This window comes from Dermacentor albipictus, chromosome 1, assembly GCF_038994185.2.
Source record: "Dermacentor albipictus isolate Rhodes 1998 colony chromosome 1, USDA_Dalb.pri_finalv2, whole genome shotgun sequence".
In the NCBI taxonomy this organism is placed as follows: Eukaryota; Metazoa; Arthropoda; class Arachnida; order Ixodida; family Ixodidae; genus Dermacentor; species Dermacentor albipictus.
Window position 1 is genome coordinate 45,100,547 of NC_091821.1, and position 217,984 is coordinate 45,318,530.

At 45.6% G+C, this 217,984-nt stretch overlaps 5 protein-coding genes across 6 annotated transcripts; all 5 read left to right on the plus strand.

Annotated features, from left to right (window-relative positions):
* Positions 1–29,115: 29,115 nt before the first annotated feature.
* On the plus strand, positions 29,116–119,224 carry LOC135906100 (collagen alpha-1(V) chain-like). Of its 2 annotated transcripts, XM_065437301.1 has the most exons (63): positions 29,116–29,733; positions 34,799–35,003; positions 39,875–40,066; positions 41,573–41,780; positions 45,634–45,799; positions 47,877–48,062; positions 50,425–50,496; positions 52,060–52,122; positions 52,572–52,646; positions 53,335–53,406; positions 53,482–53,538; positions 55,874–55,927; positions 57,075–57,128; positions 57,498–57,551; positions 58,585–58,638; positions 58,752–58,805; positions 59,973–60,017; positions 60,548–60,601; positions 60,694–60,738; positions 62,298–62,351; positions 63,688–63,732; positions 64,349–64,402; positions 65,597–65,641; positions 69,407–69,460; positions 70,573–70,617; positions 71,393–71,500; positions 72,303–72,356; positions 72,708–72,761; positions 73,793–73,846; positions 74,334–74,378; positions 79,566–79,619; positions 80,534–80,632; positions 82,830–82,883; positions 82,979–83,032; positions 83,723–83,776; positions 87,129–87,182; positions 88,205–88,294; positions 89,514–89,567; positions 90,751–90,804; positions 93,749–93,802; positions 94,286–94,339; positions 95,668–95,721; positions 96,344–96,397; positions 98,507–98,560; positions 99,477–99,584; positions 99,784–99,891; positions 101,040–101,147; positions 102,926–103,033; positions 103,782–103,835; positions 103,956–104,009; positions 104,714–104,767; positions 105,074–105,181; positions 105,275–105,328; positions 105,829–105,882; positions 106,959–107,012; positions 108,461–108,568; positions 109,833–109,886; positions 110,207–110,242; positions 110,354–110,389; positions 110,480–110,497; positions 112,089–112,564; positions 114,936–115,227; positions 119,066–119,224. In XM_065437301.1, exons 2-63 carry the CDS (start codon positions 34,823–34,825, stop codon positions 119,201–119,203), a joined length of 5,157 nt encoding a protein of 1,718 aa, XP_065293373.1. In that variant the 5' UTR covers positions 29,116–29,733; positions 34,799–34,822; the 3' UTR covers positions 119,204–119,224. The 2 variants fall into 2 exon arrangements, with proteins under 2 accessions (XP_065293373.1, XP_065293379.1); XM_065437307.1 differs by lacking the exons at positions 29,116–29,733; positions 34,799–35,003; positions 39,875–40,066; ... (3 more) ...; positions 50,425–50,496; positions 52,060–52,122 and having other exon boundaries at positions 52,629–52,646; positions 58,585–58,630.
* Positions 119,225–131,832: 12,608 nt separating this feature from the next.
* LOC135906098 (antimicrobial peptide microplusin-like) lies at positions 131,833–137,160 on the plus strand. Its single transcript, XM_065437286.1, has 5 exons — positions 131,833–131,989; positions 132,861–132,922; positions 134,335–134,424; positions 135,514–135,540; positions 136,928–137,160. The coding sequence occupies exons 1-5, from the start codon at positions 131,911–131,913 to the stop codon at positions 137,000–137,002; spliced, it is 333 nt and encodes a 110-aa protein (XP_065293358.1). The 5' UTR covers positions 131,833–131,910; the 3' UTR covers positions 137,003–137,160.
* Positions 137,161–161,519: 24,359 nt separating this feature from the next.
* LOC135905466 (antimicrobial peptide microplusin-like) lies at positions 161,520–168,108 on the plus strand. The gene is made up of 5 exons (XM_065436424.2): positions 161,520–161,954; positions 162,531–162,592; positions 164,349–164,438; positions 165,269–165,295; positions 167,869–168,108. Exons 1-5 carry the CDS (start codon positions 161,879–161,881, stop codon positions 167,944–167,946), a joined length of 333 nt encoding a protein of 110 aa, XP_065292496.1. The 5' UTR covers positions 161,520–161,878; the 3' UTR covers positions 167,947–168,108.
* A 10,646-nt stretch (positions 168,109–178,754) lies between these two features.
* LOC135905475 (antimicrobial peptide microplusin-like) lies at positions 178,755–185,590 on the plus strand. Its single transcript, XM_065436437.2, has 5 exons — positions 178,755–178,898; positions 179,420–179,481; positions 180,552–180,641; positions 181,423–181,449; positions 185,347–185,590. Exons 1-5 carry the CDS (start codon positions 178,823–178,825, stop codon positions 185,422–185,424), a joined length of 333 nt encoding a protein of 110 aa, XP_065292509.1. The 5' UTR covers positions 178,755–178,822; the 3' UTR covers positions 185,425–185,590.
* A 21,924-nt stretch (positions 185,591–207,514) lies between these two features.
* On the plus strand, positions 207,515–215,023 carry LOC135905459 (antimicrobial peptide microplusin-like). The gene is made up of 5 exons (XM_065436411.1): positions 207,515–207,912; positions 208,984–209,045; positions 210,154–210,243; positions 211,139–211,165; positions 214,915–215,023. The coding sequence occupies exons 1-5, from the start codon at positions 207,837–207,839 to the stop codon at positions 214,990–214,992; spliced, it is 333 nt and encodes a 110-aa protein (XP_065292483.1). The 5' UTR covers positions 207,515–207,836; the 3' UTR covers positions 214,993–215,023.
* The last annotated feature ends 2,961 nt before the right edge of the window (positions 215,024–217,984 follow it).

Here is a 217,984-nt window from a genome sequence, read left to right on the forward strand (position 1 = left end):
AGAGGCTTCGTCTAAAACGTGGATATGACTACGCAAATAACGCCTTCTTAAGGTAAAATCTTCATAAAATGTTTCCATTCACGCATATTACATCTTTGCTCACCTACAATGTATTACCAAGCAAAGAAAAGCAAGAACAGACGACAAACTGTTTCAAAGCGAGCGCGAATGCTATCGTCTGTCCTCCATCTTTAGCGGCCCGCTGATACTTTTTACGTATCATATAATTGTACATGCTATAACAAGTCCTCATAGTTAAACAAAACATCTTTTTGTGTAATATTAAAGCTGACACAGCTTGTTACGTGGTGTTTTAGTCGAAAATGAATCATTGTTACAGACGGAACGGTGCTTGCCAGGCGCGTCTTCAAGGTGTCCTGGCTCTCCGAGAACGATGGCAATCCGAAGTCACAATCTACCAGCATTCCCATTGTGCATTCCCATGCATACACGACTCGCCATGCATACCACTGAAAACCCCTCAATTTCCCAAAGTAGCGCCAACCATAGAGTTTCTGGAAACTCTATGGCGCTAGAGTTACTGTATGTGCTACCGACGGTAGCATATACAGTAACTCTATATGGCGCCAACCACTTCCCTCCTCCTCTGCTCGGCGCGGCCTAAGGTCCGTCTGTAACAAGGTAGCGACATCTAGGCGTTCCTGCATATGCTCCCTGCGGGAGCATATACAGGAACACTAGCGACATCTGCCGCGCGCGCCACCTAGGAAGTTCCTTTAGCAGACGGCGCCCATGCTAAACGGCGGCGCCGCGACATTCGTGAGGTGAAAAAATATCTGCACACGCGCGGAAATAAAACGCTACTGGTGCCTGACTGTGGTGAAAAACGAAAGAAGGGGCCGAACTGCTAAATCTAGTCCTTTAATTTCAAATGAGCGCTGAAAGAGAGAGAGAGAGAATAAACATTTTTATTCGGTGAATGAAGCTTTGGAGAGGCGTCCTCATTCCATAATGCCTTGAGCTCGGGCCGCGTAAGAAAAAAGCTCCAGAGAGCGGAATGAGTGCTTGATCGCCTCGCGATTCTGCATGTTCACCTTTTGTTCGTTTGCGCTCAATCACCGCGCGAATCTTGGCGATTGCTTGCGCTTAATCCTGTTTGCTTTGTGAATTATTTTGCTCGTAAGTGTGCTGCGTACACATAGCGCTTACCTTGAACGAATAAGTCGGGTAAAAAAGAAGGCTGACAGTGGCTTGGACCGAAAAGTTTCGACATAACGTCGCTGAAAGGTGCGACCCTCACGGCAACTAAACAACATCCTGTATGTGTGTGGAAACGAGTGCGCCAACAGACTTCTTGCCAGTGAGTCTGTCTGTTGTGTAGCGATTACACGACGACTGTTTTGTTTTGTGGTTCAGTGCTACGAGCCAGTGCAACTGTCGTGACATTTTAAAGCGGCGGTATGGATCATGCCAGCGAGTCTCTTCGATCGTGTTCGGGCTGCTAGCGCGATCTAATGTCGCGGCGCACCAACATCGAGTGTAGTGTGTGCGCGTGTGTGAATGCGGTTGACTGTTCTCGTGAACCGTGCGACGTCGCCACGTAAACTTGAATCAAGACGCGCATTGTTGTGGTTATGCCTTTTCGCCTCTGTGCACCGCTAAAGCCCCGTAAGAATTAGGGCGCCCTTATACGAAACGCACTCTGATTGGCCGAGCTATTACTGCACTGTGTTTTGCTGGCGATCCGTGTATCGCTTCTGGCGTTTTTCTTATGCTAATTTGCAGTAGTGTTTTTCATCAGTAAAATGGCATCGCCGATTACTGAAACTTATTCGAGTGTAAGGGAAACTGGGAAGGAACGAGCTCGCAGCTGTATGTAATGTACTCTGATAAATTGTATTATATACTATTACACTTTATTATTTGATGGCCAGTAGCAGTGGCTTTGCAGTATTTGTTTTTAAAAGCAGAGTAATGCAGGCACTTAGGAATATATTTATTCACATATGCAATGCACAAAAAACGATTAGGATATGCACAGTTGGAAATGACTTTTTGGATATATTGTAAAGCGCAGTTAACAACTGCGCGCAAACCCAGGAAAGTGTGAAAGTAGAATTCGCTGCTGAAATTTATTTTTTATCACACGTAACGCAATGCGGATATTTGTCAGCGAGTTAATGCGTTTCTGCCCCACTATTTACTTGCATGCTAGGTCATACTCCACTTGCTAAGTCAACGGGCTCATAATGCACTAAAATCAATAATCTCCACAAACTTCGGCCGTCAAGATTCATGCGCGTGAATGAAATACTATCGCAGCTCTGCACGCACACGTGTATACTCTCTGTCGCACCTTCGTATCGCTCTACGTTACTTCCTCGCATAGTCGTACAGTTACCGATGGTTCTGTCTTTCCGTCCGATTCTATGCGATCACATTTATCTTCTGGTTAGGTTTCGTTTGCCGCGCGGAATGCAAAATAACTTCTTGCCGTCCTCCGTCTGATCTCGGCACTCACCCGCACAGCAACAAGGCATTTCCGTCCTTTGCATCTTAGGTCATACTGAGCTATTCAGCGGGCTCATAACGAACTAAAATAAATGATATCCACAAAATTCGGCCATCAACATTCATGCGCGCGAGTGAAATACTATCACAGCTAGACGCATGCGCGTGTATACTTTCTATCGCACCTTTGTATCGTTCTGTGTTTCTTGCGTTGCATAACCGTGCAGTTACCGGCAGTTCAAAGTCCTTCCGTCCAATTCTGTGCAAGCATACTTTTCTTCTGGTTAGGTTCCGGTTGCCGCGCGGGATGCAAAATAACTTCTTGCCATCGTTCGTCCGGTTTCGGCACCCAACCGCAAAGCAACAAGGCAATTCGGCCCTCCCGGAACGAAATTATCACAGCAATGTGCATAGCTCAACAGGCGAAACGCGCGCACTTCACCCGGCACGCAGGAACTTTCATGGCGGCAAAGGGACGGAGCAAGGTCACATGTCACCGATAAGCCTATCGCTGGCGTCGTCGGCTGGATCAAAGCCTGTCTGTACTTTAGTATTATTGAGTGGTTTTAGCGCGGCCTTGACGGTGCTGGCCCTGCCGTAGCAGACGACGGCTGATACGCTACGGGAGGAAATCGGCGGTAAAGTTCGTTCGATCCCTGCGGAGCAGTTTTTTAACGCGATAGCGTTAAGGAGCTCGTGTCGCAGAAAAGCCGGTGTCGTCGGCGTCGGTGTCGGCGTCGGCGGCGTTGACCATGAGCGATAAATCACGGCAGGCGCTTCATAAATAAAAAGCAACTTCCAAGATTGGCCCGGTGGGCATCGAACCCAGGTCTCCGGAGTGTGAGACGGAGACGCTACCACTCAGCCACGAGTTCGATGCTTCCAAGCGGTGCAAACGCGCCTCTAGTGAATGCGGTGTTGCCTTCGAAACGAGCCGTGGAAAGTTATACTGCGGTGTATATCGGTAATTATGAACATGTAACGTACAGAAGTCACAATTACACGAGTTGCGAAGTGCGTTTCCGCTGCATTTCTTCTGCGCTTTCTGCACACGCAGAGCCATCTTGCGGCAAACACAGAAGACCCCCTCCTCTCAATGTACGGCGCTGCCCCGAAAGGAGGCGCGCCGCGCGCGCATTGGGACCGCTGCCAGGCGCGTCGCGGGACTCCCTCTCTCCTGACGACGCTTCGCCGTGCTCCCGGCATCTCCCGGTTTAGATTACTATCTATCTCTCTGCCCGTGCCGATCACGACGTTTGGCTGGCGTAGATCGTTTCCCCTCCGAGACACCGAGTTCTTTGGTTCGTTTCTTTCGCTCAGGCGCACGTTTCGTTGCCGCGGCGAACGCTGCGTTGCTCGACGCTCACCGCGTGATAGGTGGGCGCTAAGTCCGATGCGGGGCGCATCGTAAGTGATCGCTGTGCCGTAGCGCATTGTCTTATACCCCTTGGCGGGTCGACGGGAACGCTGTCGCGTCCCACTCTTGAAGGCGAAGCTTAAGCGTCCTCCAATTTTTTCAATCGATATCTTACTTTGTCAGTCGGTAACTGACCTTAAGAATGTCGTGTTGGAATTGCGGAAGAAATAGAGAAAAGCACCATTATTTAAGGTGTATTTAAGGCGTAAAGCGCGCGCACGTTGAGCATTCGTGTTGCTGAAACACGACGCAAGCATGCGGTGTGCTCAAACACGCGCGTAATTACCAGAGTTTCAGGTTTTGACAGCGTGAAAGTATGTGTACGTGGTTTCGTAGGTTCATTTACGTACCTGCAGGATAATTTTGTTCGGCCGGTGCGTGAGAGATTCCGACTTCTGTTCCGCGCCTTTTACTGTCAGCACTCCATAATCAAAAACACGAAATTATTTGTCGCAAGAGATGGAAAGCAACATGCAGTGCATATATGACGCATGCGATACCCATTTACTTAATTGGACGCACAAAAATGTTAACGTTAAGCAGTAAAAATGTTAATCCTTATCAGCGGGCTTGCGGTCCTTTGCGGCCTTTCTCGGCTATTATAATCCTGCACACAAAACGTGCGAGTAGCCGCTGCTCATGCCTCCAATATCGAGCACGCGTCCGGCAACAGCCGGACTAGCAATTGCAAATACGCGGTGGCACACTTGTGAATTGCTTATTTGCACCTGCAGTAATACGGTGTGAATGATGAAAACGGGAACACATATACTAAACGGATGTTTACGGGCGCAGATGAACAGTAAGAAGCTGCGCTCAGGAGTATATAGTGAGGGTCCGCGAACCTTTCTGCATTTCGCTATGCGGTTTAGTTCGGGAGACGCGAGTGATTGCTTGGCAGTGAGTATGGCATGCAGCGACGTTATTATGCTAGGCAAGACACAACGTTTTCAAGTAAAGAAAAAAACAAAACATCCGCATTTTAATACTTCCACTGCCGTACATGTTACCTGAGTGAACGTCACTTCGCGCCCGCGGCGGTCGCGTGCTTTGGGTAAAAAAAAAAAAAAAGCGCCGTCGGCACCATGGCGTTTGCCGCACAGTTCCTGGTCGGACCATCTGGGAGACGTCCCTGCTGGATTTTGCCGACCTCGCCGAAGAGGCTGTCCCGCTCTTCACTTCGTGGATAGCTTGCAGATGCGCGACGCCGGTTGAAGAAAGCTGTCGGAAAGAATGCGGGCACGCGCACGCGTGCGGAAATCATGCAGGACTGTCGCGTGGGAGACTCCGTGTCAGCGGCGGCATAATTTGAGAGGTCGCTGACTGACTGGCTTGACGCTGGTCCACCGAACCTCTGCAATGAAAACGTTCACACGGAATGTCAAAACGTTATTGACTGCATTACAAATGCGATAGAAGAATCGCGGTACGCTTCACGGCGCAGCTATTATTACGCCATATGTCCGTGGATGAATGAGTCCATACTTGCCCTACTGAAAAGGACAGACTACTATTATAATAAATTGAAACATAACAAAACTAACAACTACGGCAAAAGCTAGTTTAAATTTTTTCGAAACAAATCAGTTATGCTAATTCGCAAATCAAAGGTCTATTGTACGAACTTGATTAAACGAATAAATGGCAATGGTAGGCAAATACGGAAAATAGTAAGAGATGTAGTAGGATTACAGGATAAACAGTATGTTACTCCCGAAAATCTGTCCCCTCAGATTGCTAATGACTTCAATGATTATTTCTCAAAAATTGGTGACAATATGTCAAAACACTCTGTACTTGCAATTCCCACAACCAGGATCCAGGGAAGTGTCGACAGTGATTTTTCGTTTCGTGAAATAACTCTTGAGGAAATGAAAAGTATCGTAGGCAAATTATCGGCTAATATGGCATCCGGACTTGACGGTATTCAAGTTAAGATATTGAAAAACAATATTGATGTCTTATGCGTGCCCCTTTGTCACGCGTTTAACCATGCGATAAGTAGTAATGGTTACCCAAATAAGTGTCAAAGGTTATCCCTGTGTACAAAACTGGTGATCCGAACCATCCGAGTAGTTACAGACCTATTTCAATTCTTAGCGTAGTTAACACACTATTTGAAAAGCTCATTGTACTACAGTTAAATGCATTTCTTGTAAGCAATAACGTTATCTACCCGCAGCAGCATGGCTTTGTGGCAGGTAGATCTTCATCAACCGCAGTTTTAACACTTTCGCGTTCCCTTAAAGGGCCCCTGAAACGGTTCGGACAAATTTTGTAGATGCGTAGGGTACAGCTTAAGTAGAACATTCGCACCACAATTTAAATGAAGCGTTACGTATTAATGGAGCTACAAGCGATGAGAAGTTACCCTTCTCCCCAGCCATGCTTTTCCTCCTCAACTCGTTCGCCGAGCAAGCGGGGCTAAGCTCCGCCTTTACTGGTCCTGCGTCACGATGCGACGTCACATCGTCCACTTCCGTTTGTTTGGAGCCCGCCCACGCCCGTGCGAAACCTCTCCGCTAGCCGCTTGGCTGTCGACCCTAAGCGAGAGCTATCGAAGCAGCGTGCGTTGCGAGCATTCTGTCGTAGCTCCGAACGTGTCTGGTATTCCGGTAACCACAGGCAAGCTGGTCATTTCGGCAAATGACTGGAGGCATAAACTGAAGCTGATGAAGGAACTTTGGCGTAGACGTACGTGAGCGGCCTGATCGGTCTGCACGGTCCAGACACTTGTTGGCGCAGCGCTTAACCAGCCAAACAAAGCGCTAATATTGCTCTAACCAAGTGTAAAACATGTTAAACATTTATAAAAACAACGTGTTCATGATTACACTCCTGCGAGAAATACGCACCAGCAGCAAAAAAGAATACGCTTCGTTGCTGCTACTGCGTATGGTTAAGCTCCATGCCACCAGGTGGCTGCACCGTGCAGACCATTCACATTTGCCCTTCTGCTCATCTCGGCTCATCCCGTTACGGCACAGTCAAGCGGCCAGACCTTGTCCCCTTGCGCTTACGTTTGCCCTAATACGGGACTCGCGAAACGCTATTGCGTTAGTAATCTTCCGGTGTAAAGTGACGGCCGCAAACGCGCAAATCCTGGCGCCGATCGGATAGCTGCAGTCCGATGCGCAGCAGCCAGTTCGCTCGTACGCTGCCTTGCAGAGGGACACGATGTCGCAGCTTGACATATTGCCAGTCGCTACGTTTGCAGTCCACAAGGCAACAAAGTCGAATCATAGTGCTCGCGAAAAGACTGAGACCTACTCTGACCGCGGAGGTCTCGTCAAAATGGAGTACGTTGTAACACAAGCAGACGACACTTGCTGTGTGCCGGAAGTGCTTAAGTGTACTGAAAAATTGTTCTTGTGCATTCTCTTTATGTTACTTTCTTTTTATAAAAACAAATTAACTAACATTCCAACTATTAAGAAGATCATTTGTTTACCATAAAGTTGGAAAAATTATCAATCACGCGCCCTGGTCAGCCAATCGGATAGCTCGCCCCACTGACGTCACATGGGTGACTTCGGTCATATGGGTAGGGGCGGCTTAAAATTCCGCCGAGCAGTGCGCTGCGATCGGAAGCAATGTGCATTTTTAAAACCTTATAATAAATTACACGCTTTACGCAGAGCACTTAGATGTGTCAATTAATGATCAGAAGGACCTACTCTAACGACTCAGTACGTTTGTAGAAAATCGTCAAAAGCGTTTTAGGGTTCCTTTAACTCTGCTCTTAACAAGAATAACATTGCTGTGTCAATTCTTTTTAATATAAATAAAAGGCGTTCGATACAATCTGTCACTCCATACTGTTAGAAAAACTGGAATCTTATGGTATCGGTTGAAACGCGCTTCAATTCATCCACAGCTACTTTAAGGCACGAAGGCAACAAGTGGTAATTAACAAACAACCTTCTGCTTTCACCGATATCGTATGCGGTGTAGCGCAAGGCTCGGTCTTAGGCCCTATTCTGTTTTCATTATACATAAATGATTTACCGGAGGCACTTGTCAAAAAAAAAATTGTACTTCGCAACTTACCATGTAGAAACTGTGCCTGCGTGAATTCAGGGTGTCTAGGGCCGCCTAGTCAGGTGACCACGTGTGTCACCTTTAGCCCTCTTCACCCGGACAACTGCATATTGCCTAATTTCAATAAAGTCAAAGTCAAAGTTTTGATGTACGCTGACGACACCGCCTTAGTGTACTCAGGCGACTCACTCTCGTCATTACAAGACACTATATCTGGTGAACTGCTAAAAGTTGCTAAATGGTTTTCAGAAAATAGACTAGCCCTAAGTACTGATAAAACTAAGTATATCATATTTCACTCTAACAGGAAAATACTAGACTACAGTGCGTTCACTTTGACTCTAGCGAACCAAACTCTGGATTGTGTTGATTCATTTAAATATTTAGGTGTTACTTTAGACTGTCACTTGCACTGGAGAGAACAAATTAGCGTATTCTGTAGAAAACTCGCTTTGAGCTGTTAAACACTGGCCCGTGCCCGGCAATATTTTCCTCGTGCTTTGCTTCGATGCATATACTTTTCTTTGTTTCATACCAACATAAGCTATTGTTGTGAAATATGGGGCCTAACCTATAAAACTTACTTAACACCTATAGTGCAGTTGCAAAAACGCGCCCTAAGAATAATAACATTTTCCTCCGTTTATCACCCAAGTAGCATTCTGTTTACTGACCTTTGTATTCTTTCTTTCACGGTGTTAATAAATTATAAGATCACTTGTTTAGTTCACAAAATACTCAACACCAACTTTCCCTTACCCAACACCATATTTAACTTCCCACGTGCAAACACCAGGCAAGCAACTAACTTTAACTTAAACCTTCCTTATTGTAGTAATGCCTACGGTGAACGATTATTATAGTTCTTTGGCGCTATAACTTGGAACACTGTGCCTGTGGAAATAAAGGTAACCAGAAATATTGATCTTGTATGCAAACGCTTCTTCTTGTCTAGCCAAACGTAATAGCTCTTCCTTAAAAAAAAGTACTTGTTCATGTAAATAATGTTCTTGCTGATTGAGCAGATATGTACTTGGTTGACCTGTATATGTACTTTTGTGTATTGGACCAGCTACTAGCCACATAGGCTATTGCATGGTCCAACTATTTTGTACGCATTCCTTGAATTGTTTAAATAAAGCTCACTTTTTGATTGATTGATTGATTGATTGATTGACTGATTGATTGATTGAGTGAATGCGAAACAGGGACACGGTTTGCCCCTGATGGAGTTTTTGTCCATCGCTCAGGGGAAAATGGCTCGAAATATTTATTATTTCACCGTACGCATGCACTGCCGAATTAGCTAGGCCTGCTAGGCGGCATGCAGTGGAAAGTGTAGCTCAGCAGACAAGCTTACGCGGAATTTCCTGATCGTGCTTTGTACAGCAGGTAACGATGCGGATGCTTGGGATGCGACACCAGAAGCGAATGAAAAACAAACAAACAAACAAACAAACAAACAAACAAACAAACAAACAAACAAACAAACAAACAACAACAAAAACAGCACACAGGACGCCTATACGCGAAATTTGTTTGTCAGTACAAACTTCACTAATATTCCGGCTCATTTGACGTAGCTTTACTATATATATAGAGGAGGAAGAGAAAGAAGTGCCCAGAGCTCACTGGTGTTCTGGGCCTCTCGCTGTTATACATTTTTTTACGTTCTTGTCATTTTCGTGAGAGTTATTTCATCAAGGATGAGCAAGAAGATGTACCCACGACCACCTGAACAAGGTCAGTCGTCTACTTCATCGCTCAATGTTGGAGGACGTGCCTTTGGAAGCTCGGACCAGCTCGATTCCTGGGAGAGCTCAACGCCAGAAGCCATGGACTCTGACAGCGAGTACACCGTAGTCATGGGCCGCCGCATGAAGAAGATGCGCCGTATGTCGACTGAGGCGACTTCATCGTATCAGAGTGAGCAAGAATCCTTCATGGTTTCTTACGTGCCACTCTCGACGTCACACAGCATGAACTCCCTCAGCAGGCAGTTCCTCACCGAATATTTTGAAAGTGTGGCCCCTGGGCAAATTAACGAAATCAGGATCAACGCTCGCAAGAACATCCTGACAATAGATGTGAAAAATTCCGCAATACTTGAGAAGTTAAAGAACATTCCACAGTTAAGCGCAATCCCCGTCCGCTCCTTTATTACTTACGGGAAGGAGACAACAACTGGAGTAATTTCCGACGTAGAGCTTGAAATCAAGCATGCGGACCTCAAGAGTCTTTTGAGGTCATCGGTGCGCATTCTTGACATTCACCGCTTGGGGGACTCCCGATGCATCAAGTTAACGTTTGCTTCTTCGACATTACCAGCGTCTGTCAAAGTGGGCTACGTTATACACCGAGTACGACCATTCGTTCCGAGGCCTATTCAGTGCCGGAAATGTCACAAGTTAGGACACGTGAGCGCCGTTTGTAGAAACAAAGCCACCTGCTCGCGTTGCGGCGGAGAGCATGATACCACCGACTGTGAGGCGTCTCCCAACTGCACTGGCTCTCACGAAGCGACTTCGAAGGAATGCCCGAAGATAAAACAGGAGGTTCGTATCCTTCGAAAAATGGCAAGAGACCAATCTTCGCGTACAGAGGCTGCTCAATCTGTTCGCCAAAGTGGCCAACGCTCGCGACAGAAGCATCACAAAACCATTCCAGGAGAACTACCTAGCGTGGCAGAAGTACCACGGTCACCTCTGCCTGCGCGTCCACCGAGGACGGTAACGGCGTCTACTGATAATCCAAGGTCGACGAGAGCACGCGGCAAACATTCACCTCCACCGGCTGATACAGACAGGGAATGGCCTTTGCTGCCCTCTAGGCCCACGGCCTTGCCAGCGGGCACTAGCGGTCCTCTGCGCCATGAAGCCAAGAATCATAGGGCCAATGAAACCGGCGACACTACGAGCAAGCAAAGAGATGAACACAATGAGGAGAGTGTACAAAAAATGCTGAAGCACCTAGTAGAATCAATGCGCGTGATTCTCGGTGGTCTCGAGACTCCGGCCGCTAAAAGTGCCCTACAAGTGCTCGCCGTGCTAGAGCCGCTTATCGCAGGTCTTTTTCTATAAATATTTTGTTTGGCGCTTGTGCTGTTCACGCAGGGGAGGCCCCCACCAGCTTCGTCCTAACGCCTTTATTTTATGTTCACTCAAACTGGTGACTACAAACTTGATGCGAAGCCTGATTGTGGCTTCATGGACGACATATCATCAGAGTGTTGAACTTGCTTTCGCCTTTGCGCATCTCTCTTGCTATGTCATCATCATCCCTCATCACATCTTTATGTCCCCGTTCCCCCTACCCCTGTGCAGAGTAGCAGGCTAGAGCACCTTAGCTCAGGCCGACCTCTCTGCCTTCTTTCAATTAAATTATCTCTCTCTCTCTACTATATATAGAGTACATTTGCGAGAAGAAAAAAGGCAGGGCCACTGTGATGCAACCATGCCATTTCATGCATTTAATTTTTACCACAGAAGCGCTTTTTCTCGAGGTCTCCCGCCGACTTCCGTGCGTCATTGCCCGACATGGCTCAACGCAGGACAGGAATGAGTCGTCGTACACGTATAGCCATCTGTTACTACGGGTGCGCCGGTCACCGCTCTGTTTTCTGTGGAATTACGCAACGAAACAACAAGCGCTACCAAAATATAATAATATTTGGGGTTTTACGTGCCAAAACCACTTTCTGATTGTGAGGCACGCCGTAGTGGAGGACTCCGGAAATTTTGACCACCTGGGGTTCTTTAACGTGCACCTAAATCTAAGCACACGGGTGTTTTCGCATTTCGCCCCCATCGAAATGCGGCCGCCGTGGCCGGGATTCGATCCCGCGACCTAGTGCTCAGCAGCCCAACACCATAGCCACTGAGGAACCACGGCGGGTCCACTACCAAAATATCAACACTGCAACAAACACACTCGTCAAGCGCATCGTTGCTTTAATAAGCTGAAGCGATTTGTTTGACGCTTTCAAAAGTTTTATTTGGCTCTCTCGCCCGGTTTCGTACTTGGACTTTCTTCGCTACGGCCACGTGATATATCGCGCAACCAAGTTGCCGGGCGTCGTTCTTCACCGATCGCCAACAGGCTCTTTGAGGCGTCCGTGCGATCGCTCTAGAGCCTTGTGGTGGCTGCAAGTTTTGATGCTGTGGTCGGTGGTGGCGATCGGTCCTGCTTCTCCGCCACCGAGGCGTATACGGTTTCGGGGCGCGTTTGCGTTTACTATCGAATATCCGCTGCGTGTCTCTTGTCGAGATGTGCCGAAGTAGGTGATGAATGGTAAAAATATTCCAAACACAACACACATGTCAAATGTTGTACACTTGCAAACCTATTTGCGACTACTTTTACTGCTCCTGTAGCACCCGGAAGCCGCAGCTTTTGCGGTAGCCTAGTTTCTGTCAATAATCATCTACAGTTAAAACTCCATCTAACGAAACCCGATTTTACAAAGTTCCCGATTTAAGGAATAAATTTCCGTTCCCCGGCAAGTACCCATAAGGTTCTATGTTGTCATCAAGCCGAATTAAAGAAACTAGCTTGTTATAACCCGATTTAACGAATCTTTTCCAGAAATAAATGAGTAAAAAAAGCTGTGATTTCTTTATAATTTTGACGCAGGCGGGTTATCATTCGAGCGTGCGCTCTAACGCTATCGCGTTAAAACATGTAGCCGCCCTAGTCACGGCCCTCGCTTTATACTGACGAGGCTGCACGCCGCGCCCATGCACGAAACAACGCACTCAGCAGTCTGTAGCATTCTGACGTACCAGATGGCGCTAGAGGCGGTGGCAGCTGGGCCGCCCTCGCGGACGTTTTACACGCAGAAGGCGTGGGTTAGCGTGAAATACAATGCCGCGGTACCTTTTGGGTGCCGCTACGTTACAATACTAGATTTCGAAGGACCTAAAAATTCCTTAGTCGATTTTCCGAACTTACCGATTTAACGACATAATTCGAGCGAGGTCATCACTTCGTTAAATCGAGCTTCAACTAGAATAGCAGCTTGGGCTTGTTGGTTTTCCATCCTGCTAGTAACAGCGCAAAATGTAGACAAGGGACGAGACAAGAAGACACCACAAGCGCTTGTGGTGTCTTCTTGTCTCGTCCCTTGTCTACATTTTGCGCTGTTACTAGCAGGAGCTTCAACTGCAGTCATAATTTTTTTGTAATAAAAGAATCTATACCCCGCCAAACTCGAAGCTCGCGAAAGTGGGCGCGATAATTTACAGACAACAACAAATGAAACTGATTTAATAGTTTCTGCTGATCCCAGCATGATGCAGGATGTAGAAGTGTTAGGTAGGGTAAAGTGCAATGGTTAAAGGTTAGTGAGGGCTAGGATTCACCTCAATTTGAAGAGAGAAGGAGTAAAATTGGTCGAGAAGAAATAGGTCAACCTAGAGGCAGTAAGGGTAAAAGCAGACCAATTCTGGCTGGTACTTGCTAACAAATATGCAGCCTTAGAACAGAGAGATGAAGATGACATAGAGATAATGAATGAAGCCGTAACTAGGCTGGCTTCAGAGGCAGCAATTGTTTGTTATAGGTAAGGCACCAAAGCAACCAGTAGGTAAGAGAGAGAGATAAAAGCGAAGGAAAGACAGGGAGGGTAACCAGAGATTATCTCCGGTTGGCTACCCTGTACTGGGGGAGGAGCAAGGGGATGAGATAGGTGAAAGAGAGAAGGATAAAAACAGGAAAAAAAACGTACACACGCATGTACACGCACGTACACACGAACTGTTTCTGTGGGCACTGTCACGCAGCCCGCAAAGACGTTCCTAGTCTTACACAGTGTCACAGTACAATCCTACGTCACACAGTGTAAAGTCACAATCTGTAAAAAAGTCCCGTGTCTTTCAGTATGGCAGCAGCGCCTTCCTAGCGGATCGCGCTGATGTTCGCGTAGGCCAATTTCCAAGGATCTTGTTCTCTGTAATTGGGCGCTTGTACAGTTGGTCTAGGGTGGCTGAGAGGACTGCTCTTTGCGGGTTGAAACGAGAGCACTGACAAAGAAGGTGCTCAATTGTTTCATTGCACCCGCAGAAGTCACCAAGTGGGCTGTTGGCCATTCCGATAAGAAAAGAGTACGCATTTGAAAATGCTACTCAAAGCCATAGACGGACTAGAAGGGTGCGGTCACGTCGTGGAAGCTCGGGCGGAACACGGAGCTGTAAATTAGGGTCCAGGGTATGAAGGCGTGCACTTGTGAACTCAGATAAGTCTACTGAGCTAATGTGAGGTCACGCGCAAGTGCGGAAAGTTTTTCGCTGCGTCGGCTCTTGAAAGAGGAATGGCAACGCAGTTGATGCTGTCATGGGCAAATCGGGCAGCTGCGTCTGCTCGATCATTGCCATGTATTCCACAGTGACTAGGCAACTACTGATATATTATATCGTGTCCTTCATCAACTATGCGATGGTGGACTGCTCTGATCTCTGCGACGAGCTGCTCATGTGATCCATGGCGCAGTGCTGAGAGTACACTCTGTAGGGCTACCTTGGAATCACAGAAGACTGACCATGCATGGGGTTGTTCCTCCTGAATGAAATGAAGAGCCGCACGCAGGGCTACCAGTTCAGCAGCTGTCGTTGATGATACATGTGACGTTTTTAGCTGTATTTTGATGGATCTTGTTGGTCTCACTACAGCGGCAGCTGAACCTGCAGATGTAACCATCGATGTAAACGTGTACGTGGCCACTGTGCACCTCATGTAAAAGTTCTAATGTGGCTTGCTTCAGGGCAAACGACGGCATGTTGGCTTTCTTCATGATTCCTCGGATGGTGAGACGTATTTCAGGTCTGTGCAGGCACCATAAAGGTGAGGATGGTCTTGCTGCAGGCACGTAGTTCGATGACAGTGAGGTACGATTGGCGACAATTATACGAATGAAAGTTGCCTGTGGCCTTTCTGCGGCAAGAGCGGCAAGATGGTGAGAAGGTAGTCGGGCAACGTGCCGAATGTGCGCCCTGAGAGCTTCGGTTGCCAAGTACGTATATATGGGTGATCTCGAGCTATCACAATGTTGCCGCTGTAGACGCACACCTCGGAAGTTCGAGACACTTCCTTAGGGCTTGAGATTGTGGTCCCTGGAGTATACGCAGATTTGTTTTGCAGGTGTTACCAAACACAGGAAGGCTGTATCTTGAGAAACAGAGGAACAAGACGTTATAAAGCTGCAGCATTGACCGCACCGATGTGCCCCATGACTTTCCGCCGAAAAATTTGAGGAGATGTATTATTGTCATTAACCTCTTCTTTAGGTATGAAACGTGCAGGCTCCATGATAGGTCGCGGTCGATAAAACCCCTAAGAAGCGGTGTTTCCGTGTATTTGCAACTGCTTGTCCGTTGACACTTACAGAGTAACGCTTCATTGCCTTCCGAGTGAATGTAATAAGGCAGCATTTCTCTGAAGACAGCTCCAAGTTCGTGTAAGTGCGCTTTGGAGCTGCAAGCTGGCAAGTCTTGAGCAAAATTCTTCAGCAACGTCAATTTCGCTGCGACCTTGGTGCAAAGCGAGGGATTTGAAAGGAACACGCTGTTGCGGTGACACGCGAAGTCCACGCACGGTTCTCCATATCTGAGATAATCGCTGACGTGGATCCAACGCATGCGCGTTGGATCCACGAAACGTTTCCGCAGAAACAGGACTCATAGAAACGTTTCCATCTTTGAGAGTGTAGTGCATCGATGCGGCCTCGAATCTTCTTTTGCGTCCGCCTTGCCTCTCGGAAATCATGGATGGATTTAGTTCTCCTGTATCTTCTTTCAGCCCGTCGGCGAATTGCTCGTAGTCGCTGCAGTTCGGCTTCAAATTCTTCCTATTTCGGGAAAGGCTGAAAACTACGCGTAGCCTCTTGCATGGCCTTTTGAATTTCGTGTTCCAGACTTGAATGGTTCCCTTGCTGACCTCCTCCCTCAATGTGCGACCGAAACGCCGACCAATCAATTCGCCGGAGGGTGGTGGAGGAGTATTTAAATAGTCCCTTGATCTTCAGGTACGTAGGAATATGGTCGCTTTCATGTGATTCGATGTCCGGAGACCACTGCACGTTTCTTTGAAGACGCCGAGATACCAGGGTCAAGTCTAGGCCGCTGCTAAGCGTAAGCCCGCGTAAATATGTCGGACTACCATCGTTGAGGCAGTAAAGGTTGTGCTGTGTGGCAAAGGATGCTAGTCTCCTTCCCCTAGAGTCCATCTTCAAACTCACCCAAAGCGGATGGTGAGCATTAAAACCTCCGGTGAGAATCGTAGGGCCGGGTGTCGCTGATAGCACATCGTGCAGTCGTTGAGTCGAAGCCACTTGAAGGAACAATGTAAACAGCGACGATTGTGAATGTAAGCTTGTTCGTTTTTACAATTAAACAAACGTACTGGTTGTCGTCGTGAGGTGGGACTGGGTGCAACACGTATATCTAATATATACAGTTACCTTGCTCACAGCACCATAGGTGGAGGACATGAATGCCTCATAGCCAGAAATGCGTATAACATTCTGCACGTTCGGTTCGCAAATTACGAGGATGGGAAAACGGTTCTGAAGACAGAATGTCTAAAATCTGAAATTCTCGATTTGAGACCACGGGCATTCCACTGCAGTAGAGATGCTTGCTTGACTTCCATGTGGAAGGGCAGCGAGGGGCGGGCCATGGTGCTATGCGATGCTTTCAAGTACTGGAGTCAGCGCGTCGATCCAGTACTTGCAGTGCGCTACGAGCAGCCGGAGTGTCCATGTTTGTCAGTAGTAGACGCATGACATTCGTAAGCGATTTCAGCACAGCAATCACTTGTGAATCCTTGTCTCGCATTCGGTCAACTGTAGTGACATTTGACTGTAAGTGGCGAGTCATGTGCTGTGGCTCTGGCGCATGGCATGTCTTCGGCAGTGCTGGCCACACCTCATTTGATGAAGCATGAATAGCATGGCCGCTTTTTTCGTTGACATTCGTGCTCTTACTGGAGACAAATGGAACAGGAGGAAGCGTTGCCAGACGAGACATTTCCCTTGAACCGGAAGAGGATTTCGTAGACTTTCGTTTCCGGGAGCGACGTCGCCTTATCGCTGCAGAAGCATCTCTGTGTGACGATCCGTCTCTGGCCATTATTTTTAAGATTTCTCAGTAGGTAAGCTCTCCCAATTAACTAAGGACCTAATAAAAAACGACAAAGAATGAAAGAGTAAAACTCAAGAGATAAGATAGAATTCGCGGAACTGTCAAAACTGATCAACAAGGAGAAAATAAGGGATATTCGAAATTATAACGTGAGAAAGACTGAGGAAGCAGTAAAAAATGAACGCAGCATGTAATCAGTGAGAAGAAAACTTGGCATAGGACAATCCAAGATGTATGCACTGAAAGATAAGCAGGCTAATATCATCAGCAATCTCGAAGATATAGTAAAATCAGCGGAAGAATTCTATACTGACCTGCACAGTACCCGGATGAGTCAGGATAGCTAAATTAGAAACCGGAATGAACAGGATACAGAAACTTCTCCTATAACTAGCGATGAGGTCAGAAGGGTCTTGCAAGACATGAAACGAGGAAGGGCGGCAGGAGAAGTTGGAATAACAGTCGATTTAATCAAAGATGGAGGAGGCATAATGCTTGGAAAACTGGCGACTCTTTATATGAAGTGCCTATGGACTGAGGCAAGGGTGCCAGAAAACTGGAAGAATGCAAACATTATACTAATACACAAAAAGGGAGACGTTAAAGAATTGAAAAATTATAGGCCGATTAGCTTACTCCCAGTATTATATAAAATATTCACAAAGATAATTTCCAATAGAATAAGGGCAACAATGGACTTTAGTCAACCAAGTGAACAGGCTGGCTTCAGGAAGGGATACTCTACAATGGATCACATCGATGTCATTAATCAGGTTATCGAGAAATCCGCAGAGTGCAATAAGCCTCTCTATATGGCTTTCATAGATTAAGAAAGGGCATTTGATTCAGCAGAGATACCCGCAGTCATGGAGGCACTACGTAATCAAGGAGTAGAGGAGGCTTACGTAAATATCATGGGAAATATCTACAGAGATTACACATATGTCTTAATCCTACACAAGAGAAGCAGGAAGATACCTATAACGAAAGGGGTCAGACAGGGAGTCACAATCACTCCAATGCTATTCACTGCGTGCTTGGAAGAAGTATTCAAGCTATTAAACTGGGAAGGCTTAGGAGTAAGGATCGACGGCGAATATGTCAGCAACCTTCGGGTTGCTGATTACATTGTTCTATTCAGCAACAATGCAGATGAATTAGAACAAATGATTGAGGACCTTAACAGTGAGAGTGTAAGAGTGGGGTTAAAGATTAATATGCAGAAGACAACGGTAACGATGAATAGCCGGGCAAGGGGACAAGAGTTAGGATCGCCTGTCAGCCTCTATAGAGTCTGTGAAGGAGTACGTTTACCTAGGTCAAATAATTACAGGGAACTCTGATCATGAGAAGGAAATTCATAGAAGGATATAAATGGGTTGGATAGCATACGGCAGACATTGTCAGCTCCTGACTGGAAGCTTATCATTATCATTGAAAAGGAAGGTGTACAATCAGTGCATTTTACCAGTGCATATGGTATATGGGGCAGAGACTTGGAGACTGACAAAGAAGCTTGAGAATAAGTTAAGGACCGCGCAAAGAGCGATGGAACGAAGATTGCTAGGCATAACGTTAGGAGACAGAAAGAGAGCGGTCTGGATCAGAGAGCAAACGGGTATAGCACGATATTCTAATTGACATTAAGATAAAAAAAATGGAGCTGGGCAGGTCGCGTAATGCGACGGTCAGTTAACCGTAGGACCCTTAGGGTAACAGAATGGGTACCAATAGAAGGCAAACGCAGTCGAGGACGGCAGAAGACAAGGTGGAGCGATGAAATTAGGAAATTAGGACAGGGGTAATTGGAGATCGCAGGGAGAGGCCTTCGTCCTGCAGTGGACATAAAACAGGCTAATGATGGTGATAACGATGATGAAAAACCAACGCTTTCCTATAAGGCACGAAGTATCTCATTTACCCCACGCTTTGCGAATGCGACTGTAAATTCTGCGGCGCGCAAAACACCCTGTACCACGTGGTATGGAAACTCGACCGAAACACCGACATTCCCTGATCCCCCATCCTACACCGGAGTAGTGGGATACTCAGCTCACCAGCCTCAACCCTGATGATCAGCGTCAGCTGGTGAACAGGGAAAGGCAGGCGGCCAGGTCACACGGCTTCCTGGACTGAGAAGGGCGCCCCGCAAGGAAGGCGACCAAACAACTTGGTCTGCTCTTAACAAAGTTCGATCATCATCATTATAATCATGGAAACAATCATAACTAAACCTGAAATGTGAAACCTGAACGGAGCAGTGTCACAGGTGATGTCAGGTATATCGCGTTTGTTCGCCTGTTTGGTCCTGACAATTTGAACCAAACAAGTAAGCAGCCAGAGAACAATGGTGCTTAATATTATAGTCGTGCAAGCCAAGCCAATTTTTTGTTTCTCCTCACTGGTGGTACCTGCAGGGAGAGAAATCGAGAAAACAAGGATAGGAAAGGCAGGGAGGTCAACCAGAACAGTATCCGGTTTGCTACCCTACACTGGGGGTGGGGGAAAGGTGAATACCTGCAGGGAAGTATCTTCTAAAGCAGGGGTTTCCCAAACTGTCCAACACTGTGAAGTGTGTTACACGCGGACTAAGGTGAACTATAGGTACTTTGCAGTGAACTGCAAATATGAGTATATATAGCGTCTTGTCCTATTTACTACCTAGTATAGCTATCTCCGATCTCCTATCTTCACTCCCTGTTCTTTGCTCCTATTAAAGCGAAGCTTTCTTTGCCTCCTACTTCGACTTTTCTACTGCTGCTGCAGCTGTCTTGCACGATGCGTTGGAACGTGGTTCAGAGCGGCCACATATACATGGCAGGAGCGTGGCAGAGAGGAAAGGCGACGCGAGAAGTTCGTTTGGACATTTGCACCACGTCTCATGTGCACAATGCTTTCTGGAGCTTCCTGGGCGTCGTCACAATAGCCTCTTGACGGCTGTAATTATGCGTGACCCACCGCCAAAGCATTGCAGAAACTGCAGTGCTTACCTTTCTACTAAGTGCAACCGACGAGAGGGGGGTGGGGGTGGATAAACTGGTAGAGAGTAGTTAGGGGAGAGCAGGCAGGACAATGGGCAGAACCGGTGCAGCCACGAAACTAGTGAATAACAGCCTTGGGATCCTTCGCTCGCAACTCGCATATATAAGGGGAGGGCGGGAGAGGGAAAAAGCGACGTGAGAAGACGAGGAAACGCTACCTCTAGACACAAAAGTGGTTGCGGACAAACTGGATAAATTTAGGTTCAAGGTACAGTGCTGTACGTTTCTGCTATTTCTGAAAAATAAACACCATTGAAATTTCTCAATTGGACAACTTACGCACGGTGTGCCAGACTCAAAGCCGCGTAAAAGCACCGTATACCGCCTCGACGACATCGTAGCACCGTAGCATCTATAGATGTCCATGTCATTTCCACACTTCTGTGCCCACACAGTGGTAGTTTTACGGCTATGACATTGCTCGAGGTCGCAGGTGCGATCCCGACCGTGGCAGCCACATTTCTACGGGAGCGAAGTGGTCGCGAAAGAGCCCCAGGGGGTCATAATTAATTCGGAGTCTGCCACTATACGGCGTGGCTCATAATCAGAATATGGCTTTGGCACGTACAGCCCCATAACACAACTAAAGCCTAAAGGTACGTCCACACTAGCGACAAAAACGCGCGCGACACGCCGCATGCGGCAAGCGCCCGCGCGGTAGACGCGCGCGGGCAAGCCCACAGTCGCGTTTTGAGGCACGCGGCAATCAATCAATCAATCAATCAATCAATCAATCAATCAATCAATCAATCAATCAATCAATCAATCAATCAATCAATCAATCAATCAATCAATCAATCAATTCTATTTACCAGAAACAAAAGGAACTGGAGGGACACCTGGGCAAAAAGCTGTCGCAGCAGCTTGACGGAGGCCCAGTCCCTTACATGGCAGTAGCACTCACATGATATATACACTGAAGGCTTTATACACAACAAACATTACACATCGCATGTATGCATAAAAATTACATTTCACACTTGAATGCAATATACTAAAGTGTCACTATAAAGAAAGAAAGTAGTCACGCAAACCATTTTTATTTAGCGTAACTGTGTGCTTATATTTGCTTAGTACAGTCGGTATATTATGTGTTAAGGACTGTAGGCTGTAATTGTTTCGAAATCATGGTACCTTACACGCCTCGGGGTTACGTGTAGTATGTTTCGTGTGAATGCAGAGTTCTAGCTGAGCAAGGGATGTAAAATAATTCTTAACATATTCGGATGAGAAGTAAATCGTTTCTGGTAATCTATGATCGTATAATTTATCTACGCGGTTTAGTCTGTATTTGAGAAATGTATTATCTGTTGGTGAAAGCCGATTAACGTTCTCTATATACCGAACGATTTTCTTTTGAAGTATTACCAGCTTTTGCAAGTTAGATTTAGATGTTGTAGCCCAGACACGGTAAGAGTAATTTATATGCGATAAGAGACCATAATATATTATAGAACATAGAAGAATATAGAAGAGACAACGGGGCGTGGAGTCCCTAGTTGTCTCGTTCCATTCGATACTTCTCGTGACGACGCGCTCTCCGTTCTGCCGACTTCGTGTTCCATCGGAAGTGTCTACGTTTCTTTGCGCCACTGCCGGCCACCCTCAGGCATGTCGGATACGCTACAATACTCATTCGTTCTTTACTTGTGCGACGCCGGCGTGCCAGAAAGCGAATGAGAAAGTTTTGGGTGCGCGCTATATGGCGGTACAGGGACACTGAGGGCCAGGCGCACACTCTGCTTCCCCGCCTTCGCCAATTACTCACCTGTCATGCCAAACTGCTGCCCAATAATGTGGCAGCGGTTGGCGCGCAGCTCCTTGTCCTTAATATCGACATTCGATTTGTCATGGAGGCACGCATATCCGCGAACGGTTTCCAAAAACGCCTCCATTGCGAGGCGACTTCTTCGTCGACGTCTCGGTGGCGGTGTGGAAGGCTTAACAAAAACAGCCCCCTTGACTGGAAATGGCCTCTGAGGTTTTACGACGTGCGTGTCACTGTTCATTCTCGGAGCCCATAAATTATGAGGTCGCGGGATCGAATCCCGGCCACGGCGGCCGCATTTCGATGGGGGCGAAATGCGAAAACACCCGTGTACTTAGATTTAGGTGCACGTTAAAGAACCCCAGGTGGTCGAAATTTCCAGAGTCCTCCCCTACGGCGTGCCTCACAATCAGAAAGTGGTTTTGGCACGTAAAACCCCATAATTTAATTTAATTTAATTTAATTTAATATTATATTAATTTAATTTAATTTAATAAATTATGGTTCTTTGCTTAGGCGACAGGTGGCGCCACAACAGCGCGGCTCGCTTCTTATTGGTGCTTGTTTTGCGGCTGCCGCGAAAAAATGGGTCACGCACCCATTCGGGCGTTTGCCGCGCGTTGCTGCCGCTTTTCGTGAATCTTGCCGCGCGCGGCGTGTCGCGCACATTTTTGCCGCGAGTGTGGACGTACCTTAACACTTCTGCCATGATGCGATGTGCCGTGTGAGGGAATGACAACATTAACCTTCTCGGAGGTTATGAAGAATGGCGCACAGCAACGCCTCAAGCGAACACGTCTCGTTGTGTGTACTACGCAGACAAACAGCAGTGGTGCACGCAAGATAACATTTAACATAAGCTTGCCGCCTTCGTATTGCACTAAACGCTGAAGAAATTAAACATTCGCCATCAACGTCACCGCCAATTATCGTCAGTCAAACTAAACAGCTCAGAAAGCTTCGCTTACTTCGATTCCTACAGTACGTGGGATTCGCATACTTTTTCTTCCTTGCTCCTCTGTTGCCCCTTATTCATATGTCTGCCGTAATGCTGGACAGTTGCAGTGCGTTAAGCTGGAATTTCTTCACTTGCCGATTTGCAATGTCAGTATATTAAAAAAAAAATCCGAGGAAACTTAAGCACTTCTTATGAGTTGTGAATGCGAAAGCATTAAGGTCCAATTGAACGCTGCTGAGCGGTCCTTCGAGTTATGAACTCCTCGTGCGCAAGCGATCCAGTTGAGACGCATGGCGCGTTTTGATTTGGCCTTACCGAAGCTTGCGCCGACAAGGAACGCGCGGGTAACGCAGACTACCGAGAGTGAGAGCGAGGATGATGTGGCGTCGCGGCGATGCCCTCTCCCCTGACGAAATACCGCGGCTGCAGATGTATCGTTTCACCCCCTCTGCTCCGTCGAGACCCGAGCCAGCGCCAGGAGCGCGCCAGATGGGTCCGTGACGTGGCTTCGCAGCCAATGGGAAGTTTCGCTGCCACAGACGCCGCCGGCTTTTTATGCGAAGCATACTAGCCGCACGATCGCGCTCTTCCTTGCTGCGCCGCGCGCGGCCGCGTAGCTACCACATGACGTCATAACAGCTGCAAAAGCGGACGCTCAACTCGTGCGCTCGCTTGCGGCCGCGTAGCTACATAACCGGGTCTCAGCTCGTGCGCTCGCCTGCATGAGTTGTTTCTTCGTCTAGCCGAACCAAATATAGCCAAGCAACAGCAGTTCACCAGGCTAAACAGTGGTTCAACAACTAAAATAAAGGCTAGTATGCTTCACATCCTGGGCTTAACCTTAGCTAAGCCACAGCCATTTTTTACTCAATGGACCATTTGACGCTTTCGCATCAGTAACTGCAAGAAAACCAGGTTTCGCAGAATCCAGTGGTTTGAAGGGGTTCCGTGAGCGGGTAAATTTGAATTCAACTGCCTCCATCACTTTACTTGACAGGAATAAATAAGGAGATGCTGGCATCAACAGAAGGTGCCGCCTACTCCTTCTCACACGGGTGACACGGAAATCGATCCCACAATATCACAAAGGTAAAAAAGAGATTATAAAATGAAAGATAAGTGTTGCAAGCACTGCATATAGTGCAGATACACAAACTGACACAAGAGAGGAAAGTGGTTAAAAAATGACACAATATGAATGGTCCCAAACACTTCACGCGCAATACAAGAACACAAATTGTCACATTGGAGAAAAGTGCATACACTGTCTACGTATACCTGGTGTTTGTACGTGAATCTTTAGACATATTTCAAAATAGCCATTTTGAAATAAAAGTCCAAGTGACGGGTGATACGAGGTAATTAGTCATTAATTAAACAAAAATCTAATACTTAACTTAAATATTTAGGAATATCAGCGGGCTCATCGTGATCGGCAAACTGAAACGAGCTCTCCGCACGAGCCACCCTTTTTTTTTAAAGCGAAGCTTTCTTTGCCTTTTCCTTCGTCTTTCCCACTGCTGCAACTGCTGTGGCTGCTGCTGTCCAGCACACCACGTCGGGGATTGGTTCAGAGCGTGTGTATACATGGATAGAGCGTGGGAACCCTTCCCCCCCCCCCCCCCCCCTTCTCGCTTGTCTGTCACGAGGCGTCAGGAAAACCGCGAGAGCTACTGATCTAGTAGGGCGTGTGCACACTAATTATGCATGATTAGACTGAACAAACGAAAAAAAAAGATCCCCTCCCCTTCCAGTCCGTGAAGATGGACGAACAGCGAAGGCGTGTTAGTTCCACCGAGTGTTCCACCATGCAAGTCAAACTTCGCAAGCATTCTATATTGTAAATGTTTTGTTTCACCATTCTTTCGCCTCATTTTCGCTTTTGCGTGCTTCGCGTGGTGAACATGCTGTGGCAGTGCTTTTTTTTTGTGGCATTTCTGGCATCTGGCATTAGGCATCTCTGGCGCACAGCTCGGCGTCGGCCCTACGATGACGAGCCCGTTCATGAGCCAATTCTCGCCGACGCTCGCGGTAGGCACCTTCTTCCTCAGAAGTATGCACTACTCGTGGTTTTCCCACAGTTGTAGCTGGGATGCAATGCGCGGAACCACTAATCCAAAGCTCCGCATATTGGGCGCAAGGCCTACCACTAGAGATGGGGACGCTGCACTCGTTTTGACGATTGACGCGCCTGGCCGCACTTGCTGGCGCAATAAGTGCCGGCAGCCACACGCTCCTAGTATCGCGTTTGAATCGTGGAGTTCGTTGGACGCAAACCGCCAGCATAACATTTGTTTCTTTCGTGGTAGGGTGGAATCAATTGTCGATAAATTCGATGCCGATGGCTCGATCGTCGAAAATGCACCGTGTAACAACAGTATACGATTCGCGTATAAGATAGCATTCTCACAGGGGAAAAGGGGTCACTCCAAGCCCTTTCCCCCTGTTGAGCTCTTTTTTTTCCTTTCCCACTAGGTCACGTGGCCCCATTTTAGCGAAGTTCGACAACGATGGCACAATGTACAAGGTCGATTCAAATAGGTCGCGAAGCTTCGGGCGAAAAGCGGTTCAGTACAGATTGTCACCGACATCAGCATGGGGGGTTATGGGAGCAGCGATTGAAGCGCGACTATGTTTGGAGGGAACAAACATTGGGAAAGAAAAACGCGTTTTTAATTCAAACGAGACACCGTTAGATTCATTCAATGAAAATAAAATTCCTAGTCAGTTTTATATACTCGTGACGAGTTCAGAAAATACAAGTTTAATTTTATTATTATTAATAAATGCATTTTTTTTCAGCGCCCATCGCTACAGGGGGCGTTGATGCCACTATCACTCGCAATGCAATGCACGTCTTGAAATGGGCAGAAAGGCGCACTCGTATCACCTGTTGAAATACGCCCCCCTCACAGTTTACGCTTTCTTGCTTGTCGAAGTTTGTCTGAATTTGGTAACGCGAGTAGCTTCATTGCTTTTTAATCTGTTCAGTCAAAAGCAGTGAGTTACGACCGCCAGATAATTGTGTAGCTGTTTTCGTGCGACTGCGTTGGCCGACGGGCTCGGCATCCGACACTAGGATCAGCACTCTACACGTAAAGCTTTCGTTGGCCTCCAAAGAAAGTATGTTCTGTGCGGGGATGCGATTTCGACAACCATACGGCTGGCCTTTTCCTGCATCGCTTTCCACGCTGACAGCTCGAAACGCCCATCAAGTCGAATGGCGGGGCGTTTGAATATATAGCTCCAAAGGAAGAACAACAAAACAAATTTCGCGCCTTCGAAAACAGAATGACGTCACTTCTGCTTTTAATGGACATGGCGTCACATAATTTTTTCTTCCGCCGGAAGTGTTCCCACCACATACAGATGGCGCTAAGCCCCATGAACCAGCGATGGACCGCCATGTTTTGAACGTATGGGCTCCTATGGAAGCTTCGCTACCAGGTATATTTACCTTGCAATGTACGCATAAACAGCTTCGCTGTAAAAAAAATGGCCAGGGTTAGCTTGGTTAAGCCAATGATGCGTTGCATATTGCGCGGCCGCGCAATATGCGGCCGGGCGCGACCGCGCCAGTTGGGGCCCAGCTTTTCCTCCGTGACGTAACGCGCCGGCGCAGCGCCCCTAGCGGGAGGAGCGGGAGTTAGGTGGTGGCTGCGGCCGCGCGCTACCGCGCGAGTTGGGTCCCAGCTTTTCCTCCGGCTGTCGTGACGTCACGTCACGTGGTTGCGCTAAAGGTCAATGGTTGCTGCCCGGCCGCGCCCAAGGGCTGAACTGAGTTATTGCAATATGCAACGCATAAAAACTTATTTCGATTGTGCGCCTTTTTCGCCATTAGCCCACCACTATTGGTCAATTTTTTTTTCGGGCTCTGCCTACTTTGCCTGTTTGTCACGCGACGTCAGAAACCACAAAAACTCACCAAGTCAAAGTGACGTGTACGCACGAAGATACATTAATATGCCGAATGAAACTGATTTTTTTTTTCGGAATAGCCATAGTATATGGGCCCTATAACATAAAACTATTCCAATCTGCTTTTGTTCCAATCTCCTGATGACAAATGTACGTAACCACCGACGCAAGCATCGGGCGGTAACCACCAGCGTTGTTTGAAAAGCCTAATCACACGCGCTTCTCGTTTATATGATGTCACTTTTGCTTTCAAAGCGATTAGCATTGCCGATACATCGAGCAGTTTTTCTTATCTAACTGGCTGAGCCTGGGAGAGGAGCACGCTCAAGTCGAGAGAGTTTCGACAGGGCCGAGCCATTGCAGTTGAGGAAGTAGATAACCGGATGAGGAGGGTGGTGCCGGCGTCTGCGTTTGGTCCGCTTCCCCTTACTTAGCTTGCGCTGGCTGGTCGAAAATCGCGGCGGCGTGCAACGGAAGGTTAAAAATGCCGCTAAGACAGATACTCAGCAAAGTAGAGTTACCAGAGAAATGTGGTATACGTGCTGAAAGGTCTCAATAACGTTATACGGCCACGTAAAATCTTTTGTAATACGCAAATAAAACCATACTCCCTGGCAGATCCGAGTAGCCAGTGCCACAGCGATTGGCGGGCAGCCATCTTCTACTCCTTTCGGAACGGGGCAGGGCCCGGCTACTCAGAAAAACTTTCAATTTTGTTCGACATATTAATGCGTCTTTAATGCGTACACGTCACTTTGACGCGGTGAGTTCTCGCGGTTTCGAGACGTCGCGTGACAGACAAAGTGGGTGCAGCCCGAAAAAGTTTGACCAATAGCAAATGGTCAAACAACGCCTTTTTCGCTAATGGCGAGAAAGGCATCGAATCAGAAATTATTATTTTTATTTCCTTCACTCTAAACATGCATAATCAGCGTGCACATATTATATCATATGGGGCGTTTTTGCGATTTTCGTGACGTCGCGTGACAGACAGGCGCGGTGGCTTCAAAATTTTTTGATCAATCATGGAGGGCTGATTGCAGAATAGGAATAGAAACGTTTGGAATAGCTTTACGTTATAGCGCCCTATACTTCGTCCCCAAAGGAATAGAAGATGGCTGCCTGCCAATCCCTCTGGCACTGGCTATATACTCGGAGCTGCTGGGTAGAATGGATTTATGTGCGGGTAATAAAAAAACCTTGCGTGGCAATATAACGTTGTCGAGCCCTTTCGGTCGCACTCTGCCAGCTCAACTTGCCTGAGGATTCGTATTAGCGGAATTTTCAATTTTCCGTTGCACGTCACCGCAACTTTTTTGACCAGCCAGGCCGCAAGCCACACAGTTTCATTAAATGATTACTGGAGGAAACTTTGGCGCTAACGTCTATGCGAACTGCAACCGGGGTGGCTCAGGCAGCATGGGAACGATGGGAAGAGCATGGATTTGCCTAAACTCCACCGTTGAAACGGCTTCGCGACTTTGTGACTCATTGTTTTGAACAAAGTACTGCGTAATACATAAGTAAATAAACGTCAATAATATCATCCAGTAGCAGGATTTGAACACAGGACATCTAGCACAGAAGCCCGATATTGAAACCATTGCGTCACGGACGCTTGTATCGATCGACAAGCGGCATAGAACAACCTTATGGATTTCTTGTGGGCAAGCGAGCGCGTTGAGGCTTGGGACCACTAGCACGAAGATCAGGCAAATCCATGTACTACCTATCGTTCCCATGGTGGCCGGATGATCGCAGCGCCCGAGTCCCTTCTAGACATTGTTGTATGAAACTCTATGCTGCAAGCTAAGCAAGTAGAAGCGGACCAATCACAGACGCCGGCATCACCCTTTTCATTCGGCTATCTACTTTCCCTGCGCTAGCTCGGCCCCACCAAAACCCTCTCCACTCCTGCGGGCTCCTCGGCTCTTGTCAGCCAATTAAGTAAGAGAAACCCGTCAAAGTAGACAGTGCTATTCGCTTTGAAAGCAAACAAAAGTGACCTCCTAAACACGAGAAGAGCTTTGGATTGGGATGTTCAAAAAACGCTGCGAGCCACCGTCCGATGCTTGCGTCGGTGGTTACGTAATTTGACATCAGGTGATTGGAATAAAAACAGATTGGAATAGTTTTACGTTGTATACGGCCCCAGCATGTGGCATCTTTCTTCTGTTTGTCTCGCTTTCAGGTGAAAAGTGTGCCTGTATTTGAAATACGTGTCTGTTTCATATCTTGGCGCATCAGCAGTGGGTGCTTTCGTGGTCCATCAATGTTGTCCACAGGAGTGAACGCACTTCTGAGGGTGTTTCCTCAGTGCCAAACCGTAAAAGTCTGGCAACTATCCCGAAACGGCCACGAAAGAGTGTTCAGATTCCAAAGCTGGGCGTACGGTTGGCGTGCGGAAGGGCAGCAGCAGCGACAGGAGCCAGCGGCTGGCGCGAACGCCATTGTGCTCCACTTCGGCTGAAGGTCTCTTCGGATGCTAGTCCCGCCTCTCGCTTCCATGCCGTGCACGCGGGGTCGGCGAGCGACTGCGGCCATCAACGTACACAAGCCCTAGACGAAGAAGAAGAAGGCGACGCAGCGTTCAAAGCGGTACGATACGAACGATGAGTATGGAAAGCATAAAGTGCACAACCGGCAATCGCCGGCGGAGGCCTGCAAGGCGGAAGAAGGGGGAAGGGCTGGGCGCGAGTCATCCACTGGGCGCTGCGGGGCCACGAAGAGAAGCGGGCGCCACTGCACCCGGGAGTGGGGAAAGAAATCTCTGGCACAGCGCGGCAGGCCCATGTCGTCGCCTCGGACGCGTCGCCGGCAACGCAGCGGCCGAGGTCAGGCCACGGGGGTCAAATCCGCGCGCTCTCGAATGCGCGATTCGTTGACGTCGCCTCGTCCTCGCTGCTGCGCCCGACGCTGACTGCCGGCCGAGGACGACGGCCCCTGAAGCCGAGGAAGCCCGCGGCTCGCCGACTGCCCCACGGGTAAGCACGCCAACGTGTTGGTTAGCGAGAGCCCAAACGTGCCTCAATGGTGCTAGTGTGTGTAGCGCGATGAATGGAACGAAAAACTCTGGTTCGCGCGGGTAGCATTCAACGATGTATATATTTAACTCCGCGAAGTGCGACGCACGTGCAGCGCTTCCGTGCTCTCAGACGGCTTCTAGAAAATAGGAACGAATTCCAGCGGACTCCTTCCCGCAGCCAGGCGCTCTCCGGATATGTGGGCACGGAACCGCTTCGCGCAGCTTGGCTCCCGCAATGAAACGAATGACTTTCCGACATTCTTTTCACTGCGAGAAAAGAGTTCTTTTCTTTTTCTCAAATTAGGCGTTTTGCGTTACGATATCTGCTACTTCCGCAACAATATGTGCGTTAGTTTAATGACGCATGATCACGGGGCTATGTCGGCGAAATCTGAGTATAACATTGGCTGATCGATTCTGTGTTTGCCTGGCATGAGCTAATTTCCCCAAAATTGAATTCTCGGCGCCATGCAGCACTCCAGGCAAGGACAAACAGAAACTGACTCGCATTCCACAATTTTGTTTTTTGCTGACTCTGATTGTTGCGCGTGCAGTGGCTGATTCGAAAGCTCGTACTGAGGAAGCGGTGTAACAGTAACAGCGGTGTAACAGCGGTGTAACAGCGGTGTAACAGCGGTAACAGCGGTGTAACAGCGGTGTAACAGTGTTCGCAGTTCGTTTCCACTACAGGCTCGTCGCAAACCACGAAAATACGTTTAAGATTTTTTTGGGTGAACATAGGCGGTACACAGAAATAAGGCGAGCGAGCCATTCGTGCTCCTTCTGTATACCGTGCTCTGTTGCGCTCGCGCTGCGGGTCCCGAACGAAGCTTACCACAAGTCATGTCTGTTTATTATAACATTGGCTGATCGATTCTGTGTTTGCCGGGTTCTTTCCCGTACAATCGGGCAGAAGGAAATAATTCAAAAGCTTATCGCGCGAATTATAAAAACGGTGATCGCGGCTCGCCCCTTTCCTCTACTTTCCAGAAAGAAATGATCAAGTCAGAAGCGATGGAATTCATGGAAATTATATCGCGAGATAGTATTTAATAATATGCTCAAGCTATATGGGAGATGAGAATTTTCACATAACCTAGAAGTTGAGCATCATTAGTGGTTGAGAGCGGTTATTCACTATAACGCAATATAATATGAGTGATGTTACAACAATATAACATTCGCACACTGCATGACGACAGTTTCCGCTGGGAGATATTTATAGCAGGGGCCATTCTCTCCTGAGAGCGGGCGTGCGTGCTCGGAGTGTTAGCCAGCGCCACTCAAAGCCGTTGCGCTGGCTAACACTCCCAGAGCTAGATATAGTAAACCTATATATATATATATATATATATATATATATATATATATATATATATATATATATATATATATATATATATATATATATATATATACAGAGAGAGAGAGAGAGAGAGAGAGAGAGAGAGAGAGAGAGAGAGAGAGAGAGAGGTTGTACATCACAAAAAGACTAACTCCTAGCGCTCCCCGGTAAAGAATGCTTTGAGAACATGGATGCAAGTTTTTACGTTACCGAAGCAACGCTGCTTAATCTGACAATTGCTAAGGCGTGAAGCCACTTCGCATGAACTTATGCTATCACCTTTATGCTATTTTTGAAAATGATGATATTAAAAGAAAAGAGACAGCAATTTTGTTTACAGATTGATGCATGTATGTAACGCGTGTTGATGACCTAGTTAGTACATGACTTGGAAAAACGAACAAAAACGAGACAGTGTACTGTACTGTGTCATCTTGTTCAGCCCCGTTTTTAGCGCTTTTTTCCCAAGCATCTATATAAGCAGCAGCGTTTACAAATCCGTCAACGCAACCCATCGTGGCTCATCCTTTGTAGATATACATGCGTGGGCATGCACGAAATATGCATTTTCCAACCAGAATATTCTTGTCCACAGACTAGCAGAGCAACCTATCGTTACCATTTAACAGCTTCACCTTTATACCACTCCGAAACTCAGTAATCGATCTTCTAGGTTTCGGTGATGATAAAAGCACTTCGATCACAACTATACATTTGCTCTTGGCGGCTAGGTGGGGGGAGTCGGGAGCCAAGAGGACAACAAACTTTCCCAGTAATTATAAAGCCTTTGAGCTTGCGCTCCTCCCCTTGAGAGACCGCACTTACAGGGATGAATATAGTCTCTGAAGAACGGCTAAAATTTCCGTTGGAATTGCCAGTATCCACGAAATTAAGAATAAATAAATAAAATACCAAACAAATGGGCAAAACAGCAAACTAATTTTTGCAGATTGTCTAGAAAAACGCCGCCGTCCATCCGTTTTTCGTGAACGGAAAAAGGGCAGGTGCTTCTTTTAATGATTACTTCGCGCACAAAAATTTGTAAGGAGAAAGGATAGCGTTGGAAAGAAAGGCAAGGAGTAAAAAGAGACCTGGGGCGCTATAACGTAAAACTATTCCAAACTTTTCTATTCAAACTCCGCAATCAGCCCTTCGCGATTGGTCAAACATTTTTTTGGACCACCCCCCTTTCATCTGTCTGTCACGCGACGTCACGAAAACCGCGATAGCTCCCCATCTGATATGACGTGACACACTGATTGCGCATGATTTCACCGAACAAAAGAAAAATAGCTATTTCTGATTCGACACCTTTCCGCCAATAGCCCTCGGCCTATGGTCAAAAGTTTTCGGGCTGCACCCACTTCACCTGCCTGTCACGTGACGTCACAAAACCGCAAAACCTCACTGCGTCTAAGTGACGTGTACACGTTAAAGATGCATTAATATGCCGAACAAAACTGAATTTTCTTCTGAATAGCCGCGGGCTGCCCCGATCCGAAAGAAATAAAAGATGGCTGCCGCCGATCGCTCAGGCACAGGTTACTCGCACCTGCCTGACAGCATGGGTTTATTTGCGTATAATAAAACTTTTTTCGCGTGGCCTTGTAACGTTTTCGAGCACTTTCGGCCCGTTTACGACTTCGTACTGCCAATTCTTCTTTGCTGAGGATCCGTTTTAGCGGCATTCTTTACCTTCCGTTGCACTCCATCGCAATTTTCGACCAGCCACCGCAAGCTAAGTCAGGGAAAGCGGACCAATCACAGACGCCGGCACCACCCTCTTCAGCCGGTTATCGATATTCGGTGCACTGGCTCGGCCCCATCGAATTCCTCTCCACTTGAGCGTGCTCCTCGCCTCTTGTCAACTAATTAGATAAGATAAGCTACTCAGTGTAGACTATGTTATTCGTTTTTAAAGCAAAGAAAAGTGACCTCCTATAAACGAGGAGAGCGTTTGTTTGGCCTGTTCAGACAACCCTGCGGGTGACTGCCCAGTGCTTGCGTCGGCGGTTACGCAACTTTGACGTCAAGAGATTGGAATAAAAATATAACGGAATAGTTTTACGTTATACGGCCCCTGTTGCAACCCAGGTTAGAAAGTTGATAAGCGTTGTTTTCCAATAAGACCTAGTGAGTGGTCCGGCCACGGTTACGTCCGAGAGAGGGCGGTCACTAATTTGCAAGTCACCTATCACTCAGTGGCGCTTCCGCCGTTGTGGGCATGCTATATTATTGTACATTTAAAATACAGGAACGAACCATTGTGCTAGAACTTGGATAATACCATACGATACTTTCACGCACTATCGGTGACCTGCTGTCCGACTTGCTTGAAAAGATGCTTGGAGGGAATTCTTGCGATCATGATGTAGCCCTCACCACATGAGTCGTATCTTTATTTGATCGCAGTCGTGAATCGATGAGGCAAATAGTCCGAAGCAGGGCTGCTTTCTGTGTTGAAGCCTTTGTCAAAATTACGGTATCTTTAGTTAGCAGTAAAATAAAGGACAGCAGCTCTGAGAGATTTGAAAGTGTCATGTTTCCGGACACCCGCCTGTTCTGAAGACTGCAGAGAGGTTTTGTTAGGATGGGCTCTTTGCAGCAAGCAGCACGTGTTGCGATAGGGTAGGTTAACCTCAGCTAGGCGACTGACGACGGCCGTCTGGTGTCGAGGGATCGAGCAGTGACGAGACGCTCTTCCTTTGTCCATAATTTTTTCGCCAGCTTCGTTCTCGACGCATCTTATGCGTCGAGAAGCTACGAAAGTAAGTTTTTAATCAACTAGATTAAACCGGAAAACTAACAAGTTCCCCTGAAAATGTACACAGAATATGATAATTTGGGAGCTTTTAAATTCAAGAAGGAAATGAAGTGGCCCAGCATCCTGATTAAAACGATGGTCAAATAGCGTCACGTGCGATTGCTGTCACCGAAAGCTGTCTTGTTCGCCTTTCTGTCGTTCCCCACTTCCTGCCAGCGCTTTATAGGAATGGCTAAACCAACCGTGAGTGTTAACGCGTGTCACTCTATATAGGAATTGGTGTCAATATAGAACGTCCATCAATAGTGCGGGTTCTATCTGAAACGTGGCCAAAGTCAAGGCAACGAGGTTTGGCGCAGTCCACGTGTCGTCTTAGAAATTACCTATTCCACTCTTTCACTCAGTAGTTACAAACTTGTTGCTGTGAGGTGTGTACTCCCACGCACACTCATGAGCCTCTCATGTACGTACGGCCCGTTGATTTTGGCCCGAAAATGTTGTTCGTAATATGGTTTATTGATCCACTGCGCACAAAATAATGGGCGAGCGCTGTGCTTACATAGCTGGCGGCACTGTGCACGGTTCGGCGTACAAAGCCCACGTTGTTGCACACGCGCGCATAGACCTAACACGAAGCGAACAGTTGCAATCCAGGACACTTTTCGCTTTGTACATGCCACTGATCTAGGTACGTAGTGTAAACAATAACTGGCCACATCCGATGCAATCAAAACGGAAGAACGTTTCTAAGTGCTTGTGGAATGACGCTTGCGCGTTATGATGTTCGCCATAAGCGCCAACCACAAATCCCCATGTGGCATGACTCATGACCGCAGAGTGCCATAAGATATGCTAGCGAAAATTGCCTTGTCTTGCATGTGTGTCCCCGTTCAAGAAAGTTTGCCCTAAACGCAGGCCCCTCGCTGCCTTCGAGGGAAAATGAGCGGCGAAGCCTGCAGCTGCAATTCCAAGTGGGCGGACTCGGAGAGCTGGCGTCGGCGGCGGCACCGGTCAACCCGGGACACCAGCGTCGCTGTTTTCGTGCGCTCGTCTGCGACCGTGGCCGTGGCATGCCTCCTGCTGCACACAGCAGGAACATTCTCGGCGCAGCTTGTACCAGGCATGTATGCATTCCTCTCGTAAGAAAAAAGCCTTCCATACAAGCAACCTGATACTTGCCATCGCTATCACAGTAAATGTTTGACTCTGCCCTGCGCTGTGGCGTTGGGTGAGCTTGATGGGATTCCTTGGCCGTGGTTACAATGTGGAGCAGAGCTCCTAGTGCGGAGCAATCCAGGTCGGCCAGAAGCAGAACAAGCAAGGTGGGATGTGAGGGTGAGTAAAGATATGAATGCCGAAGAGGGGTTCGAGCGTTTTTAGTTTGTGGACTACCCCAAATATGATGCTCAAGTTTGTCCAGTCTGTTCGCAATGGGCTGCACGGCATCGTTCGGTAGTGTATATGTGTTTGCGCGTGGTACAGAGAGGGGAGGGGAAACTGATTGTTTTATTACGAATAGCATTCCCGGCACAGTCAGACCAGCTTTCTTTCCGACTATCTAGCTATCCACCTATCCCACCAAAAATATGGAACGATCCTGAAGATAGTGCAGTGCAAAATGTGGGCCTTTCGCAAGGGTAAGTGCCACTGGTTATGTGCCTCTGTTCAATGACCCTCATTGACTCGGGTGAATGTGCATGTGTGACTGGGTATGGGCGGACTTCATTCAGACTTCAGAAGGCGCGTCCTTTTCTCAGGGAAACGCGAGAGAGGAGCCTGTCTGCAGTATACGCCTCATACGTAACGCGTTTCGGCTATTCGCACACATGGATAGCCATCGTAGATGAGTTCTGCCTGAACTATACTACCTTGAACCCGTTACGAGGTAGATTTCGATCTACAGCTCTAAACTTTCCGAGTCTGTATGACCCTGTTCACCTAACGGGGTCGCGCGATACGGCTGGAGCTTGTTCGCTGCCACCTCTCTTTATGTGACCCAGGAAATTCGCCGGGAGGCCGTGAAATGTACGATGTTTGTGGAGCTGTTTAGTAAGTGTTGTGCGACTGTAATCAGGGAGTCTATTTCACGCGAAAGATCGTAACGCTCCCTTAGTACCCGTGCGTATTATGATGACGGCCGTGTCGTGTGTGTGCATGCAAATGGATGCTGTGATATGCTATGTCTCTTCATCTGTGTATGAAGATGTCACTTTGTGAGTGCATGACATCCGACGTCCTCGTCCGATGACTTTGTAGGAACGGATCGCTGGTGAAATGAATGAATGCATCGGATCGACTTTTGCAAGAATAGCTTAGTGCGCGCCGCCTTGACAAACGCTGACGTTGAGAGCGCATACAAGCAAGCTTAAAATTAGGTGGAAGCAACAGCTGTGGGCTAACTGAGGGCATGGCAATGCGTTCTCACCTGGCCTGCAACAGCAGGTACACCTGTACGCTGATGTGGTCGCTGTCATAAGACGACACAAGCTTGTCACTTGCTGTCGTTCACTGAATATAACTGGCTTAGGCATATACACTTGTATGTCATGTTCCAGTTTATGATAGGAAGAGGTTCGTTTTAAACTTCACAGGTCAGAAGCTGGGGCCAGTATTTGTAAAAATTCACTTACGCACGTGTCATTTCATACTGGACATCGCTGCAGCTATCATGTCGTTATTGTGTTGTCGGCCGCACTTCAAGGGACCGACAGCCAATTTTTATGGTGCCTGCTTCATTTAGTGCGAGGGAAAGCTTACCGGTCAGAATGTACAGTCGGCGTCACCCTTGTGTAAAGCTCGAAAACGGCGGCCTCCGGGGCGCTCAGGAGTCAGCCGGCAACGCCCAACGGTTGTTGCTGGGCCCAAACGTGCCAAGCAGCTACCGTTAGACGTCGGGCTTATCGGCTAGCGTTAGATGCCGCTTGCTGCCTCCGGAGCTTCCCAGAGGCCGCCGTTCCCGCGCTCTACACAAAGGTGACGCCGGCTGTATACAGTCGGCGTCACCTTTACCTCACGTTACCCTCACGTTACCAGTGTAGTATTGTATACAACCCTATACACTGGTAACGCAGGAAACGTCGTGGCACATTTTTTATCAGAATTTTTTTATTTGTAGCCGCGAACGTGTTTATCTGCAGTCACGATCACGCTGGAAACATGTGGGAAACGGTGATAGGTGAGCACGGTAACGATCGTACGCCTGCACTGGTGAGAAGCGGACGCGTGCGACGTCCTAGCTGTAAGAAATAACAATTTTGTTTATCAAGCTGATGTTCATGCGGTTCATCTTGCTGTGTTGGAATCATGCTTCCGACTTGCGAATCAACCAAACGGTGCAGCCAGCTAAAGAAGCAAGGTCACTGTGTTTCAGCAAGGTCATGAAAATAAATTAAATAATGTTTTTTCTAACGTGTGTTATATATGCAGCACAACTGTATTTTTGAGGTGGCTTCGTTTCATTTTATGATGCTCCGATGACGGCAGGTAGTCCAAGGCGCAAAAGTGATTAGTGGCTGTGAGCGACCGATGGCCTCTTCCACTGGACAATGTCATACTTGCACTGCGCCAGACTGGACAAGAAAAATGCTGTCTGTACCATTTTTGCTAAAATGTTAACTCTGTGTCGCCTACATGATAATCGGACAGGAAGTGCGCACATTTATACTGACGGTTCAACAACTTCGTAAGGATCAAAATCTTCATTTGTGATTTCATCGCTCGGAATACGCCAAAGTTGTAGTCTTTCACGTGGAACATCATCAATGGTAGCTATCAATGCTATTGGCCGCTGAATTTATTGAAGCACAAGAGACTCCTGCTGTGTGGTCTATTCTCACAGTCTCATAGTTGGCTCTTCAATGCTTGCGGCGCTTTTGCCTGCGTGATCCAAACGCAATGATGATATATCAGATTTCCTTTGAAATAGCTACAGCTGCGTGGTCAGGCAATCAAAGATGCGTGCTAGTATAGCAGGCAACACCGAAGCCGACAAAATTGCTAAAGAGGCATATATCATTCCGCTCCTATCACACTAACTAAATTCACGAGGGATGACGCTAACATTAAAGCAAAACGATTGTGCAAGCCTATAACACAAGTTTATTTGACGCCAATACCATGAACAGCCTTCTGTATATAGTTGACGCCCACGTACACTTTCCGATCTTTGTTTGTGCTGGCCGTAACATAGACCCTCTCATTACTCATGTCAGGTTAGAAGCGGCGTCTATACGGGTAGATATTTTTGTATCGTACGCGTAGCTCAGCTATGCCTTGCCGCACGTGCGAACATTCACGGGAGAACGTAGAGCGCGTTCCATTAAGCTGCCCTAAGTTTGAACAGCAAAAATGTGCTTTGAAGGCAACGTTGATGACCCTTGACAATCTTTTTTTCAGCAAAGGAAAGTTGCTTGCGCCATGGAATGAGACATCATTGCAGCGTTCAGCTCTGAAAGGTTTAATACCCTCTTTGCTGAAAGTGACATTGTATCTATGTATTAACACTTTGTATGTCATTGTGTGTTACCGTTATGTCACAGCATTCTGCGTGGGTCATAGATTGATTAGTGTGCTGTTTTTCTTTTCTATATTGACTGTTGTTGTTTAAGCACTTCTACAAAATACAATTAACGTCGGGGCGTTTATTTGTTTCTCAAATCCCCTCATATTATCCTTCTTCGCTCATTAGACAATCTATAGCTTGTGGCGAAGCAGGCGACGCAACAGTTGCTAACATTTCCAATGTCATCAGAATATACGACTCACTCTTCTCATTAACGTTTCCTGTTCACATCGATGGGTAGCAATCGGTAGGATAGGCCTGTAGTGTTATTCATCTAGTCGATGACATTTAATCAACGGCATTTCGCATGTTACCGTGAGATCACAGAACTCGGAGACTGACTCCCCAATCCGCGCGCGTACAAAAGCGTTCATGTGCGCTGCGATTCAATGAGGGAAGCCACGGCCCGCCGTGGTTCTACGGTTGCGTTCGTTGTCGCGAAGGCAGCGATACTAGAACTGTACATCAGATCGTAATACGTATAGAGAAAAGCGCGAACGCCTGTGTAATATGAAGACTGCGATTTTAAACAATACATATGGTGCACTTAAGAGCCGATTTAAATGCTGTAATCCGCGGTCAGCATACAACTCTGTTACGAAGGTTTGACCGCAAAGCGGCGCGACATACCATTTTTTCCCCCACGATTTTCCGTGTTAATTTTAAATTATTCCTACTTAAACAGCGTACAGCGCACTCAATTTTATCGCTCTAAATCATGGTCTTTTCATTTTCATCAAAATCTCATGACACATTATGGACGGTCATGACATTGGCCAACGACTGAATAAAGAGAACTTTAGCGAGACTGGCCATACACGTGCGAGAAGATGCTACAACACCCGTAATGTGACTTGGTTCATATACTCTTAGCGAAGCCTGCAAATGCCTCGACTGTGCTTTGCAAAATTGGACGGTAGGAATTCAGTCCGGTTTACCATCGTACAGCGGCGCGGCATGTGTATTGTTGTTTCAGTGCTCGCGGTGGGCTCTAACCAGGGGCTCAATAGAACAGAAAATTATCCAAGAATCTACAACGTGCCTTTTCAGCCAGCAGGCTATGACATTTTTGTCATGGCAGCTACGGCATTGAACGGGTCTGAGCGGCATTCATGTACCCGGTGCAGGTAAGTCATTATGAAGCTTACGTATTTACGGAAAGAGAGATGAACAATTAGTGACTCGCTTCAAATATTTAATTACACTGAAATAATCAGTATAGGCGTGCGCACGTGTGAAGAATGCGGGTTCAAGTGAATTCTCCTTACAGATACCAATTGAAGTTGTTATAGGATGCGGCGTAGACGCGCCTGTTTACCCGTATAACGTTAGTTTTTCCTTACTATCTTTAAGGCATTCGTCGTGCAAGTAAAACAAAAAAATCTTAATCGGTCATCAGAACAGTGTGGTGGTTGGAATTGTGTGCGCAGATACTGTCGACCTGGTTGGCCGCGTTGACCTGGGTCTGCTCCCTGCCGGTGTCGAGGTGCGGCCGGGCTTCTGCGAGCAGCGGCCGGCTTGGCTGGACGTGGACGGCACGCCCATGTTCCTCGGGCCGGACACCGCCTACGGCATCTCGCGCGCCGCCAACCTCTCGGTGTCCACGCTCGAAGCATTTCCATGTGCGTGCCGCTGGCTGGCAAGGATTTCGCTACTTACTTTTATCTCTGGCTAGGCAGTGCGCTGAAGATGCATGACTTGAAAAAAAAAGGGAGAGAAAGAGAAAAAGAGAATTTGAAAAAAAAAAACAGCTCTATGCTCCCTACTTCGGTTACGGAAGTCGAATAGAACCAAAGAGGGTTAGGAAAGTCGGAATGCTGTTTCCGTATGTACCTATATCTTTGTCAAGACCTATTAGTTGATAGGTGGACATGGCTTTAGACCTTGGCAAAGATGACTTGTTCTTCTGTTCGAACAGGTGGAACATACTTAAGAGGATAGAAGCTCTAGCTCGGGGCCAGTTCCGATTTCCCTAGTACACGTGCTACACGTTAAATGCAGAAATGTTTCGGCATTCACTGCGTTTCATTCGTTGAGCGTTCTACACAGACACTAGTGATGAGAAAAATTGAATTCGGACTTTTCTACAGAAAGGCACGGGCAACCAGCGATTCCTCCTTAAAAAGACTTAAACGTGGACTTACTCATGTGCTAAATCAAGTCTAGATGAGTTGCTTGATCGCAAGTGTTCAGAAGGCGCTAGGCTTAAAGATGGCGCGAAAGCTCGTGGCACGATAGTAAGACGCTCTGAAGAAGAGCGTCACCCGCAGCAGCACACTATATTTCACTATGAAGACGTAATAATATTGATTTAACAAACTTGAAACAAACGATGAAACAAAAGTCAGAACCATCGTGAACTGAAACAAAATGTCCACAAAAGTGCCTAGACTTTCGTAACGAATATAGGGTGTGCTAAATCAACTCACGCAGCTAGTGACAGCGCTTGACGATTTTAAATTACGATTTAAATTGACGATTAAAGGCTCTTCGTGGCTGAAAAAGTTGGAAGAGCTTGTGCAGCGATTAAAACAAAGGCTAGTCAGCAACGGGTAAATTTCAGTGCCATGTAAAGCACCGAAATCCTTTCCTAGCCTGTGTTAGATATCTATCGCGTACTCCTTTCTTATGTAGATGTTTACACTGGCCATACGGGGTGTTGTTTGAATGAATGGTTGCGGAACTATAACATGCACGATTGCAACACCAAGGTACGCCTTGCTCGCATCTGTCTGCCCATTCTAGGTCGTGTGGTTGCAAGCCTTTCTCTGAGCGCACGTGTGTGAAAACAAGACATCAATGTTGGAAGGAACGCGAGATAATGCCGACCTTCTATATAAAAAAAAGCACTATTGATAACTGGCCTTGTCGGTCCTTTCGATTTCCGATTTTCCGTTCTTTTTAATAAAAAAATATCAGTTGTTAGCGTCTATCCAGCGTGCTTAGATTTTGTGCGCTGCTCAGGCCGACATCTCTCTGCCTTTCAGTAAATGAATTTCTCTCTCATCTCTCTTTCTCGCGTGACCACGTACCTTTTGCGACGCAATCAAAACGAAACTCAACCAACCCGTGTACTTGTGCCAGGAAGCGACTGCTTGATATGAATATTCTTTCTGTTCGCCCTGCAGTCGGCTTTCCGCGAGACTTCTCGGTGCTGGCCACGTTTCGCATGGAGCAGAACACGCAAGGCTACCTGCTCTCCGTGTACGACTGGAATGACGAGGAGCAGCTGTCGCTGCACGTGGGCGAGAACCTGACGTTCGCGATGCGTTCCGCCAACGGCAACGGCAGCACCGTCTACTCGGCGGTCTTCACCGAGCCTTTCAACGACGGAAAGCGAGTATCTCTCTGTAATCTAGTTCGCGGACTGAATTTCACCGTTCTTCCTGCTTGCTAGTTCATCCCCTGCAGAGATCAGGGTTGCGACTTGGGCTTGTTGGTATGTCATCGCGAAGGCGTTTAATGCAGCACAACTAGTGCGTAACTGGACACAGAGGAAGAATGGACGTGAGCGCGCCGTATATATATATATATATATATATATATATATATATATATATATATATATATATATATATATATATATATATATATATATATATATATATATATATATATATATATATATATGAACGAGAAGAAAGGAAGGGGCCCGATTTTAATTAGCAATAAGAAGCCGACAAACAATGACACCGAGAACAGCACAGAGAAAATTACTTGTAGTCTTTAATTGAATTAAATAGATGATAAATAAATAGAAATGAAGATGGATGAAGAAACTGCACCGACGATTACGATACTCTAATGCGAAATTTAAGCGCAGCTCTATCCGTGTTTTCATTTTGAGATATATTGGCTGGCGCGGACAACCTGTCTTGTGCGGCACTTTGCAAACGCAGTGAAGAGTGGTGCGACCGCCTCGCTAATCGGGAGATCGCGAGTGGCAGCGCGTGGGTGACGCGTGGGCGCGACTCACAAGCCACCGCCGACAGACCTCCGCTGATGCAGCGCTTTGTTTCCATATGTCTGACACACGCTACTCTGGCGCCATCTCGTAGTCATTGTCGCCGCAGAACTCGTCTTGCGTTGCACAACGCTTTTTTCACGCTTTTGCCCTGCCCTTCTCCTCCGGTTTCCGCCTCATGGTTAAGCAGCACCCTTCTCCCACGCTTTGCTGCTCGCTTCTCTTCGCTATCACCGTCTTTCTTCTCCGGAGTATCACCCACACGCTTGTGAGGGAGGATACACAGAAATCTTAAACTTATACAGAGGGACGAGAGCCAAATATCCCCCACCGCACAAAGCTCTAACGCAGGAGGAAGCAACGAGTTGGCGCAGATTGCAGACAAACTCCTTCCCAAATTTATACATCCTAAACAAAATGTACCCAACACAATATAGAGACACCTGCCCATGGTGCGGGGCCACACCCACACTATACCATGTCACATGGGAATGTAAACACAATAAATCATTCCACCAACACAATAACCCGAGTGCGGAGCAATGGGAGAGTCGGCTTACCAGCTGCGAGCTCACGGCCCAAAGGGCCTTAGTGCAGCACGCTAGTGAGGTAGCTAGGCTCAGTGGAGCCCTGGAATAGGGGCCCACCCTTGCTGGAAGAGGCTCCAAGTCGCAGGCGCCCAAGACGACCGAGACCTCGAGACGCTAAATCTTTGAAGGAACCAAAATAAAGTTTCTCTCTCTCTCTCTCCGCGTTCACTCTTTGATCTTTCACTGCGCTCGGTCACGAGGGACGCCAAGGCACGGAAAGGCACGCCAACGCTCAACGCAGGAAATGGCACCTAAGAGCTGCCCGCTAAAACTGGCCGCAGGTGGGATACGAACCCACGTCTTCGCATTACGCGTGTGAATGAATCAATGAATTTTGGGCTTTTACCTACCAAAACCACGATTTGATTATGAAGTACGCCGTAGGGGAGGACTTCGGAAATTTCGACCGCCTGGGTCCTTTAACTTGCATCTAAATCTAAGTACACGGGTGTTTTCACATTTCGCCCCCAAATAAGCCTGCGAATACACGCAAAGTGCCTCGAGTTATCGATTCCACCAGTTTACCATGATACGCACCAGTTATCAGCTCTACTCATTACACGACCTGTTCAAATTCATTCCTTTCTCTTAATCTCAATAAGAATATCAGCTACGCCAGCTTGTTCTGTAAACCCTGCCGCCGTCTCCTCCTCTCTTATGCCGCGTTCACACTGGGAAATGTCCTATTGTCTGGAAATGTCTGCCCAGCTACGTGGCATTCGCATATCTTTGAACCCATATATTTTAACCATATATATATATATATATATATATATATATATATATATATATATATATATATATATATAACTCTCTGTGTGTGTGTCGTGCTCTTCTTTTACGCAGGTGCTACTATACTGAACGCTTTCGCATTATAGTCTCTTGGTTGAATGTGAAACGCTATCCTTGGAAAAATAGAGTTTCTCACTATATTACCTAGAGGGAAATCTGGCGCTGCTGCGCTGTGGCATGCACGGGAATGCCGGTATATTGTGTCTTCGGATTGGCATCGTTCTCGGAGAGCCAGGACACCTGCCTGGCAAGCAGCGTTCAGTCTGTCACAATGACTCATTCTTTACTAAAACAGCACGTAAAAAGCTATTTTAGCTTTATTGTTACACAAAAACATGTTTTATTTAATTATGAAACTTGTTAATGTAGGTACAAATATATGAAACGTATAAAGTATCAGCCGGCCGCTAAAGGGGGAGGACAGACGAAAAAATTCGCGCTCGCTTTGGAACAATTTGTTCTTTGTTCTTTCTTTCCTTCGCTTGTTTTTGCATTGTAGGTGAGTAAACTTCATTGGAAGATGTAATATGGTTGAATGAAAACCTTTATGAAGATTTTACTTTAAGAAAGCGTTATTTGTGTAGCCATATCCACGTTTTAGACGAAGCCTCTTGCAACACCAGCCAACACAAGCCTCGCAAACTCATATATATATATACCGTCATTCCCATGACGGCACAGCAGTCCTTAGGAAACTCCCATAGACGGTGGCGCCAGATTTTCCTCTAGCTGTTATATCGTGAAACTCACAAATCTTACGGTTCGTGGCACCATCTGCTCAAAAGATAGGTTGTCCGTCGATGGGCGACTATCTCGAAGACTTTCATTTGTGGTGGCTTCTCCACATTTGGAGAAATTGGGGGTAGAAGCCCTTCTTTACTATTCTTTTCATTTTGCAGGTGCTAGCTTACATATTACCTGTAAGTATGTAGATATGTGTAACTGAGAGCGTTGCCGTCGCGACGATATAAGCGTCATTATAAGTTGATGAGACAGAGAAAGTGTAGGTAAAGTAACATATGACAAAGCAAAGTAAAACAACTTAAAGTAAGCTAATATGCGATAAAGTGAGGTAGCATACATCAGATAAATGTACGCCTGCCGATATCGAAGCACGGTAATCTTTATTCTGAGATTGGCGCTCACGCCGACTGCACCATGACGCGAGGAACTTTCACACGCATCTGAAGCCGCACGACTCGGCTAGCGGTACGCGCCCCGTGCACTGAAGGTCGATGGCCTTCAACATGGCAGAGTCACCTGACGAATGGGACGTGTTGACAGAAGACAGGACAGGCGCGAAAACATGGACGGCTATCTCCCGCGACACTTACCTGATAGGGTACAGCTATTAATCCCGAAAATTTTCAGTTTACCATGACATTCTCCGCATTATAGTTAACCTTCCTTGCAGAGCGCCCGGAATTGAGTAGAACTAGAACGAAGCTGCTTGACCCAGCTATCGAGCTAGCGGAGCTTCGCGCTTGAATGCTATTATTAATCCTCAACTTTGCTTCCTCTAAACTGAAGCTTGGTGTTTAAAAGCACAGGGGACTAACGCTGAGGCTATTGTTTTCATAGAACGCGAATACTTGAAGCAGAATTGTGAGCTAAGCAGAATTGTGAGCTACCGATTCAATTTCTTAAGTCGATGTCTGCGTACTGGCACTTAATTCTCCGTCGTGTTTAGCGATAATGGTGGCACAGGCGGTCGCTCCTGTTTTGTAAAAGCTGACGCAAAAGAATTAGCTCATGTGCACCAGAATTTCGAGCTCGCGTGCAATGAACCGTAGTGTGGGGTCAGCTCACAAAGAGTGACGAACTCTTATGATCCCAAGTGCAGGTGGCACCGTATGGCGCTGAGCGTGAAAGGGGATGCGGTCACGCTGGTCAAAGACTGCGTGGTGCGTGAGACTGAGGAGATGGCCCGCTCCGACGACGTGCTCGTCGACACCTCTGGTGTCACTCTGGTCGGACAGGCGTTGGACATCAATGTCGACCCCTTCCAGGTGCGGTAATGTTCTTGTCACCGGATGGGTGTACCGACGCCTTCTTTTTGGACGCTGCAGCTATCTCGATAGCACGCATAGTATTAGTGACACAAACATTCAACGGTTAGCGATTCAATGAACGTCTGCCACGTCGTCGGGGGCCTTCAGGGGTCAAGTGCAGCCATCGTCGGGAACATATGCTCCACTCGACGTGTAACCATGGGGGGCTGACTTCGTGTCGCCTGGCTTCGTATGCCCCTTACCTCCGTCAATACAGCATTGAAAGCACCGGAGAGAGAACGAGAGTCCTAATTAGCTAGCAGTTACTCTGGGCCCTAGAAATGGAATAGGAGGCCCAACGGACAGTTCGGTGTCCGCCCTGGTCACATGTCGAATGGGGCACATGTTCTTCCAGAGACACTGCGATAGGCGTTTCTCAGCGTGCAACATGTTATCTATGCACGAATGCTACTGCAGTTGGGCGCGAGTGGAAGGTGGCTGCCAAACACGTGCGAGCGCGAGGGAAAACACTTCATTTATCAAATAGAAAATAAAGTCAAAGCCCTCAGTAAAGGACCTCGATGGCTCTGTCCCTTAGTGCGGCCTTGATAAATTCGGTCATGTAATTTTGGTCCAGACAGGTGATGGCCTGAGTCAGGTCCTCAGCTGTGGATCTGGAGGGGGTTAATGAAGTGGAAAGTGGGGGCTGTGGGAGTGGTGAGGCAAAGCCTCGTAACCTCATTTCTCTATTGTAGGCATATTACCGTTCTCCTGGTTTTATCCATCCACGCCGCAGACTTTTCCAGATTATGGCATGTTATGGCTCGTTGGACGTTACGCAGTAGTACACGCTCGTCCAGTACTTAACCGTAATCTGCGTTGCGGGAATGAATTTACGGCGATCACAGAATGGGTTTTGCTTGCGCTTCCATGGCGAATAAAAGTAAAATGAGTGCGGTCATAGACGTGTGCACGCGAGAAACGCCAGGTCACGTTTATCTTTGAAACTCGACACCACTACTGGATAAACTTCTTTGAGAGCCACAAATAATATATGCAGATAGATGACTGGTTTCGAAAAGTGAGCCTCTTTATACAGCATTCAGAGCGCATCGTGTGAGCAATACCCTCTAGGCGCCGAAATGACGGGTTGCCTGGTCTTCGACAGGCTACCGTGCGAGAAATGCGTGCATCAACAGTGGTTCACTCCCCCAGTTTAAAAGGTTGTCTAGAGTCAATGAGACACGCGCAGATGTTGCCACACAATGCCGGATGCACACATACTGTGCACTACTAAGACAAGACTGACAGGGCTGTACAGACTGACGCGACATACAGTTCCCAGGCAGATCAGTCATCTTCTAAGGAACAGTGATGGCTTGATTTTTCGTGAAAGTGAATGTGCCGAGGGGAGGGTAACAGCGCTATCCAGACGTGCGCAGTTTCGCCATCTGATCTCAAAAAAAAAAGAAGCCACGTCAGATTATACGCTATTTTGAGAACAGACCAAAGAGACATACAACCCTCCCTCTTCCCCCTTTCCCTTCGGGAAGTAAAGAATACAGACGCACTCACACAATAAAAGAAACTAAAGCTGGTCGCAGTGGGAGCAGTTGCTGATTAATGGAGTTCCGCGTCCGAAAGCGAATCTCAATTATGAGGTGCGGCAGTGAAGGGACCGGATTAACTTACCTGGGGCTCGTAATATGCGCCGACGTTTTGGCACACTCCGGGAATTCCTCTATTTTGCGCTTTCATCAAAATACAGCCGACGCGACCGCCGTATCGAATCAGTCACCTTGTATTCAGAGGCAAGACGTGCCTCTGAGCCAGGCTGGGTGAATGTCGTGATGCTGTTTATGCGGGCGCAAATTGACACATATACAGAGAGACTGACAGACAAGACGACCGCTTGCTTTGTTTGTCCTTCTGTGTCCTATACACTAGCCCAAGAATAAATACTTATACGCAGCTCTACTGCATTGAAATAGGGACGCACGCTGGGAGGTACCTTTAACATACGACATAAATAAAGACACACTTTTGCATCGATCGGAGCGTGATGGCGGCGCGTGGCGCTCGCGCGTGCCTACAGGGAGACCTGCAGCAACTGCTGGTGGTGCCTGCGCCGGACTCGGCCTACGAGTTGTGCAGCAGCTACGTTCCAGGATGCGCCATCCCGCTGCCGCCGCTAGACGCCGACTACGGAGACCCGCTTTTCAACAGGACCGATCCTGCTGAGAAGGAGCCGCAGCCGGGTCGAGCCTACTACAACGAAACAGTCAGCTGCTTTATCTTGCCCACTAACCCACTCACTTAATCTCACTATGTAGCCTTAAAGCCTAATTTTGGTTTTCAAGTCTAAAACGACGCCGTCATCATCATAAGCTAGCTTTTATTTTCAATTTGTAAAGTTCCTAATTTGTGAAAGGCGCAACGAGGACTTGCCTGATAAGTTTTGAGCTCTTATCGTCGTTATCTTTACACAGAACAGACAAAAAGAAAGCACTAGAGGCAGATAGAGCAATTCCGCCACTTCTGGCGAATTACTGGAAGTAGCGACAGACTCTGCCTGTACGACAAACCACAATCTGTAATTAGTTTGTTAGTAAGGCCCCACGAATTGTTTTGTAGTTATTTTCGGACACGTGTAGCAACAGCGGCAGTGAAGCCAGGTATTTGTGCAATTATGTTCATTTTGAAGGATTTCTGAGACTGACGCCAGCTTGGAGACATCTGTGCCCAAAATGTGTTGGGAAATGGATTGGCGTTTCACTTAGTTTTATCCCGCAGTAAGCAAGCGAGGCTTTGCAGATGAATAACAGTGTTTTGCATCACAGACACTTTATCCGCCCGAAAGCCGAACAAGAAGAGTAGGAGAGTTATTAGGAGAGTAGGAGATTAGGAGAGTAGAGAGTTAGCCTAACAACTTCCAACGTTCGATTGGCATTGACTCTTTCCTGCCTTCATGCTTCGATATACCACGAGCAGTTTCAATGCCACGGCTGCGGCATGACAGCCTCGTGCAGTGTCTTGTGGTCCCAGTAGCCCTCGTCGCCGCTGGTCTCTTGCTTTCGCAGTCTTCATATCGGCATTTCAGCTGGACATCGGGTGTTCTTTCTATATATAGTGCATCGACCTCCATTCATGATCTACGACGGTTAGGTTTACGTGCTGCGTGCTAGGATGGCTTAACAATATCAAGCGGCGTAAAGGCATCGGATTTTACAACTTTGCAACCGAAAAAGAACACCGGGAAGAACATAGATCCGGAATACCAGCAGGGCCGGTGAGAAGATGAGGTGCTTCGTCTGGTGCTTTTTCTTGCTCGGTGATTCTCAGTGTACACAAACGAACTTGTCATTTAGCGCAACATGTATAGAGCGGTCGTCAGTTTAGAGAAAGCGAGTGAAAGGCGAAATAGCTTGTCAGCATCACGTACAGAAGGCGCGCAAGCACCTGATGCCTGTTCGCGTGTTGCGTGCGGTGCACGCATGCAGACCATGCAGTGACCTGCGTTTGTTGTTCTAACAATTTTAAGGAATTCAGCGCTTGCCGCTACTCTGCCTTCACTCAAAGTTTGCAGCAAGGCTGCATTTTTTGGTCTGCATCGTTAAATAAAACAATTGGAACCGTTGTTTGCCTGGTTCGCGCTCCACAGGCAGCGAAACTCCAAGTTTCCCCAGAAGCTCTCTTATGCGATGGCGAGGTGCGCTTACGACTGTTTCCTAATATTTCTTTTCTGCACGTGCCGGAGAGACAAAAATGTTGGCTGTTTCACTGAACGAGTTACGTTAAAAAAAATCAAGCTTACTGTGAAGTTTGAGTCAGAAGAGGGCAGCGCGGCCTGCGCTAAGTATTGCTTTTAAATTTGGTAGAATGGAAACGTATGCCACATTGTATCTTATCCCGACTTCTTACGAACGATACAGATTTCATAATAACACGGCCGTGTTGTATTGGCACGTAGAGGTTCATACTATAAAATTTTGTTATCTGAGAGCCCACTGCCACGTTTCAGATTTTGCAAAAGGAATCCAACGACGACCGTGGCTAACGAAAGCGTGTAAGTCGGCGACGATGCGATCAGAGGACTGCTAGCAAGATGGCCGCACGTAGTTCGTTCCAATATTCGCGCATGCGCGTGGGGGCCAGTGATATTGGTCTATAGCTATTAATCATCCATTGACGGGGAGCAATTTTCTCCTCCTTGCGTCGCCATCTTCGATTCCAGTTTATAGCGTCGAACGTCAGTTAGCGCTTGCGACTTGCTTAAAACGATCAGCTCAGCGTTCTTCAGCCGAATGCCAGGATTTTGACATTGAACATAATGCTGATACTCGTCGCCGCAGTTCATTGCTCCTATTCGCCGATTTATCAAACGTTCAGATTCCTGAGCAACAAGAATAAAGCCTTAGCAGGAAAAAGAAACAAATCATGCCATGAAAAATCCCACTCCAGCGTGTGTTTTAGCCAAATTTGTGCGATCTGTGATGAATTTCAAACACCGATTGTTTAACCTGCAACAATAGACAAGACTGAAACAGAGGATAAAACTTCACTGAACGACTTGCTTGATACTTATTTTATCCGACTGTTTCGGTTTGTAGAGGTATATTTTTCGTGCTTGAACCACTTTGCAGACTCCGTATTATCCGGAGGGAGGGGTAACACCGATCCCACCCTACTACCCAACGATCAGCTATCCCATTGAGGTACGTTGCGCTTTTAACTTATGTCAACTTACGTGCATTTCTCCTGTCCCATTTAAATACTCATCATTTCTCTTTTGGCGGATATACGAAGTATCCAGAACGATGATCCTCCAGAATGTATGTCGTATAATAGACAAAACGTACGCCTCATACGGCCAAACATCTTTGGTAAGACAGTAGTGGTAGAGCTCAAGTTACTTCGCGAAACATCAATCACAAACAACAGGGAAACCTTTGGGTTATTTGCGTTATCAACACCTACAGCGCAAGATTGAAAGAAAGCTTGCACAGGCCAATGCAAAAGGAACCAACGTCAATGTACGTTTTAAGAAATTCGCCATACGATGTATGGCGTTTCGCTCAGATAGAACCGAGTCTGAGAAAGAAATGGCACATCGTATAGGAGTATGCGACCACAAGCACGTTGTTCGCCGTCGTATAATGCGGTTACTAGGAATATTCTTTTCTGGTGCCCTTACATTGCAGCTAATTAGATCAGTTCAATTAGTTCGAATCTTAATTATAAAATACTGACTATTAATCTTCGGATATAATTTGAATATATTTGAATATGCAGAACGTGTTCGGAAACGACTGATGGGGTTGTTTCGTGACGTCACTTTTTACGCACTTCCTTTTCCCGGGTTGTGAAGAAAGTCCGCGAAGTATGAGAAGGGGACGTCGACACTCGTTTGTGGACCTGGAATTTCTCAAAAATTTTTTCCAATAGAAAAGGAAATAATAGTAAAAATAGCGCGTGCAGGCCGCAAAGGAGCAGCTAGCTGGCTCTGACATCCAGAATAAACCATAAAGCCATGCCACCAACTTTATTTTTGAGGAGCGACGACCGCAACGTATAAGCGATAGGCCACCGATGGAAGCCTATTGAAATATTACTGTTCGGTTGTTTTTCTCCCATCACGCGGATGTCGTTCACAGAAATTGCACTTGAGTGTTGCAGTCCAGGTCGTACAAATGAAAAGTGAGGCTCCGACCTCCCCCTCCTTGCTTGCATATTTCGCGTGTTTTCTTCAACGTCCGGAACAAAGTACCACGTAAACGGTGGCCTAAAGGAAGAAACTCCAAAGGATGATTCCTATAAACGTCGCATATAACAGTTGCAAAACAGAATTTGTGCTCGCACGTTTACGTATGCCCATTTCTGTCAATCTACAGGTTTTCTTACGTACGTCCCCTTGGTCTTACACTAGTGTAACAGGTTGAAAACTGAATTCCCCTTTTTGTTGGATTTCTTGCATTTCTTCCTTCTGTCCTTTTTCTCTCTCTCTACATATTTGCTGAGTCTCAACACATGAGGACGCTGCTCATTAATGCACGCAACGGCAACCGAAGGGGATCAGAAGCGTATTACTAACGTGGCTAAACGTCGCAACTACCTTCCCCCCCCCCCCCCCCCAGAAAAAAAAAATCACCAGCATAGTCTGCGATACCAGATATATTGTCTTTATTGTCAGTGACTTCGGCAGAGTGATCATGCTGCAAGAACTGACGGTAATAATTGTGTGTCCTGAAATACCCATGCCTTTATGCCACCATCCTCAGGGACCACCGGGCCCTCAGGGTTTTCCTGGTCCTGCTGGATTTCCTGGACTTAAAGGCGACAAGGTAAGGGAAGCGTATGCAAGTGCCTGTTCTGTGCCTCCCCTCCCCCCCCTCCCCTCGCGACAATGATGGCCGTCTTCGTCAACTGTCATTGAGAAAAAGTTTTTTTTTTCAAAATTTATTTCTGTAGAGGAAGGGGGAGGGGCTATCAAGGCCGAGCAAATTTCTTTTTGTAGAGCTTCGTTGCAGAATGATGTATTACGCTATGTGACGCCAGACAACGAGTTTATTTTACTAGACGGCGAGCCAGAAACAACTACTGGGGAAGCACAATTTAGATTACTAGTACTGCCCACCATATCACCACTATAAAAAGTGCGCTTTCACACTAACTGCATGTTTGCTTGTTGAACGATGCTCCTGCCTTGCGAGAGTTGGGAATTATGCATGCCAACATGGCATCGATACGGAAGTGTGTGTGTGTGTTTGGCGCATTTTACGTGATTTTTCAGGGAGACCCGGGAAGGGACGGACTTGCCGGCACGGCGGGGCAGCCTGGAGCCCCTGGACACATCTTCATGATACCAGTACGTAGATGAGAGCGCATGCCGACAAAGTTGCGATTCGACCGTTAATGTCGCTGGTGTTGCCAGCATTACCAAAAAAAGAAAAGTCACGTCAACAAGGATGGCTAAATTGCTCGAGAGCCACAGGTTTAATATGTGATCTGTAATCTGAAAGCCACAGGTGAATCTCGCTGTGGCGCAATGGACTTTGACAATGGACTTGGCTCTACTGAATTGTTAACGGGTAAGCAAAAGCTGCATTGGAATTTAAAGGAACCAATCACTCAAACTCACAAGTTTCTAGAACTTTCGCTTCCCCAAAATAAGATAAATACGAGAATATGCCTTGAAGTGCGCGACATAAGACTTACGGGGAGGAGGGAGAGGGGGTGCTGTCGCTGATGTTTCTGCGCGAAATTCGCCAAATGGAAGTTAGGACCTCACTTCTTTCCTGTAGTAATTAACCAAAATTTCTCGCCGAATGAACGCAAATGTACTTCTGAAAAAAAAAAGCATGCTGAAAGTATGAAGTGATCCAGTTTTGCTCTTATATTATCCTTCCAAACATATCTGTCGATATGGTACCTTCGACCAAGGTAATTGAATATGATGCGGAGTTCTCACTGTATTCGTATGCCATTGGGTAGTAAAATATACAAAAAGTTCAGGAAAAAAAAAAGTTACAGTTCTCATCTGCGTCTCCTTTCAGTACCAAACAGCGGGAGACACCAAAGGTCCCGACAACACCGAATCGCTGCGACAGATGCTCAGCCAGCACATGGTCAGTTCGGTGGCTTCGTATGATTGAGTCGGTGTTTTGTTTTGATGCTTCGAATGTATTGCTCATTCTTTTCAGCTTGCGATGCGGGGCGCCCCTGGACCAATGGGCTTGACTGGTCTTCATGGGCCTGTGGTGCGTATACCTCAGTGACAGCATTTTGACTACGTGTCTCTCTTTCCTTCTCTCTTCGTTTATATATATATATATATATATATATATATATATATATATATATATATATATATATATATATGAGTGCATGGCTTTGGCTAGTGTTCTCAGGGCTACATCTAGTATACATAAATACCCAGTTTAGTGCATGGATTAATGGCCGTCGCTGTAGCACAATTGGTAGTGCATCGCACGATTAAAGCGAAGGTTGGGGGTTTTGTTCCCACCGGCGATAAGTTACCTTTTCGTCCACATTCATTTACCGTTTTCTTCATTATTTTATACATTTCAATTTCAACCGCGGCTAATTATACCCCGATGCTTTCCTTGGCTTCCTTGCGTGCTGGCTTTATAGGGCCGCGATTAACAAAGAACGAGCGCCTGTTTCCCTTCTTCTCGTTCATATCTCTATATATAGTCCCTTAACGAGGTGCTGAACACCCAAACAGCTTGCTATTTACTTGTGAAAAGTTAAAGAAAAAGAAAATATGCTAGGTGAACAACTTTTCGACCTAAATGACATTAGCTTGCGAACATCAATCCCACGGAGCAATCAAGCCTAAGGGCTGAATGGCAGGCTGATTAGTCAAGTTCCAACGTGCGGCCCGTTTACGAGCGCTCAATGGCGCGTCTTCGCGATTCGTTACCATTCAAGGAATGAACGTGAGTGCTTGCTCTGCCCCCGTCTTTATTCGTCTTACCTTTGGTACTATTAATAGTGTGTAGGCAAGATGCACCTACTTTTGAATACGGAAAGACGCAAGCGCAAATACGAACACAAACAGAACGAAAAGGACAGCAAAGCTTCGTTCTACTCGTGTTTGCACGCCTGCCTTGCAAAAACACGAACCACCCCCCCCTACCTACTTGCTCAGCTTTCATTCGTAACAAAGAACGGAAACTAAGGCACATAGTTATCTTTTGCCGGACCTTCCCATGCCTCTCCTACCTCCTCATACGCAATGTTACGTTTGATGTAGTTGTCGCGGATAGATCTTGGGGTGCTAGATGATGCGAGCGGCATATACAAAATTACTTAAGGTACGTTATATTGTGCGTATTTCTACTCAATGTTAGCCTTTCTCACTATTTAATTTAGGTTGTATTGCATGAAAGAAAGTCACGAGTTTCACGTGTTTGAAGCCGCGCATTTATTTATACGTATTTATTTATTGCCTAAGAGCGCCGTCACTACATGCACTCGGACTTTGGATTGCCTCACACGGTCCTTTCCGTTCTGTTTAGTAGGGACATGCACATTATATTAGCACTGTTGTGGCTGCCACCTGTTGTTACTGGGACGGGGTCTTCAGCTACCTTGAACAGCGTCTGCTTGCAGCTCGAACCAGATTGGCCATTGGAGAGGGTCCGGTAGAGAAGACGAGATGATGTAAAAACAAATAGCAGAAGCTTAATACATCGTTACGGGTGAGCGGTGCGCTACAAGACAAAAAGCACAGAAACGTTCGGCGTGCGTGCTTCTGCACGCAAGGGCAGAGAATATCTCTGTTCGTGGCGTCTCGCTGGCCTTCTTATACCCTACACCATCCGTGCAACCCCATTCTCTCTTGCTCCTTGGTAAAGGTCCTTGTCAGCACCCTGGTCAGAGCACACAGAGAAATACGGAGGGAAGCCACTATCTGGTGTATAGAGGGGTTGAACAGAGGACAGAAGAGAGTAGGGTTTGCATTGGTGCATAATCCTGTCGCACAAAACCGACAGACAAGTATTTTCATCTTGACGAACTTGGCGATTAAGTACGTCGTGTCTCAGGCGCTTGGCATCCGTTCCATTCATCGCCGCACACAGTGAACCGTAACAGCCCTCATAATTGAAGAGACGTTCGGTGATGCTGAACTGAGAAATAACTAAGCCATAATATGAAAAGAGACAGAAACATAGTGGACGAGTAGAACGTGCGCTAAGCAATGAACTCGCATTGCAACATCCCTGCGCCGTTGTTACAGCATTCCAGCGATGCACGCATTTGTGTGCACTGCGCCACAGGCGTGCGCCAACGCCTACGCATGCAGGCAAACAACGAAAACGTCAATTTCTAGCATCATTTAGGATGGTAAGTGCGGCCCAGTGAAGTTAGTTATTTCAGACTGTACGACGTACAATCGTAAGAACGAATGTTGAGGTTGGCAAAAAGTTGGCGTTGGAATACGAATGCCAGCTAGATTGGTGGAGGTTTAGTCACTAAAAAGGTTGCCGCAGGGCCTGCTTTCCGTCAAATTATATGATGGTAATAACGCCATGATGTGTGCCAGTAGCATGTGTTCACTTGTTTCAGGGCCCCATGGGACCACAGGGAGAGAAAGGAGAGCGTGGGGAGCAAGGGGCTGTGGTGAGTAAATAATTACGCGATGTGAATATTTAATGCTTACGCCTTAAACGCCGTGCATGCTACTATGATATCGCAAGTAATTCGCTGAATCCTATCGCATGCTGGCCCTTTTGTTGCACGCAGTGCTACATATCGATTGGGGCTTTTCGAGAGTATAAAGAATCCGCGTTTTGCCCCCGACCAATTGCGCCTACTGCAACAGGGCTGAGCGCCCTGTTGACCAACAGAGCAACAGAGTTGACCCACGCACTGATCAACTCGTTGAAGTTCACGAATTGTTTGCCGCGTGAAACGTAGTCCGTGAACGGGAAAGCTTTCAATACATGGTGGCGTAGTGAGCGATCGCATTTCTGGGAACGGACGTGTTTGTGGGTGTCGCTTTTCGGAAGAATCTGGGGCCAAATTCACGAAGCTTTTCGTTCGTAAGTGCTGTTTTTCTTTTGCTGATCGCCTTCGCTAATCATATGTCCTACATCACGATTGGCCGGCACGAAGGCTTCTAGCGTAAGAACGTTTTGTGAATACGCGCCCTGGTCACGAAAGCCTAGCTCAAGGGCGCCACTGCAGCGGGAGACTGCGCGCTATAGAATGAAAAAGCGCGCCATCAAGTTCATGTTCGCAGTGCCTTCAACGGCGCAAAAGCAGGAGCCAGAAGAAAGGGAGGAGCTTTTAAAAAGGATACGCGACATCCTGGATAGGCAACTATTGTATTTATTTCTACGTGGTGACAAAAAAGTTCTCTTTTATTATGGAGATGAAGGAATTAGTTAATTGAAGGTAGAAGCAATGCCCATGAGCGCAGCCATCGGGACAAATCGGGACAAATTTGCCTATCCGTGTGCTCAAACAAAATAGAAAAAATGCAAATGTTCGCGTTGGACATCGCAAACTTGGCAGAATAAATTGTAAATGTTGTGAACTTCCCACGGTTCTTCGCGCCTTCTGGTGTGTCTTATTTGGAAGCCACGACGAAAATATGTACGAACAAGTGAGTGTAAGGAGAAGGCAGACTGAGACAGCAATATATGCACCACCTCGCTGTGAGCTTGGCGGCAGTTTAGTGGCACGTATGTAGAAACACGATTGAGCGAGCCACTGAGATGTTTCAATGCAGTGTGCGTCGCACACTTGGTGCGGCCGCTCGCAGGGACCACGAGGAATGCGGGGCCAGCAAGGAACATCTGGAAAGCCGGGAAGACGGGTAAGCGCTGTCGCAGGGAAGTCCTGTGTTCTGTAGCGCCTGGCGCGACTTTTCTACTGCGTTTCTTCAAATGCAGCGTGATAAAAGTGGAACTTCGGGCTAACAGCTGAGCCTGAGATTTAACCAACGACGAAAAGGAGGTTCCAATAATTGCGAAAGCCTAACAATAGATGGTGAATTGGCTGCGAGGCTGATGATAATTTAACAATGAGTATTGACTGATCTTTTCTGCAGTAAATAAAGGCGCTATGCGTATGTAAAATAACAATGAAAAAGTCGCTCCTTTCTAAAAGCGCTAATGAGAACTTGTCAGCTTTCGAGTGATCACTCTCCTTGGCGGCCTGATTTGTGACTGTTATTCGGCCGCAGGGACGAAGTGGCAAGGACGGGGAACGTGGCAAGCCAGGACCTCCAGGGTCAAAGGTCAGTGCACAAAAGAAGCATTCCATTCTGCCATGTAGGGAATTTGCAAAAGAACAGACATGTAGAATATGATTGTTATTCAACTTTCCCTCATGTACATTAAGGCGAGTTGGATTGAATTAATACGGCTAATTTTATTCGAAAAGTTAGATCCAGTGTGAACAGCAATAGCTTACTATGTGAGCAGTGAATATATCAGAACGAAAGAGCGGACAGATAATGTAATCTATGTGAACAGCAAAAACTATAGAGCAGCTAGAACAGGTGATTAACCATCGTAATATAATCGGGGCTATTCAGTGCTGTCATCTGACTGCCTAATAGCCTAGGCGTTTGAAATGCCACGCCTGCATTTTCCTACTTTGTGCCTTCAAAGAAGCCTTTTGATTGCGTTTTCAAGAGGAAAGGATGAAAAAAAAAATGCATGGGATACGTGATGCACAAAAATCATTTCGCCTTTGTTCATGTCATCGTTGGGTGATGCGAATTTGTTTTGTTCGCTTTTTGCGACTTCTTCGGTACGTCCCTTAGTGATGTCCCCTTTGTGGCGTTGTGTTTCCAAGAGGAGAGTTCCCCACTGCATCTTTAAAGAAACGTTATGTTTTAATAAGCCTACCATAACGCTGCCCTATAGTTGAGTGCGCACCGGTTTCTATTGGCTTAGTCGTTGTCGCGTGTCAACGGTCATGTGACTATGAGCCGGCGCACCACTCCGTTTAGTGGTAAAGGGCCAACGAATGTGGCTGAATGTTGAGAAACTGGGCATAAAGATGTGAAAGGCTCAGCCGTTTCACATCGGCGTTACATATTTCTCTGGAGAGTGAATGGAAATTATGAAGAACCGCGGGAAAGGGAAGCGTAGACAAAAGCAAGGACGAAAAAACAAATGTTGCTTCGAGCAAGCTCTAACTTGGGGCAAAATGTTGGCTCTGCGTGGAACTTTGCAACTAAGCTATAGATAACATATTTCGGAGCCCGACGTAGGTGTGTCCTGAAGTTTCATTTTTTGCTTCTTTTTTATTTTGTGACACAGGGCGATGTCGGCCTGCCCGGTCTTCCAGGCCTGCCGGGAGAGAAAGGTGAAAGGGTCAGCATTGCATCAGATCTATTCAACGAGATGTTTAGCGTTCTTATAGGGCGTCTTGAGATGACGAAATATGCACAGTTCCAGACCAAACTACACCTACCTTACCCTTGCAGGGTTACGTCGGAGCTCCAGGTGACCAGGGGCTGGTCGGACACGAAGGGCCACCGGTGCGTAGTCTTAGATTTATTGAGTAGTACTCGTTCAAGGCAGACTAGTCTATTGAAGCGGCCCATTAATTATTTGCTCGAAAGATGGAAGCAATTGAAGAACGTTGAACGCTGTTCTACGCATACTCCACGTATATGAGGGAAGCGGGTCCATATTCACAAAGCTGTTGATGCCATATAACAGTTGTAAGAACAGGCGCCCACATAACCATGCCAACTTAAATATGATGACAGGCCAATACCAAGGCGTTCTTACAAAGGAAGAGCTTTGTGAATTCAGGCACAGTTTTTCTAAAACTACAATATTGTGTCGAACACCACGTGGAATCAGCAAGAAGATTACAAATACTAATCGTTACTAGTGGTTTGTTGTGGAGTACGTCACTCTACTGACTTTTTCAACGTCTCCAGGATTCGCGCCTCAGGAAGATGCGTTCCTTACGACGGACGTAAGTGTCTTAAGATAAAGTTTGTACGGCTGTGTTCATAATGGACCCTGCAACAGGATTTCTGCACGAGATACTTTGTATTAGCCATACCACTTACTGATCGTTTGTTCAAAATGATGACGTGGCAAGACTCCATAGGAATGCAATTAACTGTTTTGCTTCTCTATCCCCTGGCAACGAAGTGAACTACTTAGATAATTATGAGGTTATAACGCGCGCATTACTGGTGAAGGAACTCCATATTGTCACGTGGTAGTGACGTTAAAGAACACAGTAGCAGTACTGTGAAAGACAAAACTACCTTTTATTGGGCGAACCTGTGCCCACAAAACAGGCTACACTTAAAGCGCAACGATAGCGGCGAACACAGTCGGCGATCGTCGAAATCTGAACAGCGGGTCAAGCGCATCGGCTTTTATACAGCAGTCGTCGAATGTTCCAGTCTAATCGTTCGGACCCGCGTACCTTCCACAAAGTTCTACAACATTCGCGTCACGCGATGAAATCAGATAATACAAGGTTCGGCGACAACAGACAGCGGATAGAAGCTTCGATAACTTTCCAGAAACTTCGGATACATGCCGGCGCGTCCCGCTCTGTGCGATAACATTTGTTCGGCGGCGAAACGTGGTCACCCGATAAAGATAAATACACATGTCAATATATATGTTTGAAACAGTGCTTAACACTTGCTTTTCTCATCGGCTGCAAAACACAGGGTGACGATGGAGCTACAGGGCTGCCCGGACTTCCAGGAGAGATGGTAAAAATTCAGATTTTATTCATCCTTTTATTTAAGCTTTCTGCTTTCACGGAGTGCATGAAATTTCAATAATTTACGACCAGTGCTTGTTATTCATTGTTCTGTCAAAAACTTGGGCGTAAAAGAGCCATTACTCAAATAGTCAACATTTAGGTTTCGTGCACGTGCGCTTCTAAGCAAAAAAAAAAAAAAACAAAAACAAAAAAAACAATAAGAGGAATAAATGAAAAGCGGAAAGTGAAGATACTAACCGAAAACCTGGTCACGAAAGCCTAGCTCAAGGGCGCCACTGCAAAGTTTGTACAAAGTTTTCGTAGCTTTCACCGTGTCTTTAGCGTTTAGACTGAATGCACGGGTTGAATACTGCCTTCACGCAATAGAAATTCCGACATGTTGCAGTTCCAGGCAGCACGTCTATAAATAAGATATTGCCTGCCACACTGCGACTGTGCGACCACCACATCCTGGCCGTTGCTACTGTGTATTTGTGAAACATCGCGTGTTCATAATTGCTTATGTCTTGCTTACAGGGTCCACGAGGATTTCCAGGCCCCCGGGGATTCGTAGGGCTTCAAGGACCACCTGTGATTACTGACACACCTTTGTTATTCTCTTAGCGGTATCGAATAACAAACAAAATGTCAAAGCTGAAAGTTCACTCTTTGCTGTTTTACAGGGCATACCGGGATCCGAAGGGCCTGTGGGACCGAAGGGTAGCACGGTACGATGAATGGCAATTTGATTTAGTTTTTTTTTTCAATTCTACTCTACCGCTTGCTTGAATTCCATTTGAAGGAATGAAAATAGAAAGTTGGTGCTTTTACAAAGATGCCAGTTAAAGTAAGAGGACATAACCTGAGGCTTGAACGGGTGCTATGGATAAAAATTACTATGTCGTTTGATTTTTAGAATTCATTTCTGAAATAATAAATATATTACATACCGAGAGAATACGTTTGGTGCATGCAAAAAAAAAAAAAAAAAACTGTTGCAGGCGGGCACGGCGCTATCTTTTGACCTTCGAAGTATTTTCTCATGACGTAAATGATTGCGGCGATGACTTATAAATAACTTTCGGCTTCAAAATGTAATGAAATTGAAACTCACAATTTCTTTGATGTTTTCTCGCTGATTAAAGGCATATCTAGAAAGGTCGTGAAATCGTAGTAGTAACACGATGATATCGACACCGCGAAGTTGACACGGGAAAAAATAAGAAAAGGAAGTTGTGCCTTCAGTCAGTGTTTGCTCCATTGACTGGCTTTCTTTTCTACGCGGAACAAGCAGTGGGGGAATTTAGAATGATGAATGTGCCAATGTAGCCTGAATTACGAAACTTGCTTAAACGATATCGCCGGAAAAACGGAACAATGGCATAAACTTTGGTTGGCCGCCCGCAGGCACAATGTTAGAAAACTTGGGTTGGGCGAAACCAATCTTTCTTTGTGAATATCGGTTAAACACAATTTCAACCGAAACTACCGTCCACCCCATCGGTGTATGGAACAGGAAAAGTCAGGTAAACGTGTGAAACAGTGATGCTACATATATTATGAAGAAAATACAATCAATCAAGCAGTTGCGATAACGTTAAGGCGAATTAAAGATGTTGAAGATTCGGTGGCGTCTTCATCTTGAAGACTTCAGTGATTATCCTTGATGAGGAAAGGAGCACTATACGGAGTAGGTAGTATCCTGCAGTCAGGCTGCCACTACTGCTTCGTTCGCACCGCCAGAAATAAGAGACTTCAAATGATGCCTTTGTTACCCGCTCTGAGGAGATAGCTGAAAATACAGTCGGTGAAATTCGTGGCGAAGGCATAAATGTTCCAGTGTGCGTTATTGTTTCGAATCAGACGACAAGGGGTGCAGTTGAAAGTCTGCATTCTTATTTTGAACGTGGGGACTGCGTTGAAATATTGGGGATATTTCGCCTATGAACACAACTTTGCGTAAAAGAAGCTACACTATTAGAAGCCGAACGCATGTAAAGTGTCTTTTTTTCTCCCCACAGTAATATCGAGACACTCAAAAGCTTTTCGAAACCGATTCTTGATGATTTTTGTGTCTATCGCTTAAGTGAAACTTCGGTTAAAAGTTCTTTTTAAAGGGTGTCTACTGCACTTACACGGCTTGTGTCTCCAGTACCGACATTTGGCGATGCAACATGAACAAACGGTGCCTTGTATACGAAATACTGACTTTAATAATGTTATTTACGACCGCAATGACTCTGGCGAGTAAATAATCACTGGCTAACCAAAGATACTATAATTTCAGGGCCCTCCGGGTGGACCTGGCCAGCCAGGCCAGCAAGGGATGCAGGGCGCTGTGGTAAGTATTCGCCACCTCGCGCCGTTGGTCTTGCCTGCTCGTTCGGCAGTGGCTTTGGCAGATAAGCAAATGTTCCAGGCATCTGCTGTAGCCTTCGAAGTTGTGGTGAACTGGAGGCACAGCTGCTGTTATCGTGCAGCCTATGCCCCCCCCCCTCCCCCCCCCCCCCTGATTTATTCTGCAGTATAACGTGTCGGTGGAAGTTTTAAGCCTCCTTTGGCTAAATGCGACACGTTATTTGCAATTTTCTGGGCTTGGAATTCAAGATTTAGCCTTTCACGCCGACGCAGAAAGCCATGCCGAGACTGCGTCCTAAACTTTATGTTCCCATTATGTTTATGGAATGGCTAACTGTTCCATGTGAATTCGACATGAATTTCTTTAAAAATAACACACAATACATATGAAGGTACTTCACTGCACGTGACATGTTTCTCTAGGGAACACAGAGCTTAGAGGATTACGATCGGTACGGTTTCGTCAGAATAATAGGGAAGTACAATGCAAGCTGAATGTTTAGTCGTAAGAAAAGTTTACTTGACCCAAGTTCCCAGTATGTAATAAGTACAGACCTGGGGAAAGGGGGTCACAGTTTCTGTCCAATTTTAGTACAGTACAATTACAGCAGTATGCACTATGCTTGCTGCATGTCACTGTATACGAGCTTTCCTTTTATATATTGATCCAAACTCTATAAGAAATTGGCCTTCTCGGAAAGCTTTAAAGATTCACTTTTTGACACAGATAATCAGGAATTCACCAATTGCCTCAACTGTATATATAATTATCAGGTTCACTCGCAGATTACATAGCTATTTTTATTCTCCTTTTCCCCCCCCTACTCTCCTGCAAAATCTTGTAACCCTCTTCCCCTCCCATACCGAGTAGCATGTCAGTTGCTATATACACGTCGGCAAAAATCTGTTTTCTCATAAAGAGCTTCTCTCTCTCGGTTGTTTAAAGCTGTACTCCAGTGCGAATGAAAATGACGAAGTCAAGATTGTGTTTGGTGCAGCTTCGTCTTTCACCTTCGCTACGGAAATCAGAATTTTTATTTTAATATATTTCAGTACCTTTAGTCACTTATAGGCTCCAATTTTTTTCTTGTTTTCACATTGGCCTGCCAATGCCCAACTTGTGTTTGAATTTATTTTTCTTTTCAATATACTCTGACAGCTCGCATTCGTGATACCTGGTTTTTGGTCAGTCCTCAAGACTGGGTGTGTTGCACTGTCACATAATTGTCTACTCTACACATCTGCACTGTTTATGATCGATGAATTTCTGCTATAATGTTCTATGCTGGGTTCCGAGAGCTTCCAATGTTATATTTCAGGGATCGCCAGGCCCTCAGGGATCTCCAGGACCACTGGGACCACCGGTATGTGGACTGTTTCAAAACAAAATAAACAGTGAAAAGATGTTATAACTTGATATTTGTTGCTTATATTACCTTACCCCGATTCTGTGAGTTAACGACGTACGGCATGAAGAAGGTGCGTTTTGATCAAGCAGGCAGGCAACCATTGATAGAAGAACGTTCGTGGTTAAGCACTATTATACACGACTGCCAGATAACCGAACGAGAGTTAATTATATCGGCTTATGGATGCAGACGACCACAATATCACTGTCTATGTGCCCTTGACGGGCCAGAAGAGCACGTATTATTTTGTGATTCGGCGGTGTGGAAATAGCTCTCTAACGTGTCAATCGCTGGCTAATCTCAGTGGTAGGTAGGTGATAATGAAGCATGCAGTGCTCATCCAGAGCAGAAAGCGAAAATTTAGGACGTGACTGTGACAGGTATCGGAGTTACGACATCATAACGGAAAAAAAATGTTGCGTTTGTATTCCTTGATAATCTGACAGTTGTGTTGGCATAGGGAGAACTCTCATAGAGTCGAATCGCGACAATCTTTTTGGGGAGATAATAAGTCAGGTAAAAGAGGCATACTTAGGTTTAGTCGAAATTTTAACTTACTATTGCTTTTCAGGGGCCTAGAGGAAAGCCAGGCCTTCCAGGTCTCCCAGGAGCGGATGGAATGCCCGTGAGTAGTTGAAGGGAGAAGCCCGGTGAACAGCATGCAAATTTGTTTCTTAATTGAGTGTTAGCGTGTTGCCGGATATGTTACTCTGCTTGTAAGCAAAGACAAAAATAAAAGGAAAACAATACAGGTTTAGCTTTTAGGCTGAGGTTTAATATCATTTGCCGCCTCTCATTGGTAATATTTTTTGGGGTATGACACAATCTTTAGTAAACGACCGTAGTAATAGGTGACCACTATTATATTCGAATAGTGTCTCACCTTGCCCGCTTCGAGTCGCCGTGCTGTCACCTGGAAATTTATGGCTTCTAGAAGTCAAGTAAAGGACGCTGACTCTGCTGAATTGTATTTCGAAATGTGAATCCACCGATAGCTGACGAGGACACGAATGTGGTCTTTTCCCGAAGAAGTAGCAACACTGATGTACAAGTTGTCTTTGCTTGACGGCGGGCCACATATACGTCAGCTTTGGCACATGACCACTCGAACGTACGTATAGAGCAGCTACGTGAATCTTCGCAAAACTAAACACAACGCTTAAATGCTACGCGGAAGTTGCTATCGTGCTGACAGCTCGTGTACTGGAGTGCTCTGTGGAAGGCAGTTAGACTCTGTCGTGAGACATGGTGAATAGGTTTAACCACTACGTTTGATATCGAGCGCCACTGCGTCGAAGTTGAGGTCCTCCGTCCTCGCGTACTATTTATTTAATATTTGTTCTTGGAAGGCTGAGGCACATGCTGTGTAACGCTGAGGCTAGTCACAATACGAGTTTTTGTTTGAAAGAACGCAAGGAAGAATACCGACATGGTGTCGACGGTGATTTGCGCCTATTATGAACAGTACGACTTCTGACAGTATCCAAAGATAGTGTTTACCAGAAGAACCAAGTTCACGCTAACAACGACCGCAAGCCAAGTTTTGAGACTTCTCGTGGTTGCCGTGGTTGCACATAAATGGAAAGCAGAAAACCAGCACCACAGCTTTCAAATGAGTAAGTGTTCATGCTGATTGGCTTCTCACAGGTTTGAATTTCTAGAATGATCTGAACACTACTACCAAAAATGAGTCGGTAACTTGAAAGACCAAAAGGGAAGGGCGCACGAAAGAAAATGAATTTGGGCACAGTCGAAAGCGCCTATGTAGCATGCTACTTTGCCTGAAAATTGCTGATTATGCCTTTTTGAAATGTTGCAGGGACCACCAGGAAATGCTGGTTCGCACGGCGGAAAAGGAGATATGGTGAGGAGTGGAATGTAGTGACAACCTGCACGCGCGTGAGGAAACAATCGTATTTTTCATGCTGTACAGAAGCCTCGTTATTTCAGGACAGAAGCGCTTGCAGGAACAGGACCGCTGTTTTGTAACGATGCTTTCTACTCGATTCTATGCCACTCTTATCATCCACCGTTCTCGGCTAGTTGATCGTATTGATGACGCGCGTGAAGCGTCTCTCTTACCACCGACGAAGGAATAGCATTGGAAAAGGCATCGCTACAATATCGCCGCCCAGAAGGGCTCTAAAATGCCCACAGAACACTTGAGCGGCAGATAATGCAGCACCGCTGATAATGCACGATGAAGTGTTGCGCATTCTACTCGCATTTCTGCGAGCGACTGAATTGATCGACTCAAGTTCGCATATATTCATTTCGTGAAAAGAGACGCTCAAGTAGCAAAATTGCCCGTCAAGTCTGAAAGGCTAACCCATGCCTACCACACGTTCGAGCGTCACACACAATACCTCGCCTTGCGCAAACATGTTGATCTGGTAACGCTTTACGCAGCATCAAACGAGGCTACCATAGCCAGCTACCCGCAAAATGCCTCTTATAACATTGATCCGCACACTGTGCGTCATCTGCCAATTATAAAGGAGGTGTATTAAATAAGAGCCGATGACGGGTACAGCGATTCACCGAGCACCGTCTCCAAGCTCGAGCGTCTGCTGCACGCAATGCTTTTTCCATATTGCTGCCTCTGCACAGTTGTTCCACGTCTTCATTGAAATATATATTAGATATATTTTAAATTACCAGTATGCGACCGCGTCTGACTGAATGAGGACGAACTTATAAAGGAACCTTAAGCCACTCCGAGCTCAAAATTTTTATATATATAATGGAGCTGTTTACAATGAACGTATAGCTGCGATACCCTTATTTCTTTTTGTGAAATGCTGCAATAGCAAAGCTGCAGGCGTTTGGTTAACGGCTACGCGGCCTCCGCAGTTTCTCTCTCGCCATCGTTACATTCCCTCAGGGTTCTTTTCCTCACCGCATACTCTCACTCACTGTCACCAACTCCACGCAGTGCAGCGAAAGCTACAGGTCGCACCAATGCTTTAGAAAAAAAAAACAGCCTTTAACTTAACGCTAAAAAGACGTGAGACGAGGGCGAGAAGCACAGAGAACACGACGCTGGAATGAACAAGCCGAAAAGGTGGACGAACAGGGCCCAATGTGCTAGAAAGTAGCACTGTTACGAAAGTTGGGCTATAGTAGGTGTCTATTTCCGAATTGAGCCATACTTAACTGCGGCGACGACTCAGCGGCGACGACACCCAAGGTGTCGTCACCTCGAGCCTTACTCGTAGCCGCTCGCCATCGCCCCTTGCAGGAGCAGTGATCCCCATCACACACGCTGGTACTGCGGATCGAGAGAAGTGGTACGTTGTGAGAAAGGGCGCTATCTTCTGCAGCCCTTGAGGGAGTCCGGCTCAACGTCACGCGGACTGACCCCAGCATAGAGTGTATTAGAGTACAGTTGAGTTGACCTGCCGTGGTTGCTCAATGGCTATGCTGTTAGGCTGCTGAGCACGAGGTCGCGGGATCGAATCCCGGCCACGGCGGCCACATTTCGATGGGGGCGAAGTGCGAAAATACCCGTGTACTTAGATTTAGGTGCACGTTAAAGAACCCCAGGTGGTCGAAATTTCTGGAGTCCTCCACTATGGCGTGCCTCATAATCAGAATGTGGTTTTGGCACGTAAAACCCCATAATTAGTACGGTCGAGTTGGATGAGCGGCCGGAGCAGCGCATGCTTCGTAGCGAGGCGCCCGACGACGAAAAATACTGTGGCGGCGCTGCTATCGAAGTGTATCGGGCCGCATCGAGATCGTGCCGTTAGAAATTGCTGGCTATTCTGCTCCGCGGGGTCGTTCGTACTGCTTCGCACGCTGCTGTTTGCGATCAGAGCGCTCAAATTGTGTTCCTAATTACATAAAACGTGTATTTATGTCTCATAAATAAATTCCTTTCTGTGTTTTTATGCCGCGCGGTGATTGCGCGTGCATTGCAACCGCAGTGTTGGATTTCATTCTGCTGTGTTATTGTAGTTGCCTTGGAGTACAGTTATTCTGCTTGTTGTTCAAGCAGCATGTCTCTCGTGTGTATTCCTGCGCATAGAGTTTTTGTGAAACGCAGACGAAAAAGAACGCTACCCTTGCTGCTTGCCGATTTAACAAATAAAACACATCTGCCTCTCATATCTGCGCCATGTTGCGCTGTTCTTAGATTTACGTGAAGTATACTGAGAGAAAACAAAATGCAGCGCAACATTCCGTTAATGTTTGCGTCTTGCTCGCGTAACCGAATGCGGAGTAATTGGTACAGGATCTTTTATTGGGTCGGACCTTGGGCGCCAAAAACGGCTTTATTTAACTATTATATATTGTAATCTTTAGCCCGTAAGCCACGTTAAATTTTTTGGCTGTCAATGCCTAAAAAAAAAAATGAAAAGAAAAGCTGGCGCGGTAGTTTAATTAGCGGCAATAGTGGCTATAGCACTGAACTTTCAATCAATCGAGGCCGCTGAATTCGATGGGGACGAAATGTAAAAGCACTCATGTACATTAACGTGCATGTTAAAGAGATATATAGTTATTTTTCCACGTAAAACACCAGAATTTTATTTAAAAAAGAAAGACGGTCTCGGTGTCCTTAGGCTCTTTTCTAGGGGTCTAAACAGAATGAATGGCTAATTTCGCCGTACAGATCCCACTGAATTGCTATCTTCATGTCAGGGAAAACACGGGGAAGGCGGAAGATGGCAATTCAAGCCGATCAGCAAAGCGAGAACAAGGTAAAAGCGGGAGCCAACGTTTCGACAAGTAGATTTGTCCTTGACCTTGAAAAAGACAAGTCCACTTGTCAAAACGTTGGCTCCCGCTTTTACCGTGTTCTCGTTTTGCTCATCATCTTCATGTCACTGGTTTTAGGAGGAAGTCTGAACGACGTGGCACATTTTGTGGGAGATCATGTACTCAGCCAAATGCAACGTTTTAGCTAGAAACAAACACATATTATTTTCCAATTACCCTAGCCTGTACATTATCAAAACAAAAGCACTAAGGGACTCCAGCTGACATGGCGCTCTTTCAGAGGTTGAATCAAGGCGAAAGCTGGCTTCACCTTTGCTGCTAAGAAGTTGCAAGAGCTGCCACTCCTGAATTTCTTTAAAAACCTCATTGGGGCAAGCGTGCCTTCTGTTTAGAAACACACAGCCGGCTATCGTCACGTTGGCGCCATCGTGCCTCGTCGACCGACCAATCGACAGGTTTTACCGTGGTGACGTCACGCGCAAGGTCCTGCTCGCGTCACGATGTGCGACGAAGGGACCGGACAATGTCGGGGAGGAGCACGTGATCGCTTTCTCGAATTTGTAGCTTTCATGCAGCGCGTGTATGGCGCTGCCACGTTCGCCCAATGATGACCGTTGCGGTATTTTGTACACCTTGCGCGTGTTTATCTAAAATCTGTTCAAAATATCAGAAATGGTTTAGGGGCCCTTCAAGCGTGGCCAATGCGTGCATTAGCTCTATTTACTACTGCTATATATACTTACCTTATTTTTGTCCCCATTTCGCACTGTAGCGTAGCCAACAGGGTTTAGCCTTGTTAACATTCCGACATGTTTCCCTTGTCACTTCTACCACCTATTTAATAGAGGTGGCAATATTATGCTCGCCGTTACACATCTGATAACATCTCCAAATTTGTGCGCAGGGGCATGCTGGACAGCAGGGGCCCACGGGATTCCCAGGTCCTCGGGGCGTCAAGGTATGAGCATGAGCATTCTGACGTCTCTGGTGAGCACGCTCGTTTTGATTCCAGCGCCGAATGCCTTGGTTACTTATTTGACAGGAGTATACAAAAACAAAATGTGCGAAAGAAGGAAAAGGTTCGTCGCTTATGTCATGTACATGCAGTGCTGCTTTGCAATTCAAGGCCGACCGAGAGGGTAGCTTGTTTAGTGGGATCTTGACAGACGCAATAATTAAATAGAAAAAAAAAGAGAAATATGAGTACATTCATGAGGGACGTAGATTGTGCAGTGATTTAATATTAAGTGACGGCTTGAAGCGTTCAAAAAATGAGACACACTGTAAATACACTTTTAACTATGAACATTATATATCACGTTATATTGGCCCTCACATGTTGAGCTACACCAAGAAGAGAGAACGTTGTACAAATCAGTGCATTAAATCAGTAGAGCGCCCGAAAAGAAATCTAGCTATCACGAAAAAAATTAGTTGCTCCATGCCATTGCTCAGTGACCATTTCATTTGTGCAGTAGGTAATAATTTTTTATACACAGTAGATTTTCTATAACAGTGAAGTGTGGTTAATGACGGACACGCATCGTCCCGATAGGTAGCTTCTACATGCACAGCCGCTTTACCAGGCAGGCACGCTACAGTATTCATAACAACTCCGTATCTTTGGCGAGAATCGAATATTCGAAGCAAACAATATCAAATACTGAAACCGAAAACTTTGATCCAAATGTAAGCTGTACGCTTTGCACTCAGGATTCCCGAATATTTGCAGTCTTAATAATATCATTCCGCAATACTACCATTCTTTAACTATATATTTTACGTATTAAACGATATAATGAGGATCCGATTATATTTTCCTAAAGCAAGGAACATTGCCCATTGCTTTAAACGTTTCGCACGAGGAAAAAAAAAAACATATGATAACGTGTTGTGCATTGATCCTTTTCCTCGCGGACGCCCCCGATATTATCAATAGTGGAGACATGCGAGCCAATGACACAGGTTGGAAAAAAAAGAAACTAACAAATCCTTACTAAATATGGCCCCTGTATTGTATGTTTACACCTCCTATATTCTTGCATTCTTTTCTTTCATTTTGAAATGCAGGGTGACGATGGTCCACGAGGGCCGCTAGGTGACAAAGGCGATAAGGTTCGTGTTTCATCACACTGTCACGACGAGTACGCTTGTTCGTGCACAGTTTCTGTCTTTCCATCACTGTGGTACCAAGGAAGTGCCAAATATTACTGTTTGGGCTTTAGCAGAAATAGTCAATTTGCCAGACTTAACTCGATCGTACAACTGGGCGCCCACACTATAAAAGGCTCTCAAGAAGACCGACAACTGGACTCCATGCAATGTCTACAGCGCGGTCAACAAAGTGACTGCGCTGTAGACCAGATGATGCGGAGGACATGTCGCTGTCACTGCGAAGGTTTTTGTAGCTGAGCATGTTTTCCCCAAATCACACAAACAGAAGAAAACAAAGAGTACATAAAAAAAGACCAACGTGACGTTGTAGGTTGGTGTAAAGAAACCGCGACGAATTTTCCGCTGACAGCTTGCAGACGCCCAATAATTTATCACCGTCATCAGTCTATTTCTATGTCCGCTGCCAGGACGAAGGCCAGTCCCAACGATCTCCAACTATCCATGTCTCGCGCTAGCTCATTCCAACTTGCGCCTGCAAATTTCCCAATTTCCTCACTCCATCTAACTTTCTGTCGTCCTCGACTGCGCTTGCCATCCCTCGGCACCCATTCTGTAACTCCAATGGTCCACCACCTATCTGCCCTACGCATTACATGGCCTGCCCATCTCCTTTTTTTTTCTCTGAACGATAATTTCTTGGTTCTGACTAGGGAGGCGCGTCTTCGAGGAGTGAGCGCGCACTGTGTGCAAGTGCGCGTGACAGTTGTAATCGCAGGGCGCACCGGGCGTGGACGGTCAGAAAGGTGACCACGGACTTCCTGGTGACGGGGGTCCTCCGGGTACCGAAGGCGTCCAAGGAATAGAAGGTCCCGAAGGCCCCAAGGCAAGTATGCGTCGCGCCTACGGTGTACGCGCCCACGCGTATAGGTAAAATAAGAAAAAAAATTACGCACATTGAACGTACGTTTTGCAATATATGTGAAGCGATTAACCGAGTACTATCAAACTTCTCATCCTCAGCGACGCGTTTTGCAGCGTAGCGATTGCGTGCCTTCCCGGCAAATCAGCAAGGCGCGGAAATCTCGGCTACACGCGACCCACGTAATCCTCGCGAGCGCAGATTAAATTGCCTCCGGGATCGGCCCACTTTTCATCATTCAATCTCTGGGATCAGCCCAGTTTACCATCGCACCATCTCCAAGACAGACCCACTTTACTAGACAAAAGAAACCTACCGAGCAGACGCGCTAAATCACCTGGAAAGAAGGCGTAGAACAGTTTGGCTTCAATAAAGGAACTGCGCGCTTGAAGACTCATATCAGTTGCACCGAGAATATTTAGGTACCATTAGTTTTTTTTTAACCGCGTAATTCCGTAACCGCGTAATCTCCAGGGCTAGTACCTCGGGCTGCACATAAGGCGAATTCGTTATATGAGTGCTGTTCTTCGTGCGAGAAAGTCGGAAAGGCAGCAGCAGCACTCATAAGCAGCAGCCATGGTCAGCAAAACAAGCTGAGGGTTCAAAAAGCAAGCCTCGCATAAAAAAAAAGAAATAAAGATACGATAGAAAACGCATAGAAGCGAAGCTTGGTGGAACTCTAATAGTGTTGTATGTTTGCGTTGTTTTCTTCTCACATGCGTGTCTAAAAGCTGTGCGCTCTTTAACTCCTTGAAAACTCGCGCAGGGATTTGAAGGACCTCGAGGAGAGAAAGGGCCCCCAGGAGCACCGGGTGAAAAGGTTTGTTGTGTCCTTATGATGTAACGATCCAGGCATCGTAGTATTATCTACACAGGGTGACTAATGTTCTGACAACATGAAGGAGAGTGTCATAACACTTCTGAATCAAGCTAGTGAAGGCCCATTGGTTTTTAAAGGAAAATCGGCGAGCAACTGCAGCCTGTGTTTTTACACCAGATATGCCTAAGCTGCTGTTTTAATGTTCAGTTCCTGTTGAACACCGCTTCGATTCCGACATTCGCTCGTATAGGGTATCGTTCGGCATGAGAATGATCGTTAAGTAAAATGCCTAAACCTTTCTGTCTTTTTGGTGCTTACTGTTGATTAATATCTCCTCGTTTCTCCATCCAGGGTAAAATGGGCATTCCAGGATTCCCAGGATATCCAGGAACGACAGGACCGAAGGTGAAGCAGCCACATATAGCAGGGACTTTAGTAATAAGATCACATTAGCCATAATTAGCCGCGGTAATATTTTGAACGCGTGCAATGTTTCTTGAGAAACGGCGCGCTGTGATAGAGAAATGCAGGACTTCCCGCTAAACTATTATCTCAGAAGAAAAATAAACACAAATAAACAAAAATAAACACGTGTGATTGATACCATAATACACTGCACTGACTTCATTTCAAGTGCATTTTAGTGTACCAGGTGGTTGCACATTACTTGCGTCACTAGCTTTGCTTAACGGAAACCTTAGCGTTAGAGTGACCGTCAAGTCTTTGTTAATTGGTTTGTATTTAAATTAGGCCTTCAGGAGAAGACCAAGCTTATGTATACCTACTAGCTGATGGAGCTTGCTGAAAGCTTTTATGATCACTTATATTGTAGTCCCGTTGCACAGGTCTCGCAAATAAACGTCAATATTGTACACAGCCTTATCTTATTCTAGGAGATACTTATCACACTCTATACGTGTCCTCATATATCTGTCTAGGGCGTGAACTTTCTTTTCGTAATCCACGCAAAGGAAGTGTTCACCATGTACCGCGCATACCTATAGGCTCCTGTCTCCCCTGAGGATTAAACCTGTTGTTCTAGAAATTCAATATGCACTTTTTGTTGGAAGAAGCCACTTACTTTGTGAGCAACGTTCAGGTACTATACGTGCCCTTCACCATTGCGCAATGAGGATTGAAATCGATCTTTGTTAGCACATGTTTAGAATTTCAAAGGACACACAAAAAAAAGACAGTATCAAACTTAGAGGGTGTATATGCGCTTTCTAGAGCGGCGCTTGCTTCGTTAGCTAAAGACGTGTCCGTGAGCGCTCGACGTGTCTTCAGTGTGCGTCCATGCTTTTTTGTTGTTGTTATTCTTGCCTCTTGAAGTTCGAAACTCTCTGCAACGGTTTCGCTCAAAGGAATGTCAGTGATACTGTCAGTGTGCTAAGGTTGTTAGCGCCCTACATGAATTTGATAATGTTCCATTGCAGGGCGAAAAAGGATTTCACGGAAAGACCGGAGAGAAAGGTGACAAAGGCGACCGGGTACGTGTGTGCCTAAGACTCACGTTCTTGAGGCTTATATTCCAATATACGCAAGTTACGGAACTTTTGTACCTACGTAAACTCATCACGCCTAGTCATTCGAATTAATTTCTACATCAGTGTCACAAAAAAGATGATTTGTTTATACCATCTTCCACTTCTAGCGAACAAATCGGTTACCAAATAAATATGTGGTAATCTAAAGAGCACGTAACACGCATAAAGGACCACACTGTTTAGCTTCATACTTGTTCTTGTGAATCTCGAAGAAACTCTCCCAGTAGGCGCGTAAATGACCGTAGAAATACCATAGCGCGAACAAAAAAGCATGAAATCAGATGCTTTGAGAAAATCTTCAGAGCAGAAATTGTTGTTAAGAGCCAGAGACTCGACACTGCAATTATTTTTTTTCCTTTGTTGTGCAAGAAACTTGAAAAGTGGTGGCACAATAGGGGAATAAACGTGTCGTCTTTCTTTTCTTTTCTAGGGACCAACCGGCCCACATGGAGAGCGAGGCCAAATTGGACCGCGGGTAAAAAAATCAAAAACAATACTAGTGAAATTTCTGTCGTGTGCTAGCACTAGCACTCGAATTCGCTTTACGGGCAGTCGACCACGAAAAAAAAAATTAGATATATAGAGCCACCAGGGAATCATGATCTGCTTTGTAGCGTGGTGATACATCTGTAGAATAGGGGGCGGGGCAGGGGGAAAGCTTTTATTTAGGTGGATTAAAATAACCATGTGTATGCATTGTATGATGCTAGTCAGCTTATAACTTTTAGCGGACCTGTAGCACGTATTCACTGAGGTGTTCGATGTATCCTGTGGCGAGTGCAGCCACGAAAATGGTGGTGAATGCTTCAGGGGATCCCGACGGCCTTACAGTGGACATCCTCGAACGGGATGGTGTGCTGATCATTTTTCTCTTCGCCCTAATGTTCAGCAACTGTTGGAGTAGGTCATGGTGTCGTCGGTGTTAACGCTGCTTTCGTCGTCATTTTACTTCCGTATCATCCATGAATCGATGCACTGGTGCTAAATGATGCAAACGACGTCAGAATCAACACCCCCTGGTACATCCTGGAAACAAATGTGGAACACGCGGCCGCGTTAGAGACCTTGCAGCAGGTCACCAGCCCCGAGGGTATGCAAATCTGCTTACCAGTGGTGTAGCCAGAAATGTCTTTCGGGAGGGAGACAGGCACTTGACAAGAGGCGGGGAGGGTGAGATGGGGGCTTGGCTGGCCTCACAATAACACACAAATTTCAAGTTGGGGGTGAGGTGGGGGTGAGGAGGTACATGTCCGGTGTGTCTCCTCCTGGCTACACCACTGCCACTCACCTATTCAGCCCTGCAAGCAGGTCACCACTGGTGTTATCTATAGCATCGACGAGACCATTTGAAGTGCCGATTTGCCGATACTCATAAGGCCAGCTACAGATGAACCTGTTATCACACACTTTTCTCGCGCTGACAGATCACGTTTTGTGAAAGTTATATTCAACGGTTAATCACTGCCGGCACACGTCGAGGTAGGCCGTTTCTGGCATCTAGCCCGTCCTTTTATACGGTGACCACTCCAATGCAAGAAATACACGAATCTTGAACAGTGATCAGTGTCTCTACAAACGCCACAGCACGTTCCCACTGCTCCGAGCTTCACAGTACTAATAGCTGCAATGTCACGGCTTGGAAGTGCCCTAGCTGTTTTTCAGACAGAAATGGACATTTTAAAGCGTAAGGTGAAGGACCACTCGTCTCACGGTGAAGCTGTCAACGTATTTCGAAAATGACGCCGACGGCGCTCCTGTCACAGACGTTCATCGAGGTCTACCACAACCTATACGATGAGCAAGCGACATCCGTCGTCGCCGCCCCCATTGTCTCCTAGGCCGAGCAGACATGGTGCCATGGACAAGGAAGCCAACGAGAAGTGAGCTGCGGAGAGCGTGATGGCCCGATTCATGGCCTATATATCAATCTCCGACTTGCAAGGCACAACGATAGCATGGAAATTCGAGGGGACGACGAACGCGTAGAATGCCCTGTTTGTTTTTGTGATATTGCCAGAGCAAGACCGGCAGGTTCTCGTCGTACTGCAGTCATTGTTTGATGCTCTTCCTATGCTTGTTACTAAGCTGCACGGGCCAACCCACCGTGAGCTCGGAGTCAAAAGTTTATCGATGTGCCAGTGGAAAACTAGAGATACCATGTTTCGTATTTGATCCTTACGCCGGGGCAATCTTAGAAATCGGCTTCCAACCTGATCAATATTATTCCATTACACTACCTGACTACGTAGCTGATTCTATCGCACGTGCAGCGCTCTCAAGACCTAAAAAATTGAAAGGACCTAACAAATTGTTCAACTAACAAACGAGGCCACTCGCTGAATATTCGATAACTCTGGATGCCGCCCAATGAGCCCTGCGTGATCAAGAAGCTAAAGCGCTCGGAGGCCACACTACTTTTACGAATCAGAACGGGTTCGGCGTACACGTCAGCTTGGTAATTTGAGACTGGCAACACGGCTACCTCATTATTTCATTTCATTTCATTTCATTTCATTTCATTTATTCAACCTTAAGGGCCCGAAGGCATTACATAAGGGGGGGGCGTGTATCAAAGTAAAACAGCTTCATAAGAAAGTTGCATAATAAAGTGCACATTAGTTGTAATAGGTACATAAAAAGAAAATTTCAAAAAAGAAGAAGGCGGCACATATACACAATAACAACAAGGCGATAAATAAATAGATGTGGTATTCATGTGGTTATGTTGGCATTATCGAAATCGTTTAGTTTTTCGCGGAATATTTTGCGATCACTGCACGAAACAATGTGATCCGGGAGTGCGTTCCAAAGTGTTATGGCATGGGGGAAGAATGAGCTGCTCATCGCCGTCGTCCGGCACTTTATCGCCGCCAAGGGGCGACTATGAGATAAACGGGATGATGTTCTAAACGGGCGTTTTAAGAGGGCGTGTCCTGAATGGGTGAAATAAAAGAAAGTGTGAAGAAGGCAAAGACGAGAAGTTACGCGCCGTGAAGCAAGCAATGGGAGAGACAAAGTTTGTTTTAAGGTGGTTACGCTGATATGTCTAGAATATTGTGACGTAATGAAGCGAGCAGCGCGGTTTTGTATGGCTTCTAAGTCATCGGCGAGATAAGCTTGTGAGGGATGCCAGATGGATGATGCGTACTCAAGTTTGGGTCGCACATACGTTAAATATGCTAGTTTTTTTATTTCAGACGATGCAGATTTTAGGTTACGTCGTAAATACCCTAGTGTGCGTGAAGCTTCGCAGCGAATTGTTTGGATATGTTTCACCCATGAAAGTGATGGCGTCATATGAACTCCTAGATATTTGTAAGTACACGTGTGATCAATAGGAACAGAGTTAATGCGATAAGTGTGGTGTACGGTGGTGTGTTTGCGCGTGAAAGATATTACCTTGCATTTAGTGAGGTTAAGAAGCATGTGCCATTTTTCGCACCAAGAAGCGATAGTATCAAGGTCGTGTTGTAGGGCGATTGTGTCGTTAGATGTATGAAGGGGGTTATAAAGAACGCAATCGTCTGCGAAAAGCCGCAGCTTCGTTGATATGTTAGTGGGAAGGTCATTTATGTAAATCAAAAACAATAGAGGAGATAAACCTGCGCCTTGGGGAACCCCGGAAGTTACACTGGTAAGGGTTGACTGAAAATTGTTAGCATACGTAAACTGAACGCGTCCTGTTAAAAAATTTTCAATCCATTTGATAATCTCGGGGCGGATACCGAGAGAGGATAACTTTGCAAGGAGATGGTTGTGAGACACGCGGTCAAAGGCCTTAGAAAAATCTAGAAAAATTGCATCTATTTGAAGGTGATCGTCTATGTGTAGTAGAAGGTCGTGAGTAAATTCGGCAAGTTGAGTTTCGCAAGACAAACATTTACGAAAACCGTGTTGTAAAGGGTAAAAAAAATTGATTGATTCTAGGTAATCCATTAGGTTAGATGCTATAATGTGCTCAAGGAGCTTAGATGGGACACTGGTTAGAGAGATCGGACGGTAATTAGTGGGGTTATCGCGCCTTCCTGCTTTAAAAATGGGAATTACCTTCGCTTTTTTCCAATCGTCGGGAACGTTTCCTGTGTTTAAAGATTGTTTAAATATAAGGTACAAAAATTTTGTAGAAAGAGTTATAGTACTTTTAAGTAATTTATTGTTTATGTCGTCGCAGCCAGCTGAGGATGATATTTTAAGAGAGCGAATTAGATTAGATATGCCATCTGGGTTTAGTTGCACTTCAGGCATTGTTTTTGCCGAGAAGCTAGGTAAAGGTTCCATAGTGCAGGGATTAGGGACGTGAAATACCGACGTGAAGAACTCATTTAGGGCTGCTGCGGAATTAGTAGGGCTTATTAATTCCTCATCTGAGTCAACGAGATTTATTTCGTTAGTTTGTTGTTTCGTGGAGATGACACGCCAGAATTTGTTTGGGTTTGAGCGAAGCATTGTAATTAGGTCAACAGAGAAGAATTTGTCCTTGGCCTCATTTATTGCTTTAATATATTCAGTCTCACAGAGGCGGTGTCGCTCCCATGCTTCTGGACTATTTGTAGTTTTGGCGGTTCTGTAGAGGCGTTTTTTCCGGTTAAGTAGTGATTTCAAGTGTTTGTTAAACCATGGGTTATTTGAGTCGGACTTAATAATTATTGTAGGGACATATTTGTTTTTTAAGCTTAGCAACGTGTTTTTATAGAGCTCCCAGTTAGCATTAGACTGCGGCGAGATCGGCGATGCGGAGCATCTTTATATATGGTCCTGCCGGCGGTACAATGAGAAGCGAAACTTTCTACTTGGCACCATAAAAAAGGAGAGGATTTCACACGATTGTGCCGAACGCCTCGTGTTTCGAGGAAGTAACCAGACCATCTGAAGAGAAGTACGGCGCCTTCTGGCGTTTTTTCGAGACAGTAGACTTTCAGGCGTGTGGCGACGAAATGTACACCGAGAAATGGGTGCTACAGGCGGAGCAATTGCAGGCCTCGTCTGCCAGGCTAAAACCAGCTGTAACATCACCACCACCACCATTCATCAACTCTTCCACGTGCTGCGACCGCAGCAGAGTGTTCCCGTATATCTGCAAGGAGCTCGTATATGTTCTGCATGCAGTTCCAGCTCCATCACGGGAAACAAACTCTCAAGACCAGAAACCGACGTCTACAGACCTCAGTGAGCAACTGTGGTGTCCATGTACACCTCCGTGTGAAGCGGCATACTCTGTCTTCTCTGTCTCTTTATCTTTTTTTATTCCTTTTTATCCCTCAACCTTCTTCCCCTTGTGTAGGGTAGCGAACCGGACTCGTGTCTGGTTGACGTCCTTGCATTTCTTATCTATCTTCTCTCTCTCTCTATGTTGTACCTGCTTTATCGTTCGCTGACTTGTATTCGTTATATTTTGCCGAAAAAGAAATGTGTGCGTGAAGGCCATCATTCTTCATGTGTAATCACATAGACCGTGACTTTCGGAGGCATTTAGCGCTGTTTTTGTAAACATACATCTTTTGAGAGTGTTCCGGAGTTCATGCAACTTCGCCAAAAATTATGACTTTGGAGTAAGCACTTGCACAACGTTAGTCCAGCCATGATTCAAGTCACAATTCCAGAAATTGTGGAAAATACTTGCTCTTTACTAAACGTGCTGTTCATCTTCTTTTACTCTCTCAAGGGGAACAGGGGCCAGAGAGGAAGAGTCGGAAAAAGAGGGGCGCCCGGAGAAAAGGTGACCACCGCAGATCTTATATACTTCAAGTCGAACGCTTTATAAAAAAAATATGTTACGACAGCAACTGCTGTAGTCTTTGTTTCTACCGAAAAATTTAGTGACCAAACTCTTACGTTTTCTGTTCAATCGACTCAATCGACGGTAATTTCCGACGATGCATTATGTAATGCCGTAGGTAATACACAGCAATTAGGAGTTAAATGCTGAGTGAAAAAAAAAATGTTACTGTGTGGTGTGTTCAAGTGCAATATGCGTGGCAAGTTGGTATAACACTCCAGGAAGCATGATACCTAGTCAGTTCAATACTTACTTCTGAAAATATAAATGAAAAAAAAGATTTGAAGGGTTTCTTAGAGTCTACTTCCTAGTGGTGTCATAAACGTAAAGTGAACAGTCATGTGTGCATCTCACATCTTAAGTGCGCGTAGGTTAAAAAAAATAGCGTGCAGCGCCGCGGTGTCACTATCGAAGGAAAAATATCTACGGTGATCAAGGAGGTTATCCTGTGTTCGGTGTTAGTGAATGTTGGAAACGTTACAAAAGCATGACGCGCAAGCCCACATGCGGTAAATGTTAAAGTGGCGTTTACATATATTGGAACGCAAGAAGCCGTACCTTGGGCGTACGTATAGCAAAACTTCCCCTTCATTAAATTCTCATTAGCACAGCTTCTTACATAGTGAACCCGAATTTTCGTCCCACGGCAAGACAAGCTGGCACTGGTTCTAGTTAAATTTATTTTTTACATTTTCGCGCTGCATTGCTGAACATTGTTGCCGTGTTTCACCGTCATGCTTGCTGACTGATTCTGTCACACGACTAGCTGCTGCCCATCGCAACATTTACGTATGGTGATGGTTTGGTGCTTTATGCTTCTCCAGGCCGACCTGATATGTTCTATGCCATTTCAGGGCAGCACCGGAGAGCCGGGACCTCCCGGTATTCCCGGCGAGAGAGGGCCCCAGGGCCCTGAAGGCGCTAGAGGATTCGTGGGAGTGCCAGGATCACCCGTGAGTTACATCAACGCGTCCTCGTTCCAGCGCGTGGGAGAGAGGAGATAGAAACAAAATATTTGGTCAAAAATAAATAAAAAAAGGTAGAGAGGTTGTTCAGAGATCCTAAGTCTCTATGCTGCTTTTCCGCATAGAGATAAGGGGGATGGAGAGAAAATATGAAAGTGTGGTGATAGAGATGCCAAGTAGCTACGTATACACATGATGACCGGCTGCGTACACATGTTCACTATGCTCCAGCTTGTACCATCTATGCACTTTAGCTCATCACTGACAGCTTCGAGGCCTAAGAAATGTAGCCAGGATCTAGAGTCGAGACCACTATCCCAGAGAGCAGGTAGGAATGTACCTATGTTGCACTTGGCTCGGTCGTTCTCGCGCTAAGCTTCCAGAAACTTTTTGTTTGGAGAGCAGGCGGCTCTCCTCCTATCGTAGTCAGTTGGCGCCTTATGTCTGTCCTGTAATGACTTGAACAACTGAGGAAGACATACGCGGAAGGGCGCCGATGTTTACAGGTCAATAACTTTAGTCGGTTTATAGCCTGCATCGAAGCACTAGCTACCTCCTGACATTTCCGGAACCGGTGTTCCGCTTAAAAAATACACGGATACAAACACTGACGTAATGTGAAAAGAACAGGAGGACACAACCCGCAAGACATTAAATGAATATATTCTGCAGCCACAACCGTAATTACTGTAATGTACTGTTGTGGTTACGTACGTCGATTTTATGATCAATTCTTTTGCAAGCCGATTTTCTATCAAGGGATTTCCCTCGTTTCTCATCGTATATATATAGGTGTCTTTTTTTTTAGCTGCACCAAATTAAAAAAAAATGTCTCTGGCAGATAGCACTATTTTAACCCATGGTCTGAGTTACTCGATGAGGCGGCCATTACTTCTAGGTGAAATCAAAATACCTAACTGAATAATGAACATAATTACGTCAATTACCTTTTTAAGTAATTTTTTTACGGCGCCTGTTTCAATCTACGAATTATAGCCGGTGACTTCGCAAGGCGTATCCAATTGGAACAGATTCTGAATAGTGCACCAGTTTTGAGGTATTCATTTCCGCAGTGTCCGACGAAATGAATTCGCGTTCCAGTTACCTTTTTTAAGAAAACGCTATTTTATGCACTGAAGCACAAGAGTAACCCGAACACCGATGAATTTCGTCGGGCACTGAGCATTAATATCTCAAAGCTGGTGCAGTCCACAGAATTCGTTCCGAATGAATACACCTTGCGAACTAACTAGCTACAATTCGTAGCTTAAAATACGTGCCGTAAAAAATAATCAGCCAAAAGGTTAATTTGCATAACTATGTTAATTATGTAGTTGAGCAGTTTGATTTCTCGTAGAATTAATGACCACCTCATCGATTAATTTAGATCAAGGGTTAGAATTGTGCTATCTGCTGCAGGCAAATTTTGAAAAATTGGTGCAGCCAAAAAAAAAAGCATCCCGTATGGTGTAACTATCCTTGAGTGGAATGGGATAAGTTTGGGCAATGGATAAGCTTCAGGCAACGGCCAGCACATCTCGCGAGATTCAGGTGCAGAGAGTTCAGTTGTCCTTTGGTAAGTACAAGGGAAAAGGCTCGCGTGCATGACGTGACACTCTGCCAACATCCCGCTTGGTGGTCAGAACTTCTTGCTCGTATCGTAGGCATATAAGACGCAGGTCTTCCTCATTGCACAAGAAAAATCACGGACCATCATGTGGCGTCACCGTAAGTCTGACGTTAGAAGTTGAAGCACTCAGAATTAAAGGCACTCAACGCGACCTGTGTGCATTTTTTTCTTTACTTCAGACAGCTTGTATTGTAACATAAACTGCAATCTGGACAGGCCATTCGTCTTAGGAATTCAAAGATGAATAATTTTTGGGAATCGCGTTTTTTTTTGTGATACGTATGTACGCTTTCTTCATCAAATACTCGTTAGTTGCGAGTAACGCCATGGAGTGTCTGTCAGTCTCCTTTCTATCTGCGTCTATTGGCACTATGGTCTTAAAATCCTGCATTCGTTTTATTTGTTGGTGACATTATAATGCCATCCCTGGAAGCCCTAGTTCCTAACGATTTGAGAGCTGTTTGCGGCTCTCTGTAGTCTTTTTAAGAAAGCAGAATCGACAAACTGGGGCGATGCCTGTACGCAGCTCTTCTCTTTCTCGCAACAACAATGCAGGGTGCGTCAGGAAAGGATGGGCCTCCGGGACCTCCAGGGGAGCGAGGGCCACCCGTAAGTTTCCAGTGTCTCAGCCGCGCCGCAAATTTACTTTTGTGAGTTACTCAATTTTCGGCAGGCACCAATAACATTCCTTGTACCGTTTTCAGGGTGAAACCGGCACCGCGGGACCTCCAGGCCCACCTGGCGTCATCGGACCGGCGGTATGCCCAGTGCCATTGCGTTCCCACGTCCGCCATTAGTAATTTTCTCGCTAAACTTGCCACTGTACCTTAAAAAGGCAGTCGTTTTTCTACCTCTATAACATACGCCATCTACCGAGAGGAGCATGCTTGTATAGGGCGTCAGATACTACTGACACTTGATAACACAATTTCCAGCAGGGGCACACACTCCAAACTTCATCTGACAGTCCACTGCGAGATATAGCTATAGCTCTTAGCTTGTAGTCGGGTTCGTAGTGTCCATGTCCCAACTACAATCTTTTTTTAAAATTTTGGCAGTAGATATGTTAACTGAAGCACGTATACTAAAAACTTGAGCTATTAGGAGATAATCTTCCTTTTCCTATACAGAAGAAGCAAAGCATACCTTCACCATTATTTATTCACTAACGCTTCCTTTACAATTTCTTCCTCACTTTATTAACGCGTATTTCGGAAGTGATTCCAGAGAGTGAGTACAAGTTGACTGACACGAAGCGTTGTAGTCGCGATGCCAAACATGAACTGGGTCAGGATTTCTCGCAGCGTTGTAAGTCTTCGCAGGCAATAAAGACATGACAAATGAACTCGTTTATTCAGTTTAGATACTTATACATTGTGAGCACATGACCGGCGCAATTGTGCGCGCTATTTCATTTGTTATAGAATACTTTTTCTTATTTTTTCTAGGGCCCTCCCGGTGAGACCGGAGCATCCGGCGACATCGGACCTCCTGGTCGTCCGGTGAGAATATGCTGGGATGCAATGGTGTCTTGTATTGCGATAGCAATCACGCAGACCCTCGGGGCACGTTCTCGTCGCCGTCGCTGGCGCCGCCGTCACCGCTGTCGTGCGGTTCCGAGTGCGAGGCGCATGCACAGCAGTTGCGGCCTAGCCCACAATGTCCCCTTGACTCGCGCGCCTCCTGTTGGTGCCCCCGCGATGGTTGCGGTTGCGGGGGAAAGCATGCGAGGGTGCGACGAGGAGCCTGGTGGTTTGATGCGCGCCGTCTTCCCGTGCACCCAGCGATGGAGGTCACGTGATTGTGCCCACGCTGCCCGCGCGTTCTCACGCACACAATTCCCGCACGCCGTGTTTGGGGATCACTTGAACTGCGGGTGCCAGGGCGAAGGGCGGTATATATAAAAGTGCAGTCCTTATCATAAGGGGCCCTCTAGCGTAAAAGAAAGACGTTTACGTTAAAGGACTTAAGTTTGGCCGTGTGTCAGGTGTATAACTGACATGTCTAGACTCATTTTATCGCGATAGCAACTACATGGACACTCCAGGCGTGTTTCTGCCGTCGCCGTGATATTCTGTATAAAGTCCAAGGGCGATAACATCGTCACTGCGCGGCGTATGCTGTATGTGCGAGTAAAAGCCTGCCAGGGTGAGCCAACGGTGGCGGCTCAATCTCGTGCGCACAAGGGAGGAAAGCGGGGAGGAAGCGCGCCGTCTTCCGTCGCGCGCAAGGCATCGGGGGAGGGAGGTGGGGCGTTCTACTCCGGCGGCTGCCGCGTATGGCCGCGCGGCCCCTATCTTGAAGGCGAGCTGCAATGCGGACAGAGTGCGCCGAGTGTTTATAGCTTCGTGTGTGCTGTGTTCTCGCCGCTTAGTTTACGTTGATGCGAATGGCAGCATGAAGGTCAATGCACTTGCCGCTGCTGCCGCTCTTCCTCACGCCAGCATTTTGACAGCGAGTGTCCGCGCTCATCTATTGAGACGTGTTTATATTTGCTTGCGCGCGTGACACCATGCTTGTTACTTAGTTAGTAGGGGAATGTTTATGAGTTTATACGGCCTATCAAGCTACTGCTTTTGCTTCGTAGATCTGTCTACTAATTTGCTAACTGTTCTTCCATATGACTGGTGTGTGGGAAAGACGATTCCAGTTCACAAATCCGGTGACACACTTACGCAGCAACTACAGGCCTATCTCACTAACAAACATTTCATGTAAAATTCTTGAGCATATAAAATATTCGCATTGGGCTTAGTTTTTAGAATCCAACTCCTTTCTTGACCCTTGCCAACATGGTTTCCCTAAGTTCTTTTCGTGTTAAACACGACCCCTACTTACCGTTTATTAACGATCTTTTTGCAATTTCTGATTTAGGTACCGACATCGACTGCGTATTTCTTGATTTCGCCAAAGCTTTCGACTCTGTGACCCATGATTTGCTTCTTAAGTTGTTTGAACTTAACCTGGACGTAAAGGTGCTCGAGTGGATAAAAAACTTTTCTTTTTAACAGGACGCACTTTGTAAACGCCAATAACTGTAATTCTTGATTTTCTAATATACCAGCAGGCGTTCCTCAAGGGTCAGTCCTGGGTCCACTTCTCTTTCTAATCTATATTAACGATCTTCCGAACTGCGTTCTTTCTTCTTCCATAAAGCTATTCGCGGATGATTGTGTTCTCTACCGTAAAATTACTAATCCTTCTGATTCTTAAGAACTGCAGGACGAACTTAACCGCGTAACTGAATGGTTTACTAATTGGTACATACAACTTAATTCAAATAAATGTAAAGCCACAAATACCTCGTAACGCTGCCATGCACACGTACTTTGGTGCTCCTGTGATGTCAGTTACCTCTTAAAAGTATCTCGGCCTTCACATATCAGATAACCTTTCTTGGCATTCCAATGTTGCCTATGTTACTAATAACGCTAACTGCATGCTTGGGTACTTACGCCGTAATTTTTGCTTGGCCTCTTCCACCCTGAAGTTGACTCTTTAAAAACCTTTAGTTCGCTCCAAATTTGAGTATGCTTCAGCCATTTGGGATCCGACTCAGTCTTCATTAGTTTCTACTCTAGAAAGTATCCAAACCGAGATGCATGCTTTATCATGTCTAATTATTCTTGGGATGCAAGTATCTCATCAATTAAATGAACTGATAACTTACATGATCTTTCGTCACGCCGTAAATGTTCCCGTCTCTGCCTTTTTCACAAAGTTATTTGAACTCCCCTTTTTGCCCCTCCGTCTTACATTTCGTCCCGCACTGACCACAGCCTTAAAGTTGGATGCCATTGTGCCGCACAAACCGTTACAATCACTCATTCATCCCTAGGACCAGCACGAACTGGAATCGCCTTTCTGCATCAGTCGCACTCATCACCGACTTTACCAGCTTCAAGACCGCTGTTCAGAATGCCGTTTGTTAATATTTTTGGTTGTGTTTCTACAGCATTTTTTTGTTACTCTACTCCTTTCTGTAGCACCTTCCGGCCCTGAAAGTATGCGAAAAGATAAATAAATAAGTAAATAAATAAATAAATAAATAAATAAATAAATAAATAAATAAATAAATAAATAAATAATTTCGCCTGTCAGACGAAACTGAGACTGTTTTTGTTTCCCGTCAATTTCTTTTTGAGGGGATCCCCTTCAAGCTCGTTTCAAACATTAGACATTGAATGTACCCTACAGTGGTGCACGTTTAGTGAGCTCCGTCAAATATTCGTATTCTATACACCATACCGAGCTCAGAAAATCAGTTTCCCTTTAGTCGGCGTGTAGATCGCATAATGTCAAGCCAACTTGACTGACCTAGCGCTGTTGCAGGCGGCACAATACAGTGCATTTAAATCGGTTTTAATCCGTTCAATGTTAGTGCTGTAAAGAAAAGGAATTAATGCAGGAAAGCTTTTGAGGGGAAATTATTTCTAAACTGCAATGCGTTAACCATGGTTATAGATAGATGATTCGAGACACCTTGTAAAGCTTCTTTAAGGTACTGAAGCCCTACCGTTCTGATATTAATGTTTCTCAAGTCGTATCTGCGAACGTTGCTCAATAGTGTAACGGCTCGGGCTAGTTGGTAATCTCTGCCTCAATGGCTATGGTGTTTGGCTGCCAAACCCGAGGTAGCAGATTCGATTCCCAATGCGTGTATCACCCTTTCTGCCCCGCTACGCTAAGACTTTATCCAAATGCGGATGGCGTACTACGCCATGTGTGCAATAAAGACGCCAACCAATTTTCTTTGGCCAAGAGCCCGTTTACTCGAGTAATAAGGTCCTGTGACTTTATTTTGGAATGTATGTTATTAAAATGCTGCCTTTTCTTGAACTGTCTGTTGCCCAGGGCGTTCCTGGTGAGACAGGCTTGCCCGGACCTGCAGGAAAAGAAGGTCCAACGGTACGTTGCTCACAGCTGCACTAATCGCAGTTTTGTCAATGCAAATTCATTGCTGCTTGCAATATTTGAAGTTGATCTTCGCCGAAATTGTGGAGTTCAACGTTGAATACGGCGAAATAGGTTGTGCTGTCTCTACGCGCTGTGGAGAGGAGCGCTCATGACATCTCTAGCTTCATGACCGTTTGTAATAGCTGTGCACTCAGTACTTTGTCAGTTGGGTTGTACGTGCGAGCGTTGCAGTTTGCATTTGCGGCAGCTTTGCAGCCCGAAATAGGCGCAATGATGTTCGAAAGAGATGAGGAAAACTGTGCTGACTGAGAGGAGGCTATTGTAATGTATGCACTACAAAGTCGTGAGAGTTAGAACACCATTTCAGCCAGTAAAACCAAAGTGATGTTTGCAAGGAAATGCTGCATTGTCATGGGATATGAGGCCGTTTATGACGTGGACGTTACACTTATTTGCTTAGAAATTTCTGAGTTTCACTTATCTGATCATGTGAGCAACCACTTTCATAAATGTGTAAATATGGTTTGCAAGTGAATGCTAACTGCTGCATCTAGCGTCTTCATTGCATGTGTTTGTTACTCATACGTGGAGGTTCATCCTGTACAAAACTGCAAGCAAAATTAATACGGGATCTCCTTGCTACATTTTAAAGGAGTTATTACTCCTTTTTCGATACTGGCCGAACTATTGACTGATGGAGCTAATTGACCAGGGAAAGACAAACAAGAAAAAAAAAGAGAGAATCTGCCATAGCGCCCACGCATGCACCTCTTAGTACTATATCTTGCAAACCCTGACTTATACCATATGTCCCCCTGGAAAAAAAGAAAATCTAGTGCAAGAAGAGAACTTGCATGTAGAACGACATCATCGCGATAAGCAGCGCTGCGACAGGTTTAAGTCGAGCTAATGCTTTGTGTTACGATACGTTGTTGAATTTTCTTATACAAGGCGAACTATATTTATAATTTCATAACCGTTGTGTGTTTTTACTTTTGTTTCTATCCTCCCAGGGTCCTGTTGGCCTTCCGGGCAACAAAGGCCCCCCTGGGCCTCCAGGTCCTCCTGGTTTTCCAGGAGAGAGGGGAAACATGGGGCCACCGGTGAGTGCTGTGCCTGCTTGGAAGTGCGACGAGCAGCCGACTTAGTGGCGAACTTTTCGTTCATGCGCCTATAAAACCTATTATAAATCTACTAGCCACCAATTGAGTAATATTTGGTAACTTCGTAGCCGCCACTCTGCATATTCCTGTCGGTGACGCTGCGGAGAAGACAAAATGAACACTTTCTTTCTTGCGGTAGGAACAGCACTGCTGAAGAACAACGCGGCCAATGCTCAGTAAAGCTAAATTCAAGTGACGATCGTCTTGATTGGTGCATCCAGTGACGTAACCCGGCGTCTGGTCTGGACCGTATGCGACCTACGAATCGGGGCTCGTTGCGAAAGCGCAAGCAAACCTGCCGAACTTTCATTAGTTCTCGAGGCAGTTGAGCCTTTAGAGTTTCTTACGCTCGTTTTCTGAAGGAAGGCGGAGCATCTCGAATGGGCAGTACCGTTTCTTCTTTTCTTTCACGTTCCCGCTCTGTAGCGAACTGTCGAACCAACTAGCCCATTAACTCGTGCTGGTGTAGTTCAGCCTGTGAAAAAGGAGCGTGCAATATTACGTGCGCTCATGCAGGCGGTTATTGCGCTGTGGATTCAGCTGAAGCGTTTATCTCCATATGTGAAACAGGGCACAGGAAATGCAACGAACAAGCGAACACTTGCTGACATTTAGTAGATATTACAAACTCTTTGAACGGTTCATACATTTTATTAAGCATTCAGCGCTTTGTACGTGTCAAGAGATGCGAGTTCAGCCTGCGGCGTATCACAAGTAAAGCATTACCTTGGACCTTGCAGAGAAGTCGCGAATAGTAGTGGAGACAGTAGAGCAAGATGCTCATTGGTGGTAGACAATATAGTGGAGGAAAGCGCAAAATTTTGTTGCGGATTATACTGTGGCGCGATAAAAGCTGAAGTAGTTGAATGAACTCTTCACGGTAAGCGAAAACATAGTTATCAATTTACGAATTATGCTTGGCAAATGATACCTCTGGGTTTAAGTCTGCAAGCAGTCATATGAAGCCACGGACGTTCGTCTTCTGTAATTATAATGCTACAGTAACGTGATTTTTATTTCTGTACGGGTTGGTGTAATCAGTTACCCCGCTTCCAATAAGCTCACGCGGTATTAGATACAACGATGATGATGATCTCGGGTCGAATTGGCGAAAAAGGTGCCCACGCTCTCGACCTATTGTTTTCTTCTTTTTTCACAGGGTTTCCCTGGTCCTAAAGGGGAAATTGGGCTTCCAGGAGCGCTCGGGCCACCAGTGAGTATGCATCCATGTATGCCATCGTGTAACTCGTCATATCAATAATGCATGGGAGTGTGCGCGGCATTTTAAAGGACACCACGACAAAAGAACTTATTCGATGAAAATTACATAGAAAGCATCACATAACCATGTAAGCCCCATACTAATGGCCTAAAACCGGGCGTGTCACCCACTAAACGGCCCAACTTTAGCTGAGTGTGTGATAAGGGAGTTGAAACGCAATTGTGGATTTGAAGAACGACATTTATCTCGAAGTGAACTTGTCAGCGTAGAGGAATTGGGACACAGCACGTTGTAGCTCCATGGTCGGCCTTGCGTGGAATATGTGATAGAACTCGACTTTTTCAAAAAAAATATTTTCTCATGAATGTAAGCTGCATCCAGACAATTGTCCAAAGAAACTTCAGTGAATTCCGAGCAAGACTTGCATACAAATGATGCGCGTTGCCAATTTCACAATGCACATGCACAGCGTAGGTGCTCCCTCTTGTGTATAGACGACTCTTTCGCCAGAACGGATTTGTTCGGGAAAGCATGAATTTATCGTGATACCGCGCCGTGTGCATCTAAAAATGAATGAAAGAAAAGAACAGCTTTAGGGCGCACGTTACTGTCGAAACCGAATTATTTCAAGGCGAGTATTTAGAATAATTGTTGCACGCTAGACATAGTCCTCTATGAAGTTTCCTTGACTGTGTGGAATCGTTCACCACACGCCATCGCAAGTGAAACATGTAGAGCCGTGGGCGACTATGGCTGGGCGGGAAGAGCGTGCTTGAAGCACTCTAAATGTAGGACAACTGGCTTCCATGAAACTCCACGGTGCGCAGAGACCTGATGCAGTTCAACCTGATGCGCATACCTGATGCAGACCTGATGCGCTCATGGCCCACCGCAGGAGAGGAGTAACTGTTTGCAGCCATAGCCGGCGCTCCGGGGGATGCGGTTAGATATGCTTTCATAGTGTCGTAAGAAGTGTGGGGATTAGGCGGCGTGGTGTGAAACGTAACGCAAGCTGTAAAACGGAGCTTGCTTATTGCAGTGGACGTTGTCTTTAATATATGTCTGCTAAAGGTTGGATTAAGTTGTTGGAACGCTAGTTCCTGATGATGCCTTTACTCATTGATGATTCTGTAAGATTCAAATCGAATAAACATTTATGCTTGTCTTCTTTCAGGGCGAGAAAGGAGACATGGGCCTACCTGGTGACCCCGGACCTGCCGGTGAAAAGGTTGGTATCTTCAATGCTATCACGGATAGCCAGATAATAAAAAAAACACCGCATGTTGCAACGCTACAGAAATATGCCAGGAACGATATCAAGTTCTTATATGTATATATGTATATATATGATGCGTCATTGAATTCAACTTATCGGTGCACGTGCAGCCAAGTAGACAAGTTACTTACAAAACGTCACACCCATTTTAGATTGACTATTACGCACAAACGGGATGGTCTTTTTAAGCTGACACGTTTAAAAAAAGGAGCGAGCCTTCGCATCGACCTTTGTCCTCCTCTATGTACTCGGTAACATTGCCGGCATCTTACCTGAACAATTAACCATTTAGGTAAAAGCAGTGTACGTTTAGAGGACAGTTTATTATTATGCATCATTTTGGCAACTGATAGAACTTCTGAATGAAAAGATAAATCTTAACTATTCGTCTACAGGTGCTGCAAAACTAAAAAAAAAAAAACTATTTCTACAGTTTTTTTTTTTGTTTGCGAATCTATTACTATTCTCCGAAATAGCTTTTCAGCTGAGAAAAGAGCCAGAAGACACAGTCCGCTATAGTTCGTGCGAAGAGCTGTTCAGAGTTGTGATGCATTGTTTTGCTGATCCCTATCAATGGTGGCGAGTCCCGAACCTTATAACGGCCAATAAGCATACGGTCTTACGTAAACGTAGTTTTTTTTAACACTAATTTTTTTTATCACTTTCCTGTACAGAAGTATATATATCCTCATACGACTGTTGTAATGAGGCCATGGTATCGTGTATCTGGCCTTGGGATGTTCATGTTCCAGTTCGGCCAGCGTATTAGCTGGCCATAGATATACGTGGAATGAGAGACTACACAGAGATGCATGATTTCGACCATCCTTTCTTTATTAAAGATATTTTCTCTCTGATCGTCACCCAGCTTCTTTATTAATGAACGTAGTCTTCGTTTCTTATCGTGCTTGTTCCATACTTGTATACTAAAAGTTCTTAAGCTAAAAGCTCACGTTTCTGTACACTTAGATGCAGTACGTGTACTCGTGTTTGTTTCCATATTTGTTATTTAGAATATTGATTGTATGAGGCATCATTAGAAGCTTGAGAAGCCGTTAAGCACAGCTCAAGGAACGACGGGAATGAAAATCACAGGCCTAACTTTAATGGCGCCTTCACATCGAGAACCTTCGCATCGCGCGAGGCGCCGCGTGATTATCGGCGACAACACGGGCGCACTTTAGACCGGATCTCTGGCCGCGTGCGACGAAATGTTCGTTGCCGCCGGCCAGCTTCCACGAGATGCGCTAACATCCGCGAGGTCACTTCTCGTAGGTTTGTTTAGAATCTGCGCTTAGTTGAAGAGTATTTCGTATGTGTCTATAGTCTATATAAAAAATAAAAATAAAAACACAACATACCCTGCACACACAGGAAACGCAGACGTTATATTACGTGGAAAAATACGGCAACCAGCTTTAAAAAAATTACGAATCGCACTCGCGTCTCGTTGGGCGCCGTGCCGTTTTAGCATCGCATACACTCGCACTGTAGCTCCAACGACCGTACACACTAGCCAACAACATCCTGTTGATCGCGCTAACAGCTGCAGCGCGTGCATGACTGTACTGCCGGTCTCGACTATTCTCACCGTAGGGCACGACGGCGTAGTGCTTACCAGTTGCATTGCGCCATACATACACATATCGCGTGACAAACCGTGTTCTTTTTCGCAGACCTATGCATCTTGCAACGGGCTGGAAGGATCACGTTAATTTTCTGCAATGCAAGAGAACAGAGAGAAAAAAGTATGCTACGTATTCACGGTGAAAGCCCGATTCGGCTCGCACCAACATGGTAAACACGCACGCACGCTTAATCCACAGTTATTTTCATGCACATAACGTCCACGTACTGCACGGTACACGGGCTCGAGACTTCTCTTCGCACGAAGCACGGCACAAATCCAGAAAACGCCAGCAAATATACTTGCAAACAACGATGTGACCGGTCACGCTTGCGCTATTGGCAAAATAGCTCAGCGGATGTTTACAACTGAGAGTAACTTCCGGCCCTGTCGCCTGTGCGTTCTGATTGACTTGCGACAAGCGACGGCTTTTTTTCTTCCCGGCGACGAAAATTCGTCTCGGATCTATAGCCGCGACGAGGGTTTCTTTTTTTTTTTTTTGTCGCGCGATGTCGCTTGACGTAGATTTTTCGGTCGCCGATGTTTTCGTCAATAGGACATTTCCCAGTGTGAACGCGGCATGAGAGAGGAGGAGACGGCGGTGTGGTTTAGAGAGCAAGCTGGCGTAGCTGATATTCTTATTGAGATTAAGAGAAAGGAATGAATCTGAACAGGTCGTGTAATGCGTAGAGCTGATAACTGGTGGTCTATCAGAACAACAGAGTGGGCGTCAAGGGAAGGCAAACGTAGTCGAGCACGGCAAATGATTAGGTAGTGGGATGACTTGGGAAATCTGTAGACATAGGATGAAATCGACTAACTTAAGACAGGCATAGCTGGGGACAGATTGCAGAGACCTCGTTTGGCATATGACATCGAATACAGTGATGATGACTATGAACAGCAATAAAGACGTACAGCATAGGAACACAGCAGGGAAAGGGGAAAACGCGTGTGCTCACCGGTCCATTTTGTATTCTTGCGCTGCGCGTGCATATTATATATATTATGGTTTACTTTTTTGTATCTGGATTGGCTGCTGAGGCCATATAATGCGGCTCTGATCGTTTGCTGCCGGATTTCTGTTCATGATTTACAGTATTGCAGACATTTGCAATACCTTGCGAAACAGGGTAGCTAATATCTTTAAAGAGTCTCATGTGGTCATGTGGCAACACAACGTGTACATTATTTTTACGGCATCCACCTTACTTCCCCCAGAGGAGTGTCGAAGGTCTAACCACGCACTGGCCTTCGTTTCCTCTACAGGGACGCAGCGGTCCTGTCGGTCCACTAGGGCCAGCGGGCCCAAAGGGAGACAAGGTAAGGAGGCATGTCCGGCTAACTTCACCCGTTTGGTGGTGCAGACAATTTCTACTCATCAACTGCTTGCGGTGATGCCATTCCATCAAACACCCAGGATATTCTTTTTTTTCTTAAATTGATAATGCTTCTCCACGGGACGCGGCCACCTTGCAAATGAAGGACCATGGACTTGGTTAAAAAAAGTGTTATACAGAAAGACATTTCTTGGAGAAAAATAAGAAAAAGCACAGCAGGTTCGCTAGCATGTGTGCTCCAATGACTTTCTTTTTTTTTCTTGGGCGAAATGGTATTTAAGAGGTCCTTAGACACGGTTCAGATTACGTGTATAAAAGCAGCTATTGATGAAGCAGCGTGTTTTCGCAACATATTTCATTTGACGCGCATGCGACAATATTATAATTTAGGTCACAGCGAGAATCTAGCGACTGCTCACCGCGTGAGAACACTGGTGCGTTTTTCACATCATTTTTATTACTTCAGGGTGACCTGGGAGGTCCTGGTCCCCTCGGCAGAGACGGACTTCCGGGAGCCAGGGTGAGATATCAAGAGTTTATATTGTATAACTGGTGCAACTATTGGAATGTACGTACGTACATTCCAAATGTACCTACGTACATTTTGGAATGTACGATAACGTACGTTTAATGCCTGGCTGCGTTACGACGTCATTGAGGTATTTAAATTTGCTATTGTGTGTGTGATCATTTGTACACGTCTTGCGCAGCGTATTTTGTTCGAGTGGCGAACGTCAGTGTAGTTCAATACAAACATTTGATGCATTTGCTCTTTCGCACGGCGTATTCAGTATCGTTTTCAAGCAGTTAACTCTAAGAACTATAGTTCAACGTCCATCTTCGAGCCTCCTTTGTAACTTTTGTAAAAGAGACCTTTATAACAATATTTAGTGAAAAAAGTTGGAAGTTGCATGTGGCCCTTCTTTTACTAAAACGACGCATTCAAGACAAAAGACGTCAGAGACTCGTGATTTCTCATGTTTTCCAATTCATCACTTGCCTGTTAAAAAAGAAGGGGGGGATACCATCATAATGAGCACTTTAGGACGGAGCGTATGGCTGCATCACGTCTATAAGGTCCGGCGCTGTAATGTTTTCCATTGAAAGGGCGTCACAAGCTAGCAGATATACTAGTTTAGGTGGGCTATAATATACATGCGCATCAACGTCTACAAGCCATCGACACCAACTCGGCCAAGTCTCTATCTTGGGCCCGCTAATTCTGTGATTATCCAGGTGACAGCTGCCATGATATACTTGATGCGGGTCTGAAATCTTCCCTGTGTGTGCGTGCATCGGTGCATTGCTCCATGAAAAGTGTTCTTCTAAGTTGGCTTCTCCACAGTAAGAATGCTTATGGGGCGAAGCGCGCTTCAATGAGCTCTTGACCTCGCAGTTGGCAGCCCGGGTTTTTGAAGTATATGTCTGTGTAGTACGTGAATGGGAGAGCTGCGAACAGGGCTGTGGTGAACGCCGCTACGAAGACCCAAACAAACAAAATCGCCCCAGCCTAACGACGCGCTAGCGATTGCGTCGTCCCGACACCGGGTATTCGTACGCGCTAAGCCCATCTAAAGTCTCTTGGGACACTCGGCTCTGCACGCGCGGTGTACTTATCGCTGATGAAGGTTGCAATATGCAGTATCGCGGCAGTCATGTGATTATCGCTTGTAACAACAAATATGTAGGCTACGAAAATGAGCATAGGAGTATACTCATTTCGGCCAGAGTAAAGTTCACAACCCGAAATACAGTTGGCGTTCATTGTTCATGAACCTACACGTAGACGTGCTGTTGTACGCTGACCACCTTTATAATTATTGCCACTACTTCTTTGGCCGACGGTAGGGACTTCCAGGACCGCCAGGGCCTGTTGGACCACCAGGAGAGGACGGAGACAAGGTGGGTAAGAACGAGAGCCCCGTGTTACTCGTAAAATCTTCTAGCGTATCGAGCCCCCTTTAGCCCCCTGCACTTTTAGGCGTTGCGCACACAAGGAGTGTTTATACTCGGCAATATGTATTTCCCGCTGTGCGCATTTCGACGTAAGTTCCTCTATACGAATGCTGTTTCTAGCTGCACGAACCTGTTTCTTTCGGAAAGATTCATGACGCTTAAACCTTGAATGTACATGTTTGATGTATATCTTCATGTAATTCAGGTCTCTCGCCATTGCCATTGACATCTCGCCATTGCTATCCTAGCGCTGTATTTCCCGAGCGCACCCATGCAAACATCATCCAGAAGTTTTTTTTTCTGCATACGGGCACAAGACTGGAACGACTTTCCGACCCACACCGCCATGTAAAAAGATGGCACCTACTTTAAAACAGCCGTAGAGAATCATTACTTAACATGTTAACTGAGAACGGCTGCCTTTTTTTGTCGCTCACCTCTCACGTAATATCTCTCTGGGGCCCTTGAAATATTAATGAATGAAAATAAATGAAATGCTTGTCAGTCAAAAAGTTGAATTGAACCTCGCCCGTTAAAACACTTGCTGTCTTTTTTCATCCTTGTGCAGGGAGACTCCGGCCTCCCTGGTCAGAAGGGGCTGAAAGGTGCGAAGGGTGATACGGTAAGTTGCCTCATCAGTACGTCCACATTTTATTGCTCGCGAGAGTACTGATAATAGTAACCGAGCTTCAGTGCCTTTGGATTGCGTTCTCTCCGTACTACTGCTCAACTCAACCCGAGGACGAAAATGACAGCCATTTTTGATATGTGATGTGAACTTAAGCAGTTCGCTAGCATGCGAATTTCAGTACCACACAGAAAACGTTTCCTCGTCAAGGAACTCATGTTACGGGCTTGAAATTGTAAAAGAACCCAAAAAAATCGCCATCGTATGTAATGAATGAATATATGATGTTTAATGGCGCAAGGGCCAGGTGTGGCCAAAGAGCGCCATGCTAGTGCCATCGTATATAGTAGCTGTGTTTGCTTTAGTGCAGTACAATAAAGGAACAGATGTTCCTCGCGATATCATTGGATAAAATTACAAATTTTTTGGAAAAAGAAGGAAGAATTGCAATGAGACTGCCTCGGAAAGCGATAAACAAGATATTTCTTCACAAAGGGACAGATAGAAAGAAAGAGATAGAGAGAAAACGAGAAATAAAGAAACAGCACTTAGTCTGACGTGGTACAATGAGGTAACTAGCGTTCTCAACCAGTCCTCGTGGTAAATTTTCAGAGTTCTTTTTAGGAAAGTTCTGTGTGGAAGGCTTAGGAGTTTTTGTTCGACACATTCGTTCCGCACATGTGCTCTACATGTGATATTAATCTTAAATTTATTAGCTCAATCGGCGACATATTACTCGTGTGTACAACCGAGACAGCAGATGGCATCGTAAGCAACACATATTACCATTTCCGCGACCACTTATGGGCGGGGAAATACGTTGCACTTTTGCCTTTTCTTTGGGAAACGACACAGACTGACAGGCTTTCTACTAGACTGCATGTTTGTGTCACTCTGCGCCGACCAACTGCTTTGAACATAGTATCGTTTAAGATGCTTAAACGGAGGCTTTATGATGCTCTCTTCTACTTTTTGGAATGCGTCTGTGTTGGACATGTTTTACTTGAAAAGCTATTTGATGACGTTTGTCACGAAATTCTATATTGAAACATTTTAGCATACCGCAATTCACCGCTGTCATTATCGCGGATATTCGGCAAGATATCATATAGCTTACTTATACTACAGGCCTTGTCTAGATTTACAAGGGTGATATAAGAGTACAGTAAAAATGCGATGAATATTTATGCGGCATACACTAACGTTTGACGTGTAGTATATTTGACAAGAAGTTTCCCAGATAAATTTATACTATGCCGAGGTGCTCTAAGAGACCGCGGCAAAATGCGCGTTGGTGGCTATCGTATGTATGAAGTCGAACTGTTTCTTGTGTTCTGCTTAATTGAATTATTAGTGAAGATTAATTAACCAATTTCACAAGTATTAACTTTAGGGCAAAACTTGCAATGACAAGGTTGTAGAGCGCTTTAGCAGATATTTAATTGAGCATGTTCAAACTTCATACTTGGATACGTAGTCCTTGTTTTCTGCTTCCTTAAAGAAAGCCGGCGAAATGTGACCCCCCCCCCCCAAAAAAAAAAAAAAAAGAAGTGAGGTGCTCGTTTGCAAGGAGGAAGAATAAATCGTGACAGCGACGGCATGATGAAGATAGTTTGGTGGCTGGCATAAAATAGCAAAGAACTGCTATCTTTGTGAGAGGAACGCTGAGTTTGGATGCTGCGCGCCGAAAGCCGCTCCGTGAACGGCTGCGCCTCACTTGGCCTCGAATTAGCGCATTTTACTATAGTTGTGACTATTATATTAATTCCCACAACCCTGAATACTGCCAATCCCACCTCCAGAAATTCGGCTCCGTGTATCCCATAAAAACAATTTCAAGCGTGCCCTTAGAACGCTATACTATAGAGTTTGACGCTACGGCTACTATAAGTCGATTACCTCGCATAATAATTACTGCTTTGCGCCGTACCACAGTTATCAAAGGCTGTTCGTAACCCGGCGGTCGCACATTTGAAACACGGTTATCGTTCTCCTTTATATTCGAATCACCTCGAGGTACCGAGGAAGGTGTGTACATTCTTCGCTCAGCCTAGCTGTGAGGCGTAAATAATATACTCCGATATGTTTCGTCGATTCTTTCAGGGACCTACCGGTGTGACTGGGCCTCAAGGACTGAGGGGAGAGCCTGGCGTACCAGTAAGTTCGCTACGACGGCCTAGTATGTTTCCATCTGTGCTCTGAGCTTCCAGGAAAAACAACAGCTTTGCTTTGTGATACTGAGAACGGGACTGCCGGCCGCGGTGACCGTATTCTTTCGTGAGCAGAATGCAAAGAACGCTCATGTACCCTGGATTGGGGGCGCACTTGGAAGAACCCGAGGCGTCCAAAATTAATCCGGAGTGCCCCAGACCGGCCTGCCTCATAATCAGGTCGTGATTTCGGCACGTAATACCCCAGAATATAAATTTAACAATGCCGTAACTGCAGGTAGTACTTTTTGACTGTAGATAAATTAATGTTTTTTTCCAGGAGTAAGATATTTCTAACTAATGATTTATATCTCTAGCGGATGCATTGTGCGGCATGAGCTCATTCAGTCAGTCAGTGGCTATACTCAAGCGTCATAAATTGAAGAATCCAATGACCTGCGCTTCCACAATCCATACCACCTATAGACGTCGATATGCCGTATTGTATGCTGTTTAGAAGTCAGTGCTACAACGTAGATGTTCCTCAGATGTAAGTAGAAGCCTGGAAATCCACGTCATTTCCCTACTTACATCCGCCGTCTCCTTGGTAGGCGGTATTAGGCTTTATTTCACTCGTGCAAGCCGTGGATTTCCTTTATCACGCCGTTAACGACCGATGCTATAAATAGGGCGTATGCAGAATAAAAAAAAATTAGCCAGGCTGAATAAACACTTGGTTTTTGTTTCGATAAACGTGAGCTGCGTGCTGCTTCATAAGTGTGACCTATTTTGCTTGATTTAATATTTGCAGAACCACTGGCCGCATTAATGTTTATTTTTTTGAAGACACTTCGCTATTTGAACGAGCAGCATGAGCTTGGCCTGTCAACGAGTCTTGCCCTTCGCCCACCATCCCTCTGCAGGGCGCAGAAGGCGAACCAGGTCCTCCGGGTCCCGCCGGACCTCGAGGAAGCAAAGGAGAGGATGGTCCCATCGGAGCCGCTGGCACTGCCGGGGCCCCCGGATCACAGGTAAGGCTTTTCGTGATCCATGATCCGTGAGCAACGTGTGGTATGGGCCTCCCTTCTAGGCTAATGCTCTTTTTCTTTGAGTCTGTAAAGCTTTAGGGAGAGCATTGTGTGCCAGCGTTAATAATCGCTAGTTGCTTATAAACAACAGAGGAGCTCTCTCTGTCGAATCCTGGGGTCGATTGCGTCCGTGTCCCTACAGGGCCTTCCTGGTCCCCGCGGTGGGAAAGGTGACAAGGGAGACGTAGGCAAAAAGGGGCCTCCTGGACTGGCGGGAATGCCGGGCGAGCAAGGCCCTGCAGGAGCCAAGGTGAGAACCGCGGAGCCTTTGTCCTAAGCTTCTGCTGAATGCTCGTTGTTGGACACCTGGGCTTTGGTAGTAGAGTTTGTGTGTCAGGAGTACGGGCAAGATAGGTTGCTAAACTCAAACAACAACAACAACAACAACAACAACAACAACAACAACAACAACAACAACAACAACAACAACAACAACAACAACAACAACAACAACAACAACAACAACAACAACAACAACAACAACAACAACAACAACAACAACAACAACAACAACAACAACGTATTATACAGATCCGGCGAAAATGTTGGAATCTACGTGAAGCGCAGCTTTAATCAGATGGTTAGTTAAATGCTATACAACGAAATGCGATTCCTACAAAATTTGTGTTTACCTTAATCTCGTGCCATGTGTAATCTCATGCGATGTTTATGTTTATGCACCAGACAGATCCCAAGTTTATTCTCATTCAATGTCGGTGTCTATCCATAACACCATTCCCAAGATATACGGAAATGCAAACACCAAATCAGGTGAAAGTCTATGCTGTGAAACGTGCACTCAGTGATGTCACGAAGCCGAAGACGATGTGTGATGCTTGTCGACGGAAGAATGGTGAAGACAGGTGTATACGCAGAGAAGTGCAAAATATATCTAGCTACATTTAAGGATTTTATATCGTTTCTGTTACAGGTGGCACATACCCAAGCATTCTGAAGAGAATGAGTGAAAGAGGAACTTTATATTACAAAGGGCTGCAAGACGGCAAAGAAAACCTCGCTTTAGAAAGACTGTCGACGCTGTTACTTTCTTTATTGTAACACTTAAGTCACTTAAGTCGAAATGTTTCTTAAATCAAGCATAAGAAGTTTATTATGGCAATGAATGGCCCTTTGCATTAGCAGACAATAACGCAAGCTTAAGACAACGCAGCCTGACTTCAGAAAGTGATTGTTTGCGGTGAGACTGATGTACGTTTCGGAGCCCTTGTGTGCTAAGCCGACGTGTAATTATTTCGCGTAGCGGTGGTCAATGGATTTCCGCCAACAAACAATGAACTCACATATTCTAGCTCAATAAAATGTGTCTTGGTACAGGATTTGCATTAAACAGGGCAGTTTTGTAAAAGCGCAACACCACGCAAATTTTCAATTCAACAGGGCGGCGAAGGCATCCCTGGTTCCCCGGGACCCGAAGGTCCTCAGGGCCAGAAGGGTGACGACGGACCACCCGGCCTTCCGGGCTCTCCGGGCAAAGACGGCGAACTGGTGCGTACTGGAAGTGCCTGTTCGATGCGACCATTGTCATTTTGTTGTTTCTTGCTTCTTCAGCACTGCTGTTCTCAAATGTAACCAATACCACATACGTGCCGTGGAGATTAGCAGACAGAAAGAAGCAGAATTGTGCAGTTATTGCACTTGTGCGTGTGCCCGACACCGTGATCATCTAACATTTCCGGCTTACCAGCCGAGAAATCCAATTTATTATAATATTTAGTTTCTTCCTGGTTCCCTTGCTATCCAGACTTGTGCCTTCAATAGTGCGGTTTCCTAAAGTCGGTTCACTTTTTGTGTATATTGATACAAGGGTGTCTCAGCTTGAAACTCCATCATGTTCATCGCGTATGGTTGCTTAACAGCCGTTTCTGGAGTAGGACGCTCTGGAATTCACCCGTGATATGACCGCTGTGGTCTTGAGTATACGTTACACTCTCTGCTCGAGCAAATCCTCTAAACAAGAAAAAGAAAGTAGTGATTCATGGAAACACTTAATCCATAAATGTAATAAATGTTTCCTTCAGTCCCCTTTCTGTTGCATAACGACTACTAGAAATATCCGTGCACAGATGCTTCGCGAAACATTGGAAAACATTTTCTTTGCTTCTGCAGTGTAACCCGTTGCAGACTTCCTCTTGTCCGCAGGTTGTACTTTCCTTCTGGAAACTGCGTCATGTTAATGTGAAACCAGACAACGAACGCGAAAAAAAGAGGGACGTAGGCAAGTGCTGTCAACGTCCCCATTTTTTTCATCCTTTATCTGGTTTCGCGCTGTTTAACCAGATGGAACGCCAAGTAGCCCGGTCTCATACCTTACTAATATTTGCGGATGTGTGATTTTCTTCGTTGGAAATGCAAAGCTTTTCCAGAAAGCCAAAGTTTTACAAGAGCCTGAAGCTGCCTGAAATTAAATGGATGTTTTTCTTTAGCGTGAAGATAAGTGCAAAATTTATGGAAGGCAGGCGGGTTACTTGGACGCACACACGCAAGTGTAAGCTGACTATTACACCTTTCTCGGCTAAATGAAAAAAAAAAGAATTTGTTCTTTACTGGCTTCTGGCTGGCATATTCTACATCATTCATTGTTTAGCCGTATTCACTTAGAACAGAACAATTTTCGAAAGCATCGTGCACAGCAATAAATAAAACGCAAAGTATGCTGCGAACTCTCTGTTTGATAGCGACAGTATAATGCTCGTATACTATAGGGACTATTACTTCCGATTGAAATCATTCCTGCTGCTGTTAGGGCTTAGCAGGCGGGGCGCCGCTTGTAACACACGACGCTCGAATGGCTACTTTATTCTAGCCTAGATTGTGACGGACTGTATTTCTTCTACTACGTCAATTTTCGCATCACGGGTGTTGTGAGGCGAGAATAGCCAAAGACTAATAAGGCCGTTCTCCACGCGCTTGAAATTATAGACAGAGCTACAGTGGTTAATGTATACATAATCAATGTGTCGGATAGTTCCTTTTAAAAGCGTAACGCTTCGACTCGGTCTAGAAACCGCAAAGAACGAGCGCAAAGAAAGCATTTGCAAAGGCGAGTGAGAGACACACCTCGAGTGAAAAATGGTGTTGCCACAAGCCTCATCTGAAAAGGGATATCGAATACAACTGAAGTTTGCCATTTCACTTAAAGGCGTCTAGTGTTACGTCAACGATGAACGCCGATGCTATGGGGCACACGTACAGCACAGTGTGCATATGTTGCGTGCTGGACAATTTGCATTGTCCTGCACGTAACTGCGATTTTTCCGTTCCAGGGACCAAGAGGTCCTCCGGGCCCTAAAGGCGAAGAAGGGAAGCCCGGTCTTCAGGGCGTGCCTGGTGTCAAGGGACCTCCAGGGCTCGAAGGGCCGAAAGGCTCACCCGTGAGTCGATGCTGTTTTCCTTGACCTTCTTTGTCTGTGCATCGATTCCATTCTCGTCCAGAGTGCGAGAAGCGCGGCGTATTTCAGACTACAGGGTGCGTTTCGCGCACTTTGCGCGTCTTCTCGCGGTAAGCCGCGGAAATACAAGCACTGGCAGAGCTATTGTCGAACTTCATTGATCAACCTTTGTCTGAAATGCTTCTCTTGGGATTTTCGGCCAGACCCTCTCTGTCGCCGCGATAGTCCATCAGACGTCAGATCCTCGTACGAGAGTGGCCATAAGTTGAGATTTTGAAAAGTCTGCGCTGTTCATGTTCATATACGACCTTTTTCATTGTCGTGTTAAATATTTTTCAATATTTCTCTTTTCACTCATATAACCCATCCCCAATTCTGAGTAGCAGGTCAGAACTTTAAGGCCGACATCCCAGCTTTTCAATCCTAATAAGTGTTTTTTTTTCTCTTTCTGCTCACCAAAGGCGAAGAACACTTCTCTAGCTGAAGAATAAAAAACTTTACTGTCTCTCTCTCTCTTTCTCGCAATCTTAACCACGCGCGCACACACACACAGACAGACAAAGAGAGAAAACAAGGGATAAAAATGCCTGCTCGCATCTTTCTTCTTCTTCTTTTTTTTTTTTTACTGGTGACAGCCATGTAGGTTCAGTATGCTTATAAATCTACGGTGCTGTAGCGATTGTCCGTCCTAGAGTCGTTTGGACTTATTTGTGTCTGGAACTCATTGCAGGGTCTTCCGGGCTTTCCGGGGCCTCCGGGTGAAGCTGGGCTGCCGGGGATAAAGGTGAGACGACAAAATGCGATGGCTGAGCACGTAGTAGTCTGTCTCGTTTTATCATGATATTCTTTTTCTAACAGGATGCATATTTGCTCATATTTCGTTTTGTTTCCTTATAATTTATAGGGTGAAAGAGGCATTGACGGAGTCGACGGCCAGCCAGGCGAGCCCGGCCCAATGGTAATTTTCTGACCCATATTTTTTCCCTGTGAACACGTAGTTTAAGGTTGGTGCCGCGATATCTTTTCTTTCTCACTTTTTTGAGAATATCAATTCCTGACCGCATGATATCTCTGGAATTGTGGGTTTGTAGTTTTGGGCTGACAGAGCTCCTTTTTGCTTTTGAGAAGCTAGACTGAAATGCCATTTTAGCTGGCGATTCAACTAAAAGAGACGCCTCAGACTGTGCAATTATCGATAGTTTTTCTCCAACTAGGCCCGCCTCGGACTGTAGCGTTACTTTTCCTACTTTTATCACAGGTTTCTTTTTTGAAAAATAACTGTGGGGCACCTTACAGAAAAAGGGAAGGACTTGTTCTTTCAGTGTTTCTTTACTTTATTACGGAACACAATGAGACCTCAAGCAACTAGTGAGTGAAACGCATTAGACACAAGGAAAACGTCCATTCAGCACAAAAGTCCATCTCAGTGTGCACGTTACATATAGGCAGCGTTGCGAAATAGGTTCTTCGTTACGGGCACTGTTTGGTATTTTTCGGTGCGCTTTAACGCACCTAATATAGATCATCGTTACGCCTCAACGCTTTGATAACGCTGGTATCTACTGAAGGGCGTGCAAGCCTTTTGCGCTGTTCAGTTATTTTATTGCGTTACCGAATCGTCGCAGGAGCAATGGATAATCTTAATCTTCTCGCATTTTTCAGGGGTCAAAAGGCGAAATGGGCAAGATGGGAACAGCTGGAGCCCCTGGAAAGCAGGTAAGGCTGCACTTGCTCTGGAGAAATATTTCCTGTGCCGGGGGCCATGCACCAATTTCCTTTATTTGCACTCTGCTCTGCCGAGCGCGCTAGGTAAACGTGCCTTTCCTCAGTTTCTCTTTTTTTTTACATGCAAGAACTGAGTCATCTATGCCAAGTGAATTGCACTTAGTTTTGCTGCTGCAATATGTTCTTCATCGGGCGGAAGATGAACGGGTCCTCTCACTGCGTATTACTGGTGTCAAACGATGTGGTGTTGTCTGCTGCGTCATTAAACATTTACTGTCGCTACCACCTGCGACCCAGGGCCCGATGGGTCCACCGGGCCTCCAAGGGGACGTCGGTCTTCCGGGAGACAAAGGTGACAAGGGTCAGATGGGGCCACCGGGACTCCAGGGCCCGACAGGACCACCGGTTAGAGCTTCCTATTTCCTGGTTGTTCCACCCTTGCTATTCTGGAATCGATTATTACGTGAGGAAATTAACGTCCCCCGGTTCTTTTCGCAGGGCCCACCCGGACCAGCGGGACCACCCGGCCTGCGAGGGTCACCGGGCCCTGCAGTGAGTGTGCCGACGTTGTGCGCCATTGTTTGGTGGAAGCTGTTTTGATTCCAAGCGAACGCGGTTCGAATGCGGCGATTTGGGGGTTGCCAGGAGTGCACGAGAGCCTTAAGGAGTTGTTATATAGTAATGTGGAACAGCATGTGGGCTGGGTTTTAGTGCTCAGGAGAGAGGTATTTCGGCTTTTTAGCGATTGCGAGGGCTAATGACAAGAAAGCTTAATATATGCCACGAGTCGCTCCCGTTCAGGGAAAACATGGGGAAGGCGGGAGATGGAAAGATGGAGATATATATATACCGTGGCGAGGAAACCATATGTCACCTTGAAAAATACAAGTCCACTCGTCGAGACATTGGCTTTTGCATTCACCTTGTTCTCGTTTTGCTCATCGTCCCGTTGACTGTTGACATGTATAGGTGCATTTGTACCCCTTGAATTTTCGTGTAATGAACGAGCGAGCGGTTGCGTGTTCTTACAGGGCGCGCATCTTATTTTACAGGGTGACGTTGGAGCGCCTGGCTTAGTGGGGCCACCTGGCCAGCCCGGAAGTGTGGTGCGTATATAAAGCAGCCAATAAGTGTCTGTCCACGCTTTTCTGAACCGAGTTCATATAAGAGACCGTTCTAGGAAGAAAATATATTGTGTTCAGAAAGGTGCTTGCGCTTTCTTGTGTTTCTTGAAAGAAGCAGGGGTCTGCGACCACGTTTGACTGTTTTGGGGAACCTTTTTATACGCTTCAGAGCGCCACTCACAGTCTATATTTCCCTGTTATCATATAGTTTTCCTTTCTTCCTACTTCCGTAGTGTGATCTATAGAAAGCTGGACGCGGCGCTGTTTAATCTCCCCGCCTTTGAATCTCTGTCAGTATTATTTATTTGTTTGTTTGTTTACTACCACTGAACCACCGACGCTGTTTGTTTACTTATTTGTTCATTATGAATTGGAAAGGTTCACCATAGACAATATGTAGCCGGCTTCTCCACAACTTTGAGTTCTATTCAATTTTCTTGACAAATATTAACAATACATAAAATACCTAGTGAAATGGTAAAGGAATGGACGAAGATGATTAGCGAAGTTAAATGTTTCAATAATTTCACAGTTCACATCCAAACGCGAGGCCGGGACTTGCAAGTGGAAATAAAAAAAAGGGGGAGAGGGGTGAAAAGTAATATATATCCCATTCCTCACTCCCTGTCGTATATAATGTAGAAAACATCTTCGCATGTTCACAGACTTCCTACGGACACTTTACAGACAGTCACTTCAAAAGAAGAAACACGCAAAAGAAAGAGTTTTTGGCGCAATTTGGCAATACCTCACGGAAAACGTCCTACATAACCAGCGCTCCAGTGTTTTAAGCAAATCCGACAGGATTCAGCGTAACCAACGTTCGAGCACCAAAAATAAAAGCGCATAAATAAATAAATAAATAAATAAATAAATAAATAAATAAATAAATAAATAAATAAATAAATAAATAAATAAATAAATAACCCGGGACCTTGAGTAATGTGATCGCGGAAGATAATTTTGTGCTACACAGGGCCACTTATAGATATTTTCTGCATTATGTGCACATTGACTTGTGCTGACCTTTAATTGTCTGATTGGAATGTTTCTTTCAGGGAGCACCGGGCGACAAGGGCATGAAAGGTGACAGAGGAAAGCGGGGCCTCAAGGTATGATTCACGCAAGCAGAGTTCTGTCATGTCAGACGAACAAGAAAAACTAACTCTGTCCTCTAGATTTCTTTTTTCCTCGGTCCGTTCACTTTTGGTTTTACTACCTTAGGAGACGGACGTATACGAGTCCGGAACGTGAGCGACCGCCCGTTTTATCAGCCAACAATTTTTTCCCCACTCGTTTTGAAAACACTGCAAACTAGTAGCGTGACGAACTTAAAAATGAGGATGACTGCGCGCGGCAGCAGAAAGTACCGTATATACTCGTGCAAGGCCCGCACTCCCACATTAAAGGAAAAGGGGGCAGTGGCAAAAAAAGAAAAGTTACCTCTACGGCGTCACACGCGCATGCACGTGCTGGTTAATTTCAGCAAGCCCCGACGGCCCTATATATAGTTGTCCTGCCGACGATGGCAATCGTCATCGCCGTATCCCGCATCTCAGCACTAAACCTACAAAAACCCACGAAACCGCAACTTTGGTCACAGAATTTGACGAAGCGGCGTGGCGGCGATGATTAGGCATAGCCGGTATGTGCGGCGCGTGGCAAGCAGTTACGGGAAGTTCGCGCTTAAAACTTGTCATTCGCCAGTGTCAAGACCACGTGCGCGCGGGCTATACTGATGGCCACATGCGTGAAGCGCAGTTTTGAGTCCCGGGGCGATCAGCCGGCAACTGTCGCGAACGCCTGCGAAGTTAGTGCGTGCGCTCACTGGACGGAACGGTGCAACCTCGCCTGTCGGTATGAATGAAGCCAATAAAGTTCCAAATTAATTTTGCGTTGCACAGCCTAAACTGGGGTTGTCGCGGAATCAAGGTCGCGTGCACCGTATCTGCACTTCACCGTCAAAATATTCAAGCAAACTTTACGAATGTACGAATATTCCGTCGTGCTGGTACTTAAAAAAATAAAAGCAACAACAACATCGCGACAATTCGTTCTTTCGGAATGAGCGCCTCTGCACACATTTTCGCGGCATTATCTGTGTCTCACAAAATCGAATGGCGACTGTAAATGTGTGAATTGCCGGTTGAGACGTTGTGTTATATTGCATAACAGTCTGCGTGCAGTTAGAGGCTTCTGTGAACAGCTATAGGCCTGTTTCATGTAAAGCCCATGCCATGTAAAAAAATTCAGAAAGAAATGCGGGCTTTTTACACGAATGAATATAGTACTTCCACGTGAGAGCTTCAGAGGTGGGCATTAGCCATGCGCAAACTCGAAAAACTGTAACCGCCAGTTCTGCACGTGGCCAGCGATACTTACGTGTAACTAGTGTTAATTCAATGTGTGCGTCTTGAGAAATGTGCTGCTTACTAACGCAATATAATTGCTATATAAGAATTTAGCGACTTAATTTGTCGGGAGCGTCTGACTTGTACAGATTTCAGCTCTCTATTTTTTGGGGGGCCCAACTCTTGAGATCTATATTGCTAAAATGCAGGGCCACAGTGGCCTGCTAGGAAGGACGGGCGTCAAGGGCGACACCGGTGAAAAGGGAGAGAAAGGTCAACGCGGTGACACCGGACTTCCAGGACCTCAAGGACCCCAGGTCATTACCAAGCACTCTGCACTTTTGTTACATGATTCACGTTTACTTCGTGTCTTCTTTCTGTCATAACAGGCGAACGCAACTTTTTTCCTTTTTTTCAGTGTGTATATGAGCTTTATCATCGTAAGGAGTACCGGTCGGTTTACGAGACATTTTCACACATTACAGAAAAAAAGAAACGTTTAGAATTACAGTTACTTCATTCAAAATTGTAATTGATAACAGTTACTAATTACTGTCCCACGAAAGTAACTATGGAATTGCTAAAAGTGATCGATTACTTTTACGTTACATTCTTTTGTGCTTTTATTGATATTGAACAGATACAATAAACAGAACCAGCTGGGCTGACACTTCCAGGGCATCCTTTGCAGTCATCCACACATTGCTTATCTTCAATAATGATTGCTTTAAAAAATATCGACTGTCGTCTTCCCTGGTTTGTGCTGGGAAGACATCAGCAGCGACACTGAAAACTCGCCCAATGTGTGCGCTGAGTGGTAGGGCGGTGCTGTAACGTATACAGATATTGTTAACGTATACAGTTAGCATGTGAATCCTCTATGAAGCGCAGCGCTTCATTGTTGCTGATACTTGGAAAAGACGCTTCCGCTTGGGCCAATGAAAATTGAAAAAAAAAAAAGCCATCCGTATTTTACTTACCGGCATTTTCGTCATATAAATGGCCGTCGCTAATCGATGCATACCAGCACCGGCTCAATTCGTCGGCTAGCATTTGGTGGAGCTCTGAGATGAGAAAATAAATACTTAGCTCCTCAAGATCCGCGAGGCTGCTACGTGGCACGATCACGGCCACTCTACTGCAGTTACCGCCGAATTCAGCTTCTCAAAGCTTTGCCGCTTGTTAGAGCTTGCCTCCTCAGTAAAAGTAACTGGTTAGATGTAATTGGTTACTGAAAAAAAAGTTACTGAATTACAGTGAGCATTACCGAGTGAACAAGGTAATTGTTAAATTACACAACTGCCGTAAATATAATGGATTACGAGTAATTGATTACACGTAATTCGTTACGTACAAGTCTGATTTACGATGATAAGCAGTCACTTCGATAAGCTCAATAAAAGGTTTTGGTGACTCCCTGTTGTCGATGTTCTTTAAAAAAACATTAATCGCTAAATAAGGAAGATTATCAGCGCTGCATTCTCGCACGAAATGCCGCGGTAGTTTTCGTAATGTACGAATGGTTACAGGGGCTTTTTAACTGACATGTGTGCTAACACTATTCGTTTCTTGTTTCTTCAGGGACCCATGGGAATGGAAGGAGCTAAAGGCTCGGACGGGCCTCAGGGGGAGCCGGTACGTGCCGAGAAATAAGCACTTTTGTTGTGGCGATGAGAATGCTTACATGAATAAATAAGGTCACCTATAAACGACGAATCTGCAGTATCTTATGCATTGAACATTTCATAGTATTATGTGCTGTGGATTCAGAAATTTGGTACTAGATATGCTTAAGCTTGAAAGCGCGTCGTGACAGAAAAAATAATAAAAAAAATACTGGATAGCTTATGCAGTGTTAGGTCTTTTAATTTTGTGCGATATACGGACCCGTTCGGTAATGGCCTTGTTGGGTAGGATGGGTAATCTCTTGATATTGTCTGAAACGCCGTTTGCAGGGACCCGAAGGAATTCCGGGGCCTAAAGGTGTTCAGGTGAATAAGAAAATTACATGGTCATACGTGCATGGGTGTTTTTTTTTCTTTGTTATTTTTGTCCTTTTGCCCTACAGTCCAACGTAATAATGCTTATTTTTGTTTTTACAGGGACCAGCAGGAATGAAGGGTGAAACAGGACCACCAGTACGCAACGAACACATTTTTCTTTGAGACGTATCATGTATTACTAGCCATTAGCGTTCGTTTCTAATTTGAGTTTCTGCTCTCTTTCAGGGACCCATTGGACCTCCTGTAAGTAGTATGTTGCGGAAATCTACATAGCCGCATGCTATTAGCATGCGCCATTAGTTCTGACTTGCGATGGGAAATCGTGTTTAAACTTCCCCTGCTTTCTTTTAATATAGTTGGGGTGATCGACATCTGATGACTTTCCTTATAACTCTTCTGCAGCTCTTGAATAACAAAAATATAACTGCTATAGAAGAAATAAGTAATCCAAGTTTGAAGTGTAACCTTGCAAAATCACTGTTGACATTATAAAGAGTTCCTGAGCTCTTACAGCTTTCAATAAACATTGTGCAGGAAAGCTATATAGAACTTCAGGCAGAAATTTTATAAGGAATATCAGCCGCAATTGTATAGTCGCAACCTTTAGTGAACTCACGCCTGAGGAGTGTTGTTCCAGAAAGCGTTTGCGGAATTACGTCTGATGTTTACTGCAATCGTTCACTTTAGAAATAAAAAGAGAAAACGCGTTCAATGGGGCGGATCGACATCCTGGGCGATTTGGACTGCCTCTCAATGGACTCGTATATTTCGGCAACGTCAGCGGCGTGACATAAAATGCTTAACATTTCAGTCCTTGTGACTTGCTAGTCTTTAACTCTTCCTTCTGGGTCACTTAAGCCGAGCTGAGTCTTGATCAGAAGCCCTTTGCCCGAACAGCAGCAAATCATTTGGTGATTGAGATCCACTTCTCTACCAATCACTACAGATGGCAAAGACTGTAGGTACTAGTTGCAAGTAGGTGTTTGAAGCTGCAAAACTGCACATTTGATCAGTTGTTCTAAATGCGGACGGAGGCTAGACACAGTGGTAGACTGAACAAGCAATCAACCTTCACCAGAGCGGCTACCTTGAATATCCTAATTATAGAGCCCAATACACTCTCAAATGCAGTGGACCAGCGAAGTAAAATGCAAGACTTCGAAGGAGACTACTTCGATTTGTGAAAGCATCCAAGTCATGTGCAAGTCATGTGCATCCTAGTGTTCTAAATATATTGCCGTAGTGTCCTAATATCTCTTGGTGAACTTTACTCAAGTTAACATGGTTTTGCCCGTATGTTTAAGTGGTGCACTGCCACATTACAGGCCTGCGTTATAAATTAAGAAAAAGTATGTTAACTATTAAAAAACACTTAGAATTAATGCATGCATTTCAAGTTAAATCACAAAGATTGGGGTCAGTTTCCCAAACACACGCTGTTCTTTTAAAAAAAAAAGCATGCATTGCTGATTGTTTTGAAGCTCTTGTTCACGTGCCTAGATAACCATGAAACAAAATATGGAGTTTGATATGACTGAGTGGCCACGACTGCAGCCGTGGCAACACAAGCAATCGTGCTTGTGCAGGAAAGATCGCTCGTATTGCTTAGACACGGCGTATTGCCTAGAATGTTAGGGTCATGATCGCCACTTCGGCGGTGTCGGCCTTCACGTCCTTCTTAAACGTCACGAGAGATGGCTGCTGTCAACCAATGACTTCGGTGAACATGGGAAATGCACGTTGGTTTTCTCGTGTTCTTCGCCTGGCGCTCCGTGTCCATACCGCATGACATGCCAAACATGCTCCTGATGTCCATTCCGTATCCATTACACAGGGCCCGCCGGGCGAGGGACCCCAGATACCTCCAGAGATGCTGTTCCAGAGGGACCGCCACAACAGGTTCAAGCGCAGCCTTGAAAAACTCGACAACAGCAGCGTCGAAGGCGATCGCGCTGTCCCCTCTGGTGACAGTGACGACGACGATGAGCACAACTCGACGATGACAGCGGAACCGCTGAGTGAAGCATCGTTCGAGAGGATCAACCGGACGCTGACGCACATCTTCGCCAACGTGTACATCATGCGGCGGGAGATTGAACACATACGGAGGCCCGTGGGCTCGCAGCCCAACCCGTCCCGGTCGTGTCGTGACCTGAAGCTTGCGCACCCGGACACCCCCGACGGCTGGTACTGGGTGGACCCCAACCTTGGCGTGCCGGACGACGCAGTGCGCGCCTACTGCGGCATGCGCGCCGGCGGTGAGACCTGCGTGTTCGCCGACGGAGGCGAGGACTCGGTGCGCATTTCCAGGTGCGGAGGACCCGTGTACTTTCAGCGGTAGTCACGACTGATGCCAAGCGAGTCATGCAAAATGCAACGCGGGTACAAACGTCCTCAGAGGGCTATAAATGCTCTTACGAGATTTAGTTATCATTACCGCTGTTGTGGCGGAGAGTGCATTTTCGAAATCTTGGCCATTCAGTTAAATTTACGGTTTGCTAATGTGTATTTCTGTTAACGGACACTTCTGGTATGACGTGGCCCCGTTTTTGTAGAGTGGTCAAGTGTTATATATTTCAGCAGCTCCGTTCATTGGGGTCTTTCAACAGTTGCAAGCTAGTGTTTCTACTTAAAAGAATCTAGGACAACCCTTTCTTTCGACGTCGCCACTGACTACAAGAACTGATCCCTTATCATTTTACTAGACTATGCGGTCTGCACTGTGCCACTGATCACTCATTAAGAAAAACATCTTTAACGTCGCCATGAAACATGGTGCAGGAAACGTAATGGTCGCTGAGCCCATAGGGAGGAAGTACGCACTATGGGTACCGATAAAGACAACGGAATCATGCTGCACGAACGGACCGAGAGTCCCCACACTTAGACAAGCAAGTATTATATAAGGGCTTATCAGAAAGTCTTTGTCCCATTTTTTTTTTGCCAAATCAAGGCTGTAAATGCAAAGTCAACATGTGTATTCCTAGTGGTGGACCTTTCTTAGGCCGGCCCGGCGCTGCGGTCATTTGTTGAAGTTGGCGGTTGTGCTTCACACGTCCCCGGCGTACGAGCAACGAGGATTGATTCATTTTCCATGGAGCAAGAGACAAACGCCCATCGAAATCCGCAGGGAAATGCAGCCCACGTATGAGGAAAGGTGGCTCGCTTTTAGAAGTGTGAGGTGGTGGTGTCGTGAGTTCGCAAAAGGCCGTGAAGTCCGACGGTGGTTCCACAGTCAGCCAGACGAATTCTACCGCAGGGGCATCTCAAGTTTAGTGCTGCGATGGAGCAAATGCTTGCACCGTTATTGGGACTATGTGGAAAAATACTATAACGTATTTAGAATAGTACGTATATTTGTAATTACCTCTACCTACCTTATATTGGCTAATAAAAATAGGGGCAAGGACTTTTTGATAAAAGCGCGAAGGAAAGCAACTCTTTAGTTTACTCTATCTAATGTATATACGTGAAGGTTTAATTCCTAGTAAAAAGCTTAATGAACAGGAAGTAAATGAAACTGGTAGAGGCGACGTGCCGTCATTGAGAGCTGTACGTACAGAGTCCGTAGGGTGCGTGCGCTACTCCGGTATACTAGCATGAAGCGGTAGCATTATAGCCGACTTGGCTCTATGGTTGCTCAATGTCACTAAAAAAGAGAGAGAAAGGTGGACCCGAGTAGAATTTGCGTTCCGTCTATAACTAGTGGTGGTTGAAATTCAAGAGGCGTAAGCTTTATGACGACATGTATACCAAGTTTTCCTGAGCATTATTTTTGTTTAAGTCTAAGTTTTAAGTTTGATGTTTTTGAAACATCAGGGCCTGTGTTCACGAGGCTTCTTACGTCAGAGCGTTTCCTCACTGGCCTGCGTTAGGGATTGCACTAATAATAGTGATCAGTGTGATATCGCGACAATCGCCAGTCATGACCAATCGCCAATGACACTCACCCAACAGAAGTATTGGGAATACAGGCCTATAGGTTTGTTTATTTCACATGCTCCAAACTAACATCTTCAATCCTTTTGCATTTAGAACACATAAATTGTATTTGCAGATACTTTGCAATTTCGAGGGCTGTCTTGAAGAAGGACCTAAAGATGCGACACGACGCATAACTTCCACTGCGGGGCGTTCTTGAACCGTAGCAGGCTCCCAGCTCTGAAGTTCACTCCAATATGGCGCTTATTTATAGCATTCCTGCGGGATACAGGCCTGATTGACACTTCGTAAATAACTTGTCTGCTAATGAATTTCGCGCACGTGTATTTGTTAGTATGTGGGTCTTTTTTTTCTCTCACTGCCCTTCATCCCTCACCACCTCTCAGTAAAATGCAAAGCCCGTCGCAAGGCTAACCTCTCCAGATAACGTCGAACTTTCTGTTTCTTTAAAGCCTCAATGCATGTACACTGTCCCTTAAAGCAGCAGAAAGACCTCATGCGCACAACTTTCGTCACCAAAGTACAGGACGACGCACTCAAGCGGAACTGAGGCGAGAACGCGCTGTCTGGTGCCGCCGTTCGTTGAGCGCTTTAAACACGCAACCTTCAGCATCGAGCTTGCCATCTTGATTGGCGCGATTTCACTGTGCAGGAGAGCTTGCTTGCAGGATATTGTATCGGGTGACGCATTGTAAATTATAAAATTTCTATGGGCCACTCCATCACCTCGGGTGTGCAGGTGGGAGAAGCCGTCATCTTACGCCGCTGACAACGGCTCATCGTCATGGTTCAGCGAACTCAAGGGTGGCTTCAGGGTGGGCTATCGCACCGTTGGCGACGTACAGCTGCGCTTCCTCGGTCTTCTGAGCACCGGAGCCTACCAGAACTTTACCTTCGTTTGTAACAACGTGAACGCCTGGTACAGCCAACGGACCAAGGACCACGCTCACGCGCTCCGCTTCCGGGGCCGCAACGCTGCTGTCATCAGCGTCGAGAAAAACAGCCCAACTGTTCCCGTAGATGACTGCCAGGTACGTATGAACGAACAATTTAGCTTTAGGAGCATTGCAAATTAGTGGTATCGGTACGCGTGTTCTTAAGGTTTACTTGTGTTCTCGCTTTGCGATGTTGTTCTCTGAAAAAAAAAAAGAAGGAACTCAACACAAGTCGGCAGGCTAGTTGGTTAGACCGGCAAACTACATAAAGTACAGAAGATATAGCACGACCAATGTAAGGCAGCGAAACAGAAGCCAAATCCGCTTGTGGTCATGAGTCATGGTCATGAGGTTACGCTATGGTCACGGGTCAGGCTGAAGGGAATAACTAATATCGCTAAAAAGACAACTGTTCTTGTTTTACATTACCTAAACGTTCTTGAATAGATTTCAACCCCAGCTGTATATGTATGTAGTTTCTATCGTTTTCGGGTGAAAGCCGATAATTGCAGATTTTTTGCACCCCGAACAAGTTTTATGAGAATCAGGCCGAGCTCGATTTCTCCTCGAAGTTCTGGCTTTTCGTAAAGGGTAAGATCCAACGTAGATGTTACAAAACGAATGAGCACAGCCCCCGTTGCGACGTGCATCGCATTTGCATCACGTCGCGCTCACGCAGATGGCGGTAATGCGCTAAGAACCGAACACAGCACTGGCATTGCTCTGCGGTGCTATTTGCGAGCGGTAGCTGGGACGTTGTGAGGGCGTTTTCTCAACTAAGGCACGTTCAAAGGTGCGACATGTGTCTAGGATGAACGAAGAAAAGCTTAAAGTACAAATCATAAAGCACATCAACAAGATCCTTGTAAGATAAAGAAAAGCGTCGCATATCTTGCGAAGCATGCTAATGTGCGCTACAATGTGGGCATGTCGTTTTTTCCGTTGTTACAAGAAGTTCAGACAACAAAGGAAATAGGGGATCGCCAAGTCCGCCTCTATTTGTTGTATTTGTCTGTGCTGTTTCCTTAGAAAGTATGAATAATGCCTGCCAACGAGGATTTGCATAAATAAGTCAGTAACATAAGTTGCGAGCAGCCTATGGGCGCTATAACGTAAAACTATTCCAAACTTTTCTATTCCAATTCTGCTATCAGCCCTCCGCGATTGGTCAAAAACATTTTTCGACCACCCCCCATTTCACCTGTCTGTCACGCGACGTTACAAAAACCGCAATACCTCCCCATCTGATATGATGCGTGCACACTGATTATGCATGATCTCACAGAAAAAAGAAAAACAGTTATTTCTGATTCGACCCCTTTTCGCCATTAGCCCTCGGCTATTGGTAAAATGTTTTCGGGCTGCACCCACTTCACCTGCCTGTCACGCGACGTCACAAAACCGCACGAACTCACCGCGTCAAAGTGACGTGTACGCGATAAAGATGCATTAATATGCCGAACAAAACTGAATTTTTTTCGGAATAGCCGCAGGCTGCCCCGTTCCGAAAGGAATAAAAGATAGCTGCCGCCGATCGCTGAGACGCTGGCTACTCGCACCTGCCGGAGAGCATGGGTCTATTTGCGTATAATAAAACTTCTTGCGTGACCGTGTAACGTTTTTAAGCACTTTCGACACGTTTACTACCTTATTCGGCCAACTTTTCTTTGCTGAGGGTCAATTTTAGCGTCATTCTTAAGCTTCCGTTGCATGCCACCGCGATTTTCGAGCAGCCACCACAAGCTAAGTAAGGGAAAGCCGACCAATCGCAGACGCCGGCACCACCCTCTTAATCCGGTTATCGGTTTTCAGTGCACTGGCTCTGCCCTAGTGAATCCCTCTCCACTTGAGCGTTCTCCTCGCCTCTTGTCAGCCAATTAGATACAACAAGCCGCTCAGTGTAGGCAATGTTATTCGTTTTTCAAGTAAACAAAAGGGACCTCCTATGAACGAGGAGAGCGTTTGATTGGTCTGTTCAGACAAGCCTATGGGTGACCGCCGGTGCTTGCGTCGGTGGTTACGCAAATTTGACGTCAGGAAATTGGAATAGAAACATATTGGAATAGTTTTACGTTATAGGGCCCTATGTTACTGACTTATCTTTGTCAATATGTGTTCCTTTGGGCGAATTCACTTGTTCGTATTTGAAACATTTGTTTCCAAAAGAATACCATTGCCTGTGTTAATCGTTCGTGAATGTTATCAGAACAATCTCGGATTTGAGCTGCTAGACAATACGATCCACGATTTCTTCCTGGTTTCCCTCTTTAAAAATAACACTCAGCTTTTGCCCCTTAAACAAGGGGTAAACAACGGGCGCATTTCTAAAGGCTGAATGACACATGAAAAAAAAAGCATTAGAAAAATAATAAAGACATCAGCGAAATATACCTTAAGCGGGCTTGCCTTTGGCTGCTGTGACGCTGCATGGCTGCAAACAAGATGCATTTCCGGCAGTGCATCGTTGTTTATTTAGACAAACGCGAACGGCACTCATCAGCGGCTATGGATGAGATAGTCATCGGACGTGCTGCAGAGCTGTCTTGACCGGAACTTACCCCGTGTACTGTAATCAACATTTTTCGTGAACGCAAAGACGGCTTGTGCGAAGCCCCTTGAGCTCCGGAACGCTCGCCAAGCGAGACCAAACCAGAACAACGGTAATGCGCGAACTGTCTGGTGAGAAACTAGACGCGCGCCATAGAATTGGCGTAGCACAACATCACAGCTTTTTCTTTTCATTACTCAGATCGAGTTTTGCTTTTCTATCGTTGTGAAGAATTCACGCGACAGCGTTTTTTATTTGTCAGAACAGCGCAGGCACGAACTATCATGAACAAGGCTGCTATTCTGTACGCATCTACCGAGCAGACAAGAGGATGGTGTGGAGCCTGTGGCGATCACTATATATCACTATATGATTAGCGCCTGCTCTCGTCGTGATTGCGACTGCCATAGTGCATGTGAGAGCATAGGCTCGAAGCATAGCGACCCGCGATATGTAAACGCGAGCCTACGTCTATTCGAGAAATTCATTGCATCGGCGTGCAGTACGCCAGCTTTCAAACAATATTTTTTTTTTCTGGGGCGGGGGGATGGTTATGTGCCAAAAGTGCGATCTTATTATGAGGTACGTCGTCGTAATGGTGGACTACGGATTAATTCTGACCATCTAGGGTTCGTTAACGTACACCAAATTGCACGGTGCGCGAACATCTTTTACATTCCTCCCCCATCAAAATGTCTGGGTCGAACCCACAATCTCGAGCTCAGCAGCGTAACGCCACAGCCGCTGAGCTAGTGCAGCGGGTAAAAAGTCTTTTAGGACGGTGTTGAAATTTGTAAAAAGGACATAAATAAATAAATAAATAAATAAATAAATAAATAAATAAATAAATAAATAAATGGAATACAGTTATATTTTCTTTCGTAGAGTTTTGCGATATTGTTAGTGAAGTCGGGCTTCTTCAAGACGGGGTCATTTTGCGCGACAGGCAGAGCCAGTTGTTTATAGCGAGGGCAACGGAGCCACTTCATTTGTTCAGAGCTTATGCGGAGAGAGGGGACAGCTTATTCGTGCCAACATGAATTTCTCTTTCCTTCTGAAAATAAAAAAAAAAGCGTGGGCCTGGCTGATTTCCTAGCAGTCGTCCACGCAAACGTGCATACCTTAAAAACGTGATCACCACGACTATTTGTAATATTTATTCCGTTTGCTGTGTATGCACCTGCCACTCCACTTGTGCAGCAAGTGTCCGTGCGGACAATGACACAGTCGGAAGGTAAGACTCACGTCGTAGCTCCAAGGCCTCTGTTTTTAGACAGCAGCAACTTATAATTGGGGGGTCACGGTGTTGTGTTGCAGACAGCGGCGGTAATTTATGCCGCTTGGAATTTAAGCTTTCCCATTTCGCATTGTACTCCTCAATTTCAGTACCGGGATGGCAAGACGGTGTTCGTGTTCAAGACCAAGGAGCCAGCCACACTGCCCATTGTAGACTTCCAGCCATCCGACTTCGGCGGCGAACACCAGTCCTTTGGATTCGAGATCGGGCCAGTTTGCTTTCAATAAAGGGAATTTTTTTTGCCTAGGTGTCCCAGAAATAGCATACAGAACGACGTTGGCGACATATTACCGTGAGAAAAATACCACGACGCCGATAATATATTGTGGCTCTTTGGTTGATGTTCTATTCTTTGGGACAATTGGAAGCGGGGGAAAATGTCCATCGGGAGACAACTTGTAATTCTCATTTTGAAAAAAAAAAAAAGGTCGAGAAAACAAGAAAAACGGTACGCGTGCTGTACGAGTTGCCTGTATTCATAATAAAGTAGTCTGAAGAGACGGAACAAACACGATATTTACAGAAAGCTGAATCTGTTGCAACTTCTCAAACCATTACCTAACTAAGACAGTTTAATGCGGACAGAAAGCGCAAATTGAGACATAAGCGTGATTTCATTAAGCGCAGCTATATGCTAGAAAGGCTCTCTTTATGCACGTAGGACATGTGCACATAAGAGTGAGAGAGGGAGAAAGAGCGGCACACTAATGAAGGATAACACAACTGCAGCGCATCCCACAGGACTGAGAAATGCGTGCATCTGCACTGCCTAAACAATTTCTTTTCATTTCGCTAATATCGAACAAAAAATATCGAAGCCTTAACAGAGAACAGTGGACGTATTTTGCTATTCATTTTAGCTCTTAACTTAAGTGAAATTAATACAAACACGAGCAACAGCGATCGAAGACTACTCTACCCATGCTACCGCTGTATCACATGCACTGCGGGGATACTATCTGTTAAGGGTACGATGCTTCGTTGCTGTAATATAGCTTGACTGGGAGAGTTAGCGGCAATTAAATTTTTGTGAGTATCGACTGCTTCGTTTCTTTAATGGAATTATTTCAGCGAGGGATTGCAGAAAATAAGCAAGAATTAAGCCAACTTGAGTTACGATCATGCCGAGCTATATACACATGAGCAGCAAAGAAAGAAGTTTGCCGTCATTTTAAAAGCTGTTTTTCTGTTTGCATTGTTGCGGGCGCAAGCCTGCAACTTCCGACCAGATACCGTTGGTGTTTACTGCCAAGCGCAGGCGGTCAAGATAATACAGAATACGATGACTTTTCGGAGACTGAAGCCTCTACGGAACGCTTATATTTCGCCGAGGGCAGTAAGACGGCACGGCGTCAGCAGCTGCAGTTCCCGGACCGAACCTTTCGTCGTTTGCGCGTGCGTGACGACCTCAGGCGCAATCACGCCAGGGGCGGGCCACAAATTGGGGCCGAAGTCAGCAGCACGCAGCGCGCTGCCCCTTCATGACGGGGCCCGCAAACGGGGAGGGGGCTAGCGTTCCTTTTCTATGTTTGGGAGAATAGGAGGAAACGCACGAGGAGGCAAGCCGCTGACGTCAGAGAAGAGGCGGAAGGTTTTACCAGCGTACAGTGGCATCGGAAGGGCGGGCAGTGAGCTAGGAGGGGGGCGGTGGAAGAACGGTTAGGGGGTCCAGATTTGGGGATGTCTGACACGGCGGACAATCAGTCAGTGGGGCTCAGTGCCGGTCTCGCTCCCCCTCACCTTAGACTCCGCTCCTCTTCCCCGCTCCTCCTAGCACTTGGTGTCAAATCTACACAAAAGATCCGGGGTGAGGAAGCAGGATGGGCTCCTCGAACTCAACAGTATATACTCAGCGGCTTACGCCCAAGGGTTGCAATCACGTTTCGCAGCTATTGCGAAGTGTGTGCAACTGCATGGTCTACATTCATGTCAGAAGCTGTGCACGCTTCTTTTTTTCTTCTCTTTTTTTTCTTTTTTTTTTGTAAATGAGGTTTGTGACAGTCTTCTAACACATTTCGCTCCAGTTGTTTGGAAATTCACTGATGGTAACTGCAGGCAAATCTAGCGAGTCACATCGAGTATGGCCTTTTGGCACTTGTAGTAAGGCAGAAGCTGAGATTAGGGGACGGTTCCTAAAGAGCCTGCGTAAACTGCTTTCGTTGTGTTGCGCTGAGACGCCGAGAAGTGTGGGTATGTTCACGCTGCATTTTGTCGTCAGTTCTGAGGGGTTGAAAGGTAGTTAATCATCGTGAACATTGTCGTCAGGGCTACGTTACGTTACGTTACTTATATAGATTTCTGACCGAAGACAGTGTTTACTTGAAAGCACGACGCAGTTCAGTGGTAACGATGCACAGTGATGTTGTCAAGGAGCCTTTGCTCAAGAATTTATCTTTCCCGACATCGCAGTCCAAAGAGCCATTGGTGTTTTGTCGAGTACAATCGCACTCGAGAACTTTGCGAGGAAATTAGCAATTCTGAAAAGTGCAACTGCCACTAAACCTTAGATGCATTGCACTTAAGTTTCCGCACCCCTAATTGGTAGTCTCTATATTCAGCAATCAAACGGCGCTGCCCTAATGGCGTGTGCGTCACGGACGACAAAGAACTGCAAGATGAAACGTGCGTTAATATCTGAGTGCACAAAACCTGTAACACGCAAACGCGCGCAAATACATTTGAATAATTGAGTGTGCAGTTAACTCGCGGCTATTACGACTTGAGCAATGCCACAAAAACCGGACATGAGTACTAGCCCCTTTTCCACAATCGTGTACATTCACTCTGCGCAATTGGAAACACGACCAGTGTGCGAGAGATTTAGACCGTGGTGCGAGTATTCGTTGTGGTAGAAATCGTAGGTGTTGGCGCTTGTACGTTCTGCCACAGAGAGATAGTAAGCGCTGATGGTACATGCTCGTTTTCTTCCTCCATGTTCTATAGTACATAGCAATCAAATGTTATTATGCACGTTCCTCTGCGGACAAGGAGAGCGTTGTATACCAGGAGGAGCCCGTTAACACACCATATTCTTGAACAAATGGTTTGCCGCCGGGTTCAGTTCTTTGGAAAGTTGATTCGCTTGATTTCGTTCTTCGGAACAGAACCAGTATTCACGTAACTGGTCCTGTACGTAACTATCATGCGCAGTTGGTCATTGGCACGGCGAATGCTTCATTGAGACGCCAATCGGTATCACGTCTAATTGCTCTTCGAACACAAGCCAACATGAAAACACCCTTATGTAAGGTAAGTTTTGTTTTCTGGACGATGATGCTGGCTCACAGGCTCATGCTCGCGCAGCCAACGGATATTCACTCCCTGTAATAACAAGTGGTGGCCTTACCGCCTTACTTGCTGAACTAGGCAAAAATATGTCAGAACTGTAGTTTTGTGTTCGCAAGCAGATTCAAGCATTCCTAAGAGAGATTTTCAACTCACGTGTTCACTTGAACTTCCTCCCAGATAAGTGTCAGAGGTGAGATAACAGTGTCAGGTGTCAGTTTTAAGGGACAGAAAGGTGTTATTGACGCAACTGAATGCAGAAGTAGCGTGTTTCCTCCGATCCAGAGCAAGAGTTTATTTTCGTGCATGCCCCTTCACTCGTTACATTTACGCTCGACACCTGCATTTCTCGCTACATACAGTATAAAGTATATCTTCTCCGTGCTTTTCTGGAAAGCACAATGAATTTTGGACTATATAGCTAAATGTTTTGGCACTACTGCACGGCATTGAGTTTGTAAGACGTAGCGGGACGACAACATATGATGTGTTCCTATAATCTACATAGCGAAAAATTCATTCTTTACGTTACCTACATAAGGGAAAGAGCCTTACGAGCAGCCCCAGTATACAGCAGCTGAGAAATACGTCTGACAAGGAGAAACCTTGGAACCGGTCCGCGCGTCGAAAAACACTTTCAGATGTGCACGCTTCGCGGGCGCACATGTCGTTGCCGTTGCGCTGCATTTGTGCGGCACGAAAAAAAAAAAATGTAATAGCTAGTGGTTTTTCTCGAAGAGCACTTCTGCAGAATTCGTGACAGCGCGCGTGCGCGCAAGGCAAGGGGAAGTGCTGTTCCTATACACAGCATCCCAAGGATGACGGTAAAAGGCGTAAAGAAAGATGCAAAACTTCGACGGCGGTGCCGCCTGCCTTGTATAGGATAACGCGAAGCCAGTACGTCGCCGAATTTCGCCGATTACCATGCAACCTGCAGTGAGCGTGGCCATTCGATGACAGGCCCTGTAATCACGCTGCAGTGGTGCTTAATGACAGGCACAAGTCAATAGCACCCCAGAAAATAAATTTCTCGAAGGCTGTCCTCCATAGAAGACGGATATCGCAATTAAACATATTTGGACATGCAGGAAGAGACGATTAGACAACATTGATTAAGATCCAGTCTACACCGCAGCACTATATGCGTGGAGAATGACTCGCATGTCAGAACTTCGTAGTGCACGTGGCAGGAAGTGAAGGTTCATGTTTAATAATATGACCTTTTCAAGGTACAAATTGCGTAAGTAGGAAAGAAAGAAAGAAAGAAAGAAAGAAAGGAAGAAAGAAAGAAAGAAAGGAAGAAAGGAAGGAAGGAAGGAAGTAAGGAAGGAAGGAAGGAAGGAAGGAAGGAAGGAAGGAAGGAAGGAAGGAAGAAAAACAGCCATCACTTCACTCTGATCTCATCGTCATAGCAATTTTTATGTCGTTATGTCTCATGTCAGACAAATATCACGATGTAAGAATACAATGCGTTGTTTTTTTGTGAACATCCTTAAAGGCGATGTTCATAAAAGCGCAGCATCTCTGAAAATCACAAATAAAAAGAAATCACAATATCCAAGGGGAGTCTTTTCAAACTTTTCATCTGAAAGGATATTCTTGCACCTAGAAAGTCAACATTGATGTATGATGTTCCACTACCTGCCAAGGAATGTAACACTTTGTATGTTCTTTCTGTACTTGTTCCACTCCTGTAATGACCCATTGTGGGTTGACAATATTAATAAATAAATGAAATAACTGAATCTTTGTATAAAGAAAATACAAAGAAATGGGGGAAAAAAAGCTCTCAAGTCCTTCCGTAAGGCCATTCAGAATCACCGCAAGTCCTCGGAAGAACGGGTTACTTCGTTTCTCATTTGGCAATTGACAAGTTACGGACGTCGCTCGTAGCACCAACCCCTTGTGCCACTCGAGCGCGGGAACATGTGGTAGCCAAGAAACAACTGGTCATAAAGATTTGGGAACTTGCTGAATGGACACGATAAATATGTTTCAGCCGCAAAGCGTTATTCGTGGCAAGAGCACGGAGAGAAAGTTTGATAAAATGCGCTGCGCTATTGTGCACTCGCTTGCCACGTAGCTTTGACCCGGAGTACACCAGAATAACTTCTCGAAAACAACAATAACAGACATAATTATCACCGACGTGTTTAGGCACTACGTTTCGAAAGACGGATATGTCGAAAGTGGTGCCATTCGCGGAATTCCTAGTAAATAAGAATTTCTCGAATATCGGCTGCCGCTGATTCGGTAAATGCAACGAGCCTCTTAACATTAAAAGTTAATGTATTGTGAAATCTAACTTTAGTTCAGCGTATGGGTATTATAGTTCAATGTCAGTGAACGTGAGCATCCCGTTATTATAATATAACTAACAGACCTTACCAACTGCTAAGTGATTTTGGTCCCATTTTCGCGCAGTATAGTGCTTCCGACAGCATTCCGTTGCATTGCATTTACGAATTGCAACTGCCTACTACTATCTTATTAGGCAATATAAGCAATAGCCTTCTCTGCAACTATATGAGTTCTGCAAAAATGTGAAGATTAGAGAGATTTGCACGGAACGAAAAGTTGGGCTCGTCTAAACTGACAGTTCCTTTCGCTCCATACTCCATCATTTCCTATCATTTACCACTCATGCATGGCCGTACGAACGTAGTACAACAACGCTGCTCGAACCAGTGACGGAGCGCGACATCGAGAAAAAAAGAATGGAATAAAATCACAACTTTTTCCTTCATTTTGCTTTCGCCTCAAAGTAAGACCAAACTAGAAAGCTTCAGATGCTTTTTAGTTTCGAAGCTTTCTTTCTCAAGAATCCCGATCGCATTGTTTTGTTTGTTTGTTTGTTTTACAGGCTGAGTGGCTGTTGTCGCCGGTTTATCCATGCTGCCTTATTAGAGCTATAGACTGCAACACCGCCTACCATTAACAGGGTGGAAAAAAGACCAACGCTTTGATGCAATGATGATGATTGTGCAGTGAGTCACTATATGCGCCATGCACAAAACAATGTTCTGGTCACACCAGCATCACCGGCATTTCTGTGTTGTTTACGTACAACCACTTTCGCACACGCTAGTTGGAGCGGAGATGTACTTGCTTGAATATGGAATGTCTTTTGCGCCTTTATCTTTAGCGGCGTGAAAGGGCCCGCCAACAGAAAGGAAATTTGCTCGCTTTGTATGGCTGGGAAAGTACGGACCACAGGATATGCATTCGCCTTATCAGATAGCAACACAGGCGGCTGTCGTCAGACCACTGCCGGAACTGGTGCAATGGGCTGAGCCGCTTGGCACTTTAAGTAAGGAGGGTCATTTGTCCAGTGAAAGGCAGAGAACAATTGCCTCCCCGGTTATAAGCCCACATAGCCCCACATTTGTACTTCACTACGACCGCAAAAATTTGTTTTACAGCCAATTGGGACGCGTTTTGTGTATTGTTAGAAGCATAATATAGAAGAAAACATAGCTAACGTAGAATTGCCATTATCATTTCTATTAAACGTACCCCAAAATATAGTATCATCTAGTAAATACCGGCAACTCCATTCTTATTGGGCAACACAGTCCGAAGTGTTGTCCGCAAAGAAATCATGAGAAGCCAACAAAGACACCAATGACAACGTAGGGGAAATTACTTGTACTTGCTAATTGAATTAAAGAAATGATAAATGAATGGCAATGAAAGTGGATGAAAAAACAACTTACCGCAGGTGGGGAACGATCCGACGTCTTCGCATTACGCGTGATGCGAAGACATGGGATCGTTTCCCACCTGCGGCAAGTTGTTATTTCATCCACTTTCAATTCCATTACTTTAGTATTTCTATATTTAGTTTTAGAAAGTACAAGCAATTTCCCCTCTGTTGTACTTGGTGCCCTTGTTGGCTCCTCATGATATGATTAATAAAAATCGGGCCCCTCGGTTAACCCCCTTTCTTCTCGTCCGCAAACAAGGTAACACACGGCACAAGCGCAACTATACAGTGCGCCCGTAGAACGTAGACCACACGCGGAGTGGCTAAAATCTCCATACGTACAAACTCACTCATTATCTCAGGCAATCCAAAGAAAAAAAAACGATGTAATTCAATTATTTTTCCCGAGTACAGCTCACAACAAGTATACGGCAAACGTACTTGCTTACGGGCGTATAACGCAGCCAGAATTACGCGTAACGAATTGCGTGCAATTAATTACTTGTAAGCAATCAATTTCTGGTAATTTTATAATTTAGCGGTTATTTCGTTTAATCGGTAACGGCCACTGTAATTCAATTATTTTTTTTTTCTGTAGCCGAGCAAGCGACCGACCGACCGACTCAGTGACAACATAAATCTCGAGAGGAACTGGCACTGCACCAATTGACTGACCAACCGACGACAGGGGAAAAAAAAGACAAAGAAAAAAAAAGACGGGAGAAGGAAGCATGTGTTGCCGTGGTCCTGCAGAAGGTTACTTTAGAATGCTTCTTTGCTATCAGCTATGAATGTTTAGAAGTCATTGTTACTGCTAGAATTGTAACCCCGAGTTTAGATTTTGCATAGCGTCTTTAGACAAATGAGATGTTTGTGTGAGCAGCATAATTAGTTGGTGGTGAGAAATAAAAAATTTCTCTTGCAGCGAGAAGCAGAGGAATTGCAAGAACCACGAAACGCAAAAACAGTCGGCGACGCGAAAGACGAGAAGCGAAGGGTCACCTTCGCAGGCGAAATACGAGAGTGCGGCGGGAGCAGAAGCGAATATCGATCACCTTCTTAGCAAACTTTTAAACAAAACAACGCCGAGAAAAGTTGAGGCTGCGAAAAACAGCAGCCAAGTATGCAGAGCAAAACATTGACTGCTTTTCATAAACATGAGCAGTAAGAAAAACAAAAACGAGAGGCTGGCACGAGGAACGCAAGCACCTTCTCTTCATGACATAAAAAGGTGAAGATACAGCGGAACGCAAATTAAACATGGCAAATATACAACTTGCTCGCCGGAATAGTACTGAGATACGTTGAGACGACGAGAATGAAAATTCCGCGTTCGTCTTTTACGCGTATGCATTTGGAGAGCAGAGCACGTACTGCCCAACAAGACTTTGTCAACGGTAGGGGTGTGCGAATCGAAATTTTCTGAGACCAAATCGAATATGGTTTAAACAGTGCCGACAGCAAATCGAATTGAATCGCATATCAAATATTCTTCGAAGTGTTTTCGAATAATCACCGGCTTTGTAAAATAATGTTGAGATTCTTCCCTACGTTAGCAAGCTTCTACCGAGTATAAAGTGCGCTTAATCAAAAGCTCAACTGGATCATTTTAAAGGAATAAGCAGGATTCTTCGCAGAATGCGTGATCACGAATTAGCCGAATGAAGGTTTACAAGGCAGTCTTGTAGTTAGTTAGCATCTGTCTTTACTTTCTAGAATAAAACCGAAATGCGCGTTGACTGCAACGATGGCAGGGCGAAGAAAGCATTTTTTCTCTCCAGTTGGCATGGTCACTGCAGATGACGCCACTGTAATCCCAAATAATGCTGCAATCGAGCTTATCGAGATTTAGTCCCAAAGAGAACACACGGCTGCAGCATTGATAAAACTACCAAACAATAGGCATTCCTGAATGTCACGACTGAGCGACGTTTGAGTGTGAATGGTTGGGGTTTTGGTGGAAAAGTGTGGCTCCTTGAGCCAACGCCAACACACTCTAAGTAGCTTCACGTTCCTCATGCCCACTGTGGCAGGGGGCATGAGGAACAGGGGGCATGGGGCATGGGACAGTTTCATGTCCCATCGTGCACAGGTGGAATGTGTGCTATTCGGAATCGCTTACGAAAAATTCGCATTTGCGAATAGTGACTATTCGATTCGAGGACCGAATCGAATATTGTCATATCTGATTGAAAACCGAATCGAATAGAACAATATTCGATTAGTTATTCGAAAGGTTTAAATATTCGCACATCGACCCTAATCAAACGCAGTAAATATGATGTCAGCACTACCGTGCCTGGGTAGAGCATTTTATCTGTAGAACAAGTTCGCTCAGAAGCTCACTTAACGATTACCGACCATTACTCCTAAGTAGAAACTAAACAAAACTGAATATTCATGGATGCTATGGACGAGAGTTTTAAGCGCTTCTAGGGGGAAGTCATCTTTGGCCGAGCACCTCCTTATGGAGAGCGCGTCGATGAAAGTCATATTTTGTCGAAACCAACCCATAAATTACTTGCTAAAGTACCTTGAATTACTTAGCGTCGTTAACAGGGAAACATGCATTTAGAGCATCGATAGTGTCATTCGAAAACAGCGCGAAACTAATGCAATGAAACGGAGCTGCGCAGTTGAAGAAAAATATATCATACTTATAGGGTATCCAGCTGGGGCAAACCACCTTTCCGAGGCAATGATTGCATCAACATTTTCGTCAGCAGCCTCGTGCTACTTTCAGGTGTGCACGAAGTCTACACGTAATAGGTCTACCACCTCCTACATACGTGCAGGTTTCCGCAGAGTTTATGTTACACAATTCAACTCCCTGCAAGCGAGTCCGAATCAGCACATGATCGGAAGAGTACATCGCTATACAGTCCAGCATCGAAATAAATTACGGCATTACAGAGGAGTACGACCTACCTCTTGAGCTATTGTAACATTCGTAGAAAGACAAGATTTGTATTTTCTTGATTCATGGATTCGTCCGGATGCGTCATTTCGACGTTTTTCATTTGTAATCAATAGGTTACGTTACGCGACGATTGTTATTCAGCGCACGAATGCGCACAGCGGCGCATACTGCTGGAGATACGTTCGCGAACACAAAAACTAGCTCGACTTGCGCCACACCCTACGCACAAGTGCTCAGTTAGCACGAACTGTTTCGCACTGCGTCAATATGCAATTTTAGATCGATGCCGGGATGTTTGACTTTGACATTCATTTATGCAGCACAGTCACATCCGCCATACATTGGCGACAAGTTGGGCGGAAACATGGCGTGTGAGTTGTCGATTCGCGGCGAAAGCTCACTGATTCAAAAGCAATCGTTCTGCGATATCCAGTGCCGTCTTTCCGAGTAAACGTAAGGAACATCCTTAGTGGCCCGAATGCCAGCGAGATTCATTGTTGTTGGATCATCGTTCTCCTCAAGATAACGTGGTTCTTTGTTGGCAGTCTAAATAACGATATTTGTATAGTATACCTATATGAGGACGACTAGTACGAACGTTATAGTCGGAACGACGAAAGGTATGCAAGTGTACAGGAAGGGGGGGCTCTAGCATTGCTTGCCAACGAGACTCGATGAAGCTCGGCGCCTTGTAACGAGCCACAAGTTATTGAAAAAAAAAAAGGATTACAGTCTGTGTTCCCTCGCCCCCACACACTTCATCCCCCCCAACACACACACACACACACACACACACACACACACACACACACACACACACACACACACACACACACACACACACACACACACACACACACACACACACACACACACACACACACACACACACACACACACACACACACACACACACACACACACACACACACACACACACACACACACACACACACACACACACACACACACCGCCCGCACGCCTGCCGGCACACACGCATACAGAACACGGGCACAATTTCCCACTAAAGTGCCTAGATATTTTTTGCTTAAGCAGAAAAATCTAGGGGCTTTAGTTCACGCCAGCTCCCGATCACTGCACACAATCACAGCGCAGGACCGCGTGCTGCAAAGCGTGCAGCGTATACAGTCTGATCATGGCTTGTGTAATCATGGGAAACGTTATAGAACGTCATAGGAACGCCTGCGTGGTGATGAACACCATGTCTACCTTGCAGTGCTCACCAGGCAGCCTTTCTTTCTTTCTTTCTTTCTTTCTTTCTTTCTTTCTTTCTTTCTTTCTTTCTTTCTTTCTTTCTTTCTTTCTTTCTTTCTTTCTTTCTTTCTTTCTTTCTTTCTTTCTTTCTTTCTTTTTTCTTTGTGCAGGGTGGCAAGCTTATTTCCTCCCGTCATTCTTGCACGATCTTCTAGAAGTTCGTGGTAAGTAGTGCTCAGGGCAGAACATGCAGAAAAACGGCCAATCCCTTTAAAAATTCACGAATTACTGCTGCTAACGATGACATGAGCAGCATCTAAGCGCCCAGCGCTGTGTCTCGACGGGTAACGAATCCTCATGTCGAGAAATGGCACACTAATTTATGGCCGACCATGGTACTAGAAATTGCAAAAATGGGCCGAGTTGCAGCCAAAACTACACATAACTACAATGACGAGTGTGAGAAGATGCAGTGGGTGACGTTAAATGAATACGAATTCCGCCTCTGGAGTGATGTACGAATCGTGCCACCGAAATACACAACATATACCTCGCCCACCACGGTAATGCTTCGTCTGACAAGCAAAAGGTCGAATCTCATGCCCAAATTGGTGTCAAATTAAATTTCGGGCGTCGCCATTTGCCAAGTGAGGCGTGCGACGCCAAGACTCGCACTTGTTGACGTTCGTGGAAGAAAAATCGCAGCAACGCCGCACTACGCAACTACTTAAAATCGCCCGTCTAGACGCAAGAGCATTTTCCCGCTCCAACTTTACACTTGGCACGATGTCAGAACGCATTTCATTCGAAAGGTGGGCAGTGGAGCCAAGGCGCTCGGTGGTCACGAGCGCCGGTGAGGACCATTTCCGGGCATTCGTCCATCGATCGTCGCTTTCGTCGGGTCGCATCGTTTCTCTATTTAAAGCAGCCAACGCGGGGCCCGTTTACGACGCCTCTTAACGAGCACCGGCCTCGGCAGCCGCTGCGCGCGCACACACAGACGGACGCACTCGCGCATCCACGAAACCAAAACGACCACAAAGGGAGCTAGGAAAAAGCCGCATTTTTCACGGCCCCCCGTTGACGGAACAATAAAATGCAATTTCTCGCGTCTTGCAACCCCCGACGGCCAAGTCTTCCATCGCTTGCACTTCCTCGTTCAGCGCGTCTATTCTGCTCGCTATGCATAAAGCTCCGCAACCTGCGTAGCTGACATCAAGCGCACGAGTAACGCCGAAAAAAAGAAAGAATGGAAGCCGGGGCACGTCTCTTCGGCACTTGGTTGCCGCGCCTCGCGCGACGGCGTGTTTTCTTTTTGGCTCCTCCGTGTCCTTTTCCGCACCGCGTAGCGGGCGCGCGCGAAGCCGACCTTGAATTTCGCCCCACCGGGGGCTCGCCTCCCTCGACTCCACCACGAGCGGGGTGCGCGCGCGCGGACGCTGACTAAGCGGGGCTCGTGACAGCAGCGCGTGCAGAAATCGCATGTCCGTTGTGGTAGTCGAGGTGATGGTTACGGGGGAGGGCCAATGGAGAGTCGGAACGGTGAGTCTCGCCACGGTTGGACCAATCAGGGCCCGGTCTTCTTTGAGTACACTGCTGCGACCTTATCTTCGTTTGTTCTTTCCTTCTTCACCCCCACCCCCTCCTTCCCACCCGCGTCTCGTCCGCTCTGTTTATGCTATTGCGTCGATGTGTGACACACGTACGGCCAGTGGGTATATAAGAGATTCGCGGCGCCATGCGCTGTCAGTATCTCTCCTACCTGTCTTGGAAGAGCGGTAAGCTACTCCCTAGTTGATCACCCAACATGAAGGCTGTCTTCGTATCCTGCCTGCTCGTGGTCGCCCTCGTGGCTTCAACTTCGGCTCATCACCTGGAGCTTTGCAGTAAGTTCGGCAGAGGCTCTCGTCTTCCACGAGTCGGTACAGGTGACCGTTGACTCGCTCGTGCTCTTCCTAAACTCTGCAAAATGTCTCCCTACTAGTGCTAAAATTTGTTTATTTGTGTCTATCCTTAGTAGAAGTAGAAGTAGCCCATGCGTTCACATATAGATATGTAATAATTTGCATATTACAGTCGAACGATGACGCGGCTGATTCATAATCCTCCCGGCTTTTTTCATTTGAGCATGTGGAATCGTCAGTGCGACGGTTAACAACTTACCGCACTTCTGAGCTTAATTTATTGTTTATTTAGGATAGCTGTCAGCAGATGTGTCCGCATGAAACACAAACTCCGTTAAAACGGTCAATGTTCTCGCAGTCTTATCGCGCAACCTTGTGGTGCGCTCAGCACTTCTGAGTGCAACCTACGCAGTGCACCTCTCAACCCTATTAAGCGCTAAAGCGCGCTAACTTCCAACTGCTTTATTGGCATAGCACATGCATAGCTGTAGGCACATGACATACAATATGAAAAAAAAAGAACAGAAAACAATACAGCATTCTTAACGCTTGCGCAGAAAAGCAATTTTCTTTTTTTTTGCCAAGTAAGGAAATGGAGATGGCGTGGACACAATGCGCTGCTACTCAGTCTATCAGATTCTGCTTCAATTATCTCTCGTGAGTTGTTTCTTCACCCTACCTCTAATGATGCCCTTCTCATTCTATGAACCACAGCCACAGCGTGTACACTGGCATGATACATCTCTTTGCTTTATATATTTCGACCTTATCCTTGTGCTCAGCTAAGCTGGCTTCACATGGACTCCAACATGTGCGTTGTACCTGCATATTTTTTCTTTTCTTCTTGTTGCAGAGAAGAGCGACGCTGTGTTGGTGACGGAGCTCGAATGCATCAGGCAGAAGATTCCCCCGGCGGTAAGATTGCTTAAGGGGTTTTTGTTCCTGTAGACTTGGATATTCACTTTGGCGGCCAAAGCCCGATATGGGAAGACGGACACCATAAATGACTGCCAATGCAAATTACCGAAGCTTATAACGTCTCGATACTATCTGCGACAATCTGTAATTACTGATGAACGCGCCCTGTTTGGCATAAAAATAAAAATGTTTAATGTAAACAGCAGCTTATACAGTAAGCTAGACTGCTCCACACACACTTTGTTCTGTAAGAACGCAAATGCGTCTTAATAATTTACGTGGATGCGTAAATGTCAACACGTAACTATCAGTGTGACAAATTTAGCAAGTGCATAAACAATTTGAGAGTAGTAGCATTCGGCCTGGTGTTCCCAGTACCGCAAGCACAGACGGAGTTCAGCAAAACGCACTGGTAGGTGCATGCCTCGACATGAATATAGCGAAGGCTCCCAGTTGCGTTACAAGTACGTCAATCGGAAACTTGGAATCACATGCGTAGTTCATTAGAACATGTCGCTGTTAACGCTCCTTTTCCCGTCAAGGGCGGGAAGTTTTGCGCTCCTGCTGTGGTGAGAGAATTACCACAATTCAGGAATGGACAACGACAGAAAGAGGTCAAATGTCCGTGGTTTTAAATCAGACATCAATAACTGAAAAAATTAGTGACTCCCCATGGAAACACCTATGTTCGTAATCACGACGTGGTTCAATACAAGCAGCGCTTTGTACATTCGGCCCTGCGAAAGCGCGGGCAGCAGACACCAGATGTCAGCAGTGCGACAACGAGCATGGGTTAGGAGTCACCAGGATGCCGCGTTTTTTTCCCATTTCCTTGCTAATTAATAATTCGGTGAAAAACTAAACCTCACGTTGCAGATAAAATTTCGAACAAAGTCTCGAAAGCGCTGCTCTCGCATTGTGAGGGTCATCCAGGAATGAAGCAGGTTAGCTATAGACCACACGACACCACTTCGGTGGTACCCGGCACTCCTTTTCTGACGTTGCTTCTATCTAAATGCAGATCGCCGTGTTGACAAAATTGTCTAACATTTCCTCGAAAGCCTCGTGAAAGCGCAGTGTCCTGGCACTGATGGCTCATTGTGGAGAAATGTTTTTCGCTGCGCTGGCGAGATAAAAAAATTTATTTGCATGCATCTGTGCGTATAGTTTAGATGCGGTATGTGAGGCCTGTGCCTTCAGTACGAGAACGTCAGTGCACTCTCAGCCTGACGAGGAGCTACAGACGATTCATTTTTTACTGGCGCTGAATGCGGTTCAATACCTTACGACGGCCGGTATAACTAATTGTGTGGCCTGACATCATACTGGTGGTACTCAGTCACATTGAGAGTCATGCTAGGTGGCCTTCAAGACTGCGTTTGTTCAGCTGTACCTGTGCTATATTTCAGACCAACGCCGCCTTTGACAATGCGGTTCAGCAACTGGGCTGCGCTGACCGTGCCTGTGCCATGCGAAAGATGTGCGCAGGAAACGACCTGGTACGTGTTTCTTTCAATGATGCTTCTTTCAGTGAAGCGGTGCTTTCAGTGAGGATCCTCAAATCCTTACTAAGGGCATCTACATATGCCTGATGGTTCAGGGACTTTCCCAGTTATCCTAATGATAAAGAAAGAGTACAGTGCCACAAATAGAAGTCTAAAGAGAGAGATGAGTTCGTAGAAGCATCGGTAATGATGAAATATGAAAAATTAAGTTAATTTAGTCTCAATTTAGGAGCCATTGCCAAGAAATACACGTATCAGAATGAAAAATACTCTGTTGTAATATGACAAAAACATGCATCGCAGTGTACTGATACATGAATGTATGTACCGAGAGGGTGTTTCAAAATGTTCATTACGCTCATATGGTGCACTAGCACTAAGGCCCTGGAGCTACATGAAGAACAAAGTTAGCAAAGTTAGCATCATTCTGGACCTTGGGAAGGTAGACATGTGGGCGAGATTTTACGATTGGTGTGATTAAAAAAAAACACTTACACACAAGTTGAATCACGTTAAATATTCTTATTTTGCACACTCCAGCTGTGGCATATCAATGAGCGAATCGTGACTAAATGACTTCGTCTTCCATTATCTTCTTCTGTGTTATATACTCAGTTGTTCTCATTATGTAATGAGATATTCAAGAACTTCACATGCTACCGAGTTTTCACGCACTGAAAATATGCCCGCATTCTAAACCTTCTTTTGTAAGGAATTTTTCCTCGTTGGCAGGCTTTCGAACACCCTTCAGTCTATGTAGCGATCGGCTTCATAACGAGACGCCATCAGCGCGGTGATGGCCAATTGGAGAATTCACTTAGGGACGAGAATTTTTGTGGATAGTGACAGAGGAGCCACATTCCCAAATCTTCTCGTTCGTAATTTTTGCCACTGGCCGTATGCCTCTACTGACTACATTTCCACCGAAAAAGCATGTTTGCGAATACGGGCTCTGATGTTTTGCAGATGGCATAATTATGAAATAAAATTTGTTGAAAGTGCTAGAATTTTAAGGAAACGTGAATGAAAAATGCCATAATTTCGCCCATATATATATATTCTCCCTTTTTTTTTACAACACAGGAGGCAGCTATGGCACAGTACTTCACCGTAAGTGCATGTCTTCTCAATTTTGTGCGTGTGTCGCCCAGAGCGAACTTTACGTCTCCTTATTCCACTATTTTCATCTTTTCTTTTTTACACTTCACGAGCCATAATGTTTCCGTGACAACAGTGTTAACTATAACTAAATATTCCCGAGCAAGTACTATACGCATGCTTGTGTCGATTTGCGCTGCAGGCTCAATCTTTCGGCTGTGATTTTAGGGTGCTGGCATTAAGAAGCCCTGACTTGGGGCAATGTCAAGAGAAGGGAGCCCACTGCCTCCATTAGAGAACGAGAAAAAAAAAAAAGGATGGAAATGCACAAAGGATGGACATGTGAGGGGAAGAGACATTTCATTCCGCCGCGTCACTGGACGAGTAAAACGAAGCAAGCGACGCAATTGGAGACAACTTAGTCACCGAATCCTAACAATAAATGCGATAATCATTATTTGAACAAACAGGAAAGAAAAGCCCTGCAGATAGGCTAGGTCGGGTTCAAACCTCGGCGGCGGGTTCAAACCCTCGACCTTGTGTTCAACAGCTGAACACGTCACAGCCACCGAGTGGCTGCGGCGGGTATAGCACGTATACGTTACATATAGGCACCACTTGACAATAACAGCGACACAATAATTTCAGCGTTAACGCCAGAATGTGTACGACGGGATCTGATGTCGTGTTTCTACTCAAAACGATAAAAATCCTAATTTCGCCACAAGGGCCAAGCAATGAATGCGACAGCAACATATTAGAATATTACACGAAGTGCACGAGTCGTAGCTGTAGTGGCAGTATGAATTAAAGTAAACGTGAGCTGTCTAATTAAAAACGAGCTGTTGTGCTAGGGGTCCTCTGTTTGAAACCTGCCATCGGACCATTTCATTTATGTTGCTTAATTAAAGCCAACATCTTTCTTAGTGATTTTACCACTATCTTTTCCTATCGGGTATGTTGCAACCCTCTTTCCTGGGCCAATCAAGGAGGTAGTGCACAGCCACGCGAAAAAAATTACACACTTTTCAGACTTTGGCTCTGTTATTGTTTCGCACTTTTAATATTTAGGTCTGAGAACATTTCAGATAAAAGGCCTGCGCTGTCGGTCTTTGGCTTCATGACATTTGTTTGTGGGCTGCCATTCTCAAAATTCCTAGGAATAACTTTGTCGAGAACGTAAGAGCTGGGATGAGCAGCTTTAGTGATAGAATGGTGTGGCGATATAACCCGCATACACCGCACGTCACACAGCATGGCATGGTATACAGCATACTCTTACATAAATGTATAAGGACCCTCACGGTGACGCTGACGGCGACTAGGTCGGCGAAAATTCGCCTGGAGTGTCCATATGATTGCAATCACCATAATGTTCCCAACTTCGCGGTCTTTGCAGAAGGAGCAGATCAAGGACATCCACGACGCGGCCACTGCGTGCGACCCTGACGTTCCCCACGGCCACGGCCATTAAGTGCCCGCGGCTGGACACAGCAACCACCTGAGCACTTTGCCCTCCCCATTCTGAAAAGCCTGGAACACGTTTCTTTTGTTTAAATCCCTTGAATACGACTTGGAATGACGCCCTTCTGCTTGTGAAGCACAAAGAATAATAAACTGTTTGCTTATTCATCAGCCTTAACCTGGCTTACTCTCGTAAACCTATGTCGCAACGCGCTCTCCAATACCACTAGCGATTCTCGGCGTGGCACGCCATGGTCATACTATGACAACCGCGCCAAGCGAAACGTTGCGTTCGGTATTATCTAGCCAGTCTGGTCATTGGCGGCGGTCGCAAGGCAGGCGCCGGCATCCAGCAGTGCAGCAACTGCCTTCGCATCGGAGTCGATAAATTCCCGATACAGGAAGATGCAAAAAGTATTCACGTAATTACCACTGCTGAGCAGCGTCTAGGGCGTTACACTTGACGTCGCGAAATTTCATAGTCGGCTATAGGCGATCGCGGTTGCTTCTAGATAGGGCGAAAACGCCTACGTGGCGAGATTTCGTTGCCTATAGAGAGTTCCTGGCAAGTATTTTATTCTTGTTACACTTTCATTGGTTCTATTTTTTTTATGTAACAGGTGCAAGCTCAAAAAATATATTCGCCGTCTATATATTATATTTCTTAGGAGGAGGAACGAGAAAAGTAGAAGGCAGGGAGGTTAACCAGAATAACGTCCGGTTGGCTACCCTACACCGGGGGAATGGGAAAGGGGAAGCAAAGATCACAGTACGATAGATGAACTGGGGAGCGTTAGAGAAATGGCCCACGGCTGCAGCCAGAAACAGTCACTTTCAAGTTTTACGAAGCATAGCAAAACAGAAATAAGAGAAAGAAAGAATAGCGTTTTTGTTGAGAATACACTCGTAAATCGGGTATGCTTGTGACCGTTGCGTAAGAGTTGGTGCTGTTCGACGACTGCGTACTTCTACATTGCTGGTACACTGGATATCCGGATTTGGCGTATTACCGGAGACACTGTATACACGACACTACGTTCACGATGGCAGAAATGTATCCCCTGATTTCCTCTTCGAAGTGGCGCACGTAACTTCCTCAAGGCAATTGTCGCGTGTCCCGAGAAAGTGACCTGATTCAAAGTATACGTCTTACAATATTTTAGTTGTTTTAGATTGACAAGATCACTGAAGTGACAGCTCCGTGCTTGTTATAGAAACAAAAATTCAAACATCTGCACCAAACACTGCAGCAAGTACTTACTGCACAACATTGCTAGCGCCCATAGCCCCCCAAATTATTCGCGTTTAGCTGGGAGAGGTCGTGAGCCACCTTTTTTAATGGCAACATTATGGAAATGCAAATCACGGACTGACGCCTGCTCACACTCGCCGACCTACTTGACTACTAAGACATTTCAGCTATTTCATTTTAAAATAAACTGTGGTGTTTAAAGTCGTTAAAAACCGCACAGGGACTATGAAAGGACGCCATAGTGGGAAGTTACGGAATAATTTTGACCCCGTGGGATTTTTTAACGGGCACTCAAAGCGAATGTTTTTTTTTTGCGTTCCACCACCACCAGAATGCGCCCGTTGCGGCTGCAGGAAATCAAACCAGCGACTTCGTGGCGGCAAGGGGCGGGTGACGTTTCTGGTTGTAGATATTCGATAGATATTGTAGTTAGATATCTTATAGCGGCCTGATAGGTACACCTCTGGCAATTTTGCAAAGGTGTGTTACCTTTTTATTTTACGAGTGTTTGAATAGTTTATTTCTCTACGTTAGTATGTCACGCGAAACACTCACAGCAACAGTCTTCATTGTGGTGGCGTGTCTTTCGTGGCATCATCTCGCATCAAGAAGTGTGAAGTGCACGAAGCCCTGTTTTCGCTCTCGCAGTTGCACGTAAAATGTGGTTTTTGAAATGTTCGGTCATAAGGAACTTTATGTAGGTCTGATTGACAATTCCGTAAACGTACGTGTTTTGTGTTGTAGAGTCTACATAAGCTATATTTTTTTGGTGGTTGGGCGCAAGGATTATTAAAGAAATGTGATTACTCGTAGGAGACCAACGGTCACAGGTACCGTGGCTTACCTACATCATGATCTGGGTGGCCTCTTGGCGGACCCACATTTTGAGTGTCAAAAATCGCCGAGTTTAGCGGGAATTGAAGCCCAGCATGTAGCGGGTGGCGGCAAGTACCATTTCAAAGGCTGACACCAACCTTAAGCGTATAAAGGCTCCCTACGCCGACAATACAGGCAGCGCGACTTGCCTTTAAGATGTGGAAACAAATACTGAGCGTCGGGTTTGCCTTTCTGAACATGCGTATCCGCGAGGATGCAGCAGCGTCGCACGACTGCGAGCGTCCTATCGTAGTTCCTGCCAAATTCAAGTGCTCAAAGCTGCGTCGCCTGTTGCAGCTTGTGTCCCCAGTAAAGTAACTCGTTACACGTTATTGCTTGCCGAAAAAAGTGACTGAATTATAATGGGCAGTGCCACATAAAAAGGTAATCTGGTAATAACAAAGTTATTAAAATTAATTTATTACAAGTAATTAACTACATTTAATTTATTACGTACAACTCTGTTACGAGAGAGAAGCTTTTGTGAATTCCGCTTCAGTTTCAGCCGATCTCGTGTTTACGCAGGACAAATGCAACACACGTGAACAAGTGTCTTGGCACATGACATATTATTCACATATGGACCGCTGCAACTTACTATATGAGGTGTATGTAACGCATGGTGAGCGCGTCGCCAACGCGAATATGGTGCCCCATACTTGTTTCGCTTCGTCTGAGCTTCCGAGGGTATACGGAATTTTATTGCTGCGTCACACTTATCCAATCGCCTGTGGCGTTGACCTGGTTGGGTCCAGCGCTCGAACGTAGAGTTGCAACGACGCAACGGAAGCAGGGCGTTCATATCTTTCGTGAAAACGCGTTACTAACTTCAGAGGCATCGTCCAAGGCTGCCTTTTCTTTAGCGCCTGCCTGCTCATTACCGATCACGGCACAATGAGCAGGTATCCATAGAAAGTTGTGTGATTTATAAACATAAGCTATCATACAGGACTCGACTCTTAACGCAATCAATGTCTTAGCATCGCAGAACACCGTTCATGTGCTAGGCGGCTCCTCGGGGAGAAATCTAAATGTCTGCCGCATTGCAGCAAGTTCTGCCACAGTTGATTTTGATCTATGGTCTAGCTTAAACTGCCGAGCCATGATGAGCTGCGGGATGACGGAGCCTGCTGTAGTAGCACATGGCAGAAGATATGCGTCGGTATACATGCGTGCAGTACCGCTGTACAAATTGAGAAATGTGCAAATGGCGCATAATAAATTTCATGTAGCAATGCATGACTGTACGGAAGAATGAATAAAATATTGTGCAGAAGTGCGCATGTATTAAAAACAGGTATATACATTGATAAAGAACATTGCCACATAAATAAAAGTACATTTTAAAACCATACCAATACCGACCGTAACTACGCTGGCTTCTGAGGCAGGAATAGAAGTGGGAAGTGAGGCACCAAGGCAACAAGTAGGCAAGCTCTCCCAGGTAACAAAGGACCTAATAAAGAGTATAAAGTAAATAAAGTACCTAATAAATAAAGTATTCAAGCTATTAAACTGGGAAGGTTTAGGAGTAAGGATCAACGGCGAATATCTCAGCAATCTTCGGTTTGCAGATGACATTGTCCTGTTCAGCTAACTGGAGACGAGTTACAACAAATGATCGAGGACCTTAACAGAGAGACTGTATGAGTGGGGTTGAAGACTAATATGCAGAAGACAAAAATAATGAGGAATAGCCGGGCAAGGGAACAAGAGTTCAGGATCGTCAGTCAGCCTCTAGAGTCTGTGAAGGAGTACGTTTACCCAAGCCAATTACTCACAGGGAACTCTGATCATGAGAAGGAAATTTACAGAAGAATAAAAATAGGTTGGAGCGCATACGGCAGACATTGTCGCCTCCTGAATGGACACTTGCATTATCATAGAAAAGGAAGGTGTGCAATCAGTGCATTTTACCAGTGCTGACATATGGGGCAGAAACTTGGAGACTGACAAAGAAGCTTGAGAATAAGTTAAGGACCGCGCAAAGAGCGATGGTACGAAGAATGCTAGGCATAACGTTAAGAGACAGAAAGAGATCGGTTTGGATCAGAGAGAAAACGGGTATAGTCGATATTCTAATAGACATTAAGGAGAAAAAATGAACTTAGGCAGGTCTTGTAATGCGTAGGTTAGATAACCGGTAGACCATTAGGGTTACAGAATGGGTGCCAAGAGAAGGGAAGCGCAATCGAGGACGGCAGAAGACTAGGTGGGGCGATGAAATTAGCAAATTTGCGGGCGCTAGCTGGAATCGGTTGGCGCAGGACAAGCGTAATTGGATATCGCAGGGCGAGGCATTCGTCCTGCAGTGGACATAAAATAGGCTGATGATGATGATGATAAAGGAATTTGTCTAGATGAAATGATCCCTTCTGCCTATTGTAACGCATGTATATCCGAGTTCATTTCACTGACTAGGTATAAATACCGCTTGTGGTTTATGCAAGTGTGTGTGAGTGTGCAAGTACTAGCATCTTTCTTGCTTGCAGTATTTAACTACAGCGATCATAGGGCCCGGAGTTGAAGAGGGAAGGAAAATACGGTTGGGCCTTCAAATAAACAGGGACTTATTTAACGGTTCGCTTTGCTTCACGTGAGCAAAAGCCCTCAAAGTGTTTGGCGTTTATGTCGTTGACATCATGATATCGCGATCACACCATTGTATTTATCACATTAGAAAATAAATCGCCATGAAGTCATTGGCTGCATTTCGTTACCGGCAGCACCTATGCTGCCTCAAATGCTGTGATTTTTATCCGACTACACCAGAATTCTCTTTTCAAATTGCGGATTTCAGTGCACCTGCATACTATGTTCCCTCAAATTCGTTGCGCCATTTGAATACACAAGCACCGCGATCTGTTGGATTTCTATTTGTTGATCACACACAGACACAGACACACACACACACACACACACACACACACACACACACACACACACACACACACACACACACACACACACACACACACACACACACACACACACACACACACACACACGTACACACGCACGCGCGCACGCATACACACACACACACACACACACACAAACACACACACACACACACACACACGCACACATGAATCTAATTGTTGTTGCACCACGTAATGCAAGACGGCGGAACGTGAGCTTTCATAGCGCAGTACTGCTGTCAATGTTTATATTGAGGCCCGTTGCCAGTGGCTAGGCGTTTACCTTTGTACTTGTCGCGTGTTTTCCCAGGCTGAAGCCAACGTTTACAGGACCCGCTTGGCTGAAACGACGACGTAGCGTGCATCATTTATGCATGCAAACGCCAATAAATGTCTGCTTTTGTGGCACGAACCTTCGGAAGGAGGCCGGACGCCGCTGGCGCTTCAACGAGTTCATTCTGCCTTGCGGTATAATGATTGCTCATGTCCGATACGCGACAATTTTTACACCCCGTGAGGCTTATAGCGCGTTAAAAAGACAAGGACGAAGGTGATACGTGACACACACAGGCGCTAACTTGCAACAATCTTTATTTCGAGCAAGGGATCCATACATATATACAACTTTTTCGCGTACATCATACATGCGCTGTTTACAAAATACCTTTACACACTATTGCGCAGGTACGATAACTCTTTTGGGAAAGGGCAATGGATGGTTTGGACACACAGTTATGTTAGTGTCTTTTTAACAGTGTCTTTTTAACGCGCTATAAGCCTCACGATGTCTTACCAACAAGCCCAAATCACTGCTTTACAGCATTTTACACCCCATTTTCCCACTGTGAAAAACTGAAAAAAAAAAACAGAAACCACTCGTTCTTACGTCAGTTTAAGAGTCTGGGACCAAATTCACAAAGCATTGCATTTGTAAGTACTCTTTGCCATTGGCCGACTGCCTTCAATAATGATATGACCATGATCGGGATGGCCCGAATTTGAACTTACGAACAACTTTAGCGTATGAGAGTTCTGTGAATACGCACCCTTGGGTCAGTGGCGTAGCCAGAAATTTCGTTCGGTGAGGGGGGGGGGGGGTAACGGGGAGGCTCACGTTGCAGCTCGGCCTCCTCCTTATAGAATTTGTCGAGGGATCAAATACATGAATAATAACTGCATTGACATTGCCAAAGATTCTACAAACGATTTCTTGAACGCTACGCACTGTCAAGACAAGTAAAATATGTATTTCTTCATAAAAGAATATACAAGAAAATATCACACGAACTTTAGAACTATATCAGTTCTAAACTAGCAAAGCAGCGCATGCCGCTGATATGGAAAATGTAAAGGCCGTGTAATGAACAAGTTGAGGACAACTATTTTAGTGAAACTTTGCCGGGAGATTCTTGTCACTCAAGAATCTCGTTTACATTTTTGTACAATATGCAACGGCCACGGAAAAATTTCAATGACGCTGTCCTTTGTTCCAATGTATTGCGCAGGAGCAGATGACACCGGTCGTGTATTGTGAGTAATTGCACCGAAATTATAGCCGTAAGAGAGCACATATAAAAAGCAGGAGCTCGGGAAAATGTACGAGGGTGAGTCAAATGAAAGTGAGCCAATGCGAATATATGACAAACGGGGTACTTTATTTAACCCTTTACTGCACAATTTTTTGTTTTCTCAAAATATTATTCATGGAGTTGCAGGGAAGCATAACAGTAACTGTACTCCCATGGAAACTAACCTTAGCGAAATTTTGTGGCTTGAATTTGCAGAAAAAGGGTTTGTTGTGTATTTGCAACAACGTACAAATAAAGAGGAAGTTGAAGGGGAAAGATAGACTTAGTGCGATTCATACTCAGATGTTTATTTGCACTAGACAATCATTGGCGCACCTATAATTTAGTGTGGAACCGAAAGAGGCAATTGTACTTGCTTGTGCAGCACAGGTTGTTCCTACACTTTGTGCAGTTTGTCATGCAGATTCCCGTGCGGCCAGGAAACAATGAAATGTTTTCGCGTTATTGTCAAACCTTAGAACATAGGAGCACATACGTAAAGCTGTGCTTGTGACGACACGACATGGCAGCGTGCGGATGCATTGCATCCTTTAAAAAAAAACAGAAATTCGACCAGAAGAATCTTGGACACATACTGAATCGAAACGGTCTTACACTCGTGGTTGTCGTCACTCCTGGAAAGGTCGCTGCCTTCACTATCAGGAGGAATTGCTAGGCCATAAAAGCGTCTGGGAGCCATTTCACTTTTCCGAAGCAAATAAACCATGTATACATTGTTGCATTTACGCAAAGTAGCAACGTTCCGTCGCCAGGAACAAACTATTCCGAGATAACAATGTTATTTTTTAATCTACAGAGTCATGAGGATGTGGAGGTTAGTGTAAGAATTTCTTTCGCGCTTTGTCTTATGGAGAAATAGACTTACAATTGGCAAAACTTGCCTGTATCACTGCTTGCGGGGGCGCACAGCTTCCGCCACGTTTGTTTTAGAGGAATATGCGAAGGATGGGTACAGAGGGCAGCACACGGCGGCGCGTTTTTTACACGAATGTTGCGGAAATGCAACAATTTGTATAGGCAATTCCAAACGGGCTTTGCTTCTCTTTTCAACGCCGTTCATCGGAATGTTGCGTAAACGCAACAAGGTGCAGTAAAGGGTTAAAAGCAGTCTCCGTGAGCATTTAGATATTTGTCCCCACTGACTAACGAGTTGCGCTATTCCTGTCTCATAAAACTACCTGCGTTGCTGCTTCAAAAATTCTGTAACTGCCTATTTCCCGTCATCGTCGGACACGAATCTGGTTCCCTTGAGCTGCTTTTTCAATTGCCCCAAAATGCGGAAGTGGCAAGGCTAGAGGTCGGCACTGCATGGCGGATGCTGCAGCGTTTCCCACTTGACCTTCGCCACTTCTGTATTAACCACATCAGTGACGTGGGCACGGGCATTGTCGTTGAGCAAGATGACCTCATACATCAATTTTCCACGTCGTTTGTTCTTGATTGCGATACGCAGCCGATCCGGCGTTTAAAAATATCGCAAACGGTTGATAGCCTCTCCAGGTTTAGCAAATTCAATCAGTAATGACACCTGACGATCGAAAAAAAATGTAAACAACGCCTTTCCGGCTGAAATGACGACCTTTCCTTTCTTTGGGGATGGTGAATGAATGTTTCCACTGTAAGCATAGCCGTCTTGCTTCAGGCTCGTAGTAGTGGTGCCATGATTCGTTCCCGGTCACAATTGCAGGCAAGAAGTCGTCACCCTCATTGTGATACCCGATCAGATGAGTCAAGGCAGCGCCAAACTGCCCCGTCTTCTGGCGGTGGTTCAAAATCTTGGGCATCCATTGCGCACACAAGAGCCGATAACCGAGATATTAATGAATTGTGGTGTGAACAGAACTACGACTGGTGTTCACACACTATGCCAGTTTATCGATGATTATCCTCCGTTCTTGTCTAATCAGCTCATCAACCTTTGCCATTATGTTGGGGGTGACTGCGTGGTGACTTTGGCCCGGTCTTGGATCGGTTTTGCAACCTTCACGTCTTTCTTTGAACCGTTTGTTTCAACGCTTCACAGTGGCCAATGAAATGCAATGTTCAACGTACACGGCAGCCATATCGCGACTAATTTCTTCTTGGTAAACACCTTCACCTGCCAAAAACCTCACGACACCACGCTGTTCAACTTTTGGAGCCTCCATTATGTCACGCAACCATGTTCAACCCAGTGTATGAGAGCATTAAAGAACCTTTATCCTCACACCTGCGTGTCACTTTTGCAAATGAGAGATGCCTGTGTGCTACGCACATACATCGCAGGTAACGAAAAGAGCCATTATTGAGTGGGGTGAATTGGCTCACTTTCATTTGACTCGCCCTCGTACATTAGAAATGCGAAGGTACAGCTTGATAAAGGGCAAAAAAGTGTCACTGGAAACAAAGTTCACTGCACGTATACAGAAAACCTTTCAACAAGATATAAATATAGGTATAAGTCTTCAATAAGTCTACATATCTAAGAAAAGTTACTGCATATAATGCGTCAAACAAGGCAAATAACATGTTGCGCAATCGCAGATTCAGAGACCAAAGAATCCAAAGGCCCGCCGTCCCTCCCTCCAGTTCGCCCGATGTATCGCGCGCGACGGAAGGCGGCGTACTTCCTCCTCGCTTTTCTCCCTTGCGCACACAAGACTGAGGCACCATCGTCTGCGCTCCCCTACGCTTTCACTCCCACATACAGCATGCGGCGCGCAGTCACGATGTTATCGCTCTTGGACTTTATACGGAACATGAAGGAGACGGCGACGGCAGGAATGCGCCTGGAGTGTCCATATAATTCGCAATAGTATAATGAGAGTATCCGGCAAATGAAGCGTCCCGTGGCCCATTACTTTCCGCAAAAGTAGAAGTAACAAAATTGAACTTTCACCATGCGACAATTCGCTGCGCCACAACAACGTCTTTTTTCTTTTGTTAGGCCGGGGCACCAAAATAAAAAGAAACGCAAAGGAAAGCATGTTGACCACAATCGAATGCCTATTTTGGGTACCTAATGTGGCTACCGAAGGAATATCGAAGAAAACCTGGGACGCTCGGTCCACAGAGGACCGTAGGCATACTGCTCGGTATCCTACACTGGCGGGACAAGACTTTCCGGAGAGGTTGCGCTCAAGCGAACGCGTTGCAATCTATCGAGTCCCCACAGTGATGGCGGCGAGCGACCATTGTTTCTTTTTCTCGTCTGGTAGCAGGAAAGCGTCCAAAGCTCTGCCAGGCGAAAATCCACTCGGCCAGAGAAAAACGAATGCGCACCGAAGTTCGCTGTGCGGAGATCGGGCAACATGAGAAAAATGCATGCACTCCGGCTGGCTCTGGCGGCCTGCGGGTAGCGAGAACAAGAACATTGAAGAGGCTCAATGTGTCCTCGCGAGTGAATGTTAAAATAGAAAAATAAATAAGAACGTAGTTACCTTTGCTGGCTTTAGTGTCTTGACATGGATGGTATGGCGCAGGTGGAAAAAATGTTGGTTTTCTGTGACATGATGGCACAAATAAACCACTGCAATACTTCGTCTCATACATGGACCTCTCTGCGTGCTTTGTCGACTTGTCTCATAGTGCGTTGATATGGCTTGTCTCGTTGTATGGTCCGATGTACGACATTAGAAAAGGTAATGCGCCTTTGGCGTCAAATGTTTATAAGCTTTAAACCCACAAAGTTCCGGAATTGAAAATCTAAACCACGACTTTTTAAATGTCAATGCACCTTTCGCATAAAAGGTTTATGAGAACTTTATACGCATAATGTTTCAGAATTGAAATCCATGCACTCCGTAGATTCCGCGGCCTCCGCGAGATGCCGCGACGAGCCCGCTCGCCATCAAAACGCCCTTGAAGTAAGCTTTTTTAGTTTCGAAACTGCTCCTCCCAAAGCGGGCGCGTTTTGCGCCTAGGCACTGCGATGGCACTGTGGTCGAAGTTTGCGCCACGTTAGACACGCTGCCATGCAGCAACGCTGCCGGCGCAGCAGTAGTCGTGAGCATTGGCGTCGCGTTTTATTGTCGAGTGGTCCTGGTTTTCTCCCTTTGAGTGTTTGTGCATTATCGTGAATAGTGCGCTTGTTGCTCTTCAGCGGCTTTAGGCGTATGGTATGGTGTAGTTGGTGTGGGCGCTCATGTTGGCGTTGGGACCTGCAAGTATGCAAGTAGCGTCGGCTGCTGAACGGTAGGAGATCTTGAATGACAAATGTTTTATTTTTTGCTGTCAGAAAGGAGGTGGTGCGTGTGGTTTATATTGGTTATAATGTGTTAGGACTGGGCAACCAAATGCCAACGTGTTTCCTGCCGGGATGTGCCAGCGGGTACCGGCGCAACACAGAGAAGAGGCACTTCTCTCCGCCGACCGATCCGCTTCTCCTTGCAAAGTAGGAGAGAGCGATACCCCGCGCAGACAAAGCGTTGGGGAAAACATACAAAGTGTGCGACACCCACTTCCAAGAAGGGGACATTGTGAAGTCGTATAAACATATACTCAACGGAAAAGTGATTGAAATCGTGCGCAGAATATGGTCCCTCAGGAGCGATGCAGTTCCTACCATATTTCCCAATTTCCCGCAGTACTTATCCTCAAATCGGAAACCGCGAACATCTCCGAAACAGAGAGCAAGTGTCGCAACAAACGCAGGGGCCACGCAGAGCGACGCTCCGATGACACCGTACAAGAGCAACCGGAGCACGAGCAAATCGGCTGTTTGAATGTTAATGAGCTAGTGGAGAAGAGCGCTTCTTTGCGGTTGCCTCGATAGTGGAGATCGACAGCTGTTGAAGGCGAAAATGGACAGCGATCAGAGATTGTTTTTTACGAGGCAGGAATGGAGGGGGAGGTACACACAATATTGAAGAATGTCGTAGTTTGCAAAGACATGAACTACGTAATATCTGCCCACGGAAAACTGGTGCCCACGTTGCCCATGGATATGGCAATCCCTTCGCAAGGAGACGTAGAGGCAATTGTGCAGGTTGCACAAACGATGCAAGCTTGCCATGGTTGCACCTCTAGCAGTGGAGGGACTGTGTACCGCAAGCTGTGCAAAGTTCTAACTGAGGCAGAAAAAGGGGTCTGTGTAAAGTGTGGGAAGATGATGAAGGACGTCAAAAGAAAACGTGGACTGAAACCCAAGCAAAAGGTGCGCCTTGCAACCCCTGTTTTGAGGAAGAGGCTCATCATGCCGCTGCAGCTCGGGAGTGAAAGAAGAAATTAGCCAACTTAGTGAAAAACTGAAGAAAGAGGTTTCAACGACCCTCAGCGAAGTGACGCAAGACCTGCCAGAAGCAGAAAAGATGGCCATACAGGCGACCGTCATGCAACAAGCGGCCAAGTCGCCACGTGGGCACCGATACGCTTGGGATTGGCTTATGATCTGTCTGCTCCTGAGGCTGACAAGCCCAAAGTGTTACAGAACTCTATCTGACAGGAAGATTTTGCCCCTGCCAAGTGCCAGCCCTCTTAATTGCGCAGCTGTTGAAGGGTCTTCCGTGTGGCTACGGCCTAAACAAATTTACCCTTGGTAGCATTAAACTGCATATGTCAGGCAAGCTAGAACATTACACATATGGGTGTCCAATCATAGATGAAGTGAAACTCAGGGAAGGAATCGAGTTTAACAGGTTGTCCTATAAATTTGACGGCTTTGTAGACTAGGGGGATATTACTCAAGTTGACATGGATTAACTTGCAGACCATGCACTGGCCGTAATGTTCAACCCAATGTTTGCTGCATCGGTCCAGCCAGTAGCAACTTTTGCAGCTAAGGCTGCAGCGCCAGGATGGGTCTTGGCAAAAATAGTAATCAGCTCAGTGCTGCAATTGCATGAACATGGTGCTCGCGTGCTGGCAATGATCAGCGATGGTGCCGGCAATAACAAATCGATGTGGATGCACCTTGGAATCAGCGGAAAGGTGGAGCACCCACAGTGCAAGATCGAACATCCCTGCCTTCTAGATAGCACAATCCTCCACTTTATATGTGACATGTCACATATTGTGAAATCTATCCGGAATCATATGACGAAGCACAAGTATGACCAGGTAAGTTAAATTGCTCAGTGGCTATGGTGTTGGGCTGCTGAGCACGAGGTCGCGGGATCAAATCCCGGCCACGGCGGCCGCATTTCGATGGGGGCGAAATGCGAAAACACCCGTGTGCTTAGATTTAGGTGCACGTTAAAGAACCCCAGGTGGTCAAAATTTCTGGAGTCCTCCACTACGGCGTGCCTCATAATCAGAAAGTTGTTTTGGCACGTAAAACCCCAAATATTATTATTATTATTAGGTAAGTTAAATTACTCCTCGGATATGCCTGCCTCTTGCAGACGCTCACTTGACCTGTTTTTAATTACTGTGTATGGTGGAATAGTGTACAATAATTTGTTGCAGATAGGTGAATACCAAGAAAATTTCCAGCACTATGAACGCCTTTTTTAGGCTGAAAAGAAAGTAGCTATAAAAGTGGTACCTAAGTTGACTGAGCATCACGTCAAGATACAGAAGCTGCAGACCATGAACGTTCGTCGAGAGACTCAGGTAGAGATTCTGGTTATTTAGTCATTGTGATTATAAACGCTATAAGCGGTTGATACCATAAAACTGCACGCTTATACATTACATGGCCACTGTGCTTGTCTGCATACAGGCCTTCTCAAAACTAATTTGCCATATATTTTTTTGAAACTTGAGAAATTTTTTACTCATTTTTTTGCATGCAGCTCTTCAGCTGAAGTGTGTCGGTTGGACTGAAGGTATACTGACAAATGAAGGCTCCAGGCTTCGCCGGCAGTTCTGGAACGGAACAGTTCACAATGCTCCTAAATGATCTCTTCGACATTCTGAACTCTAAGGTTGCTACAGCTGGGATACGAAAGGGATCTAAAAAAATTAAGGTACGAAAATTGTTATATGTTGCCTTTTTATTCTGAATAAACAGACTTTATTATTTAAAACTTTGCACTCATTAATATGAAACTCAATGGATTCACCCATTTTCTCGTAAACTGTTTGCTATATCTATTTGTATGTTTTCAGTTTCTAGAGGACTTTTTGACAATGATGAACGAGGCAGAATCTATTCCTAATGTCAAGCTGTTCACATCTAGGCAGTCTATAGAGTCCCTGCGTGTAATGCTGATGCCTTTGCTGTCACTTGTTGAGTTTCTCTTCAACGAAGGTGTTGGCTACATTCTGACAGCAAGCCTGAACCAGGAGCCACTCGAGGTAACCGTACGCCTTCCGTTCAGTTTCCCCTTCAACTCCTTATAATTACAGCTGTTAAGCTCCAATTTCTTGACCCGCCGCGGTTGCTCAGTGGCTATGGTGTTAGGCTGCTGAGCGCGAGGTCGCGGGATCGAATCCCGGCCACGGCGGCCGCATTTCGATGGGGGCGAAATGCGAAAACACCCGTGTGCTTAGATTTAGGTGCACGTTAAAGAGCCCCAGGTGGTAGAAATTTCCGGAGTCCTCCACTACGGCATGCCTCATAATCAGAAAGTGGTTTTGGCACGTAAAACCCCATAATTTAATTTTTTAAATTTCTTGCCTTGCAGCGGTTCTTCGGGCTTGTCAGGTCCTTCGGAGGAGATGAAGACCATCCAACCGTCACCAAATTCGGCCAGCTCTTCAGACTTCTGTCCCTTTACACGCCCGTTAAGCTTCCTACAAAAGGGAGCTGTAAAGCAGGGGATGAAAAGATTCTGCTCAGCACATTTGAGAGCCTTGGAGAGAAGCGCCGTGAAGCACTTGCACAAACAAAGGAAGGTTAAAGATGAAGTCTTCCGGCGGCTCACATCATTACCTCCGAGGGTACTGTCAGCCCCATTTGAAGATCACGTGTACAGTGTTTCTAGTCCAGAAAAGGCAGCATTGTACTATTTAGCTGGATGTGTGGCACCTAAAATGATGAAAGCGGCCTTCTGCATGGAGTGCAAAAGGGATACAATGGCTTCACAAGACTCTCTACCTCCTGAAGCAATGCTTGTGATTGGACGGGAGTTTGTGACTGGCAGCCTTGTTTGTCCTTCAAAGAAATTGTTTAGCTGCATGAAAGGCACAGAAGAGACCGCTGTGCAAGAATAAAAAAAAAAGAAGCCTTTGGGGACCTTTTCTGGAGTGTTTTAGATGCCCTTGCCAAGACAGGGACAAACCGTATCGGTTGTCCAGAGCATAGCTGTGATGTTACAGCACAGATTGAACACTTATATCCAGCCCGAGTTCACAATGTTCACGGTAAAATGTCTTTTCGAGCGTGAAAACGACGTTCTAGATAAAACCCAGGATGATTTGAGGCGCCGGAGGTTGGTTTGGTCGGCGGTGCATGACAGCACAAAACAATTTCGGGGGAGGGGGGCAGGTGATGCTCCATAAGCCCCCTTGGTTCCACCCCTGGCCATAATTCCACCCCTGGCTGCGCCCCTGCCTGGGGTGGAATTCACTAAGCGATCTTATGAACAAATTTCGCGCTAAGAAAAAAATGTTACGAAAAAAAAGCGCATTGACAAAGCTAAAACTGTTCGTAAGATCAGCAAGCTTGCGATGCCCGCCACTGCAAAGACGAGTGCTCTAGTCGAAAAAAGGCGTGTGTGTAATGATAGTACAGGTACGAACTTCAGTACTTACGCCAATAGTACGCTTCAGTCGATTCACAAAACCTAAACAGCCATTCAGCTACCAATCTCATAAGAAATTTACACGATATGCGGGCCTTGCGAACATAATTATGTCTACCTGCGCCGCTCTAGCTTACGCGGGTAAGTGTTGGAACGCGCCGTGGCCACCGATTGTCCAGAGACCACCACTGATAGCCGAGGATGGTGCGTGCTTATATCTTTGTGGCGCGCTCTGATTTTTATCGCTGCTGTGAAAGGCAGAAACATTATTGCGGGGCTGCGAACTTCTGTTTAATGTCTTATAGGCTGAGTTGCTTTATGCGTGCAATAGCCCGATTTTCCAACACATTATGACACTCTATTGGGTGGTAGCAAATAGAAGTGTAGTGTCTCTCCCTGTCAATCGTCAAGCTTGTCATTGATGTGTTTTGAGCACTTCTATATATTTTTTGCTCCCTAGTTTGAGCTTCTTATCGATCATAGGTGTGCAGATAATTATCTTTCCGGACGCTTTTGAGGCTATAATTTTCCATGCGAGATGAAACAACGAAAAAACGCCTAAACGTTTCTAATTATCAAAACTTCTTGATGTTGTACAATTCGCTGTCACCTTCCGTGTTGTTAGCCTTAGCCTTCGATTATATTGCTCATTAGCTTCAATTCAGCACGAAGTCGAGGAGACGTAGTGTCTGTGCTCACGGTTTTACTCATGCTGGGGCCTACGGTGTCGGCAAATATATATGTACGATGGACGGCAATCTGGTCTGCGATATGAAGTGGGACGTTAATACGATGAAATTTCAAAAAAAAAATGGCGAATAAAATAACGTACCACAATTGATACGAAAATCATGTGGACTGCTCGAACAACAAGAGTCATGCTGTACGATAATTAGACGCACCTCATGAATGGTGCGAATAATACATGAACACACACACACACACACACACACACACACACACACACACACACACACACACACACACACACACACACATATATATATATATATATATATATATATATATATATATATATATATATATATATATATATATATATATATATATATATATATATATATATATATATATATATATATATATATCCAACGAAGCCAACAAACGTTGACGCCAAGTACACCATACGGGAAATTACTTGTAGTTACTAAATGAATTAAAGAAACGATAAATTAATGGAAATTCGCCGCAGGTGGGAAACAATCTCACATCTTCGCCTTACGCATGCGATGCTCTACCAATTGAGCTACCCCGACGCCGTTTGCCCATCCACTTTCTTGGGTATTTATGTTTCCTACTAGAACCCTGGGAGTGCTGGCCAGAGCCATCACTCACAAACCTTGGCGGCGGATGTGGAGCATCCTTTCTACCGCAGGCATCATAAGTACGTGATCTTTATGGGTGAAGGCAACTGGTCAATAATGCCTTCAGGCAGCATGCGTGGGTTTATTGACCAGTGGGTTTATTGACTTGGAATGAATTGCAACAAATGATTGAGGATTTTAATTGAGAAAGTGTAAGGTGGGATTGATGCTTAATATTCAGAAGAAAAAGGTAACGTTCAATAGCCTGGCAAGGGAACCAGAATTCATGATTCCCAGTCAGCCTCTAGAGCATGTGCTAGAGTAAGCTTATCTACGTCAATTTACTCACATGGAGCCCTAATCATGAGAAGGAAATTGAGAAGGAAAGCCAATCCTACATAATGCTCGCAGCAATGATGATCCTTGATAATCGTCTTTTTAGCATAGAAACGTTACTCGGGCCATGAGATAACGCATAATTGCAGCGATCAGCTCTGGAAGCTTTATTGACCTTCTTTAGTGAAAATGACATTGTAGGAATGTATTAACAGTTTGGATGTCCTTGTGTGTTATTCTTATGTCGCAGCATTCTGTGTGGGTTATAGATTCATTTGTGCGATGTTTTTCTCTTTCTATATTGACTGTTGTTGTTTAAGCATGTTTACAAAATGTGCTTTATTGCCAGACCGTTGCCTTGTTTGTTTTTTCATGTTACCTCAAGTGGTCGGTCCTTTGCTCGATTGGACAATGTATTGCTTGTGGGGAAGTCGGCGACACAACAGTTTCGAAAATTTTCAATGTCATAAGAATAAATCACTCACCCACACGAGTTGAATTTTACTGCCCTTCGTTCGACTGAAAAGTTCGTCTGCTTTTGCTGGATGGAATCCGACCTCCTAAAGTCGAATAAAATATCGCTTGATCAACTGAAGTGCTACATCCACAGGGCTAGTGTATAAAAAGTAATTTATTTTGTTCTACAACATGTGATTAACATTTCTCATTATTTTATCTATATTAATTACATGTTGCGTTATCTATAATTAATACGTGGCTGCAAGTATAGGCCTATGGTTTTGACACCAGATGTTAAGAAGGTTAAAGTAAAAAAAAAACGGTATTAAGCGAAAGAAACATGAACGTCGAGAATAAAAAAATGTGCAGAAACAATCGCCGATGTATGTCAATGTTAGTGATTTTTGTATCGGCGGTGCGGTTAAAGTTCGACCACTACCACCAACCACCTATATCATGAATGCGGGCGAAAGAGCCAAAGAAAGCTATTCACCTTAAAATAACAACCATGACCCGCATTTCTACTCAATTTGTAATCAGTATCCATCTGCTAAACATACCGGTTTCGAAAGACTCAATTATTTTCTGCTGTATTTGCTCGCGGATAGTAGTTATATAGAACACTACAATAATTTGGTAGGCTTAATGTTGAGTGAATTCTGGGGTTGAACGTGCGAAAAGCCCGATTTGATTATGAGGTACGCCGTAGAGGGGGACACAGGATTATTTTCACCCCCAGAGGGTCTTGAACCTGCCCCCAATGCGCGGGACACAGACGTTTTTGCATTTTGCCCTCATCGGAATGCGGCCGCCTTAGCCGGGATTCGATCCCGCGACCTCGTGCTTAGCAGCGCAACACCATAGCCGCTAAGCCACCGCGACGAATAATCGGTAGGCTGTATCAGGGAGGGAGTCGCAGTGGGGTGCGTGAAACGCCTTCTACGTGCTGCTGAGGGTGTAAAGGCACTACCCGGGTACAGTGCGTACCTAAATAAACAAGTGACATTTGTTCGCGCATTACAAAGCTTCCATGCTTAAGTTATGATACAGCTAGTGGGGGCTGTATAGCCTAATCGTACAATCGTACTCGCTCCTTATTCGCAGTGGGCCCGCCGTGGTCAAAGACGGGGAGCGCGAATTGGCATCAACTCTGTCTTGCTGCCAGAGTCTCTCGACGCCATTCCTGGACCTTACGTGTCGAATGCGGAGGCGCCATAGTGGAGCAACCGTACAATTTCTGCAACGAGTTCCACACCTTTAAGCTGATGAGCACAGGTCTGAGTTTGATGGATTATACCTACGTCTGAGTGAGTTTTCTCAAATGCGACCGCTCTCGCGCGGATCGACAAACGTGCTGCCGAGCTATGCCTCTCTGAACATCGAGCGAAATGCTAAATTTAGCTCCGATTGCGTCATGCATGGCGCGACAACGGCGCCATCTGTGCACACGACGCATGAATGATCGAGTAACAGCGTTTTTTCCTTCTAAGGAAGAATACAGAAAGGAAGCCCGTGGATAGCTGCCGTTTGCAAGCATGTATGTCATAATAGTACAAGATGCTTACGTTATACACGCCGTATTAACAAGCGACACCTTGTGCTGACCGAAGTAGAAGAGGTTTCACGTCAAAAAATAAAAGAAAGAACAACAAAAACAAATTAAAGTATTTTTCCATAGGCAGACAAATTCTCAACTCATAAAAGGGGTAAACCGAAGGTGCCTGATGACGTTTATGACCCTCCAGTGCGGTCCCTCGGTGGCGCGCGTCCAATGACTTTTAATTTAGGAGTCTGCGAATATTGAACTTTCAATACAAGTGCAAAATGTTCGAATAGATGCCTCAATACTTCATTTCTTCGAATTTTAGCTTTATGGCCGAGTATATACGCATGGCTATACCGACTGCGACGCTCCTACCAGGGGAAATGGTTGTTCAAGGTGCACCATTTTCCATGTTACTGCTGTTAAACAAACTTGCTTAAAGAATACTTGACAACACCAGCAATATCTTCTAGCGAAGGATCCTTATTGACCGCAACAGCAATGTTTTGGCCCAAAGGGAGCACGCATACGAGTGATCTTGCGCAAAAGGCGCTTTTTTGACATCACAACTTGCGCGACATGCAGAATTCTAGACGACCTGGCAAATTGGTGATGATTGGTGTAAATGTTTTAAAGCAAAGGCATGCTATGCGAACCTTCTGTGTCAATTCCTGACCGTGGCTGCTGGGTGCTGCTGCTGCCTCGCCGAATAGTTCCAGCTAGAAAAAAATTGTTTATTTACGCGCCCGATAATGGGATCGAACATCGGTTTCCAAGCATATGTAGTACCCCGATGCTCTAGCCATTCGGCCTCAGTCGCGCTTATATGCTTCTGTCGGGCCAACGCCAGCTGTCTTTTTGAGATGATCGCCGCGTGTGTCACATTGCGTTGCATGAGTGCTCAGTTTTGTCGCCCATCGCAAAAGCAAAAAGAAATGTTGGGGTAAGCCCGCACCACCATGAAGGTATAACGGGCATTAAAAGCCGATCATAAAATAAATGAAAAGGGATTGTCAGTACCGACAACCAAGGGAAATTTAACAAAGCGCACCAATTAGAGTAAAAAAAAAAAGAAAAAGAAGAAAAGCCGGATTCGGAGCCTAAGTGCGTGATGACGGTAAAGTGGTTGATGAAATGAAGAAGAAAACCAGGATAAGCTCAGTGCAAAGGTACCAGGTATCGGGCTGCATTATCTTGTTACAATACAATTAAACGGCAGCGATCCGCTGCTATCACGACTCTGTCAATTTATTACAAGGTGATTATAGGGCGGAGCGAACTGCCTCAAGAGAAAACATCCGTATGATTCACCCAGGGGCCGTATTCTGTAACGGTTCGCTTTGGAACCGGTTCGGTCTGGCTGCTACGTCAAGGTGACGTCACTCGGAGAAAGAGTGGAATGTCGCGGCGCGAGGGAGACCAAAGAACGAGCGGTGTTCTGTCGCAAGGTCAAGTCATCATTTTTGTTTGTACTTTGGGGACGATAGAGTAATTGAAGGTTCTTGCTAGTTCGGTAGAAAAATATTGGTTTATGTACAACACGTGCACAATTAATTTCCAGTAATAATTGAGCTTCCGACGCAGACAGCTAGCGTTTTGATTTTATCTGCTTGCTTTAATTTTTGTCGCTAGGTGGTGCGCCATACATTAAGCAATCAAAGCAATTCTCTGTATGCAGGCCGCGGCTCTAATAGGATTTCGTTTAGCCGTGGCTGAGCTTCCTAGGGTGGACGATTGCGATGAGAGTTCCGTCCAAACATCCCACAACTTCGAGAATCTTGCCGCGGTCAAGGAAGCGTTCTTGACTGCGGCTTTCTCCTGCAGCGTGCAGAGAAATCTCACACCCCTTTTTCTTTTCCCTCTAACGTAATGACCCTAGTGACAGCGATAATGATGCGACTGACTGGTGGTTGCGACATCCTAATAGCTTCGACATTGCAGACGCATTACTAAAAACAACCCGTAACAACAACAACAACAACAACAACAACAACAACAACAACAACAACCGTAGCACGCACAGCACTTATTTCGCAGTGTCCACGCTACTAAATCTTGCAGTCCGCAATATTTTAGCTCGTCGCAAATCCATCGCATTCTGTTTTTGGGGCGTCTAAAATGCCTTCGGAACTTGCCTTCGCTCGTGTCGTACGCGTCGCGGCGCTGCCTCTGGTCACGTCGTCGTATTGGGCCAACGCTGGCCAGCAACACAACCACAGAAGCCTCTATCAGCGTCCCTCTCGTCGCGCCGGCCAGCGTGAGGCTAGCAAATGACCACGGTTGCCCTAGCAACCCTCAAGTTCATGCTCGCCACCGCGCGCGACCTTGGAGCGAACCACGTCTCCGCGGTTGCTCTCGTAGCAGACGACGGGTTCCTTTTCAGATGATTGACAACCTGTGTGGCGACAACACAATTTGTTGTCACGTCGACCACGGATGACGATAACGAAGCGCCGACCAATGGCGTCAGTGAGAGCGAACCGGTTCCAAAGTGAACCGTTACAGAATACGGCCCCAGGTGAGATGAATGCATTCTTGGCCCGCCATGAGGTAACCCTAAAGCAGCTGAATAGCCAGGACACGGGAAGGGCAGACAACGCAGTCCTTCCAGGACGCTGTACGTTGCGAGCAGGCTAATAGATTAGCATAGAGCAAAAAGGCGTTAGCCCGAAAATGAAGAAAGCAAGGATAGGGGAAGGAGACAATGAAAATGAAGTATGCAGTTAGAGCCATCTGGCACGGGCCAGACCACCCTGTGGTTGGCTTAATCAGTGCAAATGGCAGATAACAGACATGCGAAAGCAAAATGAAAGAAAATGAAAGTGATGAGAAAAGACAGGGTATAGGCCAGGAAGAGGAAAAGTCATTGAGAAGAGCAGGAAGAAAAAGAGGAATGAGCGTCAGTAGGCGTCAGGAAACGAAGAAGTGCTAGAAGTGAGCGTGACCGAGACTATAATTTGGTGTACCAGCTGCGAAAGCATAGCCCGCGTACGAGTCTTGTCAAGAAGTACCGGATAGTTGGCCGGTGAAATGTCAGTGATGTGTGAGACGTCACGCAATTGGGCAACAATGGGCACAGTGCGCGTACATGAGGTGAAATAATGCGTCTCATCCTCACACACCGCTCCACACGCCCACAGGTTTGTATCGCGCAGATTAAAACGGTGAAAGTATTATGGAAGGTGGCCGGGACCTGTAAAGAGGTGGCCGAGAAGCCGACTGGGATGACACCAGCGAGGTATATTGTGGACACTCCTCACCTTATATAAACTAGTGTGCTCGCCTTGCGCCTGCCAGTATTGGTGCCAATGGTTTTGCGCGATCCTATGAAACCACGTGCGGATGGACTTAATGGAAAGTCTAGTTTCTCGCAATTAACGCCCCATTAGTGCTCGTGGATGAGGCAGCCGTGTCGGTGAGTTCATTTCCCACCACGCCCCGATGTCCCGGAGCATCAAACAGGTGAACACGGAGCCCTTTTATCGCGTGAGAGTAGAGCATGAGCTTGATGGAGCGAATGCGTGCATCCGTTACTCGAAGGCGCGAAAGAGACAACACAATTTGCAGGGACAAGCAGTCGGTCTACAGATGCACGGCGACCATGCAGTGTAAGGTGTTCATCTAAGTGAGCGCCACAGCAAAGGCGATCACTTCGGCGCTATAAGCGCTAGTTGCGTTGACCACTTTAAACTTCTGTACACAGTGTAGGCGACCGCGGTGATGAAACGCGACAAAGGCCGCCCCCGCCGCCGCTGCGCTGGTAAAGGCGCCGTAAACGTTGTACGCGGGTATACACAGGATATCTGCCCGACCTGAGCGGGAATCAAACGCGTGAACAGGAAGCGGAACTTTTTTTACAGATGTGGTCACGCCACGGGTGGCAGGAGAAGTCAATCAGATTGAGAAACAAGATATCGGGACCGTAGTGGATGACTTGGCGAAGAGTGAAGAGCGAGAATTCCGCGGCTAGCCAGTCTAACTCCACGGTGAGAGGGGAGCAGTTGGACAAAATATGAAGCGCCGAAGTCCGCGTCGTGTGGTGTATGCGCCAGTCATCGCAATACAAAATGGAGCGCTGCGCCTGCGAACACACGAGAGGTGAGGTGCACATTCGGAAATGGGGGCCACCAGACGGGAGATGCATATGCAACTGCAAGCAGGAGGACCTGTCGATATTAGCGGCGGATTAGAGCGGTATCTCGGGTGTAATGCGAGCGAATAAAATTTAACAGACGAACAACCAACATCTCAGCTTTTGCTTTAATGCCAGGTAGTGTTTAATGCCAAGTAATTTTATATGATCTTTATGCTTAAGAAAAGCTCCATCCAGTTTAATGGACGGCCTCCGCTTGGATGTGCCAATGTGCCCGTTGTTCAAAAAATAAAAATAACGAAGAATAATTTTTGGTGCCTAATTTTTGACCTTGTTTTCCCGCGCCCAATTTGAAACCAACGCGAGGTGAGGTGAGTCGCAAAAATGAAATGGGAAAATTTATAACCATTTGATCAAGCGTGTCACGAAAGATTCGCGTCACAGAGATTTCTACATATGAGTTGAATCTCCACGATTTTTTTTCTTCGCTTAGCGTAGCGTATTCACTTTCAGTATTACATTTGAAGGTAATCAGTGAGAAAGTTAAGCGGATACCTAAGCGGATACCTATAGTGTTGATGGCGAAAAATTATGCCGTCATAACGCCTCAAATCTCATTGACCGTTAACTTGCGACATCGAAAGTTGTGCACTTGAAGAACTGTACCAATAGCGTTGCATGTTTGCATACATAAAGAAATCAACCTTTTTATCCTTTTTCGAGTTTTCTTAGGCACTCCTAATCTTCCTTTCCAGCTCTGAGAATACAGCGGAAAAATAGAGCGAAACATTATATTTAAGGCACGGGATTTCTCAATATTTGAATATTATTTAACATTTCACTGGTCGAAATCGCGCACTACAGTTATGACTGTTATATTGTGATCGAAATATAACACAGTGAACTTAAACGTGCTTTTATACCGCTATTTATACGCTGTCAAAAACAGGAAAGCGCTGTGTTGTGCAGCACAGTCATCACTAAGGTGTGTAATCAACAAATGCGACCGTGTTGACGTGAATAGTACGGCAAAAAAAAAAAAAGGTGCAAGCGGTGAAAGAAAACTGCAGTCACACAGGCGCAACTACTAATATTGCGTTGCTGTTTCTAAAGCGCCAGTCACATATCATGAAAAGTTTAATGCTGGCAAGCACAGATCGTTCTTTGCGCGCTGATGTTAAGCAGAGGACCGCGAAAGCCACAGACGCGAAAGAAACATTGCGCAGCATCGATCGGCCTGCGACACGTGGAGTGCGCGCACACATTGAAGTAAGCTTCTAAGAAGGGGGAAGAAACGGCACAGCAAGCTTAGCGAAGGAAATAAAATTAACGCGCCATCAAAGTTACGCTCCAATGCGTATAACGCGGCGCTCAGCGAACCAACAAAGTTCGCCACGCAGACGCAGCGCGTCCTACAAAGAGGAAGGAACGACGCGAGGTTTATTTCACGGCGTCGCGCAACCGACATTGCAGACAGTGGGAAACGGCGCGCGTCTTTGGTGGCGAGCGATTCGTGTCCTTGATTCCCTCACGTGCGGCGGCAGTTTTCAGATGCGGCGCGTGCTGGTTCATACGCGGATACGTCAATAAGAGCGGAAGGTAGTTGTTGGCACCATCAGGCATCACACGTACAACTTATGCCTGACGCCATGTCTGACCAATAGAGCCGAAGGAGCTCCGTTTTTGTGCATTAATGTTTTTTTTCTTGCGCGGGCGACGTCTGTCTGGAGCTTCTGCAGCTGGCGACAGGCCTGGGTTGTTGCCAAACGAGGGCAACGTTCTTATACCGGTATAAAAAGGTGCGCGGATCGCCGGTACACACCACTAGCTTCATTTGAGCTTTCTCATTCGGCTGTGCTCGTATCGTGAAGAGCCAGAGAGTCACCATGAAGGCGTTTCTGGTCTGTGTCCTGCTCGCCACGGTCGTCGCTGTGAGCTTTGCTCACCATCTGGAGCTCTGCAGTGAGTATACTGGGTGTGGTTATATAGAGTGTATGCGCGAAGGTGCGGATGGATCCTAGCCACGTGACTTGTCATTAGGGCTCAGTGTCTGATCGCTGCATGCTTTATAACGCGTTGGAAGATTACCTCGCTGCATACAAACATGCTGAAGTGTCCTTTTTTAATGACTGAGAAATCAGCTTCTTTGAAAGAACGTTCAGGTTGGTAATCTTTCGAAAGTGGGCCGGGGTATACTTACGCCGCTCAATTGTAAATCCAAAGGCCTGCTGTAGTGCTTATGAAAGTGAATGTCGTATTTCAAAAGAAACGCACTGTTGTACTGTTGAAGCCATTAGGCTCAGTGTTTCTTCATTCTAGTTTCTAATGGCTTGCCGCTCTCTACTTCACCTATTCTTGACCGCCTTCTTTGACCTGCCATACTTCCCGTGATGCATGATGAACTGCCATGGCTGACGTATAAAACGAGACTTGTAAAAGTGACGCGTGCTGTGTGCCGTTCAAATCAACGTGCCGGGTCCTGATAATTTTTTTATTGTCTACGTCCCGGACCACAGTGCATGTTTTTCTTCTGCGCAGAAAAACAAGACGAGCAGCTCAAGAATGAACTGCAGTGTATTGGGCTTCACATCTCTGCGGAGGTAAGAGCTTTATATATCGGTGATTGTGACTCGAGAGTGCGCTGGTGTGTTAGTTAGGCCTCGTTCCGTGTTCTGAGGCGTTAATTACGGTTCCTGAGCGTTCGGCGAGAGTTTAAGACAACGGAAAGGCATTGAAAAAATGGAGCACCGGGAAGGCACATGGCATAATGATGCTTCGCTGCAGGTTCTATAAATTATTAGCCTACAAGCGCTCACAGTAAGCTGTAAATAAGTGCCGAACCATCTCCTCTTCACAGCCCTCTCCTGTTCCTCTTTCTCCGCTTGTTTATTTACAGTCACAGTGCACACAGCGGCTGAACACGCCTCTTACAGCCGCGGTGTTCACTTCGACTTATTGCTGCTAGACTAGGCATACTTTCCTTTCTTTCCAAAGGCCTGAAAACATGATTCATTTAATATAAAACTAAGTGGGTGGCCTTTGTTCAATCTTTCTGTTTTTTTTCATTATCGCTTTCATTATCGCTTGAGCCATTGGCACATAGGCGCACGTGTGAAAGGATTATAATGTTGCACAAAATTGTACATGCTTCTTTCATTCTCGACGTACCTGTGACATTTGTTGGCTCCTCGGCACGTGTAACGCGAAGAGCCAATCCCTTGAATATTGTTCCCTTTCGAGCTCACTTAGATAGCTTCAAATTTTCTTTCTTGCCATTTACCATTGAATTGTGGAACACGCTACATACTAATCTCTGAGAATTGCCACTTGAGCGTTTTGTAGACGAAGTTCGTTTACATGTGACATGTTGATTGTATGTTATCTTGATGTACTTACCCACTCCTGCTATGTCTCACTTTTGAGACAGCAGTATTTGTAAATAAATAAATAAATAAATAAATAAATAAATAAATAAATAAATAAATAAATAGATAAATAAATAACTTAAGAGAAATATACTCATTTTGTTTCCAGTTTGCATAATGAGGTGCATTAGAAACATTCTTAATAGGATGCAAGAAAACCCTTTCCTAGGACGGCATTCTGGCAGAAAGTAGTTTCCTGCATCAGTGTTTCAAAACGTCAACCACGGTGTTGAATTCAATCGATTGGGGAACAGAAACGACACACCATTTCATGGCCTCTGTTCTCCCGTAGCATTTCTTACTGGCGATATTGCAAGGAAAGAAAAATCTCAGTAGCAAAAACTTCTGCCTGAGATTGATATAAAATGACTCCACATCTGCTGCTTTTTTTACGTGGAGGCGATTTACAAGACACTTCGAATCAAATGTTGTCCGAATTTCCGGATGCGACTGCACAATTGCGAGCAGTGAGGAGTATGCCTCTGTAAACGGACACATCTTACAAAGTAAGCTTGCAACAAGAACACAAGAAGGAACGAAAATGACAACAGCATTAAACGCCACAAAACACAACAAAACACTTTTCGTTGTTTCATGCGTCCATGTTTGCACACCTATATGTTTCAGTAACAGGAATCTATATACCAATTGGGTCAATTTTGCGTCGGTCAAAACGCACACATCTTGCACCAAGTCGGTCATTGTCAGTTTCGTAGATCCACTAAGGTAGTGTGCTTAGCAACTGTTAGCCCAAATTCGGTTTGGTTGTGTGCTGGTTTAGTTCGTTGCCACTGTTAGCCAGTGCCTTTTATTACGAGCCATTCTTGCGTACGAGCTGCTTTGTGTTCCAATTTGATATACATTGAATGAAGCGCGAGTAATTTTTGTGTCAAACTAATTCAGTTTAACTTTCCCTGGCCATATAATGCAGGCGAACCAAAGTTTTGACAAGGCGTTGAAGACTCTCGGCTGCCAGGACTGGAGCTGCGTGATCCGGAAGCTCTGCGTCGGAAACGACCTGGTGAGTTCTTGTTTCCTTTCTGGGAGCTTTTAATACACACGATATACACTCGTGCAGTAAGGTATAATTTACGTCTTCATGCGAACTCGCCAGTAAGGCGTCGACGTAATATAGTGCTGCAGTTTGTGGCCTACAACGTATAAAATATCATGTTCTTCGGGAGCGTTTCGAAGACGATCATAGAAGAGGACACTATTCGAAATATTATGAAAACGGCTATCACGACTATACCAAATACGGCATGCACGGGGGGGGAGGGTTCTGCACTTTTGCGAACACAAACTGGCCCGAGTACCGAGTAGCTGTGTTAACAGAATTTGTATTTCTCTTCTCATCAACAGCTTGTTCTGAATGCCGGATACTGAACTTAGCCATTTAGGTAATACAAACGTGGGAATCAGGAAAGCTTGAAACAAAAAGAGACTCTACATTATGTAACAGTGCAGCCTTATCACAATTGTGGCTCGCGTTAAGCAAAATTTAATGAATGTGGAGGCAAGGCATTTGAGTTGTGTTTCGGGACACTGCTGTAAAAGAAAGGCAGTAGAAATCCTGACCTTGCGCAGCAGAAATAATTGAAATAAATGATACTAGTGCCAGCTTTATTGTTTAGTATCAATAAATTTTGAATGACAATGAAATGATTACGTTCTTAATTTACTTCTATAATTGGTTAACAACAAAAGATAGTCGTGAAAATTTTTACTTTACATTAAATACAAAAACAGATACCACCGCATTTTGTAGTAAACAAAGGGGGGTAATAATGGAAAAAATGTGCGTAATACCTTGGAAAACTCATGAAATTTTCGTCTACTTTGCTTTAACAGGAAGCCGCCATGGCCAACCACTTCACGGTAAGTCAATCTGCCACAACGTGGACGTTATAATTGATGAAATCACTTGTTCTAACATCTTCTAAGGGGTGGTAGCCAGTGACAAGAGCGTCCCTGTATATTTACTACAGTTGCTTTCTTTGCCAGGAGTGATCCCTAATAAAGACGGAAATGGACTAAAATGGAAGTTAAAGTAAATGAAAAATAAAAAAAAAATATGTCTACTCTATTGACATTCCGTTTAAAATACTGCAATTTGAAATGAAAGTTATTTATGTTCGCCAGGCTAAACCCGCCTGTTGCTACAATTCACCACCACCACCACCACAAAGTTATTTACTTTCGGAAAGGCAACCGTGAAATTAATTTCCTGCAGCTGACGACTTATGGTTTCAGTTATGTAGAGGAGTCGCAGGCAACTTTATTGTGCTGAATGAGAATTCAAGCCATGAGAAAGATAAATGACGCTGTTGAAGGAAACGTGACAAAAAGGAAACATACGAAACTAAAACTTTGCCTGAATAGAGTGATTAGCTTCAACTATTTACTGAAGAAGGTAAGAAGTTGTGAAATAAATAAACTCAGAAAGATTAGCACTACGTGAAGCATGCCAAACATGTCAAGCTTCAAACATCAAACTTCAAATGTGAAGCTCAATTTAGGGAAGGCCCAAGAAAACGTACAGTGCGGCCTGCTGGAAAACCTTAAAATGAAATCAAGTTGCTTTAAGCAAGTATATAAAGATATGTAACTAACATTTTGCAAAGCTATACTCGAATCTCTTTACGAGCCGATATTGTGATTCACAACGGCATTAAAAAGTGGGAAATCTGAGAGGGTCGCAATAAGATACGGTGGCACCACCGGCGGAGGAGAGGTCACGTGAGCAGCGTGTGTAACAAGTACTGAATCGGCGGGCGCATTACGTCATGTAGGCATGATTCTCATTGGTGGAGAAGTCTGACAGTTTTGATCGTTTGTGTGTTTAATGATACTGCAATGCCACATAATCTTGCAAAAGTTTGTATTTGTTATGATTGTTATTTTTTGGAACGCTAGAGGAAGCCGGTTCCTTTCCCTTGAAATTTTGTTTTGAAAGCTGCATCTTGTGTAAGGAGGTGTGTGTGCCTTTTCGAGGTGCCTACTACTCCTCTGCTTCGAAGAAAAGAAGAAACGGAAAGAGAAAGTCAGCTTTGAGTAAAGCCGCAGCTTTCCCTGTAGTTCTTAGGTACACGCACCACCTTGCTGCCGATATGGCACAACGATAGGCGGGTCAGTAGGCAGGCATTCATCATGTGTACTATTTAGCGCAAGGGAAAAGGCGATACACGCTGGAAGTGGTTCTCGAAGTGCTTTTCCCGCAGTTGCGGGAATGCGTCCACGTGGAGAATGGCATATCCTCTCATTTTTCGCAGCCATCGGCGTCGGAGGGTCGGTCGGATTGCGGCTTCAGGGTCCTCTCGCAGATGCTCAAATCCGTTCCCCGTACTCAGCAATACGGCACATTCACTACAGCAGGCCCACTCGAACAGCAGACGGTGCACAGTTGTCTTTAAAACACGAAATCACCGTAATGACAAAAACAGTGATCGATTATTATGCGCAGCCAATACGTAAACTCAGAAACGGCGCGACAAAAGAAAAGTGGAGAAAACACCTTATCGCATGGTGAAATATATAATAAGCACCGAACCACATCGTCTAGCGTAATATAACCGAAAGAAAAGAAAGTACTACATATTCATTCGGAATCTATGTCCTCTCCAGCAATGAAATAGCGACTTTATCACTGAAAATACTGTGTTCGACTTACATAAAAAAAAAAGATGTATGGCGGCAGCTCTTCACACAACGTGCAAAAATGTTCGTAAATAAACAGGTTACTTCCAGATTTTATGCACCACAGTGGGTGCGTGAAAGGAAAACCACGAAACCACGTTCACATTATAAGGGAGTCATTCGAAAGAATAGCTTGATATAGATTCTCTGCGCGTGGGACAGCGGCACAGCACTCGTAAAAGGAGGATGTGTTTTGTCAAAACTTTGTACGTAAGGTCATTTTACACAGCTGGCAGACTACGATATCATAAATATGTGTATTAAAATATTAACTGTACACCCATTCAAACTCCCCTTTCCGCAAACTTGTATGTGTGGGAGCTAGAACTGTTGTTTATCTTGAACGAAGCTTCATGTGTACTACATCTGGATTCAAACGCACGAAGCAGTTCTAGCGATAATCGAGGTCGTAAGAGTTGACCGGGAACATGTTGTTATCGAAGGTGGCCGACCAAGGAGAAAAGGCGCTTCCGAACGAATCAGTTTATCATTTGGACCCTCTGCTGTAAGCTGGTTGCATTGCCACATCGTAATGTATAGTGTGTTGTAATGATTTGCATGTACAAGAGTGATTAAGGAATTCGTTATTTCACATATGTGGTTTTTAGGAGATGGAAACATGAGAATGAAGTACATTTAATCTCAGGAAGGGCGCAAATTAGAGGAAAAAATCTCTCTGCTGCTGTGAAATATTATTGCATGCGGGCTCAATTATAAACGTTACACATTGCTCCCCTGTTTATTTCTTTTTACAGAAGCCTCAGATCACCGAGATTCACAACGCTGCCACCACCTGCGATCCAGAGGCAGGGCACCACCACCACCACCACTGAATGTGGTCCACTCTAAATAAATTCAAGAACGGAGCCTTCGTTGGGCAGACAGTTCCTACAACTTCCAGAGGCATACCACCAAGGGACTGCAGGCAGCTTTATGTCTTGTATGGCAAATTTTTTTTACCTTGTCGCAATAAGGTCAAATAAAGACACCTTTGCGTGAAACCTTGCCGACTCTTCATAGGTGATTTGCTTAGGCATGGAACCGTGCACCTACTTGCATATCGGTGCTATCTTTTTCATGAATAATGCCCAACTATTGTGTGGCTTTGAGACCTTGCTTCCTAAGGATACGTATGAGTGTTCTTTTTCAAGTCGGAGACAAGGGATGCTGAATTAGAGCCAAAAGAGGAATCGAGATGCACTCAGAATTTGCTTTGGATTAGAAGCTATAGGCGACGTGTGACACGAGTCGTGTTTTGAGGAGATAATGCGACTAATTCAATTTTCGTATTCCGTTAGCTCTTCTTTAATCACGCGTGAACAAATAAGACGGTGTGAAACACACGACGCATCATTTTGTAATTTCGACAGTTCAGTGAGCGATTTATGCCTTAACGCCAACTATCTCAACAACTCCGCCTCCTTCTTTCTTTAAGATTAATGGTTTTATGGGACCTTACAGGGCTTTAGAAAATAGTTTTTGTTTAAAGGGTCGGCATACATCACTACCACGCTCGCAGAATATACGGGGGCACTCTTAACACAGTAAGTTTGTCAGTAACAACGTTCTTTCATTGACTGACCGCTTAATGGTATACCTAGCGCTACGTAGGCGCTGCTGTACAACATGGCTTTTTCGCAGCCTTCAGAATCACTCGAAATAATGAACCAGGAACGGAACTCGCTAAGCTGCCTTGTTCTTAGTCAAAAAGTTAATACGCTAAGATTAAGGTACAAAGTGGCAGCGCATTTAACTTACGGCGCCGTACGAGAGCGAGAAGGAAGCAAAGCTCGGATTAAACTACAAGAGATGAAAGAAGCGCGGTCAACTGACAGCATGATCGCAAATCATGCATCTGTAGTTGACGCTACATTTTTACGGCTAATCACTACTATTCGACGTCTTCCTTTTCTGGGCGTCTGCTACAGCGCCGACAAGTGCCACCGCGCTCGCCCGTACCGCCATCAAAGAATGGCAGTGGAAATGTCACGTATTCTTCTCACATATCTGCGATAGACAGGACTGATGGGCCCATGGTGGGTGACATATTTGGCGCAGAAAGAAACGCTCAGGCAAAGCTATTGCCGGCCAGGCTTGCCAGGCTAACCTCAATTGTAGCAACACCACCAATAATGCCTGCCTTTATGGGTAATGTCTTTATTTTGATACTACTTACGGAATAGAAAAAGAAAGAAAGCAGCTTAATAAATAGTTCGTATGGCCTCAAGGCAAAACGACCAGAACCCGTATGTTCATCGGCATGGTATATGAATGCGCTGCACATGGTTGCACCATCAACCAAAAAAGTTTACAGACCTTAGGATCTCAGAAAACCTTCAATTTCCGAGTAGGCTTTAACATTAGTCCGTAAAACCGAACATCACAATGTTGTTCGCATATAGCGGTAGGGGCTGTAAATGCGAATGCTGGGCTGCGTTGTGAGGCTGCGCAGATATTCAGCTTTTCCTCATATTTCACGTTCGGTAAAACTTTGTGGTTGACTGTACGTGCGGTTAAATGCCGCGAATAGGTTCAATATCAGCTCCCTCGGCAGCCGGTGCCGTCTAAGGTGCTGGTCGACGATGTCGTCGAGCGCCAACCGACGACGTTCCTGTCGCATAGGATACCTGTCGAGGGCACGGAGAGCTATGAAAGCAGCCCTCAGAGAGAAATGCGAGAAGAGGCCGTGGCTACCGACGCTCCCAAATTATGAGAGAAAAATTCACTACCTAACATCCGCACATGCATGTTTTGCTGCCTGTTACAGTTTGACGTCGTGTCAGCGTTCACCGCTTCTTATTGGCTTCTTCTAAGCAGATAAAATACGAAGATGCTTCACTCCAGGTCAAGAGTATGTTTAGTAGCTTTAAGCGGCCACATTAAAATTATTGGGTTTTACGTGCCAAAACCACGATCTGATTATGAGGCACGCCGTAGTGGGGGACTCCGGTTATTTTGAGCATCCCAGCGGTTGAGCGTCCCATCGGTTGAGCGTCCCATGAGAGATACAGGGAGTTTCCGCATCCCGGCTGAACTTTTCACGATGACCTACAGAGTAAGCAGGTGACTAGCGATAATACGCGATTGCTAGAACCGATGACAAAGCACAAAACATCTACGCTACAAGCGCCTTGTGCGCAGCAAGAACAAATCTACCGCAATTGAACACGCCCACCAGTTATTAGGCAGAAAACATGCAGATAGTGACAGCACCAAGGAACATCAGCGAGTCCGAAACATGTCAAGGCACTGCTTCAAAGTGTTCGCCAAATAAAAAACAAAGAGCGAAACTCACTGACCCTGATTTAATTCACAAGTGCATAGGTTGGAGAGGCCGGAATACATTTTCAGTCACGCTTTTAGTAAAGCACCTTATACACTGTTCGCGCCGTTTGGACAAGGTGTAATGGGCTCTGAAAGCGCTAACATGTCCTAAGACGCGGTGGCCAAAGCTTCGCGTCGTCCACCTAGTCACCGTCTACGGTAACCATCGAAAGAGAGGTTTGCTGAGCCGCAGTGGGCGTCGTGCACATTTAATGTAGACACGAAAGCAACAAAGGCCGCTGAGGGACCATGTCATCAAACATGGCAGCGCCCACGGGATCACCATGAAAAGGGTATATAGTATTAATGGACTCTGATGGGTGACCAGGCACGTACCCAGGGGGAGGCTCCCCCCCCTCCGAACTTAAGCGGCGTAACCCCCCCCCCACCCCCTCACTATCCGCGCCACTACTCCTCACACACATCCCTAAAGCACCGCCAAATCAATCTTGAGACTTGACAGCTATTCGGCGTCAACATTTTGCTGCCTCTTACACTCCTTTTGGATAGCGGTAGTTATCGGCATCTCCTGGGGTATGAAGGCCACTGTTCTCGTCGATTCGATGCCCGCGCGATTAACTCAAGATGCGTTCAGTTGTCACCATCTATTGCAACAGTCATGCGCATCGCTGTTGCTTCGTTAGTTCAACCTTCTTTGTTTAGACTAATCCAGGGACAAGGAAAAAAAGAATTCAATTTGTAGTCAGCTGATCGGTATGCTCGTGGAACGAGTTGCGGCTGGAGACACCGCCAGTTGCGTTGCCAACAATGACAGTCGCATGCTCTGTTGCTTAAGGCGCAATTTCTCTATGTTATTATCCTCATTAAAACTTTTACTCTATAAATAGCTCGTGCGCCCAAAACTGGAATATGCATGCTTGGTGTGGGATCGCGGTCTTGAGTATATCATTAAAGCTTTGGAATCGGTGCAAAATCGCATCGCAAGATTCATACTTCACAACTACTGTCGTCTATCTAGTGTGTCCACAATGAACGCTGCTATGAACCTTTCTCTTCTTTCCTTACGAAGGAAAGTGTCTCGGTCATCACTCTTTCAAAAAATTTATCATCATCGCCATCTTAAATAAGTCCTATCTGAGCGAGAATACATTTCCGCCCGCAGCAATCACCTTAATAAAGTAGGCGTCCCGTTTTCTCGAACTAACTCATATTTTTATTCATTCATTCTTAAGGCAAGTAACAATTGGAACAGCCTGCCCCCCTCAATTGCTGCAATTACCGACACTGTGACTTGTCTAAATCTCCTATTGAAGTTATTCTTGATTTTGAATAATCTGTATTTTCCCGCAACATAATCAACTGTTGTTTCTTTTTTTGTTTTCTGTATGGCCGCATTTATGTGTTAATACATTTCTTTTTCAAGCATTCCAGTCCCTTCTGTAATGCCCACACTTCCTTAAAGTATAAATAAATAAATAAATAAATAAATAAATAAATAAATAAATAAATAAGTACATAAATAAATAAATAAATAAATGTTTACTTTTGCTTCATTATTTCCTCGAGTAACCACTCGCGGCAACTCTGGCATATCCTCGGAACCATGTACCCGTGATAAAGGTCAGATAAGGTGGAAAATAAAATCAGGCGAAACAGCATTCATGATCAAACCCTGCAGTAACCGTTAAACCCATAAGGAATGCGAATGTCACCCTTTAACTCGTCTGGTTTTCCCGTAATTGTACATCACTTCTCATTTTCAAGTTGGTCACTCGAAACAAGAGTCGCAATGAGTTGAAAAATTAAGCGATCTACTAAGGGAGAGAGCCGAAGCAACAGCCAAACAGAAAGGAAAAACGAAAATTACCAAATTTACGCTTTGCTTGTCAAACTATTTATTACTTATGGATCAACAAATCTTTACTTAAAAAGGAAGTAGAGAAAATACGGCCAGAAGTGGAGAACGATTCCATGTGTCGTGAATGACGCTTCTACCGTTATCAGTTTAACCGCCTGACGTAGCCACTTCTCAGCTATGCTTATTTGTGCGTGTTTATAACCTTCCTCAGTGGGCGCAGTACGTCTAGAACCGCAGCGTTCTACTCTCTGCGCGGTTGTACGGAACTGGCAGCCACGCATCGTTACGCAACTTCCCAAATAACAATGCGAGTCGGTTTTGGCACTTAACTTGGCAGAGCAATAAACTAGGGATCAGAAAGAAGTGTGATTGTTACGCAAATATATATTTCTCTGTATTTCTCCAGAGCCAAATAAAGAAGTGCTACCAGATATCTTTATTTTACACTTTCGCTTGTTTACTTGCTCTTGGCAGTGTTCTTCCTGCGCTTCTTTCCTGCGCGAGTTCATTTGATGTAGTTCCTTGTTTGTCATGCAAAGGAGATGGTGTGTCTCGCAGGCGTACACCTGTGAGATACACCTTATTTCATTTCTCTTGTGCGAATTTACGCGTTTTTACGGCGAATGGTGGGCATTATTAACATTTACACTAGTCAAGGTACCCCCCCCCCTCATTTTGCACAGAAAAGTTGCCTTGGGTTGGAGCCCCCCCCCCCCCCCCCAAAAAAAAAAAAATCCTGGATACGTGCATGTGGGTGACCGTCCCATAGGTACTGGACGGTGCTTTCAGCGTTGGTGTCCGTAGAGACCAGCTTAACAACAACCATTGCGCTGAGACAACAGCCTTTGGGGTGAGACAAGAAAGCAATAATAATCGATAGATGTAGAAAAAGAGCGAGAGGTGATAGAAAAGAGAAACTCAGGGTGGATAACCCAAACATAAAATCTAAAATCCGTAGTGCCACACTGCACTGTGGGACGGGAGAGGTCAGGTAGAAAGATGAAATGAAAAGAAAAATAGAGAAGAACGACAGGGCACAGGCACACGACCACAGCCGGTCACGTTCAAAGCACATGATTACGTGCAGCCTAATCAACACCAATGCAGTCTACAACCGTTTAGCACGTTTGTTGTCTTTAAGAACTGTAGCACTGAATGTGTACGTCCTCTGCTGCGATTGATTATGAAGTCGACATTCCAAATTGTTCGTCCTGACAATGGGCTGCGTCTTGTAGCTTTGTCCGCGTTACTACGTCGAGCGTAGCGGTGCATTTGAGTTAAACAAATTTGATTCTAGACAGTTTTCAGAGACAAAGATTCAGTAACATGATCTCAACTGTCGCAGGCTCATGAAGCAACGAAGGCAGTGGTAGAATTTTTGAAGTCGACTCCCCTCAGTGACCGATTGCGGGAGTGATGAGCAGCTCCCCGTGTTCGCAGTGCCTCCCTCTCTCGCTCAACCTTTATTTTTCTGCCCTTAACTTTTTTCTCTTGAGTTGGGGAGGAAAGCGGACTAGCGCCTTTTTTTAATGCGAAAGCACTGCATGCCCCATTACGCGAAAATCCGGCGTTGTAATCGATGGCGTGATGGGATAATGGTATCAAAATGGCCGACGATAAAGAGTAAAATCGCATAAAAGATACTCAAACTTACGTCAGATTTCTCAGGAGGGCTCCTGCAAACAAAGTAAATTAATGCTTTTGAAAAGAATATAAGGTAAACGGTCTGGGTGGGACTCGAACCTGTACCTCCAGGGTGCGAGAATAGCACACTTCCCCGACGCAACGACGGCTCTACGGTTCTGGTTGTCTAGAAGTGGACCTAGCGCGTGCGTCATTGCGCGCGTCACTTCGCAGCCATACGGCTGACTAAACGTGTGGCCTAGTGCCTGCGTCGTTGGGCACGTGACGGCAGAGACAATGGGTAGGAGCTGGCGCTACGTCATGAGTATATAGAGTGAGTGTATAAAATAAATAAAAATCCCTGCCCAAGCACTCCATACAGCTGGTTAACCAGCGAAGCGGAAACGTGCTACCCGACGTTTATCACTGGGTTAATCCCGACTGTTCTATAAACGACGGCGTGGTAGGCTGCCGGGATCCCGGCCACGCGGCCACATTTCGATGGGGGCGAAAAGCGAAAACACCCGTGTACTTAGATTTAGGTGAACGTTAAAGATCCCCAGGTGGCCGAAATTTCCGGAGTCCTCCACTACGGCGTGCCTCATAATCAGAAAGTGGTTTTGGCACGTAAAACCCCATAATGAATGAATGAATGTGGTAGGCTGCCGGATCCTTGGTACGCAGTTGCTGCTTGCGCTCGGTTGCACGAGCCTGTTCTTGTGCACGGGCTGCAAACATTGGCACGGCGTAGACGAGCACGTTCCCGGTTCTGCTCGTGGCGTTGCTGATCGAAAGCTGCCTGCTCCTCAGGGGTGAAGCTATTGAGGCACCATCTTCAAGGCGCCCCAACAGCTTCACCCCTTTGCTGCACTCTCTCTGCAGGAACGAAATCCCCTAAAAAATCTCAGATGAATACTGCAGACTACTATCAGCGGGTTCAAGGCCTTCGATTTTCTCCACATATAGTCAGTCTGGCATCCCACAGGCGGCAGTGTCAGCGTTGGATCAGCCTTTCACAATTGGAGAGCTCACCACGGCTATCGCTGAATCAAACAGGCACGCATCTCCGGGCCATGACGAAATAAGCTATGAAGCCATTGAAAAGCTGCCCCACACCTCCCGCTTACAACTCCTGGAATATTATAATTCTTCGTGGATGTCTGGTGAGGTCTCAACGGAATGGAAGCTGGCGAAAATCGTGCCGATTCTGAAGCCTTTTAAGCAGCCAACAAGCTACGCGTCTTTCCGGCCCATCGCCCTACTGAGCTGTGTAGTATAGCTTATGGAGCGGATGATCTACAAACGTATTACATGGTTCAATGAAAGCCACAATAAGTTTCCTCAAGAAATGAACGGCTTCCGCCAAAACGGGTCTGCTATATTGATAATGTCATCGCCCTCGTCTCTTCACTTGAAGAGGACATTCACGCTGGGCGCATTCCGACGGCCATTTTCCTTGACATCAAGGCAGCTTTTGACTCTTTTTTACAGCGAAGCTGTATACCTCTATCGTCCGAGGAAATTTTCGTGTCGTTGGTGTGGCAAGCAAAAACTCCCCATACGTGGGCCGATCCCGCAGATAGTGCCAGCCCGACTCGCGGCGGAGGTGAAGCACGCGTTAAGCACTCCCCATACTACAGACTCTTTCTATCATTCCGGCACCCATCATCAAGACTCAATACACCATTCCAGATTACACACAAGGGAACCTCTTCATCCCCCCCCCCCTCCTAAAAACATGCACCCTGTGTACCACAAACAGCGCAGGAGGCAGTGAGCAAAGGATCTCCAAAAACAATTATCCACCACAAAAGACGTGCTCTATGTTGATGCCGCCGAATATGGGAACAGAAATCATTATGCAATATCAGTCATTAACTCTCACGGCCAGGTCGCTGCGGCCGCCTCTATTTCTTGTTCTTCCTCGGAGGAGGCGGAGCAGGCGGCCATAGCCCTGACCCTCACAATACCAAATTAATCAGTTATCGTTAGCGACTCCAAAACAGCAATACATAACTTCAGAGTGGGAAGGGTCCCTAAGCCAACCCTTTCCCTCGTTTCGGCCCATCCTTTTCATCAAACTGTAGCACTAATCTGGACTCCCGCGCATGCGGGCCTTGCCGGAAACGAGGCGGCTGATGCCAGTGCCCAAGGATTTGCAGTCCGGGTTCAGGCATCACATGTGTGGGACCTCACCACGGAGGAGGCGCCGTTTACAGCGCGGGATCGGCTTATTACCTACAACGATATTTGCACACACTACCGATTAGACCATTTAACCTTTGTGCCACTCGTGGGCAAATCTCCGCGCAGGTGTGAAGTTCTTTGGCGACCGCTGCAGACTCGCACTTTTACCTCCCCTTACCTCTCCCACCGCATTCATCCCTCCATTTACCTTTCTCACTCTTGGAAATTGCGCGTCTCGCCCAAAGCAGGCTTAAACCACATCATGCGGGGATGCCCTAAGCACCCCCTTCCCCTTTTCTCAAGCAATTATTAACTATTGAGGAGCTGTAAGAGGCTGCCTTGCGCAGTTCGAGGCCCGACCTTCAGGAGGCCATCCCGGACTGGGCTGAGAGGATAGAGGAGGCCCACTTCAAGTAGTTACTCCCCCACCCTTTGTCCCGTCACCCCCTTTCCTTTGATGAAGGATAAATAAGGTTTTTTATTATCATCATCACCGTCCCTATACGTGGGCCGATCCCAAAGATAGAGCAATGCCGGGCCGACCCGCGCCAGAGGTGAAGCAGGCGTTAAACACTCTACATATGTGGGCCGATTCCGAAGGTAGTGCAGAGCTGGGCGGACCCGTGGCGGAGGTGCAGTTCGCCATTAAGGGGCCCACATACACAGCTTCGCTGGTCATCTTTCTTTACAGAGTGGAAGGGCACTGAGTTTTTTTCACGACGCCATTCTCGCAGCTTTGGCTAGCCTTGGCCTCGGAGGAAAGCTATACAAGTGGATAGAAAACTATTTAACAGAGCGGAAAATATTTGTGAGTACTCCGAACGGACCTACACAGGCTTATACGTAGTGGAGAAGGGCGTGCCCCGGATGCTGTGCTAAGCCCACTGCTATTCAATTTTACTCTGATACACATAACAAGAAACCTGCCGCGATGAGTACACGACACAATCTATGCCGATGATATCTGCATCTAGGGAGCATCAATTTGGCCCCATATCATCCACCAACGACTTAAAAAAGCATTACTGAAGCTCTCCATGTATTTGGATCCCCGAGATCTTCACCTCCCGCAAGAAAAAAGCACAGCCATGACTTTCACAAGAAAGAAAAGGACAAATATCCTCTCTTACTCGGTGGATGACCACTGCCGTATGTACGGTCTCAGCGATTCCTTGGAATTGTGATAGACAGAAATCTCTCTTGGTGCCGTCACGTGAAAAAACTACGTGCCTGTGCTTCAGAGATTATCACCAGGAAACAAGATGACTCTGGAAGCAGCGCGGAACAACTGACTCCGGCGGCGGCGGTAGTATAGGAGTGAAGTTGTCGAGTAACCAGCCTTCGGCGTCACATTCTGTGGTAACTGCAACCAAGAATATCTCGCATTTCTGATGACTAGGCGATTTGATGATAATTGGCGGTAGGTTTTCTTCACATACCATACTTAAATGTAGTCACTATTGCTATTTCATTGTGGGTGTAATCAGCTAGCAAGCTTCTTATCCTTCTAATTGCCACAGTCCTACAAATTGTGGAGGTGGCTAACACATGCTTATAAAAGCTGCGCACTCAAAGGAAATAACCAATAGCGACGCACACTTTGATAAATGGTAAAAAATACCGATCACATTTTATTTCTAGTAATTTTCATTTTGATTTCTAGCTGTGAAAAATTTGTCAATGGTGTGAAGCGGGATTGTTGATTGCTAAAACTCACATAATATGCCCAAAATTTCACATAAATATGAAAACTTACGCCCGATATATAATATTCTGGGCGAGTGTTTTTAAATACTCGATTCTGATTAAAAACTTCACTATTTCAACTGCGCAGCGATATTACGATGGGCGAAAAAAAGAACCACAGCTCTGTGAACAGAACCACGTTACTTTAATGTTCTAACAGGAGAGCACAATGTTATGAAGGCATACACCTCATTGAACTGTAACAGCGTAGCCGTGCTTACAAGGATCGTTCGGCGTGAAAACGTGCATCCAATCGAAAGAACCTAAAGTGAAAGAGACGCTACTGCTATTAGTGAGTTGCTTTCTCTGCAGCGCATGTCCGCGACCACGAAGACCTTCATGCTTGCAAGCACAGATCAATATTCCCACGTTGATCGTGAGAAAAAAGCAAGAAAGCCAGCGACGCAGGATCAAACATTAGGCAGGGCCCTCCAGCCTGCACGTGGAGTGTGTCAATACACTTTCGAATAAATGGTGAAACTACAGTAATAAAGTAAATAAATGTAACCAATGACACCGCAGCGCTTAGACTACGCACCCGGTTCCCCACTCAGCCAGAGGAGCCAAGAGCACGTAAATACGCGGTGCTTATTTCCCGACGTCGCGCAACTGCTGAAAGTGGGAAGCGGCGCGCGTCTTCGATGGCGAGCGTATTCGTGTCCTTGGTTATCTCACGTGCGGCGGCGGCAGTTTTCAGATGCAGTGCGTGCCGGTTCATAAGCGGGATACGTCAATGAGAGCGGTAGGATGTTGGCACCGTCAGGAATCGCACGTGTGACTTGTTCCTGACGCCATCTCTGACCAATGGAGCCGATGTTGCCTCATTATTTCTCGTGTGTGCAACGCTTGTCTGCACCCGGTGTAGGTGGCAACTTGCCTGGGTTGCAGCAGCTCGACAGCAACGTTTTTAGTGGTATAAAAAGGGGCCCCTGTCGCCCCTATACACCACTAGCTTCATTTGAGCTTTCTGATTTCGCTGTGCAAGTATCGTGAAGAGCCAGAGAGTCACCATGAAGGTCTTTCTTGCCTGTGTCCTGCTCGCCACTGTCGCCGCTGTGAGCTTTGCTCACCACCTCGAGCTCTGCGGTGAGTATACTGGTTGTGGTTTATAGTGCATGAACCAAAATGCCGACAGATGCTATAGGACTCAGTGGACGTAGCTTTTCCTTTCTACCTTTGCGGTTGTTCATTTTCAGGACTAATATATTTATCACGGCCCTTTTGATATGAAATTCACTTTGGCAATCCTTCGGAAGTGAGAGTATACATGTATGCCCTTGAAAGGTAAACCTTAATTTCTACTGTAGTGCCCGCGAAGGTGATAGTCATATCTGTTGGAAATACTGGGGCCAATAGCGTATTAATGGAGCGACGAGTTCGAATTTAGTCCTGACTTGGGCCGTCGACATTTTCTTTTTCATTTGCAGCTCTGTTATACCGTTATCATGTCATATATCCGTGGTGCATGTATGGCCGTAATATATAGGAGGAGATTTGTAAAATCGGCGCGTATTATGTGCCGCTCAAGTATATCTGCAACAAGCGCGTTCTGATAAGTTTCGGTTATGTGTCTCCATGATGACCCTGGTCGATTTTCTTCTTCGCAGATAAACAAGACGGACAGCTGAAAAATGAACTGCAATGCATTGGTCTCCACATATCACGAGGGGTAAGAACAGCAGCGATATATGTATTGCAGCTGGTGATTCGAGAGTACGATGGTGTCTTAGGTTTGTTTCCGTTCATGAAGCGTTAATTCACGCTTCTGAGCTTTCGACGAGAGAGTAAAATGGTATGGAAGAAGCCCAGATTGAGCTCCGGGAAGCCCATGGCAGAATGATGTTTCGCTGCAGGTGCTACAAATCATTAGCCTACTTGTGTCCACAGTAGACTGTAGATGTATGATGATGTAAAGAACTGATAGGTTACTTTAATGGATGCTGCTCTCCTGTAATATCACCTTACAGGCGATATTGCAGCTAGTGAACAATAATGACAGAGTAAATTTTGTCCGAAAATGATATGGAATGACTCCACATCTGTTTTGTTTCTTCTCTTTTTTGAGACACTTCAGACTTTCTTGAGACTGAGACACACAAGAACGCAGAGAACACGCACAGGCAAACGCAGACACGTCTCACATTCATGCCAGCAATTATGAAGTAGACGTGAAACGAAGAAACTTTATGTGTGTACAGAGGATGTCTTGCGTTTATTGAGAACGCACACACGTCCTAATATTTCTTTGTGGACGTGTCGATACGTGCATGTGTGCAATATGGCTCTGTAAACGTGCATGCATCTTTCTCAAAGATAAGCGTGCAAACACGTACACAAGAAGAAATTAAAAAGAAAGGAAAATTAAACGCCACAAAACACAACAAACCCCTTTTTGTTAATTCACGCGTCCATGTTTGCACACATATCTGCTTCAGTGACAGGAATCCATATACCAATTCGCTCGACATTGCCTCACTCAAAACGTACATATTTTTCACCGAGTTCCGATTTGGATGTTCTTTTGATTCAATAAGATATTCTGCTTGGCACCGCTTAGTCATAATTCAGTTTGGTTGTGTGCTGGTTTGGTTTGCTGCCACTGCTAGCCAGCGCTGTTTATTACGAGCCATTCTTGCGTACGAGCGTCTTTGTGTTCCACTCCGATATACACTGAATGAAGCGCGAGTAATTTTTATGTCAACCGTATTCAGCTTAACTTTTCTTGGCCCTCTAATGCAGGCGAACCAAAGCTTTGACAAGGCGTTGAAGACTCTCGGCTGCCAGGACTGGAGCTGCGTGATCCGGAAGCTGTGCATTGGAAACAACCTGGTGAGTTCTTGTTTCCTCTCTGGAAGTTTTTAATACACAGGATATACACTCGCGCATTAAAACGTAATATAGTGCTAGAGTTTGTTGCCTACAACGTATAAAATATCATGTCCTTCGGGAGCGTTTCAAAGATCCCAGAGAAGAACACTATTCGAAATATAATGAAAACGGCTATCATGACTACACCAAATGCGGCTTGCATGGGTGGTTTCTGCGCTTTTGCGAAAACAAACTGGCCCGAGTTACGTAATCAAATTGGTATCTCTTTTCTCTTCGAGACCTTGTTCACAATGCCGGATAGTGAAGTTAGCTGTTTAGGTAATACAAACTTGAGAGTCAATGAGGCTTAAAAGGAAAAGAAACTCTACATGATGTAATGGTGCTGTATGACCATAGCTGTGGCTCACCGTAAGGAAGACTTAACGAATGTGGAAGCAAGGCATTTGAGTTTTGTTTTCGAAACACTGCTGTAAAAGAAAGCCACTAGAAATCCTGACCTTGCACACCAAAAACATTTTAAATTAACGCTACTATTAGAAGATTTATTGTTTCGTCTGAAAACATTGTGAATGACAATAAAGTGAGGTTGTTCTTTAGCGACTTTGACTTCCTTAATATTTTGGTAACACCAAAACAGAGGTCTGAATTGTTGCTCTACATTTCATACAAGACCAAATGCTACTGTATTTTGTCATAAATAAAGGGGTGTATTATCATAGCAAAAGATAGGGTGCAATACCTTCAAAGACTCATGGAATTATCGTCTACTTTTCTTCAATAGGAAGCTGCCATGGCCAACCACTTCACGGTGAGTCCATCTGCCATGACGTGGACGTTAAAATTTATGGGACCACTTGCTCTAAACCTTCTAAGTGTTGAGAGCCACTGGCAAATGTGTGCCTCTATTTTTTACTACTGCTTGTTTCGTTTGCCAGAAGTGAGCGCTAATAAAAAGGGAAAATGAACTCAAATGTATTTCGAGAGAAAAAATAATGTAATGTAATGTAACAAAAACACTCCAATGTGAAGTTACAGTTATTTACTTTTTAAAAATTTCAGCCAGGAGAAAGTTTTCAGCGATTCGTTCCTTAACGTGCACGTATATTTATTACGGACGGATAGTGCGGGAATACCATGTTGCTGGTTTACTTTCCAATTCACACAGAGCTAGCGTCTACTGACTGGCGGTGCAAACTGTTGATCTCATTTTAGAGCGCAACCGCAAGAACGAAAAAAAAAAAACGTTCTGAAAAAGTGGTCACCGCATGTACCACGTTTCACTGCAAGACAACTTAAAGCAGGGTCTCGACGAAACTTTGCGGAAATTCGACGGATGTGTTGTGCGGGGTGATCACTTTTAAGCTTTGCGAAATTTTTAAAAATCAGATAGCACAATTCTTGTCCTGTTCAAAGAGGAGGACACTACACTAGCACGAGAAATCGAAACACACATTCAACTACTAAAGAAGATGTCAGTAATTAACTCCCTAATTAATTATTGTAGGGCACATACTACAATTAAGGAATTGTAGCCGGTTAGTTTCCAAGACGAGTTCACTTGGGTTTTTACATGAGGATAGCAGATAAGAGATATCGATTCCCAAGGTGTGGAACGAAATACATTGGCAGATCTTTTTACATCGCAAATCTTCGAATTGGTGTCATTCTGGAATATAATTACTAGTGGATACGCCTTGCAAATTCGCCGGATTCAGTGAGAGAATTGCAATATGCACCCTAATGTAATGAATTAAGAAGTTAATTAGTATTCTTTTGTTATTTATTTGAATATGTATTTCGGTTTCTCCTGCAATTAATGTTCGTCTCTCTGAAAAACTTAGCTTAAGGACTAGCGTTATGATATATGCAACAGGTGATTTAAAAAAAAATTTCCTAAAACCTGAAACTGATCACCACTTACAATATGATGGCCGAATTACAATAAGTGTCATTTACTTGAGGGCGTCGTAGGCAACGATGTTATGCTAATTGCGAATGAACGCACTGATGAGAATAAATGCAGCTGCTGCAGGAATATTATAAAGAGCATAGAAAAATAAAACTTATGCTGAAGAGAAATTACCTTGGAATATTTACTAAAGGAGTAAAAAAATTAAGCCATAAAAGTAAAGTAAAAAATATATAAAAGTAGCCCAATGTGAACCTCTCCAAATAGATCAACGAGGGACTAGAATGACAGCGGTAGAAAAATAAATGTTCTAAAATCTGATCGGAAGAGGATTTCGCAGGAACAGCCCACCTAAATTAGCATCTAAGTGTTTAACTTGAAGCTTGATGGTCAATTTAGGGAAGGCTCAAGAAAAGGTATAGTGCGGCCCGCTGGAAAAACTTAAAATGAACACAAGTTGCTTTAAGCAAGGAATTAAATATATGTAACATACATTTTGCAGAGGTAAGCTTCGATCGCTTCACGCGGCGATATCTTAATTTTAAAATGGTATTGAAAAGCGGGAAATCTGAGGGGGTCGCACTCATATACGGTGGCAGCGCCGGCAGAGGACAGATCACGTGAGCAGCGTGTATAACAAGTACTGAATCGTCGGGAGCGTTGTGTCATGTAGGGATGTCTCCTTATTGGAAAAGTCTGACAGTATGGATTGTCTTTGTGTCGAATGATCCTGCACCGTGACGTAGTTTTGGAAAAGTGTTTTATTGAAGTTATTCTTATGGAGCTATAGACCAAGCTGGTTCGTTTCCACTTAAACCTTCTTTTTTTTGACAGCTCCATCCTGTTGTTGGTCGAATATGTGTAAGGAGATGGGTGTGCTCTTTCGAGGCTCGACGGAAAGAAAAAGTCAGCTTTGAGTAAAGTCATAGCTTGCCCGGTAGTTCTTGGGTACAAGCACCGACTTGATGCCGATATGGCACTACGATAGGCGGGCGAGTCGGCATACTTTCATCATATTTACTGTTTAGCGCAACGGAAAATTCGATACACGCCATGAATACGGAACCCATGAAAACGGAATCGAACCCTCAAACCTCTTGCTCAGCTCCACAACGGTTTAGCCAGAGAGGCACCACAGTGGGCGCGCGGAATTAGAACAGCGAAGTCACGTCTACCTTACCAAGGAATCACCCCAAAAATTATTTGATAGAAACTCTCTGCATGCGGGACAGCGGCAAAGCACTCGTAAAAGGTGGATGTGACCCTTCCAAAGCATGTACGCATTGCCATTTTACAAAGCCGACAGAGTAGGCGCGAAGGGATCCTAAACTTGACATTATACTCATGGAATCTACTATTGTATCTTTCTTAAAGTAATTGTTGGACTCATTGAAACTTGCCTTTCTGGAAATTCATGTGCGTGGGAGCTAGAACTGCTGTTTATATCGAACGGAGCTTCAGGTGCACTGCACCTGGTTTCGTACGCACGAATCAGTTCTCATGACAGATTAGATCGTAAAAGCCACCAGCCAATGGTGTTAGCGAACACGTTGTTATCGATGGTGGCCGACCAATGAGAGAAGGTGCCTTTGAACGAGTCACTTAATGGTTTAGACCGTCTGTTATAAGCTGGTTGCACTGCTACATCGTAATTTCTAATGTGTTGTACCAATTTTCAAGCAAAAGAGTGATTGTAAAGCAGTCGTTATATGACATATTGGTTTTTAGGAGCTGGACACATCAGACTGAAGTACACTGAACTTTAGAAAGGCAACGGAGCAAGGAAAAGAATATCCCTGCTGATGTAGCATATTGTCTGTAGGCTTGAGTTTGCGCATAGAACATATTTCTACGGTAATGTAATATATATGAACGAGAAGAAAGGAAACCGAGGGGCCCGATTTTTATTACTCATATCATCAGAAGTCAACAAGCAAAGAAGCGAAGGGCAGGATAGAGGAAATTACTTGTACTTAATAATTGAAATAAAGAAATGACAAATTAATGGCAACGATAGTGGATGAAAAACAGCTGGCCGCAGGTGGGAACGAACCCACCTCTTCGAAACACACGTGAGATGCTTCAGCCAAGCGAGCTATCGCAGTGCCGTTTTCCCAGCGACTTCCCGGGGTATTTACGGTTTACTACTAGGACTAACCCTGGTAGTGTTAGCCAGCGCCTCCACTCACAAACCTTGGCCGCGGATGTGGCACATCCTATGTACGGCAGGCGTCATGTGTGCGTTAACTTTATGGGTCAAGGCAACCGATCCATGCCGCTGGATTCGAGATCCTCAGTATTTAATGAACGAGAACAAAGGAAACCGAGAAGGAAAGCAAACCAACAAGAAAAAGACATGAAGGACAGTGTAGGCGAAATTACTTGTATCTATTCTTTGAATGAAAGAAATGATAAGTTAAAGGAAATAAAAGTGAATGATATATATATATATATATATATATATATATATATATATATATATATATATATATATATATATATATATATATATATATATACTGCGACGAAGGCCAGTACTCCGGCTGAAAGGTCAGTAAAACACATGCCATAGCATTCGTCTTTTTTCTTTTTTGAATGTTATGCCTGCGGGTCTGGCGCGAAACTCTTTGTCTTGCATATATATATGTTGGCTTATGTTGGCTTCTTATGATATGACTACATGTATATATATATATATATATATATATATATATATATATATATATATATATATATATATATATATATATATCGACACTTTGCATATGAATACTCCTTTATTTGATACATTTACAGAAGCCTCAAATCGCGGAGATTCACAGTGCTGCCACCACGTGCGACCCGGAGGCCGGGCACCACCACCACCACAACTGAATGTTGTCTAGTTTTGAATATATTCAAGAAATTAGCCTTCCATGGGCTGAACGTTCTTGCTTTGTCCAGAGGTGTGCCATCGAGGGACTCCGGGCAGCTTTTATCGCTGTTGTAATCAAAGGTTAAAACTTTTTACCTCTGCTGTGTTCAGGGCAAATAAAAACACTTTGCCTCGACATTTATCGACTCTTTATGATCATTTGTGAAAACGTGGAAATGCACACTTTAAATATGGTGCTACATTTGAATGCGAAGCGTTCTTTGTACAGTGTTGATAGATCTGTCAGTGACCCAAATTGTCCGATAGCTCTGACCACCGGGTATGTCAAAGTGGTCGTGATATCATCGTAGCAGTTTTTCAGCACGTATACATACATGGTGATAGTATTTCAGTTTTTCGCAATTAAATAAAATAGTCTGTTGCCGATAACAGAATTCTTGAGCTGGATTATTTTGAGTGGCGGGAATTTTTCGCACGAGAAATTTAAACACATATTCAACTACTTAAGAAAACTCCACTATTTATCTTTTAAAATGATTACTTGACGGTACATATTGCAATTTACGAATTGTAGCCGGCGAGTTTGCAAGGCCTATCCACTTGGAATAAATTTCTGGAATGACACCATTTTGGAGATATGCGCCACCAAACTTGCTCTAAAATGAACTGCTGTTCCAGGTACTTTCTTTACCTGCACGTTATTTTATGCACTGAAGCGTAAAAGTTACTGAACAGCCATATGTACTTCATTGCACACTTTGCGAAATAACCTCTCGAAACTGGTGTCATCCTGGAAATTCGTTTACAGTGGGTACATCCTGCAAGCTCACGGGATGCAATTCGTAAACTGCAATATTTGCCGCAAAGTAATTAATGATGAAGTTAATGAATGATTTTTTGTTGATTACATGAATATGTGTTGCGATTTCTCGTGCAAGTAAGGTCTGCCTCTTCGAGTAAACCAGTTCAGGGACGAGAATTAGGCCACCTGCTACAGGCAATCTTTAAATATTATATAAAACACGTTATCCCCGTGTATGTCAATATATGCACGAGATGAGATGAATGATACGGCATGACGTTCATGATATTAGGGCCACTATAGGCATGTCGTCCGAGTCGTCTTGCCGTCGAAGTCGTTCCTTAACCTGGATATATGTAGTATATGCATGACAAGAAATACATGCATAACATGACATGAGTGTCACAAATGGGATAACGTGTATCTATTGGCATGCTCGAGGTCATAATGCCATCGTGGTCGTTGCTTTAAATAAATTTATATCAGAATACGCATGGCATAGCATGCATGCATGAGATGAATGTCATGGCATGACATGCAATTTGGGACACTAGATATGTGCTGCTGGTTGTGATGGCGTCGTGGTTGTTTCTTTAACTGGATTAATGTAACAGCGAGCAGTCTCACGCACCCTGCACCAGGGGTGGCCACAGGACCGCCACCACTGAACATCTTCTGAGTCGTGAGCAAGCAGGCATCAGCCGTCGTCCGCAGCTCAAGCAACATTCCCGTGAGAATCCGGGAATCACTTAGTATTATATATTTGAAGTGAAGACCTGAGGAAAAACGTGTTATGTCGTGAACAACAAGCGCTGCGACAGAGACTTGAATGTGTGCGATGAGAGTCAGCGAGCTTCGGTCGCCTCTGCTGCACGAGGAGTGCTGGCGTTCATGAACCTTCGTCACGCGCACCTTTCCGCAAGTGAAATACAAGTTCTACCGCCAGGCTGGATAGGCATTTACCGGCAATGACCAGCAACTGAACGCGGCACTTAATGCCTCCAGGCTTGCACAACCTGCGGCAAGAACGCAGCGTTACGGTCACTGCTGACACAAGATATCAGGGAATGCCGATCTTTCGTGAGCATGCAAGTCGGCGGGCCCGGCTAATTTTCCTTCTGCACTGGGAATCATACAGCAGGCGAGTGTTCACTTGGCAACCTCCACCATTTTCGTCCATGCGGGCACAAATACATTTTAATCTGCTCTGTCAGCAATCATAGAACGATTCTTTAGTTATCTGATAAGTGCCGGCGACAAGAATTACGCGATCGGAAACAACAACCGTGGTGGAAGCTGGTTTCAAACAGGCATTTTCTGCAGGCGCACACACGCCTATTCCTGAACAGTTTTGCACACACAGTTATTGACGACAGGCTGACGGCCGTAGCAGCCCTACAGATGCGCCGCCATAAAGTCTAGAAGATTGAGGGTAAAAGCATAGATCAGGCTGCCACAATCGTCGCCTCCAGGCGGCAAGAATGGATGTTATTAAGGTTACAACGCAGGCATTATGGATAAATCAATGGCGTACTTTCACTACAGTGTATTATAAGGTTGCCGTGTGTTCAGGAGCGCACGCACCATTCATTGCCGTCAAGCGGAAAGTTGGGGAAAAATAAGAAATTCTGGAGTTTTACGTACCCAAACAACGATTTGATCCTGAGGCACATCGTAGTGGGGGAATCCGGATTAATTTAGACCACCTGAGGCACTTTAACAGTAATGTGGGGAAAGATCCACGAGAGGCTTCCTCTTTTGCTGGGGAATTTCAACTCTCTTGAACCTGAATAAGGTGGCTTTGCGCAAATATTAAGGAGGACGAGGATGACTCGAACCTATTAAAAGGCAGACTTCGAGGAGCAAAAATACCCACATCTCCCACGCGCCATTCATGCATGCGCAGAACGTACGCGAGAAAGAAGGGCTCGTGAAGGCACCCGCGCTCTGAGTGCAACGCGGCGACAGCAACACCGACGCAAACTTCCGTCGCGCATTCCTGTTGCTGTCAGTTGGGGTGGTTGCTCGCGGTGTGTGTGCGTAAATAATGGAATTTTGCGTGTGAAACCGCGATCTGGGGCCCTATAACGTAAAACCATTCCAATATGTTTTTATTCCAATCTCCTGACGTCAAATTTGCGTAACCGGCTACGTCGTCATAGCGCGGTGAGCTGCAGCTTTGTCTGGACAGCCCAATCAAACGCTCTCCTTATTTACAGGAGGTCAGATTTGTCTGCTTTCAAATCGAATAGCATTGTCTATCTTGGAGTATTTTCCTTATTCAATCGGCTGACAAGAGGCGAGGAGCACGCAGAATTGAGAAAGTTTCAGTGGGGCCGCACTAGGGCAGTGAGAGTACATAATCGGAGGAGTAGGGTGGAGCCTTCGTTTGCAATTATGCCGCTTCCGCATGCTTAGCTTGCGGTGGCTGCTCGAATATCGCGGCAGCATGCAACGGAAGCTTAACAATGCTGCTAAAAGGGATCCTCGACGACGAACAGTAGGCAGAGTGATGTCCCATACCGACCAAAAGTGCTCGAAAACGTTATACTGCCAAGTAAAAATTTTGTTATGCGAAAATAAATCCGTTCTCCAGATCAATATCAGCCTATTCTGTAGAAATCTTCGGTTATTTTCGGCAGATTAATGAATTTCAATGCATTCACGTCACGTGCACACAGTGAGTTTGTGGATTCTGTGACGTCGAGGGGCAGTCAGGCAAAGTGTGCGTAGACCAAGAACAATTGACGAATAGTGGAGGGCTAATGGCGCAAAGAGGCGTACAGGAGGATTTGATCATATTTAATTTGTTGGGTCTAATCAGACATAATCAGTGCGAACGCATAATGGCCGGTAGGAAGTTTGTTGCGGTTGCCTTGACGTCGCATGACATGCAGGCGAAGTGGGGTAGCCCGAAAAATTTTTGACGAATCGTAGAGGGCTGATTGCCGAAATGGGAATGAAAAATTTGCAATACCTTTCCAGTATATCGCCCCATATTGATCTCGACGTAACCCCTGGAGAAACACAATATGAATGAGACACAAAAGAAGTGAAAAATCGACATTAACAGAGACGGAAAGAAACAGAATAGAGAGGTATAATCAACACTTACGGATCGAATCATTTGAGCAACCATGTGCGCGTCGAACTTGTCTTCTTTAGGGTTGACACTTGGCTGACCCTTTCTTTTTATTTTCATGTCGATTAGTCAAAGATATAGTAAATTATAAAAAAAAACATTCACAATCGCTTCACGCGCTGGTCATAAGGTCCGTTTTAAGTTGCTATCAAACGACGCTCGAATCGTCGGAAACAAGGTGGCAGGTATATAAGCTAGTGCATCACATGGCAGGAAGGGGCTTGGAAACCTGCGGCACAAGCTTTGAAAGGCCACTGGTTCAACAAACAAGCAAAGAATTAAATCCTGTAGAGCATTTTCCAATCCTGAGGTTTCCTTCGCGGAACCTTAACCTTAAAATTTACTGGACTGTTGACACTCTCTTCTATCGTACACGCTTAGACGCGGCCTGCACGCCACACTTATGTCTCTTCAAAAAAGAATATATATATATATAACGTAGCCTCAGATTGCAGTTACAGTCTTACCTCCGACGCTTCAGTGAAACACGTTCGCATAGAAGATCCTCCATATGACCAACCGCGGGTTCGTTGGCGTGACCGTTGGACGATCCTTGACAAACGTCATTTCATAGTGAGCAATGTGCTTGAACCATAGTCAATCCCTGAGTAGTGAAGGCGCTCTGTAGGTTCACTTTCTGTTTGCTTTAGTGGGTGCGAATCTTATGACCATCCTAGAAGCTATAAGTGATGTTACTTGCTTTGTCTTAAGTACGTTGTGCCTCTTTTTTAGCGGGCTGATTTCGAGGCCGTGTTGTCTTCATGTATGTATACATGAAAATACTTGTGCAGACACTTTTGAGTCCTGCATTGTGGGTGACCATCTATACGAATTTGACTGTGCTTTCGACGCTGGTGCATGTAGATGTAGGTGGTGGTGCTGCATAAGGAAGGGTTAGCTTTGCATACATAGCCGGCAACTGTTCCGCCTGAGCCTTCTGCGAGTGTCCCTATGCATGTCACCAGGTGTCGAAGAGCCCCGCGTCTCACATCAAGGCAATCAGTAATCGTTGCACCCTCTTCCTGAAAGCCGCGGGCTGTCTGGGGAAAACGACATCTTCAAAAGTGCTGTGCGAGAGACCATACTTTTGCAGGCTGCAAAACATCGCTTTTATTTGCTGTGACAAACTGCAGTCATAGCCAATTGCAATGTTCGATGTCACATATATCACCACAGAAGGCAAAGAGCGAGGAAGCGCGTCGTCTCATCTTGAATAATCAAGCCAGGGTGCACGCGGACTCGGTTCGGATGCGGTGCAACAACGTTGCCTCTTCCCGAGTATGTCCAGGGGTGACACAGGCTGGGTGCGCAGTCTGGTGGATAACCCTAAAATGAATGCGGATTGCATCCTTAGGGTTCTGAAAGATCTTTTGCGCTCTTACTTTTGGGACACATGTCAGTGCCAGGCGTGCAAGAGCGTCAGCTTCTACAGTTCCTTGAGTTCCTACGTGGGCTGGGATCCATTGAAATTTCACTTTAAATCCCTTGCTCATTAGAACTTTCACCACTGCCAGAGATGATCTTGTCAATTTCTCTCGATGTAGGCACAAGCAAAGATGAAAGCGAACGCAGAGCGCCATGGGAAATGAAAGAAGAGAGCGCGAGGAGAAAAATGGAGCGTTGGTGGCGGGGATCACTACTCCTGCAAGGGGCTATAGCGAGCGAGTACGCGAGAGGTTCGATGTGATGATGCCTTGGGCGTTGTCGCCGCTGACACTGTTGGCACGATTTCCCCACGACGAAGGCCCGGTATCGTCGTTGGTGGAACGAAAGCGTGAGATGAAAAGCGTAGTGCCGCGTAAGACGGCCTGTAACGCCAGAGTAGCACGCATCGTGTGTATGAAAACGAAGCGCTGCATGAGCAGAGGTCTGTCTGCGGCGGCTGCTGTGAATCGCGCCCACGCGTCACCCACGCGCTGCCTCTCGCGATCTCCCGATTAGCGAGGCAGCTGCGCCACACTTCGCTCGGTTTGCAATGTGCCGCACGAGACAGATAGCCCGTGTCAGCTACGCTACTACTGCGTTCTCTTCATATTAGAAGGGCGTTGCACTTAACTTGGGCCAAAATTTAAACATATGAAAATGCTATGTAGGTGCACTGAACCAAGGTAATGTTGTTTACCGTCGCTTGGAGATACTCAGATTAATTTTTTGTTGGATTGCGCCTAATTAGTTATTAGTCCTATTTATTTATTAAATTGCTCAATTAATATAATTAGATTAAAAACGTCAATGAGATCATATAGAGCCACAAGAAAAACTCCGGATACAGCTTTCTGTTGCGCAATACGTGCTACATGAAACACTTTTACCGAGCCTGAAAGTAGCCCTCGAATTGACGCTACGTGCCTCGAGCGGCCAGTCGCACGGCAATTTTCCGAGCATTCACGGGCATCTTTCGTGCTCGGAAAAACACCTTTATATAGCGCGTATGAATGGAGCGAAAGCTGTACCGGGAGTTTCTCGTGTTGATCTACAATTTTCTCAATGGCACTTTTTATCTATTTATTATTAATTTAATCTCTTTATTAGTACGGCACAGACATGGGCCATCCTACGTTGCCTGATCGAGCCCGACAAGGCGAAATCAACAACCTGTCGGATGCTTCTAGAAATCCCTCACAAGTTAACCAGGAACGACCAGGATCTAATTGACACCCTAAGAACAAGATACCTGGGTAGCGACCCCATACGACCATGCCTCCTAAAATACGAAGGAGAGCAAAAACCACAACTGGACACTCCGATCACGGAGGAAGAGGTGTATGCCGCGGCATGAGCCTCACAGCGCAACACTGCCGCCGGGGTTGACAAAATCAACAATGCCATGATTAGAAACCTGAGCCCCATGCACATCATGGACTTGACCGAATACCTCAACGAGGAACTCTGGAGCAAGGGCCACGTACCGAACGAGTGGAAACACGCGGAAATCGTGACCATTCCCAAGTCTGGCAAGAAGCCCGCGATCGACGCCCTGCGTCCCATCTCGCTGGCTTCGTGCATCTTCAAGCTGTACAAGAGGGTCGTCGAAACCCGCATCCAACACTAATAGAGGACGGTGACCTCTTCTGGAACACCATGATTGGCTTCAGGCCGGGACTTTCTGCGCAAGATGCTTTCCTAATCCTAAGGGAAGAAGTTCTCAGGGGCATCCGAAAGGGAGGAGAACACCTTCTGCTCACGTGGACGCAGGGCCACGCGGGACTGGAGGGGAACGAAAGGGCGAACGCCTTAGCTCGAGCGCTAATCAACCCAGCGGGGCAAAACCAATCGTCGCATCAATCCCCCCCCCCCCCGCCTTTGCCTTCGTGCCCCTGCCATTCTATTACTGCGACCGACTCGAGACCCAGTGACTAAAACACAGGATTTATCCTCCCCCTCACAGAAAGTTCATCACTGAAGAAGCAGTAGCTCTCCGGCTTATTCAGACTAACACATTCCCAAACCCACACAGATGCAGAAAAATGTATCCACAAACATATCGCAGCATCTGCCCCTGGTGCGGCGACACATGCCCTACACTCTTTCACATCTCGTGGGGGTGCGGGGGCAAACCTCAACACTTAAAGACACCTAGCACGTCATTTGAGCGGCGGGAGGTACAGCTGACCGGCGATACCCTGGTGGGACAAGCTCTCATGCGGCAAGTACGTCGAGCAGCCATGGACAGTGGAGTCCTGGAATGAGGACACCACCCACTCGACATCAAAAGAAACTACCCTGATGGTCCAAATAAATGTTTTCTGTCTCTCTCATCTATATATAATATTTGAGAAGGTGATTAATTCATTAAAAGTAATGATGTAATCAGGCCGAACGCAAGAAATTGTCTGAGCGTCAGCACGCGATGCCAAACTACATTACCTTCGTTCTGTTCAGCCACGTGGTATTTAAATATTTTAATGTTTGGCCCAAGTTGAAGGCGACAGCCTGTAAAATCATAATTAAAACATTGACACGCGAAAGGAAAACATATGTAGAGATCAGCTCAAATTTCGCATTAGGGAATATCGAAATTGTCGGTGAATTCTTACGCTCTCGACTCAATGGACGAATATGGCGTAATCATCATCGCGTTCGATCATCATCACTCGTCATTGTAGCCCGGACAATCACGCGTGCTCGCCTCTCGAGCCACGAGCAAAGCGAACGCGCTCTGAATTTCGGCAAGGCTGGACCCCGACTGCGTTGCTCTCCTCGACCACCTCCTTGCCAGGCACGACAGCGTACCACGTCGGCTGCCTAGACATCGTCCTTACAGTGCCATTCCTCGACGTTCATCCACCGCCTCGGTCAGCAGCCTGCAGCTGGTGAGCGCCGATTCACTGGGTAGGTTGAAGGCACGTCAGACCGCTGCAGGCGCGTCACTACTCTGATGAAAAGGGGCCGGCCAATCTGGTGCCCTTTCGGCCAGTGGTCATTGACAGCTTCAGGCTGGGACATCCGGAAGGCACCGCTAGAGGACGCTTCAAGCAATGTGGCTCAGAGGCAACCTTCTGCTGTCGCTCGCTGCCATGGGTCTACCAGACACTGCAGTCCACCTCTACTGGGAGGTTCACCTTGGACGCCAGCATCCCCTCGCGGAACCCGTCCTGGAGCTGGCATGGTATCGCGTCGTTATCAAGGTGGTGGCTGTGCTGTTGGGGCTACAACACGCGAACGGCTCTCGTCTAGGCGAAGCTCCACCTTGGAAGACAAGAGCGGCTGCTCACCGGAACCAGCGGGTACGTCTCATCCGAGTAGTGGCCGTGCACAGCGGCGACCGCACGCGGACGACTCGCGTCTACTCGAAGCAGCGCCTTGGAAGGCCGGCCGCTAATAGGACCCATCGTGGTGGTGGCGCGGCCACGTGCCATCCGAGTGGTGGCCACGCACAGACATCGGCCGCTTCTGATGCCATGAACCAGGAGCTGCTGAAGTCAAACGCCGAGCTGAACGCAGCCATGCAATCATCGCCGGTGGAAAAGGTGGCTCAGGCGGAAATAATGCGCGAAGCCACAGTGGAGAAGAGGAAATATCAGGATGCATTGTCTCGACAGAATTCAAAGATGCTCGCTCTGGACACAACGCTTGGGAATTTGGAGGTGAATCTTACAGGAGCGTTTGGAGGAAGTGAATTGCTTTCATCCCAACTGTCGACGAACAGTGCGCAAAACTTGAGGAAGCCATTGCCACGCTGCGCACTGAATTGGAGTCAAGTAGGTCTCGCTGCAGAGAGCTAGAACAACAGTTGAGTCAAGCTGGATGCGAGAAGTAAGAGCAGTCAACGCGACTTCTGCAAGTATACCATGAATTGAACAGTCTTACCTACAGAGCAGATAAGCTTCAAGCATGCGCACAAGAGCTCCGAGGAATAGCTGGAAACTGATAAAATTACATGAGAAGAATGCCATTCTTGAGAACGAACTGCCTGAGGTTGCTTATTCTTGTGAGGTGCTCTATGATAATCTCGTTTCGCGAAGCAGTCAAGTAGAGAAATTTGTTGCGGAGCCCATTAGACTTCAACAGTGCACTCGAGAAGAGAAGAACTGAAAAGGCTGAACTCGTGGTTCACTTGGAGAAGGAAGCAAAGTTTCTTCATGCACGCAAAGAAAAACCTGCCAGAACACTGGAATTTGAAATGACAGTTATTAATTTTCGGAAACTTCATTAGTGAAGTAATTTACTCCAACTAATGATTCATAATTTACGCCAAGATAATGTTGTCAGTGATTCGTTTCTGTACGTTAACGTATATTTATTTCTGTGCCCATGGATAGAGCAGGAAGGCCATCTTTCTGCTTTGGTTTCTAATTCAGATTGTGTTAGCGGTACTGACTGTCGCTGTGAACTGTTCATCTCTTTTTATAGCACCACCGCAAAAATAATAATATAATAAAAACGTTCTGAAAAAGTGTTCACCGCAAGCGACATTTTTTATTTCAAGCGAAAGAAAAGGCAGGTCACGATGAAACTTCGCATAAATTTGACGGTTGTTGTATAGGTATTGCGGAATTTTTAAAAGCAGATAGCCTAATTCTTGTCCTTGAGCTGGACACTACTAACATGTGGGGTAAAACATCATATTCAACTAATTCTTCCTATTTATTTAGTTTACGGCCTATATCAAAATTTACGAATTGTAGCCGGTTTGGTTGCAAGGCTTGAAATTTTCCAGGATGACACCAGTTTAGAGATAATTGCCAAAACACGGGACGAAATACATGGGCGTTCCAGGAACGTTTGCGCTTGAATGCAAAACAGAAAACTTTTGCGGCGTTTGACGGCGCGTTCGCCGAACGGGTGTCATTCTTGAAAAAATGACACTTCGCCTGAAGAGCAATAACCTTGAAATATTTACTTAAGGAAGGAGAAAGTTGGGCCATAACTCGGAAAGTCCGAAAACTTATAAAATTAGCATTACGCGAACCTTTCCAAACCGATCAAGAAGGGACTAGAATGATAGCCGTACGCAAACTAAATGTTCACAAATCTGATCGGAAGAAGATTTCGGAGGAAAAGCGCCCACCTGGAATAGGATCTTAGGGGTTGACTTCAAGCGTGAAGGTTAATTTAAGGAGACCCAAGAAAACGTAGAGCGCGGCCTTCTGGAAAACCTTAAAACGAAGTTAAATTGCTTTAAGCAAGTGAATAAAGATATTTAACTAACATTTTTCAAAGGCATGCTTGAATCACTTTACGAACCGACATTGCAGTTCAAAACGGCATTAGAATGTGGGACATCTGAGAGGGTCGCACTAAAGTGCGCAGGCAGCGCCGGTGCAGGAGAGATCATGCTCTGGGAGTGTGGGTGGACATACCCCAAGTGCGTCAAGGAGGAGTGGGACTCGCTTCTGCGAAGCTCCGCTCTAGAAAAGCAAATCCTGGCCGTCGGGCGTGTCCGCGACCGGGCCGGTGGGCTAGACCTGCCGGTCCCGACGTGGGACTAGCCGGGTGCGCGACAAGTTCGCGTCCTCGCCGGACCTGCAATAAAGTTTATACATTCACTCACTCAGATCACGTGAGCAGCGCGTGTAACAGGTACACAATCGGCAGGCGCATTGCGTCATGTAGGCATGAGTCTCTTTGCTGGCAAAGCCTGAAAGTTTCGATCGTCTTCGTGTTGAATGATCCTGCAATGCCGCAAAATAGTGCAGATGTTTGACCTTGTTTTTTTGGAAAGCTAGAGGAAGCAGGTTTCTTTCCAATTCTTTTTTTTGCAAGCTGCATCTTGTTGTTGACGGAATATCTGTGAGCAGATGTGTGTGCCTCTTCAAGGCGCCGGAAGTTCCTCGGCTCCGAAGAAATAAAGGAAAGAAAAACTAAGCGTTGAGTAAACCCATATCTTGCCCTGTAGTTCTTGGGTACACATGTACATATAATGAGGTTCCTACGCGGAAAAACCTGGGACACGCCGGTACGGTCCATGCTGCAGCTGTAGAGAGCACTGTTTCTGGGCTTTTTACGGAACAGCTTGCCGGTTTTGGTGTTCACATGTAAAACAAACAAGAGTTTGCATGACCAGGCTCTATGGACATGTCTTCCACTACCACGATGCGCCTCGCATAGATTCGTGATTTCTAGAGACTACACGGTTCAAACATATATAACGATTGACAACCTGGGAGCGCACATTGGACATCCGTGTAGCGTACCCAGTCACAATGTTGCTGCTTTGCCAGCACAAATGCCTCAAGCCACATTTTGCAAACTTGTTGCGACATATCAAGGATACTTTCCGTCAGGCTTTACTGAAGTCATGGATAACCGCACGTATTTCCACTGATAGCACCTTCTTCCCTCCCTCTCCTTTCGTTTCTTCCCTTAAACACCTTGCCCTGTGTAGCGTAGCAAACCGGACGTGCGCATGGTTGATCTTCCTACCTTTCCTTACTTCCTTTTCCTCCTCCACTTCCTCTTTGAGTACCAGCAGCGTCTTGCGGCCGATATGGCCCAACAATAAGCGGGCCAATAGGCAGATATTAAGTATGTCTACTTTTCAGCGTAACGAAAGAGGCAATACACGCTGGAATTGCTTCTCGTGTGCTCTTCCCGCAGTTGCGCGACGCATGGAGAACGGCATATCCTCTCTGTGCTCACGGAAATTGGCGTCTTCCGCTCGGCTGAATCGCGGCTTCAGGACTATCTCGCGGGTGCTCAAAAACGTTCACAAGCGGTGAACTAAGAAACGAAAAAAAAGGTGACAGAATTAGGTTAAATTGTAGATTATGAGGTCTACGACAGAACGTGAAGCCTTCAGACCTGTGGTGGTGCCTTATATGCATAACGAATCCCACAACCTTAAAGGAGTTGGGACAACAAATTTTGAGGCAATAAAAAGTATGTTGTAGGTTGCTTCCCTACGCAAGGACACCCACAACGAGGTATTGGACGCTGCAAACATTTCACAATAATGTTAAATCAGCTCCAAAAAGTCATTAAAAGCTCCTTCTCGTGGTCGAGACCCATCGCTAGCGCGGCAGTTATGACATCACAGAGGAGGAACGAAAATATTGACGTCATAACACACTAGCACAAAAACGTGACGTATGATGAGTAGCGATGAAATGCCGATTACGGAACCTGATGAGCCAACAACACCTAGATAGCGCAAGGCCTTTTCACTCCGATCCATGACGTCACGCTACCTGGCCCGAAATTTCTATTGACAAGGCTGGCGTGATGAAAACGGTGACGTCAAAATCACTGTTGCCTACTCGGGAGCATCCCCATTAGATTCTATGGCAGTCGGGCCAGGTAGCATGACGTCATGGATCGGAGTAAAAAGGCCTTGTGCTATCTAGGTGGTGTTGGCTGAGCCGAGCGACCGAGCATATATGCTCGCTCGCTCGAGCTACAGGACCGAGCTGCAGGCATATAGAAGTCCTTTTTAATGCAAAAGGATAGAACGTTGGGCCAGTTGGTACGGCAACATGATCTTGGATCGTAGCGCGAAGTGAACACGGACACAGAAAGGAGCAGACAGGACGAGCGCTGACTCTCAACTACAGTTTTAGTAAAACGAAGAACACACACATTATATATATATACATATATATATATATATATATATATATATATATATATATATATATATATATATATATATGGTCAAAGAAGGAAACATAAAAGAAGACTACTTCAGATTAGTACACGTATTCTGAAGGAATAATGAAATTCGCAATCTAACAGAGACAACGATGCATGGCTAACGCAAGTGTCTCCTAATCTTTTGATGTGGAATGCCTCGATAATTTTTCTTTTTGTGTCTTCAAAGAAAGATTTACCACCATAATTGAAACAATGTGATGCTAAATGTGATGCATTAGGATGCTCCTTTCTGCGTCCGTGTTCACTACGCGCTACAATCCAAGATCATGTTTCCTTTCCTTAATGCAAAGAAGGGGTAGGGCGTGTAGACACGGACACAGGAGGAGAGAAGTGAACACGAACTCAGCACGGCGGCCCGCGAACGGCCGGACACGTTGAGTGTCCAGACCGACTCCCAAAGGGACCAGGATATGCGGCGGTCGTGTTGTCCGCTTCTCTCCTCGCATAGTCACATAGTTCGGCAGCTCGGAGCGGTCTCTCGTTCGCTTGGCCTTTCTCGATGCGAAGGCCCGTCCATGTGACCGGCACGTAAACTCGCCGCTGCTGCTCGTGGGCCCTCGTGCGACGGCGGTTTTGCTCGAGATTTCCTTGCCGTAGAGAGGACGGGCCCGGGACCCATTTGTGCGGCAGCCGTACGGCGAAGCGGCCAATCAGCGACCGAGGAGTGGTCACTCTGGCACCGACGGCAGCCTCGCCGCCTCTGATCATTCGGCGCCGCCGATATCGTTGCTAGGCCTTTAACCGGTTCACTTCAAAGCTAAAGCTTACGGCGCTTCGGAATGAATCAGCAACTCTCACAAGCCGCTATATTTTCTTACCGTTGTTGTCGCTCTTCGCAATAATTATAATAATCGCGACATGCACTTCGAATCGCAAGTTGTTTACCTCTGCTGGCAGAGCACGCGTATGCGCGAGCAGACGACGCAGCATAGTTTTACGTCACTGTTTTTGTGGCCCACGTGACCAAGCCGTGTTGCGTTTCTTCTCCTATGACGCCATAGCATCACCCGGAGCCGAGGAACCAAAACCGAAATCACTCGGTATAATAATGCTATTATTAAAGTATTTATCGGGTATATATGAATCCCGCGGTGTGTATCGTGCTTCCTGAAGCAGTACGCAACGCTTGAATTGAAGAACGCATGAACGAAAATTTTCACGTCTCTACCCCTTTAACCCTTTCAGGCGCCACTTGCAATTATGCATAGAAAAAGATCTTTTTATATATAAACATTCTTTTTGGGACCTAAGAAACAAAAGACCATTGAATTCTTGAAAGTTATCATGAAACTTTGTTATTTGCAACATCGTACACAATTGTGTACACAGCGCCTCGGTGGTCACAAAATTCACTTGTGGAATGCGAGGAAGCAATTTCTCTCTTTCGTCAGGCACAGTGGCACGGCGCATTTCATGCAGAATATCCGGGCGCCTCGTGTGCACTTCTCGAGCTTGCACCCGGCTAATTCGCACCTTCTGGTCGTGGGATTCGGGCCAATGGTCAAAGGAGTCGTAGGGCGCGTCGGTGCAAGGAAGCGATATTCTTGCTTTTTTGCCCTATTTTTGGTTGTGCTGCTTGGATCTCTGCAAGAGAAGGCCTTCCACGCTTTTTCTCGGGTAGTATCGACTTAATTAATGCTTCGGCAGCTTGCAAGTGAAATTTCATCAAATATAGGAGTTTAGCTCTAGGCAGCGTTTAATTGTCGCGGTGGTAGTCCAGCAAAGCATTGCAGGTACCCAGGTTCACAAAAGGAAAAAGCACTCTCAGTTTCCACTTTTTCAGCTTGCGTTTCCCCTGCGGCAGCATCTTCCTCTTCTGTGAGGTTGGTGAACGCAGCTGCAACGCAGGCGTCGGTCGCTTCACACGTGGCTTCTTCTTCGTCATTTTCCCCGATGTCTGAAACATTTATCAGCAATGAGCTTCAAAAGCCTTTCAGCTGTCTTTTGGGTTTTCTTATGCTTGTTTGTACTGTAGAAAGAAGAACGACGAATGGCCAAAAAACCTGGAAAGAAAATCAAAGCAACTCTCAGCGTTCTTCATTTCTGCAGCGACCACGGCGCTTTGCACACAATCGTGTACACATGCGCGTGCGAGCGTTAGCGTTCGGTCATCTCCTCAGAATGGATGAAATTATCACTCCTCGGTACTTCATATGATGCAGAAGCGCGTCTAATTTTTTTCGCTTGCCACAATAAAAAAAAAGCGGCTCTAAAAAAATAAGAACTTGACTCACCGCTCTTTGCTGCTCCAGCGTCCGCCATTTCTTGTTTTGATATGAACATCTTCACCGAAATGTGACAGATGGCGCCGAAAATGGACATGGTTGTCAGTTTAAAGTTTGGGAATGCGCTAAAGCCAACCTAATAGAAAATTGCGTGCCCTAAACGTGAAAAAAAAAAACACCAGAAATACAATGTACACAATTGTGTACAAGGCGCCTTAAAGGGTTAAGGAGGCCGCAAGTAGGCATGGCGTCCCTTTGACTTTTTGTGCTCCGAGTAAGCTCAGAAGACTGTGTGCCTGCACATGCGGTGATAACAGTCAAGGCTGCCAAATTAGGCATGGAATATCGTATATTCCCTGCGCAATCGGAGTGGTTTATGCCGTACCTTTATCATGTAGAATGACGTACATCGGTCAGAGCGGGCGTTGTATCAACGAGCGACTCAGGGAACACGCCAGAAAAGCAAACAGCAAAGCTGACAGAGGGGCACATCTTGGGTCCCATTTGAATACTTGCCGTAATTGTGCACCGCGCTTTGATGAGACCTTGATTCTGGGCCGAAGCAAATGCGAGGAAGCGCGCTTAGTACTAGAAGCGTTTCATGTAAAGAAAAAAGCAAATGACTGTTCCAGTCATTTGCTTATCCTTATCCTTCCCTGTACGCCTTAGAGGGTCAGTTTTTAAGCTCCCATATCTGTTAACTGCATGGCGCAAGTGATGTGTTCATTTTGATTGCGTTTGCGCATGTGCAGCCATGGCGTACATATGCGTTTTGGCGGGAGAATAAAATCAGTTGTTAGTCGCGTTTCTGTGTGTGTCCCTCTCATTTTGTGGTCGTCCTGGTTTGCGCTAGTCTCTTTTACTGGACATCTACCAACTCGCCCCTAGAGAGGTATTGCTGAAATACATGGCATGAAGTTGATATTTCGGTCACTAGGCATGTGCTCCGAGTCGTCTTGCCGCTGAAGTCGTTTCTTTATTTGGATATATACAGCATATGCATGACAAGACGTGCATGCATGACATGATTTGAATGTCATAAATGGGATGACGTGTTTCTCATGGCATGCTCGTGCTCATGATGCCATCGTGGTCATTGCTTTATATCAATTTATATCAGGATACACATGACATGGCAATCATGCATGAGATGAATGCCATGGCATGACATGATATTTGGGACACTAGATACATGCTGCTGGTTGTGATGGCGTCGTGATCGTTCCATTGACTGGATTAATGTAACAGCGAGCAGTCTCACGCACCCTGCACCAGGGGTCGCCACAGGCCCACCACCATTGAACATCTGATTCGTGAGCTTGCAGGCATCAGCTGTCGCCCGTCACTCAAGCAACGCTCCAGTGAGAACGCGGTAATCGGTGTTATTGATTTGAAGTGTTGAAGAGCTGAGGGAAGAAGTGCGCTGTCGTGAACTGCAAGCGGTGCGATAGAGTCTTGAATGTGTGGGATGAGAATGTCGGCGAGGTTCGGTCGCCTCTGCTGCACGAGGAGTGCTCGCGTTCATGAACCTTCGTCACGCGCACATGTCCGCAAGTCAAGCACAAGTTCTACCGCCAGGCTGGATAGGCATTTAGCGGCAATGACCAGCAACTGAATGCTGCACTTGTTTGCAGGCTAACGCCACCTGCGGCAAAAACGCAGCGTTACGGTCACTACTGACACAAATATCAGGAAATGTTGATCTTTTGTGAGAGTGCAAGTCAGCGGGCCCGGCAAATTTTCCTTCTGCACTGGGAATCATACAGCAGGCGAGTGATAACTCGTCAACTTCCAACGTTTTCGTCTATGCGGGCGCCAATACATTTTAATCTGCTCTGTCAGCAATCATAGAACCATTCCCTGGTTATCTGATAGGCGCCGGCGACAAGAATTACCGGATCGGAACCAACTCCCGTGCTGGCAGCTGGGCGTAAAAACAGGCATTTTCTGCAGCGTACACACGCCTATTCCTGAACAAAGTTTTTGCACACACAGTTAATGACGAGATACGCACGGCCGTAACAGCCCTACAGATGCACCGCCGTAAAGTCTAGAAGATAGAGGGTAAAAACATAGATCAGGCTGCCACATTCGTCGCCTCCAGACCGCAAGGATGGATGCTATTAAGGTTACAACGCAGGCATAATCGATAAATGAATGGCGTACTTTCATTACAGTGTATTATAGGGGTTCTGTGTGTTCAGAAGCGCACGCGCCATGGATTGCCGTAAGGCGGAATGTTGGGGAATAAATATTAAATGTTATTATATATATTAAAAAAATATTAACATCAAATATGAAATTCTGGAGTTTTACGTGCCCAAACAACGATTTCATTCTGAGGCACACCGCAGTGGCGGAATCCGGGTTAATTTTGACCATCTAAGGTTCTTTAACCGGAATGTGGGGAAAGATCCTCGAGAGGCTTCCTTCTCGCGTTTGCCCGACCTAAGAAGACCCAAGAGAGAAATGTGAGGACCTTCTGCTGGGGAAGTTTGCCTCTGTTGCACGCTAATAAGGTGGATTTGCGTAAGTACTAAGGACGACGAGGATGACTCGAACCTATTAAAAGGTAGACTTCGAAAAGCAAAAGTCCCCACATGTCTCACGCGCCATTCATGGACGCGCACAACGAACGCGAGAAAGAAGGTCTCGTGAGACGTCCGGCGCTCTGAGTGCAACGCGGCTACAGCCACGCCGACGCCAACATCCGTCGCGCATTTCTGCTGCTATCAGTTGTGGTGGTTGTTCGTGGTGCGCGTGCGTCGAAGTTTGCTTTTGTGATTTCTTTTTTTCTCTGTTGTTTATGCGCTCTAAGTGATGCGTTCATTTCAAATAAAGGCTTGCTTTTCGCTGAGTTACTCGAGTTTGATTTATACACAGCGGTTGTCAGCGCAATAAAAAAAAGCTGCTTGCACTCAATTAATTTCCTCATTATTGAAGAAAGTTTAACCAAATTCATATCCTGCAAATATACGTTGTATAGCCATTGTGACTTCTACTGCTAACTATCGTATAAATTTTGATTTGATAGAGCGAAAATTACGTAACGAGTGGAATTGCGCTCATTTTCAATCTGTTTAGCCTTTCTTGACCTCCCTCAGGAAATACTTCACATCAAAGCATATGAGAACACCGAATAAAAAAATAAAGAAAAGCTATCACAGTTTCGTCATAAGCACGAAAGAAAGAATTTGATAGCAGCATTTTACAATATTACACGAAGTGTGAGACTGGTACCTGTCACTCTAGCTGTAGAATTGAATTCTGTGGTTTTACGTGCGAAACCATGATTTCATTATGGGGGCACGCCTTAGTGAGCCTGCGACGTGAGCCTGCGTCTGGATTAGTTTTAACAATTGGGGCATTTTTAATGTGCGCTCAATGCACGGGACACGCCTAGTGCTTACGCGTGCAAATAAAATTACATTATTTTCAGGTTTAAGTTATATTATTCTATCGCCCTGTCGCGCTTATTTTCATGACATTTGTTTGTGGTCTCCTATTCTCAAGAATACTGAGGAAGAGGAGGAAGAGTAGATTTTAATGAAGAGAAAGGAGCAGTGGTCGACCTGGAGAGCGTGTCTCTAGCCTGCTACTCCTCATTGGGGAATGGGGAAGTGGGAAATACAGGAAAAGGTAGGTGGCGGATGATTATGATATGGTACAATGAGATACTATATACACGTTGTCCAATATGCGGATGCGCACTGGAGACGCAATACACTAAGAGTAATCTTGTCCATACAAAAGTAATCTTGCCACAAAAAGATTTTGCGCAAACACATTTCGCACTGACTACACGTCTCACAGCTTCTAGAGGCGATCGTCTAAACCAGCCTCACTTAAAAAGTTCAAAAGTGCTTTTATGGCACGTTGGGCACAGTTAAACCTCCTCCACGCGCCCAAAAGCTTTTCTTCTGAAAAGGGGCGGGAGTCCAAGCTGTCAACAGTAGATTTGAGTTTTCTTCGTTCGGCCGCATTTTGAGGGCACACGCAAAGTACGTGAGCTATTGTCTCGAGAGTGTGACAGACGCTACATTCAGGGTCCCGTGCTTGTCCAATCTTGTGAAGGTATCGGTGGGTGTATGCCACACCCAGCCGTAATCGATGAATGAGTGTTTCCTGTCTTACTGAGGAAGAATATTAAAACATACCGAGGAAGAATATTGTGAAGAGTGTAAAACATGGTATGAGCAACTTGATAGAATGGCGTGGCAAATAACTCGCATATACCGCATGTCCTATAACATGGCATGGCATATGGCATAGTTATACCTAAGTATATACAAAACCTCACGGCGAAGGCGACGCCTACGGCAAAGTTCGCTTGCAGTTTTCATATGCTTACTATCAATATAGTAAATAAATAAAAGTGAAAAGATTCACAAGCACAAACAGAGAGAAGCAGCGGTTGCAGAGCTTGTCAGGGGAAACAAACGGCTTCAATACCGGATGGATGCAATGCGCGTCCTCTTTAGGACGTGTTGGTGGAATGCGCCACCAAGCTCTCTTTGATGCGAAGTATTCTTTGTAAATGTCAAGTTGTTTGAGCGTTCTATCTATCTATCTAGCCTCCTAAAAATTATGGTGTTTTACATGCCAAAACCACGATCTGACTATGAGGCCCGCCGTAGTCGGGGGCTCCGAAAATTTGGACAACCTGGCGTTCTCTAACGTACACTTAAATCTGACACGGGTGTTTTCGCATTTCGGCTCCATAGAAACGCGGTCGCCGTAGCCGGGATTTGATTCCGCGACCTCGTGCTTAGATACCCAAAACCATAGCCCCTAAGCAAGCACCACGGGTATCTAGGATTCTACGCCGCGGGACTGGCGGTGCCTACGAACGTGAGTTGCTCGGTATATGCTTATCATCGTCATCAATCGGTCAGTAGTCGAGATAAGCAAGATGCACTTAGAGTATGGGTGGAAGAAAACCAGGGAAGAGATTTATACGACCGGATCCGTTACAGACAAAGGTAGCGCTAGAAGGGAGATAGAGAAGCTTCAAACAAGTATGTGATTATGGAGAGGTATACAAATATGCTAGAACGAAAGATACGTACAGTATACCTTATTAAATGATGAAGGCTTGATGACTATTTGTCGATGCCCCGTTTCAAAGGGGATGCCGATACATTACCATCATCATCGAGATGGAGGAAGGCTGTGTCGAAGGGCGAACGGAGAACCACCGGCCGGCCGAGTCTCATAGTTTGTGTCAAGGGTTCGTAATGCCAGTTTGCCGCGCGTTGCAAGACAGTAGTCGACAGTGAAGAGAGCAAACCATAGCGCGCTCGACGGGCCAGTGAGAGTGCCGACGCGCATGAAGCTCGTCTCGCCAAAGCAGGCTGCAGCCATGCCAATAAGACAGCCGAAGCTCACGGAAGTCGTATTGCCCAAACACGTCATTCGTATCGCGTCTGCCAGGACGAGCAGGACGTCGAGCAGCGTTTGGAGGCCCTGGAGCGAAACACTCACTCAACATAGACGCGCGGCTGCCGAGACTTCTGGAGAACACAGCGAGCGCCTGCTATAGTATACGTTGTATTCCGGCCAAGGAGACGATAGGAACGTAAAACTTTTGTAATCTGTTTTTCTTCCAATTGCCTGACGTGAATTTTAAGTAACCACCTACGTAAGCATCGGGCGGTAAGCTGCTGCGCTGTTTGAACAGCCTAATCAAACTTTCTCCTCATTTATATTACGTCACGCTTGTTTGCTTTGAAATTGGATAGCATTGCCTATCTTGAAATAGTTTGCTTATCTATCTGGCTGACAAGAGGCGAGGAGCACGCAGAAGTGAGAGAGTCTTCTCCATTTCTAATCAGTGCACGACAGCAAGCAGCATTGAACAACGGCGGGATGACTGCTAACGTGTTCTCATCGATCGTCTCAATGGTGGACATTCGGAGTCCACGCTGCGTATGTTCGGGCTCCGAGACGACGTTCGCTACCGTCGTACCTTACGCCTTGAAAGACCACAATTGTTGCTTGTTGTACCACGCCATCTCCGGAGATCAGTTCTTGAGCAGTTTGCATGACACCCCTACTTCACACTGCCTCGGTGTTTCGCGCACTCCCTATACAATATATTCTGGGGGAGTTTCTTACACATTGGAAGTTCATTAGAAGCTTCGCTATTCCAACTGTCACAGCGATATTATGACGGGAAAATGAGTAACAAGAACTTTGGGAACAGAAGCACGCTACTGTAATATTCCCTGTGCATCGTCAAGAACATGAGAGCACAATGTTATGAAGACATACACCTCATTGAACTATAACAGCGTAGCCATGCTTACAAGGATCGTTCGGCGTGAAAACGTGCACCCGATCGAAAGAACCTAAAGTGAAATAGACGCTACTGCTATTGGCGAGTTGCTTTCTCTGCAGCGCATGTCCGTTACCACGAATACCTTCATGATTGTAAGCAGAGATCGACATTCACACGTTGATCGTGAGAAAATAAGCAAGAAAGCCAGCAACGCAGGAGGAAAGATTGCGCAGGGCCCTCCAGCCTGCACATGGAATGTGTCAATACACTTTCTATAAGCTTCCAAGAAGCGTGAATAAATGGTGAGACTACAGTAAAAAATTAAACAAATGTAATCCATGAAACCGCAGTACACAGACTAAACTCCAATGGCTATAACGCAGCGCTCAGCCTACGCACCCAGTTCTCCACTGAGCCAGAGGCGCAAAGAACAAGTAAATACGCGGTGCTTAATTCCCGACGTCGCGCAACTGCTGAAAGTGGGAAGCGGCGCGCGTCTTCGATGGCGAGCGTATTCGTGTCCTTGGTTATCTCACGTGCGGCGGCGGCAGTTTTCAGATGCAGTGCGTGCCGGTTCATAAGCGGGATACGTCAATGAGAGCGGGAGGATGTTGGCACCGTCAGGAATCGCACGTGTGACTTGTTCCTGACGCCATCTCTGACCAATGGAGCCGAAGTTGCCTCATTATTTCTCGTGTTTGCAACTTCTGTCTGCACCCTGTGTAGGTGGCAACTTGCCTGGGTTTCAGCAGCTCGACAGCAACGTTTTTAGCGGTTTAAAAGGGGCCCACTCGCCCCTACACACCACTAGCTTCATTTGAGCTTTCTGATTTCACTGTGCCCATATTGTGAAGAGCCAGAGAGTCACCATGAAGGCGTTTCTTGTCTGTGTCCTGCTCGCCATGGTCGCCGCCGTGAGCTATACTCACCACCTCGAGCTCTGCGGTGAGTACACTGGGTATGGTTTACAGTGCAAGGCTTTTAAATGCTTACAACAAACCTGGAGTTGATATATGAGCCTTTACCCCACCAGAATTTTCTCGACTTAATCAGCAGTACTAATATTCCATGTTTATACGGTCAGCTATTTCAGGAGTGCAGATTATTTGAGTGTCCAGCTTATTGTTTACATCTATATTATATGTATATATGTGTGTATATGTATATGTGGGTATATATATATATATATATGCCCACATATACATATATACACATATATATACATCACAGCATCTATATATATATATATATATATATATATATATATATATATATATATATATATATATATATATATATATATATATATATATATATATATATATATTCTGTGATGTGTGAAACGTCATTTAGTGCGTCTCATGCATTCTTGCAAAACTGCATTTTTGTATTGTCAAAAACACGCGGCAGCTCCGCGCTGGCCATGTATTGTGATCATAGGGGGCAGGGTGTATTTTCAAGCTGCACTTGCAGCTTTTCTTCCTAGTCTCCCCCAATCTGTTGGAAATAAAGAATTTGTATTAAATTCAAATTGAACCAAAATGCCCACGGATGCTATAGGACTTAGTGGATGTAGCTTTTCCTTACAACCTTTGCGGTTGTTTATTTTCAAGACTAAGACATTTATCATGGCCCTTTTGAAATGAAATTCGGTTTGGCAATCCTTCAGAATTGAGAGTATACGTGCATGTGATTAAAAGGTAAACGTTAATTTCTGGTGTAGTGCCCACGAAGGGGAAAATCATGTTTGTTGAAATACTGGGGCCAATGGCGTATTAATGGAGCAATGAGCTCGAATCTTCGGCCGTACACCTTTTCTTTTTCATTCGCAGCTCTGGTATACCGTTATACTGTTATACATGGTGAACATGGACATCTACAGCCGTAACGGATAGAAGGAGATTTGTAAAATCGGCGCGTATTATGTGCCGCTCAAGTATATCTGCAACAAGCGCGTTCAGATAAGTTTCTGTTATGTGTCTCCATGACGACAGTGGGCGATTTTCTTCTGCGCAGATAAACAAGACGGACAGCTGAAAAATGAACTGCAATGCATTGGGCTCCACATCTCACGAGGGGTAAGAACAACAGCGATATATGTATTGCAGATTGTGATTCGAGAATACGATGGTGTATTAGGTTTATTTCCTTTCCTGATGCGTTAATTCACGCTTCTGAGCTTTCGACAAGAGAGTTCCATGGGATGGACGAGGCCCAGATGGAGCTCCGGGAAGCGCATGGCAGAAGGATGTTTCGCTGCAGGTGCTACAAATCATTAGCCTACTTGTGAACACAGTAGACTGTAAATATGTGAAGTGACACGTTACTTTAATGGACGCTGCTCTCCTGTAACATCATCTTACAGGCGATATTGCAGTTAGTGAAGAATTATTATAGAGAAAATTTTGTCCTAGAAGGATATGGAATGACTCCACATCTGTTTTTTTTTCTCTTTTTTTACGTGGAGGCGATTAAACAGCCCCATCGAATGAAATGACGTCTGATTTTCACACTGAGACACAACTGCGAGCAGTGAGCCTCAAACAAATGCAGAGAACACGCACAGGCAAACGCGGACACGTCTCACATTCATGCCAGCAGTTATGGAGTTCAAGTGAAAGGAAGAAATTTTATGCGTGCTTAAAGAGGATGTCTTGCGTTTATTGAGTACGTACATATGTCCTAATATTTGTTTGTGAACGTGTCGATACGTGCATGTGTGGAATATGGCTCTGTAAACGTGCATGCATCTTTCTCAAAGATAAGCATGGAAACACGTACACAAGAAGAAATTAAAAGGAAAGGAAAATAAGTGCCACAAAACACAACTAAACTATTTTCTTTGCTTAATTTGACCATGTTTGCACAACTATATACTTCAGTGACAGGAATCCAAGTACCAACTCGCTCGACATTGCGTCACTCAAACCGCACACATTTTGCACGGAGTTCCAAATTGTATGTTCTTTTGATTCCTCAGGATATTCTGCTTAGCACCGGTTAGTCAGAATTCGGTTTGGTTGTGTGCTGGTTTGGTTTGCTGCCACTGTTAGCCAGCGCTGTTTATTACAAGCCATTCTTGCGTACGAGCTGCTTTGTGTTCCAATCCGATATACACTGAATAAAGCGCGAGTAATTTTTGCGTCAACCTTATTCAGCTTAACTTTTCCTGGCCATCTAATGCAGGCGAACCAAAGCTTTGACAAGGCGTTGAAGACTCTCGGCTGCCAGGACTGGAGCTGCGTGATCCGGAAGCTGTGCGTCGGAAACAACCTGGTGAGTTCTTGTTTCCTCTCTGGAAGTTTTTAATACACAGGATATGCAGTCGCGCAGTAAGGCATAATTTGTGTCTACATGTGAGCTGGCCAGTAAGACTTCAATGTAATGTAGTGTTAGAGTTTGAGGCCTATAGTGTTTAATAATTATGTCCTTCAGGATCCTTTCAAAGACGACCATAGAAGAGAACACTATCCAAAATATAATGAAAACGACTATCATGACTGCACCAAATGCGGCCTGCACGGGTGGTTTCTGCGCTTTTGCGAGAACAAGCAGGCTCGAGTAGCTGAGCTAACAGAATTGGTATTTCCTTTCTCTTCGACAACTTGCTCTGAACGCCGGATAATGCAGTTCCCTCTTGAGGTAATAGAAACTTGAGAATCAGGAAAGGTTAAAAGAACAAGAAACTGTACATCATGTTTCAGCTGCTGCTGATGCAGCAGCTGATGTACATCAGCTACTGAAGCAGCTGATGTACATCATGTACATCAGCTGCTTCAGCGCAGCTGTGGCTCCCCGTAAGCTAGACTTAACGAATGTGGATGCAAGGCATTTGCGTTTTGTTTTCGGAAAACTGCCTTAAGGGAAAGCCAGTAGAAATCCTGACCTTGCACACCAGAAATAATTTAAATCAGTGCTCCTATTAGAAGATTTATTGTTTCGTACGAAGACATTCTGAATGACAATAAAATGAAGTCGTTCTTCAGTCACTTCGTCTTCGTTAATATTTTGGTAACTGCAGAAGACAGTTCTGTAAATTGTTGCTCTACATTTCACACAATACTGAATGCTACCGTATTTGTGTAATAAATAAAGGGGTGTACTCATAGCAAAAAGTAGTGCTTAATACCTTCAACGATTCATAGAATTTTTGTATGCTTTTCTTCAACAGGAAGCTGCCATGGCCAACCACTTCACGGTGAGTCGATCTGCAACAACGTGGACGTTAGAGTTTGTGGAACCACTCACTCTTAATCTTCTACGGGTTGAAAGCCACTGACAAATGCGTTCCTGTATTTTTTACTACGGCTTGTTTCGTTTGCTAGAAGTGAGCGCTAATAAAAAGGGAAAATGAACTAAAATGCATGTCGAGAGAAAAAAAAAACATGCTCGAGTGTCATTGCGTTGAAAACACTGCAAATTGAAGTGACAGTTATTTACTTTCGGAAAGCTCATTAGTAAATTAATATACTGCAGATGATGACTTAATATTTCAGCCAGGAGAATGTTGTCAGTGATTCGTTTCTGAACGTGCACGTATATTTATTTCTGGCGGATAGTGCGGAAATACCATGTCCTTGGTGTAGTTTCCTATTCACATAGTGCTAGCGGCTACTGACTGGTGGTGCAAAGTGTTGATCTCTTTTTAGAGCGCAACCGCAAGAATAAAGAAAGAAAGCCTTGTGAAAAAGTGTTCACCGCGAGTGTCACTTTTCCCTGCAAGAAAAATAAAAGCAGGGTCACGACGAAACTTTGCAGAAATTCGACGGATGTTGTGTAAGGGATGATCACATTAAAGGTTTGCGAAAATTTTAAAAGCAAATAGCACAATTCTTGTCCTGGAGCTTGATTATTCGAAGAGGCGGACACTGCTAGCACGAGAAATCGAACCACACATTTAACTACTAAAGAAAAACAGCAGTAATTATCTTCCTAATAACTTATTCTACTGCGCATATTGCAATTAACGAATTGCAGCCGGATAGTTTCGAAGACTTATCCACATGAAATTTTCCAGGATGCCACCAGTTTATAGATATCAGTTCGCAAAGTCTGGGACGAAATACGTGGGCGTTGCAGTTTGTGCTTAAATGCATAGTAGAGCTTTTTGACGAAGTTGTATGGCGCATCTCTCAAGACTTGTATCGTTCTAGAAAATAAATACAAGTTGATACGCCTCTCAAACTTATCGGCTACGATGAACAAATTGGGATATGTGCCGTGAAGTAGTGAATTAAGAAGTGAATGATTGATCTTTTTATTTGGCTGAACATGTATTTCGGTTTCTCCTGCAAGTAATGTTCGTCTCTCGACTTAATGTAGCTTAAGAACCAAAATTATGTTATATGCAACAAGTGATTCAAGATGATTCCGTAAAACTTAAAGCTTTTAACCTTGTGTAATATAATGACCCAAATGGAGACGTTGTAGGCAATGCTTGGAGACGTCGTTGGCAATACTTTTATGCTAATTAATAATGAACGCGATGATGAGAATACCTTGAAAGAGCGTAGGCTTGGGCATGTTGGTATTCCATAACATTTAGGTTTTTAGCGCACAAAAAGGGACGAGAGATAGAGGTACGACGCGGACACAGCGCTGTGTCCACGTCGTACCTCTGTCTCTCGTCCCTCTTGTGCGCTAAAAACCTAAAAGTTATGAGAATAAATTCAGCTGTTGCAGGAAAACAATAAAAATAGCATACAAAAATGACACTTCGCCAAGGGAGAAATTACCTTGAAATATTTACTGAAGGAGATAAAAATAAGCTATAGCGAGGAAAGTAAAAAATAAAGGTGCTAAAAAAAGTCGTAACAAGCAGAGTAAAAAAAAAAATAAAGTTAGCACTACGTGAACCTCACAAAATAGATCAACAAGGGACTGTAATGATAGCCGTACGAAAAATAAAAGTTCGAAAATTTGATCGGAAGAGCATTTCGCTGAATGTGAGCCCACCTAGCATATCATCTGAGGGGATAAATACAAGCGTGAGGGTCAACTTATGGAATACTCAAAAAAACGTACAGTGCGGCCTGCTGGAAGACCTTAAAATGAAGTCAAGTTGCTTTAAGCAGGTGAACAATGATATGTTACTGCCATTTGGCGAACTTGAATCTCTTTACGAGCCAGTATTTCAATTCAAAATGGCCTTAAAAATTGGGAAATCCGAGCGGGCCACAATAAAGTGTGGGGGCAGAGTCGGCGGAGGAGAGATCACGTGAGCAGCGTGTGTAACAGGTACAGAATGGGCGGGCGCGTTGGGTCATGTAGGCGTGAGTCTCTTTGGTGGCAAGTCTGACAGTTTCCACGTTTTTTGTGTTGAATGATCCTGCAATGCCGCACATTCTTACAAGAGTTTGTCTTTGCTATTACAGTTACATTTTGTGGAAAGGTAGAGAAAGCCGGTTCCTTTCCATATGAGTTTTTTTTTTACAGCTGCGTCCCGTTTCTGAAGAATTCCTGTAAGTAGATGTGTGTGCCTCTTCAAGGCGCCCACATCGAGTAGGCAGACATTGATCGTGTCCATTTTCAGCGCAACGAAAAAGGCGATATACGCTGGAAGCGCTTTTCGTGTGTTTAGAACGCCGTTGCATGACACATGCCGAAGGCATATCCTCTCTGTGCTCACTGTAATCGGCGGTTCCGCTGAATTGCGGCTTCACGGCCATCTCGCAAGTGCTCAAAAACGTTCACAATCAGGATACTGCGCAACGGAAAAAAATGGTAGCAGAATTTGATTAAATTTTGGATTTTAACATTCTTGATTTGCGCAGAGGGTTATGAGGATGAGGGAGGAAAGTAGTGGAGGGCACCGGATTATCTTCAGCCCCTCGGTTTGGTTAACCATCACCCTAAGCAGGATCATTTCTTTATTTTCCATTTCGCCTCCATCGAAATGGAATCGAACCCTCGACATCTTGCTCAGCACCACAGCGCCTTAGCCAGTGAGGCACCGCCCTAGGTGTGCGAAATGAATACAGTGAAGCCACGTTCACCTTATCAGGGAATCACCCCAGAGAATACTTTGTTATAGATCCTCTGAGCGTGGGACAGAGGCACAGCACTCGTAAAAGAAGGATGTGCCTTGCCAAAAATGTGTACGTATTGCCATTTTATACAGCCGGCAGACTAGGCGCATACGGGCCCTCAACTTGGCAATATACTCATTGAATCTATTGTCGATATGTTTCTTAAAAGAATTATTTTACGCATTGAAACTGGCCTTCCTGCAAACGTGAGTGCGTGGGAGCTGGAACTACTGTTCATATCGAACACAGCTTCAGGTAAACTGCATCTCGATTCGAACGCACGAAGCTGTTCTCGCGATAGATGAAGTCGTAAGAGGCACCAGCCAAAGGTGGCAGGGAACGTGTTCTTAGCGGAGGTGGCCGACCAATGAGAAAAGTAGCCTTCGGACTAGCCGCTTTATCATGTCGAGCCTCTGCTAGAGGCTAGTTCTCCTGCCACATCGTAATTTCTAGTCTGTTGTGATGATATTCAAGTAAAAGGGTGATTGTAAACGCAGTCGTTGTTTGACATATGTGGTTTTTAGGAGCTGGACACATAAGAACGAAACACATTTAATTTGTCAACGGGCAAGAAGCAAGGAAAAGAATGTCTCCTGTGTGGCATGTTGTTGCCTGTGGGCTTGAGTATGAGCATGGCGCATATTATTATTTGAACAGCAATATATATTAGTGAAAAGATAAGAAGCCAGCAAGTCAAGAGAAAGGACAGCATAGGAGAAATTACTTCTATCTATTAATTAATTGTATTTGTATTTGTAGTTGTAAGAAATGATGATATAATGCAAATTATATGCGAAGGATTGTGGATGACAGAACTGACCGCAGGTGGGACACAAACCCACGTCTTCACATTACATATATAGATATACATATACGTTGCATATGACACCCTCGATCGTTTACTTTTTTATTTTTGCAGAAGCCGCAAATCGCGGAGATTCACAGTGCTGCAACCACCTGCGATCCAGAGGCCGGGCACCACCACCACCACCACTGAGTGTTGCCCAGTTTTGAAAATATTCTAGAGACGAGTCTTCTATGGGCTGAACGTTCCTACACTGTCCAGAGGTGTGTCATTGAGGGACTCCGGGCAGCTTTTACCCTTGTTGTAATGAAAGGTTAAACATTTTTACCTTTCTTGTGTTGAGGGCAAATAAAAACACTTTGTCTGAAACTTTGACGACTCTTTATGATCATTTGTTAAAACGTGGAAATGCACACTCTGAATTTGGCGCTACATTTGAATGCGATGCATTCTTTGTCCAGCCTTAGTAGATCTGTCAGTGATCCAAATTGTCTGCTAGCTCTGACGACCGGGTATGCCAAAGTGGTCGTGATGTCATCGTGGTAGTTTTTCAAAGCGTATATACAGGGTGATAGTATTTCCGTTCTTTTTTTGCAATTTAAAAAAAAAATTGTCTGTTGCCGGTAACATAATTCTTCAGCTGGATTATTCATAGTGGCGGACATTATTTACTAGAGGAATTTAAACAAATATTCAACTACTCAAGAAAACTCCCCAATTTATCTTTTAAAATGATTACTTGACGGTACATATTGCAATTTACGAATTGTTTCCAAGGCCAATCCACTTGGAATGAATTTCTGGAATGACACAACTTTGTAGGTTTGCGCCATGAAGCTTGCCCTAAATATGCACTATTTTGCCATTTCCTGTACTTTTTAAGAAAACGCTATTTGATGTGTTGAAGCACAAAAGTAACTGAACACCCATGTATTTCGTTCCACACTTCGGGAAATAATATCTCGGAACTGGTGTCATCTTGGAAATTCGTTTAGAGTGGACACGCCCTGCAAGCTCGGCGGCTACAATTCCTCAATTGCAACATCTGCCGCGGTCTAGCGGACCAGGGCCGTTTCCGAGGATCTCCGAAGATTTTCCTCGGCCGATGGACCCCTGGCAGCCTAGCCCCGGGTACCAACAGCAATAACCGCTGGACAAATAAAGTTCCTTCCTATCCTATCCTATCCTATCCTATCCTATCCTATCCTATCCTATCCTATCCTATCCTATCCAACCTATCCTATCCTATCCGCAATGTAATGAATTTCCCAGTTAATTAGTGAATTTATGTTAATTAGTTGAATATGTGTTTCCATTTCTTGTGCCGGTAACGTCCGCCTCTTCGTATAATCCAGCTCAAGGACGAGAATTATGCCGTCTGCCGCAGGCGATTTTTTAAAGTTCGATAAAACCTAAACATTATCCCCCTGCATATGAATATATGAATGACATGAATGACGTCCCATGACATCCATGATATATGGGCAGCTAGGTATGTGCTCCGAGTCGTCTTGCCGTCGAAGTCGTTGTATACAGTACAGGCATGACAAGAAATGCATGCATGGCATGACAGCAATGGCATGAATGACATGACGGGTATGTCATGGCATGCCCATGGTCATGATGCCATCGTGGTCGTTGCTTTAAATAAATTTATGTCAGCATACGCATGACATCCAGGGCATGCATGCATGAGACGAATGCCTCGGCATGAGATGATATTTGGGCCACTATGTGTGTGCTGCTGATCGTGTTGGGGTCGTGGACATTTCTTTAACTGGATTGGCATAACAGCGAGCAATCTGCGAACCCCGCACCAGGGGCGGCCACGGGCCCGCCTCCATTGAACATCTTCTGAGTCGTTAGCAAGCAGGCATCAGCCACCGCCTGCCGCTCGAACGTTCCGGTGAGAATCCGGGAATCACTCAGCATTGTAAAGGCAGAAGTGCATGCTGGGCACGCGCGTTTAAGCTCATGAACTTGATTGCGCCAAGAAAACCTAGCCATGTCATGCTTTCACACTTGCTTCATAGCAAGCCTGCTGCACTATCAATATGTCGGCTGCTCTTAACTGCACCAAATAAAAATACTGACCAATACAAGTCTTGGTGAGATAATTTTTTCATTCGAGTGTTCATAATGGTAACCTCTAGATACGGAGTAATCGGCCGCCGTGGTTTGTCAGTGGCTATGGTGTTAGGCTGCTGAGCGCGAGGTATCAGGATCGAATCCCGGCCACGGCGGCCGCATTTCGATGGGGGCGAAATGCGAAAACACCCGTTTACTTAGATTTAGGTGCACGTTAAAGAATACCAGGTGGTCGAAATTTCCGGAGTCCTCCACTACGGCGTGTCTCATAATCAGAAAGTGGTTCTGGCACGTAAAACCCCATAATTTTAAATACGGAGTAAGTTGAGACGTTGTGTGCGTAATTGACGAAGCTACGTAAATATATTTTCAAGTATTGATCTTAAATGGTTAAAGTATGTAGTTTGGAGCCCATCCTCGAGATTATACAGCCGAGCGAAGACATTTTGATTAAACATGTTTCTGCAAGAGCTATGCGAACAAATATTTTCCAGTTAAACGGTTTCCGAAAGCGCAATTGACGCAGAGAAAGGGCGTCTGTAAGTAAAATCAACCTGACCGCACGTAGCCTTTTGTGATGTCAATAATATGGCTCCGTAAGCGTATTCGTGGTGGCCAGTCCGCTTTCGATTTTTATTAACGCTGTTTATTCGAAGGCAAGCAGTTCACAGTTTTAATATCAATATAGCAGCGAAAGTGTGTCGCCGAAAGCTTGCTTTGTCGTAGAAACGACGCATGACGCAATGATGGTGCAGGATTTGCGCGCCGCTTGCTTGAAGACAATGAGCCGCAATCGTGGGAAGGAAAATAACGAAGGTGAACCGCTCAAGGAGCCGTGCCGATGGTGACGGTGCCAGTGTGACGAAATTTGGTGCGGCGATATTGACGTCTCAGGCGTTTTTTTTTGCGTTGACTTCGCTTTAAGAAAGAGATAGTACTGCGAATGCTGAGTCATTCGTTCTTGGTGGTAGCGGTAACAACTTTATTGGCAATCCGGCAAATGCGTGGCCTGGGCTTAGGCCGCCCCCGAGGAGGTCCGGAGATCCTGTCTCCTCACCGCCTCACGGGCTTGCTGGATGGCCCATAGTTGATTTTT

What these genes read in the sequence shown, in the direction of transcription:
- LOC135905475 (XM_065436437.2), top strand. Translation starts at nt 178,823, where the DNA reads ATGAAGGTCTTTCTTGCCTGTGTCCTGCTCGCCACTGTCGCCGCTGTG. An exon ending in TCACCACCTCGAGCTCTGCG is followed by an intron (nt 178,899 to 179,419) that starts GTGAGTATACTG and finishes TCTTCTTCGCAG; the next exon opens with ATAAACAAGACGGACAGCTG. An exon ending in CCATGGCCAACCACTTCACG is followed by an intron (nt 181,450 to 185,346) that starts GTGAGTCCATCT and finishes ATACATTTACAG; the next exon opens with AAGCCTCAAATCGCGGAGAT.
- LOC135905459 (XM_065436411.1), top strand. Translation starts at nt 207,837, where the DNA reads ATGAAGGCGTTTCTTGTCTGTGTCCTGCTCGCCATGGTCGCCGCCGTG. An exon ending in TCACCACCTCGAGCTCTGCG is followed by an intron (nt 207,913 to 208,983) that starts GTGAGTACACTG and finishes TCTTCTGCGCAG; the next exon opens with ATAAACAAGACGGACAGCTG. An exon ending in CCATGGCCAACCACTTCACG is followed by an intron (nt 211,166 to 214,914) that starts GTGAGTCGATCT and finishes TTATTTTTGCAG; the next exon opens with AAGCCGCAAATCGCGGAGAT.
- LOC135906098 (XM_065437286.1), top strand. Translation starts at nt 131,911, where the DNA reads ATGAAGGCTGTCTTCGTATCCTGCCTGCTCGTGGTCGCCCTCGTGGCT. An exon ending in TCATCACCTGGAGCTTTGCA is followed by an intron (nt 131,990 to 132,860) that starts GTAAGTTCGGCA and finishes TTCTTGTTGCAG; the next exon opens with AGAAGAGCGACGCTGTGTTG. An exon ending in CTATGGCACAGTACTTCACC is followed by an intron (nt 135,541 to 136,927) that starts GTAAGTGCATGT and finishes CGGTCTTTGCAG; the next exon opens with AAGGAGCAGATCAAGGACAT.
- LOC135905466 (XM_065436424.2), top strand. Translation starts at nt 161,879, where the DNA reads ATGAAGGCGTTTCTGGTCTGTGTCCTGCTCGCCACGGTCGTCGCTGTG. An exon ending in TCACCATCTGGAGCTCTGCA is followed by an intron (nt 161,955 to 162,530) that starts GTGAGTATACTG and finishes TCTTCTGCGCAG; the next exon opens with AAAAACAAGACGAGCAGCTC. An exon ending in CCATGGCCAACCACTTCACG is followed by an intron (nt 165,296 to 167,868) that starts GTAAGTCAATCT and finishes TTCTTTTTACAG; the next exon opens with AAGCCTCAGATCACCGAGAT.
- LOC135906100 (XM_065437301.1), top strand. Translation starts at nt 34,823, where the DNA reads ATGAGCGGCGAAGCCTGCAGCTGCAATTCCAAGTGGGCGGACTCGGAG. An exon ending in CAGGACCTCCAGGGTCAAAG is followed by an intron (nt 57,552 to 58,584) that starts GTCAGTGCACAA and finishes TTTGTGACACAG; the next exon opens with GGCGATGTCGGCCTGCCCGG. An exon ending in GGGGAGAGCCTGGCGTACCA is followed by an intron (nt 98,561 to 99,476) that starts GTAAGTTCGCTA and finishes ATCCCTCTGCAG; the next exon opens with GGCGCAGAAGGCGAACCAGG.